The sequence below is a fragment of the Martes martes genome, assembly GCF_963455335.1.
Source record: "Martes martes genome assembly, chromosome: 3".
NCBI lineage: Eukaryota > Metazoa > Chordata > Mammalia > Carnivora > Mustelidae > Martes > Martes martes.
The window spans coordinates 11,340,925-11,629,282 of NC_137890.1; the positions used below are offsets into that span (position 1 = coordinate 11,340,925).

At 44.2% G+C, this 288,358-nt stretch overlaps 3 protein-coding genes and 1 pseudogene across 6 annotated transcripts; 3 read left to right on the forward strand and 1 right to left on the reverse strand.

Moving 5' to 3' along the window:
• Nucleotides 1-700: 700 nt before the first annotated feature.
• On the forward strand, nt 701-1,339 carry LOC308340194 (G-protein coupled receptor 183-like; annotated as a pseudogene). The gene has a single exon. The product of its transcript is annotated as a G-protein coupled receptor 183-like (transcript).
• A 14,617-nt stretch (nt 1,340-15,956) lies between these two features.
• On the reverse strand, nt 15,957-187,707 carry UBAC2 (UBA domain containing 2). Of its 2 annotated transcripts, XM_080798195.1 has the most exons (9): nt 187,580-187,707; nt 158,656-158,783; nt 156,297-156,416; nt 155,599-155,708; nt 81,777-81,900; nt 76,748-76,795; nt 56,500-56,742; nt 30,749-30,871; nt 15,957-17,145 (listed from the first exon to the last, which is right to left on the reverse strand). In XM_080798195.1, the coding sequence occupies exons 1-9, from the start codon at nt 187,608-187,610 to the stop codon at nt 17,038-17,040; spliced, it is 1,035 nt and encodes a 344-aa protein (XP_080654321.1). In that variant the 5' UTR covers nt 187,611-187,707; the 3' UTR covers nt 15,957-17,037. The 2 variants fall into 2 exon arrangements, with proteins under 2 accessions (XP_080654321.1, XP_080654322.1); XM_080798196.1 differs by lacking the exons at nt 158,656-158,783; nt 187,580-187,707 and adding an exon at nt 158,419-158,462.
• On the forward strand, nt 90,844-105,527 carry LOC308339830 (G-protein coupled receptor 183). 2 transcript variants are annotated; one of them, XM_080798805.1, is made up of 3 exons: nt 90,844-90,917; nt 98,406-98,554; nt 103,636-105,527. In XM_080798805.1, the coding sequence occupies exon 3, from the start codon at nt 103,666-103,668 to the stop codon at nt 104,734-104,736; it is 1,071 nt and encodes a 356-aa protein (XP_080654931.1). In that variant the 5' UTR covers nt 90,844-90,917; nt 98,406-98,554; nt 103,636-103,665; the 3' UTR covers nt 104,737-105,527. The 2 variants fall into 2 exon arrangements, with proteins under 2 accessions (XP_080654931.1, XP_080654932.1); XM_080798806.1 differs by lacking the exon at nt 98,406-98,554.
• Nucleotides 145,293-150,365, forward strand: GPR18 (G protein-coupled receptor 18). Its single transcript, XM_080799186.1, has 2 exons — nt 145,293-145,341; nt 148,340-150,365. Exon 2 carries the CDS (start codon nt 148,373-148,375, stop codon nt 149,366-149,368), a length of 996 nt encoding a protein of 331 aa, XP_080655312.1. The 5' UTR covers nt 145,293-145,341; nt 148,340-148,372; the 3' UTR covers nt 149,369-150,365.
• Nucleotides 187,708-288,358: the final 100,651 nt, after the last annotated feature.

The following is a 288,358-nucleotide window of genomic DNA, read 5'->3' on the forward strand; positions in this document are numbered from 1 at the left end:
AGGATCCTCGGATTGGTTGGTTTGCATTTGTGCACTCAAGGGCCCAGGTGTCCCAGGAAGGAGCAGTCCAGTAGGGTCAGCAAGACCCCACCGTGTGAAAGCGTCAGAATATAGAGCATAACAGAGCTTCTATCTAGCGTCTGGTAGGTAACACTTGCAAGCCTGGAGCTGCTGGGTAAGAAGCCAAGTTACCAAGGCTGTGAGGAAGACTCACGAAGGGCCCAAGTGCGGGTACTTTCGTTGACACCCCTAGCTGAGGTTCCTGCCAAAAGCCAGCACCAACGGCCACTAGTCAGAGTGAGGTCCCCCGAGATGGTCCTACACCTGCCATCAAGTAACCCCCAGCCTTTGACCCTTCCCAGCGGAGGCTCCCCACACTGAGGAGCAGAGAAAAGCCATTCCTAGGGTGTTCTGTTCCAAAGCTGGCTGTGAACAGAATCAAGTGTGTTTTCAGCTGCTGGATTTTGGGGGGTCATTTGTTACACAGCAGTAGTGACTCGAATAGCGTGTTATACGTCAACAAAATGTTTGCTTAAGAAGAGAGACGTTTTCTGTGTGTCTGTCACTATAGCACATTATTACTAGTACAGAGGCAATATAATGTTTTCTTTTCTTCTTTCTTTCTTTCTTTCTTTCTTTCTTTCTTTCTTTCTTTCTTTTTTTTTTTTTTTTTTTTTGTCTTCCCAAGGACCTCAGTGTCATGGCTTCCAGCATGGCTAATTCAAGCAGCCCCCTCTCCCATACCAACTCCTGCTTCCTCCCCCTCCCCCCCGCCCAGGGCAGCCAGCCTGGCCCTCTCTCTGTTCCATACAGCCCTTTTGGTCTTCAGTGCACAGGGAAACATCGTCGCCCTAGGCCTTGGCTGGCACAAGGGCAAAAAGATCAACTCAATGGGTGTCTATCTGGTCTACCTGGTGGGTCCGACCTCCTGTTTACCCTTGTCCTGCCCGGAAGGATCACCTATTCCTTGCTGGACTCCAGCTGGCCTTTTGGTGGGGACTCTGCAGGCTGATGGCATTCGCTCTCTATGTGAACACCTACGGGGCGGGGGGTGGTTTAGCTCATGACATGTGTGGGGGCAGGTGGCTGCCTGGCCGTGGTCCGTCCCCACTAGGGCCCACAGCTCCGAAAGGCCAGCCGGGCATGGCTCATCTGTGTGGCTCTCTGGGCGTTGGCCTTGGGGCAGACGGTTCCCCTGTTCCTCCTCCCCATGACCAAGCCCGTGGCGGGCAAGCCGAACTGCATGGAGTATGACAGCATCGAGGGAAATGTCAGGCTGCCCCTCGTGGAGTCCTGTGCACTCAAGATGCATTCAAGATGTGGTCCCCCTCTGCACTAGGCGTCAGCCCCACTGAAGAAATCCCCGATGCCCACGGTTTGTGTCCGCACCTGGCTGGCATGCAGAGCCTACCCTCCCCCACTGTTTGCACGAACCCAGCGTTTACCAAAGGGCGTGGGGTGGCGGGAGGGGACTGGCCAGCCAGCAGGGGGCTAAGGAGCCACCAGAGCACCCTGGTAACCAGAAGGTGTCCTCCTCGGAGAAGGCACACAGGGCTGCCCAGACCTGTCAGTCACCGGACACTACAAGTCCTTCTTCCCCTTCTCTCTAGTGTTCCTCGTAACCTGTCCGCCCTGCACGCCAGGCTTCTCAGCGCCAAAGCCGCTCGGTCGGTTTGTTAGAGCACAGGGAAGCGGGAAGAAGTCACATCCAGAGGGCGTTTGGGAATAGAACGGGATCAGGAACAAGGACCAGGGCTGTGAGATCCGGCGGAAGTGACCACCGTGGGTGGGGAGAGGGAGCCGAGCGGAGACGCACATTTGGTTGGCAACAGCAGCCACAGCTGGACAGCGGTGCCTTGCCTTTCAGGCGTGGTGCTGACAGGTGGGGTGTACAAGAGGGACGCCTGAGTTCCGAGGGCTGAACTCGCCAGGGAGGCTCCGAGGCTGGACTCCGGGTGTGGAATCGTGAGCTCGGGGAGCCAGGAGGGAAAAGCGTGCGGCTGAGGACTCGCCCACACCTGTGCCTCATTTTCCCGTCTGTAACCATTGGGACCGTAATGCCTGTCACAGGGGGTTCCTGTTGGGTGCGGGGAGGTCCATGAATCAATACATAAGTAAGCCCCTTAAAACTAAAGAAATGATTTAAAATGAAAACGGGGAGGGGGGGGGCTGGGTGGCTCAGTGGGTTAAAGCCTCTGCCTTTGGCTCAGGTCATGATCCCAGGGTCTGGGATCGAGTCCTGCATCGGGCTCTCTGCTCAGCGGGGAGCCTGCTTCCTCCTCTCTCTCTGCCTGCCTCTCTGCCTAGTTGTGATCTCTGTCCAAAAAAAAAAAAAAAAAATAGGGGCGCCTGGGTGGCTCAGTGGGTTAAAGCCTCTGCCTTCAGCTCAGGTCAAGATCCCAGCGTCCTGGGATGGAGCCACGCTTCGGGCTCTCTGCTCGGCGGGGAGCCTGCTTCCCCCTCTCTCTGCTTGCCTCTGCCTGCTTGTGATCTCTGTCTGTCAAATAAATAAAAATCTTAAAAAAAATAAATAAATAGAAAATAAAATCTTTAAAATGAAAATGGACAGTGGTCAGTGAAGTTTTCTAAGGGGGCCAGCACAACCCATCTCAGTGGGGATAGCCATCTCATTATGACTGGAACTAGAAGGTTCCAGGGCCCAGGACACGTCCTAGCCCTTAGGGCAGTGGTTCTCCACGCGTGGTCTCTGGACAAGCAGCACCTGGAGACTTGTTAGAAATGCACGTACTTGGGGTGCCTGATGACTCAGTCGGTTCAGTGTCTGACTCGATTTTGGCTCTGGTCATGATCCCGGGGTCCTGGGATGGAGCCCCGCGTCAGGCTCTGCGCTCAGTGGGGGGTCTGCCTCTCCCTCTGCCTCCACGCCCTCAACCAGCTCATGCACACACACATACACACTCTCAAATAAATACATAAATCTAGAGAAAAAAAAAAGAAAGAAATGCATATTCTCAGGCCCCACCCCAGGCCTGCCGCACCAGCCCGTCTGCGGCCGGGGCCCAGCACTCCGAGTTTGAACGAGCCCTCTGGGCAATCCTGCTGCTTGCTCGAGTGTGAGAACCACGCCCTCCGCCCATCAGTGAACTGTGGGCAGCATCTCTCTTACCCACGGTGCTGATTTGCTAAAGCTATTGTTACAAATGACTGTGAACTGGGTGAATTAAAACAGACACTTCACTCTTGCATGTTTCTGGAGGCTAAGTCCAAAATTAAGGGGTTGATAGGGCTGGTTCCTTCTGGGGCCGTGCGGGAGACTCTGTTTCAGCTGCTGGGGACTTGCTGGCGATCTTTGGGGTTCCTTGGCCTGTAAGGTGTTACCCAATCTCTGTCTCCATGTTCATGTGGCCTTCCTGGTGTGTCTCTGTCTTCACATGGCATCTTTCTTTTTCATAAGGACACCAGCCACCTTGAATTAAGCCCACCCTAATGACCCCTCTTAATTCAATCACATCTGCAAAGAACTTACTTCCAGTTAAGGTCATGTTCACAGGCGCTGGGATTTGGGGCTTCATCCTATCTTGAGGGGGGACAAAATTCAACCCATGTCACCCACCCATTTCTGGACACCACTGTTTCCAGACTCTTCTGGGTCCCACCCCAGCCCTAAACTCCCCCAGATCTAAACCCCATGCTGCCTCAGAGCCCTACTGTGAAGGCGAGACTTGGAGGTAGGGGGATGGGGGGGGTCGGGGGATGGGGGTCGGTCTATTTTAAACCCTAGTTGGTTGAAGGAAAGTTTAACTGTGACGGTTTATTTTCTGAGCCCTATCAAAGTAGCCCCATGTCAAAACGGAAGCCTCAGGACGACCCGCACCCTTCCCGTGGGAGATCAGTCCGAAGGCCGCCATGAGGCCCGGACAGCCCTGCAGGTCGGTCGGTGCCCTGTGATGAGGCCCCGAGTCCCACTCCCCGGGGGTGTGCAGAGGGTCCCCCACCAGCGAGGTGTGCAGGGGATTCTGCCACCGTGTCAAGGGGTTCATGACGACTTCTAGGAATCCTAATCCCTTGACATTTTAAGGGGGAAGAGCCGAGAGTTTCAGAAATCTAGCCGGTAGATACCCAAATGTTCCTACGGGCTCTTGGCCTTCTCCAGAAAGCGCGTTTTCACTGAGAATCCCAATTCCTTGGCATTGCCACACACCACAAGGCAACCACCGTCTGGCTTTCACTACAGTTTTCTTTCTCACTTCACCAAGTGACTGCGTAGGGACAGGCCCAGGGACTGAGAAGTTCCTCAGGCGCGTGAGGCTTGTGGGCAGCCGGGCTCAGGGCCAGGCCGTGTCACCCCAGAGACCACGGCCCTGCGGTACACGGGTCAGATCACACCTCGGGCCACACGAACCCCTCATGACGTGGAGGTCCCGGTTCCTCTGCCTTTGTGGAAATCTTGACGGTCTTGGGGCACCTGGTGGTTACGTCAGTGAAGCCTCTGACTCTTGCTATTGGCTCGGGCCTTAATCTTGGGGTTGTTTCTCTCCTTCTCCTTCTGCCTCTCCCCCTCCTGTGCACGCTCTCTCTTTCTCTCCCCAATCAATCAATCAATCAATCAGTCCTTTAAAAAAATCTTGAAAGTCTTGTTTTCTAGTACCGAAGGTCTACACCACATTCCTGTGCCCACATTCTTTGATTCCGAGAAGCCCTGGCGAGTGTTCAGTGGCCCTGCGATGGGATGGGCAGTGGGAGGCGGTCTGTCCTGGGGAGGCGAGGAACCCTCTGTGGGACTGGTAATGCCTGACGTTAATCCCTTTGGTAGGTTGCACAGAAGGGGGAGCAAAGTGCTAGAAACGGCCAGAAATTCAGTCCCAGTAAACATCCACTGGCGGAATCCATGAGTGACGGTGGCCCCAACTGTGGGAGGTGGCTCAGAGAGGTGATGGAGAGCCCGTGCAGAAGGGCAGGCTGGGGACACCCCACTTCTGCAGGAACTTTCAGTTTTGTCTCTGGGCCACTCCTTCTCCTCACCAATCATATCCTTATCCAGCATTATCTAGGTAGGCTCTGGGGACACAGTGGGAATCATGGTGACACAGCCCTTAAAACCCATGGACGGTGTGGACCAGCTGGTGACACACAAGTACAGTCAGACAATGACAGGAGAGTGTTTAATGTCGCAGGGGGACCACTGTAGACTGGGAGAAGAGCCTGGGGAGGCGGGCAGGGAGTGATGAGGGAACAGTAGGCTAGCTGAGGACAAAGCAGAAGCCGGCACCCTATACCTCCCCCACCTTGTGACATGTGTGACATCCCTCGGGCATTCCTGGCTGTCCTAAAGGAAGAACAAATAGTTGACTTGTAGAGACCATGACCCTGCAAGACCTGAGCCTGCCTCCGCTCACAAATGTCCTAGTGATTCACGAGGAAGAGGCTTTCTTACCAACAGCCCAACTTCCAGAGACCCATAACGCAGTCTCTGAAGCCCTAGCATCATCCTCCCCTCCATAAAATTGATGGAGACTGAGGCACAGGGAAATGTAAATAAGGTTAAATTTCTTCTAAACCTAAAGCTCATCGATAAGGACATGTGATGGCAGGAGTGTGACATTCCTCCAGGAAGCTCCCAACTATCTTACTGTTAACACCTTACTGAAAGGAGAAACAACCTTAACTAGAAAATAGCAAAGCCTCCGGTATCCTGTGTTTCTTCTTCTCTCAAACCCTCCCTTTTTCCTTACCTCCCCCAGCCCCGTAGTATAGAATCAGCCGCCCCTCACAACCCCGGGGCAGCAGCTCTGCCCATGGGTCCTGTCCCCGTACTTTAATAAACCACTATTTTGCACCAAAGATGTCTCAAGAATTCTTTCTTGGTCATCGGCTCTTGACCGCACCCCACCGGACCTCACCTATATTCTAAAACTTCATCAGGAGGGCTCCCCGGTTTGGGGTTGGAAGACTGGGTTGATGGTGGGATCATCCCTGATAGGGAATGTGGGAGAAGGTATAGTTTGGGGGTGGGAGAAGGTGGGCAGACATGGAGGTGTCCAAGAAAATGCAGGACATATGTGGCCTGAAGCCAAGAAGAGAGATTTAGGGGGAGGGTACCAGCTGGGGGGGAGATGAGGCAGACGATATTCCCAGAGGGAGTTGAGGGAGACTGTTGTGCGCACCTTGCGGGCCTTGTGATATTTTTCAGGCATGGTGGCCCTACCAGATCAGGAGACACTTGCCATTGAGAAGTTAGCATCTTCCAGTTCCCGAGAGGAGGGGGCACCCCCCCCCCCCACCCAGAAGCACCAGGGAGGGTCAGGAGTCAAAGGGAGCGAAGGGAAACATGACTGAGTTCCCACAGGAAAGGAAGGCACAGTGAGCAGACTTAGGCCAGGCTGGCTTAAATCATTTCGCTGGGCTCTGGTACGTCCAGGGTCCTGGGGTGACTAGGGCAAGGGGGATGTGGCGGGCCTGTCAAAGGCGGGTTCTGGACTCGTTGGTTTGCATTTGAAAAGGACACTCATGAGGGAGTTTTTCTTATCCCCAGGAACTGGGTAACCCTGGGAGGGGCCGTCCCTGCAGGCTCAGCAGGGACCTGGAGGCCAGTGCAGCAGAATTCGGAAGGTAGGAAGGCTTGGTTGGTTAATACAGAGGCCCGGCAAAGCACCGTGGGGAACGCTCGCAGGTAGGGAGGGAAGCAACTGAGAAACCCACAGAAGAGACTGAGAAGTGGCGGGAAAACCGGGAGCGTGATGTTACAAAAGCCAAGAGGGATGAGGAACAAGGAGGAAGCGACCAGCCGCCCAAGGAGGGGCCCTGCGTTTTACGAAACACCGGCCAGCGAGGGTAGAAGCCAAACGCCAGCAGGCTGAGGACACAGGGTCGGCAGGCGTCCAAATAGGTCTCAAGAGACTGGTCTTTAAGGATGAATCAGAGAGGGGGAGAGGGGATGAGGGATGGGATTTTTTTTTTTTTTTAAGCCAAAGAGAAATTGTTATAGTTTCACTCTTGAAGGAAAGGAATCAGAAAAGAGGCTGAAAGTGAAGATATACAAGAAGAAAGAAGACAATGGAGACGAATCTCTGGTGAAGTACATTGTTTTATTTTATTTAGTTATTTTTTTAAGTAGGCTCTGTGCCCAGCATGGAGCCCGACGTGGGGCTTGAACTCACCACCCTGGGATCAAGACCTGAACTGAGATCAAGAGTCAGATACCTAACTGACGGAGCCACCCAGGTACCCCGAAGTTCACCGTTTTAAATAAAACTTTTTTTTTTTTTTTTTTAAGAGGAGAGGAGGATGGGGAGATGCCGAGGGACTTGCACAGTTGGACAGGTTTCCAGCTTCGTGGGAGCATTTCTTTACTAAAGTCAGCTGGGGTAGTCGCACAACATTAAATATGTCAGAATCTTTAGTATTCATTTTCGAAATCAGATGATAGCCTATGACGAGTATCATAATACATGAAGAATACTCCACAAGCGCACCACTGAACGCTTTAGGAAGCGGGTCCATACTGTCGCGGTGCCTGTGTCCACCCCCGATCCCCAGGTGGGCGGGGCGGGGCAGGAAGTGCTCTCAGGGCAGGGAGGCCGCCCCCAGCCCCACAGCTGCCAGGGCCTGCGGGGCACGGCTGGAGAGTCAGTGTTTCCCACACACCTGGCTGCCTCTCCGGCCTATTCGCTGGCCCCGTTACCCCTGGGCTGGGAAGCGATGGCTGCCCTGGTTGTGGGCCTCCCTCCTGCCCCAGCCATCATCACCCTTGTGGAGTGGAGCACGGAGGGTCAGTCCGCCGCGGGCGCGTCCTTCATTCGGTCCCCAAGGGTTTTGTCATGGGATGATCTGTGTTCCCCCCAAATCCATGCTCAAGTCCCAACCCCCGGTACCTCGACTGGGACTGCCTTTGGAGACGGGAGATGTCTTTGAAATGAGGTCGCTGGAGTGGGTCCTCATCCAGGACACGGGTGTCCTTCTAAGGAGAGATTGGGACGCGAGAACACACGGAAGTGAGACCGTGTGAAGACACAGACGGTGGCCGGCCGCCTGCAAGCCAAGGAGGGAGGCCTCAGAAGAGGCCCCCCTTGTCCGCCTCTTGGTCTCAGACTCCCGGCTTCCAGAACGCCGAGGGAACAGACTTCTGGAGTTCAAGGCCCCAGTCTGCGGTACCCGGCCCCAGCAAACCCCGACGGCATTCTTAATCCTTCTCCCTGGTTTAAGGCACATAAAAGGGTCCTGCTCTCCCCGCAGCTTCGCCCCTCCGACCACCTACGGAAAGACAGACAAGGGCCGCCTGTACAGCAACTGTTGTTGCTCCCACTGAGTTTTTGAGGCGCCTCCAGGAGCTTGAGCGTCTGACGTGAGACTGGCACGGAGGCTGGGGAGCGAGCCCGCCGTCCCCCCACACGGCGCCGTGTCGCTGTGTTTTCCCCGCCCAGGTCAAGTCGATGACCCAGATTTATCGAGGGGCTTTCACAGGAGAGCCGCCGCGCATCCTCCGGCCTAACGATGATTTTTCCGACCTGCTGAACGGCCCTGCTGTGTCAAAGGCTTCTGCAGAATCTGTTAATCTTATCTCTTGTTTTATCCCAGCGCTCATCTTTCATATTCACAGACGGTTCTGGTATGTGTGTGGGGATGTGACTGAGAAGGGGAACAGTAACCACAGTCTTCTGATGTCACCTCTCCGGGCAGAGCTGGGGCAACCAGCCAGCTTGGACAGTGGACGAGGTGGCAGGTCGGGTACCTGGAGGCACCTTCCTTGGGAAGCGCCGTCGTGAGAGCCCTGCCCGTCACCTCTCGCCCTTACAGAGCACGCCCACTCCAGGCGGGTGGGGACGACAGGGACACTTTAGAGGGGCCCCTCGCAAGAGGCGGGGTCCGGGCCTGCTGGGCCTCAGGGGGCCTCCGTGAGTCACGGGCAGTTCTGGAACCTGGTTTCATGTGCCAACGGAGGACATGAGTCAAGACGATCGCTGTGTGATTTCTGCGTGAAATCTTGTGAAATCTCGGTTCTGGGTGAACCAAGATCTGTGGGATTTCTGTGAGCCGGACCCGAGGGCTGGTAAGTGAAGCCGAGTTTCCCGTGAGTCCTTCCCGCTGACCTTTGGGGAGCCCCTTTCCAGATTCTCCCCATCTGGAAGGCTCTCTGCTCGTTTCCCGGCGGTCGCGGCTGCCCCACTCGGCTCGCTGGCGGCAGGCCGGGCCTGAGCGGTGCCCGTGGCTCGCACCAGCCGCACATGGGGGTGGCGGGGGCCTCTCCCCGCCCGGTGTTCTTCTGTCCCCACCAGCGCGTGCTGCGTTCCCCGAGGGACGGGGCTGCATCTGTCCCCAGACTCTCACCTTAGCTGTTAGCGAAATCAAATAATTTAAGCAATTATTGTGCAAACCGGTCAAGTACAAAGGCGAAAAGAAGGGTTGTTTTTATAAGAGCTACAGGGAATGCTTCGGCAGGTTTGGTGGAGGTGAACTGCTAACGAAACCAAACCTGCTGTCAGGAGGGGTGTGAGTGTGACAATTACAAGACGTTGGAAAAATGTAACAATCCGGACGAAGCGCACTCTGACTGCTCCGCCGGGTCCTTGTGCCTCCTGGGATGAAGAGATCCGAACTGGGACTCCCAGACAAGGCAATACGGGGTGGGTTATGAAAGACCCAAGTGTCTAATCAGTACAACTATGAGCAGGTTGTTTTTTAATTTTAATTTTTTTTAAAGATTTTATTTATTTATTTGACAGAGATCACAAGTAGGCAGAGAGGCAGGCAGAGAGAGAGGGGGAAGCAGGCTCCCCGCTGAGCAGAGAGGCCGATGTGGGACTCGATCCCAGGACCCTGAGATCATGACCTGAGCCGAAGGCAGTGGCTTAACCCACTGAGCCACCCAGGCGCCCCTAATTTTAATTTTTTAAAAGTATTTTTATTTTTGCGAGAGAGAGAACGCGCACGCGCATGTGCACGTGCTGGGGGAAGGGGTGCTGAGCAGGGAGCCTGACGTGGGCCTCGATCCCAGCACTCTGGGATTGTGACCTGAGCCGAAGGCAGGCACTTAACCAACTGAGCCGCCCGGGGCATCCCCAGTACAACTACAATTTAAAAAAAAAAAAAAAGAAAGAAAGAAAGAAAGAAAAAAGGTCTAGCTACAGTAATACCAGAAGTCTGGAGCACTGAGTCCATTGGCATGCTTTCACTTAAAATATTTAATAAATATTTTTATTAATTAAATTAAATTTAATAAATGGGCTTTATAGACATGTACATATATATTCACGTACAGGTTCTGCTGGCGGCTTTCCAGGATTCCCCGAGGTAAGACGGGAGAGCTCCGGCATTTGTATTAAAAATAGTGGCCATTCCCTTAGAGGGTAGAAATTTCACTATATTTTATGTGTGTAAATTAAACAACACATTCATTTTTGAATTTGAATTCATTTTATTTATTTATTTATTTTAAAAGAGTTTATTTATTTATTTGACAGAGAGAGATCACAAGTAGGCAGAGAGGCAGGCAGAGAGAGTGAGGGGGGAGCAGGCTCCCTGCTGAGCAGAGAGCCCGATGCGGGGCTCGATCCTAGGACCCTGAGATCATGACCTGAGCTGAAAGCAGAGGCTTTAATCCACTGAGCCACCCAGGCGCCCCTGAATTCGTTTTATTTTTAAGTAATCACTACATCCAGCGTGGGGCTCCAACTTACCCACCCCCAGATCTAGAGCCTTCGCTTTTCCCACTGAGCCAGCCAGGTGTCCCTAGAGATGGTGTGTTAATATTGTGTCCTCACACACATTTGCTCACTGGATGCCTGGGGCTGGTGAGGGGAGCTGGGGCGCAGCCCATAGCACAGCCCTTGAGGGGCATTGGGGGGAGGCTGATTATGGTTCTTTCAGCCATCGGTGTTGGAGGCCCCCCCTGCAGAGACTCAGTGGCTTAAGAGAATCCCCGGTTAGCAGTCAGGTACCCCCAGACCATAACTTACAGGACTGGGCTTGTGGGAAATGCTCCCTCCCCATCCGACAGGGGCTGCCTACTGGCCCCTGGCCCCTGATTCCGGACCCCAGGAGCCAGCCCCTCCCTTAGTCCTGGCAGATCTGCTCCCTCCACCTCCCTGAGGTGGACGGCTCTGGACCCCATGTGGTGAGGCTGGGAGCGGACCTGAGGACCGAGGTGCATTCATTTCCACCCAAAGCCCACGCCCAGGCCAGACATCACTGTCCAGGCGGGGGCCCGGGTCTGGTGCTCTTTGAGGGTATCTACCAGGTTTGGACAGGAGGGCTAAGGTTTGAGACCACGCAGGAATCTCTCGGAAAGCATCAGAATCCATGGGTGAGTCCGGAGGAAATGCTGTGCTCTGCCCCCCACCTTAGCAAGGTGTGAGAAGTTCCCCGGGGTTCTCATGCCCGTAGGCTGTGGTCACAGTCCACTTGGGGGTCTGGGGTGCTCCCAAAAGAGGGGGTGCGCTAAGCCTCCCGGTCTAAAGTTCTAGAAGAAGTCTGCAAGCCCGTAAGAGGGATGCAAAATATCTTTGGAAGATTCAACTTTTATTGAATATTTCCTAATACAAAGCTGTGCCTAGAGCATCTACGTAAGATTCTAGAAACAGGAGTAAAACAGACGCTCTGGGTGCCCCAGCCCTCTCTGCTTCCTTCCTCTGCCTCAAAACAAAACAATTATATCCTCAAACTGGTTTTTATCATTCTTGAGTAGTTTTGAGCTCTGAATGTAGAAAGTCCATCAATATTTAAAATGGCCCAGCGTTCCGACAGTCAGAAATAAGAGGCTGGGCAGGTATTGGGCTCTATTTGCTGCTCTGTTCCCATCCAGGCTGTCTCTTCCCAGACGGGACGAGGGCCCCCCACCCGCTGGAGGGGCAACACTTAGCTGCCATACGCATTGGTGTGCCAAGACTTGGCCTGTCCTGGAAAGCCCTCTGGGACCCTTGAGGCTTGATGTGTATGGAAGACCGGGGTCAGTTCCTAGGGACAGAAATAAGGGCTTTCCAAAATCTGCCAGGTAGTGGCAGGACGGAGCATTTCTCGATACAATGAGGTCCTCCTGGTAAAACATCATTACGTAATCTGACAGTAAGCAGTAAGATCTCTGGACAGACAGCTGATAACACAGCAAAAGAACAAAACTGACCTGGGTCCCCCGTGAATAAATGTAAGACAGAAAAGTCAACCAACCGGGCTCGGGGGACTGGCTTCTCCCACCTGGGGGCACAGCACATCTCCGAAGGGGCAGGGGGACCAGAAGGGGAGCAGGGAGCGGGAACCCCCTCTCCCCCCACAACACAGGCCCTCACCCTCGTCTGCCATCTGCAGTCTTCGCACTTCACCGAGGGGCCACACTCAGAATAAGGCTCTAGGGGCCAGCACCCCAGGAACCCACAGCCTCTGTTTAAAGGTCCCAAAGGCATTAAATCGGGCCTGCGGCTTGGGTCCCACCTGGCCGCCTTCAAAAAGGGAGCCTGTCTGCGATGCCAGGTTGACCCTAGGGGGAGACATTGCATCACCCCCACGGGTGCCCTTGGAAGGTTGCCAGGACAGCATCCTGAACTTGTGAAGTGTGGGGAGAGCACCTGTGGTTCTGCAGACGTGCGTTGACGGGGAGAGCTAGGTGGCCATGGCTTTTGGCACATTCTGTGGTTTGGAAAGACAGCTCTGGCCCCACGGAGGAATCCTGGCCTCGTGCAATGAAAGAGTGCGTCCTGAGCTGCCCTCGGACGTTTGCCCTCTCTGTGCCGACAGCAGGGTGGCAGGACTAGCAGAGGAACCCAGGGGGACCTGCCATCCAGTCATTGCTGAGGGGAGCAGGGCAGGAGTCTGCCCTCAGGACCGACCCCAGGGGAAAGTCTGGAGCTTGAGCTGATGGATCTTTCTTTCTCTCCTCCTCTGGCCCCTGCAGATTGCCAGGGGGTTGAAATCCCCCTGGATTTCAGAGCCCGGGGCTGGAGCAGCCCGAGGGAGCCCGGGGCTGGAGCCCCGGGGCTGGAGCAGCCGGAGGGAGAGATGCTAACTTTGGGGGCCTGCCCTGGGAAGGGGCTGAGGGCTGGGGCACAGGCCCTCGGCAGCACAGGAAGGCTGCTTTTAGCCCCCAGCTCATCTGCCCCTGTTCCCCCCGCTCCGGGCTCTTTCAGACCCCACCTCCTCACCTAACGTGGGCTTGAGCCAGATGAATGTCCCCTTCCAGCTCGACCGTTCTAGGAGCCCCGGAACTGCCCAGAGCCAGGATGCCACACTCAGGGAAAGGGTCCGCTTCGCTTGCAGGCGCCTCGGCGGCGGCGCTGCTGAGGCCGGGGCGGGGAGTCGGACGGAGTGGGGTTTGTACACGCCCGGGCCCCGACGTGGAGTTCTGTAGGTTCTGTGCGTGGTGAGCCGCTGTGGGTTACTGGGTCCCCCTGCGATCCGTTTGGCGCTTCTCTTTTTGCCGCAGCAAAGCGGAGGCCCTGAGACATCTGGGTCTGGCCACTGGGGGACGCCCCCCTGCCCGGCCTTGGAGCAATGCCAGGGTCCCCCAGGCACTCTTGTCCTCGTGGGAGGACCAGGTGGGTGTCCGGGGACTGGTGGCACAGGGTGGCCTCCTCCGCAGACCCCGGGGAAGCTCAGAACAGAGACGGAGGGCACGGGTCAGGGTTGGCCTGAAGGCAGCAGGAGGGCCGGAGCTCGGGGGCTAGTTTCTGGGACTGCCCAAGTCACCGTCCGCATCTCTCAGGGTTCTGGAATTCCCATGGCATCCGGGGCTCAGGGACACAAGAAACACAAGTGACCGATATGGCGTCTTTGTGTTTCATAAGCCTCTATCCACTCTCCTCATGCTCCCAGCCCCACCTGGGGCCCCTCATCCTCATTTCCTTCTTTATTAAGAAGCCAGAAACTACCAGAACCTTCTTCAACTTTGCTCCAAGTTTATGACTCCTCTAGCTTCCTTCATTGTCTCCTTTCTCTGGTTCTGGAGGACAGAATATCCTTCCTGGTTCCCAAGGCCAAGCCCTCCTCACGGTTCTGATCACACCCCTTCTGGGCCTAGAGCTCAGGCAGGGTCTCTCATCACCGGGTTGGCTACCTTGACCTACAAGCTGACCCAGGAACAGTCCCCTGTCCCTTTCCTTCCCTGTATTTCCTGGACCAGTGCACACAGCTGACCTCTGCTCTCGTCCTGTCCAGTGCTCCTGCTCTTGTCCTCTGGGCTAGCCATGGCGGGGCTGACACTACCTCTCCCCTTGCCCTCGTCCAGCAGCGTCACCATCCTGATCCCCCCCTAGAAATGCAGGAAATTCACCCTCTTCTTTCCTCTCTCCCTATTTGGTCACCTGCGTTCCTCCGTGATCCCCAGAGCAGGACTCCCAACCTAGGTCTCTAATCCCTGCCTCTTTCCAGATCCATTTCACCCTCTGGTGACCACTTCCCTGGCACCCCGTCTCCCCTAGACCCAAACCAGCTGCACCCCTCCCTTAACCTCTGCCTGAAATGCCCCCTCTGTCCTGTCGAGGCCATTTAGCCATGGTGGCTCCTCTCAGAGACAGCCATATCCAGCAGGTTTGCAAACTCACGTGATTCTGGCCAGTCTTCTCACGGGCAAGACTGCGGTTTCAGAGCTAAAATTTTAGTCTAAGCCAGAAAGCCAATTTCGACTTTACAAACATGCTACAGGGGTTGGGCGATTCTGAAAACGAGCCTTTGATTCCCATGAACGAAAGACCACTTCAGCTTACTGGAGGAAAATAAAACTCAAGTTCATGGTGTAGACCCTTCCGTTTCCACTTAGGAACCACTGGCGCAGGAACCGGAACTCTGAAAAAATTCTAGGTGGTGGGGGAACGTGTGCGTTTACAATTTTATGCTCAATTTCCCTGATTTTTTTTTTCCCCTTTCTAATCTCAAACTCAGTCTAGATTTAGGGTCAGGACTTTAAAAGTAGACTTTCCTTATTAAAAAAAAATACTAGATGTATTAAAATATTTTTAGCATATTGTAAATTTAAAAAAAAGTAGACTTTCCTTAATTTGGGAAGAGAGGAAATGGGGGTGGGGGATTCGCCAGAGACCACTTTTTCCTTCTTCCTCTTCTCTTTGCAGTCTGGAATCTGCTTGCTTGGAAACTAGGCCTCATCTATTACTGTTCACACCAAGTCAAGTCCGCATCACCTTTTCTAGACTTTAGGAAACCAAAGCAAATGGCTCGCTGATGCCCCCCTCTGGCATGCGTCACTCTACATTGACCATGAAACAGAGGCTTTTCTTTAGGGGTCCTGTCAGCGTGAGGGATTCCTGGGGGTCTTAACAAGGGGGCTTGTTTTCGGGTATTCAAGCTCCTGCCATCGCCGGCCTCGGCTGGGTTAGAATCCGCAGGGAGAGCAGCGGGCCCGGGACGGGAACTGCAGTGCGGTCCAGACAACGTGCCCGAGGCTGAAGAGTCAAGGGTGTGTGCAGGGTTGGGGGGTGGTCGGGATTGGGATGATCTGGAGGGCGGGGGCGGAGCAAGGGGGCAAAAGGCCTGGCAGTTGCTTGTGAAGGATGGGTGGCTGGAGGCTGCTGGAACAGAGGCCGGGAGTCGGGAAAAACCGGACACGCAACGTGCTCTCCTGGGAGGGCCAGAGGGTGGGTGCGGACTGGCTCACATGTTCCTGCTTGAATGTGCCTCAGTGCACCCGGCCTGTCTCGTATGAGCCACTGGCCTGTGAACGCAGCCGGGGATGCTCGGCCCGGCGACCGTCAGCCTGACACCCTGATGTGGGGAGACTCAGATCAATATCGGGGCCTGTGCGTGGGACCAGCTGGGCTCCCGGAAAGTCGTCTCAGCCCTCATTCTGAGCAGCCTGAGGGCCCCAGCAAGCCTAAGGATGGGGCCTCACGGGGCCAGGAGCAAAGGGACTTTTCTCACTTCCAAAAAAAAGCACCCGAATCTTCTGAAGAAAGAGCAGCACTGCCCCCCCCCCAAAAACACCCAAAAAACTAGTGGTAAATTATGCAGCTTAGAACAAAATTTTATTTAGGTAAGTCTAATAAAAAAATACCACAAAGTAAAACACATTAAAAACTTTATTATAAGTATTACACTTGTCCAAATTTGCATCAATTTGATACATTTCTGCTCCTTTCACAGAACACGAGAGTCACATAATTGCCTTTGATCTCAACAGTCCCCCTGCTGGAGACCCTGCGTGCTCGCCGTGGCCCACCCCTGCCTCACTCCTTCCTGCGGCTCCTTCCTGCGGCTCACGCTGACAGCCCAACAGCCAGAGCGCCGGGCCCTGCTCTGCTCCAGGGAACCCCCCTGCTCTCTCCGTCCTGTTACCACCCCCAGCCTGAGAGGCTAACTGTACATATTCTGAGGGCGAGGAACCCCAGTTAGGTTTCATAGAGTATTCTGGAACCTTACATTGGGACCTGATCATCATCACTTTCTGTAATAGAAGTGAGGAGGAGGAGTTAGATTTCCTGGACTGAAATGGGCCAGACCCATGTGGGGCAGGATTTGCTTCTCTTGCTTCTCCCTCCTCGCCCAGGCCTGACCCAGACTGAGCGCAGCAGACCTGTACTGCTCACCCCCCAGGGAAAGGGGGACACCAAACGGCCACTGGGGTTGGAAAGCAAATTTGAGGAAAAAAACAGTGATGAGAAAAGTCTGTAAGGAGTATTTTGCCATCTTCTTCCTGAATAACATTCCCCTTTCCCCTGTCGTGGCGTTTATGATCAGCTATAATGCAGGCCGACACAGTACGGTGAAAATAATAATACGATACTAGCAATGACTTCCCATTGGGGGTGCCAGTCAATTGCTTACATAAATCTGCAGTTCTAATGCATCTTAAACACATCAGGAATGAGTGACGATTGGCCAAACTCAGGAAAATGCCCCATAAAAAAATAAAGATAAAAAATACATGCTGATTTAATGGCAAACTTATTTTCGAGACTTTTTTAAAAACGGTAATGGCCTTGGAATTACGGGAGGAGTGACAGGGACCGCCGCAGGCCCGCGAGAGCACGGGAGAAGTCAGCCAGGGAGGGCGCGGGGGGCCCGGGCTGCCTCGGTGGCGGGGCTGCGCCCGCTGGGGGTGGGCAGCCGCTCGGCCAGTGTCTGTGCAGCCGTCCAGGACCCTCAGTGCTGCAGCAGGAAGTTGGTGGCCACATTCAGGTCATTGTTCGAAGCTCTCAGGGCTTCTAGAGCATCGCCCCGGGAAAATCCCATCTCCATGAGCCGGGCAACCTGGAAACAGAAACATAACCGGAAAGCCAATGAGGCTGGCGACGCGACTACTAACCCACCAGCCCCCGAAACGTTCCTTACGAGGGTTTTGTTTTCAAAACAAGAACCCTAATTTTCATTTTAGTGTGAAATCTGATTTTTTAAAAAATGTTAAATGGGCACGGCATTTCAAAGTGCTTACCATATAGCTAACAAGTACAATTATTTCATTTATTCCTCATTTTAGAGACAAGGAAGAAGCACCCCAGGGTCCGGTGACCTGCCAGGACAAGCAGAGGGTGGACGAGCCCCCGGGATGCCGCCAGGAAAGCCGGTCTGTTCACGCAGCCCGGCGCTCACACGGCTTTGCACGCTCCTTTGGTATCAAATCTGATTCCTGTCAACTTCTCAAGTCACGTTTCCTTGCACACGAGAACAATCGCTTAACAGAAGATTATCCCTGATGCTGGCAGACACCGGTGACAAAAGCGCGTGCAGGTTCCCGGAACCACCCAGCCAGAGAGGGTCCCCTGGGTGCCCACACCTCGTTAACCTTCCACATGAGTTGTGGCATTTGCTGAGTTTCTGGCTGGGGGGCGGGGCAGAGGGCTCCCTGGGCAGCAGCAGAGAACCACGCACAAAGGGGGTGAGGCCTGGGGCAGAAGCTGGGGGAAGGAGGTGGCTAGCGTCACCGAGCGCAGGGAGGATGAGGCTTGCGTTTTCTGGACCACAAATCCCGAACCTGTGACTAGAGGTTTCCTGTACTCACGCATACGGTTTCTAGTGAAGTGGGCAGTGCCACTCGAGTTTGCTGGTAACCGACTTTCCCATTTAAAAATGTGCCATAAAGACATTTATGACCCCAGACGAGCCAAAGAAAGCTCTTCTTTGTACTTTTGTTGAGACATACATTTGCAATATGTAATGAAAAGTGACACAAACTGTTGAGATTTTCACCACATGTGGGTGAAAGAGGCCTTTGTGGACTGAGAACTTTGTCACCGTTTCTAACCTCTCCTGTGGAAAACAACGCGCTCGGTGCGAAGTGGAAAGAAAGCGCCTGATACCGCCCTCCTTCCCCGGCTCGGGGAGTCGGGGCGTGCGTGAGCAGGGCAGGGGAGAGCAGGGCGCAAGGGGCCGAAGTGAGGAGGAGAGGGAGGAAGGGGGCAGGGGAGGAGGCTGGGGTCACGTCTCCGCACCGCCCGAACGGAGCCTTAGGAGAGAGGTTAATCCTGGGGAGAGGACGCGGACAGGCAGGGGCACTTCTCAAAGCTGCTGTCTTTCAAACCGAGGCTGTGATCCCTCATTTGTGCGTCACGAACGCTTAGTGGGTTAAGGTTAGCATTAAAAAATGCACGTAGTGAGGGTCTTTCTTCCATAGAACTCATTTCAGTTCTCCATAGGCACACACACGTGTGCCGTGTGCCGTGTTTCCTACTGTGGGCTGTGGTCAGAGACATTTGACAGCTGTTCTCTATGGGAACGGCCGGGGCCTGGGAAAAGGGCCGTGGGCGAGCGTGGCCCCCACACGCGGGAGACCCGAGGTCCCGCAGGTCGTGACCAGCTCCACGCCCCGGGCTGATGGACAGTGCAGACAGAATGGGAGGAATCTTCTGCTTTCATTTCCTGCCCAAGGAAAGAACCACCTTCCCCAGAATGTCACACACACTCCCCACTAACCGGCTAGGATGGAAAGTTCTTCCTCAATCCAAGACTCTGCCTCTCACTAGCTGCCCTCCGTGGGACGTCAAAGGTCCTAATCTTGCCCTTTGAAATAACAGACGACAACCCTATTCCCTTTTCTGCATGAAGCACTTCGAGTGTCTGAAGGCTGCCCCCCCCACTCTCCCCTATTTCTCTAGGCCAGCACCCCAACTCCTGGTCTGGCCCAGGCCCTGTGGAGCCCGGCCCCGCCTTCACTGCTGGTGCTTCCTCCTCTGGCCTGGCTCGCTCTTCACCCGCAGGCTCTGGGGGCGCCCGGCCCTTTCCCATTCTCCCAGACTGGAAGGAACCCCAGAGAATTCTGTGGCTCCACCGACCTCTGTCCTGTGTTCACCACGGTTGTGACTTTTCCCTGTAACTGCAGGGAGGCCGCTCGCTGCCACCGTGCCGTAAGCCTTCTGAGAACAAGGGAATAAAGGCCGCGCTGCTTTACTCATTCCTGCGCCTCCGGACCCGACACGATCAAGTGCAGCGCTCCCGTCGATGCCCGCCACCGCTGGCCTGGGGTCGCAGCCCTCAGTGCAGTGGGGAGCACGTCCGCAGAGGGCCCGTGCGCATGCGCGCGTGCTCCCGTGCATGCAGCCACATCATACGGGTGTAGCCAGTTATGCCGGCGCCTGCTAAAAACACTCAGGTATTTTCACCTGAAAGGCTCTCAAGCCAGGCTTCTCCAATCCTATCCCGAAAGCTGTACTTGCTCTCCTGGGGTCAGAACTGCACGCATCTCCGTTAAATGGCCTCTGGTCATTTTCTAGATAACCAAAATGGATTTCAGTTTAAATTCTGTTGTCTCCTAGGTTACTCAGCTCCCTCAAAACTGTGTCGTCCCCGAGTCTGGTTAGCAAACTTCTGCAAGGTCCCTCAAGTTCTTATTGATGAAAATACCAAGCAGGCAAAATCGGAGATGGGCCCAGAACTCACTCGAGACCTCCCTTTCTCCTCGAGTGGTTAGCCAACAATTTCTTTTAGAGATTTTTAACCATTTTAAAACCCACTTCATATTGTCTCCGTCCATTCCACATGTCACCACTGTATCCCTCACAGTGGCAAGATGTAGTCAGATGTCTTGATGACATCCTGTGCTAGCAGGAGCAGGGCTGTGCCTACAGACCGCAACACTCTTAACACTCAAGGCATCTGCCTGATCATCTGTTTCAGGCTCCGCAGACATGAAACATCAGTTTTGCCATTTGATCACCAGAATCCACACTTTCCTCTTTCCCTGGGGGACTTCAAACTGAGTGTGGCTCGCCTTGCTCTAGCCCCGGCGGGCACGCTCGGGGACACGGGCTCCGGGACTTGGGCTGGACGCATGTCCAATTCAGGCAATCCTTCCTACCTTGTTCCCTAGACTGAAATAAGCTTGAACAATGTTTATTCCAGTGACTTCCAGTTAAGAACCACCCTCTTTAGTGGCATTAACGCAGCCCGGTGAGCAGGTGGGCAGCTCCGCCGTCTTCTCTCTGTTACCCACGAACACACCGCCGCCCAGCATCGTGGCCGTTCTCGCCCACCTCAAACAGCGCGCCGCCCCTGACGTGCCGGCCCTCCAGCGCCGTCAGTACTCCACGCGGCGCTGAAGAGGCGGCTTCTTCGCACCTGCCAGCGGGAATCGACTTACGGATCCCGAGTCACCATCTGGAGCTGACGGCGTGTGAGCCAGACCCACGCTGGGAGCAGGGGGAGCTGCTGGCCGTAACTTCCCGCCGGTCCTGGAGTCTTCCGGGCATCGACTCGGAATGTGGTTTGGAGTCCGGAAGGCGCTGATGACGGGTGGCCACCTGGGCCACCAAGGCGGAGCAGCAGCGACCACCCTGCAGGCTGGTCCAGCTCTGGCTGCCCCAGAGGGGACTGCTCAGGTCTGCGATGGCCCAGCTGTGTCCTCGGGTACGCGAGCGACGTCGGTGTGAAGGGAAGAGCTTTCTCTGCCTGTGAGGCTTCTTCTGGAGCCTGTCTGTGTTCTCAGAAATGAACGACCCCGCACGCACCGGCGCTGGTTTTGACAACCGGCCGTTTGCGGAAGAGCCTGCTGGCTCTGAAGGCGGGCAACGGGGCTGCAGAGCTTCCTGCGTTTTCTCGGGGTGAGAAGACAAGTGTGACAGGAGGATTTCCACAGCTGAATGACCGTGTACTCACACCAGGTGAAGAAACTTACAAAGTAGAAATAATGTAACAGTTCTTCTTTTTGAAAACTGAACCATTACATTAAAAAGGCGTTATCTGTAAGTTTCTCCTAGTGTCCCGAACAGTAAAGACCCAAGGGAAAATCAAATTGCATGCCTGGGCTTAGGAAGGTGGGTAATAACCAGCCAAAAAGGACGAGAAGCAGAGACAGGGAGCGAAGACGGCAGGCTTGCGGTGTTGCCACAGCGTGGGGATGGGACACTTGTGGGAAGGGCCGCGCCTGCTAACTGGTCCCTGACAGGTGCCCAGGAAGCACTGCCTGCTGTGATGAGTCTCATCCCACCCAAGAGGGGCTGGCCCGGGGTGTGGCTGCCCCCCGCTGACCCTCTGGGCCTCAGTTCAGAGGTTCCCACCACCTGACAAAACCACCCTCGGGTTTTGCTTTCAGCGCTCATTTTAACTGCTTCCACTGTACTCGTTTTATATCCTCTGCTGGCCAAAGAACTGATGTGTGTCACAACAATCAAACGCGTGCTTGTTTGCTGGGAGCCCTGGCTGGCAGCGAGCAGCTGGGAGGAGAGTGTCGGGGCCGGACAGTCAGCTCCCCCGGTCACTGCCATCAAGGGAGAAGGCTGTGCTATTGCCACGAGGCCAGGGACCCGGTTAAACGCTGACTCGGGGCGAAGTTCACCCTCACGTACAACTCCTGTCATAGACAAATACAGCCACGCTTAAAAACAAGCCAAGAATGATTTTTGTTACACATTTCTAGTGGTTAAACAGCCCACAGAAGAACTGGCCTATGAAACTAATGTGGTGAGCCCAAGCCAAGTAAAAAAGACAGAAAAAAATCTTTTTAAAAAGGTAAGCATAAAATTCTAACAAAAGCCCATATTATTTGTGACTCTAAGAAAAACTTACATTTGTATAAATTCTAGCAAATGTTCAATTCTGATGATTATAAAATCACAGTATTTACAGACACTCAGTCTACCTCCTTCCCTATCCCCAGCATATGTATTAGCCACAAAACACATTAAATCTCACTGAAAACCCAATTTGTTTCCTCTACGGGCTGCTTCCTGTCTTTCCAGTTCAGCTATTAGAACATCTAAGGGAAGAGAAAATGTCAGTGTAACATTTCTAGGTCTTGACTAGATAAAAATCCGAAAATACACCCTGATCAGTCTAAATCAAGTTGCGCCTGCACGGAAGTGTCATTAATTCAGCGAGGATCCCCAGACTCTCTCAGTGGCTCCAAGGCTCTGTGCAAGGTGCCCGTGGTGGGCTGGGCTCGGTGACTCGGGTGTTGCCTATCTTTCCCGGCAGATGGCGAGCTCGGGGGGGGCCGGGACCACGCCTGCCGTGTGTCCCCTCCCCCTGCAACACAGAACCACAGAGCCTGGCACACGGAGGTGGCCAGTAGTGGTAAGAGAAGGGGTCAGTTTAGTGATATGAGTTCTTTAATGAACCGACCACCAACGAACAGGGCCTGAAACGCTGAAGTGGATAAAGCACTGGGGCCACGGCGGGGAGAGCACGGGGCCACACAGGCCGGCACACACCCCGTGTCTCGGTCAGCCTGGGCCCGCTGGGTTCGCGGCAGTCGGTCTGCTCGGGAAACTTAGAAAATGCCCCATAAAATTTCCTGGAAAGCATTTCTTTCAACATTCCTTCTCTATTTTGGAGCACAATAAGTACCGTCCTTCTGCTTGTGCATGGCTGGGAAGCTTCTGCCTAAAACTTCTCACTACAGAACATCAGAACACAGTTCTCCTGGGTTTCTAGTCTAAACAACTAAATAATCCTTTTCCCTAATTTCTTTTAAAAAAAGAAACAGGTGTAGCTGGGTTAACATCCCGAGAATGTGTTATGCTTTCCTGTCTTCCGCAGTGCTCATTCATAAAACCTGACGGTACCCGAACGGAACGCCACCAGTGTGGTTTTCTGTAGCTGAAGGCCTGGCTTTCTAGAGGCAAGGTTCAGAGGTGGTTTGACACAGGGGGCAGCAAGGAGAGGCTGGCACTGGAATTCTAGCTTCGCCGCGTGGAAGGTCCCCCCAGTGCCCTTGGACTCTGTTAGTGGCTTCCGGTCAAGGTCTGAGGCCCCCAGTGGCCCAGCGGGTTGCAGGTTGTGGGAACTTGACCAGGGGCAGGCAGAGCAGGAGAGCACTCGCCAGGCAGAGAGGCCAAATGCGTTTTTCCCGCAATACGTTTTCTAAAGAGAGATTTTGCTAAACCAGAAAAGAAACCTATAGAGATGAAGATAAACCCATACTGGTTTTCCTTTCCTTTAAAAAAAAAAAAATCCTAGGAGCGCCTGGGTGGCTCAGTGGGTTAAAGCCTCTGCCTTTGGCTCAGGTCATGATCCCAGAGTCCTGGGATCAAGGCCCGCATCGGGCTCTCTGCTCAGCAGGGAGCCTGCTTCCCCCCCCCCCCCCTGCCTACTTGTGATCCCTCTGTCAAATAAATAAGTGAAATCTTAAAAAAAAAAAAATAGATCACTCTTACTCGAGGGCCAATAAACGAACCCCTACCCTGGCCTTCTACCTGCAATTCAACTGCTTCCTGAGTCTTGTGAAGTAGGACGTTCATTCCAGTGCAAAGCATGGCAATTCTTCCCAGTGAAATGCTCCTCTGCTGTTTTGTTCAAGTAGGACTGTGGTTTTCTTTAACTTCCCTTTAACTAAGGGTGTCAAAAACAAATGGTTTTGGGGGTTTTTAGTTCCCAAATCCTGACACTTGCAGGAAGTGATGCCCACCTGGAGGAAGCCCGACCCAATCCCATGCTGGCTGGCTCATCCGTGCGGGCAACTGCCCAGGGCCCCATGCACACCCCGCCGGGAGAAGCAGCCCCAGGGAAGTCATGGGAGACTCGGCTCGCCCTCCCCTCCCCTGTGCTGTAAGGATCACGTGACCTCTGGGGCACAGTCAGATCACCTGGGGATCAGTGCACCTCTCTCCCACGATCACCTGACCACGCCCCTCCTCCTCTGATCACAGCCGCTGGCTGACTGAACGGTCACTGGTTATCGTACACTCCTGCAGGCTACAGACCCACTCAGAGGCCCCTTATTTTTGCATTTCTGCTTAGCTCTGACTTTGGTACCGAGGAGGCCCTCATGACAGACTGGATGAGCTCCACCGTTTGTACCTTTTAGAATACCCAGCAGAATGAGGCCCCCCCCAAAAGCTGGTTAATTATTGGACTGCCATGCAATATTTCATCCCAACACCTTTAGCTTTGGTATTCCCTTAGAAAACCTATTTCTCATCTAGGCGTTCAGATGGAAAAGTCTGACGTCCTACCACTCTCTAACGCACCTGTGAGGGGGAAACAAGTGTTTTTTCACCACACCTTCCCATTCGGCCCTGCTCTAACCACTGCTGCACACCCTCTGTGTGCCACGGAGGAAACAGGGAGAAACAGGGAGCCCCTCACGGGGCTCACCTCCACTAGGGAACACAGACAAGACTTGAGTCACTGCTGGACCAGCTCCCAATGCACTGTAATTATAAGTACACGGAGCAGAAGTGCAAAGTGTACCCCAAATAAAAGTCAGCAAGGGGGTGGTCTGCATGAGGCTGAGTACTTGCAGTTGAGGTGGGTTTTTCCGGTGACGGCGGCAAAGACTCCTGAGACGGGGAGAGAGGAGAGAACCTCACTAAGACTAAGATACTCTCAGACTAAATGTGCTTTGCTATTTACCAGCTAGGACTGAAAGGTTTCTGTGCTGAAAGCCATTCTCTCTCTGCTTGGGTCAATGAACATTTCAGAGGACAGCAACGGGATCCCTAGGACAGGCCTCGGGTGTTACAAACGTACTAGTGGTTACAGACCTCATTGGGGCAGGAGTCTCATGAGCACTTGAAAGCACATTTCCTGGGCAGCCAGGGAAGAAGTCACACACGTCACTACAGTTCTAACAGGCTCCTCCCTCCACCGTAGTCTACCCTCCAGGGAAACCCAGTGACGTAACTCCCCGTGAAAGATCCTCCCACGGTCCCCTAATGTCCGAAACACAGAAGTGGGAGTTCCCATGGCGGACGCTGGGGAGCGTGCCCGGCCGCTCAGGTCATCCTCCACTCCAACCTCACCCCTCTGTGCTTCCCCAAAAGTAAGGCACTTTCCACCCCAGGCTGACACGTGCTGCTGGCAGTCCTAGCTTAGTTTCCGTGGCCCCAGGACACTTGGGCAGAGCTGACCAGCCCTGTCTCTAGGCCTGGCTCCCCACCCTGGGCTCTGTAGCACAGGAGGCAGCTCTGATGCGGAGCAGACCAGTGGTGATTCTTGGCTGATGAGGAGGAAAAGAGGCGCGACTGGAAAGGGGGACACGGAGATCCGCGGCAGTTTCTCTTCCCTCTGTTGAGTCCTAGCTCTGGTTTAGTCCCGTTTAACTTCCTGGTCCAATTTTACCCATGTATCCCGCTAAGAAAACACTGAAGGATCATTTTCTAAGATTGGGAGGGTTTGAGAGAGACAAACTTAGTGAGTTTTTTCCTCCTTTGATTTAAAAAAAAAATAGGATGCTAATAGGACAAAAATTTCATTATTACTTTAGGTGTAATATGAGAATCTCTGGTTAAAAAGAAAAAAGAAAGAAATGGAATAATGTCTACACTCATTTTTAAGACAGTAGACATCTGAGCACATTGTACTATTAAAAAGAGTTGTGATAGGGTGGCGCTTGGTTTCGACACATTCTTAAGAGGGGTGGGGTGCCATCTTCAAAGGACGATGAATTGGCAAATGTGTGGGTCCACTTGTTGAAAAACAGTAAAAGTAGGTTGGGAAGAACTAAAAATCCAGAAACTTAACAACAGCAAAAGCAGAAAAAGTGGCAAAATTTTTCTATGGCTGTATGTCTGACTATCACTAGATTTGATAAGAGATGCACATTCTTTCTTACCATAGTCCTTGCTTTCCTATCTTAAAGGACTCATTAAAATTCCGGAATATATATTTTTTTACATCAGAAAAACCTCAATCATTTTTATTGTTTTTGGTTTAAAAAATTATTGTTGTGGTTTTTTTTTTAAGATTTTATTTATTTGACAGATCACAAGTAGGCAGAGAGGCAGGCAGAGAGAGAGAGATAGAGAGAGGAGGCAGCAGGCTCTCTGCTGAGCAGAGAGTCCAATGCGGGACTCGATCCCAGGACCCCAAGATCATGACCTGACCCAAAGGCAGAGGCCCAACCCACTGAACCACCCAGGAGCCCCCCAAATTATTGTTTCTTAATGCAATAAACAGCATGACTCTGATATTTAAATAAAGAAGATACAGTACATTTAACTGAAGGAGTATAAAGAAGTCTTGTTCATTCAAGCTATTTGATTACATTACTAACAAATATTATTTTAGATAGTGTCTAGCCTCAACAAACTAACCAAGAGATTATATATATTAAACATACATTTCTAAATGTTATTGTAAACATCCTGAAGGCAAGAACATTTTTTTTTTCCCTCTTTTACAGTTTGGCTAACACCTATCACAAGAACTGCCAGGAGTCTACCTAACAAACAACGCCCAGAGAAGAAACTGTGTTCTTTTTTTTTTTTTTTTTTTAAAGATTTTATTTGTTTATTTGACAGACAGAGATCACAAGTAGGCAGAGAGGCAGGCAGAGAGACAGAGGGGGAAGCAGGCTTCCTGCTGAGCAGAGAGCCCGATGTGGGGCTCGATCCCAGGACCCTGGGATCATGACCTGAGCCGAAGGCAGAGGCTTTAACCCACTGAGCCACCCAGGTGCCCGAAGAAACTGTGTTCTAATGAAATGACAGACTGTAATGGCCATGTTCAGGATAATCAAGAAACACAAGAAACAAGGTTTAGAAAATTACTGAATAAGGAAGCATATGTTAACAACAGCCTCTGATGTAGTTATATATCTTCACACCAGAGCAAGGAAGTAAATGCTGTTGAAACGGATCCTGACAACGTGTTAACCTGTTGTCCTTCTGGAAGGATCAAGGAGAATGATTCATCAGAACACCCTGAAGACTTCAATCACACACATTCTCCTTATTGCCGTGTTTTGACATTATTGTTTCAAAGTACAACACAAAGAACGGTCTCACCTTTAAATACCTCATACCCTCAACGGCTGCTCTGTGAGAAATGTGACTTGTGGTTCTGGCAAGTAAACAGTAAGAGAACAGAATTCTACTTTTTACCTGAACTGGAGAGTAGCAGCTTATTTTTTAATCTGTTACCATCAATATCTTACAAAAGGCTGAATTATTGGGTTGTTTTCCTATCCATGGGAATACCATTTTTCTAGAAATTCTCTAATGGAGGCGGAAGAGAACGGACTCCTTCCTCCACCTCTCAGGCCTGAGGAACTACTAAAATGATCAGCCTGAGTGAGAAGCTGTGAGGTTTTGGAAAAGCTGGATCGATTCATCAGGCACCGTCAGCTCGTTTCTTCCCAAGGCGTTTATGGTGGCCTAATCCAGGGTGGCAGCGGAAGCCCCGCCCTAACCGGGTGCCCTGGGTCGGAGGGACCTTGGCATAGTCTGGGGACAGAGGAGGTGACAGCCTGGACGTTGTGACCAGCTACAAAATGCTGCCCTTTATTTGTCTGATGAGAAAGCAATATGCGGGGGCACCTGGGTGGCTCAGTGGGTTAAAGCCTCTGCCTTCGGTTCAGGTTATGATCTCAGGGTCCTGGGATCGAGCCCCGCATCGGGCTCTCTGCTCCGCGGGGAGCCTGCTTCCTCCTCTCTCTCTGCCTGCCTCTCTGCCTACTTGTGATCTCTGTCAAATAAATAAATAAAATCTTAAAAAAAAAAAAAAGCAACATGTGCAGAAGGAAATTTAGAAGTGTTGTTCCTGCAATGCCCTGAACTACTTTCACAGATGTTTTTAACTTTCTAGTTTGAAATAATTCAAACTTACAGAGAAGTTTCAAGAACAAGAGAAAGAGCCCAGTTACTCTTCGTCCAGACCATTCCTCGGCCGCAGCCGCTTTCCGTCTCTACCACGCCCTCTTACTCCTTCCCGCAACAGGTGGGATGAAGCTGCGCACACCATGCCCCTTTACCCCTTGGTACCTGTAGGTATACTTTCCAGTAAGAATATTCTCTTTCTTAACCACAGTCTGCAGAGATGCCATGTCCTTGACACTTAACGTCGATACACGTGTATGGTCTAATCCACAGTGCGGCTGCACGAACGGACTCTCATGTGTCCGTTCACCAAAAACGTTTCCCGGTACAGAGCTCAGCTCGGGATCACGCCTGATCTGTCGTTAATGGGCCCCTTAGGCTCTAATCTGGAACAGCTATGACCTCAGTACTGTTGAAGAACATGGGTCAGGTATTTTACATAATATCCCTCAAATCGGGTATATCTGCTCTTTCTTTATGAGAGAAGTTTTGGGATTTTCTCTTGTAACACATAACTGATGTGTCCCTTCAGGGCATGCCCACAATGTGTCTTGGGTCCATTACTGGTCTCCTGATTCTGATAACTTGGCTAAGCTGGTGTCCGATTTCTCCACTGTACAGTTAACTGTTTTCCTCTGGTAAGTAATAAGCAACTTGTGGGGAGATACTTTGAGATTATATAACCAGCCTGCTCTTCTTCATGTATTGATGATTTGTACTGATTTTTTGCTCTGATAGTTGCAAAACTATGATTTTCTACTACCGTCCATCATCCCTTATTACATTCCTTTTCCTTTGTGTGTGTATGTGTATATCCATATAGTTCCTCATATCAGGATGAACTCATAGATCCCCCCTGTCCAGTAGATTATATTAAGTACCATCCTTATTTATTTTTAAAGGATTTATTTATTTTTTAGAGAGAGAGAAAGACAGCGTGTGGGGGGGGGAGGTGGAGAGGCAGAGGGAGAGGGAGAGACAGTCTCTCTCTCTTTTTTTTTAAAGATTGTATTTATTTATTTGACAGAGAGACAGCGAGAGAGGGAACAGAAGCAGGGGGAGTGGGAGAGGGAGAAGCAGGCTTCCCGCTGAGCAGGGAGCCCAATGCAGAGCTTAATTCTAGGACCCTGGGATCATGACCTGAGACAAAGGCAGACACTTAATGACTGAGCCACTCAGGCACCTCAGGGAGAGACAGTCTTAAGCAGACTCTGTGCTTAGCGGAAAGCCTGATGTGGGGCTCCATCTCACAACCCTAGGATCATGACCTGAGCCAAAACCAGAAGGCGCTTTACCGACTACTAGCTAGGCACCCCCGTCCTTACGTATTTTTTTTTAATTTTTTTATTTTAATAAACATATAATGTATTTTTATCCCCAGGGGTACAGGTCTGTGAATCGCCAGGTTTACGCATTTCACAGCACTCATCATAGCACATACCCTCCCCAATGTCCATTTCCCCACCACCCTCTCCTGTCCCCCCTCCCCCCAGCAACCCTCAGTCTGTTTCTTGAGATTGAGTCTTTTATGGTTTGTCTCCCTCCCAATCCCATCTTTTCATTTTTTCTTTTCCTACCTCCCCCCTACCCCCCACCCCCGCCTTGCATCTCCACTTCCTCATATCAAAGAGATCATATGATAGTTGTCTTTCTCCGATTGACTTATTTCGCTAAGCATGATACCCACGTCGTCGCAAATGGCAAGATTTCATGTCTTTTGATGGCTGCATAGTATTCCATTGTGTATATATACCACATCTTCTTTATCCATTCATCTGGTCCTTATGTATTTTGATACCCAAATCTTATGTGCCCAATTTGGTCAGCGGGACCCCCTCAAGCTGGCTCTGGTGTCCTCGGAGCCTGTTTCCTTGGTTCTGGAGCACTTCCTTAATTCCTTGCATGGTAGTCCAGGTCCTCTGTTTTCTTCACAACCCTGGGCCTGCAACCCACCATTTCATTTCTCTAGAGGCTCACTTCTGTCCGTGGGCCAACATATTTAGAAACTAGACTGGGCACTAGGTGTGGGCAGTGCTAATGGGATGGCATTGCTCCTGACTGCTTTAGGTTGACAGACTAAGACACATGTATGCTCCCCGCCCCCCCCCGCAGACTTAGTAAATCATGAGTTTATGCTGATACCTCTAATTCCAACCCAACCCCAAAGGGTTCTTCCTCGCTCTCTGCTGTTCTGAATTTGTATTTTCCTTCTTCTACAGTAAGATCAACCTATTTCCTCACTTGCTCAAATCTACAATAAATACAACATAATTTCAGAATTGCTGTACTCATACTACTGTGAACATGAACCTAGAAAGAGCTTTAGATTTCTTTGCAATTCTTTTTTTACTTTAGACTGAGGGTATATTATGTTCAAAAGTCACTAAAATTAATTTTTCCCTCTCTCCTATGATTATGTTATTCACTTAAAATACAGTTGGGTTATTTATTCGTTTCTTTTTAGTTTATGGTTGTCTCTATTATTGATTTGCTTTTTGAATATGTAAAACATTAACCTGATTCCTAAGTCAAAACCATACAAAATCCATACCCAGAGAAGCACCACTCCTTCCCTGTCCTGTCTTGTTCTCTCCTAACCCTTAGAGAAAACAAACGTCAGTAGTTTCCGGTATGTATAAAGTATTACAGATTTCAAAGTAAGTGATCACAATTTTTTTTTTCAAATCACACCTTCCTCAAACTTGTAATTCCCACAGTAGCCAATAAAGGCCCAAGTGTCTATCACTGTTACCAATAGCAGCTTAACTGTCTTTATATGCTCGTATTTATATGTATTTATATGCTTGCTTTCTTTCAAGTCTCGTTCAGCAAAAGGGCTTCAAGTGGGAAACAGAGGTTTAGGAAGGACCGGTGTTACTGATTACCTGTTCCTCAGAAACCTCGAGAGGAGGAGACGCTTGCTGCTCTGACTGCCGACCGTCCTGATAGTTTATATTCCGTCGCTGACGTAAAGGAGGGAAAAGACGATTCCAGTTGATCATTCCTCCCTAAAAACAGACCAGTACACGGTGATGAGACACAGAAGGAGAACCGGCTGAATGCCTGGTAGGGCTTTCTCTTGCAATGCGGTCATATCCATAGACTGGGACAATATCACACTGCTCTGCTGAATGCAAGTGATCCAAAGCCTGAAGCGTCACGCTACCCTCTGGCCGACAGGATGACATCTGCAGCCGTGGGAGGAGCCCGGAGAGAAAGAAGGTAATGGCACTGCCAGAGGTATTTGTGCAACTTGGCTCTGAAGACAACGGAGGACACACACAGATGTTCCTAACCTCAGCCCCACGGACCCCGTCCCACCTCCTCTGGCCCCTAGGAGCTCAGGGCTCTGCCGGATGGGACAGGGAAGATGACACAGAGAGAAGGCTGAGTCACTGCCGGCCCCCAGGAACCCGGCACCTCCACAGCCGCTCTTTAAAACGCTCCTCCTCTTCTTTTCCTCCTCCCACCCCTCCTTCTCCCTTTCTTCCTCCTTCTTTTAGTGAAGTAAGTTCTGAGCGCGCTTACTAGAGGGAGTTTGCAGGTGGAGATAAAACCCACATGGAGGGATGGGGTAGAGCATGTGAAGGCAAAGCCACACGCAGGGACAAAAGGTTTGGGAGCAGTGAGGGATCAGAACCAGCCTCTTGAGTAGCTCCATGGGTGACTTAGATCGATGGCAAAGTCATTTCTTGTTTATTCTATGTCATCAATGAAGAAAAAAGCCACTAGGTGAAGAAAAGTGCACACTGCACAATGCTTTTAAAAAATTCATGTTTTTAGCTATCTGCCAATATTTTAGTTTATTAATTTAAATCTCTATTTCTAGATTTAGGAAAATTACAGACTAAGACAACATGAAATTTTTCCTATTATGAATATCTAAAAATAGTAAACAAAGTAAGAAAAACATTTCACTTGCATAGCTGAGCACAAAAGGAAGAAAGGGAGAACCCAAGGTGCCAGAAACAAGCTCTGGAAAACCGGAGCAGTGAGCAAGGGTTGGGGTAAAGGGTGAGCACACCCTGCTACCATAGGGCCATCTGTTTGGGTTCATGAAAGAAGTCTGACTCTCAGCTCACTACCTGCATAAAGGCACAAGCCTCAAATGGCAACACCCGCAGTGAGAGAGAAGATGAGAAAAAAATCCAAAAGGCGCGCTGAGGGAGCTTGGCCTGCCTGAGAATTCAGAAATGAGAAATCTGAGGTTGGAGTTACATAAATATGTGTTACCAGTTTACGAAGTTACCAGTTACGAATTACCAGTTATGAAGTTACCAGTTCATTACCAGTTATGAATTTATGAAGTTACATAAATATGTGTTTTAAGAGCCCATCAACAGTTACATAAGAACTGGTTCTGGGATAGTGCTGCGTACACCCAAGGAGCCAAGCAGAAGCAGGTGTGAGACTACACTGGAGGCTCACTCTCTCACGCAGGGATTACACGGGATTTATAGCTAAAACTCCGACTGGGAGTCACTCAGAATCCAAAATTCAAAACCCATGAGGAAAAAACCCATCACAAGTAAGACTCAGTATGTGCAATAAATAGGAGGATTAGATCCCCAAAACCCCACTTACTTATTTGAGAGACAGAGCACTCGCACAAGTGCGAGCATGAATGGGGAAGAACAGAGGGAGAAGCGGGCTCCCTGCTGAGCAGAAAGGCCGACATGGGGCTCGATCCCAGGGCCCTGCGATCGGGACCTCAGCCGAAGGCAGATGTTTAATTGACTGAGTCACCCAGGCATCCCCCGAACCTAAATTTATAACAATCTGAAAACAACAATAATTTCACAAGTTTTAAAATGACTAAGATATAGAAGGAAGACTTTAAAAAAGAAGTAAGATATTACTAAAAAAAGATTTGAAAAAAATTAGGGAAATTAAAAAGAGAGACATTATACAAAGTTGTTTTAGACACTGGTACGAAGAAATTCAAATACGCTAGTGATAATAATACATTTACATGGACAACTTCTCTATTTTGAAATGTCTCCTACCCACCCCCAACAAGCCTAAAACATCAGTAAAAACACAGACAACTTAATGGAAAAAGATGAAAAAAGAAGTACCAGAGAAGTACTAACAGAAGAAAGCTGACGTCATGTCACTATATCCCTGTCAAATAAATTAGGCCTCAAGGGCAAAACAGGTATTCCTGGAGATAAAATCACCGTGATGTGTCAGTATTATTATTTTTTAATATATTTCATGTATTGGGGCGCCTGGGTGGCTCAGTGGGTTAAAGCCTCTGCCTTCAGCTCGGGTCATGATCTCAGGGTCCGGTCCTGGGATCGAGTCCCGCATCGGGCTCTCTGCTCAGAGGGGAGCCTACTTCCTCCTCTCTCTCTGCCTGCCTCTCTGCCTACTTGTGATCTCTGTCTGTCAAATGAATAAATAAAATCTTTTAAAAAAATTTTATTGACTGATTTGAGAGAGAAAGAGAGAGAGTGTGCGAGTGAGCGGGGTGGGGGTTGGAGCAGAGGAAGAGGGACAGCAGACTCCATGCTGACCACGCAGAGCCTAGCTTGGGGCCTAATCCCACAACCCCGAGACCACAACTGAACCAAAACCAAGAGCCAGATGCCTAACCAACTGAGCCACTTGAGCACCCCACGTAAGTATTATGTTTATAAACACAGTGGTGCCAAACTACACAACACAAAAATTAAAAGAACTAATAGAGGAGAGAAACTACCCAGACATGTATTTAATTTTTAGCATCTATTGATAGATCAAGCAGACAAAAATTAATAATACAGAACATAGGAAGTTGTATAAGTGGGTGTATATGAGTGGTACTCAGTATTTAGAGAATACTTTTAAAATTATATTTATAAAAGTGACTGCATACTTTTTATTATATATGAAATATTTATTAAAAGGGACTGCATACTAAGTGCTATATGAAATGTCCACAAACAGCAAAATAGAAATACTACACAGACTGTATTTTCTGACCGCAATGCAATTACATTTGAAATCAGTATCAAAATTAAAAGTAATGTAAAACAAAAATTCACATACTGGAAATCAAAAATGGAAAAAATCATAATGAATATTAGAATATAGCTAAAAGTAGATAAAATTGAGGGGCTCCTGGGTGGTGCAGTTGGTTAAGCATCTGAACACCCTCCTCAGGTCATAGTTTTGGGGTTGTGAGATGGAGCCCACATCAGGCTCCTCACTTAGCACGGAGTCTGCCTGAGATTCTCCATCTCCCTTTCTCCCTCTGCCCCGCCCTCCACTCGTGTGTTCATGCACACGCACGCTCTCTCTCTCTCTCCAATCAATCAATCAATAAAATCTTTTTTAAAAAGTGAATAAAATTGAGACTATTACTTATCAAAGGTGGTGGATATAACTAAACAGTTGCTATAATTTTAAAATACTGAGCTTAAAGAAAATGAAGACTGACAAAGAGTTAAATATATTCAATAAGTTAGAGAAAGTAATAATTATCTAAAGAAATTAGAGAGAATGAGAGCAGATGCTAGTTGAGAAAGCCGGGAGTAGACGTTAGTAAAGTAGAAAATAAAGACACAATAGAAGGAATCAATAAAATCCAATGTTGTTTTCCTTAAAAAGGTTTTTATTTTAGAGAAAGAGAGAGAGAACACGAGCGATGGGGAGGAGCAGAGGGAGAGACTGTGCTGAGCACAGAGCCCAACGTGGGGCTCGATCCCACGACCCCGAGATTGTGACCTCAGCGGACATCAAGAGTCAGACCCTCAACCAAGTGAGCCACCCAGGTGCCCCTTAAGTTGGTTGTTTGAGAAGTCATGTAAAATGGAAAGCTTGGCAACCGTGATAAGAAGACAAAGAAAGGAACATAAGTGGTATTAGGAAAAATACAAGAGATATCATGACAGACAGTAAAAAAACACAATACGTTATTCATACCAATAGCTTTGATGAAACAGATTATTTCCTAGGAAAATATATTTACTACAACTCATTCAAGAAGAAACAAAAATTGGTAATCATTTTTGAAAACTGTTCAGGAGCATCTACTAAAGCTGCACACGTGTGTCTACCTCAGTGACTCTGCTCCCAGACAACAGAATGTAAACGCACGTCCACCGAAAGGCATGACTAGAACATTCTCAGTGGCACCATTTGTGATAGGCAAAGACTGGAAACTACCCAAAGGTGCATGAAGTGAGATGGATAAATTATGGTGGAATCACATAATAAAAAATTTTACAGCAGTTAAAACGAACAAACTACAATTGTATAGCAATATAAATGAACCTCTCAAATATAATGTTACATAAAACACAAGAAAGTACGTTCATATGATTACTTTTATAAATGTTTACTTCTATGTATACTTCCAAAAAAAGCTGCAAAAAGAAATAGAAAACTGGACTAATTTTACCCATTTAATGTAACTGAAATCATACTGAAGAAAATCTACCCACCAAACGTCTCTAGGTGAAGTCTACAGAACTTTTAAGGACATACTGTCTTATAGACATCGTTCTCAAGAAGAAAAAAAGAGAAATAGCTCCCCCCCTCCCTTTCTGAAGCTGGATAACACTGTTTCCCAAACCAGACAAGGCCGTTACCAGAAAGAAAAACTGTAAGACAATTTGCTTTTCATTTATGGACAGACATAATACTCCTAAATAAAATATTAGTAAACTCAACCCAACAATGTTAAAAAAATAATCATCTTATCTGAAATAATGTACTACATTAGGATTTATCTCAGAAATCTCAGAAAATCTAGTACTGTAATTCACACATTAACGGACTGAACGCCTGTTCCACCTCTTACATTCAATACAAGTCACAGGATAAGGAGGCTCACACTAACCGACTATGAAAGAAAATGCAGAAGGATGAAAAGAAAAACAAAACTGCCATTATTTACGCGTAACTCTCTTCTTAAAAAAAGAGAGTAAGAGAGTAAAAGACACAGAAGTATCAGTTAACAGTCGTCCACTGTGACCACTTAGAAAATGCAAGTGTTAAAAATAACTATTTACCAATCGAAATAAAAACTCCAAGATCTGCAAGTACTCTATGGAGAAAACAGTAAATGATGTGGGGAGCAAAGGTAAAAGATATTTTAACTAAACTTCCTCACTACTTCTGGCCCACGGACAGGTGCTGCGACAGGCCTAGTGACCTTCACGCAGGAGCTCAAACGCCTCAATGTCAATAGTTTGCTAGAAGCAAAAGGCAATCTTAGCTTGACCTTAGCTTGACCTTAGCCCCACCTCCGGTATCCTGTTAGTCTTCTTTAGTATATAAAAATCCCTTTGGAAATTTCCTTTCTCTCTACCCCTCCAAGATATATGTTAGCAACCATCCTCCAAATATATGGCACACTGATACCCACCTGAAGGGTGTCACAGCTAGGCTTTGCGAGACAATAGGAAATGACCCTCAAGGTCCTGGCAACCTTGCTTCCACATTCCTCAGACACTTCCGCTATCCCTAAGCCCCTCCCAACTTGTAGGCATATAACCAGCCCCTCCTCACAACCCCAGTGCAGCTCTTTCTGCCCACGGATCCTATCCCCCAGCTTTAATAAAACCATCTTTTTTGCACCAAAGACATCTCATGATTTCTTTCTTGGCCCTTTGCTCCCAGGGCCCAACATTTCACATCAATAAACTTGAATGAAGGGGTGCCTGGGTGGCTCAGTTGGTTGGGCGACTGCCTTTGGCTCAGGTCATGATCCTGGAGTCCCGCATCGGGGTCCCTGCTCGGCGGGAGTCTGCTTCTCCCACTGGCCTCTCCTCTCATGCTGTCTCTCTCTCAAATAAATAAATAAAGTCTTTAAAAAAATTAAAAAAAAAAAACAAAAAACACTTGACTGAAGAATATTGGAAGACCTAAGTGAAAAGACTCCACACAGTCCCGTCTGCAAAGACTCAACACGGCGGTCTGCTCAGATGCTGTCGAATTCAGTCTCCAGCAAAGACCACTGGTTGGCTCTGAATATCCATATTCCCTTTTCTTTAAAAGTAGGGTTTTCTGTGTGTGTGTGACATGTGGTTCCTACAGTTTGTAGCCCTGCCATGTGGACTCGGTTCTGCCAACAGTACTATGTAAAGAGAGGGGCAAAGGGACTTCCAGAAGAAGAGGTCAGTGGCGCCCTTCCTCTTGGGTCCTACTTCGTGGGGTCCTACTTCTTCCTGGAGCTCAAGCAGCCTTCAGGGGCTGGGCAACGGAAGCCCTGTACCCGCGATAGAACAGCAGCCAGGGAGGAGCCTGGCCCTGCCATGTCACGCCCCTGCCTCACCACGCCAGGCCTGTCCACGTCAGCACTTCTTCCACATGAGAAACAAACTTCTGCCTTTACAAACTTTGTTATTTTGTGTTTTCTGTCATATGGAGCTAAATCTAATCCTAACTGCTATAGACTGAAAATTCAAAAGTGTGTGGTTGTCTTTTGGTGGAACTAGACAACATGAAGTTGAATTAAGAGCCCAACTAGACATGGATATTTTGAAGAAGTACAATAAGGGAGGATTTCCCACTACCAGCACCAGTCCTAATGGACTATTAGATGGTAGTAATTAGAGTAGCATTAGTACGTGACAAACTATACAAAGAAACAGGAGAGAGTGTCTGGGAATCAGAAGTGGACATTAACACTTGGGCTATGATAAAGCAGACATTACAGGTCAGCAGGAAGAGGACACACTATTTAATGAACAGCAGTGGGATAACTGGCTTATGGAACAAGAGAAAATTAGACCTTTACTTCATACTATATATAAAAGTAAGTTTATTTTAAAAATAAAGATTTAGAGGACACAAAGAAATGGAAAGATATTCCATGCTCATGGACTAGAAGAACAAATATTGTTAACATGTCTATAATACCCAAAGCAGTCTACAGATTTAATGTAATCTCCATCAAACCACCAACAGCATTTTTCACAGCCAACCCTAAAATTTGTATGGAACCACAAAAGACCCTGAGTAGCCAAAACATTCTTGAAACAAACAAACAAACAAACAAGACGGGTGGTATCATAATTCCAGACTTTAAGGTAAACTACAATGTTGTAGTAAGCAAAGCAGTATGGTACTGGCACAAAGACAGAAACATAGATCAATGGAACAGAACAGAAAGCCCAGAAATGAATCCAAAATTACATGGTCAATTAATCTTCACAAAGGAGGAAAGAACATACAATGGAAAAAGGACAATCTCTTCAACAAAACTGGACAACTACATGCAAAAGAATGAAACTGGGCCACTTGCATATGCCAAACACAAAAATAAACTCAAAATGGATTAAAGATCCAAATGTGTGATCTGAAACCATAAAAATCCTAGAAGAGAGCATAGGCAGTAAGTTCTCTGACATTGGCTGTAACAAGTTTTTTCTAGATATGTCTCCTGAGGCAAGGGAAATGAAAGCATAAAGTTAACTACTGGGACTACTAAAAAAAAAAATCTTCTGCGTGTGAAGAAAATAATCAAAACTAAAAGATAACCTTCTGAATGGGAGAAAATATTTGCAAATGACATTTCTGATAAAGGGTTAGTATACAAAATATATAAAGAACTTACACAGCTCAACACCAAAAAACAATCCAATTAAAAAAGGGTCAAAGACATGAACAGACATTTCTCCAAAGAAGACATACAGATGACCAACAGACACATGAAGAGATGTTCAACATCACTGATCATCAGGGAAATGCAAATCAAAACTATAATGAGATATCACCTCATACCAGTCAGAATGGCTAGAATCAAAAACACAAGAAACAAGTGTTGGCAGGAATGTGTAGAGAAAGGAACCTTTGTGTACCGCTAGTAGGAAAGCAAATTGGTGCAGCCGTTGTGGAAAATAGTATGGAGGTTCCTCAAAAAGTTAAGAGTAGGGGCGCCTGGGTGGCTCAGTGGGTTAAAGCCTCTGCCTTCGGCTCAGGTCATGATCCCAGGGTCCTGGGATCGAGCCCCGCATCGGGCTCTCTGCTCAGCAGGGAGCCTGTTTCCGCCTCTCTCTCTCTGCCTGCCTCTGCCTACTTGTGATCTCTGTCTGTCAAATAAATAAATAAAATCTTTAAAAAAAAAAAAAAGTTAAGAGTAGAATTACTCTATGATCCAGTAATCACACCACTGGGTATTTACCCCAAAATACAAAAACCACTAATTCAAAGGGATATACGAACCCCTATGTTTATAGCAGCATTATTTATAATAGCCAAATTTGCAGGCAGCCCCAGTGTCCACTCACAGATGAATGAACAGAGATGTGGGATGTGTGTATGAGTAAAGGGACTATCTGTATCTATATCTATCTATCCATCTATCTATAAATGGAGTGTTACTCAGCCATAAAAAAGAATGAAATCTTGCCATTTGCAACAACAAAGATGGAGCTAGACTATGTTCTTTTTTTTTTTTTAAAGATTTTATTAATTTTATTTATTTGACAGAGCAAGAGCGAGTGTGTGAGCACAAGGAGGGGAAGTGGCAGGCGGAGGAAGAGGGAGAAGCAGCCTCCCCACAGAGAAGGAGCCCGACATGGGGCTCTGGGATCATGACCTGAGCCGAAGGCAGACACTTAACATGGGCTTGAACTGTGCAGATCCACTTACACACAACGTTCGGATGAACACGGTACAGTTTATTATTTATTATTGGTGGGCTTCCAGTCAGCAACAGGCCCTTAGTAATTAAGTTTTGGGGGAGTCAAAAGCAATACATGGGTTTTTCACTGTGTTGGCGGTCAGTGCCCCTAATCCCCACGTGTTCCCGGTCAAGTGCATAGGAACAGATGATTCACACAAGAGGGAAGCCTGAGTCAATACAGGTAAGGAAACATGTTCAACTCACTGGGATTAGGAAATGCAAATTAAAACAGCAGTGGGTTATTTCTCACCCACAAGACTGGCAGAAATAAAATGCCTAACACCACCAAGTATGCGGAAGCCGTGAAGGAAACGGAGACTCGGACTGTCGGTGAGAGTGTAGTTCGGCACAGTCTGGACAGTGACGAGTCCGGACTGAGTAAAACTGAGGCTTGTCTATGACCCAGCAATTTCACTTCCAGGCAGCTACAGTTAGGAGGGTGTTCTATGAAGCACTGATTAGGATAGCAAGCAAGAAAATGTAAAAAAAGTAACTGAACAGAAGTAAGGACATAAATTAATAAATGGTTTTGTCCTATAAAGGACTATTACATGGGCAGCTGGAATAAAGGAATTAGATCTACCAAATAAATCTCTGTGACACAGAAAGTCACAGGAGAATAGGAATATATAACGCCATTTACATGAATTTTAAAAATACTCAGAACAACAGGATATTATTGAAACGATTTTATGGATATATACTGGTGGTGGTTTTGCCCCCTTGGGGGGGTATTTGAAAATGTCTAGAGGCACTTTTGGCAGGGTGTGTGGGCGCAGGATAGAACCGACCGGCCCAAAATATCCACAGCGTCTAGGCTGAGGAACTCTAACACGAAAACATGTGCTAAACATACAGGCATAGGGTTAGGCCCCCACCCACCAGCTGCAGGCCAGTGGGAAAGGCAATGAACCTTTGGTTGAAACTGTAACATTTTATTTCTTTAAAGGGAGTGAGAGGGGAAGAGCAGGCAAAGCAAAACCAAACGCCAATCCCTCTGCTCCTGTGATGGCAAAAAAGTGCTTAAAAAGCAGAAAGTTACAGGAGCTCTAGGCTCTAGGATGTTTTGACACTAACTTGCTCTCGATGCAGGTTAACTATGAGCCTCTACAAACAGGAAACGCTTCCTTTACTTTGTCTTCTTCAAAAGCAATAACCACATATTTAAAAGAGGAAAAAGGAAACAGCTTGCATTTTGATCAACCGTTTTTATGAAATATCTGTCATTAGTGGTAAAGAGATTCTTCAAATGAAATAAAATTTGTTATAAAAATTTAAAAAGTGACCGATTTTCCAGTTCAGAACTGTAAACATAACACTTTATCAAGCAGACGCCCCGTGGACTAAACCCTACCTCTAAAGGCTTTGGCGGGTTTCAGGGCAGGCTGACGAGGCGGCGTGGACGCTGAGAAGCGTCTACACGGGGAAGCTGGGTCACAGCAGTGCCCTAGTGGCTCTCTGTGGGCCACTCCCAAGGGAGGGTAGAAGCAAGGTGCACGTGGAGCCCATTGTCTCAGGGGAAGGCAAGACCATCCGGAAATGGAAAAAATCAGGAGGCAAGGTGGACTAGAATTCAGACGGGCGCCGAGCAGCATCAGCTAAAGGGCCCGGCAGGTGCAGAGCGGGCACCGCGCAGCCGAAGCACGGGGGCGAAGCTTCAGAGAGGACGGGGGCTTCACTGAATTAGAAAGGACGAGGAGATGGAGAGGAGAACCAGACACTTGTCAACCTGTTCAAAGAATAGGTTTATACCCGCTTCAAGGGACAAGGCGGGGAGCACTAAGGAGCGAGGAGACAGGAGCAGTCAGGCGGAGGCAGCTGAGGGACCGAGAGCAGTCCCCAGAGCTAGGTGACCTGGGTTCCCAGCCCGGCCCTGCCACTTACGGTGCGACCTCGGGCCGTAGTCTGAGAGAAATTTTTCTGAGCCTGTTTTCCTCTTCTATGAGAATAACACCACACTTACCTCATAAAGACATTATGGGAAATAAATGAGTTAATACATGGAAAGCATTTAAAACAGACCCTGAAAACTTTTTTTTTAAGACTTTTTATTTCTTTGACAGACAGAGATCACAAGTAGAAAGAGAGGCAGGTGGAGAGAGAGGAAGCAGGCTCCCCACTGAGCAGAGAGCCTGACTTGGGGCTTGATCCTAGGACCCTGGGATCATGACCTGAGCTGAAGGCAGAGGCTTTAACCCACTGAGCCACCCAGGCGCCCCAAGCCTGAAAACTTCTAAAAGCTTATTATATATATCAGCTATTGTCCCCACCTAATGTCTGCATTATGCCTTCCAGAGTTATTTCTTGTCTTGCCAATTCGACTGTGGGGCCCACGGGGCTGTGACGGGGCGAGAACGGCGCTCCCCACAGACTCCCAAGGCAGCCAGTACGGCTCGAGGCTCAGGGCAGCCTGCACTCGCTCCCCAGTCACAGAGCGAAATGCAGAACAATTACGGAGTGGACACTGTGAAGGAGATGGTTGAGAACAAGTAAAAGTCTCTCTGGAGGCACCATCCTCTTCTCTGAGAAGGGCCGGTCGCTGGGAGCGAGGCACGCTGGATCCCCAGGCTGCGGCGGCTGAAAGGCCTCATCCGTGTGCGAGGCCTGAGCGTCGCGCAGGCAGCAGGGCTCTCTGCTCTGCGCAGTCTGTGGCTGCCCGGGGACCCCGGCCGGGAGAGTCAGAGGGAGGCTGTGGGTTCAGTAGGGAGACGATAAGACTGCGTGGTGATGTCTGCCTGAGGAGCAGAGGAAATGAGGCGGCACCCATGCTAGGAATTACTAACCCTCCACAGACCAGGACTTTCCAGTATTCTCCACGTCACGGCACATACAGGAGAAGATGTATCTGCATGACACTCTCGGAACAGACCACCAAAGCTCCCTGCAGCCAGCGGCCCCGTGGGCTGAGGGGATCCGTATCGCAGCCCATCTGTGACCATGACACGGTGGCTGGGAAGTTCTACCACAGAAAAGACTGGTCTGTTTTATTAGCACTAGTTAAGCTAAAAGCAGCATAATTATCTGGTGTCTACTAATGTACCTGTTAGGACCTCAGGCAATGAAGCTAGAAAGAGAAGCTGGGTGACTGCGTGCCTTCTAGAAACTCACTTTGGTCTTCTAACCATTCATTTTTCCCTTTTGCTTCTAGGGTACCAATAACACCCTTTACGTGATCCAGAGGAACCACCTCAGCTCTCTGCTAGAAACCCCGGGGGCACTGGGCCTACGACCCCTCCCTGCTCCGCTCTCGTGGCCGTCCACTTTCTCGGTCTTTCTAGCTCTCTGGTCATGCCTTCTCAGTGCCCCTCGCAGCTGTCTTCTACTCCTATCCTTGAAATTCCAGGGCCCCTTAGGTTCTGTGTGGGGTTATTCCTCTTCTTTTCCATGTCCCATCCCCAGGGGCTTGGGCTTTCCTAGGGCTTTAGTCACCACGCATGTGGTGGAAACTCCGAAACCCCTACCTCCCAGTGCTGCACCCCAGAGCTACACACCTGCCTCCTGGACACTCCCACTTGGATGTTCCAGAGACATCTAAGATGGAACATGTCTCGAACAACGTTCATCTTCAATCCCATGTCTCTGTGTCCCCAATCCTGGGGATTGATGTCAATACCCACCCACTTGCATAAGCCAGACCACTAGGCTCTGTCGACAGTAACTCCTCAATGTCTGGGAATCTCTACCCATCTCTCTCCGTCGCACTCTCACTGCGCTGTTTCAGGCCTGCATCAGGGTGCGGGGGTTTCACAGCGAATTTCCTAAGATACAAATCTCGCCGGCAGCAAGCGTCTTAGCAGGTGTTGGGAGAAAAGAATAAGTTAGAGGGAGACTCAGTGAGCACTTGAACAAAATCCCAGGCTACTTTCGCAGCTCTCGGTTTCACTTTTTCTTTGTGGTTTATGCTACTGACCGGTTTTGGGGACTCAGACACTTCATTTCATACCCTTCTTCTCGGCAAAACTGAGAGCACTTTCCACAGTAGTAAGATCAGGAGACAAAACACAAGGCTTTGCTCGGTTTGGAGAGCCTCTGGCTTGGAAGGCAGGAGTCCCGCCAGTCCTGCTGCTCTCGGCCACGTCTCTTCTTCCTTTCTTGCTCTGGCGAGCAGAGCTCCGGAGGCCGCGGCCTCGCTCCATTCTAGTCTCGGGCTGGGAGGGTGAGGTCCAGGGGTGCCGGCCTAGGGACTGAGCTGGGTGTCAGTGAGGGGAGGGGCACAGAGCGACCCGGAGAGGCTACCGTCAGGAGGCTTTGTGACAGCCTAGGACACAGCCCAGCAGCTGGGCTACCATGGCAAGGAGCACCGTGACTGGGGTGCGAGCCAACAGGCGTGCTCCCCGAGTCTCATGTGTTCTATGTGGTGACATTTCTCTCGGGAGGCCCCAGGCTCCTACCACAGCCTCTCTTACTTCTCCTGAGACATAGGTACAATTCTAACAAGTTAGTTTCTACTTTAGCTGCAAACGTAAGAGACGGATTCTTCTTTTGCAGCAACAAAGCACGGTCCCCGGTGAATTCCCGCTGGGGAGCCACAGCGTGGCAGGGGAAAGAAAGTCTGGAAAAGAGCAGCAGGGCTCAGCCTCAGCTTCGCCGTTCGCCCTGGTGACAGGCTCTGCTGCCTGCCCTTCGGGGCGCGAGGACGAAGTGTGGTACTGGGAGCGCATGCTGAGCCACACAGAGCATTTGTGTCCGTCACTGTTTTGCAAAGGCGGGCTGACCGACCCCTGTCTCTGAATGGGGAAGTCAGCATCAAAGATGTCCCCAGCTTTCTGGAGTGGGGTGGTTTGGCTTCTGGTAGAGCAGGGGAACGCTCAGCCTCTTCTGTGAGGAGGAGCTGGTGGTGAGGGGTGGTGTGAGGGAGACAACACGTGTCCCCAGACCCAGCCTCGGGCTGGGGACATTTGGTGGAGGAAGAGGACACCTATCTCTTGTTTGAAAGCTTTTTTCCTTAGTTTTATTTACATGCTCGTGACCACAGAACCCAAGTTACGGTAGGGACGGCACAGGGTAAGGACCTCAGCGCACCTTCCTTGAAAACAGGAATAAAAGCACTTTCGGTAAGGAAATGACTGACTTCTGCATTCTATCTTTCGTTTTCCCCCTTCTTGGCCGGCCGAAGTTCTGGTCATTTTTTTCCTCCTTAACTTGAGCTCTCCACAAAAACTATTAAAAGCCAACATTAAAATTAGTTCTGGTGTTGTTACCATAAGTGTTTTGATAGAACAGGAGAAACTCGTCATTAAAAATGAGACTGGGGGGGCCTGCTGGCTTAGTTTAGCATCGGACTCTTGATCTGGGCTCAGGTCATGATCTTGGGGTTGTGAGATCGAGCTCCGTGTCAGGGTTCATGCTGGGTGTGGAGCCTGCTTAGGATTCTCTGTCTCCCTCTCCCTCCTCCCTCTCTAAATAAAATAAATAAAAAATGAGATTGGGTATGACTCAAGATTTCCCCTCTTTTTACCTCTCCCCCCGCAGAGAGGCCAACCATTTTCAGGTCTTCAGTGATCACATCTCGCTCCCTTACTATCCTTCAAGCAGCAGAGAGTGCTTGGGTGGGCGCGACCTTCCCTTCTGATGTTTGGTTGGCATCCAGAGAGCCTGGTGACTGCTGGACTCAGTCTTTCCTTTGTACATCAAACCCAGCCAAGTCTCAAGTACACGGAGCTTCCCTCCGAAGGGGGCGTGCCACTTTCTAAATCCTGGTTGTTCCACTCTGAGATTAAGCCAACAGCTTCTTGGATGACATCAGTGCCACCAACACCGTCCCTGTCCAATATGTGCAGCATGCAGGCGACTGACACTGGTGCCACCAACCCCGTCCCTGTCCAATATGTGCAGCCCTGTGGGCTAGTGACGTCACTGCCACCAACGCCGTCCCTAATACGCGCAGCCCTGCAGGCCAGTGACTTTGGTGCCACCAACACCGTCCCTGCCCAGTATGCGTAGCCTTGCAGGCGAGTGACATTGGTGCCACCAATGCCGTCCCTGTCCAGTATGAGCAGCCCTGCGGGCGAGTGACATCACTGCCACCAACACTGCCGCTCTCCAATCCATATACCAGGTGAAACTTCCTCGTAAGTCCTTTCATGACGCCCCTGCCCCCACAGAGAATTTATTGTCCTGTTACCAGACCCATTCTAAGTTATTTCTTCCTCTCCTGTGCATGTTCCTTCCACTCACTGTGTCCGCCCGAAGTGTGCCTGTCCCTAAAATGCCTTCCCCTGTTCCCTCCGACTGTCCTCACTGTTTGCAGCTCTTGTTTTGGGCCTGTAATTGGTTTCTTTTCGACAATCCATCCTTACTGTGCTCTCTCTCTCTGCTGAACTTCTAGAGAACTCAGTCAAGCTGCTGACATCAGAGCACACGGACAGCGAGCCCAGGTTTCCCTGGGTGTAAGTGCGAAGCTGGTCTGGATGATCCCGAAACACCAGCTGTCAGCTGCCTCTTCCTAGTCGATACACTGAAGGGTATCTTGACCCAAGCAGTTCTCTCTCAAAATGAGCCCAGCGACCACCTGCCAGAGCCGCGGCGGGAGGCACGCCAGGGGACCTCCACTTCGTCCTGTCCTGACTGCTCCTCGGTGCTGCCGCACCGGGCAGGGAGCTCTGTGAGCGTCTCGGGCAAGCAGGCCTCCTGGAACTGCAGGGTGAACGGTCTCCCAGTGGGGAAGGCAGATGCAGACAAGGGAAGGGCTGTGCGGTGGCCACTCTCAGCCCTAAGCCCAAGCTCGGAGCCACGAACTGTGCCTGCCTCTCGCAGTGCCTCCCCAACCCCCGCCCTGGAATCCAGGCGCAGCTGCATGCATCAGTCTCTATCACTTTAAAAAGTACGGTCTTTTAAAAATCACAGTATCACTAATCTGTATTATCATCTCGGACAAGAGTCATTACTCACCGCTCTGGAAATTCCAGGGCTCCTCCTGCATCAACCACATCTGTCAACCACAGAACCAGGCTGCAGGGTCTGAGCCTGGACTGGGTTCCATGAAATTCAAGCCTTCACAAGATGATCAGAAGGATTTTTCCTGAGAAACTCCTGGGTACTCCAATGATCCTTCCTGAACTAGAATCATTTTCTGGTATTGAAAACCCACAGGGATGGCTTTTTAGGGGGCAGGAAAAATTTGTAAAATGATTATGAGGATGATTTTTCTAAAATACCCCTGTTTAACATTAGGTCTACTTTGGGGGCACATCTCTAAATTCATTTGTGGTTTTAAAAAGTGATTAGTAGGGGCGCCTGGGTGGCTCAGTGGGTTAAGCCTCTGCCTTCGGCTCAGGTCATGATCCCAGGGTCCTGGGATGGAGCCCCACATCGGGCTCTCTGCTCGGCGGGGAGCCTGCTTCCCCCTCTCTCTCTGCCTGCCTCTCTGCTTACTTGTGATCTCTGTCAAATAAATAAATAAAATCTTAAAAAAAAAAAAGTGATTAGTAAGTGATAGGTTACGAAAAGGACTAGGACTGCTTATAACTTCTGTCTCTCCAAAATACTGACTGTGCCCTCATGAGACTGTCCCACACTCTTCTTTCTCATGAAGGCACCAAGGCAGAATGGAAAATAGAAATGATTTTCTCGAGGTCACTTAATGAGTCAGTCTTGGAGATGGATTAGAGTTTAGATTGATCCTATCTTTCTCTTCTGAATTTTTGTCAAAAAGGTCAGTATGATCAACTAGCAAAGCACCAAAACCGTAAGAGTTTCTGCAAGGAGGTATAGATCGAGATAAACAGCTTGGCTTTAATTTCACTTGAAAATAGAGCTCTTGCACCTAATTTTCATTTAATTTGCAGATTTTTATCAACTAAGCACTAGTAACTTATTCCGCACCTGAGACTATACACCTCACACTCATAAAAGAGAAAAGTCATAAAAGAACCAGCGCTAGCTGGTTAGAGATTGCTTTGTTGACAAGGCAGCACAGCAACTTGGCGAGAATGATTTTTAAATCAAATTGCGCCAAAAAGTGAAAGAGCAAAGCTAAAAAGGAAAAGTGCTGAGATGCGTGCCGCATGCCACGTGCCATCAAGGCTGCCTGGGCTCATCCAGGCTGAGCACCTGCCCCTCTGCATTCAAGGTGGACTCCTTTGCTACACACACGCGCGCACACACACGTGCACACACGCGCACACACACACATGTGAAGGTACAGGGATATCGTTTGCAGGGCCCCACTTGGAATGTACTTCCTGCACAAAGTACTCCTTAACCCCCAGTGGACAGGCTGGGCGCCTCTCCTGGTAGAGCGCGCCTGACATTCTACTCTAATTGTTTTGTTCTCCTCTCAGCTCAGGGAGAGGAAGGATCCTGCTGTGCCGTCTTGTTCCCTGTGCTGCTCCCCAGAGCCTGGTGGGACCCTAAATATATCTTGTGGAAAGTAACTGTTAATGGAAATTGTAGTGCTGGTGAGGCTAAGAGGTAAGTAAGAAGCCCATCAGAGGCCTAACCAGGGGAAGGGGCAATGCCAGAAAGTCACTTGGTGGGACAGCACATGCTGGCACAAAGGTCTACTAGTGGGTCCTGCTGTTTACACACATTGAGAATAATCACACACTGCGACATGGATGAGTGGCCCGCAGGGGACCAGACTGCACACAGCTCCATTACATGAAAAGTCCAGAGCAGGCAAATCTAGAAAGAACACATTAGTGACTGCCTAGGGCTAGGGGTCTGGGGAGACTGAGGAGTGAGTGCTACTGGGCACGGTTTCTTTTTGGGATAATAAACTGAACGTGCTGATGGTTACACAACTCTGTCCATATATTAAAAATCACTGAATTGTGCACTTAACACACATATTGAAAACCTGTGAGCATTTTTTCTTTTTTAAAGATTTTATCTATTTATTTGACAGAGATCACAAGTAGGCAGAGAGAGAGGAGGAAGCAGGCTCCCTGCTGAGCAGAGAGCCCAGTGTGGGACTTGATCCGAGGATCCTGAGATCATGATCTGAGCCGAAGGCAGAGGCTTAACCCACTGAGCCACCCAGGCACCCCCCTGTGAGCATTTTTAATACACTAAAAGTACTTTATTAAATTTTTAAAATACTTGATTAATGATACGAACACTCATGATTTGCAGGGCAGATATGACTCATAATAATGTATATGTTAGGTGTTACCTAACAACGGTCGCCGGGGTGGATAAGAGAAACAATTTTCACAGCCACAAAATGTAACTAAGAGAGGGTGAGAGGATCCAACCCGCTCGGGTCAACTGAACACTGCAAAAATAACTGAAATGCATCTGTAAATAACGGTGAGCGGCCGTAGGCGGCAACATCTTCTTTCCTTGTGGGTCAAACAGAGCGCTTACTACTGAACACAGAGCTGCTTGTCATCTAGGAAACACTGGGAAGCCCAAAGAAGGGAAGAGACAATGAAGAAATCAGCACCAACAGACTCCATCGCTTTCGTGACAAAACCCCCTCCTGGCTCACACCACGCACGGTGCACCCACAGAGGGCTTCACCAGACCTCTGCTTCCAAGGGAAATGGAGATTCTTAGAGAAGCACCTTCTGGAAAGTTCAAACACCAAGTTTTCATCGTGGCATTGAAGATGAAACAATAGAGAAACTGGCAGGCACACAACTAACAGATGATCAGCACCCAGAGAGAATTAAGACTTCTTGGTAAAACTTCGCTTTGAAAGCTGCCAGCTACAGAATCTTCTAGAGCAGCAGGCCGGCAAAGTTCTTTTTTATCTAAGATCAGGTAGTGAGTGTTTCAGGCTTTGAAGACCAAGAGGCAAAACTGAAGATCCTCTGCAGGTACTCAGAGAACCACTGACAATGCACAACCCAGTCTTAGCTTTGCGGCCAAGCCTACTGACCCTTGTTCTAGGGGTTACAAGTTTTTAAGAGGAGTGACTATCAGGTTAGCTCCTAAATCAGAACTTTCCTCAAACACTGAGGGCCAGAAAACAGACATCCAGTGAGATCATAACAACTAATATTTATAGATCTTTCTGGAATATAAAGTAATTCCGTATAAAATCTTTTATCCTCATGACAATGCTATTAGGTAGACTGTGTACAGATTTCCCTGTCAACACAGGGCTGATCCCTTCACTGCAAATTCCTTGCTCCTTCACTTCCATTCTGGTGCTTTCCTACAGTGCAGCACCTGGGCGTCTTCCCTCACGACCGGCAGAGAGGGCCCCACGAGCCGAGAAGCCGTGGAGATGCGCAGCAAGTCGGACGTTCAAATGCTCACGCCTGTGGGGGTTTCAGGGCTGCCCCAGGGATGCGACCACGCAGACGCCCTGTGAGGCCTGACTGTGGCCCTTTGCTCTCACTCCGTCAGGGAGCCCCGCCTCACCACACACCCTGAGAACACGCAGCCCTTGTCACCTCCCCACGGGCCTTCTTCCCCCGGGTCACCTTTTCCACTCATCACTCAGATGATGGCCAACATAATCCTTCTGAAAAACAAACCTAACCTGCTCCCCTCCTCATAAGGCCTCAGTGACTCATGACTTCTTGCAGAACAAAAGGAAAAACAACTTTTCACGCGGCCTAAGAGCTGCTCTGTCCGGGCCTCCGCGCTCTCCCCGGCCTCTTCCTTCGGGAAACCTGCGAAGGCAGTTAGCGGTCGCTCCCACAGCTGTTTCGAGGCTCTCTATTTCTTCTCCCTGGGTTCCCTGGGCCTGAAACACCTACCTGAATGTTGGTGTCTTCAAGGTTGCTCTCAGGCACGGAGGGGGACCGGGACTCCGGTTCTGCTGCACACGAGCTCCAGCCGGGACCCAGCGCCTGCCCTGCCCGTGTCTCCTCCCCTAGCACTGCCCATCTCTCGAGGGCCCGAGCAGTGTCCTTCACGCGCCCAGTGCTACACACTCCAGCAGGACCGCGAGAGACAAAAACAAGCAAAACGCACAGCTCCTGGCTGTCAAGAGCTCACCTACCCCTCAATGAGGGAATGCAGCACAGACCCGTGAGAGGTCACGTAACGGCCAAAGTGGAAAAATGACCCGCGGCTGCCGAGTACCACAGTGACTCTGAGCCGGGCCCAGCCACGCGGCCAGCGGCTGCCAGGGAGAGGACAGCAGCCACGGCCTGAGACGCTGCCCCAGGATGCACAGAGGAGTGGGAGGACCAGAAGGGAGGACTGGGGCCCTACCATGCGGTAAACACAGTGACCGTCACTACGAGTCCTCGAGACAACGGTTCGGGGCCTGTCGGCAGTAAGCACCATGAGCAGGTCCAGAAAGATCACATCGCTGGGCCTCATGAACTTAAGGACACTACACTCTGGCCCTACTGGTGCTCTGGCCTCAAGCTCTAGGGGAAGCACGGGGACAGAGTCGTCCCGGCGCTCCCCATCCTTTAAGCCATGGAAGCTGTACACCCCGGGGAGCGTTCTAAAAACGTCTGCAGTCGTACAACATCACAGCTAACTTGAAAGACCGCAGGTGGCCCCGGAATGAGGCCAGCTGCTCAGAATGGAAGTGACACGTGTCCCTCCGCTCCCAGTCCGCGGGCGGCCTCTCCGAGCGGCACTCCCAAAAAGCGAACCGGTTCTTGCTGAGTCCAGGGTCTTCTCCTCCTTACTATCTCTGCTTCGAGTTTACTTGGTGGGTGGGGGGTACCTGAGTCCGAACACCCGCCTTCCCACTCCCCCGCAAACATTCTGTTCTCCCTGGCTGCGGAACTGCACGGGTTTCTGCTTCCCTCCCTGGAACCGCTTCCTTCCTCCCCTGGGCTCTGGAAACGTGGGTCCCAGGGGGTCTTTAATGGTCTGTTCCCACGTGTCCTCTCACAGAGGGTATCTGGACACTTCCCAGGCCCCACTATTCCCCTGTATTCAGCTGGCCTTGGTACATCAAGTTGTTCTGTAAATATTTATTGTACACATATTTGTCATGAATTCCCCAAATACTGAGTTCCTGCCATGTGCCAAGCATTACTCACATGCTGGCGCTACAGAGAAAAAAGTCTCCACCCACCCCAAGACACACTACTGGCAGAGAGAGGGAAGTCAATCGGAGTAAGGCACCTGATCGTGGTGAGGGCCACGAACGAGACCCCAGGGGCTGGCGGGCTAGAGAGAGGATCAGAGCCGACCGGGAGGCTGCAGCAGGCTTCCCAGAGGAGGTGATGTTTGAATGGAGCCCTGAATGAACAGGAGTTGGACAAGCAGACCCTGTGCATGTGCTGGGCGAGGGTGGGGGTAGTTTGTCTCAGGCAGAGCACAGGGCAGAAGCGAGGGCACGTGGTGAGAGACACTGGGGCTCTGATACACCCCTGAGCTGAGCGGGGTTAGCCGAAGGCTGCGTGTGGGGCTGGGCGAGCACACGTGGCTAAAACGCAGGAAGGGCTCCGGGTAATGAGTGTTAACTACCTTGAAAGCCACGAAGGGCTTCTGAAGGAGTTTGGTGGAGTGAAACAGTCAGATTTGTGTGTCAAAGAGATCACCCTGGGGGACGACTCGTGGGGCCGGGACAGGAGAGGGGCCAGACTCAGAGGCAAGCTAAGTGTTGATGAGCTAAGGCAGTGGGAGGGAGACGGGGGATGACGGCTTTCTACCCGCAGGTGAAGCCAGGATGTTCTGGCTTGGGTCTCTGGGCAGGTGATAGTGGTTTTCATTTGGGGAGGGAGTGAGGAAAAGCCATTTTAGCCAAGAAATGAAGATTTCATGTGCCCATGGAGTGTGCAGGTGGAGATGTCCAGTGGGCGGGGGATGTTTGGGACTGGAGCCCAGGAGAGAGGGAGTCTGGTCCATAACCCAGATCTGGCTGCTGGAGCTGACAGCGGGGTGAATGGGAGGGACGGGGGGTCACCTGCTGGGATGGCAGAGCCTCGAGAAACAGCAGGGAGCGAGCGGGGAGGTGCCCAGTACAGAGAATGCCCTGATTTTGGCCACGGCACTCACACAGCTGGATTTAAAGATCGTATTCTATCTGTCTCCTCCTCCTTGCTCTCTCCTTTCTCCCGTCCACAGTACACACTGCAATAAGACAGATTTTTCTAGAACACTGTCCTGCCTTTACTACCAGCTAAACCGCATTTCACAGCCTCCTGTGTCGAAACCCAAATCTGTCGTCAGGTTAAAGCACCCTCTATTACAGGTGCAGAATGATTTCCTGTCTCTCACTTGTACCTGGCCCTGCTTCGACCGGGGGGCCTTCTTGGGGTCTTCCTTTCCAGGGCCTCTAATCACCTCCCTGCCTGCCCCACTCCTGCTGGTTCTTGGCTTGGGTATTAGCTGCCTCATCTCAGCCCACCCAATCCTGTCTGTCCTCCCACTGAAACCACACGGTAGCGGGCAGCAGGGACAGCGCTCTTCTCGGCTACCTTACGCTCTGGGTGCTCAGGCCAATGATTCCTTGTTCCCGGATGTTCTCTAATTCAAGTATATCCGCCAAGGCTCCCTGAACTTGATCACAGAGTCACTGCGGAAAGGACACGTTTTGCACTTCTCTCCTGCCCACGGAGTACCCACCAGCCTTGCTCAAAGAGTCGAAGTAATGACCGACCGCCCGTGACCCCGGAGCCCAGTGAGGGGCACAGGTGGATGACAGAGGGCACGGAGCAGCCACTGGGCAGAGAGATGAACTACGCCAGCACAAAGCGAAAGATCTGTGAAGGCACACACTGAGACAACGCTTGAGCATTATACTGGCATGCTTATCTACCAGAAACATCTACTGCCGGAGAGACGGAATGACTCAGGCAACTGACATGAGCCAGCCCCTGTCACCAGCCACCCAGTGCTGGCACAGGAGGAGTGGCCAGGACGGCAGGGACGGCCCCACTCTCGGGCTGGACTGGCTAGTGACAGCAATAGAGACCAGTGCTGAGCCCTTGCACACCACTCCCCCTCAAGGAGAAGCAGCAGCCAGTGCAAGACAGGCTATGCTGGGCCCTTTTCACTCTGGAAGGGACAGTGTTATGAACCGAAAGCTGCCCACCCCCAAATTCACAGGTTGAAGTTCCTAACCCCCCTTGTGACCAGAGCTGGGGACAGGGCCTTTCAGGAGATAATTAAGGTTAAACGAGATCATAAGGGTGGGACCTGAATCCAACAGGACTGCTGTCCTCCTAAGACGAGACACCAAGACATGCGCACTCTGGGAAAAGGCCATGTGAGGCCGGAGTGGGAAAGGCGGGTCATCTGCAGGCCCAGGAGAGTCCTCTCCAAAACCGACCCTGCTGGCACGCTGATCTTGGACTTCTAGCCTCCACAACAGGAAGGAAAGAATGTTCTGCTGTGGTAGCCTAAGTGGACGCTAACGAAGGCAGCAACGTGGCATCACCGGAGCGGACATGCACTCTGGTTCTAGGTCCGCTGCCTTTTCTGTCAGCCAGAGCCACCACCTGGGGGTTACAGAAGTTTGCTCCACCCACCAGGCTCCAAGCTAACGTCGTGTCACATCGCAAGGTCACTTACGAGGGGTGCACGGGCGGCACCGACCCCCTCACACATCACACGGCTCACCAGTCTGGAGGGGGAGCTCTGCAAGGACGGCTCTGGCGGTTCCGGCACGCAGTACAAACCCTAAATCAACAACCACCATCCAGGTGCTGCGTGCCCAGCAGGGAGAACACGTGGGCCCTGCGAAGAAGACAGAGTGGGGGCAGTGGCCCTAAGTACCCTCTCACCCAGTGACCCGCTTGGGAATCTGGGCTTCCTGTCCCTGAAACTAGATTCCATGGGTTCAGAGAGCTCACCTCCCAAGAGGGTAACACTTCCACTGGGGTCAAGATAAGAAGGCCATTACATGTGAAGTGAGAGCTGCTGCCCAGTCATTTTGGGCTCTTGTGCAGACAGCAGCAGGCCAGGAAAGAAGTCATTTTCATGGCAGGATTAAGTAACTGTAATCCTCCGGAAAAAGCACAACTAGGGGGACAAAAAGTAGGAGGGAAAAACGTGTGGCAGGAGGGCGTCTCCTGGGATGCCCATGCCCTGGTTTTTTACGGTAAAAGGACAAGAGCAGCAGACACAGCCTGAGAGAGGCACGGTGACCGGGGACTGAGACCTCACAGGGATGACGCTCTGTGTCACTTCACCAAGACTGTCTTCCTGCCAACGGTGGAATGGAAAGTAGAAGAGGGAGGGGGTGGCCAGGGTGGCCTGGAGAGCAACTCCAGCAGAAGGGGATGAAGTGTGTCCTAATCTTCCTCCTGAAGGTTTCTCCTGGGGCAAGAGCGTCACTGGAGTCTTGCAGGAGCTGCTCCAAGAACTTCTGTCAACCAGGAAGATGCCAGCAGCACAAGGGGTGGGCGCTTTGGCCCACCGCCCGGATCCCCTGCCTCCCCAGGACAGAAGTGCTCCACCTGCCTGCCGAGGGGGACTGCTGGCAACGGACAGCTCTCCAGGGACACCCCCTGCGGACAGCGTGCAACACGGGACAGCCAGTCGGCCCGAGACCTGCAGTCTGCACCCAGTGACTGGCTGGTGGAGGTTTCAAGAGTCAGCTCTTTGGCCAAATCCAGTGCAATCTGGAAGGGCTCTCCATGGCTCTCTGTGAAGCTGGCTCAGACCCTCTTCATAATTCTTGTTCAGTCCCCCCGAAAGATGTGGATTCCGACAGTGTTCCCTAAGAAACCTGATGCATGAAGATGTCCCTGGGGACGCCAAGCTAAGCAATACGACCTCTCTGGTTTGCTCACGAGCATGGGCTCCACGAGCTATCTAATGGGGAGTCCTAGGTATTCCGAAGGCACCTCAGTCAATGTATTTCCCCCAGATCCGCTCTGTTGGTATTGGTGAAATGGTGCTGTCATCAATCCATCCCATTATCTAAGCCAGAAACCTCAGAATCATACCCTGTCTGTTTCTCTCCCCCACAGCTCTGCCCATTCTACCTGGAAAATATTTATACCCACCATGACTTCATTTTTTGGACACTGGTCTTTCTGAGTTCTCATACTTTTCATTCTTTCTTCTCTTTCCTTATAGGATCCAGCTCCCCCTCTTGCTACTCACAAGGCTCCGTCTGTGGCTTATGTTCATCTTGGATGTAATTCTCTTAAAGGACTCGCTTAGCACCTAGTCAACCCTACGAAGCTGACTCCGTGGTCTATACCTCTAGCTCTGACCTGAGAGAGAGGTCTGTCCTCCACATTTAACTCTATCACAGGTGTCTTTGTTGTATGTTCCAGAGTCATCTCAAGGTCAAATACCTCTGTAGGGAACAACCTGGGTTTTCTTTTTCACCTATAGGCTCAGCCCAATAATAAGGGTAAATAAACTCTAGGACCCCTATCTCCAATGGGACACCTGGGATACCACACTTGATCTCACTTTTCCAGACCACCGTGAGGCCTGCAGACCTAGTTCTCACACCCAGTTAAGGCAGGAAGGAAACAGGGAGATGGCGTGAGAGAACAGTATCCTCTCTCATACCCCAGAGGTAAAGGAGACGGACATAGAGATAAAGAGCCCGGTGTGCTGGATGGCAGAGTGCCAGAGCGAGATCAGTAGGAGGGTCGGGCTGACATATAGTAACCCTTGAAAGATGGGGTGCCGTTAGAGTGATTGCATACAGCAGTTTTTATAGATAAATGTGCAGTATTTCCTGATACTGATGACGAGGCTAAGAAAACACAGCCTTTGATTCACTGGTTATTCCCCTGAAACTTTCTCATCTTCACAGTCTCTCCCTTTCAACCAAGGAAAATCGAGAAGCTTCACATCTGCCCTTCACTGCAGCGCACATGATAACCAGCATTTTTAACAGGAACACACTGTGGCTTTTACAAGATTATAAGGACAGATAAATATCATGTTAACTAGGTTGGTGTTTCTCTAAGAAATTATGTTTATCTAATAGAAGTGGAATGAGAATGCCCAGTTTGACCAGTCCTTTCAGCTGCAAATTTTTTTTTTTACTAAAAAAACCAAAAAAACCCAAAGCGCTAAGAAAACCACTAACAGAGACCTACATCCTATGTGGAAACGTCAAGTTCTCCAGGCTGCCATGCGCAGGAGTGGCGCGTCCTCTCGGTTACATGGTAAGCCGCAGAGGTGAAGTGTGCCGAGCACTTGGGCCTTTCCAATCTGTCTGCCGCTGCTTACCTGCTGTCTCTGTCGTCTCACTTGTGCAAACTGAGAGAGCGTCAGCTGCCGGTCAAGCCGCTCCATCCTCTGCTGTCTCTGGATGTCGACGGTGGCCCCCATCCCAATCCGGGCTTCGGTGGCGGGTTCTGGAGATGAGAAGATAGGCTCCAGCGTCCAAGAAAAGAACTTCGCCATCCATATGGGAACGCAGAGCGCCTGGTGGAGCCGGAATACTTTGCTGTGGTAGCAGAGGCCCGATGCCTGAAAGAAGGAGGTCCAATGGGATGGTTTCACCGTAACCGCGTTCGAGAACATACTAACACAGAAATCAGGAAGACCACAAAATACTTCCCAGGCTATGCTCCTTCATTCTAGCAGTGCTGGGTGGTAACCAACACTCCTACCAGGTGCATAGCAGTAAGCAGGACAAGTAAACAAGAACTTAATTTACTCACTAAACAAATTTGTTTTTATAAAGCTAGAAGAGACAGCAAAATCCTAACCACTTCGCACTCAAAGAACTGGCCAAGTATTTAAAAAACAATGTTTTCTTTAACAAAAAAAGCCATACAAGATCTGATTACTGAAACACTTTCACACTGTACTACCTCTGTGGTTACTCTTACTGGCAGATGGCCATCAGAGAGATACTGGCAGAAACCAACTTTAAGGGATGCCTGAGTGGCTCAAAGGTTTGAGCGTCTGCCTTCAGCTCAGGTCATGATCCCAGGGTCCTGGGATCGAGCCCTACATCGGGATCCCCGCTTCTCCCTCTGCCTGTCAATCCTCCTGCTTGTGCTCTCTCTTTTTCTTGCTGACAAATAAATAAAATCTTAAAAAAAAAACCAAACTTTAATGGCCAATGATGCAACCCAGCCATATAAGAAATTTATCAGAAAATAAAGACAGTTTACAATTTACATAGTGTTCTGATACATTTTTCAAGTACTGATTTTTCTAGTTTTAAAATCCTCACCAATAGTAATTCACAATTCTACTTACAAACAAGCCTATTTTTTTTTCATCTTTAAGGTAATTCATATGGTATGAGACATCTAAAGACTGGTTTTCTAGGTTAAAATGAGTTTGGCTATTCTTTTGTAAAAAAAATCTTTAATTTTGTGAATCTGATTCTTAAGATAAATTATTCATAGCAAATTAGAAAATATTTGACAATGTGCTAATAGGAGAAAAGTACACTTTAATGTTTTAATAAAATCTAAATCAATTATGAGGCAAGACTTTATTGAGCACTGTTCCAGGCACTCAGCGGACAGTGGAGGACAAGATGGACAAGGCCCTGTTCTTGTACGGGTTAACAGTGGTCGGTATGGCAAATACGGAGTGAGGCAGCAAACACATAAAACAATTCCAGATAAGTTCTGTGAAGGAAACAAAATAAAGTGGCCTGGAGCAGGGACTATCTGTAGGTCAGCGTCAGGGAAGCTTTGGAGGAAGCGACATTTGAGCAAAGCTCTTCAGGATAATGGGGTGCCAGCGATCTGAAGACGTGGGAAGAACATCTCAGGCAGCGCAAACAGAAATGCGACGCAGCGGTGGGCCCGGGAGCATCTAGGAGAGATCCGGGCGGGGACCTGGACCTCCAGGGAAAGCTCAGCAGAGGTAAGGATCTGGGGGTCTGGGGCACTGACAGCAGTTCAAGCAACGGGAATAGGTAAGAGCAAGGGTGCGGGACAAACAACAGAAGGGAGAACTTCGGATTTAACCCAGCAATATTCTGTGCGTGGACGGGGTAGGAGAAGCCAGTGGAGCCATCTGGCAGCCCACCAGGGGACAGGCGGAAAAGGCTTAGCGTCCGCAAAGCACAGAGAACATCTCAGGCTGGGGACAGCCAGTATGAACCACACAGCTCTGTGGTCAACCAGGCCAGGGAGTAAAATGACCCCCGGATCTGGCAAAAACGGAAGCCTTTGATGACCTTATAAGTACAGTTTCGGTGCTGTGGTAGGAGCAAGACACAGACTCGTGCAGAGGGAAGAGAGAAGGCAAAGGAGTTTGGGTTTCAAATAACTTCTATGTCACTTCTCTCAAAACTGGTACAGAAGAACCAAGAAAATGAAAACAGAAACAAATTCCACATTGAATGAAACTAGAAAGCATCTGTAATCCTGAACCACACTAACAAAATGGGAAACACTGAGTATTTAGAAATCACTTGGCGCAGGGGAAGAAAGGTAAATCCAAGTGCTGGCAAGGTCCCCGAGAGTTCAGACAGGCTCAGGGATTAGAGGCACCAGGAACGCAGAAGGCCGGAGCGATGCGAGGGCCTGTCTCCAGAGGAAGCAACCCCAATTCCTGCCCAACCCAGTGTCGCCCATACCCACCCTCTCTCCTCCAGGGAGAAGGTAAAAGTTCTGCAGGCGTGAACCAAGGAGGTTCCTGAAGTGGGCAGAGCCGACTCCGAGGGGAGGCCCGGGGCTCTGCCCCCAAGATTCTGCCCAGACAAAGGTCTCACAGAGTGAGGTCTCATACAGCTTCCAGAAGACGACAATGGAGGGAACACGGACAGAGCAGGACTGTACTTCAAGAGATAACAGTTAAGATTTCTCAAGAATTAATAAAGAATATAAATCCCAGGTCGATAATGCGAGAGTCCCAAGAGAGATAATAAAATGGAATTTATATCTAGACGCACTGTTGTGAAACAAAGAAGCCCTTAAAAGTTACCAGAGATAAAACAGACTGCCTAGAAAGGAAAAAGCATTAACTATCTGCAGAATAGCAAACTGTTAAAAAGAAAATTTTGAAACTATAAAAAAAAGGCACACTGAAGAAAATCCTAGTAATAAATAAAGGCATCACATCCATGAATGGGAAGATGTAAAACTATTAATATACAAATTTTCACCAAATCAAGATACAAAGTCAATGTAACTCAAAATAAAATCTTAACAGCTTTTTGTTGTTGTTGTCAGAACTTAAATGCCAACTCTAAAATGCACTGCATTGGAATATTTAAAGTGTAAGTTTTAAAAACATAATGTTGGGAGAAAGCCACCAGACAAAAAATGTATTATATGATTCCATTTTTTAAAGTGGATCCATCTGAACGATCTGTCCATCTCCAGTGGGAAAACCATGGAGTGAAGCATGAGGGTGACCGACCGTCTGTCCTGCGAGACCCGGGAGGGAGGGGCGCTCTGAGGCTGGCAGGACTCTGCCCTGTGTGGCGTTTTATGGGTGTGTCCACTTTCCAGTGATTTGTTTGGTTTCATGACATTTCTAGTTTACGAACACCTGGGTGTGTTATATATACAATAAAAAGACTTAAAAAAAATAAAGGATCCATAATGGCCAATGTAATGATAATAAGGCTTATCAGGTTTCAGGATATGATATAAAGTTTGAGTAATTAAAACAGTGTGGTTTCTATGTAGAGCTACTGGAAGTGGCCTAAAGACCAAGCGCGTAGAAAGAGGCTGCGGGGAACAAGGGCACGTGGTAAGTCAGAGGGAGCTCTACATAAGGCTGCAGAACAGACCCACCTTCCCATCATGTGTAAACTCCCAACAGATTAAGGAAATAACTCACCAAACTTCAAATCTTTCTGCACAAAATACAGAAGGCACATCTTTTTGACACTGGGATGGGAAGGATTTTTTTTTTTAAAGATTTTATTTATTTATTTGATAGAGAGAGAAATCATAAGCAGGCAGAGAGGCAGACAGAGAGAAAGGGGGCAGCAGGCTCCCCGCCGAGCAGAGAGCCCCATTTGGGGCTCAATCCCAGGACCCTGAGATCATGACCTGAGCTGAAGGCAGAGACCTAATCCACTGAGCCACCCAGGCGCCCCAGGATTTTTAAACAAGGACCAGAAAGTACAAAGTATAAAAGAAAATATACATTTACTTACTTTATAATTTAAAATCTACAAGTATGCCACAAATAACCTAAGTGAAGTCAAAGGACAAGTAAGAGCCTAGCGAAGGTCCTTAGAATCCTTGCAGGCAACAAAGGCAATGTTCAAAATACATAAAGAAACTATACACTTATCAGAGCGAGACAATCAACCCAACTTAAAAAGCAGGTGAAAAGGCTATTTCAGAAGAGGAAATTCAAAAGGCCAGCAAACACATGAAAAGATTTTTATTCTCACTTGTTTTTAGGGAAAAGCAATGTTAAATATAGGAAGAGAAAAAATGGGAAAATCTGGGATCCAGTTTGGGTGAGGACGAGGAAAACAGAGAACCCTCCCAGTCCTGAGGGAAAAGTCCAAGTGTAAAGTGGTCGGAGCTCTGCCGAGAGCCAGGGGACAACGCCCGTGCAGGGCTGAAGCCCCGCTTTAGGGAATCTTCAACTGCAGAGCGGACTGTAACAGCCAGGAAATGGAAACAAAGTGTGCCAGACAGGAATGGCTGAGGGCTGGCTCATTCATCCAAGGGAACGCTAAGCCGCAGTTCAAATAAATTCGGTGTACATGTGTTAAGGTATTTTTAAATTTATCATATACCATGTCCATCTTTTTACAAGATTTGCAAACATAAGATAATAGTATATACTACTTATGGGCACAAACTTATGTAGTAAGTACAGAACCATGGAGCTTTTTTTTCTTCCCTACAGCAGGATGAAGGAAACAGGAGGTGCTGGGGATAGCAATATCTGTGTGTTTGTGTGTGGGGGTGTATAATTTTTTTTAAACAAAGAAAGAGGGGGTAATTATGGCAAAAACATATAACGGATTGGAAGCAAGGAATTGGAAATTCCTTTTCTGAAGATCTGAGTAGGAAGGAAAACAGAAAATTGCACTGGTTTTGCTTAAGACGTAAGAAGGGTGCCTGGGTGGCTCAGCGGGTTAAGCTGCTGCCTTCGGCTCGGGTCATGATCTCGGGGTCCTGATATCGAGTCCTGCATCAGGCTCTCTGCTCAGCGGGGAGCCTGCTCCCCCCCCCCGCCTGCCTCTCTGTCTACTGTGATCTCTCTCTATCAAATAAATAAAATCTTAAAAAAAAAAAAAGAATGTTGTTACATACATAACCAAATATGAAAACAATGATCAAAACAGAACTGCAAGATATGAATTAAGTATAAAAATTAAAATTTTTGGTCTTTAATTTCAAAGCCTCAACCATGATTGTGAATTTGTCCACTTGTTCCCTTTTAACTTCTTGTATGCAGTCAAAAACTGTTAGTAGGCATGCATATACTTATAACTGACCCTTTTATCACAACAAAGTATCCCTCTTTGTTTTAGGATTACTCATATAGAAATCTATTTTGTCTGATATTAATGTGGCCATGTCAGCTTTCTGTTTCCATGGTGTATTTCTTTATCTTTTGACTTTCAACTTTGTGTGTCTGCATTTAAAGTGGGTCTTATAGATTGCATACAGCAGTTTCTGGCTTTTAATTCCAGACTGATGATCTCCACCTTTTGTTTGTTTAGCTCTTCAGACTTAATGGGCTTACTTTGATATAGGTGGATTTTGCTATTTGGTTTCTATTGGTCTCATCTGTTTTTTTAGTTCTTTGTTCCTCCTTTCCTATTTTCTTTTGTGTTAAGCCAATAGTTTTGGTATTTCAATTTGTTTATTGGGTTTTGTTTTGTTTTTAGCAATACCTCACAGAATATTTTTCTTGTGTTTGCTCTAGGTATTACAATATCCATCTTTAACTCACCACATATGCTTAGAGTTAATACTGAATTATTTCAAGTAAAATATAGGCAACTTGCAAGAATATAGTCCCACTTAACCACCACTGCAAACCAATGCTACTTTATATATTATACCTATATTCTTATAAACCTAGCACTTTGGTGTTATTTTTGTTTTACGTAATCATATGCCTTTTAAAGAAATGAGTAAAATATAATGAAAATGCATAGTTGTTGCCTCTACTTAGCGAGTTCATAGGTTCTTTCAAGAATTGATGAAAGCTAAGGATTTTCAGTCTCCTGCCACGTTTACCCCTGCCCCCCACCATCATGTATACACTCACCAAAATCATGTATTCAGTGAACAATTAGGATAATTTATAACTCTGGTAATAAATGAATATATTACTGCAAATTCTGGCAGGGGTAAAATAGGGCTTTTATGCTCATCTGCTTGAATGTCATCCCAGGCGTTTGCCTCCTATTTGAATGTGTGCTTTGGATAAGGAAGAACTGTGGTTGGTTTGATCCAGTTTGGCTTCTGCATCTAGAACAGCATCTGGCACATAGTAAGAGCTCAGTAAGTATTTCCTGGGAAAATGGAAAATCAATAAGTGTTCTAAAAAATACCTTATTTTAGGGGCGCCTGGGTGGCTCAGTGGGTTAGAGCCTCTGCCTTCGGCTCAGGTCATGATCCCAGGGTCCTGGGATCGAGCCCCACATCGGGCTCTCTGCTCAGTAGGGAGCCTGCTTCCCCCTCTCTCTCTCTGCCTGCCTCTCTGCCTACTTGTGATCTCTGTCTATTAAATAAATAAATAAATCTTTAAAAAAAAATACATTATTTTAGATTCTTTCAAGGGAAACTGGGAAGTTGCCAAAAGACACATCTTTGGTGCTAAGTTTATACTTTCCTATATGACACAAAGGTAGAGTTCACCTGTCTATGCCTCTGGTGCACCAGCATGACCTCAAGTTGTCAACTAATTAAAGTGCTCTTCATAAATGTTAGGTATTCATAATGGATTAAAATATGAAGAGCTTAAACAGTTTAGTTTCCTATAAATATTTGATAATCACCACCTTATCCTATGACAAGATGGGATAACAATGACTGCATTAAATTTTCCCTGAATTATACACCTCATTACTACCAAGAGTTTTGAGAGAGCATTACTTATTATTATGCTACCTTAATTTACACACTACTTTTAACTTTAATTTTCATTATCTCAGAAACCTTTCATGTATTGGGACTTCTGAATGAGAGTTTTCTCAAAATCCCCAGTTTGTGAAAAAACAGGCTTTAAAAACAGACCATATGTTCAGATTTGCATGTCAAGAGGCCGGGGGAAACACTAAGGGAGGGGTTCCTGTGGCCCTCAGAGCGGGAAGCCCAAGGTCAAGCTGATAGGCCCAATGCAGTAGCAGTGGTCTTGGGAAGGCCAGGCATGAGATCCAGGATGACCAGATACACATGCCACTGTGTGTGGGAAGGCCAGCTAGAGCCAGAATGAGAGCATTCAAGCAGAGGAATCAGGAACCCTGGCCCAGGAAAGGAAACCCAGAGATCAAGAGAGCAGAGAGCACTCTAGGCCACCTGCACTGGCAAGGCCACCCCAAAGAGCCGGGCCACAGCCCTGGCTAAGTGCTCGGAGCTCCCCCTAAGCCAAAGAAGCTGTTACCTCATAAATGTGAGAATGTAAAACAACAGGAAATTGTTTTCTTTAGGCCATTAACAAACACACTTATCATGTCAATTACACACTTATCATGATTTTTCAGATTATTGGTCCTTTTAGAAAGGGAATCAAGAAATAACACTCATAGGGCAAATAAAGAATTTAACTGACTACGTAGAAAAGAGGCGAAACCCTCTTGCTTACAGAGAGTAAACCTCAAGCGTCCCCTGGTCCTGCTTAGTATAAGCATGTAACCACAGCAAGGTTCACATCTTCAGGAAGATGAGAAACCATGACCGGGCAATGACACCCAGGTGTTTGACGATCTCTTTCTGCAGGCAAGCGTGGCTGAACAAAAACCCCCACAGCACACTGCACTGCCAGAGTCCTGGAAACCACGGTCTCGACATCCCGAAACCTATCACCTGACAGGACAGCAGGGTAAACACAAAGGAGCTGCTCTCTTGGGGAGAAAGTGCGGCCTCTGCAAGATGGGAATGAGCCGAGGGAGCAAACATCCCTTCGCACTCAGACCCCATTACACCGACTCCATATGTACTCAAGTCCCGACGAAACCAGACTGAGGCTTTTCATCCAACCTTTATTCTTCCAATACATACTTGCTTAACATTTATTATGTGCCAGGCTGTGTTGTAAATGCTGGGATACAGCAGGGAGCAAAACAAAGAAAACTGTAGCTCTAAACAGACCTTACATTTACATATTCCTTTTCTTCACTAAAAATGCTAAAGAAAGAAAGAAGAAACTTTGGAATTATTTTTCTTTTTTCACCCAGAGAATATGTATGCAAATTAGAGATGCCTAAAGTTATTTCTGCCATTGGTGATTAATTACAAAATGATTATTCTTCCCATAACAGACAGAATCATGTGGCTTTAGCACTCATCAAAAGAGTCGTACAATCTTGTTCTTTGTCAAGTACAAAAATGATTCGGATGAACTTCCTATAGCTCTCATTTTTTACTATCATCTTGAAGTATCTAATTAAAGCACTGGATATCTTGATTCTTGGGAGGTTACACTGGAATAAGGACAGAATTAATTAGACTGATCACAGACTATTTGTTAGGAGGCTGCTCTAAATTCTTCCTTTTGGAAAATCATGTATCAGGATTATCAGGTTAAATGTTCAAAGCAGAAAACCGCAAATAACAATGGCTTAAGTACAACAAAAGTTTATTCTCCCTCATGTTATAAAAGCTCTAACCATGTTAGCTGCATTCCAGGCAGCAAAGGGAAGAAAATGCGGAAGGACTGAAGGACAAAAAGGCTACTTTTAGGAGGCTGCCCAGAAGTCCCACCAATATGTGGGTTTACAGATCACTGGACAGAATGCCAGGATTTAGTGTGATGGCTATACCCAAATGCAAAGGAAGTGTGATCTTCCAGCTGGAGGTACTCCTGCCCCAAACAAGATGAAAGTTCTGCTACTAAGGAAAAGATACATGAGGAGACAGCTAGAGTCTCTAGCACATGGAAAAAGCCTCAATGAGGTCTGTAAATCTAAATACTTTTTAGTGTTCCTTTGAATGAGGAGACCATCCTCCTTTAAAATGATACTCATTTTCATAAACTGATTCAAGAAACCAAAATTAAAGAGAAAACAGGTTTATGTTGAAACTTGTTTCTTACATTGGTATAAAAATAATAAATTACAAATGAATATGAAAATGTAGAATGATTAATGCATTTATAGACTCAAAGGTGAAAAACTCAGTGCTTTCTAAGATGGGAACAAGACAAGGATATCCACTTGTATTTAACACTGTATTAGAGGTCTTAGCTAGTGCCATAAGGAAAAAAATAGGCACAGAATAAAAGAGTAAAACATATAAACAAAACATATTCCCTGAGAACATGATCATGCATGTAGAAAACCCTAAGGAATCCACAAAAAAAGCTACCAAAAATTATAAACAGAGATAGCAAAATTGCAGGACACAGTAACTATATACATAAAATTAACTGCATTTCTATATACCAGCAACAAACAACTGGGATAAAAATTATAAAAACAACTCCATTTAAAATACTATCAAACCCACAAATATTGAGGAATATATTTAATAAAAGAAATGCAAGGCCTATACACTGAAAATTTAAAACCTATAAAGGGAAATTAAAGATTTGCTAAATAAATGTGAAAATATACCATGTTCATGGATTGGAGGGCTCAATATTATTAAAATGCTTATATTAGTTATCTATTACTGAATAACAAACTACTCAAAACTCAGTGGCTTAAAACAATAAGCACTAGTTATACACACAGTTTATAAAAAAAGGTCAGAAATTTCAGGCCAGCTTCACTGGGTGGCTGTGGTTCAAGGTCTCTCATCAGGCTGTAGTCAAGATGTCAGCCTACTTTCACTCATCTGAAGTTTGGAGTCACATACCATCATTTCTGCCATAGTGAATTGTTATGTATAGCCTACACTCCAGGAAGGGAAATTAAACTCCCATTTCCTGAATTATAAAAGGATTTGTGGGCCTATTTTAAAGTCATCACAATGGCAATTCTTCCCAATTGGTCTATAGTTTCAATACAATCCCAAATAAAATCTTAACTGCTTTTTTTTTTGGTAAAGAAATTATAAGCTGATTTAAAAATGCGTATGGAAAGTCAATGTGCCCAAAATAGTTAAGCCTGTTTTGAAAAAAAAAAAGAACAATGCTGTAAAACTTACATTACCTGATTTCAACTTAACATAAAGCAAAAGTACTCAAGATAGTGATACTTGCGTTAAGGGCAGACATATAAATCACTGGGATATAATCTTTTTTTTTTAGGATTTTTATTTATTTATTTGATAGACAGAGATCACAATTAGGCAGAGAGGCAGGCAGAGAGAGGGAGGAAGAAGCAGGCTCCCCGCTGAGCAGAGAGTCCGATGCGGGGCTCCATCCCAGGACCCTGGGATCATGACCTGAGCTGAAGGCAGAGGCTTTAACCCACTGAGCCACCCAGGCGCCCAAATCACTGGGATATAAAAGAAAGTCACAAAACAGACCCACACTAGTCAGCTGATTTTCAACAAAGGTGCCAAGGTAATGAAAGGAGCCATGAATCTCTTCAACAAATGATGATAGAATGATGTTAGCTATCTTATCTGTATGGACGAAAATAAATCTCAACCCTTACCTCCTAAGAATTGTTCAGATGGGATCTTAGACTTATATGTAATAGCATAAGCTATTACACTCTAGAAGAAAATACGGAATAAAATCTTTGTGGCACTGGATTAGCAAAGATTTCTTAATAAGACGTCAAAAGCAGAAACTATTTTAAATATTGAAAACTGAATTAATCAAGATTAAAAAGTTTTGTTCACTGGAAGACATAGTTAAGAAAAGAAGGAGGCAAGCCACAGACTGAGATAAAATTTTTAAAAAATACATCCAACAGAGGGCTTATGTCCAGAATATAAAAAGAATTCTTTTACCTCAATTATAAGACAATGAAAATGTAAAATATCTGAACAAATACCTCACAAAGGAAGCTATACAAATGGCCAGCTGGTACAAGAAAAGATGTTCGAATCACTAGGCATTAGAGAAATGCAAATTAAAGCCACAAGGTATCATTATGTGCCAACTAGAATGACTAAGGTTAAAACAACTGAAAAGGCCAAGTGTAAGGAAGGATGTGGACCAAGGGGAAGTCATGTATTGATGGTGGAAATGGAAAATGGTACAGGCACTTGGTAGAATCATACTGTACTACTTTATAATGTTAAACATACACATCACCCAGCAATTCTCCTCCTAGGTATTCACCAGAGAAAAGTAGAAACGTATGGCCACTATGTTCACTGTTGAATTTTATTGTCTATAAATAACACTTTATAAATAAAAGGAAAAAAAGTTTTCCTAAGAAAGTGAACATGAAGATCTAGAAAGATCTAGACATCTCTAGATACAGAAATCTTTTCTATTTTATAAAAGTGGTGGGATAATAATCTTCAGCAACAAAAACTTCTAATATCTTGAAAATGTTCCCGGCTAACATGAGAACTTTTTGATAAGCTGTGCCATTGTTTATAATTAATAACTTCAAAATCACAGGCATTGATTTACCATAGTCCTTTCCCAACAGGTTATCATCAAGACAGAAGAGAGATATTAATGCCATTAGTCCCAAAGAGGAAGGAACACTGGATGTTTCTATTTAAAAAAAAAAAAAAAAAAAAAAACCAAACCCAAAAAACAGTTTAGAGAGATAACCAAACTGACTGAAGACCTTCCCTCTCTTGATAGAAAAACAATGTGAAGACCCCGTGGAAAAATGCTCTGTGCTGCAATGGCCATGATAATCTACCAGTGATCATCTAAAATTTGAAACTATGGGTGTTTTCTTGGTAACCTTGTCCTTATCTTTCTTTCTTTGACCAGCAGCACTATTGAACCAGGTGAATAGATTTTAAATTATCCTTTGAACTTTTTCAAGGCCATTTTTAATTTCATTTTTTTGTACATGGATAATGCCAGAAACACAAGGCAGTGAACTGTTTATTGAAAGGTGGGGACTGAGCTGAGTTTTTAATCCATTCCATGGAGGACCAGTGAAATATCTTGTTCCTAGAAGAGCAAGCATAGCTATCTGCTGGATTCTTCACATCAGGAGGGCAGGAGAGGCTGTCAATGGGTTAACGGCTTCTTGGATATTAGCCCACACAATTCATAAGAAAGGCTACAGAAAAGTTGAGATGTGTCTTTTGGCACCCCTGGGTACTTTTAAAATTTCTTCATGTCCACGATCTTCCTCCAGAATCCTGCCTGCACTGATGATGAACAGGGCCTCGTCTTAGTGTGGTAGTTGACGGAAGGTCTAAGAATAGCTTTTTTTTTTTTTTTTTTTTAAAGATTTTATTTATTTATTTGACAGAGAGAGATCACAAGCAGGCAGAGAGGCAGGCAGAGAGAGAAGGGGAAGCAGGCTCCCTTCTGAGCAGAGAGCCTGATGTGGGACTTGATCCCAGGACCCTGAGATCATGACCTGAGCCAAAGGCAGTGGCTTAACCCACTGAGCCACCCAGGCGCCCCTAAGAATAGCTTTTTATGTGTCTTGTGGTTGAAAGAGACATGGATGAGCACCTTGAAAGGTCCCGTGGGAGGCACTGGACCCATGGGCTGGGACGAGAACACGTTCTCAATTGACAGGCAGGGCTGACTCAGAGAAAGCGTCAGAGTTAGAACTTAAGTAAGTGTAAGATTTCGCTAGGAAAACAAGAGAACTAACGGTGAAGGAAGGGATATAGTTGGAAGACACTGCCTGTGGTTATTCAAATCCACCTCTTAAGAACATAAACACTAATGCCAGAAGACCTGCATTTGAATGGTCTTCGCTATTATTGGTTTGTTCTTAGCAAATTACTTAATTCTCTGTGCCTTAGTTTCATCTATAAAATGGGGATATCAGTCCCTACTTCATCAGGCTTTTGTAAGTGCTACTTAAGATCATATGTATAAAGTGCTTAGAAAAGAGCTGTACTTGTCTTTCTCCAGGCTATTCTGCGGTAACAAATGATCCTAACTCTTGGCAGCTTACAGCAAACACTGACTTCTCACTCATCTTACATGGTGGCCACAGCCATGCTCCATGTGTCTCCTTCATTCCGAGATCTGGGCCGAAGGAGCAGCTTCTATCTGGCATGTGCTTTTCTCAGAGCAAAGGTAACAGACGAAAGGTGGCATGAGGCAGCAGCTCCTAGAACTTCTGCCTGAGAAGCATTCATCGCTTCTGCTCACGTATCAGTGGCTACTGTAAGTCACAGAGTAAAGCCTGATGATAACAGATCACGCAGAAGCCCTACAGGGTGGTCCCCAATAGAGAGAGGCAGCAAATATTCTGAACAAACAAAAATATTTGAACGGGTAACAGCATCTACTGCAAGTGCAGGGTACATAGTGCCACGTGTTTGTTGAAGAAAGATTAGTGACGGGACAATGGCACAGAATCCTGAGACAGGACAAGATGTTCAGGAAGAGTCAAACTTAGTCGATGTCTCTGAGGTATATGGTACAAAAGGGTTAGATCAGTACAAGAGGAGGCCAAATTCTGAAAGGCTCTGAAAAGAGGCTTGGGGGGGAGGTACCTGGGTGGCTCAGTCTGTTAAGCGTCTGCCTCTGGCATTCAGGGATCGAGCCCCATGTTAGGCTCCCTGTTCAGTAGGAGTCTGCTTCTCTCTCTGCCTCTGCCCCCCCCCCCCCGCTGTTTCTCTCTCTCTCACTCTCACAAATAAATAAAATCTTGGAAAAAAGGAAAAAAGGTTAGGTTTTTACTTATAGGTAAAAGATGAAGGGCAGCAATAAAAATTTTATACCTGTATCTTTTTTAAAAATTTTATTTATTTATTTGAGAGGGAGAGATGACAAGTAGGCAGAGGCAGGCAGAGAGAGAGGGGGAAGCAGGCTCCCTGCTGAGCCGAGAGCCCGATGCGGGGCTCGATCCCAGGACCCTGGGATCATGACCTGAGCCGAAGGAAGAGCCTTAACCCACTGAGCCACCCAGGTGCCCCTACACCTGCATCTTTAAGGCACATCTCTGACAGCTTTATCAAGACACTGGCAGGGTGCCTGGGTGGCTCAGTGGGTTAAAGCCTCTGCCTTCGGCTCAGGTCATGATCCCAGAGTCCTGGGATCAAGCCTCGCACCGGCTCTCTGCTCAGCGGGGAGCCTGCTTGCTCCCTCTCTCTCTCTGCTTGCCTCTCTGCCTACTTGTGATCTCTGCCTGTCAAATAAATAAATAAAATATTAAAAAAAAAAGACACTGGCAATAATGACTTCATTTTTTCTGCATAGAACATGTAAAAATCAGTCTACTGGTCACTTCTTCCCTGTGGACACCTGTCTAACAGGACATTTGTACTGTCAGCCCTGGACTGAGTTACAGCTGTCGTGCCACGGCAGAGAACAGGTTTCTTTCCGTAGGTACTGGCTACCTGTGGTCGAGATGGGGGCAGAGAGAGGTTGAGAAGGAAAGGGGGCTGTGAGAGAAGGAGCGAATGGATCCATTTGAGAGAGAAAATGTGTGTGTGTATGATGTGTGATGGACCAATAAGCACTCCGTTGGGTGTCAGAATGATCAATGCCAAGTTGACTTTCACCCAGAAGGTGAAAGCACCCTCCACCTGAGGAGGTTTCCTGGGAGTCACTGTTATCTACTCACTACTACAAGTGGCCTTCCACAAGCCCAGCCAACCTCACAGCTCCAAACAGCCTGGACTTCCTTCTATGACATCTGTCATTTCAACCAACTGCTGGAACTAATCTTAGTGCCTCAAGTTCAGCTGAAAACCTCGGGCATCAGATGAGTTATCTGACCCACTCTACTGCACCGTTTCTGGTCAATCCAGAGAAGAAATATAAGGGAAGAAAGAGAAAGGAAGAGGAAGCATAGAGAGAAGAAAAAGACATGAAAAGCAGAGGAAGGACGAGGACCCAACCCACCATTCTCACGCACCACGGAGCAGTCTGCGCTCTAACACCTGCTCACAGAAGTCTGGATTTCCACAGATTATGCCAATTCCACAGGCCTTGCCCTTGATGTTCCATCATGACTTGGAAATCCAACCAGCATAAGGTTTTGTCTGATGCTTTTTCTTTTACAGTTACCATAAGACGGTTACTGTAAGCTTTTTTCCTTAAAACTACTGTGGATGGAAGAGGAAAAAGCAATCACAGCCCACAAATGAGGCATCCGGACTCCTACAAGACTGCTCACTCTTCCCTTCCTCTTTTTTCATGATTTACAAACCCTAATAAAACTTCTATAATCTCCCACCATCGTGAAGTTTTTTGTTTGAAAAGCTTTAAAGATCCCCACTGCCTACAGAAAAAAATATAAACCCAAACCATAGTCAGAGTCCAAAATAATCTGGTGTCAATCTATGTTTCTGATCTTGTTATTGGGTAGGACAGATTTTTTTTTTTCATATTAAGGTTGCTTGATCATGAGATAATCAAAGTCTGATATACTGTACAGAACAGGGAATGAATGCAGGAAACGGGTAGGCTGTGAAAGGGAGTTCAAAGGGAGAAAGCAGCCTGGAGTTTGACAAGCGCAGGCCTGTTAACTTGCCCCCAAGCAGCTTGAAAGAAGGCCGACTGATGATAAATATGTGAATTGTAAAGAGAAAACTGGCAAAAGCAGGCTTTTTCTGTTTTAATCATTCCACAATCAACTCAGGCCTGAGACTTCAACTTTCGAGAATTAGGGTACATCCCAGCGGTTATGATTCACTACTGTGATTCATAAAATGGCAGAAAATGAAGAAGTGCAGGGATATGCCCAGCCCGAGGGCTCTCTGCAGAACCACAACAAGAACTTAAATGAAGTTCAGTAAGCAAGCAACATATTCTTTACGGAAAAGAAGTATTAATGCATAACAAGACGAGAGAACTTGTGACTATGTTAAGAGTGCCCCCAATTTTCGCAGGTCTCTTACCAAAGACACTGAGAAGAACGGTCAATGATCATGAGAGGATAGCAGAAGCAGGTAGACAGGAACGTTTCCCAAGTTCATGCTTAAATGGAGACAGCTGCTGCTGCTGTTGCCAAGCTTTCCAATTACAATTTTGCGGTCTTTCCCGGAACCAGTGGTATTTTAAATATTAAATGGTGATGTTAAAAACCAGAATTGCCAAAGGAGGAATGACAGAAAACACATATCGGTGATACACGGGAATAATCTCAAAGGAATGTTAATAAACTTGAACGCCCTTTACCTTTACTGGAATCTCTCACGGATCACAAAACGGAACTGAAGAGGGACAGCGGTCCTAGGCAGCCAACTCAGCATCGCCCCTGCTAAGCTGAACACCTTCCCCCTCTCAATCCAGGAAAAAAGTTTAGTCCTCATTCTTCCCTGACATCACTAAACACAGAAAGTGGGCTCCTATCTAGTAAGTGCTGTCCTGACTATAATCTCTCAACCTCTCTCCTTTCAATCGGTGAGGTATGTTATTATTATTATTATTATTATTTTTTAAAGATTTCATTTACTTATTTGACATATAGAGATCACAAGCAGGCAGAGAGGCAGGCAGAGAGAGAGAGGAGGAAGCAGGCTCCCTGCTGAGTAGAGAGCCCAATGCGGGGCTCAATCCCAGGACCCTGGGATCATGACTTGAGCCGAAGGCAGAGGCTTTAACCCACTGAGCCACCCAGGCGCCCCATGTTATTATTATTTTTTAAAGATTTTATTTATTTGAGAGAGTGAGAGTGTGTAAGTGGGGGGAGGGGCACAGGGAGCAGAAGGACAAGCAGGATCCTCGCTGAGCAGGGAGCCAGATGCAGGGCTCGATCCCAGGACCCTGGGATCATGATCTGAGCTGAAGGCAGACGCTTCACCGACTGAGCCACCCGGGTGCCCTAATCAGTGAGGTATTTTAAAGTTATATATTCAGAAACATTTATAATCATGGAAGAACAAGTGACCCAAGGAGAGATTAAAAACTAGCTTAACCAAAATAAATGCACCAATAACTAAATGAAATAAATCCAAAGTTGGCAGCTTTTCAGAAAAGCATGAGTAAAGTTTGTGGTTTCTATGACAGCAGATACACATGACTTATGTTTTACACAAATGCCTTTTTTTTTTAAAAAGCTCTTTCTCTTAAAAAAATGTAATTGCCAGATTGAAATAAAATCACTTCCTTAACACATACAGTATGTCAGGAGAACTACTGGTTTCAATGCTGGAAGGTGAAATTTCCTTAGCAGGTTTCCTAATATTCCCCGAGAACTCTGCATACCATCTGTGCACTTCTTTTTGATAATAAGAATTTTTATTTTTTTAGTATTTTATTTAGCATTGGAAAAAAAAAGGGAAGTCACTTGATATATATAGGGAGAGGAGAAGTCACGTTGAGCAACAGACATCTGGGACAAGTTGTGGCTTTGTGAATCTCAGACTCTGATTCTATATGGGTAAACCGAAGATTCACAAATAATTTTATTATCCTCCTTTATAATTATCCTTATCTAAAGTGTACTATATTAAATATTTCATTTAAAAAACATGGTTTTCTGGAAAAAGTCAGAAAGAAAATATTCCTTAAATTCAAAATAAGCACCACTATTACTGTATAACATAAAGGAAAACTGGCCATGAGTATCACTGATACTAATCATCGTAAGCAAATATAGTATCATCTAATTATGGTAGAATACTAATGAATAACCAAGTTGATAAGAAGATTTATCAGATTTGTGTTCATGGTAGGTCAACACTGGCTGAATTACTCACTGTAAAAGTGAAATTTCAATTGGCTCAGAGGAATTCATTAATGGGATTATTTAAACGCTAAACTCTGGGAATTATATTCCAAATACTGTGCAATTCTACTTACTCTTCTTAAACAAGAGATTTTTAGGTTAAAAATTTGTGATTGGGGGGGGCCCCTGTGTGGCTCAGTTGTTAAGTGTCTGCCTTTGGCTCAGGTCATGATCCCAGAGTCCTGGGATAGAGCCCCGCGTCAGGCTCCCTGTTCAGCGGGAAGCCTGCTTCTCCCTCTCCCACTCCCCCTGCTTGTGTTCCCTCTCTTGCTGTGTCTCTCTCTGTCAAATAAATAAATAAAATCTTGAAAAAAAAAATTTGTGATTGGGGTACTTGGGTAGCTCAGTCAGTTGAGCATCTGACTCTTGATTTCTTCTTAGGTTATGATCTCAGGGTTGTGAGATTAGGTCCTCTGTGGACTCCATGCTGGGCATGGAGCCTGCTTAAGATCTCTCCCTCCCTCTGCCCTTCCTCCACCCTATCTAAAAAAAATAAAAAAAAAATTGTTACACTTCTAATTCTTAAAAAAAATTCAGCAATTCCATATATATCACCCAGTGCTCATCACAAGACACCTGAAACTAATATAACACTGTATGTTAACTATACTGTAATTAAAATAAAAGTTTAATTTAAAAAAAAAAGCAAAAAAAACCCAACAAGCACCTACCTGTTAAGCATGTGTACTGGACAATAACTGGGACCATGACATGACACATATTGTAGATTTTAAAAAGACTACAGAAAGATGAAAAAAATGCAACTTCCAACTCTACAGCACTGAAAGCCACAAAATGAAACTTTCTAAGGTGATAGCAAGTACTTCATTTACAACCAGGAGTCTGAAAACAATAGAGAAATAAAATGAAGTGTCTTTTTTTTTTTTTTTTAAGATTTTAATTATTTATTTGTCAGAGAGAGAGAACAAGTACAAGCAGGATAACCATAAGGCAGAGCAAGCAGAGGGAGAAGCAGACTCCCCACTGAGCAGGAAGCCCTGATGCAGGACTCGATCCCAGGACCCTGGGATCATGACCTGAGCCGAAGGCAACCGCTTAACCAACTGAGCCACCCAGGCGTTCCTAAAATGAAATGTCTTAAAACAAATGTCACATAATGAATTATTAAAGAAGGGTTTGCTCAAGTTTTTAAAAAATTTTTATTTATTTGACAGAGTGAGAGAGCACAAGCAGGGGGAGCAGCAGAAGGGGAGGGAGAAACAGACTCCCCGCTGAGCAGGGAGACCGAAGTGGGGCTCGATCCCAGGAACGTGAGATCATGACCTGAGCCAAAGGCAGATGCCCAACCATCTGAGTCACCCAGATGCCCCACTTCTCAAATTCTTGAATGCTTTAGGAAAATACCCAAAACGGGGCTCAAGACCATTCATTGCTAAGGGAAACAAAATGTATCATGAAAGAAATAGTAGACTGTCATGCTGCTCTCACTATGAAAGCAATGAGCTATCTATTTATTATTTGCAGCCTGGGGAAGTAGCTGTTTATCAAGGTGGTAGCCCAAGTGGAAGAAGATTCGGCTGGGGAGAGCCTGGCGACAGTGCCCCACAGCCTCGGTCTGACCCCCCACTGTCACCAAGTCACTATGAGTCTTAGGAACACCAAGTGGCTTGGATGGTTTGAAGAGCACATAATGGAGGTCACCTCTGTGGTCCTGAAGGCCAATCAGATATCTGATCAGAATGGGGGCTGGCAGCTTGGGGAATGGACTAAGTTGTACATGAAAGAATGAACACAGAAAAGAAATTATACAGAGCACGTAAAGGAAGGAGAGAAGTGAGCAGGCTCGAACTACCGACACGGGGCCCCAGTCCCACTCACCAGGAAACAAGAGTAAGTTGTGGTTACTCACTCACAGTGTCTGCAGGGGAGGGCAGAGTTATTTCCAAATCCTTCCCCAGCGACATTATACACACCACCATGAATCCCTTCTGCAGTTTTCTTAGTCTTTCCCAAGGAAGAAATTAAAACGATATTCCATACACACGAATTATAAACTTATTTTTATATAAGTTTGGGAGTGCAAATTTAAGTCATAAATGCAAAATAAAGCTCAACTTCATGTCTTAGATTTCTTTTTAAATATCTCATAACCTCATTAGAGGTTAACACAAATGCTTAATAAAATAATATAGTGTAATTTGAAAGAGTGGCGTGGGGGATGGGTGGGAGGAAGACATTCTAGCACACGGGTGAGGCTGCCGCCCAGCCGGTCCGCTCAGCCCCCCTGCCCTCCCTGGCCACACACCCGACGATTCTCCTGCCACTTCCAGGCCGCCTGACTTTCCATTTCGTCTTATTTTCCCCCTTGCATGACAGTGTCTCTTTACAAAACAAGGAGAATATCTCTCGTTATTTTTAGTAAGTCCAACTTCATTTTTTTGGTCATTTTTTCCTACTATGAGTTCAACTATTAAGGTGATTTTTAAAAACACTAACAAGAAACTCAGCTACAACTTTCACCAGAATTACCTTGAAAATGGAGACAATCTGGCCCCTTTGCATTAATAAGGGAGCAGCATGAGACAGAACTGACATAGTTAAAAGAAACCTGGAGACAACTAAATGTGACCCAAATCCAAACATGACTTTTTTCCTAAAAAGTTGCTTCAGATAAGTGAGAGCGGTAGGGGGAGGGGAAATCACACTTACAAGTCCACTTATGGCTACAATCCAGATGTAGGAACCAGAGGTGAAAAGCTATAAAAGAAAAAAAAAAAGGCAACTAAAAATGAAATTCAACCACCAGTCACAGCATATTTTTGTTTTATATAACTATAGTGATAACCATTGACATATGAATCATGTATCTCTTAATATAAACAAGAAAATCAATAAATATCAATTTTCTCGCCCAAAAGAAAATAATACATTATTTTTTTCTTCTTTTAACCAAGCTCTCAGCCTTCCCATAGCCAAAAATAGACTGGCTGAACCTGGTCCACTCCCATGCAAAGAAAAATAAGTGAAATTCAAGCAGATTCTTCTTTACAAATGGACATTAATTGACTTAGAGTAAAATACCACATACAAAGAAATTATTACAATCAACAACATACAAAATATGCAGTCAAGCGTCCCATGCTCGGTGTTGAGTCATGACAAGTAATTGTAGTTTACATCATTCTCTCATGTTAATTTCTCATCCCTGCGACCCTAAAGTGAGCCGAGCAGACTTCTGTACGGAGGCAGGGCCATCCCCAGTGGTGCTCTGCTGACGCCGTCATTCTAGCTCACTCAGAGAGGTTCACCAACTGTTACTTAGCAAACTAAATAACGGTATCAAAGTTAATTAATGCAGAAGTAATTAGAATTAGGTTTCATAAAATCTCTCCCTTTGTTTTCTAAATCATTTACATATGAGAGTTGTGCCTGGGGTAAAGAAAAAAAAAAAATCTAAGACATTCAAAGTGTTCCTGAAAGAAAAAGATCTGGAGCCTACTGTTTGCTCATATTTAGATTTTTAGTCGGGAGTATAAGGACTTCTGCTCCTAGAGAAAGAAGCAGGCCCAGAGGTTAACTGCAGATACTGCACTAGACGAAAACCTCAAAGTTCTGCACATTTATCAAGGATATGTATAAAAAGAACCATAAAAAGAAGGCAGATACAAGGGCAAGAGATGACAAAGCACTGGAAAAAAGAGGCTGACAAATTTTGTTCTTAGTGCTACCTCATGTAGAAAGGAGCACTGGTTGCAAATACAAATTTAACCCTTGATCTAAAATTTAATCCTTTTTAAAGAAAAGGTGGTGTATAGATATACAATGGAATATTACTCAGCTGTCAAAAATTGAAATCTTTTATTATTATTATTAACATATAATATTTTATTTGTTTCTGGGGAACAGGTCTGTGATTCATCAGTCTTACACAATTCACAGTGCTCCCAGTAGCACATACCCTCCCCAGTGTCCATTACCCAGCCACACCATCCCTCCCATCTCCCTCCCCTCCAGCAATCCTCAGTTTGTTTCCTGAAATGAAGAGTCTCTTATAGCTTGTCTCCATCTCTGGTTTCCATTTGTTTCATTTTTTCCTCTCTTCACCTGTGATCCTCTGCCTTGTTTCTCAAATTCCACATATCAGTGAGATCATAACTGTCCTTCTCTCATTGACTTATTTCACTCAGCATAATACCCTCTAGTTCCATCCACGTTGCTGCAAATGACAAGATTTCATTTTTTTGATGGCTGTGTAATAGTCCATTGTATGTATATACCTCACCTTCTTTATCCATTTATCTGTTGATGGACATCTGGGCTCTTTCCATAGTTTGGCTATTGTGGACATTGCTGGTGTAAACATTTGGGTGTAAGTATCCCTTTAGATCACTACATTTGTATCTTTGGGGTAAGTACCCAGTAGTGTAATTGCTGGGTCGTAGGGTAGCTCTATTTTCAGCTTTCTGAGGAACCTCCAGAGTTTTCCAGAGTGGCTACACCAGCTTGCATTCCCACCAACAGTGTAGGAGGGTTCCCCTTTCTCTGCATCTTCGCCAGCATCTGTCATTTCCTGACTTGTTAATTTTAGCCATTCTGACTGGTGTGAGGTGGTATCTCATGTGGTTTTGATTTGTATTTCCCTGATGCTGAGTGATGTGGAGCACTTTTTCATGTGTCTGTTGGCCATGTGGATGTCTTCTTTGCAGAAATATCTGTTCATGTCTTCTGCCCATTTCATGATTGGATTATTTGTTCCTTGGGTGTTGAGTTTGATAAATTCTCTATAGATTTTTAGATACTAGCCCTTTATCTGATATGTCATTTGCAAAAAAAATGAAATCTTGCTATCTGCAATGACGTGAATGGAACTAGAGGGTATTATACTAAGCAAAATAAATCAAATCATGGAAAGACAATTATATGATTTCACTCATACGTGGAATTTAAGAAACAAAACAGAGGAACATAAAGGAAAGGAGGAAAAAAAACCAAGACATAATTGGAGAGGAAGACAAACCATAAAAGACTATTAATCACAGGAAACAAACTGAGGGCTGCTGGAGAGGAGAGGGGTGGGGGGACGGGATAACTGGGTGATGGGCATTAAGGAGGGCACGTGATGTAATAAGCACTGGGTGTTACATACAACTGATAAATCACTGAACTCTACGTCTAAAACTAATAATACACTCTATGTTAATTTAATTTAAATTTTAAAAATCAACCCTTTTACCTAACATGGATGCTTGCTGAGTATAAACGACTCTGAAAATAACAAGGATGAGAATAATGTGGAAAGTTTTCTGTAGCCTTATTCTAAAAATATAAGGAATAATAAAATAGCTAACACTTTCTTTCTGTTGTTTTGTTTCTTTTTTGTTTGTTCTCAGCTAACACTTCCATGACACTTACTATGTGCCAAGCAGTGATCTTAACGCTTTTCGTATATTGAACTTAACAGAATCATCCTAAACCCCCTACAAAGTAAGTTCTATTATGAACTCTATTTTAATCATGCAAACTGAGAGGTTAAGCGATGTGCTCAAGATCAGAGAGCTGGTGGGTGATGGCGCTGGGACTGTACCCATGCGGTCGGCCTCTGCAGCCCAGTGCTCGTGACCTCCATGTTTCCTACACAAGCAGGAAGAGCACATCATTAATTTCATCCATAAAAAGTTGTTTCCATTGGACCCTTAAGTCCCTCATCTTATTGCATGTTTGGTCCCAATTGTGTCTGCTCGTGTTTTTAACAGTGTGTGTGTCTTTTTCTCATTGCCGGGTTCAAGGTCAGGTGTTACAACTCATTTCATCCTCTACAGCCCCTGGTTTCTCAGGCCTTCCCAAACATTTCTGTTCTTCTGATAATAATTAAAATCACTCAATCATTCGCTCATTCCCTCCTTCATTCATCCAATGTCCCTGGCATCAAAAAGCTGTTATGCAGGAGACAGAAAGGCAAAGGAACATGTGTGAAGGTCCAGGGAGGACAGAGGTAGGGAAAGAATAGAGACTTTGAGAATATGGGGTTCACATTCATTTCAAGGTGGGGATGGGGCGGGTGTAGGTACTAGACAGGCAGAAAGAACCTTGGAAGCCACTCATGCTAAGGGCTTCAGATGTTATCAAGACGCCAAAGAGGCATCTCCACCTCCACTTTCTGATACCAGCTTCTAACTCACCAATAAATAAATACATAAATAAATAAATAAAATTCACAATCTCAGAAAAACCAGCAGTGGCAGCTAGAGAGACATGAATTAATTAATAACAGGAACCAACTGACTTAGTTCTTACTATCTGTTTGGATTACCCTAACTATCTCTAATCCTTCCAGTGACCTATTAAGACACACAGGGTTATTAGCCCTTTACAGATGGGCAAATGGGAGTGCAGAAAAGTAACCAAGCAAACCACTACCAGAGCGAGCAATCAAATCAAAATGCACTTGGCACCAAAGACTTTCCACAGTACCACTCAATTCCTATGTCATAACAAATAAAACGACATTTTTCATTCTCTAAAGCTCTGTAACTTCAGAGTTGGCGGGAACTAGAGGGTCAACATGAAGCTCAACTTGACCTAAGGCCCAGGCTAGTGGGCGCCATGCTAGAACTAGAACTTGGGTGTTCTGCCCCTCGTCCAGAGGACTCTTCTACCACTGCCTTCTGCCTTCTGCTGTAACATCTTTTCAGAAAGTAACCAAGCCACAGCAAATCCTAGTAACAAGGATTTGTAACTGCAGAAAGAGGCTATTAGGTGATATGAACACTCGGAAGGATAAAGGAGAATTAACGGCATGCAGGTTGAGAGATGAAGAATAAACATTTCATGAGAAACAGTTGTAAAAGTGGCGAGGAAACACCCACCCCAGATGAGCCATTGATAACACCTGACAGCGCACTAGACAAGTTGGAGGAAATACCAAAGGTTAAAAGGGGAGGGAGGAGGGCATTTGACAGAGACACTAGTATCCGGTTTGATATGTGTGGGATAAGGAATGTTATGAGTATTGACAGTGGATCAAAAGGCCAAGCTACACATGGTACCACAGGAAACAGCAGAATAAAAGTTCACATCAAAAGCTCTAAGAGTGAAAGGAAAGTGACAAGTATCACAGGTAGAAAATGAAAATCACGTATCTTCTATCACTTGGCCTGGAACCCGGCAGGGATAGGTCGATGGCACTGGGTATTGGTGAACAGAACCTTTTTCAATTTAAATCAAATGGTAAGAACTCTTCACGGTCTTCGTATCAAACCACCTAGCAGATGGTCAGAGCACCATCGTGCCCGTGCAGCGCAGGAGTTATAAAGCGGGGAGGGCAGACCTGGTTTCTTCTTCAGAGCTTTCTTTGTGACGCTGTACTCAATAAAGTAATTTTGACAGTGATTTTCCACTTTCTACCTTTCAACTGTTCTCATTTGTTTCCACTTCATACTGTGATTTTGAAAAGTACTTACACAGAATTACACAATGCCATTAAAATATTTTCCACTGATACAAATTACAGTGAAAGCTCTTATCAGATTTCTAAAGACTGTGAAAGTATTCTAGTACTTTATATACCTTGATGTTCTTGTTCTGTAACACTTCCTTTGAACATCTGATATAGATCATAAAGCCAAACTTATGGGAAAAAAAAACCCCACTGTTTTTAAGGACATCAAATGAGACACAGATCCCTCCCCCCCAAAAAGATCTGGTTAAAGAGATGTGAACATAAAAATGCATACTGTACCTGTAGTCCCAATATGTAAATCAATGTCTTGTTTGTGATGGACAACGGGCCCAAAATTTGTGCCACTTGGATTCGTGGTATGGAGCAGTAAAATGGTACAAACAGAGCAAAGACAGGTGCCAGGCTACGCAAACAAATAAAAAAAAAAAATCACTCTAGTCATACTCAATTTAAAATACCAAGAGCAAATAGATACTTGAAGTGATACTGCTTATAATTTTTTTCTGTCTGAAAGCATCATCTCAGATATAGAAGTTGGTTTCTACATGTGCATCACATTGAAAATAATTTGTACTTATAGATAACATTTTTATGAAAACTCTAATTATCTAATACTTATCGACTCTCCTGAAACTACTGAGAAGTGGTTCAGCATCTATTAATTAACTGTCAGGCATTGTGAGAAAATTTAAAGTTGCTGCTATGTCTTCTTTCCACGAATGACTTAAATCTAATGGAAGAGTCTGTAACAAAAGCAACAAACATCATTCACCACGGCCACATCCCAGCGGCTCATCCCACGCCGTCCGACTTGGTCACGGTAGCATCTGACACGCTTACCATTCTTGCCTTCCCTTCCTCAAACCCCTTCTTCCCCCTGCCTTAAAACCTGTTCTTGGGCGCCTGGGTGGCTCAGTCAGCGACTGCCTTCAGCTCAGGTCATGATCCTGGGGTCCTGGGATCGAGTCCCGCACCGGGCTCCCAGCTCCGCAGTGAGTCTGCTTCTCCCTCTGACCCCCACTCCCCACTCATGCTCTTACTCGCTCGCTCTCTCAAATAAATAAACAAAATCTTAAAAAAATATATATGTTCTTGCTGGTCCCCTAGACTTTTCCTGCCACTCTTCTACCCTCTCCAGGGCCCCACTAGGGCTCTCCTTGCTCCAGCGTCTCCCTGCATCTCCCCAAGCCCTTCTCCGGCGTCACCTGTGAGATGGAAGTGAGTTCCCAAACTGTCTGCCTGTCTCTCCCCTCCTTATGAAGCTCAATTTGATACCTTCAACTTGACAGATCCAAAAGTCACAAGTGTCTTTCTAATTAAAGTCTTATTTCTTTTTAATCCATCTCTAAACCCCGATGACACACAAAACACTACTCTGATCATGTCACATGCCTGTTTAAAACCCATCCTTCCACAGGCTCCCAGGATCCAAAGAGGAAATGTAAATATAAGCATGAAATAGCAAAGCCCTCCAGTCCTTTCTTATTAGTGTAGTCTCCCACACCTGCTCTCCGCCTCCTTCCCCCGATCTGGCCCCTCCCCCCACCTTTACTGCCTAAGCCTCTCCCTGGGCACATTAGGCTCTTTTAACTATTCACGGACACAAGTTATTCTTCCAACCTAAATGTCCTTCCCACTTTTCTGCCTAGGAAATACCTACGGTGTATAACAGCTCAATTCTGTCCCACAGCATCACGCCAACTCCTCCGGGTGGCCAGAAGCTCCCTTCTTTGCCCTAAAGCCACCACAGGGTCACTGTCAGAGCAAATCAGTGAGTCCCTCGGCACTGTGTGCAAGGCGGCAGCCCAAGTTCTGGAGCTCATCTACATCCATGCGTCAGGAGCAGTCTCTGATCTCAAGAGACCAGCTCCAGGACCACACACTCACGCTCCTGCCACGACCAGGCAGGCAGCAGGAATGAGGAGAACGGTCTGGACACACACTTGCACCAACTCTTCATTCGACACTCGGCTTCATGACTCAATCTATCTTTCATTTTCCCTTGTTTATTTATTTATTTATTTTGGTAAGTGGCATCAATACATCTTTACCATAAGAAAAATGCAAGAAAGGTTCTTACTCCCATTTTTGTGGAAACACAAGACCCTCTTGTGCAAAGTGTTCCCTTCTTTGATAAGGAACGTGTGTTATTAAAAAATCACTCCCTGCCCTCTCAATTCTGCTTCTAAAAACAAAACGAGAGCAAACATACACTACAAAGGTGAAAAACGGCAGCAGTGTTAGTAGCATCTGTAAGAACGCAGCAAATACCAGAATAGGGAAAACCCCAACCGGCAAACACTGAAGTGCCAGACACTGGGTAAGGACTGGAGACCCAGATGTGTGAGATGCAATCTTTCTCAGTTTTGCACGAGAGACGACAGGGAAAGGGCAGCCGAGGTATGTACCCAGCACGCCGGTCCAGCCTCACATGCCTCACTCGGCTGGCCCTCTTCCGAGGCCGAGTACCGACCAAAGCAGGGAAAGAAATGCATTCTCTTGGGCCCTCCTGCATGGGGGTGCTCATTTAATGTGGGGCAATAAAATAATCCTTATTCTTGAAGAGGTGTATGGTCAGATTGTTTTTCCCCCCAAATGGGATAGTACTTATGAGCAGAGCCTAGTGGCTGTAAGTCTAATCTTTTTTGTTATTTATTTTTGATTGAAGCAAAATTAACATACGGTATTATGTTAGTTACAGGTGTACAATATAGGGATTCAATGCTCCTGTACATTACTCTGTGCTCGTCACAATAAACGTACTCTTGTTCTTCCTAGGGTTAGGGTTAGAGTTAGTCTTAGGGATAGGGCTAGGGACAGGGGTTAGGGGCTAGGGGTTAGGGTATGCGCCTTGTGTCCTGCAGTTCAGAGACCTCTCTAGAGAATAAAATCCCAGACTTCTGCTGAGGTGAGAACAGTCTGTGGCATCCATCCACCCAGCTGAGAAAAGGAGGGGATTTAAATAGATACTCAGTTGGTCCTTCTGTTTTCATGTCTACCTTCACACCCATTTTTCAGATATACTACCAATTCTTAGCTGTTTCAGTGCTTCTCCAGGATAACTAGGTTGCTTCTCAGTTTTTCTTATGATTTGTTCCAGAAGTCACTTTCTCAGCTCTGGGGGTCGGGGGGCACCAGGGGGGGTGGTTTGGGGTTAGGGTTAGTGGTTAGGGTGGGTGCCTGGTATCCTGCATTTTGGAGACCTCTCCAGAGCCTTATGGTTAGTTAGTTTAGTATTAGCCTTAGGGTCAGGCGTTAGATGTCAAGGTTGTACCTAGTGTCCTACAGTTCAGAGACCTCTCCAGAGAATAAAACCCCAGACTTTTACTGGGGTAGGAACAGACATGGCAGCCATCTACTGATCTGAGGCAAGGAGGCGATTTGGTACTCTAAATACTCTTTAAATGGCTATTTGATTGGTCCTTCCGTTTTTATCTCTACCTTCACACCCAATAAAGGTACTCTTAACCTGTTTCACCCAACCCCTACCCCCGTCCCTACAGCAACCACCTGCCTGTTCTCTGAATTTAAGAGTCTCTTTTTCCAACATCTGTCCATCAGTCATCTGAAAATCATTTTTCCCACTTAAAATATCTTTATTTAATCTTCATTTTTGAATGATGATTTTGGTAATTTAATTTTTAAGTTTTTTATTATGTTCCGTTAGATGTTGGAAAATATCATGTGCAGGTTGCATTATCTATGTCATAATAGTAGTTGATTAACTTTGCTTTTAGAAGTAAAAAAATTAAGAATCTCTTTTTTCATTGGTCTTTGTTTTCTTTGTTCATTTTGTTTCTTTAATTCTGCATATGAGTAAAATCATAAGGTATTTTTCTTCCTCTAACTTATTTCACTTAGCATTTTACTCTATAGGTCTATCCATGACATTGCAAAGGGTAAGAGCTCATTCTTTTTTCATGGCTAATATTCTTGTGTGTGTGTGTGCACGCGCACGCACGCAACGTCTTTATCCATTCATCTATCAATGGACGCTTGTGTTGCTTCCATATCTTGGCTATTACAAATACTGTTGCAATAAACATAAGGGGTGCATTTATCTTTTTGAATTAGTGTTTTCATTTTCTCTGGGTAAGTACCCAGCAGTGGAATTAATGGATCATAGTAATTCTATTTTTAATTTCTTAGGGAACCTCCGTACAGTTTTCCACAGTAGCTGCACCAATTTGCATTCCCGCCAACAGTGCACAGGGATTCTTTTTTTTTCCACCCACTTGCCAACACTTGTTATTTCTTATCTTTTTGATTGTAGTTATTCTGACAGATGTAAGATGATATCTCACTGAGGTTTTGATTTGCACGTTCCTAACGACTGAGCACTTTTTCATGTGTCTATTAGCTGTCTGTATGTCTTCTCCGGAAAAATGTCTGTTCAGATCCTCTGTCCATTTTTTAATCAAATTATTTGTGGGTGTTTTGGTGTTGTGATATAGATGTTCTTTTTATTTTTTGGATGTTAACCCCTTATCAGATAAATCATTTGCAATATCTTCTCCTATCCAGCAGGCTGCCTTGTTGCTTTATTGATGGTTTCCTTCACTGTGCAAAAACTCTTTATTTTGATGTAGTCTCAATAGTTTATTTTTGCTTGTGTTTCGCTTGCCTGTGGACACATATCTTAAAAAATGTTTCTATAGCCGATGTCAAAGAGATTACTGCCTATGTCTTCTTTGAGGAGGCTGATAGTTTCAGGTCTTACATATAGGTCTAATCCATTCTGAGCTTATTTTTATGATCACATTTTAACCAACTACAAGGTTTTAAAAAGTCTCTCATGAGAGAGGCGTCTGCGCGGCTCACTCAGTTGACCCTCCAACTTGTGATTTTGGCTCAGGCTGTGATCTCATGGGTCGTGAGATCGAGGAGCCCTACACAAGGCTCCGTGCTCAGCCGGGAGTCTGCTTGAGATTCTTTCCCTGTGCCCCTCCCCCACCTCTTTCTCAAATAAATAAATCTTTCTTTTTTTAAGATTTTATTTATTTGACAGACAGAGAAAGAGAGAACACAAGCAGGGGGAGCAGCAGAGGGAGAGGGAGAAGCAGGCTCTCTGCTGAGGGGAGAGCCTGATGTGGGGCTGGATCCCAGGACTCTGGGATCATGACCCTGAGCCAAGGACAGACACTTAATCAACTGAGCCACCCAAGTGCCCCATAAATAAATCTTTAAAAAAAAAAGGTCTCCCAACAGATTATTCTATCAGAAAGCACAATATTTTACTCAGCATTGCATCCTCTGATAGCTCTGTAAATCCTTACACATAATTTATTTTCAATATTTGATTGTAAAAACTGACAAAGCAATTTTCACAAACAGAGTTATTTAAACTGCCATTCTATGGATAGAGAAGATGTGGTATGTGTACACACACATACACACACACACACACACACACACGAGTATTACTCAGCCATCAAAAATGAAATCTTGCCATTTGCAACAACGTGGATGGTACTAGAGGGTATTATGCTAAACAAAATGTCAATCACAAAAAGATTCATGTGATTTAAGTCATACGTAGGATTTGAGAAACAAAACAGAGGAGCATAAGGGAAGGGAGGGAAAAATAAAACAAGATGAAATCAGAGAGGGAGACAAAGCTAAGAGACTCTTAATCACAGGAAACAAACTGAGGGCTGCTGGAGGGGAGGGGAGTGGGGGGAGGGGTAACTGGGTGATGGGCATTAAGGAGGGCATGTGAGGTAATGAGCACGGGGTGTTATATACAACTGATGAGTCACTGAACTCTACCTCTGAAACTAATAATACACTCTACGTTAATTAATTGAATTTAAATTAAAAAATAAACTGCCATTCTAAATACTACACAAAAGAACTATTTAGTTCCATTTCAACTTGTCAAAACTCATACGAAGTTGATTAAGCAGCTGTGTATTCTTTCCATTAAAAAGTACAAGTTGGTCACTCCTGGGCTTAAAATCCTCCATTGAGTCCCCACACTAGAGTAAAACCCAGACTTTTTTTTTTTTTTTTAAAGATTTTATCTATTTATTTGACAGAGAGAGACACAGTGAGATAGGGAACACAAGCAGGGGAGTGGGAGAGGGAGAAGCAGGCTCCCCACAGAACAGGGAGCCTGACAAGGGACACAATCCGAGGACCCTGGGCTCATGACCTGAGCTGAAGGCAGATGCTTAATGACGGAGCCACCCAGGCGCCCCGAAAGCCAAAGTCTTTACAAAGACCTAAAAGGCCCTGCATCCAGGACCCTGAACTTGGTCTTCTACTACGCGGCCCCCCCACGGCTCCCTCTGGCTGCTCTCTCCACCCTGGCCCAGCCTGCGACTCACTCACTCGCAGGCATGTGTGCCCCAGGGCACGTGCATCTCCTGACCACCTTCTCAGAGACACCATTCACTCCCTCACACCCTTCTGGTCTTTACTCACACAGCTCCTTCTCAGAGAAGACAGTTTTCTAGGTCCTCTCCCCACAGCACCTATAAGCTCCTAATCTACACTACATGACTTACTTATCATCTGTTTGTCTGACTGGAGGGAAACTCTATGGTGCCTGGGATTTCTGTTGGTTTTGTCTGCTGCTCTATCACTGCTCTCTAAAACTGTGCCTGGCACAGAAGAGTTGCTCAAAAAATACTTGCTGAATAAATGAATTTCTCTTTAAAATGGCAAACTACATAGTTTGTCTTTTGTTTTAAAAATGCATCTTGCTTTATTATCTTTAACGGGATTAAAACATACAGTTTCATATACATACTCAAAATATGGCCTGCTGGGCTCTTGGTAATAATAAGAAAGCTGTATTTTAGTTGCACTTGAGGGATCTCACCACAGAACATGTTCTTTGAGGTACTTAATTTATAGAAGTTCTTCTGTTTACACAGTGTAAAGAGTGATATTACAATGGACAATCTGAGGCCACCATCCCGTCTGAGGCTACGCTTCAATGTAAACTAAGAAAATACTGATAGGAATTTTAATGAACACAGTTCATGTCTTATAAACCAATAAGAGAAGTTTAAAAATTCCTTAGAAGTTATTAATCACTATATAGTTTTAAACGATGACTAAGTACTAGACCACATGTACCCCTAACACAAAAGCACACATTTCAGACCGTGAACATACAGGTTGTTTTGTAGAAATTTCCACTGCTATTTCTATACACACAGACTTCACAAAATATCATGTTATTAGTCACTGACCAGTTTTTCTCTTTTCCTTATTTTGTGATACAACATCTGTTCTGTACACTGTCAACAGTAATTCATACCGCGACTAGCTAACCCTTGGACGCCCCATCTGGCTTAAGCATACGAAGGTGAAGTACAGAAAAGAGGAAAACAGGTTATAATTCACTCTTTCCTTCCTTCCTTCAACTAATGTCACTAGTATTTACTGCGTATCTCCTATATACTCACAACTGTACTTGATAGGATAAAATACTAGAAAACACTCAGTTCGGGTCACCAATGTCCATCTTATCTCTTCTACAGAAAAGGACGCAGACTGCACTTTCACAGTCCAACAACAGAAATCCCGGTAACTTTCAAAGACAAGACAAACAAGGTTTGTGGGCTCAGGCCATGCTCGCACACTATGCCCCACAGCATCTCACAGGACAACCACCCCACGGCCTTTCCTTTACACACTTGACCACGCTGATACCCGGCAGGGGGTGGATCCCGTTTGCTACAACATTTAACTAGGTGAGTTCTTCATTACACAACAACGTTTAACTTAATAAAATCTATTTCAAAAATTAAAAACCAAAACACCCCAAGAGGATGTCATTTCCACAAACTGAGAAGCTTCTCAACAATGTCTTCTTCAAGTTTTCTTCAATTTAAGTTTTAAATAAACTAGTTCTAGAATATTTTTTTATGTTCATCCAGCAAATCATAAAATCTCTTTATTTCCCCCTCAGAATTTTTGCACTAGGAAGTAGCTTGGCAATCATTTACTTCAATTCCTTTATTTTACAGACAGTGAGATGGAGGCCCAAAGAATTGGGTGTCGCTGCTCTTCTGACAGTGCTCCTTTATAGATCTTCAGCCTTTTAGAGCTTAGAAGAACCGAGTCCACTTCTAGATGGACTGATACCCCTGATGGGCTGAAGCCCCTCGGCCATTTTGCCAGATCCTGGAGTGGCAGGTCTGAAGTCAGAGTTACAAATTCCTACCAAAATGATTTAATTCTCTCTATATCATCCCTCAAAATAGTCAACCAGTTTATGTAAGTACTTAAATAAGAAACAGCCTATTCCATTTTTTTTTACGATTCTAATTTTTGGGAACTACCTTCATATTTTGATTTGAAAGCTGTCTCTGGTTAACTTCCTCATACTGGCCTCCCTTCTGTTCTCTGCAAGGTCGACATTTGCAACCTAAAGCCTTTTCTGTGAGACAGCTTTCAAACGCATGAGGGTGATGATCACCTCCCTGCCAAGCCCATACATTCTCAGTTTATTCAACCATTTGTCCTAAGGCCCCGGATCCAGACCCCTTACCAGCCTGGTCACAAGGGTCCTCTATCCCCTTTGTGAAATGCAGCCCCCAGAGCTGACTGGGAATGGCCACATCAGTCCTGGGGAAGTGTCAATATCACCTCTCTTGTTCTGACCGGTATATTTCTATTCACTTGGCCTGCATGTGCATTTTGATAGCCGCGTCACATAGCTGGTTTAAACTGAGCCAACCAGAACTATAAGGTGAAGAGCACAGGTCTCCATCCTATGCACAGACACTGGGTTTTCAGCGGTAAGATGTCCCCTTCAGCTCCTCCCCCGTCATTCACGTCCCTGTAGTCACAGAGTCTGTCAGCTGGCCTCCTGCCTACGTCGACTAGTCCCCATACAATGTGAAAGAACATCATTCTCCCACTCACCCCAGGAACCTTTGCTTCTTGCTCATAAGTTGGTAAGACACAGAATGAGTAAACGACTCTCTTCATCAAGTTTCCAGGTAGACAGAATCACCACAGTTGACTTTTTAAAAACTCTTATTTTTACATAGAATATGGATACAAAATCATTAGTAATTGTCATTCTTTTGTTTTTTTTCTGGTTAAGGTTTATTGCTTTAGTCTTCCTCTCAAAGAATTTTTTAAATACTTAAAGCTTTATTAAAAAACTCGTGAAGTTCCAGAGATATTACCAAGGGGTTTTTGGATAACTATTAAAAAAAAAATCACTAACAGAAAAATTTCACTTCCCACTTAAAAAAAAAAAAAAGTGCACACGCATACAGGAGGTTAACCGATGATTACTAGGCTCAGTCACAGGGTGACAGGAAAAAAAAAAAAAAAAAAAAAGCCAGCACCATAAAAGGGTGGTGCACAAACTCTCAACACGACAAAGTAATCTACTTCAGTTGGGCAAATACTGACTGCTACTGCCCGGAGGCCCCAGCAAATCCCTGGGAGGTAAGCACCACATGTTTTATTCTTCTAACAAAGTCTTTTGTAAAACTTTAGAAGCCTAATTAAGGTATAAGGTAAAGAAATAGAATTTATTCAACAGCAACTATAAACATTTGTAACAAGAATTATATCATTAACATAGTTGAGACTCTGATGACTGGCAGTTCTAATGAGCTAATGTTGGGGTAGGTGAAAACAATGGATCACGCCTGAAATCCATGCCCAAAAGTAGGGTTTACTTTGTACTTCTGTGTGAACTCACTATTACAAAAAAAGAGCATCCAGTAAAAATCAGTAAATAATGCCAATATTTCAGGATACTTCGGAACGAAGGGAAAGGAACAAAGTTATTTTAAAATGGAGTATTCCTACATTTAAATGCATGGATATACAAATTATTCAGCACAATTTAAAATAAAAGCGTCATTACAGTCTACTATTTGACTATGTGTGTCTATGGAACATAAAGGTCTTTTCTGTACTTCCATTACTTCTATACTTTCTGTTATTTCTCTGGATAGAATCCTAGTACTAGAATTCCTCGGGCAAAGGGTATAAATGTTTTTAAAGCTTTATATATAAGTTGATGTTTTTTGGTTTACTAAAACATTTTAGCAATTAGCCCTCCCACTGATGATACTCTGGGCTTCACTGCTTCTCAGCCTACCTGAGTATTTTAATTGTCAAATAAACTGTTAATTTGATAAGTGAAAAATGAATCTGTTTCTTCCTTTATATTTATTTAATGATCACTAAAGCTAAACATATCTGTTTTTTCTAGAATTTCCATATGCCTAAAAAAATGTCACAAAACAATGAAGTACATAGTACATGCAGTGATTTGCAATATTTATGTCGAGGTTGGAAATGGAAGTAATAGAAATTCTTGGTAAGACATAAACTGTGAGCAGACTTCCTCTGAAGGAAGGTGTGTCTGGGGGTTCTGGGGCTACTGCTCCAACTACAGTACAGTGCAACGGTTCAGAGCCAGGCTTGAACCCTGGCTCGATTATTTCTAAGCGGTGTGGCCTTGGGCAGTCTCTGACTTCAGCTGCTTCATTTGTAAAACGGGGAGTAATAATACAGCCAAGTCCCTGTCATGTTGGCCGTCATGTAGTAAGTGCTAAAAATTCTCCCCTCCCTCTACCCATTAAACTACCAAAGGAAGAGTCCAGTAGGCAAAGTTTCCTTGCCCTATCATCTTGTGAGAATTACTTTTCTTAAACTTATTTGCAGGCCCTTACCGAATATTTTACAGAGACTGAGTCTATGGAGGGCAAACATCTCATCTGCTTACCGTCTGGGCTCTGCATCTGCTAATACTTCAGGGCATGCTTTCTCTCTGGGACACGACAGTGTGAAAGTCTCTTCCGCACAAAGCCTCCTCACCTCTGGCTCACCAGCTACCATGTGGGGGGTCGGGGGTAGCAGCGGTAGTAATGCCTCTTATAAATTACTTTCAACTGGCTTCGAAGAGCTTGTTGGTAAGATGGCCAGTCATTTACTGGAATAAATACTACCTCAGATCACTCTATGACTTCCCTTCGCTTCAGTGATCCATGGGCCTTTCCTAGACGTCTCCTGTAGGATGGCTGGGAAACACTCCATGGGATAAGAAAAGGGCAGCACCCTTAGAAAGTGTGCATTTAAAAGAAAGAGCTTGCCGTCCTGCAGAGCAGTTTACAAATGCTACTTCTCCCCTGCCATGGGTGACGGCCTGCTGCAGTGTCCAAGGCCACAGAGTATGGAGTGTGCTGAGGGGGCGGAAGGCCCTCTAGCCCGTAGAATTCCTCAGCTTTCCAAGAAGTCTGTAAAGCGCAGGGCTTCAATGTCAGATGAGATAATGCAAGTGAAAAGCATCTGAAAATGGTAGAGTTAACAAAGATCCTTGTGGTGTTTTGAAAGTTCAAAATGAAGAATAAAAATATTTTGTTAAATGTCTACGAATACAGGGCACTTGGGTGGCTCAGTTCGTTAAGCATCTGCCTTCGGCTCGGGTTATGATCCCGGGTTCCTGGGATGGAGCCGAGCCCTGTGTTGTTGAACCCTGTGTTGTCGGGCTCCGGGCTCAGCGGGGAGCCTGTTCCTCCCTCTGGCTTGTGTGATCTCTTTCACTCTTTCTCAAATAAATAAAATCTTAAAAAAAAAAGTCTACAAATACCTAAAAAGCAGTATAGAAATAAATTAGTAGCATAAAAGCTATCCTAGGGGGCGCCTGGGTGGCTCAGTCAGTTAAGAGTCTGCCTTTGGCTCAGATCGTCATCCTGGGGTCCTGAGATTGGGCTGCATCAGGCTCCCCACTCAGAGGGGGAGTCTGCTTCTTCCTCTGCCCATCCCCCTGGCTCGTGCTTGCTCTCTTTCCTTAAATAAATAATTTAAATATTTTTTAAAAAGATAAAAAATAAAAGGTCTTTTAGGGATTCACCATCTTCTTTCAGTCCAAATTATTTTATGGAAATATTGTTAAAAATAGTAAAATCTAAATTCATCTGTAAAATCTTTATTTGCTTTAAAAATGTCACAAGTAAATTAATGAATGCCTTCATTTAAATCAACATATTTCCCTCCCCCAGGCCCTCCCTCCATCTCCTCAGCTCTCTGCTCTCTAGTTTGAACAGGGTGAGTTGGTACATGTTAAAGTCTTCCTAATGTTACCCGTCTTCTACCAGTAACATCAGATCATGCTGGAAACAGGAGCTGGGGATAAAACACATGGCACTGGTTGTAATTTCTGGAGCCAGACTGCCAGGGCTTGAATCCTGACACTTTAACAGCTACAGCTTTAGGCGCATCATATAAATGCTCTGCACCTCAGTTTACTGCTGGCTATGGGTTTGTGAAAGTTCTGTGATGATTCAGGGAGTGAATATAGGTACAGTGCCCTGAACGGTGTCAGGAAGACAGTCCGTGCTTAATGAGACCGGCTACTATTACTAATCAAGAACTCTGATAAAGAACCTCTGACTAAGGGTCAAGAAAGCTGGGACTCTGCTGTCCTTTGAGGGGTAGCTATGGTGCCTCAGTCATGGGTCAGCTGGAGAGATACAAAGTTAACACAGTTTCCACTCACGGGACTTCACCCGTAGCAGGAAACAGAAAAAGAAACTCAAGAATACTGACGCTAGTACCGAGCACAGTGCCCTTACCACTCCACGCTGTCTTAGGGGTGGTGGCAAAAGCCGGAGAGGATAAAATCAGGGAAGCTTCCAGAACAGCGGAGTCTGAACGAAGTCTTGAAGGAAAGGAGGAGCTGAGGACATAGCACAGAGAAGGAAGAGTGCCAGAAAGGCCCAGAACTGTGGGAGAACACAGGATATCAAAAATCTGCAAATAATTCAGAAAGGCTGGAGCCAGGGCATCAGAGGGAGAAAACGCTAGGGAGACAGCCGAAGAGGGAGGCACAGGCCAGTCAAAAGGAGATCATGGGTCCCGATGGAGAGCTCTCCGCCTGCCCAGGGTTCAACAGGCCGCACTGGAAAGGCACCGTGAAAGCTGAAGGCGCAGCTCCAGGAGCAGCAAGTGTGGCCTGAAGGCCGGCAGGGGTAGCTGGGGGTGGCAGGACAGGCAGATGGACAGACAGACACACGGTGCAGAGGAGATGTCAAGTGCAGGAGAGTCAGGAGGCTGAAGGCACAGGATCTGCTGATAGGAGGTGGCGGGTGAGGGAGGGCACAGAGTTCTGGACATCTCTGCGACTCCTAACTTAGTGGCCAGACCGACGGAGGACCCTGATCAAATGACCTAATGTGTGGAATTCTGCTTATTCACGAAATAAGGATATTTAATGTTTCTGACTAATTTCCATGAGATAAGAGACAAACAACAAAACCTCAAACTTCTAGAAACATTTTGAACTCAGAGGATGAAGGTTCTAGAGACTCAGATCTTCGCTATAAAATCTTTTGTATCACCCACCCATCCCGCTTAGAGGTCAAGTGAAGCCACACGGAATCACGGTATTTGTCTTCCTCGCACTGAAATGAGTATCACAGTGGGATTCGTTTTTCTTACAGTTTCCAAACATTACGTCCTGTAACCCTAGTCCTTTGTATGACCCCCTCCTCTGTCTTCCCGTTTGAGAACTTTCACACCATCCTAGTCAGTACTAAAGCTGCCAAAAGCCACACAAAGAAAATCAGTGAAAGGTGAAAGAAAAAAGCTGGAATGAGTGAAACCCCAAACGGGCCGGCGGGTGTCGAATCCAGTAGTTCAAACGTCAGGCCCCTTTCCCGTCCATGCCAACAGACACACTTCCAGCCAGCGAAGCGCTCTTCTTCGGTGCCCATCAGGTCAGACACCGGAGACGCACAAAAAAACAAACTACAGACTGGCGAATGCTGTTGTTGTTTCCTGTCTTCAAGAAGCTCTCTGCGCCCTGTCCTGTAAATGACCCTGTGCAGACCTCCTGAGACGTGGTCAGAACCAGCCCAGGCTGTGGGGTCAGCAGCAGGGTCACACTTCCACGAGCCAGAACAAGAGAGCTCCCCAGGAGGCCGGCCAGGGAGGTCCCCTCATACAGACCGACCACAGACAACTAAACTGTGAACACAGACACTCAGGATGGGTGAGGCTCTATGCTGAGAAAGGGCCAGTGGCTGCCGGCGCGTCACCTTCTGCGAAAATGTTCCCTAGAGCCTTCCAAAAACAGATCTTACCCATAGTCACAGCTATCAAAATAGGATTCAAAGTGGGCTGGGAAAAAAAAAAAGCATCACCTGATAGCCTAGAAAGATTTATTTCACTAAGCTAACTGGGGCGCGGACCGACTGTCAAGAGGAGTCAAGCAGCAGCTCACTGGAACACACCATCTGACCTTGCCAGTGAAGGGACAAGAGGCTGGTTGCAGCCTGTCTGTGCCTTGGGTTTCTGCCCCACAAGTGGGAATTAATGTTTCCCACCTGCCTACCTGACAGGCAGATGGCCCACACAACCGCTCAGGTGATGGCTGTTTAGTCAACAAAATAAGAAAGTGGGGGGAAAAAATCACTGGTTGAGTGTGAGGACACGACGTGTGTGACGTGGGACCAAACTCAGATGTCCCCGTTTGCTCAGTCGAGAGCGAGGAGGCTTTTGCCAGTAACTGACAAGTGCTCATCAAACTAGGTAACCAGAGAAGCAGCAAAGGTTTCTTTCTTCCGTGGAATCTGTTTATTCTCAAGCGAACTGTTAAACAGCTCGGCCCGCGACCCTGGTCCATCTCCGCTCGTCTAGTTCCTCCGCGGACGGAATCCTTGCTGTCCCACGGAACCCGAGCTTTCGCCTGCATTCTCCTTTCTCAAAGATTTCATCTCTCCCTGCTCCCAAAACCTTCCCTCAAGCTTACCTCTCCTCAACAAAATAGCCCAACGACGGTGTATCAAGACAAATCAGAAATCAGATCAATCAACACTCATCATTTAACAATATACAAATAAAATTCCTATCTATGGGCCCACATCCTTGAGCCTCTCCTGGTCGTTTTGAAAGCATGTCCGGGACCTCCTCTCTGGTGCAAGCCACTGTGGCCACTGAGTCCCATCATCTCGATGTGTCGACATGGTCTCGAGCAGACTTGGCCTTACAGGGAGGTCACCTCCTGCTGCTTATCATTTCACATGACCTGAACCATTCAATTCACGGCTAAGGTCTGAATTTAAACAAAAATTACTAAAAAAATCAGCTCTTTTTCATTTAAGACTGTTGATGGGTCATTAAGTGAATACATTATTGGGGTAAAGGTGACATTTCAGGAATCTTAAAGCAAAAACTAAAAGCTGGTACTCTAGTTCACACTAAATCTCTGAAAACAGTGGTTTGATTCTGTTCCTGCCACAAATAAAAGCTAAGAAAACAATTATCCAGGCAAGTTGGTACCAGGGTAAATATTTCGAGAGGACAAATTACATTAGAGCTCAGACAATTTTCTTAAATACTAGTAGATGAATTTTTGGGGGGAGCCTGTTATTTTCTTCCTTTCTGTAGCTAGAGAGATCTTGTCAGTTCATGTCAACATGTCCGGTTATGCAAAAATGAGATGATAATGTCTTTAAAAAACGTTAGCTACTCTAGTAGCAATGAAATCAACTCTAGACACACACAGACCCACTTCCGAAAATAAGTACAAATCCAGCAGAGGCTTTGTTGCTGCGGGAGAGCTGGCTGTTTTACATGTGCGAGAACAGCAGCAGAGTCATCAAAACTGCATGACAGAGACAGAAGTGGGACAGACCCCCGCTGCTTCACCACGAGCACCGCCCGAGAACTGGCACAGATGGCTCCCAGGGGGGGCCGCAGTGACATCACTTTCAGGAGGGAAGGGGGTTCCTCACTGGGAACCTGATCACAGCCCCAGACTTCACGCAGCCCAGTTACCAACTGTGCCCTCGGGGCAAAGGTTTCAGTCCTCATTCACACCCCAGTGTGGGGCATTAAGGACCATTTAGCCGCCACACATACCTTTCCACTAGAGAGTGTTATGAGGAAATTATAATTATTACAGATACAAGTATTCTAAGGAATAAGATTCACAACAAACACTCCTTTGTGCTTTTCTCTAGGCAGTAAACTGACGAGACACAGTACTTCCAAGTACGATGCAGTGTATCTACACCAGTAACATGTAAGAAGCTGTGGTCTAATGACAATGACCATAAAAATGTAAAGCACTTCAGGGGACACCTGGCTGGCTCAGGCAGTGGAGCATGTGACTCTTGATTTCGGGGTCATGAGTTCAAGCTCCACACTGGGCGTAGAGTTTCCTAAAAAAAAGATGAACTTATTTTTTTTTAAAAAATAAACTACTTGAAATATATTCAAAAATAAATAGATAAAGGAAGAAAAGGAGGAAGGGAAGGTGGGAGGAAGTTAGTTATACCTGAAAAAAAAAAAATTAAAAGAGCAATTTGCAATCCAAAGGTTGATATGGAGTACTATGATCCAAAAAGCATAACCAGAAGCCTGGCATGTGTGAGAAGGAGCCCTCTGAAGAACTGGGAGATGATGCCTCATCAGACGACAGCGGATTCCCAACATCACACAGTCATCCTTCAGTTTCAGGCCCTCCCAAACGGAAAGATACCATCTCGGTATTTCCAGGACCTAGCACATGAAAACACTAAAACCAATTTCTGCTGAATAAAAGAATGGAGTAAGTCAAGGTTCAGGAACGTAATCTTGAAACATCAAATGATATCTTCCCTTGGAGGTATTATTTTAGACATTATTTAGATATTATTTAGATAATAAGAAATGGGGACTGATTCATATAAGAATAGGATAACAATGGTCAAGTACATGAAAGGGTTTTTCTCTCAATTTAGAAGAGATAAGACCAACTAAAACCGTTGCACTGATAGCACAGGATAGGTATGATCAAGGACTAAGGAAATAGGCTAGTGTCGCTGACTAACATCAACTTTCAACATCCCAATGACCAGATGTCAGGACAGCCTTGATTCGCCTTTATCAAAGATCATTTCTGAGCCATCCCATTTACGTGTCCGCATCCTGCAGGTGTCTTTTCTCTGACTGACGCAGGACTCTCAAAAGTCCTCTCCTTGGGACTCAACGCTGTCCCGGAAGTGGGAACTCCACTGTCTTTAGGAAGAAGCACTCCGCTGCTCCGGCGTGGCTCGGCCACACTATTCCCGGGCTGTTTACTGGTAAGGATGGTTCTTAAAGCCTAGACCACTTCAAAACCTCAAACTCTCAGTTCTTCAAGGGCAGTATGAGTTGCCCCTGCCAAGGACTGGACAGAGTAGGAGACCTGAAACCAGACCATCAGGGAGAAGCCTCCAGACAGACCTTTTAACCTCTATGACACTCAGTTTCCTCACATGGCAAGTAGGTAGGTGACAGCAGTACTCAGCCTTAGTACTTAGTACTTAGACTCACAGGGTGGCTGTGAGTGTTCTTCCAGATAGGACTTAAAGGGAGGCACCTAATAAACATGGACGCCTCAATCTGAGTAAAGAGCACTGAAGGACTACTTTTGAAATGTGTAGAAGATAGGTTTTAGCACGACGAACTTAACTAAAAAATATTTTTCTTAGATAAATTTATTAACCAGTTTCCTCATTTCATAGTCAATTCACGTTCAGTATTAAAAATTTTAAAGTATATGGATGAAACTCAAAAATGACTTGTACAAAATTATGCTTCAGCGTACACATCCGTGCAAAGTGTGTGGATGTATAATCGCTTTTCCTTCCCCCCAAAGGGGCATGTTGCATAATCTGCTTTCCTTATTTAAGATTATTCCCTGTCAAGAAATAGGCTTCCACGCTGCCATTTCCACGGACTGCAGAGAATTCCCCTGTATGGCTATACCGGGAGATACGTAACCAATCCCGATGAGGGACATTTGGTTTGCTTGCAAATTTTCACCTTCATAATTAACACGGTGCCAAATATTTTTTTGAAGATTTTATTTATTTATTTGACAGAGATCACAAGTAGGCAGAGAGGCAGGCGGGGGGGGGGGGGGAGCAGGCTCCCGGCTGAGCAGAGAGCCCGATGTGGGGCTCGATCCCAGGACCCCGGGATCATGACCTGAGCGAAAGGCAGAGGCTTTAACCCACTGAGCCACCCAGGTGTCCCCATGTGCCAAATATTCTTAAACACCAAACGTTCTCCAACCCCTGCCATGCCCGGCTCTCCTGGAATGGGTAGTGCATTCAGGAAGAAGCTGGATGCACGTTTACAACAGGACAAGCAATGGCACATTCTCTCCGAGTCCTACATTAATGTAACTTTCTCTGATCTCTACAACAATATTTACTCCTATGGAAAATTTCTACCCCAGTATGTATTTTATTTTATTTTATTTTTTTTTAAAGATTTTATTTATTTATTTGACAGACAGAGATCACAAGTAGTCAGAGAGGCAGGCAGAGAGAGAAAGGAGGAAGCAGGCTCCCCGCAGAGCAGAGAGCCCGATGTGGGGCTCGATCCCAGGACCCTGGGATCATGACCTGAACCGAAGGCAGAGGCTTTAACCCACTGAGCCACCCAGGCGCCCCCCAGTATGTATTTTAAAAGCATTTCCCGAATTTGTGGAGAAATGCTCCTCAAAATAAAATAAACTTGCTGAGATTTTCAGGAAAAAAAAAAAAAAATTCCCACAGAAAGTACAAAAAAAAAGTTCTTGCTACCTGTTCCTAAGTTATAACCCCCGTCTGGGATTTTCACCTCTCCATGTCTAGTCTCAGTTCTTGAAAAGTTACTTCTCACATGGAGCCTTTCTCAACTAAGAGGATAAAGGTTTTTCTACTTTCATTCCACAACCGCAATTCCCATGATTTCAAGAATCGCTCTGTTTTTTCTTTTTCTACACAAACAGAAAGTCCATATTTGTTGTTTTGTTTTCAATCTTATTAATTTCTGCTATTATCTTTATCATTATCTTCTACTTTCCTTGGGTAAACAATTCTCTTCTAGCTTCCTGAACTGTATTTTTATCTATTTTCGATCTTCTAAAAAAATAAATGCTTTCACAAGCATATAGAGTTGTTGAGTCACTATGCTGGGCACTTGAAACCTGTAACGTGTGCTTAACTACACTCAAATAAAAATGTGCAAAGACAATAAACACATTCAAGGCTCTGCTTCTGTATTAACACTTCAGCTGCACCCCATCGTTTGGCATAGTGTTGTTTTTTTTTAAGATTTTATTTATTTATTGGAGAGAGAGAGAGAGATCACAAGTAGGCAGAGAGAAAGGAGGAAGCAAGCTCCCTGCTGAGCAAAGAGCCCGATTCGGGGGTCCATCCCAGGACCCTGAGATCATGACCTGAGCTGAAGGCAGAGGGTTAACCCACTGAGCCACCCAGGCACCCAACAGCATAGAGTATTTTTGTCATTTTGTTCTAAGTACTTCAAAATTCCCACTGTGGATTTCTTAAATGAGTCTCTCAGAAGCATATTTTTTTAGATTCCAAATGTATCCTTCATCTTTTTATTGTTGATTTCTAATTTAGTTGCCCTGTAGGCACTGGCATGTTGGCTGCTAGGTTAACAGTTTTCTGGAAGTTCTGAGGCCCTCTGATGACCTCGCACACAGCCAAATTCGCAAAAATGACCGTGTCCCTTCAGCACAAATTCTGCAAAGTCACACTGGGTAATCTTCTAAGTCTCTAATCTCTTTTTTATCTGGTTTATTCTAATAAAGATGTGCTAAAATCTCCCATTACGGTTGTGGATTTGCCAATTTTTCCTTTAAATATGCATAATTCAAGATTTTTATGTTCTTTGATTGCTACTCTGGCTTTCCACTGGTTGGGATTTGATTGCTATGTGTTCTCCCATGCCTTTATTTTCAACCTTTCTGAGTCACTTTTTGAGCTATGTCTTCTAAGCCCTATGCAGCTGGACTTTTTTTTTTCCCCCACAAATCCAAACTGATAGTCTCCTTTAATAGGTGAGTTCAATCCATGTAACTTTCTTTCTCATAATCTTCTTTCCTATCTTTTCTTGTTTAACAGAAAGTACCACTTCCATTTTTGTTCCCTTTTGCTTTAGGTCATATTTCCACACTTTAACACTACCCTATCAACGCTGGAAGTAGTGTATACCTAGAACATTACAACATCACCCCAGGATGACCCCCACTGTCTGTTGGGTTCACCGTTTAAGACTGTTAGAACTAAGTTAGTAGTCAAAGGAGTAGTCAGTGCTTTGAGATGGCTAGGGATAGTCTTTTCCTTTTAATGTAAACCATCATCACTAGATACATTGAAATCTTCCCTTCATTTTGGTAACTTTTAGATGAGATCTGCAGGCAGAGACAGTCCTATTGGAGTATCATTTTTCTTCTAAAAATAACTTCACAGAAGTTACTGTTCTGCTCTTCCTAAGTTTTATCAAAGCTCAGCCCCACATAAGGCATTTCATTGTAGTTTTCCACTTTTCAACATACGACCTGAAATTTCTTTCATCTTAACATTATTTATCCTAAGAAAAGAACTGGAAATAATCCAGAGTCATCGGGGAGTAGCTCAGCAAATCACGCATGAACACCCTGGGATGCTGCAGAAGTGTCCAGTGTCTACAAGGTCCATGTGTGACAAACACAGATGACCCCGAACCATGAGCAGGTTCAGTGGACAGAGCAGAGCACGGGACACTACATGTGTGATGCTTGCTGGCACATGGGGTGCAGGAATGTACACTGCACCTATCAGCGGAGTATCTGGGGAATGATCTAGTTCAGAATCAATCTTAACCTCCCCCCCGCCGAAACACCTTAAGTTTTTTTTTCTTTTTTGTCGTTTTTGCCATGGTTGTCGTGGTTACCATCTTCTTCTTTTTTAAAAAGAAAACCTAACTTTCAGTTCCTAACAAGGCCTTAGCTTGTTTCTCATACTTTTTAGGTTAACACAAATCAGATCACTGTGGTAAATTCATATTTCACTAAATAAATGTGTGACTGATTTCATTTCCTGGCAGTGATACGCATTTGGCCAAAAAAAAAAAAAAAAAGTCCAACTGAAATGCAATTTAAAAGCAAAGCTTTACTCCTGTCTGAAATGTGGGGTGCTGCACACAATTTTGTTCTTACCCAGACAATGATTCAGAAAAAAAAGGGGGAAATTTCTGCCTAAAAAATGACGGCATCCCCTCCTGTCACAAAAATACATTTGTTCTACTTAGATGGTTTTGTTTCTTTTGCCAGGGCTTTGCCAAAATCACCAAATTGTGAGAAAAAACATAAATCTGATTCTTTGTCCTTGTTAGTAAAAATGTAAACATATTACACATCGCAGATTTTTCTTCTTTTTTGGACGGGTACTTCTTAATAATCCTCCCCATCTACTTTTCCTCTGGTAGCTACCAGTTTGTTCTCTGTATTTATGGTTCTGTTCCTGATTTTTTTGTTTCTCTTGCTTTTCAGACTCCACATACAAGAGAAAGCATATGGTATTTCTCTTTCTCCAACTTCCTTCACTTAGCATAATGCCCTCTAGATCCATCCATGTTATTGTGAATGGCAAGATCTCATTCTCTTTTATGGCTAATATTCCTGTGTGTGTGGGGGGGGTATCTACTCACCTAAAGTACACTTGGGCTGCTTCCATATCTTGGCTATTGTAAATAAAATGCTAAAACAAACACAGGGGTACTCATATCTTCCTGAAAGCATGTTGTCATCTTCTCTGGGTAGATACCCATTAGTGGAATTACTGGATCATATGGTAATTCTATTTTTAACTTTTTGAGGAACCGCCATTCTATTTCCCACAGCGGCCGCACCAGTCTGCATTCCCACTAACAGTGCGCAAGGGCTCCCTTTCCTCTGCATCCTCATATCGACACTTGTTATTTCTTGTCCTTCTGACCGGTGTGAGTTGACACCTCACCGTGGTTTTGATTTGCATTTCCCTGATGATTAGTGAGGCTGAGCATCCCTTCATGTGTCTGTTTGCCATCTGTATGTCTTTGGAAAAAATGTTTTTTTTCAGGTCCTCTGCTCATTTTTAATCAGATTATTTTTGTTTTGAGTCATGTAAGTTCCTTATGTATTTTGGATACTAATTCCTTACTGGATATGTCATGTGCAAATATCTCCTCCCACTCACTAGGGAGCCTTTCTGCAGCTTTGTGGATGGTTTCCTTTACTGTACAACATGTCATAGATTCTTAAAAATTATACAAATCTTTAAAACTTAGATCTATAAAAGGCAGTTAATATTGCTTTTAGTTGAATACACTTCTAATTGAAAGTACTCTCCTTGGTTCTTCCTAGAGACTGTGAACACCACTGACGGATACAAAAATGGACAATTTCACGACAGCCTCCGCAGCTCCTCAGGGCAACGACTGTGACCTCTACGCACACCACCGCACCGCCGGGATACTCATGCCACTGCATTACGGCACTGTCTTCGTCATCGGGCTGGTGGGAAACGTGCTAGCCTTGGTTGTCATCATTCAAAATAGGAAAAAAATCAACTCTACCACCCTGTATTCAACAAATTTGGTGATTTCTGATATACTTTTTACCACTGCTCTGCCTACACGGATAGCCTACTACGCATTGGGCTTTGACTGGAGGGTCGGTGAGGCCTTGTGCAGGGTAACTGCCCTGGTGTTTTACATCAACACCTACGCAGGCGTGAACTTCATGACGTGCTTGAGCGTGGACCGGTTCTTTGCTGTGGTGCATCCTCTGAGGTACAACAAGATGAAGAGAATCGAGCACGCAAAATGCGTCTGCATGTGTGTCTGGATTCTAGTATTTGCTCAAACGCTCCCACTACTCATAAAACCTATGTCAAAGCAGGAGGAGGAAAGGACTACGTGCATGGAATATCCAAACTTTGAAGAAACACAGTCTCTTCCCTGGATTCTGCTTGGTGCGTGTTTCATAGGATATGTGCTTCCTCTCCTGATCATTCTCTTCTGCTACTCTCAAATCTGTTGCAAACTCTTTAAAACTGCCAAACAAAACCCACTAACCGAGAAATCCGGCGCCAACAAAAAGGCTCTCAACACAATTATCTTAATAATTGTTGTGTTTGTTCTCTGTTTCACACCTTACCATGTTGCGATTATTCAACACATGATTAAGAAGCTTCGTGTCCCTGATTTCCTGGAATGCAGCCAGAGACACTCGTTCCAGATCTCGCTGCACTTTACAGTATGTCTGATGAACTTCAACTGCTGCATGGACCCTTTTATATACTTCTTTGCATGTAAAGGGTATAAGAGGAAGGTCATGAAGATGTTGAAGCGTCAGGTCAGTGTATCAATTTCCAGCGCCGTGAGGTCGGCCCCGGAAGAGAACTCACGTGAGATGACAGAAACGCAAACAATGATACATTCCAAGTCTTTGAACGGAAAGTAAAAAGGAATTAAATCTTGGGTTTACAGCAAAGTAGACTGCATGACAAACTTTGCTGGACTTTTCTTACAAAGCAAAACGATTGTTCAACTTCCAATTAGGATGCCCGTAAATTCCTTTCATTGGGCACGAGCTCCCACCTCCAACTTGGAAGAAAACGGATATATATTATTTTTTGCACTCAAGAAAATAACATGACGCAAAGTTCTAGCCTATAAATGAAATACTATACCAAAAGGGAGGCTATTTTAATAACTCTCAGTGTAAAAAGTTTTATAAAAAACTTAAAAAAATTTTTATAAAAAATTAAAAATTACAGCATCAGTATTTCCTGCCAATAATTTGGCAAAAGAAAAGGCTGTAAGATTGTACATTGCCCATGTAAAAATGTCGATATGGTAACATGTTTTTTCTCTTTTTGGTAACATATTTCTTTAATCCCTACCTCTTTCAATCTTAGACTTTTATCTTCTCGATACCGTCAAGCATTTTGTTTTATTCTGTTCTGAGTCATAATATTTTGTTTCAAGGAAGTCTTTTGGAATAAACAGCAGGATGCTACAAAATTAAGAGTATGTCTTTCAGTGTCTACTTACAGGGAGAACAGAATTAGCAATAGCTAGATTTGGATGATAACGTTATAAGCAATGATGGTGACAGAGGTAATGAAAACACAGAGCTCTTTACCAAGCAGCCAGCAGAGTAGTGCAGGGCCCATCAGCCGGGCATATGAAAAGGACTTTATGTGGGGGTACCCACTGGGAGGAGGGTCCACTTGCTGAATTCTGCTTGGGAATAAAAAAAAAAAAAAACAACTTTGCAAACATGTTTGGCTTTTCTTGGGTGTCTGGGGGATCATTTCTTTTTTATTCATAGGTTGGTAGTACCCTGATCTGCATTTCAGTGGTCTGGGTTACCAGAAAGAGCAAAGAGGATGAGTGACAGGAGGCATGGTTGCTGCTTGCCTAAATAAGATAGTGGGGAAAATGTAAAATTATAAACTTAAAGAGTTCCCAAGATTCTCTGCAACATTATAACTTTGCTCACATAAATACCTTAGCATGAACAGTATGATCTTTGCAAGTACAGTCACGCTGTCAGCTCAAATTTGTTTTACTAAATCCCCAGACTACCTCAATACAGTATCTACGTTAGCAATAAATACCAATTTTGATAATGGAACAGAAAGAGATGAAGCACTATATCATGAGGCATACTTTAAATTTCTAATAGGTTTTATAACCTGGAAATCTTTTCTTTCAAATTCCTACCCTACTCATTTCCAACTAGTACCCTGTAAGAAAATTAATCTTTATGGTTGAGTCAGCACCATTTACTGAGTACTTTCAGGTTTGTCTTATGTGAATTTCACAAAGAGCTACCTGACCTTGAAGCCAATGACCAAAAAAAGGCACCGATCTCTGTAACAGATCTTTGCTGAGACAGGTGAGACCACCTGGATGGAAGTCAGGATCTTAGGGCCTTTCCATTTGCTCCACACACAAACCCTCCATGTGAAGGAGAAGAAAGGGCAAAAGACTACGTGTCATGGCGGTGCCACTTACAGAGTCATTTGAATTGGATCCCAAAAGAAAAACCGTGATGAAAGCTACTGAAGGAAAATCAGAAAGAGAGGCCACCGTAATGTCAGAGCATGTCTATGGTGCCTGAGTTTGCCGACAACACTGGAGCACAGACCAGCTTAGGTATGAGCCAACGGGCTGCTGCACAGCAGGTGACAAAGTCCTCTCTGTGCTAAGGAACTTAAGATCATTCAAACAAGAGAGTATCTATGTCACTTGGCAAAGGAATAACATTCTTTTATCGGTTTAGTTTCCTGCCTCCTCCCTCCACTGTACCACAATCTATATAATTTGCCCCAATCAGTAGTCATATTGCCAAAAAGGTAAACGTCAACCCTATCTCCAACGAATCCAGGAAGAAAGAAAGAAAGAAAGTCGGTCAGTCTGTACTCCCATCAAACTCAGCCATTCACTCTCCTTTAAAAGGCCCTTATTACCTATTTCATTTATGAAACCATGGTTTACACGTGGCCTTCATGCCCACTCACAGTGTCTTGGATTATTAGTTGGCCTTATGTTTATCTCTCTCACCGAATAGGTAAACTTGGAGCATAGGGACAGTTCGTATAATCTTTGTATTCTGTTACAGAACAAAGGAGTGGCCTTATATACAACACCCTGTTTGAAAATCACAACCCTCTAAGTATTTTCCATATGAACAAGGTGACACATTATTAACAATTTTAAATAATAATCATGAGCTAGAAAAACTTATTTAGGAAAGCTGGCGGTTATAAAGCAGCGAATTGTATCTACCTCTTGATAATTTTATTTTTTTCTAAAAGGATATTTGGTTAATTTAAAAAAAACCTCAAAGCTATTTAGTCTGAATCAGTATAAATGCACCAACTCTTCAATGATCGTACAGAACAGCCCAGAGAGTACAGAACGGTAAATGTCAGATGTCAGAAATGATATTAGTATACGTGACAAACTGCATTTACGCAACAGTCCATACTTTAGGTAATGTCTTCCTCTTTCGTCCTGTGAAACAGGATGAGCACGCAGCATCGCCCACGCTTTATCGAGACACCGGGGTTCCAGGGCACCTGGGTGGCTCAGTGGGTTAAAGCCTCTGCCTTCAGATCGGGTCATGATCTCAGGGTCCTGGGATCGAGCCCCGCATGGGGTTCTCTGCTCAGCGAGGAGCCTGCTTCCTCCTCTCTCTCTGCCTGCCTCTCTGCCTACTTGTGATCTCTGTCTAATAAATAAATAAAGTCTTAAAAAAAAAAAAAAAGACACCAGCGTTCCAAAGAGAGCCCTGGTAAATCAGAGGCAACATCAGGAATGTAAACCTCACTCTGTCCTGGCCGTAAAGCAGATGGAACTATATCACACAGGCCCTGAAAAGGTATTAGAAGGTTTAGCCTGGTCCATTATATGCCGGCAGACCATCTAATCTTTAAACAGGACCAAAAGCCAGCAGCAGGCAGACTATAAACTTGGCCGGGCTGTGCTGTGCGTTCCATGAAGATCCTGTTGTCATCTGCTCTGTGCGCAGCAGCTGGTACAGAGCCCGGCACACAAGACGTTCTCAAGTATCCACCTAATACCTGTTCTGGACTATAACAAACAAAATTCCAAAGCCCTGTTGAAATATTTCTCAATGGAAAGACACACCTTCAACGCTTCATTACCTAAACTAAAGCATATACGTTAGAGCATGTGTGCAATTGAAGACCGCAACCCTCTGGGATCTGCAATTCAGGTGCATTAAAACAGAGCTAATTACCCAACAAGTCAGTTTAAATCCAGATGCAGAGTTCTGCTTCGAAATAACTTGATATTTCAAGAGGCAAGGGCAGTGACTCCTACCAATCAGTAAAAAAATACCAGGCAATTTTAAAAGGGGAAGCACTGACCTTAAATTAGCCCTCAAAATAGTCTATTTTGGTATCTCCTTAGCCCACTGTAATTTGCTATTCTTTGCAAAGCTAAAAACATGTTCTTATTGACTACTCGGGTCAGAATGAAAAATGAAAAGCTGATTGCTGACAACATGGCCTAATCTTCTGAATCCAGGACGGACTAAAGGCGCTCATGAGAACTGCTGCCAAGGCAAGTCTGTTTTACACCAAACTCTGAGAAACAATGATCACTTAAAAGATAATCCTTGAATTTCTTTTAAAATAAAAGGTCAATTAGCTCAGAAGGACATTCACTGACTGCTTCCTACACGCCGTTCCCAAGCACTTGGCAGGCATTATTTCACTTAATCCTCCTTGCCTTAAGAGACGGGGACAATCATTATGTCAGTTTTGCTGATGAGGGTCCTCGAGTGCCGGGTCACATGCAAAGGTAGAAGGAGGCATGAAATCCACACCCTCGGACCTCAGTGTCTGGAAACTGACCCGGAGTGCAAGGATGTCTTTCCCCCAGTCCCTCAACTACTGTCAGAAACATCCTTCCAGATGTTATACTGGAAGCCAGCAGAGCAACAACAATGACGACGACACAAATACTTGCTAACAGTAACATGGCATGATGCTTGGAGCAACATACACGCCCACACATACACACAACCTCTCTACAGAGGCTGCGTGTGTATAAAATCTCATTCAAGCCTCATAATACTTCTCTGAGGCTCAACCTGCTACTATCCCTGTTTTACAGACAAGGAAATGATATCCCAGACAAACTGAGTAAACTGCCCAAGGTCACACAGCTCTAAGTGGGGGAGCCATGCCTTAAATACTGGCAGTCCAATTCCAGGGTCTGCACACTAATCTTAATCACTATCCTACTTGTCTTAAACAAGTAGAATTATGGTCCAGGTCCTCAGAGAGCCTTGAAAGAGACACTGTTCACCAAATCCCCTCCAATCCCTTAGGGGCACATATGACTGCTTCTGGCCAATGGGTTGCAGCCCAAAGTCACATGTCCCTTGGGGGCTGAAGTGTTAGTAGTGAGAGATACTCCATCCCCCTCTTGTCTCCTGTCACAGTGACCAGAGATGTTCTAGATGGTGGGAATCTTTGTTAGCCTGGATCCTTGAATGAGTAAGTGGAGAACTCCCCACCTCTCACCCCAACCACTCATGCTGGTCAAGTAGCACAAACATGAAATACACTTGTGTACTTAGCCACTGAGATTTCAGGGTTAAATTGTAGCTACTACATAGGCCAGCCTTCTGACTAATAACAGTATTCAGTCTGCTTAGAAGGAAACAGACCAGTAAACAGAAAGTAAGAAAAGAAAAATGCACACACTATCCAGTTCTCCTGGCAAACAAACACAATCTTCCTTAATCCCATTTGCACTGTGCCATTTCATACTCCAGGACTGAGAACAGTTCCCCATGATCTACCACACAAAGTCCAAGTTCCTCTCCCATACTTTCAAGCCCCTGCAACCTAATTTCCCTCTACTGCCCAACATGTACCTTTCAAGTTGGTCTAGATGGTTTTGTTTCTGCACCACGGATATAACGAATATTTGGTTCCCAATAATTGGATTATTCTGCTTCCCCATTTGTTCTTTACACTCACATCCCAATCATACCTCCTCCTTAAAGTCTTCTTTGACTACTCACAGCCACCCATCTTCCTTTCCTCAACTTATTTGAATCTTATATACTTAATGCCACATAGTTTTAACTTTAGATGTATATTAGAATTAAAGAAAAGAGAAAACACACTGGCCTGGGAGCCTGTGGCCCTGTTCTGGTTTGCCTGCTCATCCGCTACGCCACCTCTGCCCAGTCTTTTAGCCCTTCTAGATTTGTTCTCTTGTCAACGAAACAAGAGCATGAAATAACGGGCAAACTCTCTACCAACATCACACAGCCCATGGTCAATTACTTCACGTGCATTCGCTCTTACATCCCTCACCCGAAACACAAGCTCCTCTGGAGAGGAGCCTGACTTTTACTTCTTTCTATTCTGAGTAACTCCAAGCACAGCATCTTGCACATCAGTAACGCTCGTAAGATATATCCCAACCACAGGGCATCAAATACTAGCTGTGGTTACTGTAGAATTTGCACTATTAAAGCGCAATGGGGAAGGGGTTTTATCATTGCCGGTCCTAACTTGTTAGGCAACAACAGATAATCTGTGCTTTGTACTGGAATATTAATCATGAAAAATATACTAAATTGGAACCTGGAATGACAATAAAATCAAGTCAAGATTTCTTAAAAACAAAATAAAAACAGCTTTCTGCTGCGAGTATAAGGAGTGCCCCTAGCTTTTCCTCTTTCTTCCGCATACAACGAAGCAACACACTGTGGATACAGTCATTTAATATCTCCCTGATAATGCATACCCAGACTGCTCTGCCTTACAGAAATCTCCGCCATTGTGCAGCCGTTAGAAGGAAGGGACCTACGGGAGGGGAGCGCACGTGGGAAAATACACGACCTTATTTTTCAATAGTTTATCTTCCTCAAAAGTTTTAAAGAACTTTTCTCTCTTTATTTGCATACCTACTATGTGGCTTCTCGCTCCCAACAATGTTTTTTAGATGTCTTGCCTACTCAACTGAACAGCAAGCCACTCCCAGGCCCATGACTCTTCGGTCCCACACGGTACCTACCACAAGTGATCCAAACCAAGAATTCAAATAGCGTCTGACTGGCTTTTATCAGTGTTCTCAGAGTGTGAGAACATTTATTTCTGATTTCTATACTTGTAAGAATGACTTTTCCCATGCAGGTTTTGAGAAGAAAAGAGTGTGTCAGAGTGAAACCAGAAGGAGGCTACAAAAGGCTTTAATGGCTCTAAAAATGGTAACATCGCCATGTGCTCCTCCTGCCAGAGGGTGGCAGCTCTACAAGTTTCCCCTCATGTCCCATAGCGAAACATGGGCTTTTCGTTTTAATATATACAATGAAAATATATGGGGCCGTTGCTCATAGACTGCCTGCAGTTGGGCAGTATATTTATTTAAAAAATAAATGCCAAGGGGTGCCTGGGTGGCTCAGTGAGTTAAAGCCTCTGCCTTCGGCTCAGGTCGTGGTCCCCGGGTCCTGGGATCGAGCCCCACATCGGGCTCTCTGCTCAGTGGGGAGCCTGCCTCCCCCCTCTCTCTGCCTGCCCCTCGGCCTATGTGATTTCTCTCTCTGTCAGATAAATAAATAAAATCCTTAAAAAATAGAATAAATAAATGCCAACTGGATTATGCACTGGTTTACCACATACATACTGCAGTTCAAGAGAGTAATGAAAGGACCACAAGTGCCATCCTGTGTAGTGCTGACTCTGCCCTGTTAAGGGATCAAGAGCAAGGAAAGGTCATGAATTTGAGTGTTGTTAGCTTTACCTGAAGAAGAGCCATTAAGAAGAAGGCATCACCAAAACAGACCGATAGACACAACACTCCCTAACAAGAAATCAAAGCATGACAGTTTTTAGTCCCATGACCTGCTAAGTGCTCAACCTGGGACATGGCCTGAGTGTGCCTGTCCCCACACACTCGCGTGTCTGGAGAGACCAAGGGAGAAACCAGTCAACTGGAGGCAGGGGCAGGGCTGAAAGATGCTGTAGGTCTTGGCCATGCAGGACTGAGGAAGCAAACAGAAAAGTGGTGGATGGAAAGTAAAAAAAGTATCCCATTAGGGATCCAGTTGTCAAATTATTTGAGCCTGTGTGTCAGGCAAAATGCTGATAAGGTGATGAGTACATGGTAGTCATTGTAGTATTCGCCCTGCATTTGTGATATGTTTGAAATTTTTCTGTGACACATTTTAAAAATGGTTAAGTGTAGTCTCCAACACATTCCCATACTTCTGTTACATGAGGAATGGAAGCAGAAATTCAGGGGCAGACTCACAGAGGACTGAGAGAGAGAGACAGCAGTGGCTATCACATGGCTCCAAGTCCGCCTCTCATTAGTTAGCTGCACGACCCAGATCACATGAGAGGACAGGAATGAGACATGTGGCCACACCCATATTTCAAGATCACATGGGAGAAAAGTCTCAACCGACCTTCAAGAAGTCCTAGTAAAAGGTGGCTTTTGGTGACAAAGTCACCAGCAAAGAACAGGTTATACAGAAATCCACATGAAAAGATCGTCAGTTTCATAAACATACACACATGCACATACATGATGCTCCACTGATCTCCCAACACAAAGAGCTACTTTCTTTTCCTTACACCACGTTCCAGTTCAAACGTAAGTATTTCAGATTCAGGTATACTGCTCTGTATAAACACATTTGAAGTCCAATGTAAAAAAGTCGAATTCTCTGGATTACCAGTCCTGTCAGCAAAGACTCACTTATAGATAAGAGAATAGCTCTCAAGCTATCTTGGGCAGAAAAAGACTTAGTACACAGAATTAGGTACTTACAAAACAGCTGAAAAGGCTAGAAGGGCAGATTCAGGCTATGCCTCCAGGAGCAACACAGAACTGGTCTCCCTGCAAGACTGCGTCCTCTGCCATATTCAGGACACTGGGAAATCAGGAAGTCCTCATATCATTTCAATATAATCTGGGAATCAGGAAGTTATGTGAACTATAACCTCCGGAGCCCTGTTGGGTCTGTAGAACTAGACCACAAAACTGGTATTTCATATGTGACTACTGCTTTGGCTCACACTGAACTCAGCACCATGCAAGTTCTTCTGACAGAAGGAACCTAAATCATATCCGGAACACTGGATGGGATGGGGCTTAAGAAATAAAGTATTTAGCTTTCTACTCTCTGCTTTATGTGGAGGCACACTGAGAGGACTACGGGAAAGACAGTGAGCAAGCCAATCTAAGTGTATCCATCATACCACAGAAAACACCAAAATACTCTACCAAAAGGGAGGAGGGAGCATTTAATTTTAAAAAGAAGAAACAAGAGGGGCACCTGAGTGGCTCAGTTGATTAAGCATCAGACTCTTGATTTTTGGCTCAGGCCATAATCTCAGGGTCATGATCTCAGGGTCCTGAGATTGAGCCCCATAGCTGATTCCACACTCAGGGGGAGTCTGCTTGAGATTCTCTCCCTCTTACTCTGCCCTTCCTCCCACTCATGCATGCCCACACATGCATGCTCTCTCTTTCTCTAAAATAAATCATCTTGGGGCTCCTGGGTGGCTCAGTCAGTTAAGTGTCTGCCTTTGGCTCAGGTCATGATCCCAGGGTCCTGGGATTGAGCCCCGTGTCGGGCTCCCTGCTTAGTGGGCTCCCTGCTAAGCAGGAAGCCCACTTCTCCCTCTCCACCCACCCACACCCCTTGCGCACACTCTCTCAAACATAAATAAATGACATCTTAAAAAATAAAATGAACTTTAAAAAAATCTTTAATTTTACCATATTATTAAAACAAGGTCCATCTTCTATAAAGTAACAGGCTTATACTCTTTAAAATGTCAAGCTCAGGGGCACGTGAGTGGCTGAGTTGGTTAAGCATCTGCCTTCGGCTCAGGTCATGATCCCAGGGCTTGGGATCAAGTCCCACATTGGGCTCCCTGCTCAGCGGGGAGTCTGCTTCTTTTTCTGCTCCTCACCCCGCTTCTGCTCTCTTACTCTCTCTCTCAAATAAAAAAAAATAAAATCTTTAAAAAAAAATGTCAAGTTCATAAAAGACAAGGACAGAATGAGAACTATTCCAGATTAAAGACTTAAGGGACATAACAACGAAATGCATGATATAATAATGGATTGGACATGGACCAGACTTTTCTCCCCTTTTTGCTATAAAATAGGACATTATTGGGACAATTGCCAAATATGTATAAACTAATATATTCTGATGTATTTAGGGGTAAAGGGGCATTATACCTACACTTGCTCTCAAATGATTCGGAAAAAATACTGTACGTGTATAGAGAGAAAACGACAAGGCAAATGTGAAAAATGTTAATAATTAGGGCACTTGGGTTTAGAATCTATGGAAGTTTCTTTGTCCTCTTCCTATAACTTTTCTATAAGCCTGAATTACTTCACAAAAAATTCTTAATGTCTAAAACATAGTGGAAGCATTTGGGAGCTCTGAAGAGGAAAAGCACAGTTTCTTCCATTAAGTTAAAATAAAAATGAACAGCCAAATAACTAGAGTGGCGTATGGTCGGTGCTTTTTCTGATACTGCTTCATGGGGCATTTTCCTTCTTGCAGCCTGTGCTTATTTTGTACTTCTCATTTTAGCATCAAAATTTGAATACAATCGAAAAGTCGTCTTTAGACACTAACATCTACTTTTATAAACATCTGCAACACTGCCGTTGAAAATGTAAATAGGAAGCCCCAGTTTGGTGAGTTTATACACTCAAATTACTTTTTGTACAATAAACAGAGGACCACTCACTACATTTTTTGCCTTAAAAAAAAAAAAGCAGCATTAAGTCTGTGTTACACAGAAGGAATTATCTGAGCTAAGACTCAGACAGGCATGAATGTCAATCTAGGCTCTGCCTGTTTAATACGCAGACATGACCCGAGTGACTTGATCAGTTCTAAGATCCTCCACTTTCCACTTTCTCACGGACAGAGTAAGGCTGACCACTGTGGATATTCGTCTAAACCAGGAACATACCTAAAACAGGGCTCTTTGGTACAAAACAATTACTCAGTATGTGTTTACAAAGATTCCTTAGCAGAAAGAGTAAATTCTGCTATGGAAAAAATCTCCAAATAGAATGTATAACACTAATAATACATTTCACAATGTTACTCTGTATTTTTTCCTCCATGTTGTTGCTAATATTAACAAACATATCCTTGATGTAGTAATTTATTTACACAACAAATATTTATTAAGGGCTCACTATGAAGGAAGCACTGTTCCAGGCACCAGGACGAGAGTTGAAAATAATAGAGACCAAGCTGTTCTCACCAGCCTGAGGTTCTATGAGCCAACAACAAACGTTAAGGAAACAAATAGTATCAGTTGAGGGGAGGGCTAACTTTGTTATTCTGACTTCGTTGCATCCTTGAGTGGTTTTCTGCCACTCAAATAGTCTCGCAACTGCTTTAGTAAACTCCCTCTCCGCTAGGTAAGCCGGAGTTGGTTCTATTGCTTCAGCGAACAGGCATGCCTGTATTCTCATTACTGAGAAAGCCTTTATCCCTCTGCCTCAGGTAACAAAAGCACATTAGATACTTCAGAACTCAACATAGATCATACCCAAAAAAATCCAACCCTAAGGTAGGCATGAGATTATTTTTGTGTGCTATATATTTTGCTATGGTTACCAAGACGTGGTTAGCATTTTGAACTTTTTTTCTTAGAATAATGCAATGATCTGAATCTCAAATCTTTCATAAGGTGCAACTTTCCAATGATAAACAAGAACAGGAAGTGAATCTTGAATATACCAGACTTCTAGTTCCCTTCACTATTATCTACACTACTGTCATCTCAGCCTCGCTTAACATCATTAAACTTTCCACTGTCCTATCTTGAGTTAAAGTTATTAATAGTTTTATTTCTGCTCAAATAAAACATATATCCCATTAAACTGGAAATTTCGACACATACTCAAATGTTTTAAGTTCTAAGAGGAAACATCTAAAATAAAGGAATTGAGTAGCACAGCAACTTACAAAAGCAGAAATGAAAACAGATGTTAAACTTCTTTGAAACAAATTTTTACTAATAGCCTCGACCAAAGCTATTTCAGTCCACTACTAGAAACATTGCACCTAGCCAAAAGATCTCAACAAGCTTCATAGGCCAACGGCACCTCAAGGGCGTGGGCTCCTTTCAAGGTGCTACTTAACACCCCCGCACTATGCACGTTACAGGATCTTAAGACAGAGGTGATCAGTACTGTAAAAGCTCAGTTTAGGTCAGTGGCCCTCCACTGGGGGCAATTTTGCCCCCTCCCCCCATGTGTCATCGGGCAACAGCTGTTGTGACTGGGGGTGGGGTCACCACTGTCATCTTGTGGGTGGAGATCAGGGATGTTGCCTAACACCTTGCAGTGCACGGCAGAGCACCCCCTCCCCCGCCCACAGCAAAGAAGTGTGTTGCTGAAAGTGCTGACCAAGGTTGAGGAAAGTGGGTTAGGTTAACTATACCACTGTCCTCATGTTCACAGAAAAATCACTTATCACAAAGGTTTCCATAACCCTCTGATGATAGCCTACAGACCCTTTCAAACAGGATCCATTCAATCCCTCCCCTGGAAAGATGCTCTGCCCACTGAAACGGCCAGTGTGATCCCTGCAGTGTGAAAAGCCGAGTCTCCTTTCACACTAACCCGCAGTCTCCAAGGTAAGAAACTCTGTATCCCATTTTATTTGATTCCAAAGACACTGAGCTTCAAACATTACTAATGTCTTGATTACGGTGAGTAGCGTTTTCATTTCCTAATCTCTCCTGGGACAGTATCAAACACATAAGTGAGGAAAGAGGAGCCACTTCCTCTTCGCACTTATCTTCTAACATCGCGATTTTTCTTTCATCACGTTACAGAAAATGGTGCTCAAGGTTTCTGAGCCTGTGTCCTCCACGGAGACGACAGTTCCCAGGATTATTCTGAGGATTAAGGTGACATCGAGGTGGCATGCCGTGCCTGGGACGTGAACGGTGTGTGCTCACGGACTCCTAGCAGATGGTGTCGCACACACGACATTACACACCCAAACACTGGACTGATGGGAAGACTGAGACCTTGGCTGGGAAAAGAGATATTCTGAGAAAGTAAGAATGAATGAATTATACATTTCTCTCTAGGAAAGATGTTGGAAATGATTTTATAAGTCCACATTTCAGTCCTTTAAAAATACTACAGAAATCAAATTTGAAATTCAACATTTATATTTTTCTGAGTAACAGACCTGAGGTGACTTACCGAGAGAGAGAGAGAGAAGGAAAAGAAAAGAAAGAGCATTAGTACAAAAGAATAATTCAAGTAACTCAGCATGTGGCAGGCCAAAATTTCAATCACAGCCAGATCTCTCTGGAATTAAAGAACACTCTTTTCATGACTCCATGCTGTCTCCTAGATGCTGCATACTGAAGGGGCCATAAAAGAGAAGACCCTACTCTTAAGTTGAGCGAGTGGCCAATCAGGTAGTTACAAAACCAAGTAATAAGTGTTCTGTGTAACTTATAAGCATAAACTCATCCATGAACACAGAGGAAGGAGGGATCTGTTCTGGCTGGGGTGGGTTTCACAGACTAGACACCCCAGGCGAGTCCTGAAGGCTAAGCAGAAGTCTGCCAGGCACGGGAGAAAGGATGCTGCAAGGAGAAGCCTCTGCCCACGTAAATTCAGAGAGATGTGAGATGACACAGGAGCGACAAGTACTGGTGAATCATGCACTGTAGCTGGTGTGTAGAGTACAAGAGGGGAATGAGAGAAAATGAGCCTAGAAAGGTTGGCTGGAACTCAACTCTGAGGTGCCTCACTAACAAACAGCAGTGGGAAGCCACAGGTTTCTGAAGGTATAAAGGAATAAGATAAGATCTCCTTTGGAGATAAACTTAGTGGGGTGGAACAGTGCAGATGACAGCTTTGAGATGGTGACAGGGAGGAGGCTCCTGCAATAGTCCAAACAGAAGCAGAAGAAAAGCAGTCAAAAGATGAGTGCCCTTTTCATTCATTTATTCACGCTGTCCGCCCTCCGTTCACCCATCCATCCGACACAGGTGCCCACTAGGTGGAGCCATGAAGCTCACCAAGGCTCCATCAGAGGGCGAGACCGACGTGGTCAGCTCGTCAAGCTTCAGTACCGGTGGAGGAGACAGATACTAAACCACTCATCATACAATGGATTATTCAGTTTTTATGGTGATGAGCGCTATGAGACATGTCCTCAGGGGCGCCTGGGTGGCTCAGTAGGTTACTACGCCTCTGCCTTCAGCTCAGGTCATGATCTCAGGGTCCTGGGATCAAGCCCCGCATCAGGTGGGAAGCCTGCTTTCCCCCAACCCCCGGCGTGCCTCTCTGCCTACTTGTGATCTCTCTCACTGTGTCAAATAAATAAATAAAATCTTTTAAAAGAAAGAAAGAAAGAAATGTCCTCAGAAAGCGTCTCTCAAGACACTCACCTCGTCTGAGGACAAGGATATTCAAAGAAAGCTGCAAGAAATCACCTTTAAGCTTTTCCCGCAGCCCATGAGCTGAGGCTACTTATTATCTCATATCTCTCACTTTAAATAAGCTTTGAGAAGCTTCTCTTTCATTTAGTCCACTTTGCTTGATGCAATCACATTTAAGTACCCACTTACTCTGGTAAGTCTAGCCAGCCAAACTAGTAGGTATTGCTGCAAGGGGGGAGAAGGAAGAGGGGTGAGCAGAAGGGTGGGAAGAAGTTAAAGGGGGAGGGAAGGGGAACAGGAGAAGGGGGTGGGAGAACGGAAGGGACAGGACTTAATTCCAAAGGCTTCAGCTACACAACAGTAGAGTCTATAAAGAGAAACTCATTAGGAGAGAGCGCCTAAGTATTTCCTGTCATCTATACTCAGAAACATGATCCTCTGCAAACTGATAACATGGGATGAGCCACCAACCTGTCAACTTCTCCTAATTTATCTTGACCAGGAGGCACTCTGTGTTTTAGATCTAGGAGAGATCTAGGTCAAAATTCCAGCTCTGTCACCGAGTTACATACTCCTGGACAGATTTCTTAATCTGAGAATCCGTTTTCATACCAGTAAAATAAATGTAACCATACCAATTTCACAAGGCATTTTTGAATAGTAATCAAAGGAGAGAAGTGATTTAAAATATCTACTCATCCAATTCAGTTAAGCTAGCATTCATTCTAAACAGATTAATGAAATGACTTCAAATTTGGAGGCCCCAGTAGCTCTATCTTTACCTTGAGAAATATCTTTCTTCTAAAATAAAGGCACTGATCATCATTCAAGCTGTGGTGATTATTTATATGTTAAATATTTAGCCCAAGTTCACGCCAGAGGGACAAATAATTCAGAAAGCTAACTGTCACTTATTGTTAACTCTGCCCACAATACCCACTTCCCTTAAAATATCCCAACGGCTGATATTCAAGATGACCACAGATGATTATAGGTGCACTGCTAACTCTCCAACTGGTTCTTGGCTATAGAGAACCCAATCCCTTAGCACTTTCAAGATTTAAAGTTAACCCTACCTCTTGGTGCCAACTCTTTAACCACAGTAACACCATGGCTCAACTGAAAGTCTAACATAAGACTACAAAATTAAGAATCACATTTAAATACCTATGACTGATTATTTTAAACAGGTCCAAATAACCAAATTAGTCTATCAAATAATACACTGGCATGATAAGATTTGTTTCTTAGCCTTCTGAATCATCTGGGCCCATTCCTGGAAAGTTTTATCCTTTGAAATGCCAAGAAGCATAATTAGAAAATCTGGATAAAACAAGATCTATGTCAAACATATAATCTAATCATCAAAGACAGGAAAGGTCCTTCTGTGATGAGATTTGTAGGAACTTTATGCTGCTAGAAATATGGTACATACAGAAATTAGCAGAACGTTAAACTCCTGTAGACAGACCCCGAGACCAAGCATGCTCCTCCTTGCTTCTTTCACCACCACTGCCCCCGTGGATCACAGAGTACAGCGAGTCGATGACTGAAACATAATTTGAGGAAACAAAGAATGAGCCTCGAAGAGATACTAGTGGTTGCTACGATTGGGTGAGAATTGGGATGAGACAAAACTGACCAAAATACGCAATAGGAAAAAGGCTCATGGAACAATATGTTTTGAGTAAAAGAATACTGTTTGAGGATAACATAAGGTACAATGACTTGAAGTAAAATTTCTGAATGCTCGTAGAGGTAACCTGATATAATCAATGGAGAAAAAATTTGAATCCACAATTTTAAGTGTTCTTAAAACGCACACACTTTTAAACAATATTGCCAGTCAAGGATGGTAGATGGAGCACATGTACTTAGCTTCTCTGTTCTCGCCTAAACCTTGTAAGAATGGCATTAAGAGACTTTTTCAAAGGCATAAACCCACAACGATAAGGAAGAGCTGATGACTGTAAAAGTCTCTGAGGTGGAAAACAGGAATCGAGTGCTAACTGAACTTGGCATATCGGAGAAAACGAAACACAAAACCAGCAATGATGAAAGCTGAGAAGCAAACCCATGAACATTCCACTCGCCAAGGGTCTATAGGATTAGCAGTGCCAGGTTTTTCTGGAGCTGCTAAGAGACAGTCTGAACACCGATCCTCTCCCAATAGTCTGCCCACCCATTGACTACTCCTCCCCAGTCCAGTGGTGGACTGGGCTGTATTATATAGAAATGGTAACAAGGAGTGTCTTGTGACTTGGGGGATGGGGGCTCCCATTCAAACATATTTGAGAGTGCAGATATAATACTAAAAATCGAAGTTTATATACTAAATGCTGAGACTCCTAGACTTATACCTTACAGGTAGAAGACAAGAGAGTATGCTCTGGGCAACCTGATAATTCATGAGGGGGAAAAACAGACATAAATGTACAGATCCTGATACTGAGAGTTCATAGGGAAACATCCCAACCAGGAGGCCCTACGATGAAGTGTATGGTCATTCAGCACCTTGCACACAAGCTCATTTCTTCAATCAGCCCCTTTTTAGAAGCTGGCTCTTAAATATGAACAGATAGCCCAAGGCTCAGAGAAATCTAAGGAAAACCCCTAACACCAAAAGCAGACAACAAGGAAAAGAAGGAACTTAAAGAAACAGAAACTGTGCAGGGAAATGAAAAACCCTGGCAGTGGGGGAGGGATTATCCTTAATACCATGAGAGATGTAAGAAAAAAATATTACGTCCATGGGGGATGGGGCGGGGGGGGGGACCAGGATGCCAAAAGAAATGAGTATTCCGAAAATAAAAAGGGAATACCGGAAATTAAAACTAGGCGAGCAAAAATATTTAAAAGCTACTCAAGACATGAAAAGGTATTTCATCTCATCAGTCTCTAAGGAAATGCAAACTAAAACCACAATAATAATATCACTATACATCCACCAGAATGACTAAAATGAAAACAACTGCTAATTCTCCTGGATCACTTGCTCTGGGGGAGCCATGTCTGCCATGTGATGTAGCTCTCTAGGCAGTTTCATGATGAGGAACTGAGGCTTCCTGCCAACAGCCATGTGAGTGCATCATCTTGGAAGAGGGCCGTCAGATGACTAAGCTCTCTGCTGGCATTCTTACCACTACCCTGTGAAAGACCCTGGGCCAGGATCCCTCAGTGGAGCTGCTCCCAAAGTCCTGACCCGCTGGAGAACGAGCAACCTATTCTAAAGGTAAACACAGGCATGCCCTGATTCGGCTTCCAACTCCCCAAAATATACCCAATAGACGTGTGTACACACACACCACCGATGACACGCTCAAGGATGTTCACAGCAAAAGAATTCATGATGGTCTCCAATCAGAGCCAACCCCCAAGTCCATCAACAGCAGAATGGATAAACGGCAGGGACTCGCGTGCCAGAACACTAGACAGTAAGGACAAAGCAGGAACTACCAGAGGTGCGGCAACGTGGATGAAATCGAACAGGATACTAAAAGAAAGACACCAGACATGGAGTCTACACTTCCATTTACACCAAGTTCAAAAGACAAAATTAAACGAGGTGTTAAAAGTCAGTACAGACTTTGGGGAGGAAGTCGTGATTGGGAGGCAGCAAAGGTGCAGATGATGCTCTACTTCTCCATCTGGATGGTGTTTAAAGGGATGTCACTGGAGCACCCGGGCGGCTCAGTCCATTATATACCTGCCTTCAGCTCAGGTCATGATCTCAGGATCTTGGGATGGAGTTCGTGTCAGGCTCCCTGCTCAGAGGGGAGCCTGCTTCTCCCTCTGCCCCTCCCACTCCCCCTGCTCATGCTTGCTTGCATGCTTTCTTTCTCCTCTCTCTCTCTCTGAAGTAAATAAATAAAATTTGTAAATAATAAATAAATAAATAAAGGGATGTCACTTTGTAAAAATTCAGCGGGCTCTGAACGTAGGATACGTCTACTTTCCATGTACATGCTGTCCTTTAATAAAAGTTTTAAGATTTTATTTATTTATTTGACAGAGAGAGAGAGAGATCACAAGCAGGTAGGCAGAGAGAGAGGGGGAAGCAGGCTTCCCAATGAGCAGAGAGCCTGATGCAGGGCTTGATCCCAGGACCCTGAGATCATGACCTGAGCCGAAGGCAGAGGCTTAACCCACTGAGCCACCCAGGTACCCAATAAAAGTTTATTTTTAAATGTTAATTAGAAAAATTAGAAGATAGAACTCAAGTAGTTTCCCAGCAAGAATAGAAAAAATACAAAAGGGAAGAGGAGAAAAAAAAAGGATTAAAATTAGACCTGTTCAACCAGATAACAGGAACTCTGTCAAGAGAGAACCAAGAAAATGGAAGAGGAGATGATCAAAATAACTCGGGGGAAAAATTCAAGAGAAAGGCACAAGTTCCCTGGTTGACAGCACCCACCAAGTGTACAATCAAAAGAGATGAAAACCAGAATGAGCCCAAAGCACCTCAACAGTAAGAACTCCAGTACATCTGTCAACAACCACACTGCAAGGCTGATACTGGGCACAGCATTCCCTCACCGACTTCTTCCTCTATGCCCTGCCTCCCCCCACACCAGGAAAATCATCATATAAAGAAAAATGTTTCTTCCAATATTGTTTACTTCCAAGAGTCTGAAGGTGAATCCCATGTAGCCCACATGCCCAAGGGAACATCAGCCAACAAGAGTGGGCAACAGGGGCACCTGGGTGGCTCAGTGGATTAAAGCCTCTGCCTTTGGCTCAGGTCATGATCCCAGGGTCCTGGGATCGAGCCCCACATCGGGCTCTCTGCTCAGCAGGGAGCCTGCTTCCTCCTCTCCCTCTGCCCACCTCTCTGCCTACTTGTGATCTCTCTGTCAAATAAATAAATAAAATATTAAAAAAAAAAAAGAGTGGGCAACAGACGGGGTGTTGTGGTGACTACGAGGTCTCTACCCTGGGAGGCTCATTCCCCCCTCATCTGATCTGACATCGCCGAAATAGCTTAATATGCCTCAAGGGAACGTAAGCTGTAAGGCCCAAATAGCTACACGTTCTTAGAATATAATCACAACAGAAGAGAAATAACAAACTGCATGGTATTACCAATGAAACAGAATTTTTGGAAGAATCCCAAGTTATCATCTGTATTAATATCTATACCAATGTAAGAAAAAAGAGAACATATTAAAAATATGGAATCAAATTATGTGGACACATTAAGTATGAAAAACATAACAGATGAGACAGACTCACAGCTGATGAACGAATTACTATGCCAGGAAAAAAAAATTAAGGAACTCTCCCAGAAGTCAGCATAAAAGGCCGAGGGGAAGGGGTGAGGTTTGGAGAGAATATATTTAAAGAACACAAAAATATTTCAATTATGGGTTAGCCATACAATTTAAGGATAACCTGTACATACACACATTACCAATTAAGTGATATTTAAGAAAGCCAAGGGTAAATTCAATAACTTTCAAAGGCAAAGACAAAACAAATGACAAAAGAACAAGATCAACCTCAGATTTCTCAAGACACAAGAGATTCAATAAGACTGTGGAGAAATACCATGAAAATAATGAAAAAAAGATCATCAAACTAAAATTTTCATCCATACAAATCATTATTATTTAAAAGTGACAGTAAATGAAAAAAATATCTTCATTTATACAAGGACTCAACAGCTTTGCCATGCACAAAGACTAACTTTGAAAATACTTGGGAAGGAAGTACTCCATTAAGAATTAAGGAGGTACAAAAAGCTGAAATTAAGGGTGATTAAAAAGGAGAAGTAGATAAATCCACAATTAGACTTCAAGTATTCAACATTCTTTGCTCTGTAACTAAGAGAACAAGTGGACAGAAAATGAGTAGGGATGCAGAAGACATAAAAACCACATCAACCAACTTGACCCAGTTGACATTCATGGGGCACACCACCCAGCCATATAAGAATACATACCATTTTTAAGTAGATATGGAGTAGTTACCAAGAGAGACCAAAAAAACAAACGTTAAAAAACTGAAATGAACTGGAATCATACAAATCAGGTTCTCTGAACACACAGAATTAGCAACCGATAACAGAAATGTATTTCGGAAATCCTGGAAATTAAACAACCCACTTCTGACTAATTCATGAATCAAAGAGGACATCACAAGGGATGCCAGAAAATATTTTTAACTGAATGAAAATAAAACACGCCACAAAACTCATGGGCTGCAGCTAAAGCAGTGCTTGAAGAAAAATGGAGAGCAATGAATACTGCTTTTAGAATAGAAAGGTTTCAAGTTGATGGTCTAGGCTTCTATCCTAAGGAAGTAAAATAAAGATGATCAAATTAATGCCAAAGTAACCAGAAGGAAAGAAATAACAATGGATGGCAGGGGCAAAAATCAACGACACTGAATGCAGAGAACAGAAAAAAATCACTTAGACTTTGTTCATTTAAAGACTTTATTCTTTCTAGAGCAATTTAGGTTCATAGCAAAACGAAAAGGTACGGAGATGTCACCCACACAGGCATAGTCTCCGCATTACCAAATCCCCCACGTGCTACACTTGCTACACTTGTTACAACTGATGGACTTACACTGACATATTATCATTCAGTCTGTCGTTCACATCATGGGTCACTCCTGTTGTACTGTCAATGAACCTGGACCAGTGTATGATGACAGATGCCCACCATTATGGCACCATACGCAATCGTTTCACCAATTTAAAAACACTCAGCGGTCTACCTATTCCTCACAGCCTCCCCCTTGGTGACCACTGATCTTTTCACTGTTTCCAGTTTCCAGAATGTTATATAGTTGGAAATCATACAGTAGGTAGCCTTTTCAAATTGCCCTCCTTTACTCTGGAATATGCTTGTAAGGTTCCTCCATGTCTTTTCATGGCTTGATAATCTCATTTTTTTAATTACTATTTTTTTTTAAGTAGGCTCCACACCTGGCATTGAGCCCAATGCAGGGCTCAAACTCGGTCCCTGAGATAGAACTGAGCTGAGATCAAGAGTCAGATGTTTAACCGACTGAGCTAGCCAGGCACCCCTATAATCTCATTTCTTTTTAGCACTGAGTAATATTTCATTGTCTGGATGTGCCAAGTTTGTTTATCCATTCACCTACAGAAGGACATCTTGGATGCTTCCAAACTGGGGCAATTATAAGCAAACATCCAGGTGTGTATAAACATTCACAGGCATATAGCCATCTGAGTAATTTCTTATAGTTGTTAATATGTAAAAGAAACTAAGTCATGGAGAAAAAAATAAAAACATCTACCCCAAAAAGAAAACTCTAGGTCCAGATAGTTTCAAAGGCCAAAACTGCCAAATAGTTAAGGAAGAAATTATACTAATTCTACAGAAATACTCTAAGAAAGTAGAAGAGATGGTAACGTGTCCCAGCTAATTTTATCAGACCAGCGTTACCTTAATACCTAAAGCACACAAAGATATTACAAGAAAACTATGGACCAATATCACGTATAAATACAGACATAAAAATTCTCAACAAATCAAATCTAGAAATACAGAAAAGGGAGAATACATCAAGTAGAGTTTATCACAGGAATGACAGGGATGTTTGCCATTCAGTTATCAATGTAATGCACCAAATAAAAGCAGTCTAAGTAGATCACACCGGTAGATGAAAAAAAATTGACAGAATTCAGTTTATTCATGATAAAAACTCTAGGCAAACTATAAATTAAGAGACTTCCTCGATCTGACAGAGGGACTCTAATAAATACGAATGCTAACAATCTTAATGAAGAAAGAGTGAATGTTTCCCCACAAAGATCTGGAATAAGGTATGTCAACTCTCTCCACCTATGTGGCATCACACCAGCTATCCTTGCCTGTGCAACAGGCAAGAAAATGAATAAAAGGCATATTGACCGGCAAGGCACAAAAATGTCTCTCTTCTCAGACAACATGAATATCTAAGTAGAAAATCTAAAAGGACCAATAACAGCAACAAAAAGCTAGCAGAGCAGCTCCGTGAGAAAGTAGAATAGTGGGTACAAAGCTCTAGGAAGAATGGGAAATGGGGAGTTACTGTTGTGGTTTTTTGTTTTTTGTTTTTAAGCAGGCTCCATGCTCAATGTGGGGCTTGAACTCCCGACCTTGAGATCGAGTCACATGCTCTACTAACTGAGCCAGCCAGGTGCTCCTGGGAATTACTGTTTAATGAGTACAGTGTCAGTTTTGCAAGATGAAAAAGTTCTGGAGAGCTGCTGCACAACAGTGTGAATATAGTTAACATTACTTAACTGCACCACCTGAAAACAGTTAAGATGATAATATTACGTGGGATTTTTTTTTTTAACCACACTTAAAAAAATATACAATTAAAAAGCAATAGAAAGTGGGGCACCTGGGTGGCCCAGTCAGTGAAATGTCTGCCTTCAGCTCAGGTTACAGTCCCAGGGTCCCTGAGATAGAGTGTCCCAGGTTGGGCTCCCTGCTCAACGGGGAGCCTGCTTGTCCCTCTCCTTCTGTACCCATACCCCGCCCCATTCATGCTCTCTAAATAAATAAATAAATAAATAAATAAATCAAATCTTTTTTAAAAAAAGCAATCGGAAGCTTTGGTTCTGTTTTAAGTATGGGCATGACTTGATTACATCCGAATTGTCAAATGACCACCTTTGCTGCCTTTGGCCTACTGAATACATGATATATGCTAACAGTTCTCTTTATATTAAATTATATCAGCATTTCTGGAATAAACCCCACTGGAAAAAAATCAACTGTATTTCTATATACTAGCAAATCACTAAAATTTTTTCAAAATGCAAATGCCTGTTGCCATAATGCCAAACAACATGAAATACTCAGATATGGATCTAGCAAAATATGTGCAAAATTTTAAAACTGAAAACAATAATTCCTGGAGAGAATTTTTTTAAAAAGACCTAAATATATGGAATATGCCACGTGCATGGATTACACGACTCAATATTGTTTAAATGCCAATCGTCCTCAAACTGATCTATAAAGTCAGTGTAATCCCAGTGAAATTCAAAAGTTCATAATAAAAAGCAAAAGAATTAGAATAGCTGAAGCAATTTTGGAAAAAAAATAGTACAAAGGTTCATAATATCTGACCTCAAGATTTAGAAAGCTGTAATAATCAAGACAGTACATTACTGAGAAAAGGAGAAACATATGTATCAGTGAGACTGACTACAGAGTCTAGAAATACACCCATTAGTACCTGGTCAAGTAATTTTTTTTTAAAAGATTTTATTTATTTATTTGACAGAGAGATCACAAGTAGGCAGAGAGAGGCAGGCAGAGAGAGGGGAAAGCAGGCTCCCCGCCTAGCAGAGAGCCCGACACAGGGCCTGATCCCAGGATCCTGGGATCATACCTGAGCCGAAGGCAGAGGCTTTAACCCACTGAGCCATCCAGGCGCCCCTGGTCAATTTTTAACAAAGGTTCTAAGGTAATTCTATTTAAAAAGATACTCTCTTCAATCACAGAGGCTATAACAATTGGACATTCATATATAAACAAATGACCTTCAACTTATAATTCATAACATATATAAAAATTAATGCAAAATGCGTCATACACCTAAATGAAAAACCTAAAACTATAAAATCTCTGTAACCGTGAGTTAGGAAAGATCTTCTTAGAGTGAATACAATGAACATGAACTGTTAAAAAAAAAACTGATAGACAAGACTTCATCAAAATATAGACCTATGGTCTTTCAAAGATCAGGATTCAGAAAATGAAAAGACAAGGCAAACAAAGTATTTGCAGAATACATATTTGATAAAGAACTTGATTCCAATATTTAAAGAACTCTCACAGTTCAGTAATAAGAAAAAAAAAATTTTTTTAAACAGGAAGGAGGAAGAGATGGCAAAGATATATCGATAGCAAAGAAGAACATGGAAAAATGCTAATTTAGTCCTTAGGGAAATGCAAAATAAAATAATAGTAAGCAGTAAATACCACTGTATATCCATTGGATTGGTTATTTTTTTTTAATTGATATTGCCAAATGACCTAAGGATGTAGAATAAATGAGATCCTCAGACACTGCTGATCAGAGTGCAAAATGTTACTGATGCTGGAAAATGGTTTGTCAGTTTCTTGTAAAGTAAAACATGTACTATCGTGGCACATAGAAAAATGAACAGAATCAGTAACAGGAAAGTTCAATATGGCTGTCAAATGCAAGATCGTTTGAAATTGATCAACTGATCATTGAAATCAGTAATGTTTCTCCAATAATAAAACAACTACACTTAGGAAACAAAATAAATAAATATAAGAGCATTTACCATAACAAAAACTACATGGTAGCTAAGAATACAAATGATCTGTACCAAAAAAATGTTTAAATCTAATAAACACAGATGTTATAAACAGAGATATTTCACGTTCTTGAATGAGAACACTTAACAAAGGTATCAGTTCTCTCCCAAATGAAACTATAAATTAAATGTCACCTCAAATTCCAGCGAAAAATTTTTTTCCAGCTAAAATTTTAAGATAACTGATTACTTACTCTAAAACTTACAAGGAAGAATAAAAGTACATCAATAGTTAGGTTATTTTTTTTTAAAGATGAACAAAAAGTGGTTTGTTCTACTAGACATTAACATACACTAAAAAGCAAAATAACTTAAAAATATTAGAGTATAGGGCACATGAACAGATAAACAGACCAATGGCACAAAATGGGGACCAAACAGACATATGCACGCCCGCACACATGCCCACATACACACATTCTCTGACCCTTCGTTTCTGCTCCTGGCTTTATCCATCAAAGACAGTCAACCACAGGTCCATCAGAATCATATAAGTGTACATGAGGATACAGATAAAACAAGATGGTTGTGAGATGTTCACTGCTGAAGGTGGTGAAGCTGAAGCGTGGATTCATTATGGTCTTCTCTCCACTTCTGTATCTGTTTAAAAATTTCTGTAATAAACCCAAATACCAAAGCAAAGACCAAAACCAAAGCATATGCTGCTTCAGTGACCCCCTAAGGTACTTAGATACAAGGCCCTTGCATTGGGGGCTAGATTCCCAGAGATGGAAGACATGGCCTCAAACTGCTTAAGGAGCAACACCTGGGACTGAGCCCAGGTGCCCGAAGACCTGTACACTGCCCCGAGAAGGCTAAAAGTACTCCACTCAGCCCGGTGAAACAGTGAAGACATTAAGCTCACGTCAAGGGCCTTGACAAAGAAAAGAATAAACCGCTCCAACAAATAGTTAAAATCCATGGCCTACATACCTAAATTTGTGGTCTAGATTTAATGGTGTGGAATGGTATGGAAACTCGAAAGTAAGAAAACAATATACAAGCCTGCCCAGGACAACAAAGACCCCTGGGGACTCAGCAGCAAGAAAAACAAAGTTCCTCTGTAGGGATAGTTCGTGAGGGCCCCAACGGCTAAGAAAAGGCTCTGGAAATGAGCTGACAATCAAAAATCACAAACCACAGGAGGCAGAAGCCTGCCTTGAAGGAGAATTTGACCACTGTAGAAGGAGAAGTAACAGAACAATGTATAAAAGTGTAAAATGATTACACACGATCTTAAGGAACAGGAACAAAAATGGAAACAACAGAACAGACCAGTATGCCTTCATCTCCAGAAGAATCAGAAACGGATCCGCACTGCCTTGAGTCACCACCCAGTCTGCCAGCCGCCTGTCAGGACCGTTGACCTCTCTCACCTCCCTGACTCCATCTCCTACTAACTTTCCCGCGCCCCCAACTCTGCTCCAGCCATACGGCTGCCAGTCATCCACTGGAGGGCCTCTCTGCTGGCCTCCTTTCCTTGTGCCTGAAAAATACTTAGCCCAGATTGCCACATGGTTCACCCCCCGACTCCTCCAGGGCTGTTCAAACGTCCCACGCTCCCTGAGGCCATTCCTGACCATGCAACCCCACTCACATCCTGGCATTCCCTGTCCTGGCTGACTGGTTAGTTGGTTTATTTATTTTTCACCCAGCGTAGATCACTATCAGACATACTATGTATTATCTTGTTTACTGCCTTCTACCCCCAATTAAAATGCAAATTCAATGAGAAATAGTCTCTGTTTTGATCAGTTCAGGATGCTTGAGCCCAGAACAGTGTCTACCAAAAACTTGGTGCTCAATACATACTTGTGGAATACAGAAACAGGGAAATTAGAGAGAGATGATCATTCTTGTAAACTATGTAGTACAATTCTCTCACTCATGCATGGATATGTGCACACTCAAACATTTACTAAGTAGTTACTTTATACAAGGAGTATCAAGGTATTCCTTTCCTTACTGTGGAAATTCTTCCCTCTCCCCCTCTGCCAAAAAGATGAAAACTGACTTTTCCCCAAAAAAAAAATTTACCACAAAATACCAGTATATTTTGTAGGTTATTAAAAGTACACAGACAGTATAATAAAAATCACCTTTCACGGTTCAGCTTCCTGTTCCTTATTTTTATCTTTCCTTAGAATGAACTCATGTGTGTGTCCATATCAACAACACCAATTTCTATATGACTATCACTAAGGACAACTTCTTGTCTCCTACTTACTCAGTTTAGGGGCTTTGAGAATATACTACTTATTGTTGATACCTATTATCTATACACGGTTTTTGATACAGAAATGTTAGAAGAAGGTATTAAAATCCACTACCCCATCTGTGACCAAGAATTAGCTAAGGTACATGATTTAAGAGGACAAAAGCTGCTGACTGTACCATGGGATTATAATATCCACCTCTGCTAAGTTCCAATTGTTTTCTTACAAATAGCTACAGGCACGTGCATTCTGGTAAAAATGCAGCCTGTGCCTCATGCAAGTCTTCAGAGACACAAAACACTAAACAATATTACTATACCCCTTTGAAGAAAAATCTCTGCTTATAATTCTCTTTGGTTAGCCCAATAATTTTCAGATGACACGGAATATTTTTTTCCTTAAGGTTACTATTGTAGCCAAGCAGGATACTGCCTCACCTTGCTTAGTTATAAGTTTGGAGTTGTGCTGTATTAAGCCCACTCATAATCAGAACCTAAACTTATTAGATTTGTATCACAGGAGTTTCACAATTGCTATACCTATGATGTCTGAAATACTATGTCACGTAGTTTAGGAAAAGATAAACACACATACACAATACCGGTTTTAAATTCTATGGTATACACGCTCCAAAAAATACTCACTGGGTATCCAATCTGTGCTATTTGTATAATTACAATATGTCTCTCTCATTTATTTGATTTCACTGTATGGTCCACATTTAATAACTTTCAAAACAGGCTTACAGCTTCTATGATCAAGTTCTGCCTCACGCTGCCATCTAGTGGTTTATAGTGTGACTGCAGGCAAAGCCTATTAAACGGTAGGCGTGGGGTGCCTGGGTGGCTCAGAGGGTAAAGTGTCTGCCTTTGGCTCGGGTCCTGATCTCCAGGTCCTGGGATCAAGCACCAGGTCGGGCTTCCAGCTCAGTGGGGAGTCTGCTTCTCCCTCTCCCTTTGTCACCCCCTCTGCTTGTGCTCTCTCTGTCTCTCTCTCAAATGAATAAATTGAAAATCTTAATTTTTAAAGAAATAACTGTGGACTGTGCTCTTTCAGAAAAACAGCTTTAACACAGAAGCTTAAATAATCCATATCAAAGTTCTGTAAGAACTGTTAGTAATATATAAAAAATATAAATTATTTTGTACATTTTATTTTACAAATGTTTCAAAGAGGTCATCCTACCAACTCTTTATCTAGGTCTTGTCATTTTACCCTTATTTTAATGGTGTCAAGATTTATTTCCTTCTGTTCCCCTTTAACTATCTTTAAAGTATTTTCTGGAAGTATATTCTTGAAAAAAAATTTAAATATTCTGCTCATAAGAAAGCAAAATCAATCATTTAGATTATATAGAAAAATAACAGAACCTCTTCATTTTACAAAGAGTGTTACTTCAATAGTGTAATAACTCCATATTGCATTATGTCCTTGTTATTTTTTATTGAGGTAGAATCGATATAAAAATTATAGTAGTTTCAGGTGTACAACATAATGATTTGGTATTCATATGTATTACAAAATGATTACCTTTGTAAGTCTAGTATTATCTATCACCATATTAAGTTACAAAATTTTCTTTCCCTCCTTTTTAAGGAGTTATTTATTTATTTTTGGAAAGAGAGAGAGACACACAGCAGAAGGATAGGCAGAGGGAGCGGGAGAGAATCTCAAGCAGATTCCCAATGAGTGTGGAGTCAGATGTGGCGCTCGGTCTCACAACCCTGAGATCATGACTACAGCTAAAATCAAAAATCAGATGCTCAACTGATTGAGCCACCCAGGCGCCCCCAAAATTTTCTTTCACATGAGAATTTTATTACGAGAATTTTAAAGATCTACTTTCTTAGCAATTTTCAAATGAGATACAGTATTTTTTTAATGCATCATGAATTTGCATGTTGTCCTTGAACTGAAGTCATGCTAATCTCTGTATCCTTCCAATTTTTATACATGTGCTGCCAAAGTGAGTACTACAGTGTAATATTAGCTGTTCACTACAGTGTACATTACATACATTCATGTATGTACATTCATGCCCTCAGTGTCCATCCGTATGGTCACAAATGGCGGGATTTCTTCCTTTTTATTTTTTTATTTTTTTTATTAAAGATTTTATTTATTTGTCAGAGAGAGTGAGCACAGGCAGACAGAGAGGCAGGCAGAGGCAGAGGGAGAAGCAGGCTCCCCGCTGAGAAAGGAGCCCGATGTGGGACTCGATCCCAGGATGCTGGGATCATGACCTGAGCCGAAGGCAGCCACTTAACCAACTGAGCCACCCAGGCGTCCCGGATTTCTTCCTTTTTAAATGACTATTCTAGTGTGGGTGTGTTGTGAGTCTCACAGTACAGAGGAACCCAGAATCAGAGATGCTCAGGGTGTGGACTTTCACAGGGGCCCGGCTCCTGCCACCTGCTCCGCGCCGGACTTCTGGACAACAGCCCACCCCCCGCTCCCCCAGGCACAGCTCGGGCGTCTTCAGTGTCCCCGCTTCAGCATCTCCCAAGGGGATCACTTTGCCTCAAGATCCCGAGTGCCAAAGAGTTACTCCTGACCCAGTCCAGTAACCTCTGTGGCGTCTCCCTGGTCTTAATTCGCCCTTGGCCCCGCTCCACCCCCAGGTTTCAACTCCACGTTCCTGCGGCCTCCTCCAGCGACCGAAGACTGTTCTCCCGCCCCACCTGCCTGTCCGGGATACACTGGCCGCTCTCGCCTGCTCCTCATGTGCAGGTCCGCGTCCTCGCCCCGCCCCGATGCCGCCCCGGACCACCCGAGCGGCGCCCGCTGCCCCGGAAGGCGGCGTGCGGCGTCCCCGAGCACGTCAACGGTAACCGGCAGGTGCGACGTGACGTCGTGAAGTCACAACGTCATGACGTCGTGACACCACCCCGCAGGCCTCCCGCGGCTCTTCCACACGGGCCTGCCGAAGCCACAGCTCGGCCATCCAGGGCCCCACGGCTGCTGTCTGCAGGCTGAAGCGAAGGACCTGACGCTCCCTCTCCAGCGAGTCATATGGCGACTGCGGGCCCACGCCTAGGGCCACCTAAACCAGCTCACGTGGCAGAGCTGCTGCTCTTTGAAGCAGTTGCCCCCGAATCGATTTCTCCCTTCTCTCTAGGGATCTGGCTGTCTTGCTAAGGATTGTTTCCCAGCCCACCCCCCATGATTAGGTGAGGCCACATAACCAAGTTCTTGCCAAAGGTGTGTGAGCAGCAGTGACATTTACAGTCCCCAAAGCACCTGGTGGAAAAGCAATCCCTCACCCTGGACCTCCCTCCTAACTCCTCCATGCGCGCTGGGAATGGAAACAACGACGGATCCTACCAGCTCCGCCCCTTCATGACTTCCCTGAACAGAGCTCGCTTACCCAGCACAGCTGTTACAAAGAGCGACAGACCTCTGTGTCTCCAGCCACTGCACTCAGGGCTTCGCTGTCCCAAGACAGCTCAGGGGCACCTGGTGGCTCAGTCCGCTAAGACGGACAACTGGTTTCAGCTCAGGTCATGCATAACCTCACGCTCAGGTCAGGATCTCAGGGTTGTGGGACAGAGCCCCCTGTAAGGCCCCACACTCAGGATGGGGTGTGCCTGAGAGTCCCTCTCGCTCTGCGCCTCCCCCCATCCATGGGAGCATGCCCTTCCTCTCAAATAAATAAATCTTTAAATACACACACATACACACAGGAGCTTAGTTTCTACCACTACTAAAATATGTTCCCAGCTTTTGTAATTTGAAAATTTGATGAGCAGACATGCTACATTTTTAAAGAAATCATTGATAAATATCAATCAGGATGAGCAGAGAACAAAACCACTATAGGAATGGGGCGCCTGGGTGGCTCAGTGGGTTAAAGTCTTTGCCTTTGGCTCAGGTCATGATCCGGGGGCTTGGGATCAAGCCCCGCATCGGGCTCCCTGATCAGCGGGGAGCCTGTTTCCTCCTCTCTCTCTCTCTGCCTGCCTCTTTGACTACTTGTGATCTCTGTCAAATAAATAAATAAAATCTTAAAAAAAAACAACTATAGGAAGGTAAATGCTATTCTTCACTTTCATATTACTGTAATAATAGAGACAAATGATTTTCAGAGCATAAGAAAAAAGAGCCTGCAAGTGGAAGGCTCTGAAGTCAGCCAATTCCACAACAGAGCTTGCTTCTGCCTACCCTATTTCACACCCTCCTGGATGGAAGAAAGCTGCTGGGCGCTACAGGTACTCTTCAGATTAAATCACTGGGAAAGGTTCTTTAAAAACACGTGGATTTTACTTAGGAAACTCTACCCTAACATTTAAAAATTTAAAGCTTTTCAATTCATCCTTACCATGAGAACATGATACAGGATAAAACGAAGCCAAAAAAAATTTCTGTACACTACAGGGCACACTTAGTAAAAAAGCAACCTATGGAATAAGAGGAAGTATTTGCAAATCATACACCTATCTGATAAGGGATTATTATTTAGAAAATATAAAGAACTCCTGCAACTCAACAAAGAATAACATGATTAAAAAATGGACAAAGGGGGTGCCTGGGTGGCTCAATGGTTAAAGCCTCTGCCTTTGGCTGGGGTCATGATCCCAGGGTGCTGGGATCAAGCCCTGCATCCGGCTCTCTGCTCAGCAGCCCCTCTCTCTGCCTGCCTCTCTGCCTACTTGTGATCTCTATCAAATAAATAAATTTTTTTAAAAATCTCTAAAAATGGACGGACAGAGGACATGAATAGACATTTCTCCAAAGATATACGAATGGCCAACGAGCACATGAAAAGATGTCCAATATCGCTCATCATGAGGGAAATGGAAATCAAAGCACAATGAGATACCGCCTCATACCCATTAGAACTGCTACTGTCAAAACAAAACAAAATAACAAGTGTTGGCCAAGTGTGGAGAAATTTGTACCCATGGGGTACAAATGCCTGCCTCTCTGCCTACTTGTGATCTCTCTCTGTCAAGTAAATAAAATCTTTAAAAAAAAAAAAAAAGAAAGAAAAATTTGTACCCTTGTGCATTACTGGTGGAAATGTCAAGTGGTGCAGCCGTTAGAGAAAACAGTGTGGCAATTCCACAAAAACTAAAAACAGAATTACATGATCCAGCAATTCTACTTCTGGATATACACCCAAAAGTTCTCGAATACCCGTGTTAATAGCAGCATTAGTCCTAAGGGCCAAAAGCTGGAAGCAACCCAAGTGTCCATCAACAGGAGAATGGATGAACAAAATGCAGCAGATTCACACAACTGGACAATCAGCCCTAAAGAGGAAGGAAACTCAGACACCTGCTACAGCAGGGATGACAGTGAGGACATAATGCTCAGTGAAGTAAGCCAGTCACAAAGGACAAATACTGTATGACTCCACTTAAGTAAGGAGGAATCTAGAAGGTAGAAAGGTGGCTGCCAGGGGCTGAAGGGAGGGATGGGAGTTGGCTGTTTAATGAGGACAGAGTTTCAGTTCCAGAAGAGGATAGAAGCTCTGGAAACTGGTTGCCCAACAGTGTGAGTGTACTTAACACTACTGAACTATACACTTCAAAGTGGTTAAGACAGGGCGCCCGGGTGGCTCAGTGGGTTACACGTCTGCCTCCGGCTCAGGCCATGATCCTGGGGTCCTGGGATCGAGCCCCGCGTTGAGCTTGCTTCTCCCTCTCCTCCCCACTCGTGCTCTCTCTCTTGCTATCTCTGTCTCCCTCTCTCTTGAATAAATAAATAAGATCTTTAAAAAAAAATGGTTAAGACAGCAAATTTCATGTTGTTTTATTTTCCCATAATTAAAACATTTTATTTTCTTTTTTTAACAGATTATTTATTTGACAGAGAGAGCAAGCAGGGGGAGCGGGAGAGGGAGAAGCAGGCTTCCTGAGATCCCAGGAGCCCAGGACCAAAGGCAGACACTCAACTACTGAGCCACCCACATGCCCCAAAACATTTTAAAAACCATATCAAATTTGTTCCAAGGCCACCGTTACATTTAACTCTTAACAGAGTATCAGGCAGAAATAACATTTAAAATGGAATCTTCTCATGGCCCTAGCCCAGGGATACAGGTCCTACAGAGGAAAATGGTTCCTAAAAAAGACAACATGCATGGGGCGCCTGGGTGGCTCAGTGGGTTCAGGTCATGATCCCAGGATTCTGGGATCAAGCCCTGCATCGGGCTCTCTGCTCAGCGGGGAGCCTGCTTCTCCCTCTCTCTGCCTGTCTCTCTGCCTACTTGTGATCTCTGTCTGTCAAATAAATAAATAAAATCTTAAAAAAAAAAAAAAAGACAACATGCATTGTGGGAAGATACGGTCTATAAGCAAAAATATTTTGTTAGAAGAATGAGGACATGTCAATTACCGAATACTACTGAATATAGAAATACTTAGAAATTAACATTAAAATATTTTTATTACCTTCTACCAATTAATAGCTTTCTAAATTTTTTATTTCGAAAATAAGTAAAAATTTTATTTCAGTCTCAGTAAGACTTCAGATCAAGTAAAGGTGAAGCTCAAGGGCTCCAAAACCATGTGATCATCTGTAGGTGGCAGTAAAAGCACAGTGTTCACGTCACTGCAGCCTTGAAATGTCACTTAGTTGGGGGGGAGGGAAATGATGAGATAACACACGAGCAATCTACACTACTTCCGCAGGTTCTCATACGGAAATAAATGGTCTGAACTTCTCCCACACAACAAATGTTTCTCCTGCCCAAACACGTCCCCACCCAGGGCTGGTACTTCACGAACCCCAATCTCTGTTTTTGGCTCTTTCTTTGGCTTGATACATCTTTGTGATCCTATCTACCTAGAAACATGAGGTATTTGATTCTGGGGACATGGCATCGTTTTCTTTCTTACAGAAAAAGAAACACACAAACACTAGTCAAATCCATGGCCTATTTCCCAAGGGCCTACTAACTGGGGAGGCTTCTGTTGGGTGCTCTGAAGCCCCTGCGGACGGGGGTGCCGGGGGCTCGTTAACAAGACAGATGCACAACATGAAGAACAACACGAGACAAGAGAGTGCCGTCGAGGGAGGGACGGACATCCCAGGCACCTCTAACTCCCAGTTCTAAAACCTCTGATTACTATTAGGAGAGTGAAGCCCGCACTAGAGGCAGGATGAAGCCGCCCAAAGGTCTGCATCCCTCGGTCCAAACACACAGCCCCGAAGGCTGCCGACAGCCGAGGATGGCACTACCCACCAGCTCCCTTCCCCGACCTGTTAAGATTCTTTTAGACCGTGTGGCTTGCAGGTGGCAAGAGGCTGTTCGAACCAAAGGTCATACACTTCTCATCAAGAATATCCACACAAGGGGCACCAGGCTGGCTCACTTGGCAGAGCATGTGACTCCTGATCTCGGGGTTCTTAGTTTGAGCCCCACGTTGCGTGTGGAGCCTATTAAAAATTAAAAAAAATATATATCCACAAGAAAAAATATATATCCACAAGCATTAAGACGAGAGCATTGCTGCAAAAATTCAACTGACTCATCACTGGGACCACATTAATTCTTCGAGCATAAGAGGGAGAGTGCTGGCAAAAAGCTCTTCTGAGTAACCGAGGAATCAGCAGAGCTTTATTGCCAAGGAAACAAACAGCCTGCACATCTCCATGTCCTCCTCTGCAGGTTGATTATAATGTCTCCATGAGCTCCTCTGCCACCAAGAACAAGAGATCTCCTGGGAGAGGGTGGGGACCAAGTGACCGACAGAGGGCAGCCTGGACCTGGCATGTTCCAACAGCCGCACCTGCTGCCTGCCCTGTGGAAAAGGACGGGTTACAGGACAAAGGTCAAAGCAGACAGGCAAATTAGCTGCCACTGCCCAACAAGCTTCTAGAAACGGATTACTGTATAAAGAATGAATAGAATCAAACCTGTTAAGAGGAGTCAAGTTGACTTAAAGATAAAGGGAAAATGAGGCAAAAACACACACACTAAAGACCACCACCACAACAGGAAACGGGGATGAGGGCAAAGGCCAGAACTGTGCACACCCCCCAGGCTCTGGGTGCTTTGCTTCGGAGGAGACCCCAGACACCCTACACACACGTTGAGGCTTCCTCAAATGCATCCCGGACACAGTGAGGTTTATGTGCAGCGACATGAGGGCACAGAGCCCCAGGTTCTGGCCCATGTCTCTCACCTGGTGCCCTACAAAAATTCAGAGGGAGACAAAGAGAAAATACCACAGTGGGAAGAGCGCCTTAGAGTTGTGTGGTGCCAAAGGTGGGAGGCCTTTCCAGAAAGCCTGATCCAACTTCCCCTTTCTTACACTTGTGAAGAGTGATGATCAGAGAATGAACTTTTTTTTAAGCTAACTAGGCCAATTAATTAGTGGCAGAGGTAAAGCTCCCACACTAACCATTCCCAGTCTGAAAATTCCCAGGAAAAATTAAAATGTGCCACAAAGGAATAAAGGGGACATTTCAGGCAGGAGAAAGACAAAGAGAACTAGTATTTTGGTGTCTAAAACATGTACTTTATTTACATAAGCTCTAAGGAATGAGATGATTCACAGGTAAGAATCGAGACAAGGTGTTTAAAAAAAATTACTCATAGAAACAGTTTCCAAGAGGCAGAAACACCCAACCCAGTCTCTGCCAACTCAAAGCACAAGTTGAAAAAAAAAACAACAAAAAACCTTCTTGAATACGAAATGTAACACACATACTAAAAAGTGCAGCGTGCTGGGAAATCCACTTGCTCCTTTTCCCTTCTCCACCCTGCTCTGGCCAAGACGCTGAGGGTACAGATGGCATCGGAAGCTCTGAGCCCCCAGCGTCCACTGTGTTCTGCAGATGGAGGCCTCCGAGCAGACTGGAGTGGAGAGAAGCCCAAGGCTGGGGACTTATTCCCCGTTCCCTCTTGCAAGCTTCCCTCAACAGAAAGTCACCACTCTTCTCCAAGCAGGTTTCCCTCCCTCCACCTTCTAGTAACCTCTCCTGCCCTGGATCTCTTCGTCCCAAAGGGGCGGGGGTCACCACAAGGCCACAGTCCTGCTGGTTTCCGCTTTCCTGACGAGGCTCCAGTCCTATGTCATGAGGCCCTTATGAATGAGCCCTCCTCGACTCATCTTAAAATCTCTTTCTACTGACACCCTTACAAAGACGGAATGAAAATAAACAGTTAAATGAATTATCACAAAATAAACACTAGAGTTATGAGCACTTAGGTCAATAACTAGAACTTGCCAGCATCCCAGAAGCTCTCTGGTATGCCCTCCTTTTCACTGTATGCGCCCACAACCCTCCAAAGAGTTTCAGCACCTAAGCATGAGACCCGCAAAATCTGATTTCAGTTTGCTCTACTTTTTGGAATTCATATAAGTGAAATCATACAATATAAATTCCTTCACGTCTGGCTTTTTTCACTGAACTCTATATACCCAAGATTCACCCATGTTGTGGCATGTGCTTGCTATGGGATTCACTTCGATCGTGAAAGGCATTGACCTGTATATCTACACAACAACCGGTTCATCCATTCTACAGCTGAATATGTGGTTGTTCCAGAGCTACTAGAAACAATGTTACTGTGAACATTCTTATCCATGTTTCCTGAGGCCCAGGAGCACCCATGTCTATCTAGGAATGCAATGTGAGTCAGCGGGGTAGCTGTATTTTCATTTTACTACTTGGTAACCAACTATTCTCCGAACTGAGACTCCCACCAGCAATGCACAAGAATTTCCAGTTGCATTCTGGAATATACTATTTCCTCTAACTGTGAGACCAGAGTCTGTAGAAGGCTACCACATACCTCACAGGAACCAAAGAGTTCTGTCCTCGGGACTCTGGGTCTCTAGTCAGCTAGTGCAATGTCACACTGCTAACTCCTGGCTTGCGGTCCTGCAGGATTTCAGTGGGTCCAGGACTCATTTCACTGTTAGGTGGCAGCCTTCTGCTAAAATCCTCTAAGGGAGAGAATCTTTACTATCTTTAAGGAACTCTACTTTCATTGCTGACTTAGGTCTATTTTAACTAGAATTATAGATCGCTTTGGTTATGTAGGCTCAATTTGTTTACTGTGAGTGAAGTAACTGCTTGATTCTCTACATGCTTGTAAAGTTTTTCAACTGTACAAAAATTGCCAAGGAAAAGGTATTTGGGAATTGCTAAATTTGTAATACAATTAAGGAAATCAAGTAAAAAGGAGGTTCATATCAACTTGGCCTAAGGACTGTAGCTATAAGGTGCTGATACTTTTTGTAAAAACAGATTTAGACAAATAGTACCTCTATCTTCTTTATCCAGAAAACACTATTCAATATAGCTCCCTCATTAAAAGTAAACAAAACGTAAACACACACATGCACACACACAAAACAGAACAGTCTGTGGAGATACAAGTTTGACAGAGAGAGGGGCAGGGCAACAAAGATTCTATAACCTCAAAGTGGGAAACCGTTCAGGTCACCGAATAGTAAGAGTCCAGCCCTACCCCCACCCTGATTCACGGCACTCCTCACTTCCCTCACAACCCTCTTCTTGGGGACAAGCGGGCTGTCTACCAACCACTCCAGCCTTCTGGGTTGATGGCCACCCTCACTGGAAGAAGCAAACATTAAGAACGGTGATCCCTTCCCCAAAACACTTGGGTAAAGAATTAGAACAAGATCCCTGCCCCTTGCACGTGCGATGATAAAGAGAATATGTTAACAACAGGAAACAGAATCTATCTGTGGTTTGGACAAATATAACTGGGACTTACTGTATAAATCTATTAACTACATCCTTCCAAAGAATTATGAAATTGGCCTAACTAAACTATATTCACTCAAAAACTGGGCTCAAATGCTAAAATAAAAATTCACTGACCTCTAAACCAGGATTCAAGAATGGAACGAAAGCAGATCATTTCACAAACCAAAGGGAAGTGAAGCCCTTGGGATATGTGAAGTCCCTCCTCTGCAAGGTAACAAATGTCTTTTTCCCCATATTCCAAAATAAGTGAGGAAAGTACAGCGGCATGAACAGTACCAGAATGAGGGAAGTTCTACTCTAATAAAAAATGTCATTAAGCTCAAGTATTAAAAAAGCAAACTGGAGGGGCACTTGGGTGGCTCAGTGGGTTAAAGCCTCTGCCTTCGGCTTGGGTCATGATCCCAGGGTTCTGGGATCGAGCACCACATCCGGCTCTCTGCTCAGCGGGGAGCCTGCTTCCTCCTCTCTCTCTATCTGCCTGCCTCTCTGCCTACTTGTGATCTCTGCCTGTCAAATAAATAAATAAAATCTTTTTTTTTATTTTAATAAACATATAATGTATTTTTATCCCCAGGGGTACAGGTCTGTGAATCGCCAGGTTTACACATTTCACAGCACTCATCACAGCACATACCCTCCCCAATGTCCATATCCCCACCACCCTCTCCCGTCCCCCCAATAAATAAAATCTTAAAAAAAAAAAAAAAAGCAAACTAGACACTAAGAGTTTTTACCTCTTGATCCATTGTTTACTCACTGCCAAATGGTTCGGAGGAATTCTTCTCACGGTCATTCTTTTTTACAACCAACAAAAAGGTGTTGTGGAGGACCAGGGACACAGGGAACAGTGAGAAGCACCACAGGGCTCATGGAGAGGAGAGGAGGGTCACTGTCCTGAGCCTGAGTGTCTACACTGGCCTGGTGATTGGCAGGTCCCCTCCCTTAGAGGGTCAGAGCATCCCTGATGCTGTCACCCGGCTCGACGATCCAGCCGCGACTCCCTCAACCCTCCACTTCTTCACCTGCATTTTCAGTCACGCATCCCACCAATATTTATTAAATGCTTGCTACACACACACACACACACACACACACACACACACAACACAGGCCAATCTGTGGAGGAGAACAGGGCAGGACATAGTCCACAATAATACACAGGCCGCCACGGGAACAAGAACCAAGTGGCAAGGAACCTTACAGGGAGAATAACCAACCCGGCTCCGGAGGCCAGGGAAGGTTTCCTGGAAAGGGCAGCACTGGAACTAAGACCTCAGGACACACAGCCGCTGGCCAGGCCAAGGGATGTTACCATTGGTGGGACAGCACACGGAAGGCAGGGAAGAGCCAACGCAGAAGGTCCCACGTGGGTAAAACGGAGAGGATGTGGGAAACGAGAGCTGATCTACCCTCAAGCTGCACGTCTGCGTCTCTCTGCAAGACTGGCAAGTCGGAAAAAACCAATTTCCCCGTTTTCCATAAAGGACTCCAATCTTAATGAGCTACACACCATCACTGCACCGGTTGATTTTAGCAGGAAAGAGAGCATTAATCAACACTTAATGAAAAAAAAAAACAACCAACTTGTGACAGGGTGTATGAAATTAAGGCAATGGAAAAACTGGATCTGCAGGTAAGAGGTTCCTACTCCAGCTGAAATAGCAAACTCCTGAACCACACACAAAGCACAAACCCATGCGTAAAACCCGATGAAAGTAAGGGAGCGAGGAATGAGTTCTGTCTGGTGAATCCGCCAACGCGGTCACCTCGTAACAAGCTGATTCCAGCAGCCCGGGTGGAAAAGGGAGGACCTGGGGGAGGGGGGGTGGGTCTGAGTTCCTCAGCAAGGGACTGGCCCTCCTGGGCTTTGCATCCCCATCGACACAAGGAGGAGTTGCTTAGGTTGCTGTCAATGTTTCTAAAACCCATTACTAGATGATGACAGGTTATCACAGTCAAAAGTACTTAATCCCCGGGGTGCCTGGGTGGCTCGGTGGGTTAAAGCCTCTCTGCCTTCGGCTCAGGTCATGGTCTCAGGGTCCTGGGATCGAGCCTTCGGCTCAGGTCATGGTCTCAGGGTCCTGGGATCGAGCCCCGCATCGGGCTCCCTGTTCAGCGGGAAGCCTGCTTCCCCCTCTCTTTCTGCCTGCCTCTCTGCCTACCTGTGATCTCTCTCTCTGTCAAATAAATAAAATCTTTAAAAAAAAAAAAAGTACTTGGGCACCTGGGTGGCTCAGTGGGTTAAAGCCTCTGCCTTCAGCTCAGGTCATGATCCCAGGGTCCTGGGATCGAGCCCCACACTGGGCTCTCTGCTCAGCAGGGAGCCTGCTTCCCCCACTCTCTCTACCTGCCTCTCTGCCTACTTGTGATCTCCGTCAAATAAATAAATAAAATCTTTTTTAAAAAAAAGAGTACTTACTCCTCAAAGGCAAGAATTTAAATAACTTTATAAGTCACAGGCTTACTATGGTTTCATCCATAAAAAAAGAACATGGACAAAAAGAACATGAGCCCTCAAGCTGTCTTAAATTCAAAAAGCAAATAGTGAAGTTCATGTACCCTTAAAAAGTTGACAAACCATGCATCACCAAAAATAAAGATAAGTAAAATTTTAATACAAGCAAATGAGATAATTTTTTTTTAAGAAAACAGAAAGTAAAAAATTTAATGTAATGAGGCAGGCAATGACTGGGGTTGTTCACTTCCCTTCCCATTGGTTTCATTTCCCTTTCGAGGTTAAAATACTCCCAACATGCAAACTATTCCTCTGAAGAATTCCAGTCCTTTCATAGCAATCTGCAGAGATGTTTACACAAAAGGGATTATTTCTAGACTTCCAAGTGACAGAAAAGGATAGAATGCATTGGGGATTAAAAAATAAAGTAGGGGGTACCTGGATGGCTCAAGGCGGTTAAGCATTTGACTCTTGATTTCCACGCAGGTCATGATCTCAGAGTCGCGAGATCAAGCCCTGTGCTTAGGGGGGAATCTGCTAGAGATTCTTTCTCCTTCTCCTTCTGCCTCTCCCGCTCCCCACCCACCTGGCACTCACGACTCTATCTTGGGGGGGGGGGGCAGGGAAAGCAAACCAAAGTGCATAAATGCATATGCAAGACAGAAGCAAATAACCGAGGATCCCAATTTTAACCACTCAGAAATATCTTAACAATAAAAGTGGGTATTTTAGGATTTCAGGAACTTTGTGGTGAAGAGTTAACTCTGTTTCAGAGTACCTAAATTAGTACAAAGTGCCAGGCACTATGTTAAGAACATGGGATTTTTCTGATTTAGGGTCACAATCCTACCAGATGAGTATTAGTTCTACCTCAACTGCATAGAGACTAAGCAGGAACAGAGACTCAGTGGGGTTAAGTAACTACACAAAGCCACACAGCTTAAAAAGTGAAGAAGCTATACTATGAATCCCATCCTAGTCAACATCAAATCTCATTCTCCCTTTCAGCATCAAAGTAAACGACCTGAATACATCTTCCTCTTTTTGTCTGATTCTCTTAACTATATGCCCTCATTTCAGGAGGAGTTTATGCTAATCACGACTTCATAAACAAATCATTTGTGAGAGAAACCACATCCAGGGTAAAGTCATAAGTTGAAAAAGCCTTATTTCAGAGAGTACTTCCTGAAAGAGACAAACCGGCAATTACAGCCGAGTGAATACCAACTCCTCTGCCAAGTGTTATATTTGAAACAACTTTGTAAATGAAAAGAAGACCTCAGACAAAAGAAATACTACATTTCTTAAATATACCGTTTTTAGAAAGAGCTATTTTAACGCAAGATATCTTTTTTATATACCTGGATATGAAGAAAAATGTTCCTCTCTAACACAGCCATTTGATGGACAGGAGGTAAGTAGCATTTAGTTAATTTCATCACAGATTATCACCAAGTAATGCTATACTTAAGAGGTACAAACTTCCAGTTGTAAGTAAGGCATGGGGATGAAAAGCACAGCATGGGAAAAGTGGTCAATAATGTTGTGATAACTTTGTATGTAACAGAAAAAAAAGTAGTGCTATACTTACTAAGTTTCAAAATAATTTGTTTTAATAATATATTACTGACACTATGCTAGCAAAGGACCTTGAAATGGGTTATGCTGTCATCTTCCTGCACTATTAATGTGATTTTAAATTTATTTTCAACATTGTTTTACATTAACAGTAACTGTGATTTTTTTCAACTTAAGGAAAATGCTATGATAAATCATAAGCATATTCAGGAGTCTTTGTCACTTGGTTTCAATTACACTGTTTCACAAGATGTACTTAAATGCGTCCCCCCCCCCAAAAAAAAAGACTAGGGGGAGCCTGGTTGGCTCAGTCAGTTAAGCATCTGACTCTTGATTTCAGCTCAGGTCATGATCTCAGGGTCTTGAGATCAAGTCCCGCATCATGCATAGTCTGCTGGAGATTCTCTCTCTTTTTCCCTCTGCCCTTCCCCACCACCCCCCAATAAATAAATCTTAAAAAAAAAAAAAAAAGACTATAGTTACTGAATCTAAAGTTTTTAGAACTCTGACTTGAAAGCCAATCACTCTTTAATAATTATCCAAAAATGCATTTGTGTGTACAACAGCAAAACCTGTCTGGAAATGCCTTTAAAACATGCATCACATATATTTTGTCAACCTTTTAGCAAATGAATACAAGTGTTGGTGACATAAAAGCAGCTTGAGCCCAATGGAGGTTAAAAGATTTACTCAGAAAGTGTTTGTGGGGCACCTGGGTGGCTCAGTGGGTTAAAGTCTCTGCCTTCGGCTCAGGTCATGATCCTTGGGTCCTGGGATCGAGCCCCCCATCGGGCTCTCTGCTCAACAGGGAGCCTGCTTTCCTCTCTCTCTCTGCCTGCCTCTCTGCCTACTTGTGATCTCTGTCAAATAAATAAAATCTTTAAAAAAAAAGTGTTTGTAACTTTAAAAAAAAAAGTGTTTGTAACTATGAAATTTACATGCCAAATTCAGGGATAAGTTTGGGGGAAGGGAGTCCAGAAACAATATCAAGAGAAAAAAGATACAAAATTTCATTTTTATTAGAACTGCTACTAATTAAAAATTCAATGAAAATTTGAGTCAAGTCTCCAAAACTATTCTATGTGTAACACAGGTGATTCAATTTTTCTATATAGTACTTTACTCATTTGATAGGAATTAAAATTCTAATCACACCAATATTTGAAAATTTTAATTAATACAGGTTATTAATATATAGAATTCTAATCCAAAATCATATCTAACCTAGATACTTAGCAAAGCAGCTGTAGTCAAGAAGGAAGGAAAAAAGGGAGAAGGGGAGGAAATGGAAAAACAAACTCTTATCTTGTGTTTGTTCACAGCAATTGCTCAGATTCATTTTATTTATTTATTGTTGCTCAAATTAATTTTAAATTATCAATAGCCCATGATGCCACTAACCAGACTGCTGCTAATCACCCCCACAGTTCTCACTAAAGAGAGACTCAAGGCTGAATTAGAGACAGCCCACTCTGCTAAGTGACATTTCTGAAGGAAACTTTTCTTACACCTCCATGTTTCAAGGGGATACCACAAGATTCCATCTCTTTGTAAGCGAGGTTATTTTTAAAATCACTGTTGTTGACGTTGCATCATGGGTGATGGAAGTTTCACTCTGAGGAGGGTCGATGATGTTTATAATCACAGCTAACTCCTTTCCATTAGAAATGGACATTGTCTTTTTGGTGATGGGCATTAGTTTCTGCATACACCTAAAGTTACTGAGTAATTTCTAATTAATAACTACTTATCTTTGATATTCCTCCTTGAAATTTAATTTGATGAGTAATACTTAAGTTTCTCTATCTAGGTAGAGTGAGGGCATGAGAGTTACTATACTAGCAATGTCCTCATCTCAAAGTGTTGCTTTCTGTGCACACCACTGACATCCATTTCTAGGACACTGGTAAACACCACCTGGAAGACAGCGTTAGGCACTCCAACTGTGCATTAAAAACTAGCTCATCTATTGTTCTAAGAGTCAAGTTCTTAATCTGTGGACCATGGCACAACACACTGCTGTTTCTAGACCTATGGTAATTGAGAAAGAACATAATACTATGAGAAAGTGTTTCCACTTAAAAATAAATAAGTTTAATAACTAACCAAGCAAATATTCATTGACAAACCAGAAAGTAGTTGCTGTGGGTCCCTCCTTCACTCATCCATCAACTCAGCAAACATTTACTTAATGAGAATTCCTATGAACGCAAGAAGCAGTGGGGATATAGTAGGCAAAAGGAAAAGTTCTTATTTTCAAACGAGGATTACTGTGAATTAACCAGTTATATGATTCCTTTATTAGTTTTCTAATACATATTTTATATACTAAAACTATATTTAATGAGTAAAAATTCATTTTTCGGATATTACTAACAGGTTATAAAACATTTAAACAGAATAAAGATGAAAAAAAAGTAGCAAACTATTTTGTAAGATTCAAAATTCAGAATGGCCTTCTCCCAATTAGTCCCAATAAAAAGATGTTTACTATAAGAATAATTGCTACTCAATTCCACACTACAAGAAAAATCATTTAAAAAAAGATTATTCTTTAGGGGAAAAGGGAGTGAGCAAAGAGAAAAAAAAAAAAAAGAATAAATGTGCCAGTGCTTTATAACTCACCAGACCATTTTAATAGGTTAGTGCACATTAGTAACAATACCTAGGAAATGTATTTCTTAATAAATAGTAAGACACATATGTTGACTCTACAACATAAAATACTCTTACATTTAAAATCCACTGGCATGCCAAGTCAACTATGAGAGTGTTCAGCATTTATTTTTCAACAAAGGGTTTTATTTCTCCTATTTTTGTTTACTATTTTGCAGTTTCTAAGTGCTGTTCCCCCAACAAACTGTAAGATGACCACTCCTCACAATCAAGCTCAACCTAGCCCTCTGAACGATTCACACCCAGAAGAATACAAGATCGCGGCCCTTGTCTTCTACAGCTGTATCTTCACAATCGGATTATTTGTTAATGCCACTGCCTTATGGGTTTTTAGCTGTACCACCAAGAAGAGAACCACTGTGACCATCTATATGATGAATGTAGCATTGTTGGATTTAATATTTATAATAAGCTTACCCTTTCGGATGTTTTATTATGCAAAAGGTGAATGGCCATTTGGAGAGTACTTCTGCCAGATTCTTGGGGCTCTCACGGTGTTTTACCCAAGCATTGCTCTATGGCTTCTTGCTTTAATTAGTGCCGACAGATACATGGCCATTGTGCAGCCAAAATATGCCAAAGAACTTAAAAACACAGGCAAAGCCGTGCTAGCATGCGTGGGAGTCTGGATAATGACCCTGACAACCACCATCCCACTTCTGCTGCTCTATGAAGACCCAGATAAAGCCTCCACACCCCCGACCTGCCTGAAGATTTCTGACATCATCCACTTAAAAGCTGTTAACATGTTAAACTTCACTCGACTGATATTTTTTTTCTTGATTCCCCTGTTCATCATGATTGGGTGCTACTCAGTCATCATTCATAGTCTCCTTCACGGGAAGACATCTAAGCTGAAACCAAAAGTCAAGGAGAAGTCTATAAGAATCATCATCACACTCATGGTACAGGTGATCGTCTGCTTCATGCCTTTCCACATCTGTTTTGCTTTCCTGATGCTGGAAGGGGAGGAGAACAGTTACAGTCCCTGGGGAGCCTTTACCACCTTCCTCATGAACCTCAGCACCTGTCTGGATGTGATCCTCTACTACATTGTTTCAAAACAATTTCAGGCTCGCGTCATCAGCGTCATGCTCTACCGCAATTACCTTCGGAGCGTGCGCAGAAAAAGCTTCCGTTCAGGTAGTTTACGGTCACTAAGCAACATAAACAGTGAAATGCTCTGAACGATAAGTAGGGTTTTGTCTTTAGTTTCTTTATATTCACTTTACTAACTACCCTAAGGTCAGTGGATATTCTGTATATTACCAAGTCCCTTCTCGCCTGAAAAAAACAAACTTTATTAAAAACACTTTTGTGGGATCCATTGTGTGACAATATAATTAAATATTCTTAAGTATTCTAATGAATTCATTATTTTTATTTTCAAAACTTGTATGAAACATATTTGTGAGTTACTGAGAGAAAAATATGCAATTTGTATTTCACAATCAAACCTTATCTAAATACATAGTTGACAACTTTTTGGATTTAGTTCTATGTGCAAGTGAGTCGACATCAAGTCAGTAGGCCAAAAAAAAAAAAAAATCCACTTACTGTTCGAAATAGTTTAAATTATTAAATTATAATTTGATTAAGCCAAAACCAAAGCTCCCTTTGGTTTAATTTACACTCAGGATTGACAGTCTAAATCTTAACAACAGTTTGTCTTCCAAACACCAAACTTCCAAGATTCCTACACAAACAACTATATTCAACCCATCACTTACTTGCCACCAACCAAAATTAGCAGGAGCCATCACCTCAAGGGGCCTGCAAAGGCAATCTCCATTAGCCCTCCCCTACTCTGAATTCTTTTTTTTTTTGAAACAGACTAAAGTCATTCAATAAACACTGAGAGCCTACCGTGCACCAGACTCTGCTTATAACCAACGCAAGAGACCTAATCCCAGACCCTATTTCTACCCAATAACCCAAGTTCATTTCTCTGACATGAAGTTTCTGCTGTTAGGTAAAATATATTTCTCCAATATAAAGAGATTGCTCTTCGTATTGATTAAACATCACATTACAAGAAGACGACTTTTTTCCCAGGCCATACATCACAGCGTAACAGCACTAGTCAGGGACCTTGGATTCTTCCCCCAGCCTTGCCATTTAATTTCCCCTAATGAAGTAACAAACCAAGTAACTTCCCTATTTAAAAAGAAAAGAAAGTAAACTATAATCTGTAAAGCACATATTATTCTAAATATTATGGAAATTAGTCTACCATAACTTCCTCTCTGCTAAATCACTTTCATTACTCTTAACATGATCACCTCCTAATGGGACTAAGAATCAAATAAATGCATTACTTAGAAATGGATTTCTATAATTAACATGGGTAAATTCATATTCTTAGGGAAAAAAGAAAAGGAAGGAGCCTAATCATAAAATAGTGTTTTAATACTAGAAGATCCCTTAGATGACCTTCTAGTCTAACTTGTCTGTTTTATATGTAAAGGAACTAAAATCCAATGAGGTTATGTAACTTGCTCAGTTGAAGAACCAGGAGTAGAAACCAAGTTCCTGTTATGTCAACCACCAATTCTCAATAATAAAAAGCAAACAAGTTCACAGAACATAAACATTCTCAGACCTACAGAAGATAAAGGCGTCAAGGTGGTACTGAGACGCAGCTTCTCCACAAAGAGAAAACTACTTGAAGTTTTTAGTTTGAATTGTCAAGTGAGCAAGATACTTTAGCAAATATCTTTTAAACAAATAATTATTTCTGAAACATGGGAAATAACTCTTATATTTGATACAGATTTATGGTATGTATATACAGTCATAGCCTGCTCTCAACTATATGGTTTAGTCTACTCTTATGTACTTTATTATTTCATTATTTTTATTTTTAAAAGATTTTATTTTTAAATTCAGCCAGTATGGGGCTCAAACTCACAACCCTGAGATCCAGAGTTGCATGCATCACTTGACTGAGCCAGCCAGGAGCCCCCTGGGTAATTTATTAAATGGCAAGTTCTCTGTAATGGTTTTTCTTGGTGAGAAGAACTTAATTTGGGAGCACAAAATCCAAAAAAAACTTTACTGACACAAGTGAAAATATATGTTACAGTTCTCACAGTAAAACTATAGATAATCTAAAGCACAACTAAAAAATAATTTTATTGGGGATCCTGGGTGGCTCAATGGGTTAAAGCCTCTGCCTTCGGCTCAGGTCATGATCCCAGGGTCCTGGGATCGAGCCCTGCATCGGGCTCTCTGCTCAGTGGGGAGCCTGCTTCCTCCTCTCTCTCTGCCTGCCTCTCTGCCTACTTGTGATCTCTGTCTGTCAAATAAATAAATAAAATTAAAAAAAATAATAATTTATTAAGCTATAATCAGATGCATTTTAATATGATGTGTGAAAATTCAAAATTCCACTTATTCTGGAGAGTTTTGATTCTGAAAAACAGTATAACATCCATATGTAAATACTAACAACTAAAAACCAATAGATATTTAAGGAGTTGTGTGATTGGAATGGGTGTCTAGAAGCACCTAACATACATAGCTTTTAATGGTGTTTACTTTCAAAACATAATGGTCACATTTTCTGAATTTCAAATAACAGTCTTGAGAATCTATCAGATGCTACGTATAATTTCTATGCAGGACACTATAAACGAAATGAACAGGCCTATGGTTCAAAGACCTTACCTTACAGTCTTATGCGGCTACACTTGCAATCAAGGCTATCCCGTCAACATTACAGAATGTAAGGCAATGAGCACAGAAGGTGAAACTAGTTCTCCCTCAAACAGCCAGAAGGATGGCGTGGAAAGCCCAGGTAATAATTACAATGACAATGTAATAAATGCTAGGGATCTCAATAAATTTGCTGGAATGCACATAAAAGGGCAATTACTCCTCCCAAGGGCGACAGGGTGCAGAAAGAAAACCAAGGAGGCATGAGAATACAAATACATAGCATGTTAAGAGAGCTGAATGACCGATGGAGTGACTTGAAACACTGGACTGGGGCCAGATTATGAGGGCTCTGATGGGAAAGAAGAAAACCAGTATGAGGGGTCGGGGTGGTCACCGCTAGGATGTTGGCATGAAAGAGCTCACTTAATTCTTTCCACTGCCTGGGAAGTATAGAGTACTGACCCTCAATTCACATATCAGGTAAACTGAGCTCAGCAAGGGAACTTGAGAGAAGTAAGCTGCTCAAGATTTTACACAAGGAGTAAGTGGGAGAGCTGCGATGTCCAATCTGGCACCTCTGACGGCAAAGCCTCTGCGTTCCCACTATTCCAGACGGCTCTGCTGCCATCTTGAACAAGGCTGATTTTACTTTGAAGGAAGTGAGGATTTATGCTGAGTGAAATAAGTCAAACAGAGAGAGTCAAGTATCATATGGTTTCACTTATTTGTGGAGCATAACAAATAATATAGAGGACAAGGGTAGATGGAGAGGAGAAGGGAGTTGAGGGAAATTGGAAGGGGAGGTGAACCATGAGAGACTATGGACTCTGAAAAACCACCTGAGGGTTTTGAAGGGGTGGGGGGTGGGAGATTGGGGGAACCAGGTGGTGGGTATTAGGGAGGGCACGGATTGCATGGAGCACTGGGTGTGGTGAAAAAACAATGAATACTGTTACGCTGAAAATAAATAAAAAATTTAATTTAAAAAAAAAAAACTAAAGTAAAAATTATCATAACCCTTCCCACCAAATATAATCACTACTAAAAGTTAAAAAAAAAAAAGATTTTAAAAGGAAGACTGGCACGGTTGAACTTGCGTTTTGGAAGAATAACTTCTAACCACATTGCATGGGATGCTTTGAAGTGGAAGACTAGTTAGAAAAATACTAGTTAGGAACAACCTAGGCAGGGAAAGATCAGAGTTTAGGGGCGCCTGGGGGGCTCAGTCGGGCAAGCGTCTGCCTTCAGCTCAAGTCATGATATCGGGGTCCTGGGATTGAGCCTGGTGTCAGGCTCCCTGCTCAGCGGTGAGTCTGCTTTTCCCTCTCCCTTTGCCCTTCCCCCCATTTGTGCTCTAGCTCGCTCTCTCTCTCTCTCTCGCTCTCTCTCAAATAAATAAATAAATAAACAACATCTTAGAGTTTAGACTGATCTGACAGCAGGAGTAGAGAAGATGGGGTGAATGAATGATTTACACAGGACTTCGAACTAACAGGACCTGGTGCTGAGGATGACGAAAGGATGAGATAAGAGGAAGGATGAGAAAAGAGGAAGACTGGATGACCAGGTGGATGGAAATAGCATTCATGGAGATGGGAGCCCAGCAAAGAAGGAGACCAGAAGAGATGAGAGCTCAGAACACGATCCATTTTCTCTGAGTGTTAGAAGTCACTAGGAGGGGCGCCTGGGTGGCTCAGTGGGTTAAAGCCTCTGCCTTCGGTTCAGGTCATGATCTCAGGATCCTGGGATCGAGCCCCGCATCGCATCGGGCTCTCTGCTCAGCGGGGAGCCTGCTTCCCCCCCCCCCGCCCCCGCCTATCTCTGCCTACTTGTGATCTCTCTGTCAAATAAATAAATAAAAACGTAAAAAAAAAAAAGAAGTCACTAGGAGATGTGGCTCTAGCAAGATCAGGAGAGTGATATGGGCTGCAAATAGAGAGCTGGGAAACAAAAGATGTTAACTGTAGCTGAAGCCATGGGAGGACAAGGAAGCCCAGAGGGAGCCTGAGGAAGGCTGAGCTGCGCACAGCAAACAAGATTAAAAAGCACGAGGAGAGAGCAGTGTGCTGGGGCTCCAGGGAGCGGGTCAGCTTGTGAAATAATGGGAGCCCAAAGCATTTATGAGCCACTGAAAGGTCAAATGAAACAACTGAAAATAAGCCACTGGCTTTAAAAATTAGTTGGTTGCTGGTGACATTTATAAGACAAGTTTTAACAATAGTGAGGTAAAAAAGAAAAGAGAAAGAACTAAACAGAAATGAAGAATTGTAGAGAGTGCAAATAAATTTGGCATTGGTGACAAAAGAAAAAGGGTAACAAGATGTTATGTGAAGAATATTGCAATTTATAAAGCACACTGACTAAAAGAGTCGTTTCCTCTCTTGAATTTCTGAAGCTCTGCTACCATCTAATGAAAGAAGTATTTACAAAATGCGGAGTTTACTGAAATAAAGATTGATGTTCCAAGAAGTCTATCTTTGAGAAAGCTTCAGGACTCTAAAAAGCCATTGGTAATACTTTATGACTTGAAAAGGAAAGAGAAATATGTTCTCATTCAGGTGATGGCTGAATTAACATTCATACTGTCTTTCAATACACTTCCATTATCTCAGGAGGCCATATCGAAAACCAAAAAGAATGAGCCTGGATGAGAAATGTTTGGGGAAAACTAATGATTCGGTAATGCTACTTCTCTTCTGAATTAACATGAGTCATTCCGGATGACTACACTATTTTCCACAACAGCAGAAGGGTCAACTTAAACTTCTCCATCTAATTATAATCATAACCAATGGAACTCAACAAAAACCGCGTAACAGTTATGACACAGAAATTTATCTGTCTCCATTCAGATATCATTCAGAATCACACATTTTTAAAAAGCTAATGGTCAACCCTCAATTAATGAGTGCAACTATAATTAAGTAAATCCCACAAAGGCTACACTGTAAATATGAACAACATAAGTGTGAAGGCTATTAGATCACTAACTACATTTTTAATGTAGCGATCCAAAGTGACTCTGAATTAAGATACATTCAGTCCCGAACAGTCCTCTAAAAACACACTGCTAAATTAAAATAAGGCAGAAGTTACTATACACAGAATTTTAAATATCTGATATCTGTATTTCATAGTATTTTATCTCTCAGAACTTAATTCCAAGACGCTTTAAGGTCATTTATAACTTTATTTATAACATTTATAACATTTATATATAATATTTATTTATAACATTTGTAACTACTTTCAGATACTAGTTATTTCATAAACTAATACATGTTTTGTTTTGTTTTTAAAGATCAACACAATGCGAAATCATACACACACACACACACACACAGGCTGGCTATTGCAAGCTGGCTATAAAATACCAATTTTAAAAACATCGTTCTTCAGAGGCTTAACTTCAGACAAATTGTTTCCAAATCTAATCTAAATTTTGTTTAATTAGTTCATAAAACTACAGACAAAATTTCATCATAAAAATACAAAATTAATTCTACCTTCTGGACCAAAACAGGACATTCACTAAAAATTCTCTAAAATATTTCAAAGCTGAAAAAAAGAGTGAGTATAATATGGATTCTGTTTCAAGAACATAATGAATATGTGATTAAGTATACATTGGATTTTTTTACCCAAAAAGTCAATTTTACTACATTTAGAGTTTAAAATATTCTTTTACCGACTTTCATGTACAAAAACTTAAATCAGATTTAACTAATTATTAAGCTAATCTTTGAGAGCTACTTACAATCCAGAAGGCAGATTCCCAGCTGCAGCAATACCAAAGAAATACCACACGGCCTCAACGAGAATGAAGTCAATCAAAACCGACAAAACCCAGGAACCCAGCAAAAAGGACTAAAAATAAACAGGAAGAACATTACTGAAAAAAATTACTTCAAAAAATACTTCAAAAATTAATTCAAAAAAATTTCCAAAAAATTACTTCAAAAAATAAACCAACATTTATTTAATTAAAAGGAACTCAGGTACATTTTTTTAATTTGTTTTTATTAGTAGCACAGGGTTTCCAAAATAGGGGAGTAAAGCCATACTGGTCAAATGCATTAATATTTTCATAATTTCTAAGTATGGTAAAAAAAGACATTTATAGCATGATTTATTTTTAACAAGTAACACACAAACCATTAAGCAAAATAAGCAATTAAAATTTTATTGAAGTAAAAATCCTAATAAAAATTTTTATTAGCCACTCACACCTGATATTTTCTATTATCACTATCATTTTATTATGCAAGTGGCTCAAACTGAAAATTTTTCTTTGGCTAATATGCATGCTTCAAATCAGACAGAGGATCATGTAATTAGAAGATAACTGTTAATAATAACACTAAGCTTAGCAAAATAAAACTATTTAAAAATAAGAAAACAAAAATACTTTTTTCCATAACCTAAGTAGCAAAAGGAAAATACATAAAAACTTACTGCAAATTTTCTGCTTCCATATCTTCTTTCAAATATCCTAAAATTATAAATAAGCAGACTACTGCAGAAAGTATCTTTCAAATCAAGGCAAATTATTCTTCCACATATCAACCTCCAAATCTAAATGGGGATTTAAAAAAGAATAATGAGTAGGATTTGTTCAGATTTCTGCCTTAGCAAATTTATTACATTTACGTCATACTGCTTAATTTTCATACCCTAATTTGATAAATTAATGACATGCACATGAAAAGAAAACTCCCCCATGTAGGCAGGTCCCCACCTTACAGCACAGGTGCCCATAAAGCAGCGCATTAGAAGGGGACCCCGCCTATGTGGCCAGCTAAACCAAATCAATCCCCCAAATCAGACAGGTACCAACTTGGGGCCAAAGGGCCTTCTTTTTTTTTTTTTTTTTTCCAAAGGGCCTTCTGTTCCCTCACAGCAGTGGTTCTCAGGGCTGGCTGCAGACTAGAATCCCCTGGTTTTTTTTTTGTTTTTCAGTACACCAGTGTTTAGGCCCACCACGAGATTTTTCAACTTGACTGGTCTAGGGTGAGGTCTTGGGGGGGGGGGGTGGGGGGGTGGGGTGTGTGTGTGTGTGTGTGTGTGTGTGTGTGTGTTTAGTTTATTAAGGTGATTCTAATGTGCAGCCAGGGTCCAGAAGTGTATTATACCAACTGAAATGAGAGGGAAGCAATATTCCATTCTGACAAAAAGCAGTAATTTGGATAAATAACTGAAAGCCTTTCAGAGAAACTTGATAAAGCCAATATGAGCAATGGTATTACTTACATCACCATGAAGAAAAGATGTCAGTGTTCCAGAAGTAGAACATTATGCTTAAAATGGCTAATCGAGTATTTAGCAAAGGAAAGGTAGCAGGTTATATACCATAATTTGCACTAACACCCTGTGATACTGTGACTTATAATAAGAAATACAGATTTGGTTTTTCACTCATTTCTGGTACAGAGCTCTTAAAATCCTTTGAATTCCCTAACTGATGAAAGCCAGGAAGGTGTCTTTTTTGTGTGTCAATGTGTGACTTTTAGATGCACCTAAGAGTGGGGGCTGGTTGCCAGGGGAACCAACCTTGGGATTAGAGGGTTGGAACTTTCAGTCCCACTCTCTGACATACCTACCAGGGAACAGGGAGGGGTTGGAGGTTAGATCAGAGGCCAATGGCCAATGATTTCATGAAGCCTCCATTAACACCCAGAAGGCCAGGGTTCAGGGAGCTCCCAGGCTGGTGAGCCCACGGTACCTCAGAGAGACCACGGAAGCTCTGTGTCCTCCTCTTCTATCTGGACATTCATCTGTGTCCTTTATCCTACCCTTTGACGATAAACAGGTAATCCAGCAGGTAAAATGTTTCTCTGAGTTCTGAAAGTCACCCTAGCAAATTCATCAAACCTAAGGAGGGGGTCATGGGAAGCTCTGATTTAAAGCCAATCAGTCCTAAGTACCAGGAACAACCTGGACCTGCAACTGGCATTTCACATCCGAGGGGGAGAGCACGGTAATCTCTCATCTGCTGCTAGCAGGTCGGAAGCACAGGTAGTGACCTTGGCTTTGCAACTAGCGTGGGGGCGGGGCGGGCAGCCTTGTGGGACTGAAGCCTTCTCCTGTGGGATCCGATGCTGCCACCAGGTGGATGGCGTCAAGGACTTAGTTGAATTGTAGGGCACCCGGCTAGTCCCCAGGAATTGCCTGGTGGGGTGGGGACAGCCCCATGCTAGAGCTGGTGCCAGAACATCCCCTTAAGCTCCACTCACAGCCAAGACCCAGCACCAGCATCTTCAAAGAGATTAGCCCATAATCTCAAAAGCCACAGAATTCTGCTCTTCCCAGAAATAAAAACCCAAGGGAAATTTCCTACTTGATATAACTGCCACTACAAAGTAACTCATGGAGTCACAGTCTTGTTTGCGCTGGAAGAGCTTAGATCATCTAATCAATACTCAGATTGGGAATATAAAGTTTAGAAATGCTAAGCACAAAATTGCTTTTAAAAACGTTAAGAATGCATACTAATCATAATTAAAACAGATTTAACACTGCTTTTCTTTTGAAGCTGTAAACTGCATTTCTGTAAGAAGTGAATGTGAGATGTGCCTACCAGTAAAAGGAAACACCGCAACTGCTTCATTGCAACCAGCTTTCCTGCAAATATTAATAAATACAACTAGAAAATTCACTTGCTGATGGAGTATTAAAAATAAATAATATTTCTTAAAAATTCAGAGGCTTTGAGGGACGAAGAAGAGCAGGAAAGAAAAAACAGCAGAAAAAAAAAATAGCCCACCAAGAAAAGATTCTGCCTTTCTCCTCACAAAGGCACATTAGCAGAGCTCACCTGGAAGTCGTCCTTGACAGCTTGGAGGTCATACACGAAGAACCTCTGGCAGTGCGGCAGGAGGAGGGCTAGCAAAAGGGACAGGGCACTGGGCACCAGCAGAAGACCCTTGGACAGAGGTGCCTTATCTAGAGGGAAAAAGAAAACTTCTTTCAGAATGACTGATTCTAAGATTTAAAAGACCACTTGGGTGAAAAGCAAGAGAATTCACTTCCTTTGGATTAGAATGAAGACAACATTCACAAACTCCAGAATTTAATTCGTATTAGCATCTATCTTCAAAACCTCTACCTGCAGAGGTAAGTGATCAAAGAGCACTGGAAAACAAGTGGAACTTGCTGGCAGGGGTTCACGGTCATTTGGCTCTCATGAGACCAAACCAAGTTTATAGCCAGTAACTTTCACAGAATACTTTTCACCAAAGTTAAAGAAATAGAGGACTAGGTTTCCTACCAAACTGAGTCAGTTCCTGAGCACGCATGAGATTCGCACACATAAACATTTTTTCAAAAAAATTTAAAAAGCAGTCAGAAGTGCCAGCTGTGCTGCCTGCAATGGCATGCCGAGATTTTGTGCAAGGGCCACCGCTGGGGCCCAAGTCGGCTTTCCACCGAAGAACCTTGTCTAAGTCTCAAGCGGCCTCCAAGCTCCAGCTCAGTTTCCGCTTCCCTCCATCAGTCTCAGTGAAGCATTTTAGCCTCACGGGCTTTGTCCCCCCTCTGCACCCTCGTTTCCAGGTACCATTTGAATAGTCAGGGTTTCATACTTCTTTTGCCTTCCTGATCACATTGAAAATGCCTGAGAGGAGATCACCTCCCTTCTCTTCTCTACAGTGGCCATAGAGCCCAGCGCAGATCCCCATACATATGAAATGTTCAGATCATCAACAGGTAAGACCACAGGGAAGAATCACCAATGGCATGATTCTCAGATCGTGTGAAGTACACTTTAATTGTATTTCACAAGAAATTCCCTGGGAGTGAATTTACTAGTTACAGTTGGTAATGTGGTTATTGCACCCGTTCTAAGTATATAAAAATAGACCAACTGTTTCCTCTCTGGTAAGGTCTTGCAAACATCTACATGGAACCACTAGTAAGGTAGCTGCATACCGTCTTCATGACTCAGATGCAACCAAGGCTCCAGGGAATCTAAAAACTAAGAGGGCTCCTCATGGCCTAGCCCCCTCAGAAGTACAGGAGAGCACTGGGGCTGTGAGCTTGACCAACCTAAATTCTATCCTGAAGTTTCTGTTCTGCTCACCTATAAAATGAAGGGAAGAGAGGTTACCTCAAAAGTGTACAAGAAGCAAAAGAAAGAAAGAATGCCTACAGGGGAGTCGGCTCCTGCCACCGCTCGCACCAGCCAGGAGGAAGGGCTTCCTTCGGGACAGGCGAGCTCCTGGATCTTTCTGACAGCGTGGAAGTTGGAGCAGGGGTGATGCAGCTGCACCCTGAAGGGGCAGCGAGGATCCCATTTCCTTCTTCAACCTGGGCTTCCACCTCATCTTGTGAAATGGGCCCCGACATTCATTCCTGCCTCTGCCCTGCCAGCTCTGGGGCAAATGGATGTTACTGGCAGAGTCACAGAGCTGAGCTGCTAGATCTCCTGCAGGTTCACGGTCTCAAATCTCAGCGGACGCTCCCCACCGACCAGCAATTCTACTGCTTTTCTCCCACTTCTCATTTCACACCATCTCCTCCTCTCTCCTCCACCCTCCCGGCTCCACACTCCCAGCTTGGCTTACACGTCGCCAAGCGAAGAAGCGAATGCTTGGCTGGGGTCATTCCCCATCATTCCCGAAAATGAATAAGCACTTCTGATAGACCACACATTATGCCATGCCTCTGGGGTACAGCATTAATGATGGACAAGGCCCCCTACTTTGTGGTTTAGAAAGGAGAGAAAAGAAAATACACAAAACTAGGTTAAATATGTATTGCGTCAGAGGGAAATAAATGCTAGAGAAGAATTAAGCAGGATAAAAAGCGTGGCTGTGCTAGCCACCAGGGAGTCCCTGTTCTCTTTCCAGACACGTGATAAGATTGCTGAGCCACTCATACCGCCCTAGCTGACGTTCGGTATGACAACATGACTTGCTTTTTGGCCAAGTCAGTGTGACAGATGTCACTTCCAGGGAGATAGCTGAAAAGCAGTGGATAGCGTTTCCCTCTGCCAGTGCTCACGGTGGGAGCTAGGCGAGCAGATCCCAGAGGTGAAGACGATGTGGAGTAGACCGCCCAGGGGACTGGCAACAGAGGGCTCCCCTCAGTGAGAAACAGATCTTGTGGTTTTAGGCCCCCGATACTCTGCAGCTGTTTGCTACTGCAGCATAACCAAACTCATCCCGACTTACAGGAAAACACAGTGCTGGTGGGAAAGAGGGGTACTATTTTACAGGGTAACTGGAAGGCCCTTCTGATACGTAAGACTTGCGAAGGGACCTGAGAAATGGGCCCTGTAGACAGCTGGGAACTGTCCTTCCGGCAGAGGAAAGAGCGAGCACAAATGCTCTGAGACAGGAACATGCTCGATATGATCAGGAAGCAGCCAGACTGCCAGAGGCAGTGAGGAGCAAAAGCAGCACGAGGCAGACAGGTGGGACAGAAGGTCAGAGAAGCGGGGGCGCGGACGGAGCAGAGCCCTGTAGGCAAACATGGACATTACCCTTCCCTATAAAAGTGACAGGATGCTTTGGGGGGATCTAAGGAGAGGAATAACATGATCAGACATGTTTTCAAGAACCACTTCGCCTGCTACATGGGGAAGAGATTACGGGAAGGCACGTATTGAAGAAAGGGGACCCGTTAGGAGGCTATCACGATAATCCAGGCAAGGGATGAAGATGGCCTGGCCCACGCCGATTTAGGTGGGGGTGGTCAGAGTGGTCAGAATTGGGATGCGCTCTGGAGGCACAGCAGGCAGGATCTGCTGGCTGACGGGGTGTAAAGTATGGGCAAATGGAAAAGTCAAAGATGACTCCAAAGTTTTCTTTCTGAGCAAAACTGGAAACACTGCTGCCAGTTACTAAGATGGAAAATCCATCACCCTTGCCCTTCCCATGCATACAAGATCCGGGCCCATCTTGCAAAATACTCCCAACCCCCATCCCTATCCCCACTATTAGGGCTCTACCCTCTCTGCAGACTGCTAGCAGCCCACACTGAGGTACAGAGTTTGCACCAGAACGTGAACCAGCACACTGCATCTTTCAGGGAGGAAGTCCTGCTCTGGAAAAAAAAAAAAAAAAAAGAATCAACCAAACTGAACATGTGCTTTGCTCAAATGTCACCTTATTTGTGACCACCTCATGTAACTAACTTTGGATTACCTTTTTTCATAGCACTTATCAGCAACTGACTTATTAAATAGTGACTCATCAAATCTATGATTCAAAATGACTGTAAGATACACCATTATTTTAGGTGTCACTAAAAAAGAAATACTGCCTTATAAAATCCTAAGATGTTATTAATTATAAAGGACACCAAATTTTAGAAACACTAAAATGTGAAAAATGCAATTCAGAATCAAGAAATGTGTTTCTTCGTGGATTGCTTCTTGAAGGCAGCAACTCTGTCTGGGATACTCACAGCCACAGAGTCTCCCATGCTGAGAACAGAATCCGGCCCATTGTGGCACTCAGTAAGAGTGTAATGGAAGGCGACTGAGGTATGAACACTAGTGGAAGCCACCCCAGCGTCCATCCATGGATGGCCAGATAAACAAAATGTGGAATACACATATAATGGAATAGTATTCTGTCTTAAAAAGGAAGGAAATTCTGGCACATGCTACACTATGGATTGTATTTCAGATATACCTTTCAGACATTATCCTGAGTGAAACAAGCCAGACACAAAAAGATAAATACCATATGACCCCACTACATGAAGTACCTAAGTAGTCACACTCATAGAGACAGGAAGTAGAATGGTGGTGGCCAGGGGATGGGGGAGGAAGGAATAGGGAGCTGTTCAATGGGTACAGGGTTTCAGTTTTGCAAGATGAAAAGAGTTCTAGAGATGCACGACAGTGTGAATGTACTTAATGCCACAGACCTGTACACTTAAGAATGGTTGAAATGTCCATTTTAGGTTATGTATATTTTACCACGATTAAAAATCAAGACTAAAAAGAAATAAAATAATTACTGAATGAATAACTGATCCCATTTATACAATCATTTTAATTCCATCCAGGCCTAAACAAACCCCTAAAAATACAGATCTGATAACTTAAATCAGATAACTCTACCATTAAGTCCTCTTCTTAAGATAAGTAAAAATCAGATCTCCAAAGTCTATGCAGAAAGTGACAATATACAAATGTCCAAGAAGTCCCATACCACAGGCTAAGTATACAGTATTACTATGGACAGTAAGACTTACTGATCAACTCATGATCTGTAAATGTCACTAAATGAAAATTTTACCGCAAAAAAAGGAACTTAAACAATTACAATTATTAAATTTTCATTAATAATATACATACTTCAGTGTTTAGAGATAAAGTGGCTACAAATTTTTTGAAATGCATCAAAAAATAAGATATATTGGGACCCCTGGGTGGCTCAGTGGGTTGAGCATCCAACTCTTGATCTCAGCTCAGGTCTTGATATCAGGGTCATGAGTTAATAAGGCCCTGTGTTGGCCTCCACACTGGGCGTGGAGCCTACTTAAAAAAACAGAAAAAAGGATTGATGAAATAAATAGAGGGATGGCTATGTGATACAGAAAATATAAGAAAATGTTAACTGTAGAATCTCGGTGGTAGGTATATGATGTTCACTGTACCATTCTTTCAACTTTAAGCATGTTTGAAAATGTTCATAATAGAACAGGGGGAGGGGGCACACAGTGAATCACAGTATTTGAAAGCTGAGAAAGAATTTCGAAATACACAAAGCAAAAACTGACAGAACTAAAAAGAGAAACCAATAAATCCACAAATACAGCTGGATACTTCAGCACTCCTGTCAGTAATCAATAATATAAGTAGACAGAAAATCAGTGTTATGGACTGAACTCTGTTCCCCCCAAAATTCATGCACCCAACTCTCAATGTGACTATATGTGGAAATGGAGGCTTTAAACAGGTAAAGCAAAGTGAAGTCATAAAGGTAGGGACCTAACCCAATCTGTCCTTATAAGAAGAAGAGACACCAGCGATGCACATAGAGAGAAAAGACCATATGAACACATGGAGACGGCTACCCACATGCCAAGGAAGGAGGCCTCAGGAAAAACTTGCCAACACCTTGATCTTGGACTTCTAGTCTTCTGACCTGTGAGAATATAAATCTCTGTTGTTTAAGCCAGGCAGTCTGTAATATGCTGTTATGGAAATCGGTGAAAATACGTAAGACTTGAAAAAAACATCCATCACTTTGACCTGATGGACTTTCATAGAACATTCCACCCAAAATCAGCAAATTACATTTTTTTTCAAGTGTATATAGAACATTCCCCAAGAAAGATCATATTTGGGGGCATAAAATGCATCTCAATAAACATAAAGAAATTAAAATCATACAAAGTAAGCTCCCTGACTATAAAGAATTAAACTAGAAAACAGAAAGATGGATGAAAAATCCCCCCAAATTTTGAAAATTAAAGAACACACTTTTTTCTTAAGATTGTTTTTATTTATTTGAGAGAGAGAGAAAAAGAGAGAGAGAGAATGAATGAGAAAATGAGTGGGGGGAGGGGCAGAGGGAGAAGTAGACTCCCTGCTGAGCACAGGGCCCAACACAGGGCTGGATTCCAGGACCCTGAGATCATGAGACCTGGACGGAAGTCAGATGCTTAACCAACTGAGCCACCCAGGCGTCCCTAAACAACATAGTTCTAAAATAATATCTAGGTCAAACAGGGAGTGACAAAGGAAATTAAGATATGTGTTAAAGACAATGAAAAGTGAAAGTACAACTAAGTAAAATTTGTGGCCTAAAAATAAAGCAGTGCTTAGAGGAAAATTTATAGCATTAAATGCTTTATAGGAAAGGAAGGGTCTCAAATGATGATATAGGCGACAAGCTTTTTAAAAAAATAGAAAAGGAATTAAACCCTAAGCAAGCAGATCAAAAGAAATAACATATGGGCAAAAACCAATGAAAAAGAAAAATCAAAATATAATAGAGAAAAACAAATAAAACCGAAAGCTGATTCTTTGAGAAGATCAATGAAATTGATACACCTCTAGGAGGACTGATCAGAAAAGAAGACACAAGTACCAATATCAGGAATAAAGGAGGGGGCATCAGAATAGATCCCACAGACATCATAGGATAAGAAGGGGTTGCACAACATTGTACAATGTACTTAATGCCAGAGGACCGTACACTTAAAAGTGGTTAAAATGGTAAATTTCATGTATGCACTTTTTAATCACAAATAATTTTTGAAAGGATAAGGGAATATTAAAAATAACATTTAATCCCTTAATTTGACAATTTAGACAAAACAAATTCTTTGAAAGATACAATCTACCAAAGCTCACTCAAAAGGAAATGGATATCTTGAATAGTCCTACAGAAATGAAGAAACTGAATTTCTTAGTTAAAAGTCTTCCAACAAACAAAACTCTAGGCCTAATGGCTTCACTGAAGAATTCTACCAAGTATTTAAAGGGTAAAGAGTACCAATCCCACAAAAACTCTTCCAACACAAAGAAGAGAACACTTCTAATTCATTTTATGAAGCCAACGTTACACTGATACCAAAACTAGACAAAGGCATTAAAATAACAGACCAATATTTCTTAGGAACAGGAATGCAAAATTCTAAAAAAAAAGTTAGCAAACTGAATCCAGCTACACAGAGAAAGGATAAAACATCACAACCAAGTGAAGTTTATACCAGGAATGCAAAGCAAATCAATGTACTTCATCATATCAATAAAGAAAAATATAACTCTATTCACACCCTGTACAATTATCTGCTTATTCTACAAAGCAATTTTTGTCAACTCATAAGGCAAAACTGGCCACTTACTGCTGTGCAGTTAATGGCAGGCTACCTTCGCGATCAAATCTTACTACTAATCCTATCCAACATATACTGAGCACTTACCAAGTGCAAGGTACTATATATAGCATTTTATGCATACTGCCTTGCTCCAGACACTCACACCTAAGGACCTTAACACCTGCTACTCCCTCAACCCCAGATGTTCTTCCCAAGTCCAGCTGATCCTCATCATTCAGTCCCCATGTCAAACAGGATCTCCTCAGACTAGCTTTCTCTCATGACATTATTGCTCTGAAGCACATCATGCTGTTTTATTTACTTTATAGCATTTTTTCACTATTTGAATTTCTTGTTTGCTTATTTGTCTGTCTCCTTTACCAGAATATGAACTCTATGAAGGCAGGGTTCTTGTTCGTCTTGCTCTATCCCCATATCCAGAATAGCACCTGGCACATCGTAGTGTTTTAGCGTATTTGGTGAACGAATCATGTGAGGTAGAAACTACCCTCTCCAAACTCGAACACGAGAAAACTGTGACTCAAAGAGAAGCTACCCGTCTGTGTTCACAAAATGTCTTAGCCTGGGTTCCAGTGAAAGTGAAGGGAGAGACAAAGGTTTATAGGCCGACAGTTCATTGGAATGTGATCGCAGGGAGCAGGAATGAAGGACACAGGTAGTCAAATGGGGAGGGAGAGTCAGTGTAAGGATGCATCATTGAGTTGGCCACTACTACGAGTGACAGATGTTCCTGACAAGTGCTCGCTCCCTCAGGATTTTCCAAGAAGCCTTGTGAATGCATCTCAGTACCATCACCCAGAGAAGAAACAGAAAAGCATTTTTATCCATCATCCCTCAATAGTCTAGCGCGGCCCGAGAAAAGAAGCTCCATGGGAGGACCAGACAAACAAGCTGTACCAAAGCAGTCTGGCTAACCCAACAAGGCTGTAGAAACATACGGACTCAGGGGGGGAGGCTGAGTGCCCTGAAATGCTGTGCAAGGTAAAACGTCTGCTGTACTGGCGAGGGAGAGGCAGAGCCAGGTCCAAACCTGGACAAAACTGCTTCCTACACTGCACCCCACAGAGCTCCAGGGCTACAGGGGATTTTCACCTGGATGGTAGGTTTTAAGGGAAAGACATATAGAGTCACACACATCAGTAATAGAAATTAAAGTGGTGCCCTGTGTAACTAAAGTAAATGCCATTGAGAATGGAGATAAAAAGACTGCAGTTGGGGGAGGGTACGACACAGAGCAATGGGTACTTACCAAATGCTGACCTGATCAAAAGTTTTAAAATATATGTAAACCCTCTGATCTAAAAAAGTTTACGTTTACCTAAGAATTTAGCCCAAACTTTATCACGGATATGTACAAAGATTCTGCTACAAAGATGCTCATCACAGCAATGTTTATAACAGTAAAAAGACCAGAAACAACATGATTGTCCACTAGGAAAATGGGTAAATTATGTTCTATCCATAAAATGTAATAATATTCAATTTTAAGTAGCAGAAAACTATTTCATGCCTTGGAAAACTGTTCCTAAATAGCAAGTGCAAAATATCTCTAGCAATATTATTATATAATACTTTTTAAAAATAGTATGTAAATAGCACATGGGTTTTTAAAAGCATCTATCAAAATAGTACCAGTGGTAATCTCTGAATGATCTGGTCATAGGAGATTCAAATTTTTTAAAATAAAAATCTGTTTTAAGATTTAGAAAAAATGATTTTTGTTTAACTAGCTACTAATTCAGTAAAAAGTTTCATTAAATCCCTACGCACTGAGATAAGGCAAGTCATTAGCAATCTTCTGACTTCTCTGTGAGTAGAGCCAGGAAGTGGTTCATGTATGAAGCACCCAGTGATCAAATGAAAGTTTAAAAAAAAAAAAATAAAGTCACTTCTCTGCAACAGATCCTATTACCTCTGAAAATGAGATACTACAAATTTTGAGAATAACAGACAATATATTAATCTAAAAGTAAAGAAGCAAAACACCTGAGGCCAAGGTAAAACAACAAAGTTTAAGGTATTTCTTTTTAGGTCATTCACCTCTTTGGTATGACCAAAGTACACAGGCATCTCCTTGCGGCAATGAATAGCACTCAGGCTTTGGCGACCACATGTTATCCTAAAATAATTATTACAGTATATATGGATTACTTAGGCCAGGCGCTGTGTTTTAAAAAGCACTTTCTGCGTGATACCACCTCAGTGACTGTTTACTGTAACCATGAGGCAGCAATTAGTTCTCTTTATACTCTAGGTGAAAAATGGGCTAAGAAAGGTTAAATAAACTTGGCTCAAGGTTACAGCAAGTTAGTTGAGGGATTGAGATTTAAACCTAGTTCTACCTGACTCTAAAGGAGGGAAAAAAGGGTTTTCTAATATAGAGTAAGGAAATATGGTATCTTGACATCATGGTCCATGGTCCAAAGAGATTTTCATTATTATTATTTTTAGTACTTTACATATTATCTTTTTGGTTCCTCAAAAAGTTAAACACAGAATTACCAAATAACCCAGCAAATCTACTCCTTGTTATATACCCAAGAGAACTGAAAACAGATGTTCAAGCAAAAATTGAAATATGGGGGCGCCTGGGTGGCTCAGTGGGTTAAAGCCTCTGCCTTCTCAGGTCATGATCCCAGGGTCCTGGGATCGAGCCCCGCATCAGGCTCTCTGCTCGGTGGGGAGACTGCTTCCCCCCCTGCCGCCACTTTCTCTCTGCCAGCCTCTCTGCCTACTTGTGATCTCTGTCTGTCAAATAAATAAATAAAATCTTAAAAAAAAAAATCTAAATATGCACAGAGCACTGTTGTAATAGCCAAAGACTGGAAACAACCCCCAAATGTTCATCAACAGATGAATGGATAAACAAAATGCTGGTCTATCCTTCCAGCAGAATATTACTCAGTCAGCAAAGGCATGAAGCACTGATATGTGCTACAGTACGGATGGACCCTGAGAACATCATGCTAAGTGAAAGAAGGCAGCCATGAAAGCAACACGAGGCACGATTCCATTTACAAATAATGCTCAGCACTGAAACATCCATAGAGACCGAAAGCCCATTAGTGGTTGTCAGACGAAGGGAGAAGGGAATGGAGAGTGATTGCTTAAAGTGGGTACTGGGTTTCTTTTGGGTCAGAACAATAAAAATTGTTCTGTAATTAGACAGTGAGTTGTAATGATTGCACAACAACGGGAAGGCACTGGACATCAGTAACTGAACACTATGAAATGGTGAATTTTGTGTCACGTGAACCTGACCTGAATAAAAAAAAGCATCTTTTCTGCACTGAAGACACTAACCACAGGTCTTGCAAAGCTTAGCCATGTGGGGTGTTACAGAAGCATCACAGCTGAAGAGAGCAGGGGTGGGACCGGGGGGAGAGAAAGGCAGCAGCCCAGCAACTGTGCCGTCCCCACAAGTCAGCCATGTAAAAATACACTCGTCAAAAACCCCACTGTGGTTCACACCGCAGAGCAGAGAGGCCACCATAGCCTATCATACTGGTTTTCCTATTTCTGACCACTTGACTATTTGGTAAACTTCTCAGGGTTCCACAAGAATGGTGTCTCATGAAGTGACTTTAAGTTTTTCATCAAAAAGGGGCTAGAGCAAAAGTAAGCACGGAAGTCCAGGAAAAGTACAATAACCCGTGCACGGCAACGGCCGCCTTCTGCTTCCATCATCATTGATCCTTTGGACCTACGAGCCTCCTAGAAGAAAACTCAGCAAAACTTACGCTCAGTGTCCAAGTTAGGGAGGAACAAGTGCCTTCTGGTGACATCTCAACAAAGACTTCCATAAAACTGCCTGGGAATCAAAAGATTCCAACTTTATTTCTGTCACATTCATTTCCTTATAATGTTCAAAAGTGAAACGCTGTAAGCCATCTGCATTCACCCTCCTGTACGGAGGAGAACTGAAGTGTCGCACTGACTGCTCCTCACAGAGGTCACCCAACAGCCGGGCAGACTGCCTGGCTCATGAGGACAACCCAGAAGCACTCATTACTGGACCAGTGCTTAAAATTCACCGGGAAATGGAGAGGAGAAAAGATGAAGAGTTTCCAGAAAACGACAAAAACACAAGCAGGAGAACTTCCCCTCTAGATACAAAAATGTCTTCTATATCTAAAATATTTAGACAGCAAGAGTTGAGGGGTGGGGGGAAGAGCAATAAAATTTAAAAACAAGTTCTAAAACAGAGCCTAACACAAAGGCCTGCATGCCAGGGGAAAGCATGCCAGGGGAAAGCGTGCCAAATCTGCGGGTCACCAACGATGGCATCAGTCACATACGCTTTTATTTCGGCCCAGCCCCTATGCTGGACACTCCTTGGGTTTATCCTTCTTAGGAAGACTTTATACAAACATTAAGCTTTTCAAAAACAACAATAACAACATTAAGTCTTTCATTAAGCATAAAATGTGGTAATTGTTAAAAGCGCTAATTAGAGAATACAATTACAATGAAATAATAATTTTAAAAGCCAAAAGAAGAAAACTAGGAATGTTATGCACTGGGGATAATTATTCAACAGTACGAACAACTCTGAAAAGGTGAATCTGTGGAGAGTTCTGAACCCTGCAATAAACCATAAGAGAAAAACAATAATTTTATAGAGGGGGAAATGTGTGGTTATTGGCAAGGAAATCTGTTCAAGTGCCTAAAGAGGCCAGGCAGGGACCAGGGAAGTGGGGGAGGTAGATGGCAGAAAGTGCATGACAAGTAGATTTCTGTCACGTGACAATTCAGTCTCCATGTTGCCTGATACAAGCAAAATCTGGATTTCTGTCTTTAATACTCCAACTTTAAAATGCTGGGAAAGAAACTCTCCTCCCCACCCCTGTACCCTGACCACCAAGACACGAATTCAGCGAGACACACTGTGTGGCCTGCCAGCTTTCAGAGCCTGGCCGAGACAATCACCGGAGAGGCAGACGTCTGTCTGAGAGATGCTAACTTGATAGCGGCCTGGGCTGTAAAGGCCAAGTACGAGGCAAGTGTGGCCAGTAACAGCTTCCTGACAAGCCACGGACGGTTCTACATGTTCAAAGACCCAATGAGCCAAAGCAGGGTGACAAGGAAGGCTACCACAGCTACAAAGATACACACTAGAACATCTGAGAAGACAAATGGGAAAGGGAGTGATTGACTCAGCAGATGTTTAACATAGGCTAAATGGGTCTATTTTGGGAAAAGATGCAAACAGAACATACATTCACAAGGTGGAGAAACCCAAGTCTGACTTTAAATCTCCAATGAACCTCTTCCACTTGTGCCTGGTGGAAAAGCACAAGAGAACCAAATTTAAAATCCATTCGTTTGGACTTGAACATGGCCTTTGGGCACCTACTCCATGCATGAGCAGGCATGCGACCAACATCTCTAACCCCCTTGCCAAGGTTGCCTAGCTGATGGGGACAGAAAGCCTCACTTAATCTCTAGGCTAAAACTGGTTCTAAAGGGACTAAAAAAAATCAAATAAAAGCAATAAAACCAAAAAGACAACTAGATAAAATTTCAGTTCAAGATGACAGATTCATATACCTGTCCACTTTTCCTCCCTTCTAGATTTACACTGAAATAAAACAACCCTGAAAACACCAGAAAAAATGTCTCTTTCCAAATGAGTCCAGGGAACTAATCAATAAATACCAAGACCTGGGGAGAAGCACGAGCACCAAGAATCAGAATAATATAAAATACTCACAGAATAGAGTATTTCTCAAACTTCAATCATTCCCATCATAGTACCACAATTTTTGCTACATCCCAGTATCATCTATCCTATTATTCAATATTTTCTTTAAATCACCTTACTATGATTTAGTTAAATAAACATATTTTAATTGAAACTTAGTATTATCACAGTAAATGGCAAATGGGTGTCACTTTGTCATCAGTAGGTGGTAACTACAAAAATAAACACACTTTTAAAAATTCTAGCTAATTTTATTGCTGATAGAAAGACCTGGCCTGCCACCTGTTCTCTGCTACGGTAGGAAACAAAGAAGATCAGAGAGGTATTTCAGACTAGTGCCTGAGACTTGTTCTTTGATACAATCAAGACGAAAAAGAACTTTCTGAAAGGGAGTCCTTACCCTACCTTTGTTTCAATGACACCTAATGTTGGACCCACATCCTGTTTAAACCATCCCCAGTAGTGTAAATACCACATGTGCACAGGGGCCAGCTGGGCCAGCAGGCCCTTCCGCCAAACCTCACCCCCAGTCACTCTCTCTCACATTTCTTCCCACACATCACCATTCATTCGGCCACCCCAGCTGAAAGAAAGGCTTTACCCCCAAAATAAAATCTAAGAAATGCTCTCCAGAGAAAGGGAGCTAACTACTTCAGGAGGACCCTGAAAAGTAGAGGAAAAGTAGAGAAGAGCTTGGGGCAACGTCAACCTCCCAAAGCAGATGGCAGCCTGGGTGACAGGCACTTGGTTACAGCGGGTGGCAGGAGGGTTTACTCAGGAGTAAAATTCATGGAAAGTGCCAAGCCCACCTAATTCTGCTGACTGCACCGGCTTCTCACCATCCCTTGCCCCAATGCCTCCTGTACAGAAACCAGCCGATCCACATGCCTCACATGCTTGAACAGAGCCTACAGTGAGCCCTGACATTTAAGGTACAGGCCTCATGGGGACAAAGACCTACCCACATATAAAGAGGAAACCCACGCCAGCTACTTACGAATTCTCTTTCACTACGTACAAGGATGGCCCAGCAAGAATCCAAAAAGTTCACTACCTGTGTCCTCTGCATGAAAGTTAACTCCAGGAGAGTGTCCCCAGCATCAGGGAATAAAAGAGAGGAAGCCAAGAAGAAAATGATGCAAGATCCAAGAAACAGCAGTAGTTGAGATGAACTTAAAGTAGTGAAGAACTACCACAAGGAATTAAGAGACTCCTCGAAACAGGTTTTCTGACCTGGGCTCTCTTTCCTTCTGACTCCAATCACACATCTCGGTTCTACCACAAATATACAACCATAATAACATAAATAGGGCTACTGGTTTTGGTTTTCTACATAAAAATCAACTAACTGACAATGCATGGAAGGCTACATTACCACTAAAGAACAGACTGTATACACACCCAGCATATCCAGAACACAAACCAGGAATCAGAGGAGAGAAGAGGTACACATGCTCGTGGTCTAGTTTCTCATCATCATGGTAGAGTCTACTGATCATGCCAAAAATTGATAAATTACAGAAAGGGGTTTCCTCCATTATTTAAAATCATAAAGGTAACCACCTCAATGGGTAACCACCTCAAGGAGTAACCAAAAGAAAACTAAAAGATGAAGGAGATGTTGGAGGTATGGAAATTCCTCATCTTTCTTTATGGGGAATCTGTAAACAGAATCAGTAGTTAACAAATTAGTAGAAGCATAAATATATCATTTAAAGCTGTAACAGTAGTTATAAATAGAAGTAGCAAAGAAAAAGGAACTTAAAAGTGGTTACTCCTAGTAAGGAGAATTCAAATTATACCCTTAATTTTTTTGTTACCCATGCTTACGTTATTCATATTAAATACAAACACACATAATTCATATGGGAAAACAATCTATAAGAATATATTCCATACCATTGCTGGCACTGAGAGAGAATTTCACATTTCACTTTTATCTCTCCTAGGCTATTCAAATTTGTACCAGCAGTGTATAGTATCTTCATAATTGGGTAAAAAGATACAAAAAATGTTAGATGAATATTCAACAGGTCTTAGAGGCCTAGAACTTGATAAAGAATTTGGCCTAATAAAATTTATGAGCTAAATTCCTTTATTTTAATGACTTATTTACGAATGAAAAAGTTTATATGAAAAAAACTTCATGAAAAAAATTGAAAAGCAACTGACAAGTGGTTAAAATATTTGTAATAGACACCAAGACAAATAATAATGCCCTTAAAGGCTTTTATAAATCAACTTAATAAAATACTAATATTCCAGTAGGAAAAAAAAATGGGCAAAGTACATAAACAGTCAAATCTGTTCCAAAAATATATATATTAAAATGGCCAGTAAAAATGAAAGAGGAAAAAAGTTCACTTTCCCAGACATTCAAAGAAATGCAGATTAAGGCAATAATAAAATGCCATTTTTTCATCTCTCAAGTGGCAAAAATTATTTTAACTTATCATGTTCCACTGTTACTAGTTTGGTGAGAAAGATATGCTCCTGAAAAGTGTTAAGTGATACATCCTTTCTGGAAGGATCAGCTATACAGATCAGCTTTAAAATATTCCTTTCCTCTAATCCTATAATTCCACATTTGTGATCACTTTTTTTAAAAAGTTATTAATTTTAGATAGAGAGTGCATAGGGATGGCAGGAGAGGGTGAGGGAAAGAATCTCAAGCAGAATCCCCACCGAGCAAGCAGCCTGATGTGGGGGGCTTATCCCAGGACCCTGAGATCATGACCTGAGGCAAAATCAAGAGTTGGACCCTGAACTGAGTGAGCCACTCAGGTGTCTCTGTGATGATTTCTTCAGGATGAAGTCAAAGATATGATAAATAACTGTAAAGATGTTCACCACAACATTGTTTAAATGGGAAGATGCTTTAATATAACATGTTATAATCTTTCAAAGTCATGATTCTGTAGCAAATTTGGGGGGACCCAACAAAATGCATATTTGAATGCCATGTCTGTGTAAAACCACACATACACATACACATATGCACATGTGTGAGAGAGAAAGAATACACAGGGAGACACTTGCCTGGAAAAAGTCTAAAAGTTTGAGCACTGAACTATAATAACGGTTATTTAAGTGGAGGAATAATTATTTGGGACTATTCCTTTCTACATTGATTTATATTGTTTTTTAATTTTTTCACAGCAAGCATGTTTCAGTTTTGTAATAAGGCAAAACAAAACAGTATTAGAAGTCAGCTTTGAACATTATTAATGATATGAGGCAAATTCATTTAAAGAGATTAAACGAAGAAAGCAAAATATGAAACTGCATACAGGTCCAATTTTGCTTTCAAAAATTAACAAGTCAGGAAATGACAGATGTTGGCGAGAATGTGCAGAAAGGGGAACCTTCCTATACTGTTGGTGGGAATGCAAGCTGGTGCAGCCACTCTAGAAAACAGTATGAAAGTTCCTTAAAAAGATGCAAATAGAGCTCCCTATAACCCAGCAATCACACTACTGGGTATTTACCCCAAAGATACAAATGTAGTGATCTGAAGGGGCAGGTGCACCCCAATGTTTATAGCAGCAATGTCCACAACAGCCAGACTATGGAAAGAGCCTCGACGTCCATCAACTGATGAATGGATAAAGAAGATGTGATACACACACACACACACACACACACACACACACACACAGGAATATTATGCAGCCATCAAAAATGAAATCTTATAATTTTCAATGACGTGGATGGAACTAGAGTGTAATATGCTAAATGAAATAAGTCAATGAGAGAAAGACAATTATCATATGATCTCACTTATATGAGGAAGCTGAGAAACAAGAGACAGGATCATAGTGGAAGGGAGGGAAAAGTGAAACAAGACAAAACCAGAGAGGGAGACAAACCATAAGAGACTCTTAATCTCAAGGAACAAACTGAGGACTGCTTAAGTGCAGGCAGGTGGGAGGGAGGGGGTGGCTGAGTGATGGACACTGGGGAGGGTATGTGCTATGGTGAGTGCTGAGTATTGTGTAAGACTGATGAATCACAGACCTGTACCCCTGAAACAAATAATATGTTTTATGTTAATTTAAAAAGTTTGCACATAAACATACAGGTGAAAAAATTTACATAGTAAATATGTAAATATGTAAACAGGGATGAAGTCTGGGCAGTACAATGACATGGAATTTTATGTTTCTTCCTCACAGTTCCCAAATTTTACACAGTGAAAGCCATTCCCAGTAAGTCTTAGAATCAAAGAGTTAGTAAAGTTAAATCTCTTTGTTGCAGGACCACTAAGGGTCTCAGAAGTGCTCATTGGCCTCCTCAGTCCTTAAGAAACAGTATGGCTGACAACATTAGGAACACTCTTAGCTTCAGAACACTTTCCGAAGAGTACTGTGCTTTTTCCACTCTATGTTACATTCAAGGGACTAAGATGCCATAACACTGGGAAATGTCTGAGAACAATGGCACTATAACTTAAAAATCTTAAGAAAAGTATCTGGGAAAGAGAGTAATGATTTAAATGAAGGTTAAATTACAATTCTCATTTATAATCATAATTTAAATGAGGGTTAAATCTTAAGCATTGTACAGAACGATGACTATAGGTGATAACATTGTACTATATACCTGAAATTTGTGGATCTTTAATGTTTTCACCAAACACACACATAAACACAAAGATAACTATGTGAGGTGATGGATAGGTTAATTCACTTGATTTCAGTAATCATTTCACAACATGTACATGTAACAAAACATCACATACAACATAAATATATAAAGCTTTTGTCAATTATATCTCAATAAAGCTAGTAAAAATAAACTAAATAAGGGGTGTCTGGCTGGTTCAGTCAGAAGAGTATGCAACTCTTGATCTCAGGGTTGTTTAAGTTTAAACTTAAACTCACAACCCTGAGTTTAAGCCCCACATCAGATGTAGGGATTACTAAAAAAAGTAAACTTTAAAAATATAAAAATAAACCCTATAATAGTAGACTTAAAAATAAATTTAAAGCAATTTTTAATGAAAAAAAAACAAACAAACAAAAAAAAAAAACTCAAGCAACCCCTCACTTTACCAGAGTTCCAAAAAGCACACTTCAGAAATGCTGGAAGAGTGTCTCAATTAGGCTCCATGCCCAGTGCAAATCCCAACATGGGGCTTGACCTTACGACCCTGAGATCATCACCTGACCCAAAATCAAGAGTCTGACACTTTACCTGACTGAGGTGCCCAAGCACCCCAACACGATATACTTTACCAGGTTGTACTCATTAAAATTCCACAGAAATGCATTTTTAACATAGCTTGACTTAAGGTAGTTTTCATCTTCATTAATATAACTGACAGAGACAACTTGAGAATGGAAGAAAAAGATAATAATTTGACTTCTAAGGGAAGAAAAGGGAAAAAGAAGAAAATGCAAATAACTATAGTGACAAAAATATCCCAATTAGGACATAAAATATCCCTACTGAAAGTAAAACTGGATCTTGTTTCCGACTTAGAACGCAGAGGGAGACTCGGGTTGCAAAGAACGTGGTGGAACACGGGAATAAGCGCCTGAAGCAGTTGCAAGGGGAGGAAGGAAAAGCAACAGGAATGCAGTTTCCAAGGACCAGGATACCAGCGCCACTTGCTAAGCTGAGCTATTACATTCATCACTAGACTGTGACCATCTCAGCGGTCAGGAGAGATACATAGAAATAAACTTCCTTAAGTCTGAGAAGCAGTAGTGTGCCTTCATTCATTCGGAACCCAATGGACCCAGACTGTCAAGGTTCAAATTGCAATTGTACTTCTTACCAGCTATGTGATCTTGCTGAAGCTACTTAAATTGTCTGCGCCTAAGCTTTCTCACCTGCAAACTGGGGAGCATAATCCTAATACCTCCTTGTTCTGAGAATTAAATGAGTTAATATGTAGAAACTGCTTAGAACAGAGCCTAGCAGTAACTGTTACATAAGCGATGTGTTACATAAGTAAAACTTACAGTTACAGTGTGACCGAAGTAAAACTAACAATAACTCACACTTATTGATTAAAAATTTTTAAGAAATCATATAGATACATAGAATCCTTATTTAGATTATGATTCTTTCTTCCAGATATTTTTCTTAAGGCTTAGAAGTTATAGTGCCATTGATCCTAGCCATTTTCCTTAAAGGGAGAGGGGAATAAATTTACATTAACTTTGGACGGAGGCAAACCTGGACTCAAATCCTAGCTCTTCCACATTGTAGCTACATGATTTGGGACAAGTTATAGTCTGAGCTTCAAAATATTCATTTGTGGCAGGAACAGAATAACAATCCCTAGCATTACCCTGAAAATTAAACATAATAACTTAAGTAAAACAATCTTTTCTCCCTTAAATTGAAGTTACACATACCATCCTTTGGGACTGGAATTTTGCAGTATGTATCAAAAGTTGTAAGATAATACTCTTTATTTACTTTTCTTTCACTTCTAAAAACATCTGAAAATTAAGATGCACTAAGCATCACTATAATGGGAGGGGGGAGGAGAAAACACCAACCAAATTCTGTAAGAATAGCACACTTGGGAAATGCTTATGACAAAGGAGAGAAAAGCAGGATAGACACATAGTCATCGTGACTGCTTTTTAGAAGTCTTTTGTGTGAAATAAAAGCAAATTACAAAATAGTATTTGAGTGTGATAAATCTATTATTTGCATTTTCACTTTTGCACTAGAAAAAATATGAATATAAACACCAAGAGGTCATAAATGCTATTTTTATTTCTTTCTACTACTTTTCCATATTTTTGAATTTTCTTTAATGAATTCTCTTAATTTTATCATAATAAAATCAGTTCTTTAAAACAAGAACATAAATGTTTTTGGGGAAAAGATGAAGAAAATTAACTGAAATACTAAGTGTTTTTTTCTATCTTTCAAATTTTCTATAATGTGATTATTTTTAGACTGGAAAAGAAAGACTATTTCTTTTTAAAGATTTTATTTATTTATTTGACAGAGAGAGACACAGTGAGAGAGGGAACACAGGAGGGGAGCAGCAGAGGGAGAGGGAGAACCAGGCTTCCCACTGAGCAGGGAGCCCAATGTGGGGCTTAACCTGAGCCAAAGGCAGAAGCTTAACGACTAAGCCACCCAGGCACCCCAAGAAAGACTATTTTTAAAAGCTTTCTTCCTGGAAAACAGTATGAAGGTTCCTTAAAAAGTTAAAAATAGAACTATCCTACAACCCAGCAACTACACTATTAGGTGTTTATCCAAAGGATACAAAAATGCTGATTCAAAGGGGCACGTGCACCCCAATGTTTATGGCAGCATTATGAACAATAGCCAAGTTATGGAAAGAGCCCAAATGTCCACTGACTGATGAGTGGATAAAGAAGATGTGGTATATATATATATAATGGAATATTACTCAGCCATCAAAAAGAGTGAAATCTAGTCATTTGCAACTATGTGGATGGAACGAGAGGCTATTATGCTAAGTGAAGTAAGTCAGAGAAAGACAAATATGATTTCACTCATATCTGGAATTTAAGAAACAACAGATGAACACAGGGGAAGGGAAAGAAAAATAAAATAAGATAAAAACAGAAAGGAAGGCAAACCACAGAGACTCAAATACAGAGAACAAAGTGAGGGCTGCTGGAGGGGAGGTGGGTGGGGGATGGGCTAAATGGGTGACTTGCAGTAAGGAGGGCACCTGTAGGGATGAGCGCTGGGTGTTACATGTAAGAGATGAATGACTGAATTGTTTGAAACTAATGCTACACTATATGTTAACTAACTGAATTTAAATTAAATAAATAAGTAAATAAAAATAAAAGCATTCTCCCTTGGGATGCCTGGCTGGCTCAGTTGGTGGGGCACACAACTCTCGATCTCGGGGTCCCGAGTTCAAGCCCCATATTGGGTGTTGAAATTACTCAATAAATATTTTTAAAAAATAAAAAGTAATAGCATCCCCCCCTCAAGCTTGTTCTTCCCTAATTAATACCTATCTTTCCTCCTCAGCTAAAATTCTTTTTTTAAAGGGTTGGGGTTTTTTTTTTTTTTTGAGAGAGAGAGAGAACAAAGCATGGGGGGAGGCAGTACAGAGCAAGAGGGACAAGCAGACTCCCCACTGAGCAGGGAGCCCAACGTGAGGCTCGATCCCAGAACTCTGAGCCACGAGGCACCCATCAGCTAAAATTCTTAAATAAATAGTATATTCCTTGAGAATTTCAATGATATACTCCTCTGAAAGTTAAGAAATGTAGGAAATAGCTTATCCCCGAGAGTTAGGCATTAAAGGCAACTGTGCAGGGTTTGGGCAACCCAGGCCTGATGAGTTAATCCTTTACTGCAACAAACAATGAAATTAGAGCAGAAATATATAAATTATCAAGTCACCTTTAAAGAGGCCAGTCAGATGAATCTTGCCCCCTAAAATAGAAACCCAACCAAAACAAGATAACAAAATTGGAATTCCCACTAAGGTACCAAATACAAGGGCTGCTCCAAAGGGAGTTTCTACACCAAAATGCAGAATTTACAAAGACAATTAATCTAGTTGCAGTCCCACAACTCTTAGCCTTTCAGCCCGATTATGAATCTAAGAAGAGTGAGCGGAACAGCAAGAGTTCTCTACTGAACAGAGAAAAGTAGGAAAAAGATTTGTGGAGTGGGCATCCACGTGCTCTGAGTACAACCATACCCTACATCGAGCTGCGTCAGGGGCTCAACGGGCCTCATTCAGTGAGCCAAATATGTGACTCCTGGAGTGGGAGTACAGCGGATTTCCACCTTGGGAAACTTAAAGAGTGGGAGAAAGAGAAGCCATGTTGATGCCTGAGCTCAAAACGCACCACCGAGGCAAAGAATCCGCAATCCCAGCAGAGCAGAGCAGAGGCGGGCCGCAGGGAAGAGCCAGCAATGGGGTCATCCTGGGCTCAGTCCGATGGCGCCCTCAAAGCAAGCCAAAAGGACTCCAGAAGGAGGAAACCGTAGGTGGACGTAAGTTCCTAGGAACTAAGGAAGAGTCACTAAATACGGCCCAACAATATGAAGATGCATCCCCCCAAGGCCGGGGAGTAGCAGGCAAGGGAGTCGCACACGCATCTAAAGAACCCAGAGGAGAGGCAGCTTGAACCATGTACCAGGCTAAGAGCCACATAAGAACGATCCTAGTTCTCCATTCCTGCCTCCTCCCACTCCACCTAATCTAGAACCTAATAAGGTCAGAAACAAAATGGGAGAGACACGGGAACGCAAAAAGAGCAGAAGGCAATCATGCCCCTTTCTCTCACAGCAAGTGGTTGTCAAGTACGAGTCTTAACTGGGAGGAAAAGGAAGAAAAAGTCTTACCCTTGAATGAAGACTGAAGTGTTGATTCAAACACTCATCAACGTTTTTTTTTTTTTTTAAAGTAGGCTCCATGTGCAACATGGGCCTTGAACTCATGACCCTCAGATCAAGAGTTGCATGCTCTACCAACTGAACCAGCCTGGTGTCCCTAAATACACATTTTGATTTTTAAATTGAGCCCGTATTTTGTGACTTCTATTCTCTAAGGTTATTGCCACTTGAATGTACTTTTCATCTTTTATTTACCACTGAATCTGAGCACTTAGAAGAGGGACTGGCTCACCGGAGTGCTCATTAAACAGCTGTTGAGTCAATAACTTGAAGAGTGAATAAAAAGTCCTAAGTCTGATTCCTTTTCACAAAGGCAAAAAGCTTTCCAAGCTGAGTACACTTCAAAGAGATGGTGAGAGACAAAAACATTTTCTCATCTCCTGTAAGTTTTGTATTTGACACACTGAATATACAACTAAAGAAAGAATACGTTAGTGACAACATAGCCTGGTACTTCTTAAGAGCACAAAAACAGCCGGAGAGGTCAATTTTCGAGGTGTCCACTTAAGCATCACGCAGGGGCCAGAGTACGGGCGCAGACTGTGAATGACCCCACCAGTCCTTACAGCTCGCCCACCTCTGGAGTGAGATGAATGTCCTCACTGTGGACTGACACCACTCACTGGCCCTTGGATGCACCTAACTTCCCTAACTACATCTGACTCCAGGCTCCCTAATTGGTTTTGAAGCAAAACCAGTTTCGCTGGTTCCAGTTCAGCTCAAAACTTTATTTCTCATGCTAATAAATTTGCACCGGTTTCCATCTCAGTGCTGGGTGACTTTCAGTTAGCAAAACACCCAAGCACCTGAGTCTGCAAAGGGCCTAACTCAGCTCTGTCTTCCCCAGATTCCCTCCCCACTGCGTGTCCCTATGGTCCACTCTCATTACTTGCACTATCTCTGGTTCACTCCGTACCTCAACAAAGCAGGTTTGGGCTTTAATGCACCCCTGAAACTGCTCTCCTAACCGTGACCATAGCCCACTAATGCCAAATCCAGTAAATTCGAAGAAACTAAATAAATGTGGTCAGAAGGTACGAAGAGAAGCAGGTGAGCATGAAATTTAAAAATAAAAGCCAGGGGCGCCTGGGTGGCTCAGTGGGTTAAAGCCTCTGCCTTCGGCTCAGGTCATGATCCCAGTGTCCTGGGATCGAGCCCCGCATCGGGCTCTCTGCTCAGCAGGGAGCCTGCTTCCTCCCTTCTCTCTGTCTGCCTACTTGTGATCTGTCTGTCAAATAAATAAATAAAATCTTTAAAAAAAAAAAAAAATAAAATAAAAGCCAAGTAACGAATTTCAGAAGGAAATGTTCATCAAGGCCAATGCAAGAGAACATTCCACTAAGACAAGGACTGAGAAGCATCCGGTAGATTTGCTGGTGTGGAAGTCCCAGGTCACCTGGTCCGGAGCAGTTTTTGTGATTTCGTGGCTGGTGGGGCAGAATGGGTCTGCGGTGGGTAGAGTACAGAGCCGTGCCAGTGGGCGACCATCAAAGAGCGGACGAACTGCGGAGGGCTAAAGACTGCAGGGAGGCGGGAGAGGAAGGAAGGTAAAGCTTGTCTTCCAAGGGCTGAGGCTAGGAAGAAGAAAGTCAGCAGCTGGGAAAGTGCAGGCTAGGGTCAGCAGAGGGGCTATGCTTTAGTATTCTTGAGAACACAGAAGGACCCAGCTGAAAATAGCTAACCCCAGCTAGGAGCTCTACACACAGTAAATCTTAATCTTCACAAGAACTCAACAAAATACATCATATTCTCTCCTTTCCACAGGTGAGGGATCTGAAGTACTCTGGGAGTCTCTGAAAGGCCCACTCCGGCATCAACCGGAGAAAGCTCCAGACTTAACCACGTGCCACCCTCACCCTCTCAGAGGAGAGGATGAAGAAGAGGGTGGTGGTACAAAAGGGAGCAGAGAGTAAGTTAAGAAGAGACGGAGGGTGGGCTTCAGCTAGAAGAGTGCTTCCCTCTTTTAGCTTGGGGAAAGAGAAAGGAACCGAGTTTGTATGCCCGACCAACTCTTACTCCTCCCTCAAAACTCAGCTCAACTATCGCCTACAATGGGAAGTCACTGACAACGGTAAAAATGTGGCTATAAACAAGTGACAGCCCTTACTGGGGGCGTGCATGAAGAGTGAGATGGGTAGAGACCAGGAACAGTCTTGAGGATGGGGATGGCAGGGGAGGAGCTCGGGGAGATGACTGAATCCAAGGACTCAGATCAGGTGTCACACATGAACACCAGCTTGGGGCTTCGTCAGATGACTGTAGCAGGACAGCAGAACCAGGTTCTGAGAGTCTCGATGAGACTGTAACTCCAGTAATTAGCTATGGGCTCCTGACTTGACATGGAAGATGCCAGAAATGGGCTATAAACTGGAGACAAGGGGAATGGACACTGTGGCCATCAGAGCCACCACGGTGAGAAGCTCAAAAGTTGATTTACAACAAAAGAGGGCAAATCTAATTGAACTGGGAGAAGACGACTGGTTTCTCCCAAGGAAATACCCATCTCTGCCTACTCTGCGGTCTCCTCCTTCCCTACCATCCCTCAGCTGCTAGACTTGCCGGAGCTCCTGTCCTCAGCCTCCTAACTCCACTCACTGTTTCCAGCACCCTCACTCACATCCAGAGCAGAGCTCCCACCTAACCACCCACATCCAGCTCAGCACCCTCTCTCCAAATGCCCCCCTGGTATCTCTAACTGGACACTACACAGCCCTCCACATTAAATGTGGCCACTGCTGAACTCGTCTTTCCCCCACAACGAGCTCCCCCTTTTCCGCATTCCCCTACCGTAATGAATGGTAACACCATCTGTCCATCCAGAGCCACCTTCAACCCTTCTTCATCCTCAAATCCAACAAGTCTTATTTATGGTTATTTTTCTAAGCTTTTATTTATTTTTTTATTTGGCAGAGAGAGAGAGAGAGTATAAGCAGGAGGAACAGCAGAGGGATAGGGAGAAGCAGGTCCCCTGCTGAGGGATTCGATCCAGGAGCCTGGGATCATGACCTGAGCTGAAGGCAGACGCTCTACCGCCTGAGCCACCCAGGCATCCCTCAACAAGTTTTACTGACACAACCTACCTACTCACACATCTTTAGAAACTTTCTTCTCTATCCTGTTCATTCTCACCGCTACTACCTTAGCTGGAGCCTTCAGCATCTCCCGCTGGACTCTATTCACTCTGCCCCTTCTGCCGGCCACCCTCTTGTTTTGATGTAAATCTCTCTCCCCTTAAAATCTCCTGGGGATGCTTTAAAAATTCAGATTTCTGATGCCCACATTAGCCCTTCTCAATCTGTCTGTCTGGGGATGGGATCTGGGAATATGGACATTCAGAAAGCTCCATGGTTGATTTTTTTTTTCCTAGCTAGGACTCGGGCAGCATTTGGAAACACTGCTGTCACCACCACCAATAACCACCCCTCCACCCCCCTTCCCCCATCTTCCTTCCCCCAGCAACGTGAAGCATTCCTAAGTAGTGCTCTAGATCATTACCTCCTCCTGCTTCTCTGGACTTTGGTCTATCATTCATTCCTATCTGTGTTCCTGAAGAGGAGGAACCTCAGCCATTCCTCTGCCTTCTTCCCTAGCTCCTCCTCTTCTCCCTCTTCAGGTGGATGATTTCACCACACACATCTTAAACTGCTCAGTCCAGCCATTACCAACAATACTCTAATTCACCACCTCCTGCCTCTTTTCCAGGCCTGCCCAGGCTCTGCTGCTCTTTGAGGCCCTCTCCCCACTTGCATGCCTGACAAACTCTTACTTATCCCTCCAAAATCAGCTCAAATATCACCTGCACTAATAACTGTGCCTCTCCCTCAACCAGCCCACACCCCATCAATAAACCCACAGCACCAGGCAGACAAGTTGTTTCATTTCTTTTTTAAAATATTTCCCCACTAGACAATGAACTCCTTGAGGGTGGGAACTAAACCTGGAATACATCAGACATGCAATTAATGTTGGTTAAGTCTATTGTTACAGAGTGAATATACCGTAAAGTGACTAAGTAATGGGAAAAACTTGTAGTAAGTATAATAAATGATACATCTATTACTTAACACATAATTAAATGATGCACTGGTCTATAAGCAATCTAAAATAAGTCCTGAATATGTTTCCCATACACTTTTATCAAGCCATAATTACATGACTAGATAGACAGCAATACAGTTTCAAAGACACAGTCACAAACACCCTATCCACGATTTAACGCCCTGGCAGCCCCAGCTTTCTTCAGTGCCTTGAAAATGCACTGCTGTGCCTGTTTCAGTCTGTGTGCTTGCTGTTCCCTTTCTGCAAAATGTACATTTTTCAACAAACTCTGATGTGGCTGGGTGCTTCACACCACCTGGGTCTCAGCTCAAGTGTCATGTTCCCAGATATCTTCCCTGACCACACTTGCTGAAGCAGGCACCCACCATAACCTCAATCTCCATATCATTATGCTCGTATTGTCTTCAGGGCTCTCATCACTATACGAAATCATTTGTTTGTTAATTACTTGACGCTGGTCTCCTTTACCCAGTTTACCTCCTCATCCTCTGTACACAAACAGTGTGGGGCTTACATGGGTACCCAACAGACACCTGTTGAATAAATAACTGAGAGGAAGGCAAATGTAACACTAAAACACCATTATCTACCAGTCACATAACGAGGGACATATGCAGGTGGTAGGAAATGGCAGGGACTCTTTCCCTTGAAAAGACAATGTTCGCTCATCATCTATGAGGTTGTGGGCAGACAGATTATCCTTCCTGGGGATACTTACTCAAAATCAGAACTTTGACTTACCAAAGAGCCGCACAAACTTGCTAAATAAAATCACTTCCCACTCAGTGGAGAACCTTGCCAGGAAAAATTTTAAAGCAGATGATTGCTCACACCCAGTCTTGCCAAAGACCAGTCCTGGAAAAACTGCCCAGCGTCCACTAAAGGAACACAAGGGACCGAGACTTGTTCAACATTGAAATCCCAGCAACTAGCAGTTTCTAGCCCATAACAGATGCTCAAAATGTTTGTTAAATGAGCGCATGAGACATGGCCTTCTGAGGAATGGCCATCCCATCAAGCCTTACCCTGAGGATACACTTATTTCAGAAACAGGGCAAGACAGCTGAGGAGAAGCCTTGGCCTACACCTCTCCCTGGGCAGGAGTTCGGTTCCTAGAACTCAGTACTCATCAACCCTGTGCCTTAGGTGATCAAGTATGACCTTCCCCAGTGTTGCCATGTATCAAAGTTAAATAAACTTTGCCAACACAATGACTACTACAGTAACCAGTAACCCAGTAACGCAGTATAGAGTAACCCTTTAAATTTTTTCACGTGTTTTGGTCAAAGGGAAGGATAGTTCAAAAGGCTGAAATAACTAAAATGGAAGAGTTGACCATTAATTTTATATTCACCAGTGTAGGGGTCACTGTGTGATCCCAAGAAAATCACACCACCTTCTTGACCAGCAGTGCCAACAGTCCTATGTTCTTTATGCAAAGGGTAGTCTGGGGAAGATTAACCAGCCAGTAGATGAAACCTACTCTAAGGCCAATGAGTGAATCGAATTAATTATGAAACAAGGGAAATCATAAATATTCAACCCATTCCAAAACCTGAGAGTGAGGAAGATTTAAAATTATGCCTGTGTCTCTGATACTCACCCTCAGCCTAAGACTGTGTTCTCAGGAAAGGCCTCTAACAATAACCCTAGATCTTTAGTATTTGGAAATGTCAACTGCTTCCATACCTGGGCATGATTAAGTTCTCATGTGGAGAGACAGGAAGTACTAACAGTGACAAGCAACTGTAAATCACGCCTGTTCCAAACAGTTCACTGTTGCTGTCCCAGTGCCGAATCTCACTGCTGTTTACTTAACACACAGGCCATCTTACCAAGAGTCAACTGAAAAATTTCAGGGAAAAAAAATAAAATTGTCTAAAAGGGGGACGCCTGGGTGGCTCAGTTGGTTGGGCAGCTGCCTTCGGCTCAGGTCATGATCCCAGCGTCCTGGGATCGAGTCCCACATCGGGCTCCTTGCTCGGCGGGGAGCCTGCTTCTCCCTCTGCCTCTGTCTGCCAGTGCTCACTCTCTCTCTCGGTCTCTCTCTCTGACAAATAAATAAATTTTAAAAAAAAAAATTGTCTAAAAGGCTAGATGTACTTCTTTGCCCTCTATCTGCCGACCACCACTGACATTTGAGTGAAAGATCACGGCAACATCCAGCAGCAATGTCCGCACTTTCCTGCCAAACGACTTAACTTCCTTCCACTTTAATGTACTTTCATCAGTTTGTATTTGTCTAAAAACTCTTAAGGGAGACGGAGGAAGAAAGAAATCTAAGCAAACCTGAGGGGTCAGTTCCCGAGACAGAGGTTGGAAATCTGCATCTGGGGGAGAGCCAGTTCGGTCCCTCTGTAGCCTAAGTGGAGCAAGGTGACTGGGAAGGGGGCAGGCTTCCAGCATCTGCTCCACCAGGTCAGCCCCTTCTTTCAGCCTGGCACACGCGCCGCTGAGCACAAGGGGTCGAGCCCGGAGAGCACCCGGACACCCAGCCCGACCCTAACTGTCCAGCCCGCCTGCAGCTGCCCCTGGAACACCTGAGCATCGCACCTGGGGTTCATAGGTGGGGGCCGGGGCTGACCGCGAGACTCGGTCCGCACCTGCCCCTCCAGGCTGAGGTGGGGGCGGTGCCCGCTGCCCCTCACGGGAAGGAACCCCTAAGATTCGGGCGCGGGCATGGAGGGTCGGCCCCCAAACCTCCTGCAACCCCGAGGGTCCCCGCTGCCCCCAGGCTTCTCAAAGAGGTGCCCAGGGTCGCGCGTAGGGAACAGCCAGGATGGCGGCAGCCGGTACTCACAAAGCCCACTGGAGCCGGTGCTGGTGAACATGGTCCCGCCGGACCCGGAGCCCCCGCGGGGGGACAGGGGGAGGGGAAGTGGAGGTGGAGGGACCCGGCGACCGCGCAGGCGCACTCCCGGCGTGGCGGCGAATCCGGCAACTGGATTCCACTCCAGGGGCTGCTTGCGAGCGGCGCATGCGCAGCCCGTGGGACGCGCCGCTCCGCCCGCCCCCTCCCTTCCTGCCTGGGAAGGGAAGTCGGTCCTCAGTCGGAGGGTTCCGTCTGTCCGGGTTTTCGTGGCTGCTGCGGGTCCCCTTTAGAAAAGCAACGGGGGGACTTCGTGGGAGAAGCGGGAGTATAACTCCTGGAAGCAGCACTTGGGGGCTCAGCGCCACTCCACGACCTGTGGAGCCGCGTGGCAGCTGATTCCTCGGGAGTGCCGGCGTGGGGGGGCATTCCTCGTGACCTCTAACCTCTCCCCGGACGGGACGCCCGGCGCGTTCCACGCATGCTCAGTCTTTCTGGGCAGCCCCCCGAAGCTCGCTCCTCCGAGGACTGTTGACAGTAACTCTCTGGGGTTCTGGTGTCCCCCAGGTGCGAGAGGCCGCTGAGTCGCCGAGAGTTACGCTGTCCGGCCCTTTCCTGCGTCGATCCCGCGCGGAATCCCCTCAGGCGCCGTGAATCGTGCTCACGGGACCCCACCCTTCCGCACCGCGCCGGCAGGTGGTCACATCCCAGGGGTGGCGAGTCTATAGCTGAGCGAACTTAACTTCCCAAACTTCTGCCTCAGCGGCCTTCCAGACCTAGGCATTTCATTTTTTTTTCCCCCGCGCAAAATGAGATTAATCTTTACTAAGGCAAAGTCATGTTTTTTAAAATGAGTTTGAGCCTGAAAACTTTAATTTTATATTATGTAGTTATTAAAGAATACGTATTGTGGGGAAACTGACCAACTACAAGGCTAAATGAAAAGGACGGGCTACACAGCTGTATGGCATACTTTGAAAAGAAAATACTTTGGGAGTGTTTGTAAGGGCCAGGCACTGAGTGAGCTAAATCTGGAATTTGTGGATCAATAAAACACAGTTCCTGCCTTGAAGGAGAGGTGAGAGTGACCCAAAATTTTCACTGATTTATTGCTAGAGGGCAAAAGCATAAGGGACTTATTTTCCTTAGGCTTTTGTTTGTTTTACAGAAGCTGTTGGTTGGCAACAAAACCCGTAGCCGGCATAGGCCACTGGTTCTCAACGTAGATGTAGCTACCCCACCCCACCCCAGTTTAGGGATTCCAGAAGGCCAGAACTATTTTCATAATTAGTAGTACTAAGATATTTTTCTTTTTTTTTAATATTTTATTAATTTATTTGACACAGAGATCACAAGTAGGCAGAAAAGGCAGGCAGAGAGCGAGGGGGGAAGCTGAGCAGAGAGCCTGATTCCGGGCTGGATCCCAGGACCCTGAGATCATGACCTGAGCCTAAGGCAGAGTCTTAACCCACTGAGCCACCCAGGCGCCCCTAAGACATTTTTCTTTACTCTTATTCACTCAGGAAAATATAATGGAGTTTCCCTCTGTGCATTTGAAAGGGCTGTATAACTTAGTGAACCAGCATTCTCCACTTGATCAGTGAGTGCATCATGTTACAAAATCAGGCCTGGGTAAGATCAATGCAAACCGCAAGATAAACCGATGCATTTTAGTGTAACAGTACAAAAAGCTCATTGATAGGGCTTCAGATTTCTCATTCCAACCAATCTTTAAGAAACTACTGCTTGTTAAGTTATGCTGTAGTATCAGAAAAAAGTCCATATTATCTGAAATGACTATTAAAATGCTTCCTTTTCCAACAACAAAATCCTGTGAGGCCAGATTTTCTTCATGTATTTCAATCGAAACAATGTATCACAACAGACTGAAAGCAGAAGCATAGGAGGATCCAGCTGTCTTCTATAAAACCAGATCTTAGACATTTGCAAAAAAATGTGCAATAATGTTATTTTCCCTCATAATTTTTTGCTTGGGAATGTACCGCAATTTTTCACAAAAATATATTAGTTATATTAATGTGCAATGGGTCTGTTATTTTTAAATGAATTCCAAACCGTTTTTAAATTTTTCTGTCTTTTCATTAATTTCTAATGTTTCTAATAGATATAACTCATGTTAGCAAAAGCTCTCGTAGTTCTCGATTATCTTTAAGAATTCTAAAGAAATCCCAAGATAAAATGTTGGAGAACTGCTGAAATAGGAGATAAAGCGTTTTGAAGTTTAGGAAAACAGAGACCAAAAAAACTCTTCACTTACTTATATTCAATTTGGCAACATTCTTAACTAAATGCACAGTAACTTAATATGGTCTGCAGACCTTGCTTAAGAGTATTTTCAGGGATCCATACCTTGAGTGTACTCTGCACTCAGAACCTGGACATATCAACTGGTCGAAAGCTGTAGGTTTGTCTTCTAAGAAGCAAGTATTGTCCTTGGATGGGCAGCATCGGCTTTACCTGAGATCTTGTTTGGACTAGAAAGTGCCAGACCCTATCCCCAGACCTATTACAGCAGCGTTTAACAAGATCCTCGGGTGATTTGTATGCAAAAGTCTGAGAAGCACTAGTGCAGGGATTCTCAACAGGGGGCAGTTTTGGGACTCCAGAGGACACTTGCCAATATTTGGAGACATTTTTGGTGTTACAGTTATGAGAGGGGCCCACTACTAGCATCTAATGGGCAGATGGGATGCTGGTAAACATCCTACAATACACAGGGCCGCCTCCCACAATGAAGACTTCTCCTGTGCATCTGAGTGGCCCAGTAGGTTACATATCTGACTCTTGATCTCAGCTCAGGTCTTGATCTCAGGGCTGTGAGTTCAAGCCCCACATTCAAGCCCAGTGCAGAGCCTACTTAAAAAAACAAAAAAACAAAAAAACTGCCCCAAATACCAATAGTGTAAGGTTGAGAACTCCTATACTTGTGTAATTTAGCCAACGATTACCACACAATCCCAGAATGCTCAGTGTTTATCATTTCCAAAGTCCTTGCCTGTATTTCCACCTTGTCTCTTCTCTAGATTGTATTTTGGAGAACTAATTCTGTCAGTTACTAGGAATCATCATTTGCCTTGCCATGTCTTGCTGAATCTGCTTTCTATGTTGGGGTAGTAGTGGTAAATTTGAAAGAGTAAGCCCGTAGCGGGCAGGGAGTGTGTCTTACCAGATGTTGTATCCTACCCATTTTGAGTCTATTGGTGTGAAGACATTGTTTTCCTTTCCTAAAATAAAACATAGCATCTCTAAGGTTTTAGCATTAGAAAGCAGATCCCCAGAGGAGTCCTGGGGGAACGTTGCTGACCAAGCATCCCTGACACAGCTTTTCCTGTAGATTTCAGCTTGCCTTTAGCACCATGTTTCTTTCATAGAGCAGAGCTAGAAAGAATTTTTCCTAAAGATTACTAACAGTAGAGGGGGCCAACCACAACCAAATTAAGAACCACAGATTTCCAAAGTACCAAGTTCTGATCATATGACAGCTATTGTACCTTTACCTTGTAAACCACATCCTATTTCCATATTCTGGCTGAGAACCCCCTTTCCAAATTAGCAGGGATTGTAGTCAGCAACCTTTTGGAGGAATCAGTGGATAATGACTAGGGTTGATGGTCAGTCCTTGAGTAAAGTAGCCTTTATACTGCATCAAATGCATTTTTAGCATATAAAATCTACGAAACTAATAGTTATAAGAAAATAGGTCTGGAGGGTTTTTTTTTTTTAGAGTACTTACATCTTCTTACTGATTCAGTAATACTCATTATAGATGTCTACCGAGCAGGGAGCATTTTGGAAACCTGTTAAGTGTATTTTGGGTTTTCACAATGAATTGGAGGAGCCTGCTTGGGGTCCAGTAAAGGCCAGACACAATCCTTTTACCAAAAAAATTGAATCGTTCTCTTTTCTAACTTGTGTTTTACTCTCCAACCTCATGCTTCTTATGTAGGTAAAAGTCTATTTGTATTTTTCTGAATCTAGAACCAATTTCATTTTACATGTAAACATGTGCTTGGCAGAGTTTTAAGTCATGCTGAATTTGCCAGGAAGGCAGCTAAATACTGTTTCGGCTGTTATTTGAAACTGAATCAAGAGTTGTTCACCAATTCAAAACACCATTCCACATGCAACAACTCTGCTTATCTCTTTGAAGTCACCAGTCCCAATTTACACGTGCGAACGATGCACTCAGTGATTCTGTATCTTTGAAAAAGATGTGCAAACCTAGCCCTTATTATAAAAAAGACTATATATAATGTGAATATTAAGAAAAGGTGTTGAGAATACTCCTTTGAATATTTGAAAGTGTCCATATGCGCAACACCGTTTTTTTCCAGTTCATTTAGATGAATGAGCAAGGACCAATCCAATCCACCAAGATTAATGAATATTGTATAAAGACACAGAGCTGGCAAAGGTAGAAACTTCAGAGAGAAAATTGTTTTAAAATACTTTGTTCTTTGATGCTAACATGCAATTTTTGTTTCAATCAATGAGAAATACTGATATCGGAATATTACAAAGTGATTTGACATATATATCATATGTACCAGAAATGTTTAAATGAAGCCTTTAAACTACAAGTCAATAAGATTAAGATTACTAAAAAGAAGAAGGAAGTATCATTTTTCAACAACCTTAGGGAATTTTAAGAGATGCTTTCTTGCCCAGAATTTTCACAGTTCCCGTATCTGTAGCAGATAAGACCAGGTAGGTCTAAAAGACTGGTTTGGGACTGTATTGCTCATTTTCATGCTATTTAAAAACATATAATGGTTAAGTCTAGAGATCAGTGTGGATTTGTAATATCAAATTAGGTGATTAATCCACTTGAAAATGATGCCTCATATTAGCCAATTTGCAGGAAATATTAATTGAACTAAAACGTGATTTAGGGGAGACGTCCTTCTTTAACATTATTGCATCAGAGTATTCCCAACTGCGTATTTAGGTGGAAAGGGTTTCAGTGCAGTGGAACAATTCCTGCAGAAGAAACAAAATGTAACAGAACATTTGAGATTTCTTTTAATAGAATTAGAACCTCAGTAAGTTTCATCAATTAATTAAAAAAAATATTTCAGATGATCACCATCTGTTTTAACTTGGGTCTCACCCAAGGCAGACTTGGGGACAAAGTTTCAAGTTGTATGGAAGCGGTCCTAGGAAAGACCAGTGAGAGAATGGGGAATGAGACAGGGAAAGGAGGGGCAGAAGCCAACAGAGGTGAGTTATCAAACAGATTAGCACTGTGGGCAAATGGAGCCAGTGCCCCCAAGCCATCCCACTGGAGGGGTGGGCGGGGAGGGGACTCTCATAGGTCCCAGAGGGCTACCCGTGAGCAGTGTGATTTGTCCATACTTGTAGCCCACCCCTGTGAGTGAGCAGGGCAAGACTGCATGCTAAGAGCTGCATTTGGGGGGCAGGGGAGTGCCTAGGTGTCTCAGTGGGTGGAGCATCTGCCTTTGGCTCAGGTCATAATCCCAGGATGCTGGGATGGAGCCTGCATCTGGCTCCTTGCTCAGTGGGGAGCCTACTTCTCCCGCTATACTCTGCACCTCCCGCCTTGCTCCCTCTCTCTCAAATAAGTAATTAAAATCTTAAAAAAAAAAAAAAAAGCTGCATTTGGGAAGTAAGCCTCCACAGAGGCAGTGGCGGGGGGGTGGGGGCAGGGGGTAAGTCTTGGGCCATAGGGCCGATACCTTTCCGCCTACGGGCTTCATGTTTTCACAGCACACTCCTAAGAATGCAGGGCTGAACAATTTTCGTATGGAAATTTTGGTGGGAGAGGTTAGGAAGTGATAGGGTTGGTTTGCCTTTTTCTTCTGGTCTTCTTCCAGTACCCACCCTAGTCTACTACCTTATTTCTCTAGAGCTTTTTCTTTTTCTGATTCAGCTCTGTTTCCCATCACATATCAAAGCATGGGGTCTTCTGAATCTGAGTTCTAGAGATGGAACGCAGGCCCTAACGTGTGGCGGGATTTCAGAATAGGAGATCAGTGTTCTGTTGCTTCATCACTACTCATAAGGAAGTATTTTTAAATCATTCATATAGAACCTGTCACATTTGTGAGTCTGTCACACTTCCTCATCTTCTCCACCCAGAGCATCTGCTCTTTCTCGGAGGCTAAGTCAAGGTTACTTCTCTTGTGTCCATACAAACGTGTCCCATCTGTTCATACCAGACAGGCACTTGCTTGTCCTGCTCTAGTTTTAACTCTGCTCTGCAGCGTCCTTCTGCCCTCTCATTCTTCTCTGCACCCGGCCTGGCATCACTTCTGACCTCCTTACTTCCATATACCACACAAACTAACATATTTATAGGTGGATGCAATCACTGTGCCTCTGGGATGGACAGAGAGTATACATCTGGGACACCAGCAGCATCTGCTAAAAGTGGGGAAAAGGAAGTGAGACCAAATCACCAATTCCCTTTATCCTATCACCTCTGATCCCAGCACAGGCCATTTTTGTAGGGCCAACATTTTCCTCCTTTTAACGGATATGGCTACTGATCGGTACTACGTAAGTGACTCCTCTCAGGGTAGCTGCCCTAGATCCTTGCCGATGTGCAAGCTGGATTTTAGAATATTATCAAAACAGGAAAGATATGCAAAACATCATAATCCCTCCCCTGACCAGGTTGTGTCTTCTTCCCAAACTGCCCAGACGTCTCCTGTCCATCAAAGCAAGGCCAAAACCCACAGAGCTCCTTCCCCCAGGGTTGTTTCAACAAACGTGGGAGCCTAACTCTCACTTGCTCGCTTTCAAGACCTACTCAGAGATATGAGAGATTATCAGCTTCAATGTTTCATCTTGCTTGCTTGTCCCATTTTTATGGCCGGTTTATGCTGACCAGTAGCACCTTGATTCAAACTGATTCAAACTCATGTATTCAACATAATGTTCCAAAGCAAAAGGCATCCAGTTGATCTTTTATTTCTCCTTTTTCCAAGGTGAGATAATCACGAGAATATTATGTAGGAAATTTTTTATCATTCTTATTTCCATTATTGGCAGTATTTATTATTGTAAATCTGTAGAAATGCAATTGAACTGTGCATACGCAGGAAGAGTGTCACTACCACAGCGGCCAGTGAAAAAAGAACACATGAAAATATTTCAGACTTTCAGAATATAAGCTAGAAATACAAAGTAAAGTACTGAAAACTGATGTGACAATTCTATGCCACTTAATTTTGCTTATTGATGAGAGAGAGGGAGAAGCAGATTCCCCGCTGAGCAGGGAGCCCAAAATGGGGTTCAGTCCCAAGGCTCCAAGATCATGACCTGAGCCAAAGGCAGACACACAACCAACTGAGCCACCCAGGCACCCCTGATTTTAGCCTTTCTATTTTTTATGGAGAAAGAAGCCCAGGGCTCTCTTTTATCCTCCTCAGTGTTATTAGCTGAATTGTGTAACCAAAAAAAAAATATATTGAGGTTGTACCCCTAGTGCCTCTGAATGTGGCCTTCATTGCAAGTAGGGTCATTGCAGATGTAACTGGTTACGAAGAGGCCATTATGGGGTAGGGTAGGAGCTAATTCCACCAGACTACTGTCCTTAGACTCTTGCAGACCCAGGGATATCACACTGTGACAGCGGAAGCAGAAATCATTGTGCTGTCCCCACCAGCCAAGGAACACCAAGGATGGCCAGCAAATACCAGAAGCTGGAAAAGGCAAGAAACAGTCCCGACCTCCAGGTTTCTGTGGGAGCACGGCCCTGCTGACCCCTGGATTTGGGACTGACAGCTTCTGGGACTGTGAGGCAGGGAAGTTCTATTGTTTTAAGCCCCCCAGTTTGTGTACTTTTGATGGCAGTCCTAGGTGACCCTCGGCTTTCCTCTTTAATTCATATTGTAAAATTTCCTCTTCTATCTGCCATTCACCTGTTTCCCTTTGCATTTTCTTAATTTCTACCTAGGTCAAAGCTATGTTGAGATTTTACTTCTGCCCAGCAACCATAGGGACTCAATTAATGGTGTTGTTTATGGGAACCCCACTGTCCCAAATCTTTGATCTCCTATGTCATGTACATGATGATAAGATAGGAACCAAAAACTGCACTGGTAAAATCTTCCCACCCATTGTGTCCACCAATCTAAAATTGCTCTGTTAAGGCTGTGGGTTTTGGTCCACCCAGCATCAAGGAGAAACTATCACTCGCTCATTCACCTGGCTCCAGCCTCCTACTTCTCCCTGTACCAATCTCTTTCACAGTCATGACTCACTTCGTACTCCCTCTGTAAATGAATCTGTGGTCCAGTCACTCAGACCAATTCTGAAAGAAACCTGAGAAGTTCAGGTCTATTGCTCTGTGATGGCGGCTGAATTCCACACCCTTGGGCTCATTTTGCACGTTGTACATTGCATTCCTTTATCGAAGTGAGTCCGCTCTACTTGTAGGTCATTGTCTAATTGCCTGTCACCTCCACACAACTGCAAGCAGGACCTGTCTTTCGTCTTTGTTTCCCCGAGGCTTAGCACAGTGATTGGCACACAGTAGGCCTCCTAGATATATATATTCAATTGAATGAGAGGAATGCGGGAAAGACAGCATCAAGCCTTCCTTGCTGCTTCCCCCTCTTTCTGACAATTGGACGGGCTTCAGATTGTCCAGCTATCCAGCACCTACATGTAAGTATAGACAAAGGATTTCCGAAACCACTACAAGATAAATTATGTTCTAGGACACCTGGCTGGCTCAGTCAGAAAAGCATGCTATGCTTGAACTTGGGGTCGTGAGTTCAAGCCCCACACTGGGTGTAGACATGACTGAAAATAAATCCATAAACTTAAAAAAAAGATAAGTTAGGTTCTAGGGAAGTTTCAGAAACTTTGCTGGTAGAACCACATAAACAAGGGGATTTAACATTCCTCTTTATGTTGTTTCAGTGCAATTATGTATGTATAGGAACTGGGGTTGGTTCAAAGGTTAAAGTGAGGTGATTGTTCTGATTCGGCAATCGTTTATGTCCTTCTGGACATAACTATGGGATTGGAATATTTATTTATAAGGGATTAATCAGCAGTGAGCACCCCACCAGGGACCAAAAAGATATGAAAGAATAACAATCTGAGTTTTCTGAGCCAGCAGATAGTAGTCTGTCCTCGTGTGCAGGCCAAGGAGGTTCTACGTCTGCAAACACGCCAGACCAGCTTGGACTCAGATGGACCCTGAGTGAGCAAACCTGACTCCAAGAAGGAAGGACCACTCGTAGAAGTGGTGGGATCCTGACACTAACTTTGGATAGTCCCTAGGACCCTATGTGCGTCTCGCTGAGTGGCCTTTAACAGACCCTGACTTGGTGCTCTTCTGTTCTTCCCATGAAAACATGCCTATTATAGGTTACAATCCTGATCTCTGGTGCTGATACCTCTCCTTTATTCCATTACAGTTGATCTGCGTAGTATCCTCAACCAAACCTGCTCCACCAGCCACCAGATGACTCGAACATCTGTTCAGGATCTTCCTGATGTGTTATTCATCCCAGAAGTGAGTTTTTCAAACACCTTTAGCCTTCTTTTCTCCAGACTAAATATTTCCAGTAACTTTTCAACCCTTTATTTTTTTTAATTCTCTCCAATTTTCCATGTGTTCTTACACCATGAAGTTTAAATGGTGTATGAGAATCCACATACAAAATAGAGGCATCAAATAATGATTGTGACATATGTGTGATGATAACTGACGAGGCCTAATCTCTTATTCCAGACTTCCTAAAGGAAAGGAAAGGAGCTCCTAACACAATCAGCTGATAAACCATTGAGCTGCGTGGATAAGGAAAACGATCCCCCTGATTTCTTAAGATGAAGTGTTATCATTTAGAAAAGTATTCCATGCTCATTAAGAACAGAACAACTTTTATTCCTGGTAGTTCATGTAAATGCCAGCTAACCGTCCATCATACCAAATATGAAAAGATCAGGACCTCTTCCCAACAATTCTATTTGAAAGAAATGATCTGTATACTGTTACCAGACGCCACATGTTACCGTTGTGAAATGTGAACACAAGTATGTACATAAAATAGAGGTAGTTATGTTTTCTATGTTTTTTATGGCACCTTGCCATACTTCATATAAGACTCTCGGGAGAGCCGGAATTACGTGAGAGCCCGAGCCTGGCTTCAAATCCCAGTTCCATTCTCAACTTCCTGTAGATGCCCGGACAGGCTCCCTTCACACCCTTCCCTCGTCTGCGGAAGAGGGAAAGATGGTAATAATAACACCTGCCTCTAGGGGGCTTCTGGGCATTGAATAACTTAATACATTAAAAAGAAAACTCTTAGAACAGGTCTTGCCCATAGTAAGTTCCTGCAGTGATTATCATTATAATTTCCATAATTATACTCTGAACACGGGCAAGGAGGCTAAAACAGTTGTCCAAATTGAGCCCGTCTGTTTGTGCCAGAACTCTTAGGAGACAGTTCGTTCCTCAAGTAGTAATTAGAAATGGAGGATGAGAACAGTGTGCTCACGCCATTTGACGAAGGCCCCAGGAATCCAGGTTCTGGCTTCGCTTAGCTGCTCTCCCCATGGTGTTCCCAGGGTGTGCGAATAGCACACAGAGGGAGAGGAGACCATTCTCCCCTTCCTCCTTCCTCCAGGACCCACCTTTGGCCCATTTATCACCGTGGCATCTCTCACTGGCCTGAGATGAGGGCTCAGATGTCCACAGGGGCCCTCACGGAGAGAGGCAGCTGGGCAATCAACAGACACACTTTGCAGGTGCATTAATCACACGTGGACCATTCTCTCACTGACAGAAACAAGACCATTCTCCCTGTTTTTAAAGGCATAGGCTCACTCGATTTATCTCTCATGTTCCCTCTTTGGATAGATACAGCTCTCTGTATCTGGGGGAATTTGTTTTGTTGTTTTGTTTTCATAAAGAAGTTGACAATCCGAGCATGTTAATAACAGCCCCTGAAAAGAGTTCGGAACAACAGGGAGTGATAGAGTCACGTAGAGCTGACCAACATGTGTCCCATCTAAGGAGTTGAGCCACTCCTAAGCTCTGCTTGGGATGCCGTGAGGGACTGGGGGAAACAGAAATGCAGCCCAGTGCTTTGAACTTTCATAAAGAATTTCCCAGCTCTTAAACACTGGCTCGCAGTAACACATGTAGACGGATCAAAACAATGGTGTGGAGAGGCGACAGGTGCGGGGTGTCTGCTCCACGATGCCTTGGGGTGCCACTAACATTATGAATTGGGCACAATATCAAGGGTGACCCTGGGGCTGTGCAACATGGTGGCATGGATCCAAACCACAGTTAGCAAGGGACCTCTCTGTCTCTGAGCAGAGTCTCTAAGACCCTGGTGTCGAGACTTGAGCGTGCGTGAAACCAGTGAGATGCGTGTTTCCAATGCGGAGCCCTGAGGCTCATTCCCTGAGCTTTTGAGGGGAGGCCCAGGAATTTGAATTAAGAAAAAAATTTTTAGTCATCTTCATTTTTTTAGAAAAGCTTTTGCTTTACAGGAAAATTGGGAAGATAGCACGAAGGAGTCCCATAAACCCTACATCTGCCTTCCTGTTATAACATCCTACATTGCTATGGTCTATTGGTCACAATTAGGAAACCAGTATTGATACATCATGATGAACTGAAGTCTGTACTTTATTTAGATAGCTTTAGTTTTTACCTACTGTCCTTTTTCTGTTCCAGGATCCCATCCAGGATGCCCCGTTACATTGAGCATCATGTCTCCTTAGGCTCTTTTTTGGCTGTGACAGTTTTATGACTTCTTTTGTTTTCCATGACCTTGACAGTTTTGAGGAGTACTGGTCAGGAAATGTGCAGGGTATCCCTTTATTGGAACTTGCCTGATGTTCTTCTCATGAGAAGGCTGAGGCTATAGATTGTTGGGGAAAATACCCACAAAGGTAAAATGCCATTTTCGTCACACAATGTCAAGCATACGTACTATGAACCTGACTCATCCGTGCTTATGTTGACCCTGATCACCTGGTTGAGGCTGTGTCAGTCACGTTTCTCCACTGGAAAATTACCCACTACCGCTTTCATACCGTCCTGTCTGGAAGGAAGTCACTACGGGCAGCCCACCCTTGGGCAGGCAGTTATGTTCCACTTCTTTGAGGATGTGGTATGTATATAAATTATTTGAAATTCTTCTGTACAGGAGATTTGTCTCTCCTCCCCCATTATTTATTCAACCATTTATTTATATCAGTATAGACGCATGGAAATTTATTTTATAAATTATAAATTTTATAATTTGGGTTATCCATTCGTTTTGTTGCTCAAGTTATTTCAAGTTTGGCCTCTGGGAGCTCTTTCAGTTAGCTCGTGTTTCCCACTGACATACCCCAATCAATGTGGGTTTTAAGTCAGCATTTTCTCTTTTTTTACAAAAGATTTTATCTATTCATTTATTTGAGAGACAGCATGAAAGAGAGAGAGAGATCACAAGTAGAGGGGAGGGTAGAGGGAGAAGCAGACTCCCCGCTGAGCAGGAAGCCCAAAGCAGGACTTGATCCCAGGACCCCAGGATCATGAGCTGAGCTGAAGGCAGATGCTTAGCCAACTAAGCCACCCACTCACCCTTGAGTCAGCATTTTCAAAAAGCTCCCAGGTGATTCTGGTGCTGGTGGTCCAAGGACTGCACACTGAGAGACGTGACTTGAGGGTGTGCTGTGAGCTCTGCTAACCACAGAATCCCACCCATTCGTTGATTCCTTCAGCAACTGTCTACCGACCCATTCAGCGAACACAGGCTATTGTCCCCCGCCTCCTCCCTGCCAGGCACTGTGCTGGATTCTGGGAATGCGGAGCTTGTCCGTGAACTCAGACTTGGGTGGACGCGCTATGGGGGAAATACGGATGCAGTTAACAAAAGAGGGAAAGTGTTCCTGCCAACCCTTTGACCCATCCTTAGCTTCCCAAAGCGCTTTTCTAGAGAAAAGAGTGTATTAAGGATTGAGAGAAAATACAAAGGTTAGAGCAGAAAAGGGGACGTTGGAGGGGTTGGGCTCAAAAAACCCATGGAAGAACAGAAAGAAATGCTTCATCCTCTGAGACTGAGACAAGGCAGTTGGCTCTAGAAATTTGTATAGATTGGCTGGTGTTGGGGGAGACATGTTTGAGGTCACCTAAATGGCTTTAATTTTCTTTCTTTTTAAAGAATGATTTGTTTGTTTCAGAGAAGCAGAGAGCGCACAAGCAGAGAGAGAGGGAGAAGCGGACTCCCTGCCGAGCAAGGAGCCAGATGTGGGACTAGATCCCAGGACCCCAAGGTCATGACCTGAGCCGAAGTCAGACTCTTAACTGAATGAGCCACCCAGGCACCCCTAAACAGCTTTAATTTTCCGAGTGAAACAGGAGACCAGGTCATCCTTACTAGAGGGAGGGGCCTGGAAACACAGAGGCTGGAAGGCATTAAAGTTTTGAAATAGCGGTTGGGGCTGCATAGGTGAGAATGAAGCCAGGAGACAAAACTACAGTGATAACTTGAAAAGAGAGAATTAAATATAAAGAATTATTAATCTACTTCAGGATAACCCCAAGATACCACAGAGGAGGCAGCTATCGCCTCTCGGGCTAGACAGAGGGAAATGTCTGGAATAGTTAAAATATTACGACTTAGAAGAATGTTCCCTTGGGACTGGGACCCAGTTGTCAGAGGAAGGGATGCTGGCCGGTTGGTGATGGTCAGGAGCGAGATGTTGCAGATCTGCAAGTGTGGGACCACCTGGACACAGCATTCGGCCCCTACTGTAGGAAGGCCCTGCCTCTCTTGGGGGGAGAGGCATTGCTAGGGTGTTGTTCAGAGGAATCACAAGCAGAAAGGAGGTCCCAGGGCCCTTGTTCTTTCTCCAGGCTTGTCGCCTTCCTGCAGCACCCAAACTGGTAGAGCCCAATGCGTGGTTTGCCAGGTCTCAGCCTAGCACCACAAAGCTAAGTAGCGAAGCATAGGTTTGGGATGGAGAGACAATGATGGGTCATTTCTCAACCGTGTGAGTGACATTTAGGGACTAAATACACTTGCAGGTCTGTATACTGGCTGAATTTCTTTTCTCCCTCATTGGCAAATCATTTCTTGTTCTCCTACTCCTCCGCCATATTGGAGATTTCTTCTCATTTCCAGGGTCAACCACTGATTCCCTTGGTTGCTTAATCTCTTCCAGAAAAGTCTTGATGGACCATCTGGTTGAAAAGGAACCAAAGGGTTCCCCCCCCATCAACCCAACAAATGGAAAAACAAAATGTGGTATATACATGTGAGGGGCTATGATAATTCAGCCATAAAAATGAAGCAAATTTCAACACGTGCTACAACGTGAATGAACCACGAGGAGGACATTACAGAAGCCAGTCATAAAAAGAGAAAGACTGTATGATTCTGCTTCTATGGGGCACCTAGAGTAGTCACATTTATAAAGACAAAGAATAGAATGTGGTTGGCAGGGCACGGTGGGGAGGGGAAATGGGAAGTTCATGTTGAATGGGTACCGAGTTTCAGTTTTGCAAGATGAAAAACGATCTCTAGGTGGTGGGGCGGGGGGGGGGCAAGGCTTGCTCAACAGTGTGAAAGTAACTGATGCCATGACTGTATGCTGAGAAATGATTAAGATGGTGAATTTTGTATTATATGCATTTTACCACAATGAAAAAAAAATTTTTTTAAAAAGGACCAAAAACAAGGTTACAGCTGGAGGGAATGGGTGGGTGGCCCCTGGCCTGGTGGGTCACATGTCTCTATTTGGTGATTCATTCCTCAACTCAGCTTTGTGAGCGGCTTTTTCCAGGCCTTGCTTCATAAGTTCCAACGAGCTTGCGTCCTGCTTTGCTCTGCTGCACACATACCCCCGGTTGTGTAAGCACAGAAGCGGGCCTCTCCCCTTGTCCCAGTGGCTGATACTACAAGCTAATACATATATTTTTAACCCAAATTGTCTTTTTTTTCTTAGAAATTTTTTCTAAGATTTTGTTTTGCAGTCATCTCTGCCCCAACTGGGGCTCGAACTCACAACTCCAAGATCAGGAGCTGCACCCTCCACCAACTGAGGCAGCCAGGCGCCCCCTAATAGCTAATATTAACTGAGTATTTACAGTATGCCAGTCACGTGTACTAACCAGGACAAACTTCCGTTTTAGACAGTGTTCTCATCTCCATATTACGGTTGGATGAGGAAACCAAAGATCTGAGAGGTTGTGACTCGCCTCAGGTCACCAACTACGAAGTGGAGAAGCCCGGACTGATCCCCGGGCCCAGGCAGAGCCTGCACTCCAACCACTGTACTCTACCGCCCCCTAGTGGGCCCTGGTCTCGCGGTGTTTCCCCAACACAGCACTCAGGTAGGAGCACCCCGGTGTCCTTCCCAACTGGGCAAGAAGGCATTTTGCCGTCCCTCCTCTCAGCCCTGGCACCACACTGGTTGTGCATGGCCAGGGGTAGCCCTGTAGCCCTGGCCTCAGGCACTCACCCCCAAGAAGCAGCCTTGGGTGGGGGGGGGGTTGTCATGTGTTGGTTACAATGTTTCATCCCTTCCTGCAGGAGCCTCTCTTGATGTTAGGGTTTCCCTAAGTCTCTCTGGTTGTATTGATCCTTGCAACCATAAAGAAACTCCTGGATTTCTAGATCCCAGCTATACAAAGTGTTTTCCAAAGTCAACAACTTTCCCAATGTCTCTCCTGATCTGAGTGGCATGTGTGGTGTTGTGAGTGGGGGATCTACCCTTGCAGAAGCACCTTTTCCACTGCACACAAGCCCTTGGGGATGTCTTCAGGATTTTGGGCCAGGAAGTCCTGGTCCAGTGGGCGACACCGATACCATTTGTTGTTTGATCCAGGATTCACACATCGCATTTGGTGGTTCTGTATGTTTAGTCTCTTTTAACCTAGAATCATCCTCCCTCCCACCTGATAGATGATTGTTTTGTCTCACGGAACTTTTTGGGAGAGTCCTGGTGAGTTGTTGTAGATGGTCTCCGCATTCGTCTAATAGTTTCTTCATGGTTGGATTCAGGTTAAATATTTCTGGCAAGAATACTTTGTAGGGGCGCCTGGGTGGCTCAGTGGGCTAAAGCCTCTGCCTTCAGCTCAGGTCATGATCCCAGGGTCTTGGGATCCAGCCCGGCGTCAGGCTCTCTGCTCGGCAGGGAGCCTGCTTCCCTTCCCCTCTCTCTCTGCCTGCCTCTCTACCTACTTGTGATCTCTGTCTGTCAAATAAATAAATAAAATCTTAAAAAAAAAGAATACTTTGTAGATGACATTTTCTACTTACTGTCTTTTCTACTTATTGTCTTATATTATGAGGCACACACACACAAAAACCCCTCATTTGGGAATGACACACTCAACAAATATATATTGATAGCGTGTAGCATGGGGGTCGAGAACTCTGCTGGGCAATGAGGATGCCTGGGTGCTGTTGATAGGATTATGAGGGAAGAGATAACAAAACAAAGCAAAACAAAACCCCACAGGGGCAGGCTTACCAATTGGGAATCAGCTTGGCTACACAGAACAGAAAACTCAACTCACAGTAGGTAAACCAAACAGAGGTTTGGGTTTTGTTTTTGGTTTTTAATTTTGTATTTTGTATCCTAGCAACCACAGGTCCGGCACTGATACAATAGCTTCACCGTATTCTCTTTCTCTCTTTCTAATCTGCCGTCATTAGGGGATTGCTTTAGTTCCCACGGATCCATGGCTTCTGACCCGCCACCCGGGACATTTGATCTTCCAGGGAGGAAGGAGAAAAGGGGCATGCCTACTGCCTGCTCAGCTTTGAAGTAGTTTTCCCAAAAGCAGGACCCGGTAATTCTGCCCACATCTCATTGGTTAGGACTGTGTCACATGGTGAACCGGGAACGGGGCTACCCTTCACAAAAAACAGGACTCCTGCCCCTGGTGGCTCAGCGGTTAAGAGTCTGCCTTAGGCTCAGGTCAGGATCCCAGGGTGCACAGATCGAATCCCGGAAGGGGCGCCCTGCCCAGTGGGGGGAATCTGCTTCTCCCTCTGCCCTTGCCCCATGTGTGCACTCGCTCTCCCTCTCAAATAAATAAAATCTTTAAAAAAAAAAAAAACAGAGCTCTATTAGTAAGGAAGAAAGAGAGAATAGGTATTAGGTAGCCAACTGGCAGTCTTTGTCATGGAGGGTAACAAAGAGTTTTAATGGCTGGAGAGATAGCTACGCAGATTAAACGTGAAAACTGAAAAGTTCCCACCAATTTAGGGAAAACCTGATGGTTCTGTAGCCAAGATAACAAGTAACCATTAGAACCGATTTTATATCCATTCAATCGATCAATGACATCTTGTCCCAGTGAACCTGCTTTTACAAGTTAATCAATTAGTTCAACCCTATCTTATGAAAACAAGCCAATCAGAGATTGGCTCACTTTAATAAACATACCTGATTCCCAACCGATCAACAAGAGCTCAGCCAGCAAGCACACTTCTCCAGATGATGGTAACCCACTCTTGCCTCGGAAAGGCTCCCAACCCCAGAGCTCACGTTCCCAGAACCCTATGTAAGTCAACATGTGCTCCGCTCGGAGAGACTGAGTCTAGCCAGCGTAGCGCTCCCCCGTTATATAAGCAACACGCTCAGCTTTGTTTTCTTATTTCACATTACAAGTGTGGTCCTGTTATAATAAAACCAGAACGTATTTTTTCATTTGTCTGTGTCCTCCACGGAGGACGCATTCCCCCAAGCAAAGCCATCCATAGCCATCAGTGGACAAGGCTCCAAAGCCAGCAGACACGTCTGCAAACATCCAGCTGCACAGGATGACGGAGAAGGGCAAAACAAAGACCCAGAGCACCTGGTGTAGGGGAACCAGTCGACAGTTAGAGGTGATCTGTTTACAGCAGACCTCTCGCTTACTGTTAGGAAATAGAGGATGGAAGCAGGACACTAACCCAACAGTTTAGGGCAGGAGTAGGAACGCTAGTGTCTATGCGCCAGTCGGCCTCCCCTCCTCCCCACCCGCACCCCAGCGCCAGCCGTGTATTTAATATTTTTAAATGGTTACATTTGGGGAAGGGGAATAGCCTTTTTGTTGTGGTGGTTGTGGTAGCAAATGACACCGAACATAAAATTTACCATTTTGACAGTGTTCATGTGTGCAGTTCAGTGGCATTAAGTCCGTTAGCAATGCTCTGTGACAATCACCACGATCCACTTCCAGGACTTTTTCATCATCGTCTACAGAACTCTGTCCCCATTAAACAACAACTCTCCATTCCTCCCTCCCTCCAGCCCATGGTAACTACTGTTCTACTTTCTGTCTCTGCAGATTTGCCTGTTCTAAGTAACTCGTATAAGAAGAATAACACAATACTTGCCTCTTTGTGTCTGGCTTGAGACACTTGGCCTAAAATATTATTTCAAGATTTATCCACGTTGTAGCACGTGTCAGACTTTCCTTCCTCTTAAGGCTGCATAATATTCTATTGTATGGATATACCACACTTTGTGTATCCATTTGTCTTATTGGGGAACACGGGTTGTTTTCACCTTTTGGCTACTGTGAATAATGCCGCTAGGAACACTGGTCCACAAGCAGAGGTGTTATGTTTTAAATTTATATTAGCAACTACATAATACTCTCTCTTGCTTGCCTCTTGGCATTTCAAGTCTAACATGGCTACTATCTGGCCCTCTGCTGGAGAAGTTTGCCCACCCCCAGTTTAAGGGAGGGCTTCAGGACAGAGACTGATCCTGGCAGAAGTCCATTCATATTGGCTTGTTGAATGAGGAGGAAGGAAGAGTTGGTATTTACTGAAAATGAATGTGTGGGGCTTGCATTTTTTTGTTAGGACTGCCCTAACAAAGTACCGGGTGGGGTGAAACAACAAAAACTTATGTCTTCACAGTTCTGGAGGCTGGAAGTCTGAGATCAAGGGGTCAGCAGGATTGGTTTCGCCAGGGACCTCTCCCTCCTTGGTTTGTAGATGACTGTTTGCTCCCTGTATTTTCACATGGTCTTCCCTGTGAGTTCCCGTGTCTTAATCTCCTGTTCTTACAAGGACACGAATCATCCCATTAAGGTGGGATTAGGGCCCACCAGAATGACCTTATTCAGCCTTAATTACATCTCTGAGAGCCCTATCTCCAAATATAGTAACACTCTGAGCCGCTGGATGGAGGTTACAGCTTCAACACGAAAATTTCGAGGGAACACAATTCAGCCTGTAACAGAGCCCACACTCCACTCGGGAGGTACCAGGCCTTTCAAAGACCAACAAATTCTTAATGCAACCTGGTAGTGATGGTGTTGGAAGTGAGGAAACAGACTGATATGCTCTTGCCTTCCTAAATATTGGCTCAGAAACTGGGTAGGCCTGAGTCTGCTGACGGAGACACCTCACCGCCATAGGGCTTGCTGAGGACAAGCGCAAAGGACTTCCTTTTTGACAGAATGTATTTTTGTAGCATTTCCTAGGTTTTTTTTCTTGTGACAATAAAGAGTACCCAAAGAAAAGACAGAGAGAGAGAGAGAAAGAAAACCCATTATAATTTTAGCAACAATTAACCTGAATTCGCGTAGGAGTGCTTCTGCTCCTCTGCAAGCCGCCTCTGCCGCAAAGGTGTCCAGCCCAGGTTTTCTGTTGGGAATCCTGCCCCCACACCCTTCTCTGCCCTGAGAACGTTGTTACCACCGTCACCCCTACCCACAGTTATCTCTTCCCTATTTAAAAAAAAAAAAAAAAAAAAGTCATGGCTGGAGGACACTTTAAAGGAACGGGACCAGATAGACTTTGGGGCCCCGAAGTGACCTGCCACTCAGTGGAGGCAGGTGGGGCCAAAGTCATGTCACATTTTTCTTTCTTCTCTTTGGCTCCGAGGCAAAAAATACTACAGTTTCTGACCTATGACAGGAAAAGGAAAAAAAAAAAAAGAAAGAAAGAAAGAAAGAAAAGAAATGAAACCCAGCCCACAGGTCCCCGCGCTTTAGTCCCCCCACGGACAGAGTAAGGATAGACACTTTGAAATGTTTAGAACAAAAATTTTCACACGGACTGACCTTGTTTCATTTGAGGACACCGGAGCAGATTCCAGTCAGATGAACTGAAAGCAGCAGCAGTGATAAAAGATACAGTTGCCAGAATTAGCTTCGCAAAACAATCCTTTTGAAACACCGGGAAGCCAGCAAATAGTTCTAGGGCCCCCAAAAGTGGTTTGGAAAATGTAGAATGGTTTGTTTAAGGTAGTGGTTCTTGACATAAGGGAAGGAGCTACTTAACTTCTGATCTAGATTTAAGCACAGTGGGTTAGATATTAAAAGTAAAAGACTCAGGGGTGCCTGGCTGGCTCGGTTGGAAGAGCACGTGACTCTTGGTCTCTGGGTCCCGAGTTCGAGCCCCATGTTGGGTGTAGAGATTACCTAAATAAATCAATACAAATAAAAAAAAAAAAAAGAAAGATTGAGGCACCCAGCATATACTTTCAGATAATGCCACTAGCAGACTGTGTGTTCTCCTTAGATGTGCAACACCCTCCTTTCCAGAATATCCTCTATTCTTTGTTCCCTGTCACTGCTGTTTTCAGCAGCATTTCCATTGACTACATTTCCTTGGACTCTTCTGCTCCCACCAGTTTGTCCTCGTTCAGACCTCATTTGCTTCTCTCAACTTCCGGGTTCTGTATCATCTCCTATTCAGACCTTACATCCCCTGTGGAAGGAAGTACCAATGCCCCCAAAACTGAGTCCTAGACTTAGAGGCTGGTACATTGCTGTGGCTCATCTAGGTCTGACCCACAGAGAGGTTGCTCCCTTTGTCAGGTGACTTTATGCAGTGTCCGACACGTAGTTTGGATCTGTGCTCAGTGCGGTTAGATTCCATTATTGCAGAAACAGACTAGACCTAGCAAGACTTTAGAGGGTGGCAGTGGAGATGAACGGGTATGTGCATCTGCAAGTCTATTAGGAAACACCAAGTTGCTCCCAAATTGCCCCACAGCAGTTTACCAATTTGTACACCCCCGAGCAGTAAGTGATATTGCCCATGATATACTTGTCAATAGTTGGCATTCTCAGATTTTTAGATTTATGCCAGTTTGGTGGGTATAAAATGGTATCTTTTGCAGATTAAAATTTACATTTTTCTAAATTACTAATGAAGTTGAACATCTTTTCATATATTTATTGCTCATTCAGGCTTCCTCTAATGAGAAATGTCTGTTTATTTCACCTGGTCATTTTTCTACTGGTTATGTGTCTTTCTCTTACTAATCTGTAGGAGTATGTGTTTGTGTGTATATATATATACACACATACAGGAGTGTCCTTCTTCTCTTGTCTATCTAGATTTCTCTCAACATTCCCTTTCTAGATAATCTCATCCAAGTCTGTGGCTATAAATAATATCTGGATGTCGAACACCACCAACTTCTTATCTTTACCCTCTTCATATCTCCTCATGGCTTACTCCTTCTCATCTCTTGGGGTCCCCATCAATGTTACCTCCATAGAGACCATCTGATACAAAATATCAGTACCTGTAACTCTCTATACATTTACCTTGCTTTATTTTATATCGAAACATCATCAGTCACCAGTTGTCTCCTGACCTTATATTAGAAATCTATTCTATGTTGTTTGTCCAACACTCAAACATATATGGCATGGACTTTGAATTGTTTGCTGATGCATCTAAATGACTAAGTACAGTGGCCGATGTATCCTAGATGCACAATAAACATTTGTAGTAAAAGAAGCAATGATAACCATCATTTAATGTAACACTTGATAGCCTCTAAAGATCCTTTATATGCATTATGTTTCTCCTAGCATCAATTTAATCCTCAGAGGCATGATTTTTAAAAAGATTTTATTTATTTGAGAGAAAGAGAGAGAAAGCACATGTGCATACATTTGCGTGTGCACGTGCACGCAAGCATGAGGTGGGGGGTGGAGAGGGAGAGGGAGAAGCAGGCTCCCCACTGAGCAGGGAGCACGATACAGGGCTCGATCCCAGGACCCTGGGATCATGACCTGAGCAGAAAGCAGACCCTTAACCAACTGAGCCACCCAGGTAATCCCTCAGAGGCATGATTTTGCCTATATTTGTGAATATCCATGATAACATCTCTTCTTTTGGAGGTGTCTTAAAATGTTTTACTCAGAACACACGTTATTCCCAGTTCTATGCAGTATTAAGCATGTGACTGTCCTTTGAGGAGATTAAACTGTAACATCTCTTAGATGACTTCAGGCCATGACCTCTGTCATTCAGTTGTCCATATAAAAGGGATATAGTTGTGAGAATGCAACAAGCAATTCAAATAAGTGTATCTTTGAAGGTATTTGAATGTTAAATCTCAAAAATTCCAGGGCTATTAGATAAGTGGTTCTCAAACATTTCTTTTCAGCCAGAATACAAACCTATGGGCTACTCTTTTATACAACCATAAACATTTTTTCTTGGAAGCCAAATACTAGAGTATTGGGAAAATACTAGAAAACATTTTTATTCACCGTAACTGCCAGAGTCCCATTCCCCATTGACACAGGGTTATCTAACAGACATGGTCTTTGCTTCAGAACCACTCCAGGAGACGTACAGACATTATCCAGACCTCCACCCACCTTATGTTACTGCTAAGCCAGTGAATCTATGTAGTTGAACCATAAAAAATACACATTTGGCAAGTCTGAGCAGCCAGAGAAATGTATTCACTTCCTATTGCCTACTGAGAGTTTTTGAACCTAATCACATGAATTTGGTCACTTCGGTCAAGTTACTAGCACTCTGGCTCATTCCACAACACAAACAGAATGAATTTGTGCTTATCTCTCCCTGAGGACACAAACAGGGAACTTGAGGCTGACATTAAAATAGATTTCTCATTCTCTGAGAACTCAGTGGGCTGTTTGTGTTATCGAAAGTTCTGGCCCCGTGGGTCAGGCTCTACTGGGTGCTGACAGCTGACAATCTTCAAAGCACAGATTCAAGACAATGTGGGAAAGATTCTGGCACTCTGCAGAGAGGCAGCGAGGCTCTAAGTCCTGTTGACAGAGCTGTTGAAGGCGGGTGGCAAACTGTAAAGCAGGGAGCCCAGAACAGTCAAAGCTTCTTATCAGCGACACAGCTAACTGTCCTCACAGAAATCTCCTGCAGAGGTGGTTGGACTTAATGACACTGATAATGAAACAGAAACTGGATCAAGAGGAGTGCTTTGCCCTGGGAGCTACAAAAGCACAACACTAATCTTAAATAAATTCGAAAACAGTAGCTGTATCTAGTGCTCTAGATATTCAGGGTTTAGACACGAGATACCTGTCACCTAGAAAGTCCCAGGAACTTTACCAGATTCTCAGAGGTATGATGTGCATTAGTCAGGAGAGGCTCACTGCCATAACATGCAACAAGCAAATCTAACTGGCTTAACCAAGGACGAGTCACAATCCAAGATGGCAGGTGTGGGGCAAAGAGCTCTGCTCCACATGGTCACTCAGCGACTCAGGCTTCACTTACGTGGGTCCTTCCACCTTCTGGAGCCCTAGACTCCTCAGAAGATTCTCTGCATCCAGACAACAGACAAGGGAGAAGGGCTCTTGGAGAATCCAAGGAGAGATTAGGGACCACATTCTACTGGCCAAGGCTAGTTACATGACCACCTCTGCACAGTGGGGACTTGGGAGGTACAGTCTAGCTGTGTAGCTGGATACCAGTGAGCACCAGCGGCCTCGTTACAAGTGTTCGACGAATGAAAAGAATGAAACTCAGTTTTCCTTTTATATCTTTTTTAAAGATTTTACTTACTTATTTGACAGACAGAGATCACAGGTAGGCAGAGAGGCAGGCAGAGAGAGAGAGAGGAGGAAGCAGGCTCCTTGCTTAGCAGAGAGCCCGATGCAGGGCTCCATCCCAGGACCCTGAGATCATGACCTGAGCTGAAGGCAGAGGCTTTAACCCACTGAGCCACCCAGGTGCCCCGGAAACTCAGTTTTGAAAACAAACTTGTTAGCGGTGCCTGGGCGGCTCAGTCGAGTAAGTGTCTGACTCTTGATTTCAGCTCAGGTCATGATTTCAGGGTCGTGAAATGGAGCCCTGCATCAGGCTCTGCACTCAGCACAGAGTCTGCTTGTCCCTCTCCCTCTGCTCTTTCCCCCCATTCTCTCTCAAATAAATCAATAAATGAAATCAAAAAGAGAAAGAAAGAGAGAGAGAGAAAGAAAGAAAAAGAAAGGAAGAGAAAAGAAAAGAAAACAGACTTGTTAAATACCTTCTTGGTCACAGAGCTAGACTGCACCTCCCAAGTCTTTTTTGAGAAAAGCCAAAAGGACTGAACTTCAAAGCAGACTCTTTAAGAGGTCATGTATTGAATTCAAGTAGTGCTATCTCTTTTCAAAAATGTTCTTTGGACCCCCACTTTTGGAATTTCCTCCAGAAACAGCACAGAAGCTCAATTCCACATTGTCATCCTGGTTTGGGCCAATCCTCAAAAGACTGAATTTATCCATCCTATGAATGATAGCCCTCATTGATATCCATCAATTTAATATTTGCATCTAGTGAAAATGCCTTCAATTGCTTAGATTTTACAGTCAGAAAGTATAAATAAAAGAATTCTCTGCAAGGTACGAATGCATAAACATAGATTAATCTTCCCAGAATAAATCTGTATTCTTTGCAGCGATGTCAACAACATGGTGAAGTAGTCTTCCGCTGTCTTCTTTGGGAGGAACTCCGATTTTGACACTTGCCCACAGATGAGAGTGCTTTGGGGGAAGTCTAGAAGTTCAGAGAAGCTCTAGCACATCATTGAAGGAAAAAAATCAGGACTGGACACATGAAAACGGTAAGAGGAACAGTTTCCTTTCACCCACATTGCTTCTCTTCCAAAGTGGCACAGCCCAGTGCCAAGAGAGACCCTGCCAGCTGGCTGGCAACTTCTCCCAGGGGGGGAAAGTGAAGAACTATGTGAGTGAACGCCTGGCCTCCCCAGCTGTGTGGAGAGACCCGCTTCTGTCTCCCTCCACCCAGAATGCTGGGGTGAGCCGCATGACTGGGAGGGCTGGGAGAACAGCAGCGGGGGCTCTCGGAGGGCAGCAGAGGGACAGGGATCCTACTAAGCTACTAACTGCTTCTAGAAGTCCATCAGGAAGCCCACCCAGGAGCCACTGGGGACACCTCGCCGGCAGATCCCTACAGATCTGGCAGCAAGGCCAAGATTGTTTTAAGAACTGCCGGCGTACAAAAAGCACCGGACTTCAAGTCCAAAAACAAAGGGTTAGCTCGGTCCTAAGGGACGCCGAGGCCCACACCTGTGAAACGAGAGCTAACCATTTCCTGTATTTCAACACAGCACAAGCAGAATGCTTGTAGATCAGTCATCCCCAAACTTCTTCAAGCCATGTTCTTTCACGTACGGGCTCCTTCAAGGGGTCGCTTTCCCTCAGAATCGGAGAGCTCTATGCTCTGTTCCTGACCAGCCTTTCCAGGCTGACCTCCAGGAACTCTCCGGCCACGTCCTGTGTTCAAATATACCTGATACTCTCTTTCTGCACTCACTCCTCACCGTCTGCCTCTGTGCTCTCCCTCCTCCCTCCTCCGAGAATGAACCTCACCACCCTCTGTCACATTCACCAGTGGAAGTCCTATCTATCCCTCAAGGTCCAGGAAAAAGGCCTCTTCCTCTGTGAAAATTCCCCTGATCTGTCTGAATCTCCATAACACTGGGGGACCCTCCCTTCTGCCACGTACTTCCTCACTTACGTTCTTTGTTTTCTCTGTAACCCTAGAAGAAGTGATGGTTCTCTTAATGCTGTATGTATCTCCTTCAACTTTCTGTTCCCCAAGCAGCCTAGGAAAATGACTTTTACCTAGGGAAAATACACTAAGGATTTACATGGACTTAAAATGAAGCAGGTTAATGATATCAATATTTGTCAACAGAGAACAACTTTCACTTATAACACTATGTTTTAGACCCTGTGTTAAGAACTTTTCATGTATTATGTCATGTAATTGTCATGTAGATATTTCTTTTTTTTATTTAAACATTTTATTTATTTATTTGACTGAGAGAGAGAGAGAGATCACAAGTAGGCAGAGAGGCAGGCAGAGAGAGAGGGGGAAGCAGGCTCCCCGCTGAGCAGAGAGCCCGATGCGGGGCTCGATCCCAGTACCCTGAGATCATGACCTGAGCCGAAGGCAGAGGCTTTAACCCACTGAGCTACCCAGGCGCCCCTAGATATTTCTATATAAATAACATATTTATTTCCAGTTTGCTTGGCTATTTTATAACTTTTATATTTGGCTACTGTAGGTATAAATTAATAATTCATTAACTTGTCATGTAGAAGTTGCCAAATTAAAATAAATTATCAGGGACACCTGGGTGGCTCAGTCAGTTAAGCATCTGCCTTCGGCTCAGGTCATGGTCCCGGGTCCTGGGTTCAAGCCCCATGTCGGGCTCCCTGCTCTGCATGGAGCCTGCTTCTCCCTCTCCCTTTGCCCCTCCCCACTGCTCATGCTTGCTCGATCTCTCTCTCTCTCAAATAAATAAATAAAATATTTTTTAAAAAATAAACTCAATTACCAGAGCAAATGCAATATAAACTTTCCCATTTAGTTAGGCCCATGTTTAGGAATTTCTTTTTTTTTTTTTTTTTGGTTAAAAAAGGCTTTTTTTTTTTAAAGATTTTATTTATTTTGAGAGAGAGAGAGTGAGAGAGAGCAGGCAAGCAAGGAGAGAGAGAATCCCAAGCAGATTTTACGCTGAGTGCAGGGCCAACATGGGGCCGATCCCTGAGATTATGACTTGAGGTGAAATCAAGAGTTGGATGCTTAACTAACTGAGCCACCCAGGTGCCCCTGATTTAAGAAGGCTTTCATTAAAAAGTACATTGGTAGTGGGGCACCTGGCTGGCTCAGTGAGTAGACACAAGACGCTCGATCTCAGGGTCAGAGTATGAGCCCCACGTTGGGTGTAGAGTTTACTTAAAAAAGAAACACAATACATTGGTAGTTAAAAGAATCAGTGTATATTAATCAAATGATAACACATAGGGGAGGGGTGACAATTAATAAAATCAAGGAATGGATTTTTTATGGATTGTACCTATAACAACAACAACAACAAAACCCAGTATTTTTTCTCATTAGATCATAATTATCCACTGTTTTTTTTAAAAGTGGCTTTTAAGGAAAAATTATAGTGAATTCCTGCTCTGTGAGAAGAATTCTTTTCCTGCCCTATGCTTCCCATTGCTAACATAGGGCACAGGCCAAATTTTTGACCTCTTGCCCTTGAAAGCATTCTCTTAATCACATTCTTAGTTATTCTGTCTGCAAGTCAGAAAATGGATTTCTATTTTATCATGCAAGCCACGGCAATGCTCCTTGAAACTGTTGATTTTTATAGTCAGGCCTAATCACCAAGTTCACTGTCTGGTCATCGCCAAGGAGGTGGTGTAACACCCTTGTTCACTCGTTATGGCTAAGTTTCTGCAGTAAATATTTCTTTTATTGTGGAAAAATATAGATGACATAAAATTTACATATTAATCATTTCTAGGTGTACAATTTAGTGGCGGTAAGTACATTGGTGGATGGTTTTCCAACCATCACCACCATCTACCCCCACGACATTTTCATCAGCCCAGACCCTGTATACCCATTAACCAATAACTCCGCATTTCTTCCTCCCACTAGGGAGTAACCTGGCACCCGCCATTCAGCTCTGTGTCTCTGTGAATTTGACTATTCTAGGTACCTCACGTAAGTAGAATCAAGCACTAAATATTTTTAAATCATCTCCTTCCTTAAAAACAAAACAAAAAAAACCCTCCCAAAACACAAAAAACCTCATGTGTTACATAAATCTTAAGCATCTTTGATTTTACAGATTGGCTGAGTTTATTGAAAAGCCTAAATAAATCCCCTCTGTCCTGGGGCTCGTGGGTGGCTCAGGCCTTTGAGCATCCAACTCTTGGTTTTGGCTCAGGTCCCATGGGTCCTGGGATCAAGCCCCATGTTGGGCTCCGCGCTCAGCAGGAGTCTGCTTGGATATTCCCTCCCTCAGCCCCCTCTCCCACACGTGCGCTCTCTCTCAAATAAATAAAATCTTAAAAAAAAAATAAACCCCTCTGCCCCTCAAAATAGGATTGCAGATGAGGGATTAGTGAACCTTTATGTGTACCAAAGCTTCATCAACGTAGGCTGGAGCCGCTTGGAGTTTCTACAGAGTTCGCATCCCCGTCCTAGGGGAGATGATCCCAAGAATTCTGGGATTTCCCCAATCTCTAGGAAATAAGTTGATGCTTTACAGTTGTGAGAGTAAGAAGTTTTGGTTTTGTTTTTTCCCATCCATCCAATTTGGGAGAATATTTGCTGGGGGGAACACATTTTTTCCCCTCACATCAAATCAAATGAGTAAAGTTGATTGGTTAAAATTTAAGTGTTTTTTTTTTTAAGGGGTAATCCAGTTTTACTAAAAATAAATGATTAGTTTGTCCTCAAAAATGTCATTAGAAAATGCATGGTTATTTCCCTTATTTTATGGAACAACTGTTGGTATACAGGCTACCTTTTAGTTTCTAAAGGTAAAGTTAGACAAAGGGGGCTATTTATTTTGGTTCAGACACCTTTTTTTTTTTCCTTCAGTGTTGAAAAAGAAAGCATACTGTGCAGTTATCTGGGAGGCCTCATGAACTTGGCCCAACATCTCAACTGTCCTTGACCCCTGCAGCCATTGCCCCAGAAACCAGCTGGCTTCCCGCAGGGGAGAACTGGCAGCCCCTGCCTCAGCTCCTCCCAGCGCTTCTCGTTTTCTGCTCTGAAAATGTCTCCTTGGCACTCAGGTATGTGCGACCTGAAAGCGAGGGGGGTGCCAGGGGTCATTTTCTATGTCAGTTTGGTGGGACACCATAGTCCCCGATACGTGATCAAACATTATTCCAAATGTTTCCATGAAGGTATTGTCTGATACGATGAACATGGGAAACAGTGGACTTTGAGGAAGGCACATCGTTCTCCCTAATGCGGGTGACTCTCCTCCAGTCTGCTGAAAGCTTCAAGGGAAAAAGGTGGACTGTGCTCCGTGTAAGAGGGAGTGAACTGGCGGGTGGTCCTGTAGGGGCCCCCTTTCCAAGTCTCCACGCCAGCCTACTGCGGCAGCTTTCGGATCCCCTAAGCCTGCACAGCGCCACGCGCCAGCTCCTTAAAATGAACCTGTCGGTGTGTTGACCAGCCGGCTAGCTGGCTCCTGCCTCTGTTCCTCGAGAGTCCGAAGAAAGGTGGGGAAGAGAAGTTAGCCCTTCATGGGCCCTCCCTGGATCCAGCGGGAAACTGGATAAATGCTTCCCCCTTATAAATGACTCCGAGGTGCTCAGTGTGGCTGCTTAGAAGCTCTCAGTGCGATCCGGCCTCGGTTGGTCACGAATGTGACCAGTAGAACAGCTTCCAGTTGGCTCTGCCTTCCCCCTGGTTTCAGTCTTCTTAGTTGCTTGCTCTTGCCTGGGGGTCACTTCCCAGGACACACCACCCTCACACAAACCCTTGCAGAGGGGCCATCCGTGTCTCTCGGTGTGTCTCTCTGTACTTCTTCGTGTCTCTGTCTCTGCCTCCCCATCTCTCTCTCACACACAAACACACCTCTCCACTCCTCTTTCCTCTCTGCTGGTTTTACTCTTCGGTAGGTTAAGCTCACCTCCGCTGGAGTCAAGACACCCACAGTTTTGGGCTTGTGTCTTACTAACTTAGCAAGCCCCGAGTCGAGGAGAGCGTGTTTCCCCCAGTAGTGCGAGCAACATTTCTGGCTTGAGGCTTCCTGATTCTGATTCGCCGAGCATAGGTAGTGGCCCCGCTCTGAACCAGTCGTTGGCTCCGGTCAGGAGCCCTGTGACGAGGTCAGCCCCACCCAACCGATGTACACTGAGAGCAGGAGAGGTATGCCCACCCAAGGGGGTCCATACTGGAAAGGAAATCCATGGACTGTGGACATTTTGTTCCTCTTCAGCCTCCTCTCTGCCTAAATTCATTCCCTCTTCCCCTCAAGACAGCCAGGAAGCATCCTCTTCCTCTCCGGATCACCTTCTGACTTAGCACTGGGGGCCAGTGGACACTGGATGTGGGCAGCTCTCTTACCTAAGTAGTAAGTGTAGGACTTCATCAAAATGGCTCCTTCCCCTCCATGGCATTACAAGCATAGGATTTCAGAACGATGGTGCCCCACTCAGTTCCCCCTCCCTCGTCATCTACATCACCCCGCTCTTCCTCTGACCCTTTGTGTTTCCCAACACCAACTGAGTGTCCTACAAGTCATTTCTGACACCAACTACCTAGAGTTAGCACAGACCCCACACGTTAAGAAGGGCTCGGTCCTACATGACTGCTCCCACTTCAGACACCAGCTTGAGGTCTTGGGGGCCCACTTGAACTTATGTCCAACTCAGCTGCACATTCAGGGGTTCTCATAATCCCCCCTCATGTTTGGTAATGCACTAGAACAACTCACAGAGCTCAGGGAAGTACTAGACTTGTAATTACCATTTTAGTATAAAGGATCCCAGTAAGCAACCAGGTGAATGGGGTACACAGGGTGAAGTCTGGAGGGGTCCAGAGTGCAGGAGCTTCTGTCCCTGTAGAGTTGGGAGATGCCTCCCAGCTGGTATGTAAATTGCTCACCATCCAGGAAGTTCCTCTACACCTTCGTGTTCAGAGTTTTTTAAATCAAGGTTTTCCTCTGTAGGCACAATCGATTCCATCATTGACTATGGTGATAGTCAGTGAGCCCTTCTCCCCTTCCCAGCTCAAAGTTCTAACTGTCTAATCCTCAGTGGCAGCCTCCATTCTGGAGCTGTCTAGCTCCCACACCCACCGCAGTCATCTCATGAGCATAGCAAAGGCACACCGAGCTCTCGGGAAATTCCAAAGGCTTCTGAAGCTCTGTGCCAGAAACCAGGGACAAAGACCAAATCTTATTTTCATTATACCACACTCTTCTGTCAGGACTGCCTTCCTAGGGACCCACCACTTACCATCCGGAGGAAGATTCTGGCTGCAGAGGGATGGGGCTGGTGGGCGCTGACTCTTGTATTAGGACCTCCGTTTTCGACCAGTGATCAATGTCATGATTTCCTTTCTTAAGGTGAATAAGCAGACACACTCATTAAAGTAAGCATTAGTCTTAGAAGCAGTAAGAGGTTCACCTTTAGCCCAAAAGGCTGACCTATAACCCGTGTAATTTTCCATAAGGGTGAAGTAGGTGCTGGTTGCTACATTCTTAAAGGATCTCCTGACATCCTGTATGTCTTCTCAATAGTTAATGTCAAACTGAATGATAAGTCCCAGAGAAATCTCACAGCAGTGGTTTTATGAGTAGAAACTGGAAGAAACATTTACAATCTAATACTCCGTGCGTGTCCCCTTGCCCTTGAGCACCAAGCAGATGACCACCAGCTTGATACAGTGGAAGTACCCCTCTTTCCGCCTCTGGTTCCTATCCCTGTGCTACCTAAACTTACTAAGTTGCACTGTGGAACTGCTCGAGGATTCTTTCTTGACTGTTGCACTCAATGATCCCGCGACATTACTGACTTTATTATGTGCATAAAAGAGAAGTATATTCTCATTAATATGACTTTGAGCTTGGTCACCCTTTTGTGCTAGACAGAAAGAGTCAAAGCCTCCTTCTACCACTTCAAGGAAGGACTTAATGCCCAGATGTGGGAAGCAGAGTCAGCAAGCAGCTTCTCTTAGAGTCTGTCTCCAGCACAGAGGGTCACCTCGCCTCACTTGGCGTCACACCCTTCCTGGGAAGCTCCCAGCCAGTGGTGAGTAACGTGACAATAAAGTCCCTGTCATTTTGCCTCAATGTAAGACAACTCTACTGGGCGGCATTCACTCCAGAGCCACCTGTCAGGTTGGCCAACACCAAGGTTTTGATGGGTCTACACTGCATTTCAACTTCTTCCTTCCCTTCCACCTGACCTGATTTTTTTCTCCTTGGAACAAGTGTCAGACATAGCTTGTCCTCCAGACTCCATCTCGGCATCTTCTTCTGGAGGACCAACCGTATGACACCTTTGTAGACCCTAAACTTAGTGTACTAGTGCACTTCCCGACACTGGTTTCAACAGTGATAGAAAAACTGGAATGGCTCTGTCCTCACCATCTGGAGTTGGTGATCTCAGGTCCGATTACATTACCGATGTTCTCCTTGGTTAGGATGAAACCACTCGAGATCATTGCCATTCTCCATAACCAGGGTAATCTGGAATGGTTTTCCTTCCTTTGAATGGCTCTCTTTTCTTTTCCTACCCAATCTGGAGTTGCTTTTGAGGAAACTGGGTTCTTTTTTTTTTTTGTCTGTTTTTAAATGCTCAATTTAAAGGATTATAGTCTCCCCACAAACAAAAGTTTTTGGGGAGCTGTTTTCCTTGGAGACCTTCTCTTCCTTGGTTTCCCCTCTCACCTAAACACAGAAGCTCTTCATTCTAAAACTCTTGCCCTGGGTTACATGGGTAGCTTAGTTCGTTAAGTGTCTGACTCTTGATTTTGGCTCAGGTCATGATCTCAGGGTGAGCTCAGAAGGAGTTCGCTTGAAATTCTCTCTCCTCCTGCCCTTCCCCCATCTCATAAATAAATAAATAAATAAATACATCTCTTGCCCTAATCTTTGAAGCTCTTCAATCTAAAACTCTCACCCTAATCTTTCTCGATAGGCAGTTGGCCTGTTGATCAAGGTCCGTCTCCAATGTCACCTGTGGCACACGCACCTGCATTCTGTGTTCCAGCCAAGCCCATCTCTTTGATCTTTGAGCATTAGGCACATTTCTAAAACCTTACCTATATCCTGCGCTCCTCCCCAGGCTGCTTCTCTGCCTGGGTGCACTCGCTTGTCCTTTCATCCCCACGTCTAGTCCCCTGCCCTCCGTGAAGGTTCCTGGTTTCACTTCTTCCTTTGGGCCCTGAACACCTATACTTAGGAGTCATGCAACCTTGAACTCTCTGTTACTCTTTCATGTAAATGAACTTTCTCCCCATCTCAACTGCAGGCATACTTCTGTCTTCTGGAGAGTCTTAGGCTCACTACGAGTTTGTCACTTTCTCTGACTCCCCGCATCACCCTCGTGGCAGATGTGTCCGTCATTACTGGTGCATAGTGAGCCATCCACAGTCCTGTGGTTGGAGCTCAACTGGAAGTTCTCACGTAAGTTCTCACGTCTCCTGGAGGTGCAATCAGATAATCAGCTGAGGTCTGGGCCACCTGAGGTCCCCAGTCTCCTTATTCCCTGAATTGCAGCCTTCAGGGGATCCCTTGCCTGGTCTGCCTGTGGTAGGGCTTGCTGCTCGTGGTCACCCCTGTGTAGTCACATGGCTACTCTTCTACCCAGTCTCGCTTCAGATGCCAGCATGTTTGATCAGCATATCAGGAAGTGAAATAGGCTTCATGAGAACAACCGGGGCCCAGGCAGAGCTGGCAATTCACTGTAGTCCTTGAATCTGGTTCTTAGTTGGCGGCTGCTCTTTCTCGCGTCCAATAATGCCATGCACTAATTTCACTGTCAGAGTGATACATGAAAAAGACAAATTAAAAGACTCTCAGAGATTTCCTTGAGATCGGCTTAAATTCCCAGAGGAGATTGTTCTGTTTTCTTCCTTTCAGTGACATTTTCTTCCCATCGTATGCCAACACCCATCATGTGGCATAGAAGTGTTAATCATCCATGTGGAATTTTTATGTTTTCAAAGTCTCTGAAAAAAACCAACCCTCTACCCTGCCCCCATCAACTGAGCTCACAGGCCGTGGCCCTCTGGACAGGCCCAAACCAGTCTGATTTTGATTTTTGTTTTGTTTTGTTTTGCTATTGGTTTACCGGCCAAGTTGCTAAACTGACTCGACTTGTTGGTTAAATGCCTGTGAATTCAGGGAAAACCAGTCAAACACATTTAAATCAACCCAAGACACAGAGTATGTCTATGTGTGTATGTATGTATTGCATAGTGTGTGCTGAGGTCCCCGGCGGAGAGGACAAGCAGACGCTGGGTGAGGCGATGACATCGCAGGTATTATGTTAGTGCTCTGGGTCTCTAAGTCAGTACCTGTGAAAATATGCAGCACGGTGATGACTGTTTCAGACTCGCCAAGTATATAGTTTGACTCAGCATTTCACTTTGATGGGAAGAACCTCAGAGGATGATGAACGGACAAGACTTGAATGTGTATCATGTTACGAAACGAGGCATGTGAAAGCATGTTTCCAAAACTGGTTAGAGACTTGCTCCCCCTACAATCTTGTCCGTCTCAGTATGCGGCATCACTGTCCACCCAGTTACTCAGGCCAAAGCCTCAGAGTCAACATCTCTTCCCCTCACCATACCCACCCCACCCTAGCCCCGCCGCCATATTTCCTGTATCTGCCAAGCTCTATCTTCACAATTCCTGTACTCACTCATCACCACATCCACCAACGTCGTCACTCCAGCCCAAGCCAGCAGGCCCTCCTACTTGAACAACTGCAATAGATTTCTACCTTATTCATAGATTTAACTAAAAAATACTTCTTAAATTTCTGCAAGACATAAAAAAAAAAACAACTGTATCAAAATCAATCACAAATGACTAACCAGGAAAAACCCCTCTCCCCCACCAAAACTAACTTAAGATTCCTTAATATATAAAGAGCTAATACAGTTTATTATTATGATTTTAAAACATAGTTCATTATTTAAAAGTAATTATTTAAATAGAAAAATGGGCAAATTATTTGAGTACTTTGTAATAAAGGAAATATAAATGATTCATAAATAAATGATAAGATGCTCAGTCATATCCTTTTTTTTTTAAAAGATTATTTATTTATTTATTTAACAGACAGAGATCACAAGTAGGCAGAGAGGTAGGCAGAGAGAGAGAGGAGGAAGCAGGCTCCCTGCCGAGCAGAGAGCCTGATGCGGGGCTCGATCCCAGGACCATGAGATCATGACCTGAGCCGAAGGCAGCGGCTTAACCCACTGAGCCACCCAGGCGCCCCATGCTCAGTCATATCCTAACAAGTAAAATGAAATTCAAAGTTTAATGAGATCCTGTTGACATTTAAAAGATCAGAAAAATTTAAAAAATTTATTAATTCCCTGATGCTGATGGAGGAACTGATGGTGGTAGGAGAGTAAATTGGTCCATTCTCTTTGGAGGACAATCTAAAAATGATAGCAAATTTTCACATGCATTTACTTTTTTTTGACCTGACAATGCTACACCTAGAAATTTATTTTAGGGGTACCTGTGTGGCTCAGTCAGTTAAGCGACTGCCTTTGGCTCAGGTCATGATCCCAGGGTCCTGGGATCGAACCCCACATCAGGCTCCCTGCTTAGTGGAAAGCCTGCTTCTCCCTCTCCCTCTGCCTGCTGCTCTGTGTACTTGTACTCTCTCTGTATCTCTGTCAAATAAATAAATAAAAATCTTTTTAAAAAAATGCCAGGGACCTGAACCACCAGGTGAACCTAATCTTTCTGGGCTTCAGTTTCTTCATCTTAAAAAATAATAATACAAAAATTTGTTTTACAGATATATTTGCACATGAGCTTAAAAATGCAAATACACATTGAAGAAACAAAAAAACCCAGCCAAATGCCCACTGGTAGGAAGCTGGTTGAGTAAGATGTAGCCTATCCATGGAGTGGAATACTATGCAACTGTGAAAAAGAATAAAACAAAATGACTTGGTATTGATAAGAGAAAATTTCCTAGAAATATTATTAAATTATAAAAAGCAATATGCAAAAAAAGCAATAGGCAGAAGAGCATACATAATATGCTATCATGTCTTAAAATATGGATGGGAAAATAAACACACATATTTTTCTTGCATATGCATAGACTGTTTCTGGAAGGATATATAAGGCAGTGGTAACATTGACTGCCTCTGGAAATATAATCAGAGAATTAGGGATAAGGGAGAGGAGACTTGCTTTTTACTCTTATTTCCTTCATGACATTTGAATTTTTATTACATTAGATTACCTATTTTTCAAAAAACCATAATATATCATTTAAAATTTTTCCCATAGAAGTTTAAATAATAATTTTATTTTGGTAATATAAAATTACATTCTGAAAGATACAGAGAAAAGAACAATTTTATTCTGTCATTTTAAAAACATTAGCAATATTTTCTGGAAAACTGTGAGATTTTACCTACAGAAATAGTATGAAATTTCACTTCTATTATGTCTTTCTAGTCTCAATATTACTATGTATAAACTAATACTTCAGACAAAATAATAGCTAATATTAATACTGTTTACTGTGAGCAAATGCTGTGGGAAGTGCTTCAAAATTACAGTACTGGTTTCATCTCCCTGTTATAGATGAAGGACTGAAAGCTCAGAGAAATGAAATAACTTGCCTAAGGTCACAGAGCTAGGAAGTTACAGAGCTGATGCAAACCTACACAGTCTGACACCAGAGCCCACATTCTTAATCACTGTACAGTTTATATATTGTGTTATTAATGACTCATTTGCTTCACACAAAGCAACACTTAAGGGTACATAATTTCCAATTCAAAACAAATACTTATCTGAAAAAAGAATCTAGGGGCACCTGGGTGGCTCAGTCGGTTAGGCGTCTGCCTTCGGCTCAGGTCATGATCCCAGGATCCTGGGATTGAGTCCCACATTGGGCTCCCTGCTCAGGGGGAAGCCTGCGTCTCCCTCTCCCACTGTCTGCTGCTCTGCCTACTTGTGCTCTCTCTCTGTCAAGTAAACAAACACAACCTTAAAAAAAAAAAAAGCATCTAAACTTGACCATAGGAACTAAAAACACAAGTGTTGTAAATTCTTAAGTCCCATAAGTAAAGCCATAATATTGTTTCTGATTTTATGGTCAATGATTCAGAAAAATAAAAATGTCATGTTTTAGGATGCTCAAATGAAAAGTGGGAAATATGACAGCTGGGTTATACATATAGTACACGTGATTTTTTGAGTTTATATTCTTTTTTTGTTTTTAAGATTTTCTTTATTTGAGACAGAGAAAGCAAGAGACAGAGCATGAGCAGAGGGAGAGGGGCAGAGGGAGAGGGAGAAGCAGAATCCCAGCTGAGCAGGGATCCCAGGACCCAGGGATCACCACCTGAGCAGAAGGCAGATGCTTAACTAACTCAGCCACCCAGATGTCCCTGTGTTTATATTCTTGACCTTCATGAAACCTTTTGTTTTTATTTTAGTTTGAGTTACTACTAGTTTGTATCAATGTAATATTCGTTTCAGGTGTGCAGTATAGTGATTTCAGCAATTCCATGCATCATCCAGTGCCCATCCCAAGCTCACTCCTCATCCCCGCCATCTGTCTCACCCATCCCCCACACCCCCGCCCTCCGTCCGGTAACCATCAGCTTGTTCTCTACAGTTAAGAGTCTGTTTCTTGGTTTCTCTCTCTTTCTCTCTTTTTCCTCCTTTGCTTATTTGTTTTGTTTCCTCATGAAATCTGAAAGTAACAAAGAAAATGTTCTCCCCCTCACCCCCCATGCAAGATAAGTTGAAGTCCTAACTTCCTATTATAGGTTGAATTACGTTCCCTCAAAATTCTTTTTTTTTTTTTAAAGATTTTATTTATTTATTTGACAGAGAGAGAGAGATCACAAGTAGGCAGTGAAGCAGGCAGAGAGAGAGGGGGAAGCAGGCTCCCCACTGAGCAGAGAGCCCGATGCGGGCCTCGATCCCAGGACCCTGGGATCATGACCCGAGCCGAAGGCAGAGGCTTTAATCCACTGAGCCACCCAGGCGCTCCCTGTTCCCTCAAAATTCTTATATTGAGGTCCTAATTCCTATTACTTCAGAATGCGACAGCATATAGGGAAAGGGTCTTTATAGAAGTAATCAACTTAGGGTGGGTGCTAATCCAGTATGACTAATACCCTTATAAAAAGAGGAAATAGGACACAGAGACAGATATGCACAGAAGGAGGATGCTATGAAAAGACACGGGGAGAAGACGGCCATCTACAAGCCCAGGAAAGCCTGAAACTGATTCTTCCTTCATGGCCCTAAGCAGACACTAGCCTCCCGGACCCATGAATGGGACCAAATTTGGAAACAGGACCTTTGCGGATACAGTCAAGTTAAAATAAGGCCATGTTAATTAGGCTCCCGATCCAATGACTGGTGTCCTCTTAGCAACAAGAGATGACACAGACACAGGAGAACCCCTCGTGAAGTCAGAGGTGGAGACTGGAGCGATGCGTTTGCAAACCAAAGACTGCTGAGGATTGCTGGCAACCCCAGAAGCAGTGAGAAAGGTGTGAAGCAGATTGTCTCGCAGACCCTTCTGAGGGAGCCTCACCCTGCCCCGCTCCTTGGTGCAGACCTCTGGGCTCCAAAACTGAGAGAGAATTCACTTCCGCCGCATGATGTCCCCCTCCCCCTGGGGGACTCTGGATTGTAACCAGTGCCTTGGGGTGAGCTCACCCTAGACAAGGGGGCTCGAGTTCCTGTCCAGCACCCTACCAGGCACAGGTTTCAGACCACCCCCAAGGGACTTCACCTGCAGGCACTTGGGATCCAGGAACAATGAGGGAATTCTCCATAAAAGCATGGCACATGTTGTTTGTTGAGATCAGAAGCACCCCCAAAAAGGGGAAGAAAAATGCAGTAAACAGGAATTCCAGGGGATCCAGGAAGAGCAGCAACGTCATCCAACCTGTTGAATGATCTGCCCATGTACTCTGGAGTCCAGAAGGCTGGCTGCTGACGTCCAGTCCTGCTAGTCACTTGGGTAACTTTGGCGCATACATTGGCATCTTGGATCTTAGTCGACTTTACAATTTTTTTTTCATAAAATGTTTGCTCTTCGGGGCTGATATGCAGGTGGTGGTAGCTACATTTTGGTTGCTAAAATGTGAATGGTTCTGTATTGGGGGATAGCCAGTCTCCTTACTACTTTGGTCCCCTCCCTGGAACCTCTTGGATTTCCCCACAACCCAGCAATGAAAATGCAGGGACAGCTGGCCATCTCCCCAGCATCATGGTTAGTGTTCTTTCTAATTATTTGGCTGTTAAAGATTTTGACTGTTGTCCCCAGATCAAACATTTGCTGTGTCTAATCCAGTGATCGCAACTGTGGGGGGCAGAAAAGAATTAGACCATCTCTGCCTTCAAAAAGTTTAAACTTGGGATGCTTGGCCGGCTCAGTTGGAAGAGCATGCGACTGTTGATCTTAGAGAGTATTTAAAAATAAAACCTTAAGGGGCACCTGGGTGGCTCAGTGGGTTAAAGCCTCTGCCTTTGGCTCAGGTCATGATCTCAGGGTCCTGGGATCGAGCCCCACATCGGGTTCTCTGCTCAGCGGGGAACCCGCTTCCCCCACTCTCTCTGCCTGCCTCTCTGCCTACTTGTGATCCCTCTCTCTCTGTCAAATAAATAAATAAATAAAATCTTTAAAAAAAATAAATATAAATAAAAATAAAACCTTAAAAAAAGGTTACACTTAATTGACTTGGGGACAAACACGGTTTAAATAATTAGGAATAAGTACATGCCAAGCTCTGTGTTTTAGTCCATGTGGGCTGCTATAACGAAAACACAACTGACTGGGTGGCTTAAACAATTATTTCTCATAATTCTAGAGACTGGAAAGTTCAAGGTCAAGACCTCAGCAGATCCAGAGACTGGGGAGAACCTGCTTCCAGGTTAATAGAAGGCTATCTTCTCACCATGTCCCCACACAGTGGAAGGGGTGGGGTTGCCCTGGGTGGGTTGGGGGGGGGTCCCTTTTATAGGGGCACTAATCCTGGTCATGAGGGCAGAGGCTTCACCTCCCCAGGGCCTCACATCTTAATGCCATCACACTGGGCATCTGAACATCAACAGATGAATTTTGGAGAGATGTATCCAGTCCACAGTATTCTGCAATTCTGACATAAAAAAGTGAACATTTTCTGGGGAAAAAAAATTGTCAAAACATAATGCAAGGGCACAGTATTCCTCTCCAACTTTCCCGACGGGTTGAGTCTAGCCATGACCCTCAGCTTTCAGTAAGGCTCCAGGATACTCAGATTAAAAATTCATCAGTCAGTGGTTTTGTTAATGCAGTTTCCATCACGTTATTACATTTTTCACAAACTAATGAGCTCTTCTCACTGTGTGTATATTGACACAGCCAGACTGAATACACAAGGAACCTGTAAAATTCTGTAACGAATATTTTCTGTAACAGGATCTGTGGCATGTTACTTTCCAGCAGAAAGAAGCTTTCTCAGAGGGAAACTAAAATAGGCAGTGCAAAGACACCTGGGATTGCTCTCAGCGTATTCCAAGCCACACGGTGCAAAAGGGGAGAGAAGATGGTAGAAGATCCACCATCTTCCCAGGGCTCGGCTTTGAAACGCAAATTCGTTTTCACTTGACCACAGACCAAGAAGGTGAGTGTCTGATGACACCACAGTGACTGACCATCTGGGCTGTGTTTGGTCCAAGTCCTCACCTCACTTTCGGTTTTCTGAGATACAAAATATGACCCGAACCTACCCATGAACATTGCCTGACTGGTAGAGTCCTCAAGGCCTAGTGAGAACCAAAGATGGCAATTAGAGCCAGAGAGTGATGAGTTAGAGTCCAGGACCCTTTTCTGTTCTCCTTCCTGGTATTTTGAATAGGATTTGGAAAATAATTTGAGAAAACTATGAGCCTCTTCACATAATTTCATGCTGATGTCTAGTTGTTTTCATCATAAATCTGGCATTTCTGGAATATTATAAATACTGAATATTAAATTTTTTTAAATATTAAAATATTCTTAAATCACTCACTTGAATAAACACAATGGAATGTAAATGCCATAGCAATTTAATAATCACATCATTCATTTAAAAACACAGATCGGGAACGCCTGGGTAGCTCAGTGGGTTAAAGCCTCTGCCTTCGGCTCAGGTCATGATCCCAGGGTCCTGGGATCGAGCCCCGCATCGGGCTCTCTGCTCAGCAGGGAGCCTGCTTCCTCCCTCTCTCTCTGCCTGCATCTCTGCCTACTTGTGATCTCTGTCTGTGAAATAAATAAATAAAATCTTTAAAAAAAATAAAAAATAAAAACACAGATCGTCTTTACAGCTGAACAATTCTCATTACTTCTGGTTGCCCTTCAAACTTCTTTCTTTTCTACCTCTTCCTTAGTAGTTTACCTTAATGTAATTTTTAAAAAGATTTTATTCATTCATTCATTCATATATTTTAGAGAGAGAGCATGACGTGGGGGAGTTGGGGGAGAGGCAGAGGGGGACGGAGAAGGTGAGGGAGAAGGAGAAGGAGAGAGAATCTGAAGCAGGTTCTGCACTGACTGTGGAGCCTGATGTGGGGCTTGATCCCAGGACCCAGGGAGATCACAACCTGAGTGAAAACCCAAGAGTCAAGATGCTTAACTGACTAAGCCACCCAGGCGCCCCCCAATGCAACTTTTTTTTTTTAAAGATTTTATTTAATTTGACAGACAGAGATCACACATAGGCAGAGAGGCAGGCAGAGAGAGAGGAAGGGAAACAGGCTCCCCTGCTGAGCAGAGAGCCCGATGTGGGGCTCGATCCCAGGACCCTGGGATCATGACCTGAGCCAAAGGCAGAGGCTTTAACCCACTGAACCACCCAGGTGCCCCCTAAGGCAACTTTTTACGCTTGAAAGTTTTTCTGTTGCTCACCCTTTCATGATGCTTTGCAATAAAAATATATATGTAAATTTATTTATTTATTTTTGAGAAAGAGAGAGAGATTGAACTGCAGGGGTGGGCAGGGGCAGAGGAAGAGGGAGAGAGAGAAAATCTTAAGCAGGCGCCACACTCAGTGCAGAGCCCACCGCAGGGCTCAGCCTCACGACCCTGAGATCATGACCTAAGCCTAAATCAAGAGTCAGATGCTTAACCCCCTGAGCCACCCAGGGGCACCTGTATATAAATTTAACTTTCCGTGATCATAAAATTGAAAGTGATAAAAATTTCTTTTGTATTGAGTTGATATTATAATTACTTAGTCCACAATTGATTAATAGAACAAAAATATATCATAAACTTTGACAAATGATAATTAAAATACAGTTTTATTGAAAATGTTGCTCAAAACTAGAAACAGCCTAGACGACCATCGATAGAAAACAGATAAACCAACCAACTGTAGTATATTTGTGCAATGGAGTCTTACTTGGGAATAGAAAGGGACAAACTACTTATTCATGAAACAACACAGATGAATCTTGAAAGCCTTATTCTAACTAAGAGAATCTAGACACATGAGTGGACGGGTTATATGATTGCCATTTATAGGAAGTTCTGAAACAGGCAAAACTAATCTACGATTGAAGAGCATCAGAACAGTGGTTGCCTCTGGGGCAGATTTGGGGCAGGGACCGGCAAGGAGATGATGTCAGGGAACTTTCTGGGTGATGATAAGGCTCTGTATCTTGACAGGATTTGAGTGACACATCTGTATGCATTTGTTGAAACCCTGAACATGGTTTCCTGAAGATCTGAGCATCTCATTGTATGTTTATTTTGCCTCAAAAGAGAAGGAAACAACTGCCAACAAGTATTGAATTCTAATGAATGACATGTATGCCGAAGAATTTCAGATGAGAATTTGGTGATGCCTGCAATTTACTCTGAAACATGTCTGGATTAATAAATGGGTGGAGGAAAGGATGGATGGAGAGATATGTGATTTAGCAAGCTGAGCAAAATAATTCTAGAACCTAGGCGATGGGTATATGTACGTTTACTGCACAATTCTTTCAACTATTCTATATGTTTGAAAATTTTTGTAGCAAAATATTGGAAAAAAATTAATTGAAAATGCACCTCTTACTGAGCTGGGTGAAATGTCTTCACCCATCTCTTTCCCTTCACGTCTCCAGTGAATATTAACTCTTGCTAGAATTAACGCAGGCTTTAGCATCTGCTTCATGCATATAATCCTCTTTTTTTTTTTAAAAGATTTTATTTACTTATTTGACAGGGAAATCACACGTAGGCAAAGAGGCAGGTAGAGAGAGAAGAAGGGAAGCAGACTCCCTGCTGAGCAGAGAGCCCGATGCGGGGCTCGATCCCAGGACCCTGAGATCATGACCTGAGCTGAAGGCAGAGGCTTAACCCACTGAGCCACCCAGGCGCCCCTATAATCCTCTTTTTAAAAAAGGTTTCATTTATTTATTTAGAGAGAGTGAGTGAGAGAGACAGAGAGTACATGAGCAGGGACAGAGGGAGAGGGAGAAGCAGACTCCCTGCTGTGCAGGGAGCCCAATGTGGGGCTTGATGCAAGTCCCCTGGGACATGACCTGAGCCCAAGGCAGATGCTTAACTGACTGAGCCACCCGGCGCCCCCCATATTTTCCTCTTTTTAAAATGTAAGCACTATGAAAATATGTAAGTAGATGGGAAAACAGAGACAGGTGGAGAGAAGGCATCCAGTTTAGAGCAAAGAGGGTCCGACCAATGTTGGTGGCATGGAAGGGGAACCCTGATATTAGAGACACTGCAGAGGTAGAATCAAATGGACTTAGGGCCAACAGAATGATCCAGAATCAGCCACCAAGTGCCTGTTTAGGGAGAGAAGGCCAAGCTGTTTTAGAACTTTCTAACCCCAGGGACAGTAAACTTGAAGATCCCAGCAGTGAAAATAGAAAACACATTCTGGGAGCAGAGAGAAGTCATCTCTGAACATTTGTATCTTCAGGCACCAGAGGGATCCCGAGGGAGAGTCCGAGCAGGAATTCAGAAGTGTGTTTATGAACTTCAGAAGCAAGTTCGGGGACAAAGAAGTCCACTTGCACGATGGCTGTGTAGCTGATGTCACTGTTCAGGGACCCAGCCCGCGCTCACCGCGAAGCGGACCCGTCACAGCATCACCTGCGGGCCCGGGAGGGAGGAGCTCTGGGGCAGCAGCCTCGGAGTCAGAGGAGATCAGCACAAAACCGAGAGAATCTAAGATTCTCCCTAACTGAGGGATGATTGACAAAGAGGAGACAGTGGAGAGGGAGGAGAATCAGGAGAATAAAGCCTCAGTGAACCTGAGAGAAGGGAGAAAGGGAGGGGTGGTCAGACGATGACGTTAGATGCTGTACAGATTAGGTAGCAAGAGCCCTGAGACGGGGCCACCACACAGTACCAAGACAGCAGCATCTGTCCCTCACACCTGGGAGGATGGCGGTCCCGGCATCTCGTTGTGGGGATGGGGGGACCCAGGGTTGCTTCTGAACATCCCACAATGCTCGGACGGCCCTTCCTGGGACAAAGACTTGCTTTACCCCAAATATCGACAGTGCAGGGCGGGGAATCCCTGAAGCTACAGCAGCCCCAGTGTCCGGATTTTCTGGGGTTAATCCATTTTCAGACATTCGTATCACAGCATTGTCTCAAATACGGGCTTTGAAAACGTGTTCCCCAGTGTGGGGAACCTTGAGGGGAACCAGCCCTTGAATTTTAGCCGGAGGGGTGAGACCTGTGTTCTACTTTATTTTGGAGCCTATATTCCGCTGGCTGGCCTCTTCTCCACTCTCATTTTTTAAACTCTTAGCCTGATGCTCGAGAATGATTTGTAATCGTCCATGATCTCCAGGGAACCGCATTGCATCCTGTTTTCTACCTTTGCGTGAAAACTCTCATGTACATACTTCCGCACACACACACACGCGCACATGCACACACAGGTGTGCGCCATTTTGCACACATCCTCATCCTCCCTGATGTATCTAATTTCTCCTACTCATTGGGCTGGTCTAGTTGTTGCCACTTCCCTGCTCCTCCCCACCCCACTCTCCACCCTCAGGAGCCACTGGTGTCCCACACAGTCCAAGGTTTGAAAATTATGCGCCAGCCCCAACTCACTGATGAGAATCGGAGTTGACAGTTTTCTGGAAAACCAACAAAATTCGTTCCTTCTCACCTGGTCCTCTGTATCTCCTCCCCATAGGACCTTTCCAATGAATTTCTAAATTCGTTAAAATCTACCTGACTCACTTCCATATTCTTCACAGTGCTGACTTTTCTCTTTCCTTTCACAGAATTCCACTTGCCTGCTTTGGCTATGAGACCAGACGGTCACACAACAATTTTAAAAATGAAAGACTGACGTTAAGTCTCTCTCCCCTCTTCTTACACTCCATGGCACGTCTTCATTTCCCCCCTTCTTCCACCCACCGGTTTGTATTGGCCAGAAGCGCTCCCCTGCTTTTTGGCTCCAAGGCTTTCACTCTGCGGCTTTACTCAGAGTTGCTCGCATTCCGAGTTTTCCAGGGAATTAGGGGAAATAAGGTGCTGGTGGCTGCAGGTCAATTCTCCCCTGACCAATGTATCACACATACACTCTGAGTCTCCTCTGGCTTGAGAGCTAGGGGAACTGAAAATTGTAACTGAACTTTTTATAATCATATGCTTATATATGATTTATATATTTATATAAGTTATATCATGTAATTACATATTATATATTTTATAATTGTATGTACATATATGTAAATATAATTATATATACCTATATGTGTATATATATATATATACACACACACATATATATGTATATATACATATAATTATAAACCTGGCAAAAAGTACAGGAACCGTTTCTTGGGGATTTCTTATATGTTACAGTTTACCAAATCAATTTCCTTCCTTTGAAAAGGCTCAAGAAGGGGTGCCTAGGTGGCTTAGTGGGTTAAGCCTCTGCCTTCAGCTCGGGTCCTGGTCCCAGGGTCCTGGGATCGAGCTCCGCATCGGGCTCTCTGCTCAGCGGGGAGCCTGCTTCTCCCTCTCTCTGCCTGCCTCTCTGCCTACTTGTGATCTCTGTCTGTCAAATAAATAAAATAAAATCTTTTAAAAAAAAGAGAAAAGAAAAGGCTTGAGAAAATTAAACAACAATAACAATTGATTTTTTTCCAAACTGCTTTTGGAGACATCAATCTGCTACTTGTAAGTTCGCTTCCTACTCTTCTTGTTACTACTTGAATGAGTTTGTGTTAATCAGATCAGTAAGGGCTACATTTTTAATGATGGATATTTTATCGCCGGTCTCCTAGTGTGGTCAGCTTTAATTTTTAATCTACTGGTTTATTTATTTAGACATTGGCTGTTGGATCGTTTGTGTATTTGGTCTGTGACTCATTTCTCTGAGGCTGGTTTCTCGTAAAGTGCTGAAGCACAAAGAAGGATAGTTATGTAATCAAGTGATGCTTTGATAACAGACACAATGGGCATCGGCGATGAAGGAGGCGTTCAGAGATCCGGCAGCAAGAAAGGGGAAAAGTGGACTGAAAATAAAAGCGTGCAGAGCTTCAGGGACCCGTGGGACAATGACCATCTAACATTCGTGTCCCTGGAGTCCCCAGCCTTTGGCCAGGGAGAGACAGGACACCAGGGGGAACTGGAGAGGAAATTCCACTCCTTCCAGAAGCCTTTCCGAGATGCAGTAGTTTATATCCTGCCTGAACGCATTCTGCAAGGCCAGTCTTTGCACTTGGGCTGTTCATGAAGCTGAGCCCGGTCTCCCTCCGTCCTGCCCTGCTCCGGCTTCCCGCCCGGTGCCTTCCCGGAGGGCGCGCTCATCAGCACGTTAGCACAGGTTTGATTCTATTTCCTAGCAAACCCCTATCTTTTTACCCTTCTGGAATCCTGTTATTTCTATGTTATTTCTCCTAGCTATGTCTTTCAAGTTTTTAATTTCTCTCGCGCGTGATTTCCATTTCTTTGTAGATTTACTGTCTTTTAATCTTTTTTCTTTCTTTTTTTTTTTAGAAGGAAAGAGAGAGCGAGCGTGCATGTTGGGGGAGGGTAGGGAGGAGGGAAGAGAATCTTAAGTAGGCTCCACGCCCAGCCCAGAACCCAACCCGGGTCTCAGTCTCAGATTGTGAGATGAGATCATGACCTGAGCCTAAACCAAGAGTCAGATACTTAACCGACTGAGCCACCCAGGTGTCCCTAAGCTTTTTTTTTTTTTTTGAAGATTTTATTTATTTATTTGACAGACAGAGATCACGAGTAGGCAGAGAGGCAAGCAGAGAGAGAAGGGGACGCAGGCCCTCTGCTGAGCAGAGAGCCCGATGTGGGGCTCGATCCCAGGACCCTGAGACCTTGACCTGAGCCGACTGCAGAGGCTTTAACCCTTTGAGCCACCCAGGCACCCCCTCTAAGCTTTTTTTTTTTTTTGCCTTCCCTATCACCAAGTTGGGTCTTAACAGTGACTATTTTATCATTTATTTATTTATTAAAGATTTATTTATTTACTTGAGTGAGAGAGAGAGAGAGAGCATGAGTGGACTGCACAGAGGGAGAGAGAGACAGACAGACAGAATCTCAGGCAGACTCCCCGCTGAGCACAGAGCCTGACTCGGGGCTCTATCCCATGACCCCGAGATCACAACCCGAGCTGAAACCAAGGGTCAGCACTCAAGCAGCTCTGCCACCCAGGGGCCCCACAGTGACTATTTTATCTTTTAATATTTTCATTAAAAATGTTTTTGGTTCCAAAAAGTTTGTGTGTACATGTGCTGTGATGCATGGAATCTTATTTTAATTCAGCTTTTGTCTGACTCCTCCAACAATTTTTTTCTCTATTTCTTTCTCTATTACTAGTATTCTTTTTTTTTTTTTTTTAAGAGTTGCTTATTTATTTGAGAGAATGCAAGTGCATGAGCAGGGGGAGGGGCAGAAGGAAAGGGAGAGAGAGAGAATCTTAAACAGACTTCCCGCTGAGCATGGAGCCTGACACAGGACTTGATCTCACAACCCTATGATCATGACCTGAGTCGAAATCCAGAGTCAGACACTTCACCGACTGAGCCAGCCAGGTGCCCCCCTATCATGAGTGTTCTGATGATTGTTTCTCTGTGGCCACCTGGTCCCTTTAAGGTACCGTATTAGCTTCTTACTGCTGCTGTAGCAAATTACCCCATTACCATGTGGCTTGACATGACACAGATATATTCTCTTACAGTTCTGGAGGTCAGAGGTCTGAAATCAAGATGTCAGTGAACTTCATGCCTTCTGGAGGCTCTAGGGAAAAATTCATTTCCATGTTTCTTGCTTCTAGAGCTGCCTAGCATTCCCTGACTTGTGGCCCCATCCTCTCTCTTCTGTGATCCTGTTACCTTCTCTGGCTCTGGCCCCCTGCCTCCCTCTTACAAGGGTTTTTCTGATTATATTGGGCCAGTGGATAATCCAAGATCATCCCCCTCTCAAGATCCTTAATCACATCTGCAAAGTCCCTTTTGCCATGTAAGGTCATATATATCCCCAGGTTCCAGGGACTAGGACGTACATGTCTTTGAAGGGATATTATTCTGTCTACCACCTTACTTAAATGGAAGCCACTCTGTGAATGAGGAAAACAAAATGGCGCCCGCCCCCGTGGGCCTGCGAGGGTGGCAGCGGACATGTCATCAGTTCTCTGTTACAACACCGGGGGGAAGGCTCCCTGACCACTCCTCTTCTCAACTACTCGGACTTACATGTTCTGGCCTTAGCATAAAAGACACATTTATCTCCCTTCCTCCTCCTGCAGTTTCTTGGAACTCAGGAAGACCAGTAGTTTCCTACCAAAGTACCATAAGGGACCAGAATTACCCTCCCCCTGGGGCTCTATGATAGTTAATCTTATGTACCAACCTGGCTAGGCCACGGAACCCTCACATTTGATTAAACTCCAGTCTACATGTTGATCTGAAGGTATTTTTCAGGTGAAATTACGTTTAAAACAGTAGACTTTGAGTGAAGCAAAGTACCTTCCATAATGTGGGTGGGTCTCATCTAACCCACTGAAGGCCTTAAGAGCAAAAGACTGAGATGCCTCATAAAAAGAGGAAATCCTGCCTCTAGGCTGCCTTCGGACTCAAGCTGCAGCATCAGGTCTTTCCGGGGTCTTCAGCTGGCTGGCCTGCCCCGTAGATTTTGGATTTACCAGACCCCACAATGGTGTGAGTCAATTCCTTAAAATCAGTCAGTCAATTAATCAATCTCTTTCTGTATATTCATACACACACACACATACACACACCTTATCAGTTCCTTTTCTCTGAAGAACTCTGACTTCTCCAGGTCCATAGGTCTCCACAGGCCAAGCCCTCTCCAAGAAGGCTTCTCCAGCCTTGTTGTAGGATTGGCTGTGGGTCCCACAGCCCGTCTCTTATCCCATGTGGGAGGCTCTCGTGGGCCGATCTCTCTAAGAGGGAGCCCAGAGGTCTTTCACCTTCCAGGTTCCCCCGGAATTGTTTGGAGTAGGGAGAGGAGCAGACGATGGGGACATTTAAGACAACATTTTCCCAAAGTTTTGTCAGGATTCTTTTTTAGCCTCTTTTTATATCCAGACTTCTGTTAGCGTCCCAGAATTTTATCATCCTCTTATTGGATAACTATGTATCTTATGTCTTGATCTAAAACACTGATAAAAACATAAAACAGAGGAGAACCAAAGATACCCATCCCAGAAACTCACTCTTTAGGATCCAATTATTTTTTTCATTTAATCCCTCGTTTTCCTCAGGTTCTGTTTTTAGAAATTAAGTTTACTTTTGTTCTCATTTTTGTGCGGGGAACTTGGTAGCCTTGTATCAGAGGTCCCAAGTTTAATTGTTGTTAAAGTCCCAGGTTGATTGCCTCTTAGGAATCAATGTTTTCCTTCCTGGGGATTACTTGCAGTGCGGCCTCCCAGATCCCCTGCCTTGGCTCCTGCCCCCCAACCCTGCCTCCTAACGGACTAACATCCCTTGCTAAGCTCAGTAAACAACTTCAAACCCTCCACTCTCAGCTCTGGAGCCAACCCTGCCCCTAGCTGCGGGGCATTTCAAAAGTGAAAGTCAATAGATCAAGTGAGTCCTGACAAAGTCTAATACGTTGCTGGGTGTTCTTGAACTGGCCCTGGTTCTAGAAGCCAAGTTCATTGCTGCCACCTAGAACTCAGTTCCAGTGTCTCTGTCTCTCCGTCTTTTTAAAAAGATTTATTTATTGATTTTGGAGAGAGCTAGAGCGAGTGTGGGGAGGGGGAGGCGGAGAGGGAGAGAGAGCCAGAAATTTATGCAGACTCCATACAGAGCAGTGAGCCTGGGGGGCTCGATCCTAGGACCCTGAGATCACCAGGCGAAATCGAGTCCCACGTGAACCCATGGCACCACCCAGGCGTCCGTCCAGTGGCTCTTGACTTCTTAGTAGCCTGACAACCAGCAATCCCTTCAGTGGGTCCTGCAGCTGCCAGGCTTGTGGGACGTTACTGCTTGTCCCTTTGGATCATCAGGTGCTACCCTCTCCCCACCACCTGGTCTCAGGGGTCTGCACAGCACCCGGGGCTGCCTTCTTCTCTGGACTGCTGAGGTGCTAATCCCCACCCAGGCCATTGTCAGCCGCAGTCCTCTTGGCAGGGGATGCCCTGCCTGCTGGTGGATCCCCTTCCTCCCAGCATCTGTCTTTGCCTCATGACCGAGCCTAGACTTCCGACGCAAACCCCTCCTGCCGTCCTGGCCCACCCACCCACCCACCCCAACCCCAAGCTCCCACTTCTGATAGAAAAGATATGGAATTTGGAGACTCCCCAGCAGGGCAGCTGCTCCTTGGAGATGGGAGCAAGTGTGGCTGGGGGCGGGGCAGGGGGGACCTCATTTTGTCCATGCTCAACTGTATTAAACTCTGAGTTCTTATGAAAAAAAAATTGGTTTTGCTCAATCCTATTAGACTCTTGGTTGTTAAGGACAAAATGTGATTTTCACATTCTCATTGTACCTCCCCAAATATATAATATAATATATTAAATGGCCCTTCACCAACGGCTCTCCTATAGCTCACAAACTACAAGGTTTGGTTCTCTTATAAAACTGGATCGGGAAGATGTGAGAGTGTGCGGCCGTGTTGAAAACCCCGTGTTAGCCTGAGCATAGGAAGAGAATGGTCAGGAACATTTTCTTCCAGCTCTTCTCAGACAGCAGCCGAGGAGCCTTCAGCACGTTCTTTTTTACACTTTGGTGACTCATTTCCTCACTTGTAACACAGAAATCCTGAGGCAGTGCCAACCAGCCATAAAATGCTGTTATGAAAATTCCAGTCGTGGAGTAATTAAAATGTCGTTTCATATATGATTTTGACGTTATGCCTTTATAATACAATACTCCAGGGTTTCAATATCTGACATTATTTCTGGCTCTGCTTGTTGTGACTAGAAACTGTGAACTCTAGAGACCGGGATGGAAAATCACTCTCTGCCCAGCACCCCGGACCGCGGTGTCCATAAAAGGCAACGTGCTGGCTCGAGAAATCGCATGATTTCATAACTAACCTGTGATCCCTGCTGCCCCCTTCACATCCGAAAGCACACTGACAGAGAATGGAGAAAAGTCTCGTTTTTTCACATGCTTCCAGCTCCTAGCTCCTTGCCCGAGTCTTGTAGTTAAAAAGATATTTATTTCCCTGTAGACATATTATTGCTCCTGGAGGAAGAATATTCCATAATCCTATGCTGTAGCCTCTCTCCTAATGCAGAAATCCCATCTACAAGATTCATAGATGACCTGCCAAGGTCAATTCATTCATTCATTCATGCCTCGAGTGCTTCCTGCATTGCTAGACATGGAGCTAGGACCACCCCCCCCCGCCCCCTGCATTGGCAAAGACTGAGATGAACATTCATTCACGTGCAAGTAGTTTATTTGAGAGAGGGTCCTAGGAGATACAGGATGTGGTGACTGTGTGACAAGGAAGGGGAGGAAGGCGAGAGAGCGCTCATCCAGTACTAAGTGACCGCTGTGGGCAAATAGCTCAGTCCTACCAAGGAACCTGAAAACCGTGGCTCAGAATTCACCCATCCGAGGGGCAAGGGAGCTGGGCTGTTTATTCACCAGGTCTCTGTTTGTCATCTTGCTTTAAGGGGAATTAATTGTCCAACACATCTGACTTCCCTGGGCGCACGTCCCAAGGCCAGAAAAAAACCTTCAAGTGGCTATTTTCAGGAGTCAGTGGTAAGTAGCCTTTGACTTCAGAAGTGAACACCGAGGGGGTTGGCGTGGGGGGACACCCATAGCTTGTGCTACGTACGGGCAGACAGAATTCAGATCCCCTCTTTACCTCCCTCCTTTTGACCTGAAGGAGGGAACACGACATGGGCTCCTTGAACCCAGTAGCCCGGGGGGATAGGGAGGGCTAGAAGGGAATAGGGGGGAACACCAGAGTAATGGGCGTAGTAAGTCTGAGGGAGCATATGCCCGACCCGAGTCCAGTTGTGGTGAAGATGGGCAGTGGGAAGAGCCACAGCTTGAGATGACATCAGGCCGTGACCGGTCGCCGGTTGTGCCAAGGATGAGACTGTCTGGAATGGCACGGAAATACCAGCTTTCCCACAAGCGTCAGGTGGTGCCCCGGGGGGAGAAAACCTGATAGAGAGGGAGACTTAGGCAGAGGGGTTGGAAGGAAGCAGGCGAGCTAGACAAGGCCTCTAGCTCTAGCGGGCGGGACAGGCTCCCCAGGGGCACGGAAGGTGCAGAACTGGACGTCCGTGCTCTCACTGGACCTGCACCATTTCCTGCCAGTCACCCGGGCAACGCAGGGAAAGCCCAGACTGGCCCAAGCCCACCGGCTTGCTGGGAGGGGCTAACGAAAATCCAGCAGGGCTATCAGCTGTTCTGGCTGTGTGACATGGGAGGGGAGCTCCTGGCTGCTGGGCCAAGTGGAGTTGATTTTCCAAGGTAAGGCAGCTTGGAGTGAAGCATTCTGATTTTTAGGATGTTTTTCTCTGGGTTGGACTGAAATTTGCCTTCCATGAGCTTTTCCCTGGTCTTCATGCCCTCTTTTGGAATTCCCTGATCAGTCCCAAGAAAGTTTGTGTCAACACCGTTCCGGGCCCATGGCAGCCAATAATAAGCCCCCTTTGGGCAGGTGCTTATGCTTCGTGAGGTATCAGGAAGGTTATGGCAAAAACATGCCTAACAGCACTTCCCCTGGTATCAGCTAGCCTGTTCTGTGTCAGATATTTCCAGGGAAAGCAACCCTGCTGGGGATGCAGGTAGGGTCTGTAGTGCTTTACTACCAGGCTCCTCATCCCCAACCTTCTATGTCCCTTCTCAAGCTCACAATTTAAGGCACTATCTCAAACAGCAATGTTCTTCTCCTTTCCTTTGGTCTGGCCTTATAAACCCATCGCTGGGATTTCTCTCCATTGTGGTGTTCATCCTCTTACAGAATTTTAAGCATACTGAACATTTGTTTGGGTTGTCTCTCATTGAAAGAAATGTATCTTGCTTTCCTATGAACCTGCCACGTGGATCAGAAGGGCATTAATTTATTTTATGTGAACATAAACTTAAAGCACAAGGAACTTTGGAGATGGAAATGCTTTCTGTGCTGGGTGCCCAAGCAGGGTAACAATAAATAAGGGAGCCACCTCATTCAACCCAAACCAAAAGAAAAACAAACAAAACAACCATCATGGTTCTGGGCAGAGGAGCATATTTAAGAATGAATAACAGGGGCGCCTGGGTGGCTCAGTGGGTTAAAGCCTCTGCCTTCGGCTCGGGTCATGGTCTCAGGGTCCTGGGATCGAGTCCCTCATCAGGCTCTCTGCTCTGCGGGGAGCCTGCTTCCTCCTCTCTCTCTCTCTGCCTGTCTCTCTGCCTGCTTGCGATCTCTGTCAAGTAAATAAATAAAATCTTAAAAAAAAAATTCTTTAAGAATGAATAACAACGAAGCACACATATTGGCAAGTCTGCCTGTGGTCACTTTGGTGAATTTGTATAAATGATACTCTTAAGTCCTAAATGGGATTTGAAACATGGCTCCTTTTAAAACGGACGCAAGCCTTTTATTGTTCACTCCACTTTATAGTAACGCTCAGCTACAGACAGAAGACAGTTGGAATAGCCTAGAAGTTACAGAAGGAAATTGGAAAGTTTGGCTAAAAGGGCTTGTGTCTTTTGAGCCAAATATTTCCTATGTCATTGGAGTTGCATGTTTATGGATTTCTGGGAAATTAAAAATAATGTGCCATTATTACAGCAGGCACTGACACCAAAGAGAAAGGACAAGCCACACCAAAGAGAAAAAGAACAAGCATGAAAATTGCACAAAAAGGAACTCAGAAGGAGGGGTAGGATTGCTTTTCCTGCCTGACCAAAAATGATCAGAAGAAATGGGGTTTTCTCAATCTAGAGAATAATCTTTTTTTTTTTTTTTTTCCAGTTCACAGGTAGTTATCCCCAATTCTCTTCATTTTACTAGAATTTCTAATCACATTGGGGCGCCTGGGTGGCTCAGTGGGTTAAGGCCTCTGCCTTCGGCTCAGGTCATGATCTCAGCGTCCTGGGATCGAGCCCCGCAGCGGGCTCTCTGCTCAGCGGGGAGCCTGCTTCCCCCTCTCTCTCTGCCTGCATCTCTGCCTACTTGTGTTCTCTGTCTGTCAAATAAATAAATAAAATCTTTAAAAAAAAAAAAAAGAATTTCTAATCACATTAAATATCTCAGCAGTGGGGCACCTGGGTGGCTCAGCTGGTTAAGTATCTGCCTTAGGCTCAGGTCATGATCCTGAGGTCCTGAGATGGAGCCCCGCTTTGGGTTCCCTGCTCAGCAGGGAGCCTGCTTCTCTCTTTCCCTCTGCCACCCCACCCCCACCCGCACCACCCTCCTGCCCCAGTCATGCTCTCTCTCAAATAAATATATAAAATCTTAAAAAAAAATCTCAGCAGTGAATTACCATTAACAGTATAGTTAAAAATTTCTACCTGGAGAATTTCTATACATACACTTACTCCAAGTTTAAGTATATATATTATATAATATTTTTATATTATATATTGTAAATATATTAACAGAAATATATTTGACAAATACTTTTTTTCTTTGATGTTATTGATGCTCTCACTATATGTTCATTTTATGTGAATGTATTTCTTTTACAAACGAACTTTCTTCCTTTAACATTTGAACTGGGAACTCCATTTCCCTTAATTCCCATCCTACCAAAAAAGAAACCCTTTTTAAAGTCAGGCTAAACATATTTTTTCTTTACTTTTGATCCTCTTAATAACTGACATTCAAGTAGGTTACGTCCTACTTCCAGAAAACAGCCCGTGCGCACTGAGAAGTACAGAGAAGGGAGTTGATTTTTTTAAAAAGTCCTTTGTCATTCTCTATTTTTTAAAGTATTGAAAATATTAAAAATTGTTGCCCACACACAATTTTGCTTCTTCCAGAGTAAAGAAATATGGATTTATGGTGAAACCTAACTCCTGGAGGGAAGGTAATGACGATTTAAAAGGAAAAACATTTTTTCAAAGCACAAGCAGAGTGAACTCTGGTAGATTTGTAAATGAGGTCAAAAGAGAGACATCTGTTGCTAATATTCCTTTAATGCACCTAGTAAGTGTTTCCAAATTAAGGAAGTCTAAATTTTAAAAACTTGCTTTCTGAACTTCGATTGATAGAAGGGAACGAGATCAGAAATCCCAGCAAACCATTCCTGCCTCATATTTTTCCTCATTCTTTTTGGCTAAGGTAAGATTTTTCATTGACTTTCCCAACACTGTCAAATAAATCTTACCTAGATTTTCTACAGTAGGAGTTTAGCAGGGACTGAGGCCTGGAATGGAAGCATCGGGGAGCTTGTAGGAATGTTAATTGCATCAATTCACTCTAAATGCCTCCCAGGTAGTACTTTCTTAATTCTTCTGAACAACCCTATAAAGCAGGTATTTTTCTCCCCATTTTACAGAGAAGGAAAAGTGAGCCTTCAAGAGATTCAGCAACCTGCTGAAAGTGGAACTGGTGTTCAGACAGAGGTTCCCTTGTGTCTAAAGCCGAGGACCAAATGACTCTCATGTGGGGTTGAACAAGCTGCTAGAAAGGTGGAGAACCTGATGAGAAGACAGGGCTAAAAATGGTGCCATCAGCGTGAAATCTGCATTCAGCACCAGGAAGGGATTGGAACACGGCATTGCTACTTAAATTTCCTGATGATGAGACTCACCTGGGCAATTGTTGGAAATACCTGGTCCTTCTCAGGTCTGCTGGATCCCTGTCTCCTCACAGAGGAACCTAGAGGAGTCTGATGATTGGAGAAACAGAAATGCTGGACGCTGGTCACAGTTCTGGCTTCCCATTAGAACTACATGGAGGAAAAAAAAAAAAAGAACTACATGGAGAGAGGCACCTGGATGGTATGGTGGGTGGAGCGTGCAACAACTCTTGATCTCCGGGTGGTGAGTTCAAGCTCCAAGTTGGGTGTAGAGATTACTTAAAAATAAAATCTTAAAAAAAAAAAAAAAGAATCATATTTTTTTTAAAAAAGAAAGAAAATCCTATGAAGAGCTCTTTGTAAATACCAATGCCTGGGCCCCACTCCTCAATTAGATTATAATCTGGAATAAGAGTAGGGTATAGGAGTGTGGATTATTAGGCTTAAAAAGTTCCCCCAGGTGATTCCCGTGGGAAGTCAGCGTAGGGGTTCCTGGCTGGCTCAGTCGGAACAGTGTGCAACTCTTGATTTTGGGGTGGTGTGTTCAAGCCTCATGTTGGGTGTAAAGATTACTTAAATAGATAAAACTTAAAAAAAAAAAAAAAGAGGAAGTCAGGGTTGCAATCACAGATACATGGTTAGAGATGAAAATAGATACTTCCCTTTCCTGGATTCATAAAGCTCATCAACGAACCTCTTTTCCAGCAGTTTTTGCATGCTACTTGATTTGTAAATATTTGCGTATCTGTTTTGACAATGACATTGCATTGTAGCCTTGAAGGGCAGACACTTATTAACTTTATCACCCACATACTTGGGACTGTGATGTTGAATAAACATGTATTTGCTCTGTGCATATAGATATTCAAAGGATATCCTTGGCAATTCTGTTCAAGGACAAGATATATATATCATGGACACTACAAATTCACCTGAAGGGGACTCACTTCTCTTTTTGTTTTACGAATCAACAAGAGTCAATGCTGAGCAGTTTGTCCTCTGCCTGCTGTCTGGGGAGCTTTGGCCCTCCAGGTCACTGTCTTGGCCAGTGCCAGGAATGGCTTGTGGGTCTTTTCGAACAGCGTCCGCCTTGGCTTCCCCCGAGTCCAGGCTGGCCCTTAGTGGTTGTTTGGTCAGTGGAATGTGGCATCCGGGGCCTTCTAGTGCTAGGTCTTCAGGATTCTTGCAGCTGGATTCTGGAGCTCTGGGACCATTCGTGGAGCCTGACCGCCGTGAGACCACCACGCTCAAGAGAACGCAGGGAGAGTTCCTGAAATGACAAGAAGAGACGCCCGGCCGGCCCCCAACGCATCTCTAGACAAGAAGGTCGAAAGATTCAAAGCCCTCTTTAATTTGCCAAAGCGCCATTTCAGAAATGTCACTCTGACGCCTTATCTATAATACAAAGAAAAATAAAACTTCTTTACAATAAAATAATACATATTTCCCAGTGTTGAATGCCTCCGGTAAAGCACAAAACCATAGGCAGAAGGAAGAGTGCATGTGGGTATAAAATCACGGAAGAACACAAAGCTGCAAATTCAGGCTCTCAGAGGTGTGTGGCGTCGGCAACCGAAATGCCACAGGTAAGATCGATCGCCTTCGGTGGCTTTTGGAAAGAATAAATACAGTTGTGTACAGTTCTCCACAAAGTCAAATGCAACATTTCTTGATTTTTACATGTTAGGTGAATCCCTGGAAAATTCGGTATGTATTTAAAACAGTATTAAACTTGCCTTGGGTTTAGGAGCTCCGGTTTCTGGAAAATGGGATTGGGAAAGGCCAGAATTGGAACTACCACCAAACTGCCAGGGAGTTTCCTATTTTTGTCCCTTCCAGGATCCCCCTACCCGGACTCAAGGTAGTCTGAAATGTGGACATGGGCCTCAGTCAGAAAGAGCTCCAGGAAAACCTCTCTAGCTCTGGCTGAAGCAACTGGAAGGGGGATTCTGAACAGTCAGAATTTTAGGGGGAAATACTCTGTTTTCCTTCTTTCTCCATTCTCTTGAGCCCCAGCCCTCAGGCAAGCCCAGGCACACAGCAGCAGTGTGAGCCTCCCCTCATCTAACATCTAAGTGGGGGAGTCTTCAGACTCCCAGATCAGAGAAGTTGTGATCCCAAGAGGGGGAGCAAACTTCCAGTGCCTTTTCTCCCTTTTTCCTCCCATCTCTTGGTCCCGAAGATAGGCACCATTCTGAGAAGCGTGCGGTATGGGGGGTTACATATGCCTCAGCTTTCAAAATGGAGGACCACAAATGGGAACTGTAGGGAACTAGGAAGTGCCAGCATCCTGGTGGGAAGGGAACATCTCGGGGGGGAAAGTGTGTGAACTGCTGGGCTCCCCTCTGAGCTACACAGGCATGGATCTGACCTTAAACATTGTACTAAAAACTTTGAGAACTGAACTATGGGTTAGAAACCACCCAGGTTGCAGATCAGCCACTAGGTGATGTATACATAGGACAGATCCAAATAGCACAGCAAAGATTTTGAAAATGGAAACTGACGTTGGAAAAACAATGGAAACAGAAAAAAAAAAGGAACAAAAAAGAGAGCTAATGAGTAGACTTCCATAAGTATGGCCATTTTCTGCAAAGAAGCAAAGGCAAGTCAATGGAGAAAAGATGGTAAGTGGTATTGAGACAGTTGGTCAGCTGTATGCACCAAAAAATAAAAATAAATAAAAATAACCTAACCTTCACAACTCAGACATAAAGTAGATCAAAATGGATTATAAATCTAAATGTAAAACACAAACCTATGAAAATCTTAGAAGTCAGCATAACCTTTGTGATCTGGAGTTAGGCAGAATTCTTTTACATGATGTCAAAACCATAATCCTTTAAAAGATTAGTAGATTAGACTTCATCAAAATTCTACAAAAGGCCCTATTAGGAGAAGGAAAACAGGAACTGTAGGCTTGGAGCAAATATTTTCAAATTGCACATCTAATAATGGACCTGAATCCAGAATATATAAAGAAAATGAATAGCCCAACTTACACATGTGCCAAAGACTTGAATACTTCACTAAAGAGGATATATGCAGGGGTGCCTGGGTGGCTCAGTGGGTTAAAGCCTCTGCCTTCGAGCCCCGCATCAGGCTCTCTGCTCATCGGGGAGCCCGCTTCCTCCTCTCTCTCTGTCTTCCTCTCTGCCTACTTGTGATCTGTCTGTCAAATAAGTAAATAAAATCTTAAAAAAACAAACAAACCAGTATATATGCAGATGGCAAATGAGTAGATGAAAACCTATACGTGTGTTAAAATTATGCATCCCCCAAATCAAGTTAATGTTAATTTAAAAAATTTAAAAAATACGATTGAAAAATACTTTGGTGTTTATATGGAAAACAGAGTTAGAGTCCGGGCTTAGATAATTACAAACTTTGCCTAGTGCCTTTATGCGATACCAAAATTAACACCTACACGGGGCAGCTTTGACTCTAGCATCCGTGGCTCCTAACTTCAAAATGCAGCCCCATTCCTCATGCCAAACAGACAAACAAATTCAATACTCTATAATTTCCCAAAAAGGTCTTCCGGAGCTGCAGTGGCTCCCCTTAAGAACAACTATCCTAGTCCCCTGGGACCTTATGCATAAATAATTACTAAGTCAGAAAGCTATTGCTTGAACTGAATCATGATAAGCCTTTCTTTGGGTTACTTGCACTTTGCCTGTAAAATACCCAGTCCAGGGCCTGGTACCCAGTGCACTTTCAATAAATAGAGGTTGTAACTATAGCACTAGGACACTGAGACGTCCTACAGGCAAGTGGCATTGCCTGAAGAAGTAAAGAGCATTTCAGGCCAGTAGGAGCTAATTTTAAAGAGGCGAGGAGGAGCAGGGGAAGAACCGTCCCACCTCTGCAAATTCCATCACCACTTCCCGTAGGGCTGGTTGTACTTCTTTTCCTCCCCTCAATGTCAGAAGTGGCTAGAATCTATTATACACCAGCTTCAAAGGTCAACTCATCTTTGACAAACCGCAGATAATTGAACATTGGATGTACTGGGCCCCAGGGTTGATTTTAATCAAGTGCGTTTAAAGAGATAACGTTAAACTATTTCTCTCTTCGTAAGTTCACTATAATAGCAACGCCAAATGAAGAAATCTCAGCCCTGTAAATGAATAATGATCACGTACGTGTAAAATACACATTTATTTATAATTATGTTTGTTACGTGCAATTATTCATAATTGTTTCTTGGACCCAGCAACACTTTTATTAGTTAAGCTGTAAGCGTTTTATGAAAGACTACATACCTTCTCTCTTCACAAGAGGGAGCGCTCCCTGAACGGCTGCGTGTGAGTGTGCGAGAAGGTCCTGTTCCAGGATGCCTTAAAGGATGTCCAACTCATCCACATCATTCATGGTGCCTTAAAAAAAGGCACACTAGACTCAAATAGCCGTAGAAACTACTGAATTGCACATTCCCCCACCTCAACATTTTCACAGATCTGAAATACAAACCTGTCTTAAAATTACTGGCAAAGCGTTCGCAGTGATGGTCGTTGTCTTCAAATACGTGACCTTGGTTATTTCTAGTTAAATAACTGGACATCTGCAATCCATGATATTGAGTCAGTAAGCCCTTTAAGGTTCGTCTGCACAGGGAATATGAGTCCTGGTGTTACCAGAAAACTTTCCATTGATACCGTATCTTATCAAGAAAGTGTCAGCAATGTCTGCGTGGAGTGCAGGTTATGAAATTTTCCTTTTATGTATCATGCTTTTGATGTCAAGTATAAAAACTCTGTGCCTAGTCCTAGATCCCAAAGATTTTCTCTCATGTTGTTCCTAAACTTTTGATGGTGTTATGTTTTACATTTAAATCTTTGATTCGTATTGAGTTCATTTTATACGAGGTATGAGACAGAGGATGAAGTTCGTTTTTGACGATGTCCAGTTGCTTGTTCTAACCCTATTTGTTGAAAATACCATCTTTCCGCTGAAGTGCTTTTGCTCTTCTGTTAAAAGTCAATTTGGCATGTTTGCCTGGGTCTGTTTCTGGGTTGACTATATTTCATTGATTTTTTTGTCTATCTTCCCCCAATTCCACAAAGCCTTCATTACTCTAGCTATATAAGAAGTCTAAAAATTGGGTAGACTGATTTCTCCCATTTTATTCCCCTTTTTAAAAATTTGTTTTAGTTATTCTGGTTCCTTTGCATTTCTATCTAAAATAGGAGCACCTGAGAGGCTCAGTTGGTTAAGCACGTCTGCCTTCTGCTCAGGTCATGGTCCTGGGGTCCTGGGGTCGAGTCCTGCGTTGGGCTCCCTGCTCAGCGGGGCGTCTGCTTCTCCCTCTGCCTCGGCCACTCCCTCCGCTCATGCATGTACACTGTCTCTCTCTCTCTCAAATAAATAAATAAAATCTTAGGGGCGCCTGGGTGGCTCAGTGGGTTAAAGCCTCTGCCTTTGGCTCATGTCATGATCCCAGGGTCCTGGGATCGAGCCCCGCATCGGGCCCTCTGCTCCACAGGGAGCCTGCCTCCCCTTCTCTCTGTGCCTGCCTCTCTGCCTACTTGTGATTTCTGTCTGTCAAATAAATAAAATCTTTAAAAAAAAATCTTAAAAAGAAATCCTAAAATGATCTCATCTACATGTACAAAAACTTTTGTTATTTTTTTAAATAGGAATTTTATTGACTGTGTATACTGATTTGAGAAGAATTGATATCTTCACTATATTTGGTCTTCTAGTCCCTGAACACATTTATTTAGATAGTTCATTTCTTTCACTGGCAGTGTGCAGTTTCCAGCTTGAGGCCCTGAACATGTCTTGTTAGACTTAGACCTAAGTGTTATATCTTTTTTGAGCAATTATAAATAGTTTTATATTTTAATTTTGGTATCTATGTTTTCATTGCACATAGGAAGCAATACAAATGACTTGGTATATTTATTTTGTATTCTGAGACCTTACCAGAATCATTTATTCTAAGGATATATTTGTAAATTCCTTGTAATTTTCTAAGAAGAAAATTATGGACTATGAAGCAGGGAGAGTTTTGTTTCTTCCTTTCTTATCTGTATGGCTTTTATTTCCTTTTTTTGCTTTATTGTCCTGGCTAGAGCAACCAGCACCATGCCGAATGAGAGCGCTAAAAGTAGGCATCTTTGCTTGGTTCCCAGTTTTGTAAGGAAAACATTCAGTTTTCTGTCACAAAGTATAATGCTAGTTGTAGCTTTTTTGTCCATGTTCTTTACAAGTTGAGGAAGTTCCCTTATATTCCTACTCTTCTGAGAGTTTTTATCATGATGGAGTGTTGACTTCTGTCACTTTTTTGGGCATCAATGGTACTATCCTGAGATTTTTTCTTTTGCATTCTGTTAACGGGACGGATTATATTGAACCACCCCTGGGATAGCCCTCATTTGGTCATGATGTCTCTGGATCTCTTTGCTAATATTTTTTTTCCTAAAGATTTTATTTATTTAATTGACAGAGAGAGACATAGCGAGAGAGGGAACACAAGCAGGGGGAGTGGGAAAGAGAGAAGCAGGTTTCCCGCTGAGCAGGGAGCCCGATGTGTTACTCGATCCCAGGACCTGAGATCATGACTTGAGCCGAAGGCAGAGGCCTAATGACTGAGCCACCCAGGCTAATGTTTTTAAAATATTTTGCTAATATTTTTGAAGGTTTCTTATATCTATATCAATGAGATATTGTTCTGCAAATTTTTTTTGTAGTGTGTTTATCCGTCCTTATGCCAATACCACACAGTCTTGTTTACTCTAGCTTTGGTATTTTCAAGATTATTTTGGTTATTCTGGACTCCCCAAATTTCCACAAGAGTTTAGAATTAGCTTGTCAAATTTCTGCAATTTCTGCAAAAGCAGTAGCTGTAATTTAGATAAGTATTGTGTTGAAATCTGTACTGCTGCCTGTTTTTATATGGCCCATAAACTTGGAGTGGATTTTCATTTTGAAAGTTAAAAAAAAAATGTTATTTATTTATTTGAGAGAGAGAGAGAGATAGCAGGAGCAGGGAGGAGAGGGAGAAGCAGGCTCCCCACCGAGCAGGGAGCTGGATGCAGGGCTTGATCCTGGGACCATGAGATCATGACCTGAGCTGAAGTCAGATGCTTAACTGACTGAGCTACCCAGGCAGCCCTGTTTTGAAATTTTTAAAAAGAAGAATAGTACTTCATGTCAAGTGGAAATTATATAAAATTCAAGTATCCAGGTACATAAATAAAGTTTTATTGGAACACAGCCATGCTCATTAATTTACATATTGTCAATGGATGCTTTGGCAATATAATGGCAAAGTTACAACAGAGTCCTTGTGACCTACAAAACCTAAAACACTTACTGCACAGTCCTTTACAAAAAAACTGGGGGACTCCTGCTTTATTTCTCTATTTGTTTATTTTGAGATAGACAACGGCAGGAGGGGCAGAGGAAGAGAAAGAATCCCAAGCAGGCTCCCCGTTCAGCATGGAGCCTGCCATGGGGATCGATCCCACAACCCTGTGATCATGCCCCAGCAGAAATCAAGAGTCAGAAGCTCAACCCACTGCTTTATAAAGACTACAGCAAAGACTAAATAGTAAATATTGCCTGAAGGTTCCCCAAAAATTGAGGCCTGGGACTATGGCCAGGGGCTGGGATTTCCCATTTCCAAGGGTTTTTGTCGCAACATGTCTACACCCGATGATAGAACTGCATCTTAAACTTTTTTTTTTTCCTGATGTGCTATGTAAATACGGAAAGTGAAAGGCCAAGCCCATAGGCAGGAAGAAAGAAAGAAAGAAAGAAAGGAAGGAAGGAAGGAAGGAAGGAAGGAAAAAAAAAGAGAGAAAGAAAGAAAGAAGGGAAAGAAAGAAAGAAAGAAAGAAAAGAAAAGAAAGAAAAAGAAAAAGAAAGAAAGAAAGAAAAAGAAAGAAGTGGGAAGGCGAGGAGAGGACAGGGAAGGGAGGGGAAGGGAAGGAGAAAGAGAGAAAGATGAAAGACGAACATTCTGGGCGTGGGTAGAGCTGTATAGAATTCAAATTTGGAGCTGGAGGGACCGTAGTGGTTCTCTCATTTTTCCAGGTGAGGACAGTGTGATTCAGGAAGTCTTCCCCCAAATTACACAGCGTCTGATTCCTGCAAAAGACAGGGTGCTCATTTTTCTCCGGAAAATGTTCTGAGCGGACTCGGGAGACACGCGGAAGCCTGAGGAGAGAATAACGGCCTCCGTGAGCGGGCCGCCTTCTGAACCGAGCATTCCTGGCATTGCGGGTGCAGGTCTATTTCGCACGTGCTCAAAACTGTCACTATGAGGCATTGATAATGCACCTGACAGTTCGGCTGTCGCCTCATTTTGAAGCCTGCGGGCTGCCCGATCTTCCGGGTTACTCTCCGGATTGCTCCGGCGAGCAGCAACGAGAGGTCAGAGAATCGAGTTTCGATCTGGGGCACTTGAAGTGGGGCTGTTACTTTCATGGGTCAAAATACGGTCTTTCGTTGCGTGACCCAAAAGGCGTGGTCCCCCGTCGGCTTTCCGCTGACTGCTCCCCGCCGCCCCGCATCCCACAGACGTCACCGCGGCGGCTCGGGGTCCCTGTGGTCCTGAGCTAAGACTCAGCACCCCGAGAGGATGACAGAGATTCGGCAGCTGCCCAAGGAGGGCCCGAGCAGGAGAAACCTTTCCATCAGGCTAATGAAACCTGTCAGCGACAGCAGGGACCCAGATCGTGCTCTCCCAGAATGCACGAGGCGTGGAAGAGCCGCCAGCTGGAGGAAGGAGGGGGAGGGGGAGGCATGGGAAGAAGCGAGGAATTCATCACACCCGGCTCGGCTCTCGCAGGAGGAGCGCGAGTCTGGGCCGGCTGTCAGGACGCGAGAGAAGATCCAGCTATGGTACAGCCACCGGCCAGCTGCCAACGTTGTTGGCTGGTCCTTGCTTCTAGGGTGCCCCTTCTACAGAGAGGGGTGGCAGCAGTGGGTTTGCCTATGTTTCGGGACCCCTCTGCGCCCTGCCCTTTCCGATGCCTTGGGAAGACCCTAGCAAAGTGTTCTTGTGGCCTGAAGGTGTTTCAAACTCGTGGAAGGAAGATCCTCGAACGGCCGTCCATTAAGCCCACTGGGTCTCTCCACCCCGGGCTTCTTTCATGGACAGTTTTGGGATTTGCCAAGGGAAGGTTGAGTTAGGAATACACCATATTAACTGCAATTTAGAGAGTTGTTTTGGAACATTAAAAAAAAAAAAACCCACACAAGAAACTATAAACACTTATTTAGATGTCTATAAAGGGTAGCTTATTCTACATTCTTTAAATTCATTTATTTAAAAAAGGAGAGGGTGCCTGGGTGGCTCAGTCGGTTGAGTGTCTGCCTTGGGCTCAGGTCATGATCCCAGGGTACTGGGATCCAGCCCACATCCCGCTCCCTGCTCAGCGGGGAGCCTGCTTCTCCCGCTCCCTCTGTCCTTCCCCTCCCCCGTCATGCTCTCTCTCTTGCACTGTCTCTCTCAAATAAATAAATAAATAAATATTTCAAAAAAAAAATTAAAAAGGAGAGAAAATTCAGTTAAACATTAATGGGGTATGAAACTAAACAATTAAAAGGAGTCATTAAGTTAGTAGAAGTTATTCTGACATCAAGAAGGAAAGCATAACACAAAACTTTCAGATCATACTGAATCCAGCCACTTGCTATGAGGAAGGGATATTCTATTGAGAGAAATTAATGGCATTTGGATTGAGAATATGATTAATGAAGAGCTGTGAATTATATGAACTCATTGGAAAATAATTTTAAATTCTTATTTATTAAACATGAAATATTGAGATTGATAAGGAGAACATTAAACTCTTAATACTCCAGGGGCGCCTGGGTGGCTCACTGGGTTAATGCCTCTGCCTTTGGCTCACATCATGATCCCAGGGTCCTGGGATCAAGCCCTGCATTGGGCTCTCTGCTCAGCGGGGAGCCTGCTTCCCTTCCTCTCTCTCTGCCTGCCTTTCTGCCTACTTGTAATCTCTGTCTGTCAAATAAATAAATGAAATCTTTAAAAAATAAATGAATAAACTCTTAATACTCCAATACAATGAGGACACTGTTGACAGACTGGCTATTGAAGACAATCAGTTCAAAGACCTTGACACAAAGAAACCTTAAAATCCTCTGAAATCTTACAGTGCATGTATGAAAGAAACTCAGCGCTTCCTCCAAATCTGATGAAATCCCAGAGAGTTCTAAGGAGTGACTAGTAACTAATTGTAAAGTTGAGAAAGACTTCTCAAATTATCAATTATAAAAGAATTTCAATGAAGGATAGTTAAGAAAATACTGAATTTTCTTTCTATTCTTGCTATAAAATATATCACAAAATCATTGCCTTTTGAAGAGACTATCCGAGTGTATGAAGGCAAAAACTATAGGGAAAAAAAAAAAGTATTTTATAGATGCAGGAGGAATTTCGTTAAGTGGCAACACTGCTATTTTTCTGAAATTTGTGATGTTTGTGTGGCATTTGGTAGCTTTTAAAAATAGTCCTTTGTGTGATCTTTCCTTATGCTAAATAGTCACTCTTTGGCTGACACACTATAAATATAAATATTATATTTCTATACCTTGTATAATACAAGGTATATACCTTGTATTATACAAGGTATATAATATAATATATTATATATATAATATAATATATATATAATATAATATAATGTATATAATACAAGGTATATACCTTGTATTATACAAGGTATAGAAATATAATATTTATATTGTATTGTATAATACAAGGTATGTAAATATAATATCTATATTATATTATAATATCTATATCATATTATCTATATAATATATATTATATAATATATATTTTATTTATTTTTTACATTGTATTCTTTATTCTTTAGCATAGGTTTTTTTTTGTAATTAACATATATGTATTATTTGTTTCAGGTGTACAAGTCTGTGATTCATCAGTCTTACACAACACACAGCTCTCACCACAATGCATACCCTCCCCAATTTTTTCAAGATTTATTCACCCGTTTAGAGAAAGGGAGAGAGAGAGAGCATGCATAAGCAGGGAAGGGAAGAGTGGAGGGAGAGAGAGAGAAAATCATCAAGCAGACTCCCCACTGAACACAGAGCCCAACAGGGGGCTCGATCCCAGGACCCCAAGATCACAACCCAAGCCGAAACCAAGAGTCAGCCACTTAATTCACTGAGCCACTCAGGTGCCCCCCCCACCGATATGAAATTTATAATTTTGTATTCTTTTTCTAAAAAAGTACCTCTATAAGCTTCCCATATATATATATTTCTAAATTGTGGTAAGATATACATAACATAAAATGTACCGTCTTCAACATTCTTAAACACACCATTCAGCGGCATTAAGTGCATTCACACCGTTGTATAACCATCACCATCCATCTCCAAAAGCCTTTTCATCCCTGTGAACTGAAACTCTGTACCATTAAACACTAACTCCTTACTCCTCCCTTCACCCAGCCCTTGGCAACTACCCTTCTACTTTCTCTGTCTCTGTGGATTTGACTACACATCTTACAAAGTGGAATTATACAATATTGGCCTTTTTGGGGACTGGTTTATTTCACTTAACATGATGTCCTCAAGGCTCTCCCGTTGTTACCTGTATCAGAATGTCTTCCCTTTTTAAGGCTGAATTGTATGGATACAGCACATTCTATTCATCCATTCTTCTATCATTGGACACTTGAGTTGTTTCCCCTATTGGCTATCGTGGATAATACTGCTTTGTACCCACGGCAGTACCAATACCTGTTTGAAATCCTGTTTTCCATGGTTTTGGATATATACCCAGATGTGGAATCATTGGATCTTTTATTAATTTTTCGAGGAACCACTGTACTGTTTTCCACACAGCTGTCCTACTCCCACCAACAGTACAATGAGGGTTCCGGTTTCCCACATCCTTGCCAACACCTGTTATTTTCTGTGATTTGGACAGTAGCCATCTGAATAGGTGTGAAGCCCTCAATATATTTTTAAGTTCTGGCTGGGATTTGGTTTTGCTGGGCCAACATTTCTACAGCATTATTGTTTCAGTTCTTTTCATGGCCACTGCCACGGTCATGGGTGGAACACGGCTTGGCCAAGCCTCTCAGGATGGCTGCTTGGTGCTTCTGAATAGTCTTGGTTTCCCCTTTTCTCCCTCTTGAAGTCCTCAGCATCCGTTTATTCAAACTTGCTTTTGGTTGATGTCATAGATCCCAGCGTTGTAGGTTTATTGTTTATTTCTGCTTTTAGAATTTACTGTATACACATGCATTTATCTATCCCATGAGTCAAGAGGATCTATTCTTTTCTTTTATATTAACATATAATGTATTATTTGTTTGAGGGGTGCAGGTGTGTGATTCATCAGTTTTGCACAATACTCAGCGCTCACCACAACATATACCCTGCCCAGTGACCATCACCCAGCCACCCCCTCCCTGCCACCCTCCTCCGCTCCAGCAACCCTCAGGTTTTTTCCTGAGATCAAGAGTCTCCTTTGGTTTGTCTCCCTCTCTGGTTTCATCTTGTTTCATTTTTTCTTTTCTTCCCCTATGATCCTCTTGCCTTGTTTCTCAGATTCCTCATATCAGAGAGATCATATGATAATTGTCTTTCTCTGATTGACTTATTTTGCTTAGCATAATACCCTCTAGTTCCATCCATGTCATTGCAAGATTTTGATTTTTTAAAAAGATTTTTATTTATTCATTTGCCAGAGAGAGAGAGATCACAAGTAGGTAGAGAGGCAGGCAGAGAGAGAGGAGGAAGCTGAGCAGAGAGCCCAATGCGGGGCTCGATCCCAGGACCCTGAAATCATGACCTGAGCCAAAGGCAGAGGCTTAACCCACTGAGCCACCCAGGCGCCCCAAGATTTTGATTTTTTGATGGCTGTGTAATAGTTCGTTGTACATATATAGAACCCCTTCTTTATCCATTCATCTGTCGGTGGACATCTGAGCTCCTTCCATAGTTTGGCCATTGTGGACATTGATGCTATAAACATTGGGGTGCACATGCCCGTTCAAATCACTACACTTGTATCTTTGGGGTAAATACCCAGTAGTGCAATTGCTGGGTCATAGGGTAGCTCTATTTTCAACTTTTCGAGGAACCTCCATACTGTTTTCCAGAGTGGCTGCACCAGCTGGCATTCCCACCAACAGTGTAGGAGTGTTCCCCTTTCTCCGAGTCAAGAGGATCTATTCTGTGTACTTATTCATTCTATCATGTGCCAGAAGACTTTAAAGTCAGTCTGTCTAGTGTCTCACTGACATGAAAGCTGGTACAGCTGGTATTGAAGGACCTGGTGCTAAAACATGGAACTTCACCTTTGCTGGCTGATGAACAGCCACCGCCCGCTAACTCTGAGCCTACCTATGCCTTGGGATCTTCTAAAGGAAAGGGGCCCTCCAGGACTGTGCTTGGACGGACCCTTGGGCTCTTGAAATTCTTTTGGAACAAGAGGCTCCCTATTTTTATTTTCCACCGGGCTCTGCAGACCGGAGCCAGTCCTGAACAGAGTACATGGATGATGGCAAATTAGGCAGCCAGTCCTCAACAGAATCATTGCCCTTTTAGACACTGAGGTTTTTTTTTTCCCAAATGAAAAAGGAATTTTGCCTTAAGATTTCCTCTGGGTCTAATTCAGAGATGCCACACCAGATTCCCTTTGGCTCTGCTCTTCCACTATTTATCCTGGCCAACATTCGTCTCGTCCAGAGCCCAAGCCTGAAAAAGGCATTTAGAGATCAACATTTTTCTGATGTGAGAAGAGGTATATTTTTAAGAGACATAATCCTCTCCTAACCCCAATTTTCCTCCGATTCTCACTTATTTTGTTGTTGAGATGCCCTCCCATCTGTTTAAACTCTGTATTTTTATTCTTATTTTTTTTAAAGAATTGTGCAAATTGTGCTATATTAATCTTTTTCGAGGGAAACTGGCTTTTAGATCCTATCTCCATTCATCAACTCAGGTAGACTTTTTTTTTTTTTTAAAGATTTTGTTTATTTATTTGGTGCAGAGAGAGAGAGAGACAGACAGACAGACAGACAGAGATCACAAGTAGTCAGAGATACAGGGGGAAGCAGGCTCCCCGCTGAGCAGAGAGCCAGACGTGGGGCTCGATCCCAGGACCCCGAGATCATGACCTGAGCCAAAGGCAGAGGCTTAATCCACTGAGCCACTCAGGCGCCCCAACTCGGGTAGACTTTTTAAGATTAAGCAGAATTCGGGGCGCCTGGATGGCTCAGTGGGTTGGGCCTCTGCCTTCGGCTCGGGTCGTGATCTCAGGGTCCTGGGATCTAGCCCCGCGTCGGACTCTCTGCTCGGCGGGGGGCCTGCTTCCCCCTCTCTCTCTGCCTGCCTCTCTGCCTACTTGTGATCTCTCTCTATCTCTGTCAAATAAATAAATAAAATGTTTAAAAAAAAAAAGATTAAGCAGAATTCCTTCCTTGATTTCTCCTGCTTTGGCTCATTCAAGAGCCTTCTCTATAATGGAAATCATTGAGGACAAAGCTCTAGTTACTTCCTCAGATATGGCCTAGAGACACCAGTCCCATCTTACCTGTTTGCAGAGATAAGAAGTCACCTCGGAACACATCCTTATTTGTGTTTATACACTTCATGTGTGACATGAACTTTAACTTACTTATCTTGCAGGAATATTGTGGGAATTCATCTGATAAGGTCAGACTGGGCTTCAGCAACAGCCTTTTTAAACCAAACTAATGAGTATGCATTCACCCTTATTATATATGATCATTGCGTGATTCTATCTACTATACCACTAATAGGTTGTTGATAGTCAATGATAGTAAAGACAATTTTCACTCAACGTCAGCCACCGACTCTTTCATTAAGTGATGACACGATGAGCTTAGGTGCAGTATGAGCCCTACAGAGTGTTAGTGGTATCCTGGACGACACGTTCCAGACCAAGGATGAAATAAACAATGTGTTCCTTTGGCGACGCTCGGTCTTTTTAGATTATCAACAATGTTCACAAATAAAAGCAAAACTGCTGGTGATGAGCAGTTAAAAGAGGATGAAAATCTGAGGCTAATTCAAAGAAAAAACGAGGGACAAGTTGGTGATGGAATATCTCCCAAGCCTTGGGTGGGTACGTTTCACTGCACAATCTAGACCCTCTCTGTGTGTATAGCAGATAGCTCTGGCGACAATTTCTTCGAACACTTCCTAAATATTTTACAGCTAATAACTGTTGATCATTTAGCCCCTCCCTTGCTTTTTTTTTTTTTTTTAATTACCTCAATATTTGACTTTGCCAAATAGTCTTCCTTTTTGACTTACTGGACTTCCATATTGACTGTCTCCTGTACTAGAATAAAGGCTCCACAAGGACAGAAATTTTGATCTTTCAAAAATCATGCTATTGGGGCGCCTGCATGGCTCAGTGGGTTAAGCCTCTGCCTTCAGCTCAGGTCATGATCCCAGGGTCCTGGGATCGAGCCCCGCATAGGGCTCTCTGCTCAGCAGGGAACCTGCTTTCCCTCTGTCTCTGCCTGCTGCTCTGCCTACTTGTGATCTCTCTCTGTGTGTCAAATAAATAAATGAAATCTTTTAAAAAAATCATGCTATCTATCCGGTGCTTAGAATTATACATAGCACATAGTAGATGCGCAATAAATGTTGACTGAATACATTTGTGTCAGTTAATAACATGAGGGTAAAGGTAAAATTCTACAGAAATAGTTACTTCCTAATGCTATCTCTAATAATCATTTTAAGCTTATTTCACACACACGACAATGAAAAGAGTAAAACATTTGTATTTTGATGTTAGAAAATGACAGATCATTCTAAATGAACTAAGCAATATTTCAGTGACTCAGAAAAGAGTCAAAAATCAAAATAGGATGAAAGAAAAAAATCTGAAGGAAGAAATCCCACAGGTTGCCCCTTTACAATCTGTAGAAGTTGCTAGAAGAATCATTTTACTAAAAATTCCTTACGTTTTGTTTTTGTATTTTAGCTCAACTATCCTTCACCTTTCATGATAAATTTTTGTTTGTTCAAAAGGGATGTTGATGCAGGTGGAATTTTTTTCTCTGTTGGGTGGCAGAAATGTTGGGATTGGGGTGTCAAGGTAAGTGAAGAGAAGGTGTTGGTTAACACTTCCAGAAACCTGTAGTTTCGCGGAGAGAATAGGCTAGGACAAGAAGTTTGGTTATGACACTGTTATCTCGGTAAGTGTTTTACTTCCTCCATACCCTCACAATGCAACATAGTGGGAAGAATTTGTGGGTTTAAAATTTTATAAAGAGAGAAACTACAGGAGGTGCCAGATGTGTCACTGGGTCTATCATTGGGTAAACCGCTGTGTTGAATGCAAGTACTTCATAATAAATGTGTTTTAAACATTACAAAATACAACTGGTGGGGCGCCTGGCTGGCTCCGTCCGTAGAGCATGAGACTCTTGATCTCGGGTTTGTGAGTTTGAGCCCCATGTTGGGTGTAGAGATGACTTAAATATAAAATCTTAGGGGCACCCAGGTGGTGCAGTCAGTTAAACATCAGACTTTTGGTTTTGGCTCGGGTCATGATCTCAGGGTCGTCAGATGGAGCTCTGCACTGGGCTCCAAGCTCAGTGTGGAGTCTGCTTCAGATTCTCTCTCCTTCTCCCTGTGCCCCTCCTGCTTGTGCCCACTCTCTCTCTAAAATAAATAAATATTTAAAAATAAACTAAAATAAATCTTAGAAAAATACAAGCGGTAAGATAAAAATATTTGGCCATATTTTCTTTCAAGGTAACACCCCTGTAGTTCGCATGGTTACTGAGGTCACTCTATCCAATGAGCTCTATACAAATATTTGGTTGCAAATGGACACAGTCTGGGCAGTTTGACAAATACAACTCTAGCAGTCAGGCTGTTCTGTGCAATCTTCTTTTTCCCATCCTTTATGTAAAATATTTGTATTTTCTCATTCAATATATGGAAATTTCTTTCCACACTTTCTTTCTTCCAACACCTGTAGTGTTTTCACAGTTTGCACTCGTGGACAAAACTAACCCAAGCCCACACTCCTGATTGTCTTTGAAGAGCTAGGAAGCCCCATGTTTTAATGAACTCCAGTAAAAAACTGCAGCTTTGATATGTAGTCGTGCTTGTAGTCTGTGAAGGGCTCCCACCCTGGAATAATGAACACAGACCAGGGCCCACATCCAGGTCCCTCAGCACGGCAAGGCTTCCTCGCCAGTCAGACCAGCCCCAGAGTTTCAGAAATCAGATAAGTTCACTCCAGTTGAATTCTTCTTTACTATCCACCACCCCCCGAAACTCGAGGTACAGTAAATTTGGAGGAGCTGATAATGAACTCTGATTTCTTCTGAGTTCATTTGCCTACCCAAGGCCAGAACCATTTTTTTTGCGTGAGGAAAGAAGAGGAAACTCTAAGCACTCCAGAACAAGGTCTCCACTTCCCTGGGGTCACCAGGATAACCCCCAAGAGCCCTGAACTCAGACTGGATTCATTTCTGGTTGTTTATTATGAAGGTGGAGGATAGGATGTGGGACTTTTCTCACGATCTCAGGGTAATAGATGGTTAAACTTAGGAAAACACATAGTTTGATACACTATTCTGTAAAGAGAGCTATAGAGTATTTTAGGGATTTAGAAGGAAGTCAGACAATATCTCTTGAAACAATTTCCGCAGCCTTTTTTAAAAAGTGCAATTTGGATTCCTTGTTCTAGAAAAATATTAGCAAACTATTGATGCTGTCTTTCGTTTTATTTTTAAAGATTTATTTTAGAGAGAGAACACACACACACACACACACACACGCGCGCGCACACACACACACATGCACGAGTGAGGGGAGAGGTGAATCGCAGACTCTTAGCTGTGTGTGAAGCCTGAGATGCGGCCCGAGGAAGGTGCTGGTGCAGGGCTCCGCCTGGAGCTCCATTTCACCACCCATGAGAGCATGACCCATGAGATCATGACCCAGGAGATCGTAAGCCATGAGATCATGACCTGAGTGGAAGTCACAAGACAGACGCTTAACTGACCGAGCCACCCAGGCGCCCCTTGATGCTGTCCTTTAAAGAAAGGTAAACAGAATGAATCTGGCTGGTGACAAATTCCATCTTAAAAACAGGGGTTTTTTCCTTTTTTCTAGCTAATTTAATAGCCCCCCCTTACTTTATTATTAGTTTTGTAGCAAAGCATCTATTTACTATAAAAAAGTAGTTCAAATATGAAATGATGTTTCATGCTAAAGTCTAAAACAGTTGAATTATAAATACTAATGATTATGAGAAATATAGGAGACAACTGGATATGGTCATAATGACTTCATATGTGAAAGGATGTTGAATGATATTCTTTTAAGTGTACATTATGTACATTTTGCCACAATAAAAAAACTCAATCTATTCACCATCAGATTGTAGGAAGCTTCAGAATTTTATTATTATAAATATTGATCTCAAGTAGTGCCTTGTATACAACAGAGGCCAACATATTTTTTGTAAAATAAAGGACCCGACTTTTGTATGGAAAAAAGTACAACAATAATAGATGCTTATGTTAAAAAACTCAATCAATGCAAGGATAAAATAAAAAATGATTCTCTAGATGCTACAATCCACAGGACTGCCTAGTCTTTACAGTTGCTTTTTATCTATACCCAAAACAGATACGCTTCTTCAAGATGTAAGCAGGAAAAGATTTTAAAGTAATTATATATCATTAAGGTACCTAGAAATCCTAAAAGCAAACCTAACAAGGAAATGATGCAGTAGGAGGTTATCATTAAAACATGGAAGATGCTTGAATTATGAGGATTTGGGTGTGGTAGTTATTCAGATGCAAATTTTCAAAACCGGCTGCAATTACATTTCATTCCTACTACTTCCTAGTATCATCCTCAACAGAAAGGAAACCTTTCTTCCTATGGTTCCAGAACAACAAAGATGGGTTACTCCCTCAAGCTAAAGTAGATGGATGTCTCTTCCATGAAACCAATACCAGGCGTCTGTCTCCATTCCACGCAGTGCCCTGGCCTGGAGGAGGCAGTCATCCTTCTATAAAGGGGTGACTCCTCTCTCATGAGAGTTAATGCAGTAGTAAAAACTTAGACAATTCTAGGTCCTCTCTGGTGGGGATTTTAAAAAAAGGAGCCTTTGGTAAGTGTATTTATTTATTTACTTATTTATTTTTTGGTCAGTGTATTTATATCCAAGGACGGCCATAATAAAGAACCACAAACTGGGTATCTTAGAACAACAGAATGTATTCTCTAGACCTGGAGGCTAGAACTCTAAAATCAAGGTGTCAGCAGGGCCGTGCTCTGTCCAAAGTCTCAAGAGAAGAATCCTTCTTTGTCCCATCCAGCTTCTGGCGGTTGCCAACAATCCTTGGCATTCCTTGGCTTGTAGACGCATCATTCCAATCTCTGCCTCTGTTGTCACAGAGCTTTCTCCTTGTGTGTCTGTGTCTTTCCTCAGAAGGACATCAGTCACTTTGGTCCACTATGACCTCATTTTAATTATTTATTCAAATTTTTTTTTTTTTTTTAGTAATCTCTATATCCAGCGTGGGGCTTAAACTCACAACCCTGAGATCAGCAATCATGTGTTCCACTGACCAAGCCAGCTAGGTGCCCCCAGTATGACCTCATTTTAACTTGATGACATGTGCAAAGACCCTATTTGCAAATTAAGACCACATCACAGGTATCAGGGTTAGGATTTTATATGTCTTTTTAGGAGATGCAATTCAACCCAGAACAGTAAGGAACAAGTTTCTGCTCAAACTTAAACATGAGAAATGTCCCATTTATTAACAACACACTTCACCGGGGGGGGGGGGGGGGGGAAGAAAAAGGCTCACCTTTGGGTTGCTGGGAAAATCCGCATTCCTGGGCTTAGTTCACATATTCCATGCCTCCTTCTTTGACTGCAAGAACTTGCACTTGAGGGGCTGGCTGGCTCTGTCAGTAGAGCATGTGACTGCTTGCTTTTTTTTTTTCTTTTTAAAAAGATTTTATTTATTCATTTGAGAGAGAATGCGCAAGTGAGCAAGCAAGAGATCACAAGTGGTAGAGGGAGAGGAACTGGGAGAGGGAGAAGCAGGCTCCCTGCTGAGCAGAGCCCCATGCAGGGCTGATCCCAGGTGACCTGAACAGAAGGCAGACACTTAACTGACTGAGCCATCCAGGCACCCTGAGCATGTGACTCTCAATCTCAGGGTTGTAGTTTTGAGCCCCATGTTGGGTACACAGATTACTTAAAAATAAAATCCTAAAAAAAAAAAAAAGAAAAGAAAAAAAGAACTTGTACTTGATTAGACATTGAGGCACCTGGGTGGCTCAGTCAGTTAAGCATCTGCCTTCAGCTCAGGTCATGATCCCAGGAATCAAGCCCCATGTCCAGCTCCCTGCTCAGTGGGGACCCTGCTTCTCCTTCTCCCTCTGCTGCTCCCCCATGTTTGTGCTCTCTCTCTCTCTCTCTCAAATAAATAAAGTTAAAAAAATAAAAATAAAAAGGGCATTGTCAGTAACTACTGCCAGCACCTTATACTCTGCTTCCTAAATGAAAATCTGCCCATTCTAGAAGCTAACCAGTTAGTAAGCGAGCATGGAATTTAGAATTGGTAGAGACATGGGTGAAATTAGGAGAAGGTTTGGGGAAACCCTTCACTTTCCAGACATAAGTGAGATCACGAGTAGGCAGAGAGGCAGGCAGAGAGAGGGGGAAGCAGGCTTCCTGCTGAGCAGAGAGCCCAATGCGGGGCTCGATCCCAAGACCCTGGGATCATGACCTGAGCTGATGGCAGAGGCTTTAACCCACTGAGCCACCCAGGCACCCCAACTTACATGTTTCGTAAAACAAAAAGGGAAAGGAAGAAAAAAGAAAACCTCACAACCGGTATACTTTTGCTATTGTTTTTAATTTAAAAAAAATCGTAATCGGTTTGCCTTCTATGTTAGTATATACGGTTTAGAGAGCTAAGGTAACACAGTGGGGTAAAGGTTTGTGCTGCCTGGGACTACTTCAGTTGAAGCCCGAAGGGAAATCTTAATTTAGGATTCTCAGACCAGGATCTAACAGTTTAGCTAAGAAGGGAGCTGACATACCCCTGGGAGGCCCAGAGGTGTAAATGCGGAACGTGCCTGGTCACACAAAACAGCGTAAGCGCCCCCCCGAAGGGCAGGGAGATAGGGGCCTTGCACCCACCTCACCGTGTGGGGGTCATCGGGTTCTACGCTAGGAACAGGAGAGGCCTGGGAAATGTCTAGGCTATTCCCTTAAATCGCTGAGGAGGAAATGGGTTAGTGTGAATTGTTTTTATTATCATTCACGACTTGTTTCGTGTACCTTCCAGCCTGTCAGGCTCACTCAGAGCCACATCCTGCATTCCGACCTACTAGGAAAACAATCCAATCCAGCGAGCTTCTATTGAGCGCTAACTGCATGCCTAACCTCCCGTCGTATTATACGCCAGACTTGCCCGTGAAGTCCTGAACCGCGGTGTTCTGCTTTCTACATGAGACTGGGTTTCCCCTACCCCTTTAAGATTCCGAGCTAGGCCAGTGTTTGGCTTTCTGGTGGGGTGGCCAGAAATGGGCGGCCTCTTTCCTTGCGGGGAAGAAGGCTTCGACGTCTCAGGGAACTTGGGCTGGAGCGGAGGCGGCGATTCCCCCAAGGCCTGCTTTAGGATACCACCGCGAGCTGCAGAATCCGACCTGGCAGGTGAGGAGCTGTCCATCAGCAGACAGTAGGCGTGGCCTGCACAGACCGGCCAATCAGCGGAGTCACCCATAAGATGGGCTCCCCGCCCCGGGAACCCGCCCAAACCCAGACGACTGAGCATGCGCTCGGGGCCCAGCTCAAATTCCTGCCCCCCCCCCCCCGCGGTACGCCCTCTTCCCGACCCGGTCTGGCTTAGGCTGCTCAGGGTTTCCTCAGAAAAGAGGGGAACGGGAGACAAGCTGGTGGGACCCCTTAGGGATGGGAAAGCGGTAAAGCCTGTGTGAGGAAGTTCCGAGATGGGTGGCTGTCGCTAGCAGCCGCCAGCTCCTGGGTTGCGTTGGGCTCGCAGGCCGGCGCTTCTGGGTTTCCCGGGCTCCGAGCCTTGCGGGCCCGCCCGACCGCGGAGGGGCGGCAGGAAGGCATGAGGTGTCGCTTCAGCCTCGCGCAGGTTATTATTTTTCCTCAGTTTATAGTAGAGATAGGCGAGGCTCAGAAGTTTCGATCCCGCCCAAGGTGACGCAGCAGGTCGCCGTTGCGGGCCGGGGTCTGCGTGACTCGCAGCGACTGTCCCGGCCTGCGCCGCCCCTCGCCCGGGGGCGCTCCCGGAGGCTCCCCGCCGTTCGCGCTACGCCCCTGAGGGCTTTTAGGCCGAGAAGCGCCTCTGCCGAGAGCTGGGGCGCTCCTCGCCCGGTCCCGGGCAGGGCGCTCCATCCGGCTGTGCTCTCTCGGCGCCGCATTAAGTCCACCTTCCCGAAACCCCAGAGCCCCGGGCGCACGGGGGGCGTGGTGCCACCGAGCCCGCTCCCTGCCGCGGAGCGTGGGGTCCCACTATACAGGCGCGGGTTTCGGGGACTTGGTCCCGCTCCAGCGCCACACCGTGCGCGCTGTCAGCGGCGTGCGCGGCCTTCACCTCGGGTCTTCGGACTAGCGGCCCGGGAAGCAGAGGGGTCGGAGGAGGACGCCCCACCCGTCCGGCAGCCCGCGTCCCGCCACCTCGCTCCGGCGCCTAGCAGCGCCTGCGGGGCGGACCTGCCGGGCCCGCCGTCCCGCCGCACCGCCCCTCCTCCTCCTCCCGCCCCGCCCCGCCCCGCGCCGGACACCCCGCCCCGAGGAGGCGGCCCGGCGAGCGGCCGCCGAGGGAGGCCGGTGGCATGGGGGTTCCGCCACCGCCACACTCACGGTTGCCCCTAGCGAGCTCGGGCGCTGCTCTGAGTGCGGGGGACCGCGGACGTCTCCGGGGGCGCCTCGGGGCGTGACACGGTGCGGAGGGCGCGGCTCGGGTTGCGCCGCCAGGACGCGCGGCGAGCGGCAGGGGGAGAGGGCGGGCGGCGGCGCCGGGAGCTGCTGGCGGGCCAGGCCGGGCGCTCAGGGCGCACCTGGCGGCGGCGCGGCCGGGCCGGACCGCGGGAGCTGGCGCAGCGGCGGCAGTGACGGCGAGGATGTCGCAGCCGCCGCTGCTCCCTGCCTCGGCGGAGACTCGGAAGTTCACCCGGGCGCTGAGTAAGCCCGGCACGGCGGCCGAGCTGCGGCAGAGCGTGTCGGAGGTGGTGCGTGGCTCGGTGCTTCTGGTGAGTGCGGGACCACGGACGGTGGGAGGCGGGCGGTCGGCCACCTCCTCCACGCTCCTCTAAGTCGGTCGGGCCCAGGCCGAGCTGCACGACTCTGCTGGGTCTGCAGGATTAAGAGGTGGTGGATGCTGGACAGGAGAGAGGGGAAGATCCTGGAGGGCAGCAACTTCCATATCCCCACCCCGTCTGGGGTCCTCTCCCCACTGTTGCCCCTTCCCTCCTAGGAAATTTCCTGGAAGTGAGGTGGTCATCTCCCTCAACTCCCCCCCTCCCCACACCCCGCAAGTTTACCTTTCTCTGCTTATTGGGGCTTTACACTTCCTTGCCCCCATTCCAGCCGCAGTCCCCGGCTCTTCCGGTATTCTGGAGGGTCTTGGCACCTGTAGCCTGGAGTGCTGCAGAGGAGTGGATGTGGGGGCTTCTTTTTCCAGTCGGTAACCCGGGTGAGAGATGGCCCTGCTCACCCTTTGGGTGGGCTGAGCTCCAGAAGGGAAGCGGTTCCGCCCCCTCCCCTTAAACCGGCTTCCTGAGGTTTGGCCATCTCTTACGAAGGGTTAGGGGCCGTGATAGAAACCCTTGGTAATTTCAGCATTGGTGCACATTACTACGAAGTTTGGGGATTTGAAGCAAGTGAAGCAAGCAGCCCCAAGAGTAATCTGGTCGTAACAGAACATCTTTAAAGAATGGGCCCCTGGATGTAGGAAGATGAAGTTTTAAATCGACTTTTCTGTAGCCAGGGCTGCCCCTTCTATATTTGGAAACACAGTACACCCAGATCACTTGGAAGGTGCAGGAGAGGAGCGACTTCTGACGGCAGCACGTTCTCCGGGGCAGCTGGAAACTTTTAGCTGCTCCTTGCATTGTTGTTGGCATTTGTTTTCTGGAAAGGGGCTTGTTTGTGGGCGGGAGATTTGTGGTGTTTGTTGGAATGATGCAAGAAGATGGGCCTTGGAAGTGATTCTCTGTGCTTTGGGGTGCTGTGTGTGGTATATTGGCCTGTTGAGTGCAGGGGCCCTTAACACAGGAGCCAAGGCATCATTCTGGTGGCAGATAGATGCCCTTCCTGGGCAGACACAGGATGACATGAATGATGTTTGCGGAGATTGGAGATGAGGCTTTGCTGGTTTCCGTATCCAGCTTGCTTAGTTTGATTTTTCTCTCAATTGATAGCTCTGCCAACTCACCCCGGATTCTTCAAACTCCAGTCAGTCTGCCAGTAATAAACAGGGATTTTGTTTTTTTCTTTTCTATTGAACTTGATCAGTTGATGGAAAGAGTAGAGCAGAGTTGGGAATAGACCAGAACCTGGCTTCTCCTCCAAAACCCAAACTGACTTCTCTTCTTTGGTCCAAGGAGGACTCCCTGCATCTTCTGGACTTTTGCCATTGGGTGTATGTTAAGGATAAGGCCTGCAACATCTGTGGCATCTTTTCTGTTGTCTCCTGAAATTCACTTCTTTTCACGGGGGGGGGGGGGGGGGGCTACTGTCCTCATCAGGGATTTGAGGCAAAAGAAGAGTAAGTAAGACATGACTATGCCATGATTTCCAAAGTTCTGGCAGGCCTGACCTGAAGAAGAGGTACTGGTTTAATAACCATTAGGCTGAGCACGGAAGTTCCAAAATAGGCACACACTGCAACAGCTGTAGATGTGCAGCATTCCTTGAGTACCTGCCCTTCCTACTGGAGGCGGCCTCCTGATAGTGACCTGGTAATGTCCATTCCCATGTATGACACACTTCTGTGTTACCTTATGACACTTTAATAGCACATCTGTTTTCCTTAGACACCTTCCCCATGAACAGTCAGATGCCTGGCTGGTGTCTCAGCTCTTAGTGTTGTCTGTCAGTGGTCACTTCTCTGATGAAACTGGTGATGAAACAACAAAAAAAAAATTGTAGGAAAGCAGGTGTCATCCCTGGGGCATTTGAGGGGCTCCCTGGCAGAGTGGGATGTGCAGAGTGGGATGTGGTTCTCCATTGCAGAAGGAAGAATTTGAGATAGCATACAGATACTAAAAATTACCCATAAGACAGGTACTCTGCCACCACCTTCTTGCTGCTCCCCAGTGTCCGTCAGGAAGCCACAGTAGGTGCACCTGCCACAGAAGTTTGGCTTTAATCTAGGAGGATATAAGGAGGTCCCCCTGATCCTTGCGGGAGGCCGAACAGCAAACAAGCCAGGGTTTGGAATCCCATGGTCTGTTAATCCATGTTTGGATGGAAGTATTGCTCTGCCCTGTCTTTGACGACTTGGGTCAATGCTAATACAATGCCTACGTATAGTAAAAACTCAATAAATATTCTTATCTAGCTGACCAATAAAGTGATTTTGCAGGTGGACTAAAAAAATGAATAGGGTAAGAATTTAACTGGCTCTTGACATGCTTCTAGCTTTGGTGAGTGACTGGTAGTGAGATCGGAAACAACAAAATTAAATAGTTCAGTGGGTAATAAAGGGTGCCACTTAAACTTTAAAAGTGAGATGTGCTCATAAATATTTTATTGTTTGATAGCTTCATTTTTCATAGGCTCAGGTTTGTGGGACTTTAAAAATGATTTTGTACTAATTTGAAGAGCTCAAAAGTAAACATACAAAGAAAATGGAGAGAATAGTATAAGGAACCCTCATAATCTATCACACAGATTCAGTAATTATCAAGATTTTACCCAACTTTGTTTTAAGTGTTGCACGCGCGCGTGTGTGTGTGTGTGTGTGTGTGTGTATACGTGTGACATTGGGAATTCCAGGCCTTTTGTCCTTTTACCCCATATACCTAGTATGTATTGTTAAAAATAGGGATATTTGGTACAGAAATATAATGCCATTATGATAAAATTAATAAATAATCTGTTGATATACTCTTCAGGTTTCCCAGATTGCTTAAAAAAACCTTTTTTTTTTTTTTTAATTTATTTATTTGTTAGAGCGAGCGAGTGAGCACAGGCAGACAGAGTGGTAGGCAGAGGCAGAGGGAGAAGCAGGCTCCCCGCCGAGCAAGGAGCCCGATGTGGGACTTGATCCCAGGACGCCGGGATCACGACCCGAGCCGAAGGCAGCTGCCCAACCAACTGAGCCACCCAGGCGTCCCTAAAAAAACCTTTGATAGGTAGTTTGTTCTAATCAGAATTTAAACAAGGTTTGCCGACCCTTTTAAATGTGGTTTGCACTTTGGTGAGGCTTAGAATTATTTGTAATAGAGAGGACACTCTCTGTGGTCAGGAGTCCTGGGTTTTAATCCTAGAGGTTTAGTAGTTTAGACCATGGGCTCTGGAGTCCCATGGGCAGTCTTAGGCACATAACTTATCCTTGCTGTGCCTCAGTTTCCTCATCTGTGGAGTGGAGATAATTCTGTACTTATTTTTTTAGGGTTAGTTGGGAAGATTAAATGAGTAATATAGATAAAACTCTTTGACAGTGCCTGGCACATATTCTGCCAGCTACTTAAGTTATGCTGGGCTGTCGCTTAACTTCTCTGAACTTCAAAGTTCTATATATTTTAAAGATTTATTTATTTATTTTAGAGAGTGTCTGAGCAGGGGGAGGGCAGAGGGAAAGAGAGAGAGAGAGAGAGGCAGATTTCCCACTGAGCACGGAGGAGCCTAACATGGGTCTTGATCTCACGACCCTGAGATCATGACCTGAGCCAAAATCAAGAGTCAGATGCTTAACCAGCTGAGCCACTCTGGTGCCCCAGGCTCTATTATATTAAATGAGGGGCTATACTAGATTGTTTCTAGAGTCCCTTTCCTTATCAGCATGCTTGAATTCTAAGATGCTTTTATGAGAAGTAAAGGTACTGCTACTAATGTTCTTGATTGTAGGAAAAGTAATTTATAATTTTTTTTTTTTAGATTTTATTTATTTGACAGAGATCACAAGGCAGAGAGGCAGGCAGAGAGAGAGGGGCAGGCAGGCTCCCCACTGAGCAGAGAGCCTGGGGCTCGATCCCAGGACCCTGAGATCATGACCCGAGCCAACGGCAGAGGCTTAACCCACTGAGCCACCCAGGTGCCCCAGTAATTTATGATTTTGGGTAATGAAAGAAGTATCCCCACAATTCCAGAATTAGCTTTCCATGATTTAGAATAGTCAGGAGGGAAGCACATTCAAAATAATACGCAAGCTCAGAAGAAAAACTTCCCCGAGCAGGGTTGAATTGTGATTGCTTTTGGAGCTCCCAAAGCATTTTACCTTGGGTTTTTCAGATTCATTAAAGATAGCATCATAATGGCCTAGATCTAACAGTATGTCACCCAAGGCCTAAAAATATCCTTTCTCTAAAAAATTTGTGTGAATATTATAGCACAGGCCTTTGCATGGGTTTACCAGCCATATGCACTTGGATGTTGATGCCTAAGTCACCTGGCTTCCGACTTCCTTGCTGATCTTAGTATGTTCAGCTTCTAACTCTCCTTCCATGCTCCTTGGAGATCCAGTGGTGTGAAATGAAATGAAACCAAGTCGGTTCACTCAGTTTCCTTTTGTGTTACTGGAGGGGAAGGGACAGAAGGTGTGGGATGATATTCTCCTGGACTACGTGCTTGGGGCCTTCGTCACCCTCCTAGGTCAGTCAGTTCAAGGTTCCAGTGTTATCTGAGGTAATGTGGAGACCTAAGTGGTGGTGGTCTTTGAAATCCTCAGGAAGGTAGAACCTCATTTTGGCTGTAATTTAAAATCAGATATGTTAGTAAATCGACAACTGAACTGGCCTGAGCATCACCTCATTGTCTTTCTCCACCCTCTGGTGGAGTCCGAACAAACAGAAATGTCCCAAAACACAGGAAGCCGGGTGGAGGCCCATCTCCAAGTAGATAATCAACAACAGGTTCTGTTTCTTTGGTTTCTGGTCCATTTGAATATTAGGAGATGGGAGGGCATTAGTAATGTCTTGAATTTGAAAGGGAGGGAAGGAATTGTGAAATCCCATGGATTTCTCTGTGCTCGGACTCTTTGCAGGGTGCTGAGGATGAGGAAAGTCCTCGCCTTGAGGGTTTATGATCTAAACAGGTGCACAGGTCTGGAGTTTACAAAAAGGTGGGTCACGGTATAAGGAGCACATTTAAAGGGTCAAATGGCTGGCCCCACGAATAGAGGAAGATGAGACGACAGAGAACTAGTATCTGTGGGAAAGTGTTCTGAAGAACTGAATTGGACTTGGAAGATGTGGAGGTAAGGGGGACTTTTTTGTTCCAGAAAAGAATAAGAGGTGAACTAATGCTTAGAATGCCCGGGTAAGCCAAGAAGGAACAGAGCAGCTTGGGCAAAGAGGGATAAATTTTAGGAGGAGGGGAAAGAAGTTTTGAGAGGTCCATTTCCTAATTTGGGGAACAGTTTCAGTGAGTGGCTGAGAGGACACAACAAAATAATTCTTTTTCTTCTCTTTTAAAATTTTTTTTTGAGAGGGGGAGAGAAAGAGGGAAGAGGGACAGAGGGAGAGAATCTTAAGAAGGCTCCACGCATAGTGCAGCGCCTGACACGGGGTTTAGTCCCATGACCTTGAGATCATGACCTGAGCCGAATTCGAGAGTCAGATGCTTAACTGACTGAGCCACCCAGGCGCCCCTTCCTTGTCTCTTTGAGACCTATTTTAGGAACGAGGTTCACAGCAGTCTGTGAATATATACTTCTTAGAGACATCTCCTAAGTGTAATCTTGGGGGTAAATAATGTAATGAGTTTGTGTCATGCAGGCCCAGTGACAGGGAGAGAAAGGTCTCTGGCATGAAAAGAAAACCCTGAAATAGGCCTCAGTGTGTAAACATTTAGGGTATCATGGGAGGAGTAGTCAAACACGGTGGGTGCACACCATTCAGTAAATGCTGCTGCAAAAAAACAGTGTTTATGCTAAAAACCAGCTTTTATACTAAAATAAATTATAACTAAATGTAAGAGTTACATGTGAAATAAATAAAAGAAGCGGGGATGAATAATCATGTAAGGGTGGAGTGGGATTTTTAAAGTGTTAAAGTAAAGGGAGAAACCAGTTTGGTCTGGGGCTTAGGAAGCGAGCTGTGGCTTTGCCACTGGTGAGCTGAAGCCTCGGTTTGCTCATCTGAGAGTTGGGATTATTAAATATTATTATCTTAGAGTTTTCACAATAAAGATTAAATAGGGTCATGTATTTAAATCACTTAGTAGTTTTTAACAAATTTCAGGTCTTGATTATGTTAATAAAGGGAAAGATTGGTTATCTTGACTCAGTATATGTGGATCCAGGATTCATTGAGCACTTACTGTGTCCTAGGACCTGTGTTAGGGCTTCATGCATGGGATGGTAAGTCACCACAAGGTGACACAGCTGTAAGTGGAGGATCTCGGTCTCGGACCACATGTTCCTCACCATTCTGCCGATTGCCTTCCCATGTAAACCCTCAAACGTCTGTTCTATGTGTAACAAGTAGTACCATAAATTTGAAAGTCAATAAACTTAGAAACACTAAGCACTCTATTTGTCTATATCCGTATCTCATCACAATATTTTTTTTTTTTAATTTATTTGACAGACAGAGATCACAAGTAGGCAAAGAGGCAGGCAGAGAGAGAGGAGGAAGCAGGCTCCCTGCTGAGCGGAGAGCCCGATACGGGGCTCGATCCCAGTCATGACCTGAGCTGAAGGCAGAGGCTTTAACCCACTGAGCCACCCAGGCGCCCCCACAATATTTTTAAAAAATCTATTGAGAGTTCTTACAAATCAATTACAAAAAGAAAAACGCTCCGGTAGAATAATGGGAAAGGACATTAATAGGCAATTTCTCAAAGAAAGGAGTATAATTAGCCAATAGGCAGCAGACCAAAATGTTCAACCTTGCTAAAAAGTAGAAAAACATTAATTAAAACAAGATGCCATCTTTGCCTGGTAAATTTGCAAAGGTAGAAAAGGTCTTTGCAAGGATGGGTGAACCAGGCACTCCTATTTGCAGGACTGCCCACTTCCACAACTCCAGGGACTCCGTTTGCATGGCATTTCGTGAGAATTGTGTCTCCCGGATTTTATGACATGATGAATGGTATAATCTTTTTGCAGTTGGGCTACATATTAGAAACTTTAACATGCTCCCATTCTTTGGTCCAGTGCTTGTAAGTGTGGGAATTTCTCCTGAGGATTAACCTGAAATGTGCATTAAGTTCAGTTTCTGAAGTCATACTGCTGACCGTTCAGGGCAGAAAATGTAAAATACTGACCAACTGCAAACTATCTAAAGGCCTTGACAGTAGTCTAAATAAATTGTGGAATGTGGAGTATTTAGGATGCCATTATGTTTTGTTTTTGAAGAGTAATGATGAGAAAATTCTTCCATTGCTTTGCTGGAAGGCAGGGGGCTTGTGGTTAAGTTCAGGGGCCTGGGCCTGGCTGTTTGGGTTCTGGTACCTCTTTGCTAGTAACCGCTGTGTGACTTTGGATTGTGCTCTTGCAGCCTGCCTTCTGTCCTTGGTCAGGGGTGTCCTTTCAGTCCTCACCCCGTCAGCTTGTTGGTCTGCAGCATTTCAGGCCGTTCAGCCCCCATCTTCCTTTTCTCTGCTTCTCCGCCACGCTCCAGTCTTCACTCTGTCCCCTTGCTGCCCTCACCACCCAGGGGCATCCCTGAAGGGTCCCTTCTCCACCACTGGCTCGTGGAATTTAATCTCTCCCCTTCACCAAAAGGGAGTGCCACACCTTCTCTGTGATTTCTGAATCTTTACCTCAGTTTCCCTAGCTTAGACTTGCTTGTCCACTAACTTGCCTCACATGTGCACTTGGCTGTCCTGTCAGTCCCTTACGTTCAACATCTATGAAGCTTAACTTGCCACTTTTCATCCCAAACCAGCCATCCTTTTTGTGTTCTTTACCAGTAGGCATCACTGTCATGGCCACTGTCTTTGAAATTGCTCATTCCTCCTTCCTCTCTTCTGGTTTTCTTTTGCCTTCCTCATTCCGTCATCACTGCATCCCTTATGTTCTGTTTCTGCTTCAGTCATTGTGGGCCGATGACTCCCAGAACCTCAGTGGCTCAGAAAGGTTTATGTCCTCCCAACACTACCTCTCCGTCAAGGATGGCTGGGACATGTTATTTCATATCCTAGCACCTGGGTTGATGACAGCCACCATCTTAATTGTGCTGTGTCCTTGTGGAGGGCAACAGTGTGGGGACTTAGGCTTCCACACAGTCACTTTTGCTTCCCTTCCATTGACAAAAGGCACACCTAGCTCCAAGGGCAGAGAAGTACAGGCTTATCTGTGTGTCTGCAAGGAAGCTAAAATCTTTGGTAAGCCTTGAACCGCACTCCTGACTACAAACCTCTTATCCCTTTCCCTCTGTCTCCTGTCCTTATCAGTTCCTCCTGTCTTGGTCTCTTTGCTGCCTTTCTTTAATAGAATCAAAGCCTATCCTTAAGGCTTTAATTCTGAAAACTTAACCCACCATTGCTTCCCACTGCTCTTGTAATAGGAACTTCTTCCCTTGGCCTGTAAAGGACTCTCCTTGTCACACACCTCTCAGCTGTTGCTCCCTGGCCTGGCTTTAACGGTCTCTGGATGCCGGGCTGTCTCGTACCCCAGGACCTTGGCAGAAGCTCTTACCTCTGCCTGGGATAATAATCACCTCTTGCCTGCTTCCTCATCTGCCAGGCCACTCCCCTAGGTCTTTGGAACTGTATTTACATGCCCCTGCCTCACAGAGGCCTTACCTATCCACCCAAACTGAAACAGGCCCTGCCTGTTCTCTTCCTCTGTTCCGCTTTGCACAATTTATATCTTTATTTGTGTGTACCTTTGTTTAATGTCTGTTTCCCTCACCGAACTGTTTGTTCACTGCCGTTTCTCCCGTGCCTGGTGTATAGCGGGGTCTGGTGAATAGTTTATGGGTGAATGAATGACTCCTGAACACGGCGTCTTACCGTTCCGGTTGTTCATCCTTTTTTGATTCCCCATTGCCCTGAATTTCTCTCCCCTGTACCTGGTTCTATTTACTTCATTCTAGCCCAGCTCCCTCTCTCGGATTAGTTTTCCTAACCCTCAATTCCGTTTTGTCATTAATTTCTCATTGCCACCTGGTAATTTGGTGATATTCCCGCAGGGAAGAATGTATCACCCAGGGGCTGGCCGTGTGTTTGTTTTGGTTTAGAAAAAGCTGGTCAGGTTGTCAGTAAATCTGTATGATGTTTGCATAGTTTTTGAAAGCAACCACGCATTTTGGTGCAAGTAAGATTAATTTCCTTTTTTAGGACCATTTGTTTTTATCAACTCTCTAGAGCTTCAGTGTGTAAAATAATACACTGGTCTAGTTCTTGTGTTAGGTATTTGGTAACTAACTCATCTGAAAACAAAATGAAATAAAACAAAAATACAAACACCATTCAGTTGAATTGTGAGTTTTGCAAACCATCAAGAAGTATGTGGATGGTGAAATTGTTTCTTTTTCTTTTTCTTTTTTTTTGAAGTTGTTTCTATTATACATCTCTGTCACTTTTTTTTTCCTTCTAGGATTCCCGGAGTCCTTATCAGTGAATAGATAGCAAGGAGACTTACTATCTGATCAGAACTCTGTAATGCCAAATGGTGTGTTTGAATCTCCCCGCCCCCTTTTTTGAATTTGGCAGGAATAAATACAACTAAGATAGTGCTTGGGTGTGTCTACTTCAGGAGGCCGGCTGGGTTCTGTGCTTATGTTGGAGACTTGCCCATTTATTTATTAGAGATTAACATTTATTGGATGTTAACTGGATTTGCTGAGAGTAAATCTAGAAGCAGATATCTATGAACTGCCTAGGGTCTCCACTGACCTCTTTATTCTCAAGTTTATTCTGAAACTTTTATGTTCTTAGTTTGAGATTCACATGCTCTATTTTCATACGTTTTGTCTTTTTTTTTTTTTTAAGATTTATTTATTTGAGGGAGAGAGAGAGAAAGAAAGGAAGTGGGGGGGGGAGGGAGAGAATCTCCAGCAATCTCCCTGCTGAGCACAGAGCCCTATGCAGGGCCCCATCTGAGATCGTGACCCGCCGAGCTGAAGCGAAGAGTCAGGCACTTAACTGACTGTGCTACCCAGTCGCCCCTTCATACATTTTGTCTTGACAGAAAGTACATGTTCTATTGTGTGGATATTGTAATGTTCTATGGAAAGATATTTACTGTGTTGAGTTAAAAAAGTGATTATAAACAGTATATACAGAATTACTCACTTTGAAAAAAGCATAAGCAGTATTTTGTTCATGAAAAAGTTTTATGATCTTATAGATGCTATAATAAATCCTTCTCTCTTGTTTCAGAAATATGTTAAATATCAAATCTTTAGTTCCAGAATTCTAGAACATGGGTTCTGGACCGTTCTTGGTCTGGAACTCCGCTGAGAAGTTTTCACCCCGAGAATGGACATTATAATAGCACTTATCTTGTAGATCTCTGTGATGATTAAGTGAGCACATGCATATAAAGCACTTAGAATAGGGCTTGGCATGTAGTAAAAACCCAGTAAGTACAAGCTTTTGTTATTTGTGAGAGCAATCTAAAAGAGTATCAAATAACTCTTAAAAAGTGCCACTGAGGGAGAATTTGTAACTTGGAAAAATTACAGTTGGGTGAAAGTAAAATATGGAAATGTGTATGGTCACAACTGTAGAAGAAATAGCCTGTAAGAAACATGTTGGAAGGAAATAGATGAAAAGGTAGGCGTGTATGATTTGTTCTTTATATATTCTATTTCCTAATTGTTGTATTTTTGTAAGTGGGTAGTAATAATTAAGAAAAAGGAAAACAGTGAATATAGGAAGAAAATTTTGGTGCTGCAAAGAAGACATTCAAATGAGGACTCTGAAAATTGTGTCTGTGTATCTTAGTGCTTCTGCAAGTGTGCGCCTTGATGTAAAATGTGCTCCTGGTGAGGCGTACCTGTGCATCTTGGTAGCAGGAATATTGTCGATCGGTGTGAGATCCCTGCATTAAATGCTCATAGAAGAGGGAGGAGACCCATGTGAAATAGTGAAACTTGCATTTGACAGCTTTATAAAATTCTTTCAAAAAACTGCCTTGCTTGAGCCTTTGGAAAATCCAGTCAGACAGGAATATATTTTTATTTGTTTTTTTTTTGATGAGGAAACTGAAGACCGGAAAATCAAATGACTCACTCAGGGTCATCTGGCTAATATTTAGCAGTTTTTCTTGAAAGGATGGCAGGAATTGTCTAAATGGTGTAATTTTAAAATTTGGGTTTCTTGGCAACTTTTAAAAAAAATTAAATTTAAGTTTTTTTTTTTTTTAAGTACTTTCTGTGCCCAACGTGGGTTTTGAACTCACGACCCCAGGATGATGGGTGGCATGTTCCACTGACTGAGCTAGCGAGGTACCCAGAGTTTCTTGGAAACTTTTAAATTGTTAACTTGAATGATTAAACTCCTTTATGGAAAGTACCATAAATTCTCTGGGTTGATAGAAGTTTGTGATATGAAAATGAAATCATACTGTTTTGGAGGTGAAAGTTATCCTGAGAGGTTATCTGGTAGCAGCTTCCGAATTTTATAGATGAAGAAGATTAAGATCTACCATAGTTAAGCTATTTGTATGTCGTCATACAGCTCGTTAGTATTATAGACAAGAAAAAAATTGAGTTTACTGACTCCTGGTCCAATGTACTTTCCACTGACAACAGGAAATAATTGAGTTTATTCTGTTTACACTTACATTTCATTGAGTATCTTCACAGACCATGGTAATCAGATAATATCAGAATATGATACATCAATTTGCACCATGGATCTCCTGCTTGTATATTTCATTAGTCCCAGGCCAGTTGGTAGGAATTGACATTCGTTTTTCTACAAGCCAAGAATGGAGTTCTACATTTCTGTTTAAGGAGTTAGGAGAAAAGAGAGAAGGAATTAAAAAGCAAGAATTATAAGATTAATCTCAAAAAGATCTCAGTAGAAACTTATGAGGAATTAAGAATTAACTTAGTAAAATAATGTTATTTAAGGGATGGAAAAATCATGATTTTATGTGTATTTTGGTTAAAATAATTATGTGGCTTGAGAAAAACCTTTCCTGGGCCTATTAACCTAAAATTCTTTACTGTAGAATAAGCTCTGTTAATCTAGGTCATTTTACCTTCCTGGCTGCATTGCCTTAGCTAAAATAAATATTAAGCTATAAATGGCAGTTTGGTTCAAATTGTATTATTACAGAAAAAGATACGTTTCTAAAATTGTTTAGTGAATTTATTTACTCTTTCATTCTAATATATTGCTGTTTTATTAAGTAGAAAGCAGAGTTCCTGTGGTGATAGCAGAGATGCCATAATATTTATAGTATATTAGACTCATTTATAAACTATTATACTAGATAGAATTTGCAGGATATTTAATCTTTTAGGTTAACTTTTTTTCTTCTTATAATAATTTAACCATTTTAATTTTTTTATTCTTTCAAGAAAAACTTCTGAATGTTATTTTTTGTCCGAGAAGATCAGTTAAAACTGCTGCTGTATGATTTTTTTTTTTTTTTTTTAACTGAAGGATGTGTGTGCTTTACTGGCTTCTTTGGAGGTGATTTTGTGAAAAACCAATTAATGTATCAAGTATTTAAAGGAACATAAAACTTAAAAGCACTTCAAACCGAGTGGGGCAAAGATTAGTGACAGTGTTAGTTACTACATCAGGCTGGTTTTAGTAAACACATTGGTGTTGAGATTTCCATAATGAATAAGAGGTAGTGTGAGAGAAGAGGGATGACCAGTAGTAGCAGATGATGGTTTCTGGAACTGGGGACAGTCTTATTTTATAAATCACATATCATGGTCTGGAGTTTCCAAGCTGGAGAGGAGGAATGAAGATTATGGGCTCTGGATACCCCCCAAGTTGGGTGGTGAGGAAGGCTCCTTTGGTAGACTTATGGGGCGCTCCCTCTGAGGAAGGGAATTTCAGAATAGCCTCTAGAATTTGAGAGAATCACAGATGTCTTTTTCCATGGCTTCAGTTGTTAGAAATTGTCAGAAAGAAGCTTGACTTCTGTCGTTACAGTACGGAGTTTTGGTGTCTTGGGTAGCCTGCACTGGGAAGGAAGCTCCAAGCCAGCCTTACTCCATAACTTCCCAGTGTGTTCCATTGAGCATTATACTTCTTGTCTGGGGAACTAAGTCCTCTCCCTGTGACACTTACTCCTTTGTGTCCTGGCCTAGGGCCTGCCTTGTGTCACCTGTACACAAGGTACAGCAGGGGAAGCACTAACAGGCCCACAGTGGATTTAAGCTGATGGTTTTTGACCAAATCCTTAGGTTTGGAGCCTGGCCTGGTGCAGCCATGGAGATCATTTCCATCAGCAGACTTTTGAGAAGGGAGGGGCAGGGGCCTGATGGAGCCCAATCTTTTTTGCCCCAGGCTTCCCTCTGATCTTCCACATTATCAGGCTAGGGGATCTTGCCCTAAAACCTCCTGAGGATTCACTGTCCTCTTGTTTATCTTTTACTCAGGATCTTAGCAGATCTTAAGGCATTTTTTGAGTTCGTAATGATGACATTAGCGGACAAAAATGCAGTGTTAAACTACACTTTTTTTTTTTTTTAAGATTTTATTTATTTATTTGACAGAGAGAGAAAGATCACAAGTAGGCAGAGAGGCAGGCAGAGTGGGGTGGGAGGCAGGCTCTCTGCTGAGCAGAGAGTGCAATGCGGGGCTGGATCCCAGGACCCTGAGATCATGACCTGAGCCGAAGGCAGCGGCTTTAACCCACTGAGCCATCCAGGTGCCCCTAAACTACACATTTTTAAAGCTTATGCTTCACTGTTCCGTAGGTCCCCAGTTATTGGTTCATTGATTCAGTAAATGCTAAAGGATAAACCTTTTATTAAAACACAGACTTCAGGACACCTGGGGGGCTCAGTTGGTTAAGTGTCTGCCATCAGCTCAGGTCGTGATCCCAGGGTCCTGGGATGGAGTCCGACATCAGGCTCTCTGCTCAGCAGGGGTCTGCTTTTCTCTTTCTCCCTCTGCCTCTCCCCCTGCTTGAGCTCTCTCTCTCTCTGACACAGAGATAAATAAAACCTTACCAAGAAAAAGAAAAGACATAGACTTTGTCTTCAAGGAGGGTATAATCTAAAGGGAAAGAGGACCGCAGATGAGACCCAGGCAGCTTTTGGGTTGGTGTTCCCCTTTGGGAGTCCCTTGGCTCTTTGGCACCCTGAAAGGAAAGAGGAAGTTTGTGATCAGTGCAGATCAAGTTTATGGGAAGGTGCTGAAACTGAAGTCAGCTTTGTGGGAAATAGAAACATACCCCGGACTTCCACATCTAATGTAGTGCTTTCATGAGACCCAGGAAACTTGAGGCTTGTTGCACATGTGCATGGCAGGTGTGGGGACAGAATGTTTCTCTCATGAAGCTGTTGAGTAGGGACGGAGGAAACTCATATCAATGATAAGTGTACAGTGAGAATTGTGGGTCAGGCTCAGAGGAACAGGCTACAGAGGTGGGAGGGAAGGCCTTTTGTTTTTATGGTAATGTAGCTGTTAACATTTTGCACAGTCCTAAAATTAAGATTTTTAGCTATATACATGTTATTTACTTTGAAGCCAACTAGGGAAGACAGGGCATTTAAGAGATTCATTTCTTTTGGTATCTAGAATGTGTCTCCTAGGTAAAAAGACTCCAGATATGCAGGGATTTGAGTCTTGATTATGTTCTTACCTAACAAGTAATATGAGATTTACTAACTATCATATTAGCCTTTCAAACTCACATTAAATAATAGGATAGTATATTATTGTATTTTGTTTTCAGCTATATAGTGAGGGTGCAGGAACTGTAAAACCCCTTCTTTCTTCAGAACTGAAAATGAAACCAATTTTTGTGGAGCTCCAGATTAAAAATAATCTGAATTGATTGTGGGAAGCGTGCATGAAAAGAAAATTCGGTTTTTTATGCAAAATCATCAGGGACTTTAGGCTCCATGGAACACAGATTTGCATGGCATTGTTATCTGGGTTTTTACTGATTGTAAAAGGTACTGAATGCTTAAGGGGGGTGGTTTCGGAAGAAAGGTGACATCCTGCTGATTGCAGTTGGTCTAATGATAGCATAACTGATATGACACTAGTCCCTGTTTCAAGTGCAAAGAAGACTTGTTCGTAAAATACTAAAATTGGTTCTTATATTAAGGTGCATGCCCTTGGTTTAGGCTTGATTTTTGTTTCATTTTATCTTAATTGATTTTTTTGCTTCCTGCCATTAAGGACATGTGCGGATCATGTTAATAATTCCCTGGGAAAAGAAATGAGCAAGTATTTGATTGACAGATAAATATGCATGCACATGTATATTATAGATGCTTCCACATCTATATTTCCACATGTATCTGAATAGATTTTTAATTTCACATGTGCACCAAATTAGTTGAAATCATTTGTTGAGTCCCCATATGTGCCAAACACTGTGCTAGGTGCACTGGGAAACCAGGATGAGTAAATCAGGTCCTATCCTATGGTATCAACAGCCTGATAGGGGACAGAAGATTGCAAAATAAGCTTTATGCACGTTGAAATAGAAGATTGTATCACTGGAGAGTTATAAGTAAAGCCTTAAGGAGTCCTCAGGAGTTAGAGTACTTACAGTCCAGGGAATCAGAAAAAGCATAATGAAGGAGATGGCATTTTGAGCTGAAAGTGGACTTGAATTATTGTAGTTAGAGGGGCCTGCATGAGTGAAGGCCCCTGGAGAGGAAATTGTGGGGTGTACCTGGGGAGCAGTGAGTAGTTAAAACTGGTGAAGTGTAGAGAGTTAGGGGTACACAGATTTGGGTCATGTGGGATGGTTGGGGATGATGGGCAAGGGCCAGGTTGTGGAGTGCTGACTTTTTTCAGAGCTAGAAGATGCCAAGATTAGAGTTTTGCTGCAGTAATATGGTGACTGTGGTTGGAGCCTTGTGTGGCTGGGACATGGATGGGTGCAGAGAACTGGGGGTTTAGATATAACTTTGGAAACTTCTGCCATAATTTAGACAAGAAGTAATGAGGAGGGCATAAAATAAAGAGGTGATATGTAAGAAGTATTTTAGGATAAAGTAGATGGGTATTTGAACCTGAATAGATTAGGTTACTTATTTGTTTAGTAAATATTTACCGGTAATCTTTTGCACCACACCAAGGTGAGCTTTGTGTTCCCTGGCTTGGTGAGATTGTGAAGCTGAAGGTATTAACTATAGCCTTAGGTTTCAGCCCTTGGGAGACCAAGAAGGTGGTGATGCAGAAATGTGAGAACACACCCCTGTTTCACAGGCCTTGAGGGGAGCATAAATTTATCTGGTCTCCTGCTTTCAGATAAACCATTGCAGACAGATGAGAATCTCCTCTCCCATTATAAACCACCACCAGAGAAAAGGATTAGCAGTGAGCTGTTAGTGGCCTTCATTTTTTAGAGAGTGTTTAGGATAGAGCAGACAGCTTTAAAAACCGTCTATCTACCTAGTCTTCTTTAAAAGACTCAGTCATCATCAGTGCGTCCTTAACCGTGAGGCCCCAGCCAGCTGTCTTCTCTGCCACTGTCTGTAAGGCTGACATTCAGACTTCGTATCAGTTTTCTGGAATGACCTTCCCTCTCTCCCCTTTTAAGGGAAAAATTAAAGAAGGCTTTAAAAATGGTAGACTCATAAACAATTACTTTGAGTCAAAATAGTTAGATAGTTAATTGTATTAACTTTTTGTGCACAATTCTATAGTTGTTTTAGGTCAGAGAAAATAAACATGACTGTTTTGTAAAACAGGACCCCAGTTCAGTTTTGGATGTGAGTTTCTCTAGCATTTCCAAGTACAAAGTCACTGCATGGATTGATAAATTATAGATGGAAAAGAGTTCTCAGTTTTCCTCTTCTTGGATTTCTTTACTTCCTATGACCCTAGGTCTCTCTTCTTTGAAATTCCATCTTCCTTTGATATCCAAATACTATTATTGTTACCTGGTTATTAATCATATGGTGACTGGCAATAATAACAATGGTTTTTTTTCTCTCTTTTACTGTTTTCCCATTCAACTTCCCACTGCAGTCATCCCCTAGGTGAATGAGTAGCTGATGTTTTCTTCTGTCCACTTTCCACAGAGTTTATCTGCTGTATTTCTGTGACTCATTCCCATGTCTTTATTTCTAGCCTTGACCAAGAGATTTGTGAGGGTCAAGAGGAAGCCCGTTGGTGAAGGGATATGATAAAAGAAAAAGGAGCAGGGTAAATGAGTATTTCCCCCCCATGGAAGAAGATCTTCAGGTCTCAGTGGGAGGCTTCAGAATAGAGAAGCATAGGAGGAAGGAAAGATGTGAAGGTGTCGGACCGCCCTTTCTTACTGTAAGGCGGTGTGACTTGAGTGAGATCCACGGACAGGGGTTTGTCTGTGAGCTGTTTATAACTGACCTATAAGGAGATACATACAGAAAATGAGAATAAGGGTTTAGAAACCTTTAACGATTTGATAGGCCGACTTTAAGTCTGTTCAATCTAATAAAAATTTGGCACTTGTATTTTCGTGTCTTTATTTTTTTATTTCATTTAACAGTTGTTTTTATAATTTTGCATTTTACAGAAGTACTAGTCCCAAATGGGTTGGGGGAGAAAGCGAACATTCACCACAAGTAGTTTGAGAAGGTCTGTTTTAGGTTTGTGGAGATGGTAGTTGGGGATGTTGTATTCAAAGTGCTTGGTTTGGGCAGCGGGAACGAGGGGTGCACAGGCTGGGAGCAGAGGGGTGCTCATCTTAGCACCTGAAGAAAATGGGGCTGAGTGAGATGGAGTCTTGTGACTTTGGGGAGTTGTGGGGTAGAGGGTGGTGTTTGGGCACAGGTGCCCACACTCTAGTGAGGTCCAGCCCCAGCGTTTGGTAGGAATGTATATGTCGCCCTGCTGGCTGGGCCTTCTACGCTGGGCAAGGGTTTCCTGCAGTGTGAGTAGGGGCTGTTGGACCTTCACCAGTAGTGTCGTCTTTGGCTCATAGGACATAATTAGGGTGATGTCATCTTTGGTGTGCTCTAAGCTTGATTTTCACCCTTTGCTCTGTTTTCTCCTACCTTGACTCTGCCAAGATAGACATACTGCACAAGCCTTAATGTTGATTCTTCTCTGATGTTGCTGAACCTATAAAATTCTTCTAACATGAAGAATAATTCCTTCTGTTGGTAGTTTTCTCTGGACCTGTTGTATCCCAAACCACGTACCTTTTCGTAGGCCTTTGCCTAGTGCGGCGGCTTATCTGTCAGTGGCAGTGTTTTCTCTTTCTGTGAAAGGTGGTGTCATGGTGGATGTCCAGAATATATTAACACCAGCAAAGCAGATTTTGGGGATTCTGGGTTGGCAACTTTATAATTTTTCCTATCTTTTCCGTCTGCTGGAAGGGACAGGATATTAAACCACTGAACTGGCGTGGTCCTCGGCTGCCTGCCAATGGAATATTTGGGGAAAGAATGGACCAGCTTTTGTTTCTCTTGCTTTCTGTGTAGCCTTGGGGTGGATTCTGAGGGGATGTTTCCCCCCCGCAGAACTAACCCATTTGGTATTGAGAAAGCAGGAAAGCGAGTTTTCCTGTTCCTAGCAGTGAACAAAAAGCAAGCAGCGGATGGAGATATCCTGTCGGAGAAGGCTTGGGGGAGTGAATGCAGACAAATGCACCTCATTCTTTCCGTGTCTTTAAGGAATATGAGGAGATGGGAAGGAAATCAGTCACTCTGCATGCCAAGTCAAATGGTTTTCTTTTTATTTATGGTGCTTAATAAGAAGGCTGCAAGTGTATGCTTTGTGATTTAAAAACTTGTCAGATACAGAGATCTATAGCACATGACAGATTAGAAAAATGAGTCAGGGTTTTTTTTTTTTTTTTTCCTTTTCTTTTTTTTGGGGTTTCTCATAAGGTCATTCGAAGTTTCCCTGGAAGGGAACAATGAAGTATAAAAGTAAATGTAAACTCTACCCAAGTTTTATTTATTTTTAGATTTAAAAATCAGTTAAAAGTGGCAGATTCTTGATGAATTAGATTTATAAGAAGGTGTTAGGGAATCATTCATTGGTTCTTTTTAAAAAGAACTAACTTGTCTCTTATTCTATGAGCAGTACATGTTTATTACAGGAAAATTAGAGAACACATATGGGTGACTGAATGGTACAGGAATGGGCTGGAAAGACTTAGAAATGGAAAATGAGAGCAGTGTGGTGAAGGACAGAAGACCAAGGTTTTCTGGGAGCTGTGGGGGGTGGGGTGGGGACGTCGTCAGGGAAGGTCTTCCAGGAAAGCCTCCATGGGAGCTGTCTTGCCTGCCTGCCACACATTCTACAGTGACTTTTTACCTTTGGGGCTGGCCTGCTCCTCTGCCATGGGTTTAGACCTGATCATTCCAAGTTTGTTTGGAGCTAGAAAACTGTGTAATGACCAGTTGAGAAGCTGGTCAACTCAGTGCATTTCATATTTTGTCAGTCAAGGAGAAGGTGTGCTGGGCAAGTAGGATCTCTGAAGAGAGATTTGTATCAGTGAGTGAGTGGTGGCGGGGAGAGAGAGAGAGAGAGTATCTTGGAGAAACCTGGTTGTAAGAGAGATAAAGATGTAGAAGAATACAATAAATTTTTGAGGGGGTGGGGGAGAGGAAATGTACAGTGTTTTTTCATTGTCTTCTTGGCCTTCTGATTCCCTCCATGTCCTGTCATGTTGGTGAATGCTTAGGTGTTCTGTGGAATGAAGCTTCTTCCTTCATCTCAGTAAACATTTATAGAGCAGCTGTCAGTAGGTCATACTTTTAGTCCATTTTAGCTTATAAAGATAGTGCCAGAAATCCTTATAAGGATTTATAAGGCATGGGATAAGTTGTCCTGGGCTTTTTTTTTTTTTTTTTTAATCTGTGAAAACATATTTACCATCAAATCTACTAGCCATTTTATTATGAGTTAGTAAGGATTAACAGGTAAAATAGAAGGCATAGGGGCTCGGACTGGATAATCTGTTGATTTTGGTAAATTGTAGAACGGATACTCATTGAGTAATGTTACATAGTAGCCACTGGGCTAGAACTTGGAAAGATTTATAAGTTAGACAGACACAGCCTTTGATCTCACAGACCTTCCAATCTGATCAGGACATGAATAGGTAATTAGACAGTTCCAATGTAGTGGGATAAGAACTCTGAAAAGAGACATGTAGGATGTCCTGTGATGATGTGGGAGAGGCATCTGTTCTGGACCAGACGGAGTGACATCTGAATGATAAGAAGAAATGAACCAGTTAAAGGGAGGTATTTTATTCTATCTTTAGGGAATTGTGTGTGCAAAGGTCTGGAGACAAGAAAAAGCATGGAATCATTCAGGAACTAAAAGCTGATCAAAATGACCAAAGCCTTATAGTTTCAGATGAGGGTGATGAGAGAAAGCTCCAAAGAGATAGTCTGGGGCCCAACACACAGGTCCTTCTAGGGCATGTGTGAACTCAGGAGTTCAGCAAAGATTCAGGACATAAAATCAATATAAAAAAAATCAGTTGTGTTTGTCTATCCTAGCAGTGAACAAACAAAAAATGAAATTAAGAAAACAGTTCCATTTAATAATAGCATGAAACAAATTTAACAAAAAATTATTAGATTTGTCTACCAAAAAATAGTTAAAAGAAACAATACTAGATAAATGGAAAGGCATCCAGTGTTCACGGGTTGGGAGACTTAATATTGTCAAGATGGCCATAGTCCCCAAATCTGTATACAGATTTGATACAATTTCTGCCAAAATCCTAGCATTCTTTTTTGCAGGTATTGACAGGCTGATCCTAAAGTTCATATGGAAATGCAAGGAGCCCAAAATAGTGAAAATAATCTTGAAAAAAGAAGCACAGGGGCACCTGAGTGGCTCAGTGGGTTAAGTCTCTGCCTTTGGCTCAGGTCGTGATCCCAGAGTCCTGGGATCGAGCCCCGCATTGGGCTCTCTGCTCGGCGGGGAGCCTGCTTCCCCCTCTCTCTCTGCTGCCTCTCAGCCTACTTGTGATCACTCTCTCTGTGTCAAATAAATAAGTAAAATCTTAAAAAAAAAAAAGAAGCACAAAGTTGGAGGACTTATATTTGCTGCTTTTAAAACTTCTCATAGAGCTATAGTAATCAAAATAGTATGATACTGGCATAGGATAAACATATATATATATCAGTGGGCTAGAATTGAGAGTCCAGAAATACATTCATACATTTATAGTCCATTGATTTTCAACAAGAGTGCCAATACCATTCAAAGTAGGTAGAATAGTCTTTTCAACATATAGTGTTGGGAAAACTGGATATATGAATGCAAAAGAATGAAGTTGGGTCTTTATATCATGCCATATGTAAAAACTAACTTATAATTGATTATAGACTTAAATGTAAGACCCCAGACTATAAAACTCTTTGAAAAAAAAGTAGGTTCTAAATCTTCATGACCTTGGATTAGGTATTAATTTCTTGTATATGACATGAAAAGCATAAGCAACAAAAGAAAAATAGATAAATTGGATATTATAAAAATGAAAACTTTTGTGTTTCAGAGGACACAATGAAGAAAGTGAAAAGATAACACACAGAATGAGAGAAAAGATTTTTAAGTCCTATATCTGATAAGGGACTGGCATCTAGAAAGTATAAAGAACTCTTACAA

Excerpts from the sequence above, each read along its gene's own strand:
- LOC308339830 (XM_080798805.1), top strand. The coding sequence starts at position 103,666 with ATGGACAATTTCACGACAGCCTCCGCAGCTCCTCAGGGCAACGACTGT.
- GPR18 (XM_080799186.1), top strand. The coding sequence starts at position 148,373 with ATGACCACTCCTCACAATCAAGCTCAACCTAGCCCTCTGAACGATTCA.
- UBAC2 (XM_080798195.1), bottom strand. The coding sequence starts at position 187,610 with ATGTTCACCAGCACCGGCTCCAGTGGGCTTT. Across the intron at positions 156,417-158,655 it reads CTGTCAAGGACGACTTCCAG|ATTTGGAGGTTGATATGTGG; the intron begins GTGAGCTCTGCT and ends ATCCCCATTTAG. Across the intron at positions 30,872-56,499 it reads TGAGACGACAGAGACAGCAG|GGAGGAATGATCAACTGGAA; the intron begins GTAAGCAGCGGC and ends GTCTGTTTTTAG.